General features: G+C 42.5%; 1 protein-coding gene across 4 annotated transcripts; it reads left to right on the top strand.

Moving 5' to 3' along the window:
* The first annotated feature begins 10,063 nt into the window (after nucleotides 1-10,063).
* On the top strand, nucleotides 10,064-213,470 carry LOC124606741 (dipeptidyl peptidase 9). Of its 4 annotated transcripts, none has more exons than XM_047138786.1 (17): nucleotides 10,064-10,462; nucleotides 10,608-10,675; nucleotides 21,817-22,327; nucleotides 44,709-44,844; nucleotides 51,314-51,454; nucleotides 74,089-74,191; nucleotides 87,693-87,869; nucleotides 103,984-104,155; nucleotides 117,371-117,527; nucleotides 124,562-124,788; nucleotides 143,159-143,294; nucleotides 164,933-165,105; nucleotides 184,368-184,487; nucleotides 185,802-185,954; nucleotides 191,513-191,655; nucleotides 209,604-209,715; nucleotides 212,154-213,470. In XM_047138786.1, exons 3-17 carry the CDS (start codon nucleotides 21,839-21,841, stop codon nucleotides 212,244-212,246), a joined length of 2,532 nt encoding a protein of 843 aa, XP_046994742.1. In that variant the 5' UTR covers nucleotides 10,064-10,462; nucleotides 10,608-10,675; nucleotides 21,817-21,838; the 3' UTR covers nucleotides 212,247-213,470. The 4 variants fall into 4 exon arrangements, with proteins under 4 accessions (XP_046994742.1, XP_046994752.1, XP_046994734.1 ...); XM_047138796.1 differs by having other exon boundaries at nucleotides 10,064-10,451; XM_047138778.1 differs by having other exon boundaries at nucleotides 10,064-10,675.
* Nucleotides 213,471-249,077: the final 35,607 nt, after the last annotated feature.

The following is a 249,077-nucleotide window of genomic DNA, read 5'->3' on the forward strand; positions in this document are numbered from 1 at the left end:
CCTGGACAAATACTGTGTTGTATTAAACACTGCCAAGTTTATTTTGGGCAACCAGAGATTACCTTTTTAGAACACCTGATCACAACAGCAGAAACGTTACTGCTTTTTGGTAAAGTAGAAGAAATATTGAGGCTTTCATGGCCAGAAACTGCAAAAGAACTGCGCCGTTTTCTGTGAATTCACAGTTTTCATCGACGCTATCTACCTCATTCCGTAGATATTCAAGTATCTCTAACCGCAGCACTGTCTTGTCCTAAAGTTAAGGGGGAAACGTCAATACTGGACGCTATGAGCACTGCTCTCGAGACATTGTGAAGAAAAGTATAATGAACACGGCACTCGCTACACACCCCAAATTAAATCCATCTCTCACACTGGAGGTGGATGAAACTCAAACTGCAATCAGTGTAGCATAACAACAGTACATAGATGGTGATTGGCAGTCACTTGTGTTTCACTCTCACAAGATCTCTCCATCACAACAATAATGCAGTGCTACAATCATGAAGTACTCATGGTTTACGAATCTATTAGATACTTTCCTACACAACTGTTGGTGAGTGAGTTTGCAATTTACACAGGCCTTAAGCCAGAGCAATGATAAGTGTTCGCCACAGCAATACAGTCAACTGGAATTTATTGTACAACTCAGCACCAACATACGCCGCATATCAGGAACTGACAACATAGTAGTTAGCTGCCTGTCCCATCTAAACAGTATAACAGATGCAGTGGATTTTATTCAGCTTGCAAAAGGACAAGAGTCAGACCAGGCAACTTCATGATCTTAGAAAGACACTGCCTCCAACCTTCAGTTGAAACTGATCGACGTTCCTACCCAAACGTAAAGCTATGTTACGAAGTCTCGAATGAGAGATCTCGTCATTTCTTACTTCCTTCATTGCATAAACCATCTTTCAAGAGCCTGCACAACTTATGTCACCTTGGCGCCATGTCAGCGGTGAAACTGATAACTAGCCGTTTTTTTGTATGGCCCATATGCAGAAAGATTATGGAACCTGGACTAGTGCATGTGTTCAATGACAGCGTAGCAAAATATCTCACAATGTACATGTGCCTGTCGGGAAATTTCTCAGGCACAACTGCGGGATTTACACACATCCATATAGATGTAGTAGGACCATTATCACTCTCAGATGTCCAACGATATTTATTAACAGCGATCGATTGCTTTAACCGATGGTTGGAACCATATTGGTAGACAATATTCTCGGGTCGGTTGTCTACTTTACATCACAACAGACTGTGGCTGACAATTCGAATCTGAACTATTTTCCTAGCTGAGCAAATTCTGTAGTTCTGTTCACCACAAGATAACAAGCTATCACCCAGCAAGCTATACAACGATTTAATGCTGGCACCAGTTGTTAAAAGCCACACTAATGCTTCAACAGTCAAAGTGGACAACAGCTTTACCGTTGGTCTTGCTCGGTACGTGAAACACTTGCAATCTGACCTGGACTCTTCTCCTGCCGAACTATTTATAGAGAAGTGCTGCGACTTCCTGGTGAGTTCATTGATCCATGTGCAGTCTCCATGGAGGGTAGCAGTCAAACAGACTTCACTTTCCAACTGAGGAAATGGATAACGCAAATCCTACCACGTCCAGCTTTGGAACATCACAAACCTTTGTCCACAGCAAGATACAGAAATGTACACATGTGATGTTACGCAGATACTGAGTGAAACCGTCGCTGACACCTCCACACATTTGCTCTCATCATGTTACTGCAGAAGTGAAAAAACAATAGACATTTCAAATAATGGCAACAGGGTTAAACCAGCCTTCATGTTGCCAGAATTGTCACAAACATATGCACAATGCAACTGGCCACAGGCTGCACTTTGAGTACAACGAGCTCCAATGGAAGCAGAAACACAACCAGAGCACCAAACGTACTGTGGACGGTTCGTGCACTTCTTGGTGTTATTCATGAATAACACTCCTGAGCTGTGGCCGAGTGGTACTAGGCGCTTCCCTCTGGAACCACGCTGCTGCTATGGTCGCAGGTTCAAATCCTGCCTCGGCATGGCTGTGTGCGATGTCCTTAGGTTAGTTAGGTTTAAGTAGTTCTAAGTCTAGGGGACTGATGACCTCAGATGTTAAGTCCCATAGTGCTTAGAGCCATTTGAACCATATTTTAAGACTCCCGATGTGATTTGTGGGCAACACTCCACTGTGGCTGGTGTAGTGACAAATATCGACACATATCGATAACAAGTCGTCACTGATTTGTTTGACGAAGCTGTCAAAAGAGTTCGCACACTGGTCGACAGGAGCACTGTGATTGAATTTCTCTTTTCTGTACTGCGATGCTCTATGATTTTTTATTCTGACAAAAACTTCACTTATTTACCTATCAACCTTTGTTGATATACCTACCTTTGTAATGATCATACTTCGTTTCATAATATGTTTGGATCACTTGTCGCAAGACTAGTTGATAGCCTACCGAACTGGATATATATATAGGAATCACACCTTTCTATCATATACTGCAGTATCTCATATCTCAAGTCGAGATCTTAAGGATGAAGTACGGTATTCTTCAACAGCCGAAATGTAGATATTCTTGTGCTGACATCTCACTATCTTCCCCTTTTCATTCTAACAAACACTTTTACCTAAATCTCTTCTTCACTGTCTTATACTAATAACCATTCCCGCCATCGCCAAAACTTATTCAGCTTGTAAGCTGGTTAGGCAGTACTTCGTGTTGGTACAACGCTTTTCCCCTACTGATTCGATAATTCAACTTAAGTGGCTTTATCTGGAGTTTGTACCACCAGTCCCTTCGCTAAATAAACATGGAAGGAAGTATACAGTTGGAGGAACATGAACCTGAAGTTTGATAAATTCTTAAACATCTTCCAGTACAATTTTGAAATGTGTTTCCCACTCTGAAAAGGGAAAACATGAAAAATAATTCCAAAAGTGATTGTATCATTCCAAGGATGCACGTTTCACTGAAGGAGAAAAGATTTCTGTATCACGCTGCCAAGCGAACCAGAACATTAACAGTTTGATGCTTATTTTAAAAGAAACAAACTTATCTTAAATAAATTATCAGTAGGTAAAAATATAGCAGATGACAACTAAATGAAAAAAGCCATAACTAGTTTGAGACATTGACAGGATAGAAACTGGAAAAACACAAGCAAAGCATTGTAAACATTAATCAGCTTGAAGATGGAGACAAAATTACATACCCACACAGAGCAGCTGATGTATTTAATGTATATTTCACTGAAATGACTGATAGAAAAACAGAAAAAATTACTTCTGAATACAGACACTATAATATAATCTATTAGTGTGAAAAAACAATGTTTTGAATCCATCAGAGGAAAAGGAAGCAATGAGTATAAAAAAGAAACTGAACTCAAAATTTTCTTCAGCCATAGACAATGTTCCTGACTACATATTTTTTAAAATGTGTAACAGTAGTGACTAAGCTCCTAGCTCATCTTTGCAACTCCTCATTGTGTGGTGGTGTTTTACCAGAAAACTGTAAACTGAGAAGGTAAAGTCTGTCCAAGGAGGGAGACAAGACCAATTAATAGAACTACAGATCAATATCTCTGGAGTCTGATATGTCTAAAATACTGGAAACAAGTATTTTACAGAAGACTTCTAACATTTATAGATGAAAATAATTTCATCAAGTACTCAATTTGGTTTAAGAAAACACAATCATTTTTGATTTTGTGAATGAAGCCTTGACTGCAATAGATAATAAGGAACATTTATCAGCAATATTTCTGGTCCTCACAAAAGTCTTTTATTTGAAAGACCGCAACATACTGCTCCAAAATTGGAATGTACAGAAAATATGTGGTTGGGACAGGAACAGCTACCATCATACCTGAAAAGCAGAGAGCAGATAGTAGAAATCACAGATCAGGAAGAGAACATTATTTGCATATAGCATTCTAAAAGAAAGTAAATTGTGTACAATGAGCCCCAAGTTTCTAGTTCGGACCCAGTGTTATTCCTGATATTTATCAAGGAACTAGAATCGTGTGGCAACTCTCAGAAATACAATAAAAATTATGGCAGACACAAAGTTATTGATAAAAGGCAAAACTGCTTCAAATCTACAATACGAAATGCAAAATTTCCCTCACATATTGCAGAATGGTTAACCACTAACACTTCTGTTCCTAACACAGAAAAAACTGTCACAATGACCCTTATAACATAGAAAATAAACATTCATTAATTCCCACTGTAAACCTCTTTAATAAACAATCAGAAACAGTAAACTCTAAAAAGTCTGTAGGAATATAATTCAGGAAAACATGAAATGGTACACATAGTACTTCCATCAGCATGGCATGATATGCAGTAAAAATACTTGCTAGGTGTACAACAAAAGAAACATTAAAAAATGTCTGTTATGCTCAAGCAGAAACACTTGCGATATGGGATTTTTTTATGACTCATGATAAGGAAAAGCTGTTTCGTAGCTCAAAAGAGGATTATGAGGGGAGTTGAAAATACAACACTTAGAAACTCTTGCAAACACCAATTTAAAGCACTCCAGCTATTGACATAGCTACATATTCCTGAGATGGTCATTTACATAAAGAAAATTTTAGGACCTAAAACGAATTAGTATGTACAAATCAAGCAGTCCATATATATGACACTAGACAAAAATTGGATCTTCACAATGAGTATACAAACCGAGCTCTCAGACAAAACTGATCGCTATAAACCGTCAAAAAGTTTGTTATGAACTTCCACAGCACATCCAGACAGTAAAAAATATAAAAATTCAAAAGGCTTTAAAAACATGTTTCCTAATAGGATACTGTTATATTGATTTCAAACAAGCTTATCATAGTGTCAAAAGGGAACAACTCTGGAAGGTAATTCAAGAGGCAGCCTGGTTCAGATGACTTTGAGAAGAGCAGTATTCAAAGTAAAGTTTGAGAGTGCTTTATCAAAGATATTTGAAATTAATCAAGGATTGTGACAGGGTGATGAGCACTCTACAATTTTGCTTACTGTCGCTTTCGACAGGGTAATGTGAATGACAGAAAGCGCCAACCTGGGAGAACACTGTTTAATAGAGTGACTCAGGACTTGCGTATGCAAATGATATTGATTTGTTATCTAGGAGTTAACAAGTCTTAGAAGAAAAGCTTGAAAAATTAGAAAGATAAGGAGTGGAGATGGGGCTGACTCTTAAACAGTCAGAGACCAAGTATATGTTTACATCTGGGAAAAGATAGAAGGAGAAAGAAGCATAACTTTAAACAGGCAAGAATGTGAATGCCATACAAGCTTTAAATGTCTTGGGTCACTGGCAACTGAGAATAATGATATGAGTGAAGAAATACAGAAAAGGATTACACCTAGTAACAGGAGTTACTTTGGACTGGTTAAAGTATTTAAAGCAAGAAGCCTTAGTAGGAATCTGAAGCTGAGTGTGTATGGCACAGTAATGAGACCTGTGGTGATGTATGGTTTGGAGACCTGTACAATGATGCAAAATGATGAGGAGTTTTTGCAGAGATGGGAAAGGAAAATTCTTAGGGAAATCTTCTGGCCAATGTATGATAGGGGACTTTGGCGAAACGGAAATAGAAAGGATATCAGAGAGTCGTATAACAAACCAAATATTGTGACAGAAATAAAGAGTAATAGGCTACATTGGTTGGGACATGGGGAATGGTGGAGAGCAGCACAGTAAAGAAAGTTTTCAAAGAAAAATCAGCTGGAAGCCGTATAAGGGGCAGGAAAAGGACCAGATGGCTCGACAACTTGGAGGAAGGCTTGGAAGAATGGGAGTTAGAAGATGGAGAGTCAAGACAGCCAACAGAGAAGAGTGGGCAGAAAGTGTCCAGGAGGCCAAGCCCCTACAAGGGCAGCAGCGCCAAGGAGTAAGTAAGTAAGTAGTATTCTGTTGTATAATAAATGAATATCGATTGCCTAAATTTAAATTGGTTCCCGCTTCCTTTTATTTATATGTCAGTTCCCCCCCATGAACCATGGACCTTGCCGTTGGTGAGGAGTCTTGCATGCCTCAGCGATACAGATAGCCGTACCGTAACTGCAACCACAATGGAGGGGTATCTGTTGAGAGGCCAGACAAACGTGTGGTTCCTGAAGAGGGGCAGCAGCCTTTTCAGTAGTTGCAGGGGCAACAGTCTGGATGATTGACTGATCTGGCCTTGTAACACTAACCAAAATGGCCTTGCTGTTCTGGTACTGTGAATGGCTGAAAGCATGGGGAAACTACAGGCGTCATGTACTCAAGAGGACGTCATTATCAGGAGAAAGAATACTGGCGTTCTATGGATCGGAGTGTGGAATGTCAGTTCCCTTAATCGGGCAGGTAGGTTAGAAAATTTAAAAATGGAAATGGATAGGTTAGAGTTAGATATAGTGGGAATTAGTGAAGTTTGGTGACAGGAGGAACAAGACTTTTGGTCAGGTGAATACAGGGTTATAAATACAAAATCTAATAGGGGTAATGCAGTAGTATGATTAATAATGAATAAAAAAATCGGAGTGCGGGTAAGCTACTACAAACAGCATAGTGAACTCATTATTGTGGCCAAGATAGACACTAAGGCCACGTCTACTACAGTAGTACAAGTTTATACGCCAACTAGCTCTGCAGATGACGAAGAAATTGATGAAATGTATGAGGAGATAAAATAAATTATTCAGGTAGTGAAGTGACAAGAAAATTTAATAGTCATGGGTGACTGGAATTCGAGAGTAGGAAAAGGGAGAGAAGGAAACATAGTAGGTGAATATGGATTGGGGCTAAGAAGTGAAAGAGGGAGCCGCATGGTAGAATTTTACGCAGAGCATAACTTAATCATAGCTAGCACTTAGTTCAAGAATCATGAAAGAAGGTTGTATACATGGAGGAACCCTGGAGATACTAAAAGGTATCAGATAGATTATATAATGGTAAGACAGAGATTTAGGAACCAGGTTTTAAATTGTAAGACATTTACAGGGGCAGATGTGGACTCTGACCACAATCTATTGGTTATGAACTGTAGATTAAAACTGAAGAAATTGCAAAAAGGTGGGAATTTAAGGAGATGGGACGTGGATAAACCGAAAGAACCAGAGGTTGTAGATAGTTTCAGGGAGAGCATAAGGCAACAATTAGACAGGAATGGGGGAAAGAAATACAGTAGAAGAAAAATGGGTAGCTTTGAGGGATGAAATAGTGAAGGCAGCAGAGGATCAAATAGGTAAAAAGACGAGGGCTGCTAGAAACCCTTGGGTAACAGAAGAAATATTGAATTTAATTGATGAAAGGAGAAAATATAAAAATGCAGTAAATGAAGCAGCCAAAAAGGAATACAAACGTCTCAAAAATGATATCGACAGGAAGTGCAAAATGGCTAAGCAGGGATAGCTAGAGGACAAATTTAAGGATGTGAAGGCTTATCTCACTAGGGGTAAGACAGTCACTGCCTACAGGGAAATTAAAGAGACCTTTGGAGAAAGGAGAACCACTTGCACGAATATCAAGAGCTTTGTTGGAAACCCAGTGCTAAGCAAAGAAGGGAAGGCAGAAAGGTGGATGGAGTATTTAGAGGGTCTATACAAGGGCGATGAACTTGAGGACAATATTATGGAAATGGAAGAGGATGTAGATGAAGATGAAATGGGAGATACGATACTGTGTGAAGAGTTTGATAGAGCACTGAAAGACCAAAGACGAAACAAGACCCCAGGAGTAGACAACATTCCATTAGAACTACTGACGGCCTCGGGAGAGCCAGTCCTGACAAAACTCTACCATCTGGTGAGCAAAGTGTATGAGACAGGCGAAATACCCTCAGACTTCAAGAAGAATATAATAATTCCAATCCCAAAGAAAGCAGGTGTTGACAGATGTGAAAATTACCGAAGTGTCAGTTTAATAAGTCAGCTGCAAAATGATAACCTCGAATTCTTTACAGACGAATGGAAAAACGGGTAGAAGCCGACCTCAGGGAAGATCAATTTGGATTCCATAGAAATGTTGGAACACGTGAGGCAATACTGACCCTACGACTTATCTTAGAAAATAGATTAAGAAAAGGCAAACCTACGTTTGTAGCATTTGTAGACTTGGAGAAAGCTTTTGACAATGTTGATTGGAATACTCTCTTTCGAATTCTGAAGGTGGCTGGGGTAAAATACAGGGAGCGAAAGGCTATTTACAATTTGTACAGAAACCAGATGGCAGTTATAAGAGTCGAGGGACGTGAAAGGGAAGCAGTGGTTGGGAAGGGAGTGAGACAGGGTTGTAGTCTCTCCCCGATGTTATTCAATCCGTGTATTGAACAAGCAGTAAAGGAAACAAAAGAAAAATTCAGATTAGGTATTAAAATCCATGGAGAAGAAATAAAAACTTTAAGTTTCGCCGATGACATTGTAATTCTGTCAGAGGCAGCAAAGGACTTATGAGTGCAGTTGAGCGGAATGGACAGTGTCTTGAAGGCAGGATATAAGATGAACATCAACAAAAGCAAAAGGAGGATAATGGAATGTAGTCGATTTAAGTCGGGTGATGCTGACGGAATTAGATTAGGAAATGAGACACTTAAAGTAGTAAAGGAGTTTTGTTATTTGGGGAGCAAAGTAACTGATGATGGTCGAAGTAGAGAGGATATAAAATGCAGACTGGCAATGGCAACGAAAGCGTTTCTGAAGAAGAGAAATTTGTTAACATCGAGTATAGATTTAAGTGTCAGGAAGTCATTTCTGAAAGTATTTGTATGGAGTGTAGCCATGTATGGAAGTGAAACATGGGCGATAAATACTTTGGACAAGAAGAGAATAGAAGCTTTCGAAATGTGGTGCTACAGAAGAATGCTGAAGATTAGATGGGTAGATCACACAACTAATGAGGAGGTATTGAATAGAATTGGGGAGAAGAGGAGTTTGTGGCTCAACTTGACTAGAAGAAGGGATCAGTTGGTAGGAGATGTTCTGAGGCATCAAGGGATCACCAATTTAGTATTGGAGGGCAGCGTGGAGGGTAAAAATCGTAGAGGGAGACCAAGAGACGAATACACTAAGCAGATTCAGAAGGATGTAGGCTGCAGTACGCACTGGGAGATGAAGAAGCTTGCAGAGGATAGAGTGGCATGGAGAGCTGCATCAAACCAGTCTCAGGACTGAAGACCACAACAACAACATGTCAGTTGTACACCATATTAGATCGTGCTATTATTTTAATGTAATATATTTCACTGTTTTATGAAACTATATTACACACTTACAATTAGTGATGGTATTGAATTACTTTTACTGTAATGTACCATGTACTTGAAACTGTGTGTTAATGTACAAAATAACGCATACCCTTTGTGGGTGATATGATGAAAGTGATGCTTAACAGATAAAAAGATACCGGTAGTTATCAGAGAAAGCATTTACTAATGTTTGATAGTAGGCTACGTCTTATGAGAAGGATCCGATTATAAATTGTTTCATTAGTTTCTTTTTCGATCTCGGTGGATTTGACTTTCTTCTATATTTGCGATTCCTTTTCTCCCAGAAATCACACTGTTAACATTCCGCGTTTTATCCAGATTTCTGTACATAGTGTTATGTGAGCTGCACTGCTTTTTTGGGAGAACTACAAACTCTGTTGCATATACTTCAGCAATTCATCAATAGAATTTTAATAGGTGTACCCTTGGCTGCAGGTGGCACTTCCTTGGATCAGTTTTCTTGTCCATTATATTACGTGGTTACTGCTGAGAGGTCTGTATGAAGGGTCGTCTAGGAATTTGAGGAAAAGAATCAACAGGATCTGTATAATCAGCGTAGTTCTGAATTAATATTGGACACATTATTAAAATAAATACAGAAACCAGTTTGATATTTACGACACGATCTAATACATGTAGGTTACTGAGGCCAACATTTGCACTTTTTGTTGATAAGTAGCCGAAGAAAAGTTAAAATACGTTTGTTCTGTTTCCAATTCAGTTGCACGACTTTTGGTTTGGTAATTGGCAACACAAGTTTGATCAGCATCGTGTATAAAATCTTTGGGGTAGCAGACTTCTGCTGTTTATGCGTTTTTGGACAGATTTTCATAGTTTTATTTACATGCCAATAGATGGCTCCTCAGGTAGCTAAGAAAGAAACCAAAACAACACATTCACTATAAAATTTAGAGAGGGAGGATGGGGAAAACTGAGTTTTTTCTTTTTTAGTATAGGAAATTATATTTTTCAGAGGTGAGCCAGTATATGTCGTCCTGACGAACATTAACCTCAAATTCAACCGTCTACATATGTCTAACACTCCCTTACCATAATACTGGATCTTGCCTAAGTTTGAACGATGTTTATGATTCATTCCGTGGTTTGTTTAAGTCTGTTTCCGGTTTACGAAGGAAGACGGTGCAATTGTAACAGACAGCTTGCCTCTACGGTTGTGGACGGTGGTGTGTGAGAGGTTATTGCACTCATTAATTTGACGTGAAGTACACTGTCATAACTGTTTGGAATGTTGGTGGTTGAAATAACTTAGTTTGTGTGGTGTCTTAGGCGCTATTATCTTAGCCTTATGTCATTCAGAGAAACGAAATTGTCATTTACAGGATATTAAGCTAAAATGATAATCTAAAAAACCGGAAGCACACATCCGATCAATTGGTTTATGACCACAGTGAGTATTTATATATTTCTTTTTATTATGTGTGTTAGCGTACAGATTTTCGTGTTAACATTTTTTGAACTGTGTAAACAAATTATGTTGCGTTGAAGGGGTGCAGAGTTTTGGTGACAGGTAGGACAGAACCAACTTTCATAACGGTCAGGCATACATTAGTAGGATCCAAATTGACCAATATGCCGTAAATTTACGGGATATATTGTGTGTTCTGACGCTGCAGAAGTGGAAATTACTTAGTTTCATAAAGGTGTGCGGCAAGCATTTTTACATTAAATGTAATATCAGTTGTTGTTATTTATCAGATATATATATTTTTTCCATGCAGGAGCTAATCTATCACATTGTGTACGAAACTCCTTAGTCAACTATGTTCCTTTATAACAGTTATTTCACGAGAAAATAGTGAATATCAATCCATCTGTTCATCCCTCCTTCTGCTTAGAAGTCCATTGAAGGTGGAAACTGTAACATTCCGTGCACATCTGTAGCCTATTGCATAGTTGTCCATTAATTTACCTGTTTTCATTTAAAAATTATAATGGAGGAAAAGATTGTCATTTTGAGAAAGTTTAAGGACTAGTATTAGCCTCTGAAATGGTAACTTGATTAATAGAAATGTATACAATGTATAACCGCAATGAACTACTGTCCCTTTATCATCCTAATTTACACATTTCATTCCATCTGGTTTTAGAGTAGACAACTTACATGTTGCTTATTCCCCTAGTTGAAAAAGCCTATTTTTATATTTTATGGTGTTCTTATATCACACAAATTATTTCTTTGAAAACAGTACAAACTTCTCTCAGATGTACTTGTAATGGTATTCTATATACATCGCTATATATGAACTATGAGAAGCATGCATATGACAATCTAAATTTTTTGGAAAACAGACTTTGCATTCCCATGATTAGGCCATTCTGTGCATGGCAATCCCAGCAATAACGGGCTTGAAAGAAAAGCTATGTGTAACAACAGTGCCATTGTGCTCTAGTTATATGTACTTCTTTAACTAATTATATAAAATGTGGCAAAAGTTAAGTTATAGGGCTCTCCCCACCCTTATATATATTTTTTATAGTTTCTACGCAATTTACATACATAATATGCACCAAAATACTAGTCAGAAACTTGTCCATTATATGATGGTTTTCTAAATTTTCCTTTCAGTGTGAATTTTGATATTAAAAACTTATACAGTATTTACCATGTAATATAGACTCTCCCAGTGTTTCATAGGTGAAAATGCTCTCTTAGAGGTAATTAAGCTATGGCATTTATATTCTTATCTCTTCAAAGTTTTGCTCCCACTTTTCTGTTATGATGCTGAACAGTAGTGTAGCATAAAAGGAAAGTTCTTCCACACCTTTTATGAAAAAGGTGATTATTGTGTAACATTTGTCACTCTGTCATTAGCAGATGAGTGTTACTTGTTAAGTTTTAACAACTGTTGGTGCAGTGTTAGTATTTCATATGATGCTAAGATGTGTTTCTTGTTAGTATGTGTGTTTTCTTGCATTGTGGTCAGGTAGCTACTTCCTTGATGTGCATCATGATGTCGGAAACCTGCGACCATTGCTTCTGTTATAATTGCACACCTGCTTTCTCAGATTAGTGTGGCTTTCTGAACTTTGCTTTTAGAAATAAAAAATATTCTTTAGGTAGAGGATATTCGTTGCTAAAATCTATGTCTCTGTCATTGCTCTCTTGGTCCTCCACTGTTGATTTCACATGTTGTTCTAACCAATTGATCATTTACTAATTTTATTCAAGTTTACATTTCGGCTATGTATTGTAACATTACACAAAATAAGACTGCTCTCTTTACTGAGGGATTGTTGTCATGACAAATTAGTGTCTGGCAGTTTCTTTGGACTCTATTCTTCACTGTGTCATCAGTGTCAGTCATTTCTGTGGCAGTGGATGAACAGTTAATTACGTATGTGCCCTTGGCCATTGCTGGAAAATGTAGTAAGTCTGTTTCAAAGGAATGAAGACCTGAAGGTTCAAATTTTGTGCATGTAGCAGTATATTTAGTTAATGACGGTTGTCTTCTTATTAGAAAACTAACTGGAGCTTATATATGGGTGTTTATTCCTTCCACTGTTAGAAACATTCTTCATGTTCTTTCCTATGAAGTTTTACAGGAGCCATTTTTGCCTTGTGCAGAGCTCAAGAACTCCTATACTAAACTGCTTATTATATGTTGCTAACTCATTGATTTGGATGAAACACGGTAAAGTGTAACTTGGAAAACAAACTTTAAATGTTCTTATACCATAACAGAGAGTTCCTTAGTAACATGAGTAGTGTGTTGTAGTAGTAGGCCTACTTCACCAAGCTTACACCTCACCTCATAAACTCCTGCTGTGTTGAACTGACCGAGTTGGGCCAGACTAGGTTGGAGAAAGAATTTTATGTTTTATAATGACTGAAAAATGTAAGATTAATACCCTTTCTCTGATGCATTTCTTTTCCTGATCTGTTACTATGCTGACATATAGGAACGGAATTCAGAATCTTCAATTCAGTGGGTGAGCATTTGAAAACATATACCGATAAACTTTTACTGCTAACAAGGTTATCTAGTCATTGAATGCAGATAACAAAATTGTGTATTGTGGTATCCAGTGAGACCTTTGTGTTTTTTTTTTTAATTTTTCGCCATCTACTAGTGGATCCCTTGTAAAATATCTCTAAATTGGAATAGCCTTTCCTTTCCCCTAGACGAAGTCTAGATGGATATCATGAACTAACAACCACGATACAATCTTGTATCATGGTTGTTAGTTCATGATTCATACATCATCGATTCATACACTCACACTTGTTGCATAAATCCCACCAAGGATGTGGGATGAAGCAAATCACACATCATTTAAAAGAGGCAGCTTCTGCAGACTACCTCTGTAAAATACACCAACAACCAATTAAAACTACTGCTAACGTACTCACATCAAAATCTGTCAATATAAGCAGAAAACAGCTGCTTTGATAAGAGCTCAACATTTTCCTTGTACACTAACCAGTTGCTGTTTTAATCCAATACTTCAAACTAAGTATGTAAACTGGTGAGCCAAACAATATGACCACTGCCTACCATGAGACTGAATGCCTCCTGTTTGTAACGCAGGCACATGACAGGGTAAGAAAGTTTATAAACAAAGCAAAGAGGAATGGGAATCTTTATGATGATGATGATGATGATGATATTGACCACAAATGGTGAAGTCCACAGATATTAGTGACTTTGACGGATGGCATATTTTGATGGCATGGTATCTGGGAATGAACACATCAGAAATAGTGAAACTTACCGGTGGTTCACATACTGTTGTTGTGAGCATCTTGAGAGGAGATTGAAGGGCTGAGAAACCATGAGTAGGTAGCAAGGTGTTGGACATCCACGGCCCATCACAGAATGTGGAGGTTTGCCTACTCTTTTAAGTGAGATAGTCAGCGATATGTGGGAGATTTGATGATGGAGAACAGTGCTAGTGCAGGTACGTCACAGGATAATAAAGTCTGGACAGTGGATCAATGGAAATGTTTTGCCTTGTGGGATAAATCATGTTTCTTGTTATGTCAGATTGATAGTCATGAAGAGGTATGCCATCATCCGGGCAATTGGCTGCTCAGAGCATGCACTGCACCACAGGCATGTTGGGACTAGTATTAGGCTATAGAGGACACTCGTCTGGGTTTTCCTGGCATCTGTGGTAGTAACTGAAGGCACCATGACAGAGTAGATTACGTGAACATTATTCTGGAGCAGGATCATTGCTTTACATGTGAGGTCTTTCTCATCTACGATGTCATTTTCCAGCAGGATAAAATCCATGTCACAAATCCAGTCGCATTCGGGAGGACAATGGTTCAATCCTGCATCTGGCCATCCTGATTTAGTTTTTCTGTGATTTCCCTAAATCACTCCAGGCAAATGCCGAGATGGTTCCTTTGATAGGATCCAACGAGACCGATGACCTCGCTGTTTGGTCTCTTCCCCCAAACAACCCAACCTAAATCCAGAGTAATGCTACAGTTGTTTTGTGCAATTTGATAGTTAACTCAAGCTGATGGCTTGGGTACTAAATTCTCCTGACATGAACTTGATGGAGTACTTCTGGGGTGGTATTCTGTTATTTAACACCAGCTCTTTTATCGCTAACCATTGGCCTGTAATTTATGGGAATTGCATGATCTGTGCATGAATATCTGGTGCCATATAACCCCCCAGAAATGTACTTGGGACTTGTTAAGTCCACACCATCCAGATTTGCTGCTGTATTGTGTTCCATAGGGATCCACATGTTATTGAGCAGGTGGTCATAATGCTTCGGCTCATCAGTGTGTATGTAAATTTTTGTACTACTACTTTTTGGGCTGTAAATGTCATCGTTCATCCAAAATTCACTTGTATTATTCACCGTTAATACAATTAGGGGGAAAATGTACAGGCCTGTGTGTGGAGAAACCAAGGTTCTGCTGCAAGATATTAGTATTCGAGCTTTGTATAATACCCGTACTGCTTGCTTCTCTAGGACTAATACTTTTTTAGCTGCATTGCTCCTGAAGATTATGCCTTACTATACTGTTGTGTGAAAGTATAATAACTATTCTGGTCAGCACAATGGAAAGGGTCCCACCCCCAGGGGACTCACAGCTCTTTTGTAAGGTTGTGCTTGGCTCACATGGGTTCCCAACCCTTGCTTTTGTCCTTCCTTTTCCATGCCGCATGTCTGTCCTTCTCCTATTGTGTCTCTCCTCTCTTGGGGACTATGTCTTGTGCACAATCAGGAACCCAAAACTTGTGAAATTTCATTTTTGTTGATTTCTCCTGCCCATCCTCCGCTTTGGCATTTGTGGTCTCCGTTTTTTTGTCTTTCTTCCTCGCTATGCTTGCCCGAAGGCTGGCTTGTGCATAGGGCACGAGTGATTGTCATGCACCCTCTCGGTGGTAGCTTCCTGACAATGCAGAGATCATACTGTCACCCATTTTTTGACACCTTTCCTTGTCAGCCAAGGGGTAGGTGCCTGTCCACTCTGGAGTACTGGGACTCCAGGCAACGGCTATTGTGCCAAGTGGCCTTTGCCTTGGTGGAATGGCGCCAACGGGAAGAGCCTCTGATTGGAGTGAGCGGCTTAGGGGCGGATGATCTGCAATGAAACAGATCAAACGTAATTATGGCTGTGATTTTAATGCAGAAGTTTACAATCCTATGGCATTTTTGCCATTGACATGCCTCAAGACGAGAGCCAAGCAAGGAGAAATGGAAGTGGACAGTTTATCAAGTTCTTGGTTTGTTCCTGCATTGTTGGTGGCTCTTTTGCTACAATGAAACCAATGTTTTTCATTGAAAATGCCTAGTCATCATTTGGCAACAAGGGTGATTAGACGTTTCAAGGTGGCCCCCTGTTAAGACAAGGACCAGCAGCCACAGGCTGTGGGCCAAAGAAAAGTGTGGGCCTCTTCTCTCCTGGGAGATAAAATGGGGAACTCTTCACAGAATTTGAAGCCTCAGAAGGATAAACAGAAAGATAAGCTACCTGCTGAGGCTTCAGATGTTCCGCTCTCCAGCCCTGCAGTGGTTGAGCTTATGCACACGGATGAAGGATCACACAGTCAGATGGACCACAACGTGATCGTGAAGTAATCACACTCATCTTTTCCATTTGCTACTTTCTCAGACCTGACTCCAATGCTCCTTGAGTGGAACTGTAACAGCTACTGTCGCCATTTGACTGAACTTGTCATGTAATGGCTGCTTACTCCATAATTGGCATAGCACTTCAGGAAACACAGTTTATGGCAACACATGTATATGCTCTGAAAAGCTACAGCCTCTACCGCACCATCACGTTAATTTCGAGAGCGCCTCCAGAGTGGTCTGTATCCTCAAAAGCTCTGATATTATCAGTGAGAAGCTCCCTGCACCCTTCAGCTATTGATCTCTGTTTGCAGCCTTAGTATCTTACCTGGTTCATTGGCATTTCCACGGTGATCTTTGTGACAGTGACTGTTATCCTATCGTTCTCTCCCTCTCCACTCACAGACATCTAGAACATGCTCCACATTGGTCACTTTTGAAAGCTGATTGGCAGGCTTTCTCCTCTACAGCCACTGTTGCAGCCAGTTATGTGACGGATTTTCACAAATTGGAACAGGATACTGTTGATACTATTACTAATGCTGTAGCAGTGATGATACCCTACTCCTCTGGCTCATCCCTATGACAGCCAGTGCTATGGTGGTCTGAAGATATCATGACTGTCATTAGGGAACATTGCAGGGCACTTCAAAAGCACAAGCAACATCACTTTACGGATAATTTAATAGCATTCAAGAGACTCTGGACAAAAGCATGGTTTTTAATAAAGAAAATGAAGCAGGAGTGTTGGTAGCACTTTGTCTTGACTGTGTGATCGTGCACCCTATTGTCCCAAGTATAGACTAAGCTCCACCACATTCGTGGCAGTCCACCATCCTCTGTGGTTCCTGGCATCCCTATCAATGGTAACATCTGCACTGATCCCACGGTACATCCTGAATGTTTTGCAGTATGCTTCGCTAAAGTCTCCGGTTGCAGTACCATCCTCATTTACTGACCCAGAAACACCTTATTGAGTGTCATCTGCTATCTTTCCATGCACATGGCTCTCTATCAGATAATGCCCCTTTTGCTAAATACGACCTTTGCAGCACTTTGGCAGTGTGTTGAGATATGGCCCCTGGACCCGACAAAATCCATCTTCGTACTGACAGCATGAGACATATCCTCAGGCTTTTTAGTCGCATTTGGTGGGAGGGAGTATTTCCCTCTCAATGGTGGGAAGGTATTACACTCAAAAGCCAAAGAAACTGGTCCATCCGTTTCATATTGTGTAGTAGGCCCCCTGCGAGCATGCAGAAGTGCTGCAGCATGACATGGCATGAACTCAGACTAATGTCTGAAGTAGTGGTGAAGGGAATTGACTCCATGGATCCTGCAGGGCTGTCCACAGATTTGTAAGAGTATGAGGGGGTTGAATTCTCTTGTGAACAGCATGTTGCAAGGCATCCCAGATATGCTCAATAATATTCATGTCAGGGGTGTTTGGTGACCAGCAGAAGTGTTTAAACACGGAAGAATGTTCCTAGAACCACTCTGTAGCAATTATGGATGTGTGCATTGTCTTGCTGGCACTGCTAAAGTCTGTCAGAATGCACAAAGGACATGAATGGATGCTGGTATCAGAAAGGATGCTTACATATGTGTCACCTATCAGAGTCGTATCTAGATGTATCAGGGGTCTCATATCACTCCTACTACACACGCCCCACACCATTACAGAGCCTCCACCAGCTTGAACAGTCCCCTGCTTACATGCAGTGTACATGGATTCAAGAGGTTGTATGCATACCTGTACACATTCATCTGCTCGATACCATTTGAAACAAGACTTGTCCCACCAGCCAACATGTTTCCAGTCACCAACAGTACAATGTCAGTGTTGATGGGCCCAAGCGAGGTGTAAAGCTTTGTGTCGTGCAGTCATCGAGGGTACATGTGTGGGCCTTCATGTCCAAAAGCCCATGCCGATGATGTTTCGTTGAATGGTTCGCACGCCGACACTTATTGATGCCCAGCATTGAAATCTGCAGCAATGTGCAGAAGGGTTGCACTTCTGTCATGTTGAATGATTCTCTTCAGCCGTTGTTGGTCCCGTTCTTGCAGGATCTTTTTCCGGCCACAGTTATGTCGGAGATTTGACGTTTTACTGGATTCCTGATATTCATGGTACACTTGTGAAATAGTCATATGGGAAAATCCCCACTTCATCGCTACCTCGGAGATGCTGTGCTCTATCACTCGTGCGCTGACCATAACACCAAGTTGAAACTCATTTAAATCTTGATAACCTGCCATTGTAGCAGCAGTAACCGACCTAACACCTGTGCCAGAAACTTGTTGCCTTATATGGGCATTGCCAACCACAGTGCCATCATCTTCTGCCCGTTTACATACCTCTGTATTTGAATACCAATGCCTATACCAGTTTCTTTGGCACTTCAGGGTATTATGCCTATCCTAAAACAGGGAAAGGACCCACATATTTTAACTTTCTATTGGCCAATCTCTCTGACAAATGGGTTGTGATCAACTGCATCTTTGTTGGTGCCTTGAAGCCGGAGGGCATATATCACGATTCCAGAGTGGGTTTCAGACTTTCCAGTCCACCACAGATCATTTGGTTCATTTGGAATGTCCAATGCGCAGTGCTTTCATGCATCTCTGATTGCTGTGTTCTTTGACCTAGAGAAGGCATTTGGTATCACCTGCCAACGTCACATCCTATCTACACTGGATGAGTAGGGTTTCTAGGGCAGTTTATCCATTTTTATCCAGAATTTTGTTTCTCTCCGGCTTTTGAGGTCCTGATAGGTTCGACTCCCAGCAACCAATATGTACAGGAAACTGGAGTCCCTCAGGGATCAGTTCTGAGTGTAATGCTGTTTGCTATTGCCATCAATGGTATTGCAAACGCAGTGGGCCCCACAGTCTTCCTGTCACTGTACTTGGATGATCTTTGTCTGTACTACGCCTCTGCATCAGTGCGCACTGCTGCATGCCATCTTCAGGGTGCTGTCTGGAGAGCCCATGACTGGGCCCTGAATCATGGCTATCAATTTTCTCTTGCAAAATCACGAGTTATGCATTTTTGATGACTCTGGACTGTGCACCCACACATAAAAATTTATCTTGTTAACCAGTTACTTGAATTCACTGAAACTTTCCAATTCTTAGGTACTTTATTTGACAATGAGCTAATTGCATGAAGCAGCTGAATGATCTCTGTTTTCCTCATGGTGCGTGGACTGCACAGTTCAGAGATTTTACAAAGTGCTGATTTTATCCCACTTTGACTTGGATGTGTTGCAGATTGGTCAGCAGCACCATCCCCACTGAGGTTGCAGGACTCTTTTCGCCACACTGGCATGTGGTTGGCAACGGGGGCCTTCCATACGAGGCCTGCTGACATCCTCCTGCCTGAAGCAGGTGTCCCACTACTGTGTGTTAGATGACAGCAGCTTCTGGCAAGTTACACAGTCACAATTTGCCAGGTGTCCACCCATCCATGTCACCCAACTCTGTTCCACAACCAACAGTTCAGACTGTTTGCGCATTGTCCAAAACTGGGTAGACCAGCTGGGATTTGACTCGATGTTCCACTGAAGGACCTCCAACAACCCCCGTTAGTCTGTGTTCATAGAGCTACCTCTTGACACCCCCTCCTCCCTCCCTCCACCCATGGTTTGGTGGGCTGTACCATGTCCTGTGATATGCATGGACCTCTTTTGTGGTGCCAAGATTGATGCTGCTCCTACCTTTCAGCAACTCCTATTTCTTTCAATCCTCCACAATTATTCTAATTTGGTATGCATCTACACAAATGGATAGAAAGTCAATGAAAAGGTCTGTTACACTTTTGCACATGGAAGGGGTCATGAGAAGCACTCCGTGGTGAGTGCCTGCAGGTTATACACTGCAGAGTTGGTTGCCATCTCTCAGGTTTTGCAGTACGTCAAATCCCAGGTCATGACAAACTGTCTGATCTGTAGTAATTCCAGGAGTTGCTTAAACAGCATAACCCTGTGCTACCCCAAAAATCTTTTGGTAACTAACATCCAGGACCAACTGGCTGACCTCTACAGCTCTGGAAAGACAGTGACCTTCATCTGGACACTGAGCCACATAGGCATTCCAGGAAATGAACTTGCTGATTGTCTAGCTAAAGATGCAACTACAGGAGATCAACTTGACGTTGGGGTACTGGGCACAGGTTCACAATTACAGCTTCGTCGCAATATTTTGAGGCTCTGGGAATTGGTGTGGCATACATCTTTCCAGGCCTCTCGGGAAGATGCCACTGTGTTGTGCCGACTACACATCAGCCACACGAGACACACACATGAGATCCTTCTGCATCAGGATAATTCTCCTCACGGCAGCTGCGGTAGTCTACTGATGATAGCGCATGTTCTTGTTGAGTGCACCCAACTGGCCCATCTGGGGCACACACTCCGCTTGCCTACCTCAGATGCTTGCAGATGACACGACAGCTCTTACCGAATTGTTGCATTTCTTAAGGGAAAGTGGATTTTACTCTAACATAAAATACTCCTCCAGTTCCATTGTTAGGGGTGGTTGTAGCGGGGGGGGGGGGGGGGGGGGCGGGCGGTGGCGAGAGACTCTCCCTGTGACTTCAAAGTGACTGCAGGTTATTCTCTCTCTCCCCCCCCTCCTTGTTTTGCCTTTAGACCCTCTTGTGCAAGACACTGCCTGGATGATATCTCTTTTCTTTTACCTAGAGTGTTAAAACTACTGTCACGCCCTTTTAAACTCTTTAACATATTTATATAGTTTGAGCAGCAAAATCCCCATGTTTTTGCATGTTACCTTTTTACATGTTTCCCTCATGATGGACTGAGGACCCAGTAGTCTAGTCCCTTTAAACACATAACCACATTAGTTCTCTTAAAGTTCCAGGTGAAGGAACATTTGTGTCAGAAAGCTCAAGGTCTTAAAAATGTTATACCGTTATTATTTATTTTATGTGATTTTTACATAATTTATAAGAAAATTTAGTTTTAAATTTTTTTCTAATATCTGTACCAGTCCCGTATGATAATATATGCTCTAAAATCTCATAATATTGTAATGTTGTAACTGTATTTAACATTAGTTAGGAATGACTTATTAAATCACTCTCTAAACAATTGAAACTCCAGGTCGGATCTTCGATTGTGATAAGGATAGATTGCTGGTCACCATAAAGATGTCACACTGAATTACAGACAGGCACAATGAAAAGACTGTTACGCTTTTGGCCAAAGCCTGCATCACAAACAGAAACACATTCTCTTTCACACAAGCGAGCGCACCTCACACACACGACAGCTATCTCTGGCTGTATAGGTCAGACTGTAGTTGTGCCTGTCTGCAACAGCATGTCATCTTTATGGTGAGTACCAATCCATCCTTTCCATAACTGTTAAAACCCCTGTTTGCTTTACATTGAGACAACTATTAATGTGTGAAAATGTTACTGAATAAGTTGATGAATGTGATGTTCCTTTTCAATCTTCTTAGGGTGCTGTCATAAAACTGGAGGATGTCAAGCAGTGGAGCTGGAGATTTGGATGTACTGGAGACAGCTGGTAACACAGTTAGGTCAGGTCCACCTAGATCATGGGCTCGGCTGCGGACTGTAGTGCACGAACTGAGGCGACAACTTTCGTCACTTTCAACTGCAGTACCATCACAGATCTCATTCAGGCCTTTACCAGACGGCCGTACTCGGATATACTTTCTGGGCACACCAAAGCGTGGTTGGGAGACAGCGCTGCTCTATGCTGATGCTGGTCCTGGCCCTGGTCCTCCTCCGGGCCCTTACGCTTTGCCCTGGCAGCACGCTGTCGAAGGCGGCTTTCCCAGGGGTATAGCAACAGGAGCAGGCCGCTCGCGTGAGGAGCAGCTGTTGTGGGAGCGGCGCAGGCTTGCTTCATTTGGTGTAGCATCATACGAATTGCACCCTGCCTCTGGGAAGATCATTTTTCCTGCTGGTGGTAGCCTCTTCCAGTGTTTGGACACTGGTTTCTCGGTAAGCCTCTTAGAGAAATATTTTTGCCAGCTTTCAGTCCTTTGTATAAAAACATTGTTTCATGCCTTAATGTTAATGCTTCCTTATGATGAAAGTTCATTCAATTTGCACATGTTTAAACTTGAAAGTTAAAGTTGAGGAAAAATTCACTTCAAAGTTGTATTATGTTTAACATGATCAGAATTGAGGAGTTGCTTAAAAAATAGCTTGCCAAAAAAGATATTTTTCAAGAGACACAAAAATAGTCTAAATTTTATATTATTTCATTCTCAGGTAAATTTGTTATGTTGCTTCCTGGACAAACTTGAAATGTTCCTGTGACTTCCGAGGAATGTATATGGCATTCTTACATCGAGATACATGACCTAGGCATGGCTTCAGGGATTGTTTTTCAATGATATAGGGGAGTGTGCTAAAGTATAGTTTCAGGCCCTGGACCCTACTTACACCCCTGTAAAAAGAATGTTATTAATAGAAATCAACAACAGTTAAGATTTCAAAATTTTTTTAGGCTAGGTATAAAGAACACCCCTCGCCCTCTTGGCATTGTGTGTTGTGGATAATGTGTTGATATTGCTAGAGTGAAAAAAGTTCCAAAAAAATCACCACTGAAGATTAGATCATTTCAGAGTGCTGTTATGTAGAAAACATTTTGAGCATTTTAATAGATCACTGATATCTGAGTGTATTGTAAGTTACATAATAATGAAATTGCTGGTTAGATTTTCACGTGTTAAAACTTTTTCCTTTTATTTAAATTCTATACTTACTATTATATATAAATGTTAATGAACAATTATTACATCTACATCTATACTCGGCAAACCACCGTGAGGTGCATGGCAGAGGCTGCATACCACTGTACCAGTTATTAGGGTTTCCTCCTGTTCCATTCACATATGGAGTCCAGGAAGAATAATTTTTCGAATATTTTTGTACATGCAGTAATTATTATAATCTTATGATCCCTATGTGAGCGATATGTAGGGGATGGTGGTAGATTTCTAGGGTCATCATTTCAAGCTGGTTCTTGAAACTTTGTTAGTAGACTTTCTCAGGGCAGTTTATGGCTATCTTCAAGAGTCTTCCAGTTCATATCCTTCAGTATCTCTGTGACACACTCCCATGGATTAAACAAACCTGTCACCATTCGTGCTGCCCTTCTCTGTATATGTTCAATATCCCTGTTAGTCCTCTCTGGTACAGATCCCATACACTTGAGCAGTATTCTAGGACTGGTCGCACAAGTGATTTGTAAGCAATCTCCTTTGCAGGCTGATTGCACTTGTCCAGTATTCTACCAGTAAACCAAAGTGTACCACTTGCTTTGCCCACTACTGAATCTATGTGATCATTCTACTTCATATTTCTGCAAAGTGTTACACCCAGGTATTTGTATGAGGTGGCTAGTTCAAACAGTGATTCACAGGTATTACAGTCATAGGATTCTATATTTTTTTCATTTTGTGAAGTGCATTTAGAGTAAGTTGGCAATCTCTGCACCACTTTGAAATCTTATCAAGGTCTGCCTTTTCCAATAGCAAACCTGACATTTGAAGCCTGGCTTGAACATTTCCGACCATGATCCCAACTTGATCCACCACCATTACCTCAGAATCATTCTCTACAAGCCTTCCAATAATTCCTCACATCCAGAATTGCTTCACAACCCTTCCTTAGGTCCCTACAACATGACCCTAACCTTTCCTCTGCAGAACTCCAGTCTCTGTGTTCCCTAAAAGCTAACGGCTTTAGCATTATCCTCCCAGTGGATAAAGGATCTACCACTGTGGTACTTGACTGACAGGAGTATGTTAGTGAAAGTCTGTGCCAGTTGTCTGGCACCTCTACACACAGCTTCTGCCATCAAGATCTCATACCTGTGATTCATATTGACCTGCAGTCCTTCCTTAAAACCTCAGGCTCCTCACAAGGAGTAACCCCTCAATCCATATAACTTCTTACCCCACCCAAACCGTGCACCCCTGCCTTTTATCTTCTTCCTGGGATCCACAAACCCAACCATCCTGGCTGTCCTGTAGTTGTTGGCTTTTAAAGGATTCACTAACCGTATATCTGCCTTAGTTGATCAACATCTGCAACCCATAGCATAGACTTATGTACTGTAGTAAAAAAAAGCATCCATTTCCTTGATCGTCTGAAATGTGTGCCTGTCCCATTCCCACCACACACCTTGCTTGTTACCATTGATGCCACCTCCCTCTATACCAACATCCTCCATATACATGGTCTGCCTGTTGCTGAACATTTCCCCAATCAGCACCCAACTGATTCCAAACCTATGACATCCTTCCCGCTCACCTTAATCAACTTACTTACCAACTACTACTCTACCTTTGAGGGACAGACATACCAACACATAAAGGGTACAGCCATGGGAACCAGAATGGCTGCTTCCTATGCCATCCTTTTTGTGGGTCATTGGAGGGGGCTTTCCTGGGATACATAAGCCTTCAGCCCATGGTTGATAACATCTTTGCCATATGGACTCATGGTGGGGCTGACCTAAAATTCCTGGTATCTCTAAATACCTTCTCCCATTTAAATTTCACATGGTCCTATTCCGAATTCTGTGCCACTTTCCTTATGTTGATCTTGTCCTCATCAAAGGTCAGTTACACACTTATATCCATGTTAAACTAACAAACAACAGTACTTACATTTTGACAATTGTCATCCCTCTCATACAGCCTTGGCATTTGAGGCAAACATATTTGTTCGGGTGCAGACACTTTACAGTAATACACCACCATTCTCACCTCAGCCTCCATTGGATATTTTTACCCCACCAGCCTGTTCAAAAGCAGATTTCCCGGACCATCACGTCCAATCCTGGTACTGCCAATCACTCCAAAGAACAATTGTGGAGCATGCTGCTTCTCACTCAGTACTATCCTGGTTTTGAATGTATTAATCAAATACTTCAAGGCCATGACTTCCTAAAATCATGCCCTGAAATGAGATCCATTCTGTCTCAGATTTTGCACACCACACCTAGAACAGCTTTTCATGCCACCCAATCTGCGTAATATCCTTGTCAGATCCTATGCTCCTTCTGCACCCATTATCCTACCTTTAGCTCCTACCCTTATGACTGTTCCTGCTGCAAGACTTGTCCTGTGCACTCTCTTACCACCATCCTTACCAGCCCTGTAACTGACAAAACATGTAATATCAAAGGGAGAGGCACCTGTGAAACGACACATCATGTACCATCTGTTATGTAAACACTCTTCACCCTTTTATATGAGGACGACTACCAACAAGTTACCAGACAGGATAAATGGACATAGGCAGAGGGTGTATACCGGCAACACACACTATCTTGTTGCAGAGCATGCTGTACTATGCAATTCATGACCTAAGTGCCTGTTTCACTACACACACTATCTGTATACTTTACCCAGACACCAGTTTCTCAGAACTCTGCAGGTAGGAACTAGTGCTACAACACATCATTGGTTCTCGCCACCCGCCTGGCTTTAATTAATGTTAATTTCTTCCGTTTCAGCATTTCTTCACAGTAGCTGCTCCTGTCTTCACTCAGCTTAAGTTATCTGTATCTTTCATTTTATGACGTGTCTGTTTTTCGCTATCCCCCTCCCACCTCTGTTACATACAGTGCAATTGGCTTTTCACTATTATTAACTCATGCACAATTTTTAACTGTAATCTCTGCCTTGCATATTACCCTTTTTCCATCTTTAAGCTCTCGGGTTTTCAAATCTCGTCCAGTGCAGTCCCCAACAATCAGTTTTTTCTTCTCACTCCGTCTGGTAAATCTCCCCTGACCCAGTGTTATGAATGACTTTTCCAAACTGTACCTCTTTTCCTAAACCTCTTGAGTCCTTTTATTTCATCCTTCTTCCTTCCCCTTCAACACTTCTGCCAGAAGAAGGTGCCACTGGTTCCGAAAGCTTGCTTGTGTAAAACCTTTATTTAGATATGTGTTCTGCCATCGCCTGGTGAGCAAATTTTTTATCTATCCAATTACATTATCCTGAATATTTATGCAGCTTCTTTCAGATAGTACCTCATTATATGTAAACACATCATCTGCAAGAAAGCCTGATTTTACTATTAATATTGTCTGCAAGGCCATAAATATACACCATGAACAGCAAGGGTCCCAACACATTTCCCTGGGACCAACCTGAATTACTCTGCATCTGACAATGACTCTCAATCCATTTCACTTGATACCCCAAACGGTCGTACTTTCGCCAATAAGCATAGGTGTGGTACTGAGTCAAATGTGTTTTGAAAATCAAGAAATTCTTCATCTACCCTACTGTCTTGATCCAAAGCTTTCACTATGTCATGTGAGAAAAGTGGAAGTTGGGTTTTGCATGATCGATGTTTTCAATATCCATGTTGGCTGGCTTTCAGGAGGTCACTCTGTTCAAAATACCTGATTACATTTGAGATTAGAATATGGTCTGTGTGTCTACAACAAATAAATGGTAGGGATATTGGACGGTAGTTTTGTGGATCAATTCTACTACCCTTCTTGTAGAAACGTGTGACCTGTCTCTTTTTTCCAAGATCTGGGTACAGTATTTTGTTCAAGGGATAGATTATAGTGAGAAGACAGGTTAACTCGGCTGCAAATTCAGTATAGAACCTGATACACATTCTATTGGGCCCTGGAGTTGTGTTCAATTTCAGCGATTTCAACTGCTGCTCAACACCACTGACACTAATACTTATTTCATTCATATTTTCAGTAGTACAGGGTTTAAATTGGGACAATTCTCCTGGGTTTTCCTTTGTAAAGGAACATTTGAAAACGGAGCATAATAATGATTTTCTTAATTCTTTTGGTTGGTCTTTATGTTAAAGTATTTACTTATGATTGTTTTTTTTTTAACCCTCTTTGTTTATTAAATAACTGTTGATGGTTGGTATCAGCTTTTGGTTTGCTATTCTCAGTTTCACTTTCTGTCTCATTGTCTAGGGACTGGAAACTAACTTTGGCACCACCAACAGTCCTGGCATATGATCAGAATTTGAAAGATAACATGAAAATATTCTGTTACGGTAGTCACTGAAGGCATCTCTTGACAGCCAAATGCATTTCATTCAGCATCTCTGTATCTGTAGCCCTCCAATTTGTTTTACATGTATTATGCAGTGATCTCTGTTTGCTTAGAAGTTTCTTTACGGTGATTGTATATTGTGGAGGTTCCCTCCCATTCTGAACTGTTCTACTGGGACATATCTATCCAGTTCATGGCCAACTATTCTTTCAAACTTGAGCCAGAGTTCCTCTACATGCCCATGCCCTGTGCTGAAAGTTTCAAGTTCCTCATTGAGATGTGACACTACTGGTTTCTTACGTACTTTACTGAACATGTATAGCTTTCTGCTTGTTTTAGTTGTACTTTGTTAGTCATTGTTGCCACAACCTTATCATGGTCACTGGTGCTAGTTTTGATGTGGACATCCTGTAAGAGGTCAGGTTTACTTGTTGCTATTAGATCCAATATATAGGGTGCATCAGAAAGAATATTTCAGTTTAAAAAAAAAAAAAAATCATAAGTATTGGGCCTATTATGTTTGAGATATGTGCATGAGCAGTGTACTGTTGGAAAGAGCAAACTCTAGAGTTAGAGTAAAAATGGTGTTGGGACAACAGAAAGCATTTTGTGTTGTACGTTTTGTGCAGTGTGAATGAGTAATAACTGATTAACATAAATTTTGTGCTAGGTATGGTGTGGATTCTCCTACCTTACAGAGCATTAGACAATGGCATGAACAGTTTCAAGAAACAGGTTGTTTGTGTAAAGGAAAATCGCCAGGCCATCCTGAGACATTGAACGCATCCGCCATAGTTTCACAAGGAGTCTGCAGAAATTCATTCGCCGTGCAGCTCAACAGTTCAGTATGCCCCTCCAATGTCTGTCTGACGTGTTGCGTCGATGTTTACACATGAAACCATACAAAATTCAGCTACTGCAAGCTCTTCGTGAAAGTAACAAATAATGTGTGGAATTCTGTAATTTCATTCTTGGCAAAATGGATGATGACAGTATTCTTCCATGCTTAGTGTTTAGTGACGAGGCAGCATTCCATTTAAATGGAAAGATGAACTGTCATAATGTGAGAATATGGGATATGGAACAACCACACGAAGTTGTGCAACATGAGAGGGACTCTCCAAAATTTAATGTGTTTTGTCCAGTTTCATGGGAAAAGGTTTACGGTCCATTTTTCTTTGCCGAGAGCACTGTTACGGGAAGCGCATATCTCAATATGCTTGAGTAACTTTCTTTTCCCACAGTTGGACACTGATTTGAAGAACATCATTTACCAACAGGATCTGGAAGTGCGGGAATTTTTAAATCAAAGGATTACTGAATGATGAATTGATTGAACTGGACCAAATAATTCAGCCTTACTTTACTGGCCTCCAAGGTCACCGTACCTGACTGTGTGTGATTATTTATTGTGGGCGTTTATAGAAAGCACTCCGTCAGTAGGCCACAAGTGGCCCATCAGGACCATCCGACCGTCGTGTCATACTGAGTTGAGGATGCGGATAGGAGGGGTGTGTGGTCAGCACACCGCTCTCCCGGTCGTTACGATGGTTTTCTTTGACCGGAGCCGCTACTATTTGGTCGAGTAACTCCTCAATTTGCATCACGAGGCTGAGTGCACCCCGAAAAATGGCAACAGCACATGGCGGCCGGGATGGTCACCCATCCAAGTGCCGGCCACGCCCGACAGCACTTAACTTCGGTGATCTGACGGGAACCAGTGTATCCACTGCGGCAAGGCCGTTTATAAAAGACTCTGTTTATGTGCCTCTGTTACCATCGACAATGTATTAACTGAGACATCACTTAACAGCAGCTGTGGAAGCTGTAACTCAAGACATCCTCGTTTCAGTATGGAACAATTTGTATACTGCATTGACATATGCCATGCATCTCAAGGAGAGCATATTGAACACCTATGAAAATGTGTGAGAAAAAACTTTGATTTTCCCATTCATCAAAAACAAAATTCATTGTATTTGTTTATTAGTTTCAGAAATATAGATGTGTCAACATGAATGATTCTTGTTGATACACCCTGTATTTCCATCATAAGGAGGAGGGGGGGTGTCCTAACTATCTGCCCTAGGTAATTTTCAGAGAAGGCATTTAGTGAAGTTTCACAGGATGTCTTGTCACACCCACCACTAACTGTAATTTTCCCAATTAATTGTTGAATGATTTAAGTCTCCACTGATGATTACAGTGTGACTGAGGTTTTCTCTCTCTCTCTCTCTCTCTCTCTCTCTCTCTCTCTCAAAAAAAACCCTAGTTTCCACCCTACATACAGTCAGCAACCTGAGTAGCAGCCTCTTATGTCATACGTTTTAGTAAATATAAAACTTTCTGTTTGTTTTTGATTTGGAAGGGATTGGGTTTGAAGATACGGATGTCCGAAAGAGAGCATTGCACCATTGGCCTTCTCATGAGAAGTCAGTGTAGCAGCTGAAATAGTGCAGAAGTGGTAGAGACTGGCCCGAATGTTTTAAAATGTTCAAGAATGTTTTTGAATATTCTAGAATGTTCCATTATCCTTTTGTGACAGAACACATTCTATCTCAGGGTATATATAGTCCATGGTGAGAGACATGCTTCAGCATTCTTTTGGGAATCTATTAGAATGGACCAAGGGAAAGTGGAACTGGTGGCAAATGAAACAGATTTAAGTGAACTGCTTAAGATAGCAAACAGTATATTAAGTGGAATTCTAGTGTGTTCAGTAATATTAAAATTAACATGTGCTGGAATGTGAAAGAGGTGATGGTCTTGCCAGTGATGAATTGAAAGGAAAGAGAAAGAGCAGTGTAAAAAGAAGCACTTGAGGATGGAGAAGCACATTAACTTGACAGTGGAATAGAATGAACAGATTGAGACAAAAAATAGGAGATGAAATTGGAGGAGAGGACTGGACATTCAGCAAGCAGACATGCAGAAACTTTTGATCATTCATATTTTTTAAGTGGGAATTGTCAACTTTTTTATGATGTATCTTGAATGTTCCTTTGTAATGTTGTTGAACCTTTTTGAACAATCTTAAATCTTATCAGAAAAAAAATGAAAATAAAGGCCAAATGAAGTGAGTCTATGAGTCAATATCTGAAAATCGACATTTTTGTTTGATGCTGAATATAGCATTGAAATAAAAGTAAAAAGTATGGTGCTAATGAGAATCAAACCAGTGTCGCGATGAGCTCAAGAGTTATATGCATGCACTTGGCACCCAGTGACACTTAAAATTCTCGAAATATTTTGTGTTTAACAGTGCTCTAAAGACTTCTGAATTTCAAAGGCTTTTTCCTGAAATTTTTTGAGAACTGTCGCATACTGCTTTAGAAAATTGATATCCGGGCGCTGACCTTCAAATCCTACAAGTTCTGAAGTTGACCCAGGGATGACAGGCCACTTCTGTGCAGGGTTGGGTTGCGGTGGTAGGTCATACTGAGGAGCAAGCTGATAGTAGTTTAGTAACTAAAGTAAAATTCATAAGGCCACACTTGTACACTGTGGCACAGCGGCCTTGCCCCTCTTGGTGTGCTAGTAGAGTTGGTACACGTCATGTGGTATCGGCTACCAACCAGCTGGTAGCCCCAGGCGTAAGCACTCTGGAATGCTGACGGCCACTTGCCTGTTAGCAGCACATGATCCAGTTAGATGTGCCATCAACTGCTTGCAGGTGGGGTTAGTGATGTGGAAGATAGTCAGGGCACTTGCAGGGGATGTCAACCTCCTGGCGGAAAATCCCACTTCTGCAAGTGACAGTGCGAGGTACCATGGCACCCACACCAACATGGATGGGTGAGTGGCTGCAGTTCCTTGGTCTCAACCTGCCGTTCTCAAGGCATGAATCGAGCTGCTGTTGCTGTAGGTAGCCTGAAGGTGGCCCACTGGTGGAGAGGCACCAAGTCCCAGAAGTAGGATTTGGTGTGCAAGAACATGGTGTGGCAGTAGTAGCTGATAGAGTTCATGGTGGCTTCTTACTGACCCATCGTACAGCCACTTTGTCATAGTAGGTCTGCAGGGCTGTGAATCTAAGTCATAAAAAAAACCATTATTGATATTGTATAATGGCTCATTTATTGTAACATTACCAGCTACATTCCTGATAACATTTCTGTGGCCCATTGGTGGGGAAACTGCATGGTCTATCCCGTAAGTGCCCTGGAATGCTGATGCCTGCTGGCCAGCAGGCATCCCACTTCTGTAAATGGTGATGTGAGGTGCCTTATGTCTGCACTAGTGTAGATGGGTGAGCAGTTGTACTGCCCTTGCCACGACCTGCTACCCCAGGGCAGTAGTCAATCTGCTGCTGGAGTGAGCTTGGATGTGGCTCTCCAGTCAAGAGGCACCAAGTCCCAGTAGGTGGACTTGGTGTTAGAAGATGGTATAGCATTGGTGGCTGACTGGGCTCTTGGTGGCTGTCAGGCTGTGAATTGTGACTAAAAAGGTGTAGTGGCTCATTTGTTGTGCCACTATACCACTTTGTCACAGTTCTAATAATATTCCTGTGGCTGTTGCCAGAGAAACTGCTGAGTGCACACCATAAGAACCCTGTCTTACTGCTGCATTGACAAATTCGACAAAGGGCCTAGTTTGCCCCGCAATGCATAAGGAGCCTTGTTCGTGTAAACAGTATGCTGATGTTCTGCTCTCGCTGGGTGCTTATGGCTTCTGCCAGTGCTGCACGTAACTCCCCAAAAATAGTGGTGGCACAACAATATGAACAAAATGTCCAATCCGTAAGATACTCTTGTAGTAAAAACCGTGGGGTCACTATTGTGTCACATGTTTTGAAAAAGACCCTGACCATATCTTCTGTCTCACTTTCATTGACTCCCTCTTCTCTTTCCATAGTATTTTCTTCAAGGTTTTTTCCCTTATGTAGCCTTTCTGTATATTCCATTATTTTCTCGGTACTGTCTGTCTGTCTGTCTGTCTGTCTGTGCCCTTTCATGCTCACACATCTGTCTGTCTTTTCTTCAAGGTTTTATTTAATGTTCCTTTATGCAGCATGTATGTTTCCTATAATCATGTATGCTTTTACAACTTTGCATTTCTCCTCTAGCCATTGATGTTTTGTCACCTTAAACTTTCTGTCATTCTCACTTTTTAGACATCTGTATTACCTTTTGACTACTTAATTTGGTGATTTTTATATTTCCTCCTTTCTTCAATTAAATACAATGTCTTGTGTTATCTAAAGATTTTTACTAGGCTTTCTCTTTCTGCCTAGTTGTTTGTCTGCTGCCTCACTGTTTCCTAACTCAAAGCTTTACATTTATCTTATATTGTATTTCATTTGTCTATTTTAGTCAGTCTAGACTAATGCTGCCTTTGAAGCTCTCTAGAACCTCTGGTTGTTTTTACTTAGCCAGGCCCTATCAGCTTTCCCCTTGTGAGTCCAGGGGTTAGAATAGGCCCAAGGTATTCCTGCCTGTCATAAGAGGCGACTAAAAGGAGGCTCGCACTTTTCGGCCCTATGAGTCCAGGTCCCATTCTATGCTTTGATTTGCCACTTTCAAAATTCTACAGAAGTGTGGGCCATATGGGGAAGGATGCCTTATGTGGTGCATGAGTTATCCATAGTGCCCCTAAAGTCGATCTCCTGGATCTCTTGTCATGGCTTTGCATCTCCACCTGCGATTCAACTGTTTTGGCGAGGACCCTTCTGAGGTATGTCATCTACTTCCGTTGTCTCCTGTCCTCTTTCACCCCCATGACAGTATTGGATTTCTCTGCACCCAGTATCCAGCATGGTAGCCAGTCCATTGTGGTGGGGCTGTCATGTACCCATTTGGTGGTAGCCCCCTGACAACACAGGGATCGCAGTGCGGATGCCTGAGCTGTAAACTCCCCACTTATGCCAAAGAGTAGATCCCTGTCTTCCTGGAGTATCAGGACTCCCGGCAACGGCCATCATGCCATGTGGCCTTGCTGTGGCTTGGTGTTGCCCTTGGGGAAAGCCCCTGATCGGAGTGGGTGGCATCAGGGCAGAAGACTTGCAATGAAGTGGACTAAGTCATCTCTTGCTGGTGACCGTACAGTGCCAGCAGTCGCTAAGAAGGGCAAGATTGAATACAGTGCTGATAGATATGACTCTAAATCGCTTCCCTCCCTTGCTACACCATGGGAGGAATGTAGGGCTACAGAACGGAGAGAGCCATATTCGCCTCGGTTTTTAGTCTGTAGCAGAACTGATGGGAACTCCTTTCTATCTACGAAGCCTCAAATTTTTGTTGAACACCTTGAGGTTAAGTCTGGGGAAGTGACAGCGCTGTCCAAGATGCGAAATGGTGCTGTCTTGATTGAGACAGCATCCCCAGCCCAATCCTGAGCGTTACTCGCCTGTGACAAGCTGGGTGATATTACTGTTTCTGTCACTTTCCATAAAAGCCTCAACATCGTCCAGGGGATCATTGTCCATCGCGATCTCCTCTTGCAGTTTGACGACCAGCTCCACGCCAATTTAGAAAGGCTCCTTTACAGGGGACCCAAAGACAACAGGGTTGCTACCGGTGCTTTCATCTTGGCCTTTGAGGGTGATTCATTACCTGAAAAGGTCAAGGTGATGGTTTACCGCTGTGACGTTAAACCATACGTCCCTCCCCCTGTGTGATGCTTTAAGTGCTGGAAGTTCGGGCACATGTCTTCCCCTTGCACTTCCAGCACCACATGTCAAGACTGCGGACGTCCACTGCACCCAGATACTCCATGTGCGCCACCTCCCACTTGCGTCAACTGTTGAGAGCACCACTCCCCCTGCTCACCAGGACTGCCCAGTACTCCAAAAGGAGCAGGAGTACAGGACCCTGAACCAGTTGACTTACACAGAGGTGAAACGTAAATTTGAAAGATTACACCCCATTTGGTTGATGTCGACATATGCTGCAGCTACGTCACCATTGATGTCCCAAGTGCCAGTGGTTCCTCACTCAGTGCCACGAACAGTGGGCCCTCTGGGCCACCAGAATACATCTGCCCCCTTGGTGGTAGGGGGCAAATCTTTGTCAGCCAAAAGCAGCTGGAAGAAAAGCTTCATGATCTTCCTCCATGCCTGAACCTGCTTCCGAGAAATCTTCCCATCTAGCCCCTAAAGAGAAGTGAGAGAGCAAGCAAACTAAGTAGTAGTGTTCTAAGAAACAGGACCCTCTGGTGGCCCCAACACCACCACTTCCTATCAATTCTGCATCTGAGGATGTGATGGAGATGTTAGCGCCCCCTGTGGACCTGGCTACAAATGCTCAATAGGTGGCAGCAGGTGACCCTGAGGCATAACCTGCCTCCTTGCACGCTCCATGCCTTCCCAGCCTTACGATAACATCATCCTTCAGTGGAATTGCGGCATTTTTTCCACCACCTGGCTGAGCTACAGCGACTGTTAAGCTTTACACCTGCTTTCTGCATAGCTCTTCAGGAAACCTGGTTCCCAGAAATATGGACCCCTGCCCTCCACGGCTATAGGGTATATTACAAGAACCGTAGTGACTATAATAGTGTGTCAGGTGCAGTTTGTGTTTATGTCCTGAACTCAGTATGCAGTGGACCTGTGCCCCTTCAAACCCCTCTTGAAGCTGTGGCTGTCAGGATCAGGACGACACAGGAAATAACTGTCTGCTGCGTATATCTTCCTCCAGATGGTGCAGTACCCCTGAAGACATTGGCTGCACTGATTGATCAACTCCCTAAACCTTTCCTACTTTTGGAAGATTTTAGCTCTCATAACCCCTTGTGGGGTGACACTGTGCTTAATGGTCAAGGCAGAGAGGTCGAAAATGTACTTTCACAGTTTGACCTCTGCCTTTTAAATACAGGTGCCCCCACTCATTTCAGTATGGCACATGGCACATATTGGGCCATTGATCGGTTTGCAGTCCTGGCCTTTTCCCATCTATCCACTGGAGAGCACATGATGACCAGTGTGCTAGTGACCACTTCCCCATCTTCCTGTCACTACCACAGTGTCAGGCCCACGGGTGCCTGCCCAAATGGGCTTTAAACAAGGCAGATAGGGAAGCCTTCACCTCTGCTGTCACCGTTGAATCTCCCCCACATGGGAACATCGAAGTGGTGGTTGAGCAGGTAACTACAACGATCGTTTCTGCGGCGGAAAACGAGGTCCCTCGTTCTTTAGGGTGCCACTTGTGAAAGACAGTCCCTTGGTGATCTGTGGAAGTCGCTGAGGCAATTAAGAAGCATCGGCAAGATCTACAGCAGGATAAGGAGCACCCTTCCCTGGAGCACCTCATAGCCTTTAAATGGCTCCGTGCCTGTGTTCACCAGTTTATGAAACAACGGAAACAGGAGTGTTGGGAGAGATGAGTCTCGACCATTGGGTGCCCTATGTCACCTTCCCAAATCTGGGCAAAGATCAAATGAGTTTTTGGGTACCAGACCCTAGCAAATGACGTGTTATCTACTGATGCAAACGCGATTGCTGAGCACTAAGCTCGCGCCTCTGCGTCAGAGAATTACCGCTCAGCCTTTCACACTCTCAAACAGAAGATGGAAGGGAAAGTCCTCTCATTCACTAAATGCCACAGTGAACCCTATAACACCCTATTTACAGAGTGGGAGCTCCTCAGTGCCCTTGCACATTGCCCCGAAACAGCTCCTGGGCCAGATCGTATCCACAGTCAAATGAATAATCATCTCTCCTCTGACTGCAAGCGGCATCTTCTCATGATATTCAACCGGATCTGGTGTGATGGGGTCTTTCCATCACATTGGTGGGAGAGCACCATTGTACCAGTGCTCAAACCCAGCAGAAACCCTTTTGATGTCAATAGCTATGGGCCCATCAGCGTCACCAACGTTCTTTGTAAGCTGCTGAAACGTATGGTGTGTCGGCGGTTGTGTCGGGTCCTGGAGTCACATGGCCTACTGGCTCCATGCCAGGGCAGTTTTTGCCTGGGTGTCTCTACCATTGATAATCTTGTGTCTCATGAATCTGCCACCTGAACAGCCTTTTCCAGATGTCTACACCTTGCTACCGTCCTTTTTGATTTACGAAAAGCGTATGACACCACCTGGCGACATCATATTTTTGCCACATTATACGAGTGGGGTCTCCGAGGCCCACTCCCGATATTTATCCATAATTTCCTGTGGTTTTGTACTTTCTGTGTCCAAGTTGGTGCCCCTCATAGCCCACCCCCCTCCCCCCTCCCACTCTCCCACCCTTCCATATCCAGGAGAATGGGGACCTGCAGGGCTCTGTATTGAGTGTATTTTTAGTGGCCATTAACAGTCAAGCAGCAGCTGTAGGGCCATCCGTCTCACGCTCTCTGTACTGCACCACCAGTACTGGTGTTGCTAAGTGGCACCTAAAGGGAGCCATCCACAAGGTGCAGCCATGGGCTCTAGCTCACGGTTTCCAGTTTTTGGTCGAAAAGTCATGTGTTATGCACTTCTGTCAGCGTCGTACCTTTCATCCAGAACCAGAACATTACCTTACTGACAATCCTCTCACTGCAGTGGAGACATATTGATTTTTTAGGACTGGTTTTTGACACCCAGTTGACTTGGCTTCCTCACATTCGTCAGCTTAAGCGGAAGTGCTGGCAGCACCTCAATGCCCTCCGCTGCCTGAGCAACACCAACTGGGGTGCAGATCGCTCTACACTGCTGCAGCTGTGCACAGCCCTTGTTCAATCCCGCCTTGACTAAGGGAGTCTGGTTTATGGTTCGGTGGCACCCTCAGCATTGCGTTTACTCAACCCAGTGCACCACTGTGGCATTCGACTAGTGATGGGAGCTTGTAGGACAAGTCCGGCGACCAGCATCCTGGCGGAGGCTGGAGTCCCTCCATCACAGGTCAGGTGTGCACAACTGCATGCCAGTTACATTGCACACGTTCGTATTTCGCCTACGCATCCGAATTACCGTCTCCTTTTCCCACCCACAGCGGTTCATCTCCCACATCGGCAGCCCAAGTCAGGGCTTACAATTGCAGTTCGCATCCGATCCCTTCCACCTGAACTGGAGTTGTCGCCTTTACCACCTGTACTCGCGGTCCGTTCGCGTACACTTCCATGGTGTACACCTAGGTCGTGGCTTCACCTGGACCTTTCACATGGCCCAAAGGACTCGGTTCACCCTGTGCCTCTCCACTGTCACTTCCTCTCGATTCTTGACACGTACTGTGGCCATGAAGTGGTTTACACCGACGGCTCGATGGCTGATGGTCATGTCGGCTTTGCGTATGTCCATGGAGGACATACTGAATAGCATTCCTTTCCTGATGGCTGCAGTGTTTTCACTGCAGAGCTGGTGGCTATATCTCGTGATCTTGAGCACATCCGTTCATGCCCTGGGGAGTCATTTCTTCTGTGTACTGACTCCTTGAGCAGCGTACAAGCTATTGACCAGTGCTGCGCTCATCATCCTTTGGTAGTGACCCTCCAGGAGTCCATCTATGCCCTGGAATGGTCTGGTCGTTCAGTGGTGTTTGTGGGGACCCCAGGACACGCTAGAATCCCAGGCAATGAACTTGCTGACAGGTTGGCCAAACAGGCTACATGGAAACCACTTATGGAGATCGGCTTTCCAATAACTGACCTGTGTTCTTTTTCATGCCGCCAGGTTTTTCAGCTTTGGGAAACGGAATGGCATAGTCTCAGTATGCACAACAAACTGTTTGCCATTAAGGAGTCTATGACTGCGTGGCAGTCCTCCATGCAGATCTCTTACAGGGACTCTGTGGTTCTCTGACGGCTCCGCATTGGCCACACTTGAGCGACCCATGGCTACCTTCTTTGCTGTGAAGACCCGTGTCAGTTTTAGTGCATGTACTTTGTCCGTCTGTGTTCTCCACCCTAGTGCCTTTAGGGTGGAGGTTTTAATGTGTTGCAGAGTGGCTGGCTTCTCCTTTTTATTATCATGGTCAGCAGCCATGGTAATCTGTTTTGTCATTTTAATCTCTTCTACCTGTTTGTTGCATTTCTGTGGTGTTCTTCTCCCCTTTTGCCCATTTAAGTGTTCGTTGCTCTTCCGTTGTTCTTGTGGTTTTTCCTTTCTCTACAATTTGCGTTGTCAATCTCACTTGTTTTATTCTCACCCAGGTGGCAGTGTTTTATTTGGAACAAGGGACTGATAGTCTAGCAGTTTGGTTCCTTCCCCCCTCTTTTAAACCAACCAGCCAACCAACCTACCTATCAGCTTAGTTTCCTACCTTTTTGCAATTTATTCAGCTGCATTTCATAACTAATAAATTATGGTCAGAGTATACATTTGCTCTTGGAAGTATTTTGATTTTTAAATGTGGTTTCTGACTGTAAGTCCTCCATTGTGTGATTTATATGAAACCCTCTGGTGTCCCAAGGTGTATTTCTTGTACTGACTATCAAATCAAGTGTTTATAATGATTATATTGTTCTCTGGACAATACTGTATTCTATCATGTGGCATCCTATTTCATTTCTTTCCTCCACTCTGTGTTTTCCTTGTTGATTGCTTCTTTTTCATTTCCCGTTATTGCATTCTAGTCATCCTTAAAAAATAAATTGTTGTTTCTCTTAACTTAATGAATAACTTATTCATCTCATACATCTCCCCCCCCCCCCCCCCCCTTCCCAATATCATCTGCATATCTAGTAGGCATATAGCGTATACTTGTACTACTGCAGCAGGTTATGGATTTGTGTCTATCTTAACTATGCTAATACATTCCATTAACTGTGCTAATCATAGTAGTTTACTTGCATTACTTTTTACTTATTCATTATTTGACATACTCGTGTATTATTCCTGTTGATTTTGTGTTAATGTGTGGTCATCTGATCAGGAACACTGTTCTTCTTGCCACCAAACTTTGCTAATTCCCACATCTAAGTTCAGCGTAACAATTTCTGTTTTCAAATTCTCTAACCTGCCTGCATGGTTGTTATCCATTTTTGTTTAGAAGTTCTCTAACCTACTTACATGATTGTTGGGTCTACTGCGACCCACAGAATGTGTGATTTTTTGTGGTGACATCATTATCCTGACCAGGCCTTGTCTGGAGATCTAAATGGGAGACTATTTCATCTCGGTTATATTTTACCTTGAACAAGTTGTCATTAAACTGTATAGTTTGGTTACACGTCCTTGGAAATTATGTATTTTCTCCTTGTTTTCAGCCATACTGCAGTACCAACACTGTAAGAGCATGTTGGTTAATGTTTCAAGGCCACATCAGTCACCCAGACTATTGCTCCTGCGACCACTGAAAATGCTGTTACCCCACTTCAGGAACCACATGTTAATCTGGTATCTCCACAGATAACCCTTCAGTGTGATTGCACCTATGATATGGCCATATGTATGATTACGAAGCCAGCACTCTGTGGCAAGCTCTGTTGTTCATGGAGCAGGGAGGGTGGGGGAGAGTGATCCGTTGCTTTCTAGCAATGAGAAGTATTGTATAATGAAAATCTAATTTTCTTCATCTCTTCAGAGACCCTCATAATATGAGGCACCAAAACAGTTAAAACTTACTTTTCCGCTGAGGGGAGGTGATGATGAACCTATTGTCCAGCCTTGTTGCTTTAGCTTTCACACAGTTTCTTGCAGACATTGTGTGTGTTCAAGAGTTTTAGTATGCCATTTCAATACAGTCAGTGTAAACAAGAGGTTACTGGCTCATTTTCCTGATCAGTATTGTACTGTCTGTGCCAGCTGGGCACTAGATGAACCCACATGGCATGCACCACCATGCTACTGTGCCGAGAGGGGTGTGGCCACATGCCGCAGCATATGAGTACTGCCACATGAGTTATAATAAAGTGATTGATTTTTTTATTTTTATCATGTTAACCGATCATAGCACCACTTTTTGATACAACGTAATAATAAATGAGAAGTATAATATTGTAGGAAGAATACAGCGCTGTGGTCGGCGATGTCTGTATAAGACAGTAAGTGTCTGGTGCAGTTGTTAGATGCTGCTGCTCCAATGACAGGTTATCAAGATTTAAGTGAGTTTGCACCTAGTGTTACAGTCAGCACACGAGCGATGTGACACATAATCTCTGAGGTAGTGATGAAGTGGGGATTTTCCTGTACGACCATTTCATGAGTGTACTGTCAATATGAGGAATCTGATAAAACAGCAAATCTCTGACATCGCTGCAGCCAGAAAAAGATCCTGCAAGTACAGGACTGATGATGACTGAAGACAATTGTTCAACATGACAGAAATGCAACCTTTCTGCGTATTGCTGCAGATTTCAATGCTGGGCCATCAACCAGTGTCAGTATGCAAACAATTCAACAAAACATCATCGATATGGGCTTTCGGAGCCGAAAACCAACATGCATACCCTTAATGACTGCGACAAAGATTTGTGTCTTGCTTGGGTCTGTCAATATGGACATTGGACTTGATGACCGGAAACCTGTTGCCTGGTCAGACGAGTCTCATTTCAAATTGTATCAAGTGGATGGACATGTACCTCATGAATCCATGGACCCTGCACGTCAGAAGGGGACTGTTCAGGCTGGTGGAGGCTCTGCAATGGCGTGGGGCGTGTGCAGTCGGAGTCATATGGGACCCCTTATACATCTAGATGCAAGTCTGAGAGGTGACACATACGGAAGCATCCTTTCTGATCACCTGCGTGCATCACCATTGTGCATTCCGACGGACTTGGGCAGTGCCAGTAGGACAATGCAACACCCCACACAGAGCTACAGAGTGGCTCTAGGAAAACTCTTCTGAGTTTAAACACCTCTGCTGGCCACCAAACTCCCCAGACATGAACATTACTGAGCATATCTGGTATGCCTTGCAATGTGCTGTTCAGAAGAGATCTCCTCTCCCTCATACTGTTGCTAATTTGAAACTTCCTGGCAGATTAAAACTGTGTGCCGGACCGAGACTCGAACTCGGGACCTTTGCCTTTCGCGGGCAAGTGCTCTACCAACTGAGCTACCCAAGCACGACTCATGCACCGCCCTCTCAGCATTACTTTTGCCAGTACCTCGTCTCCTACCTTCCAAACTTTACAGGAGAGCACACAGTTTTAATATGCCAGGAAGTGTCATATCAGCGCACACTCCGCTGCAGAGTGAAAATGTCATTCTTGCTAATTTATTGAAAGCCCTGCAGGATTCAAGGTGTCAGTTCCCTCCAGTACTACTTCAGACCTTAGTAGAGTCCCTGTCATGTTGTGTTGCGGCACTTGTGTGTGTTCATGGGGCCCTACATGATATTAGGCAGGTGTACTAGTTTATTTGTCTCTTCAGTGTAGTTTTGATACAATTTTTATTCACCTAAAATTATTATTGGTTGTAAAGTTGAGATATATAGACTGATAGATAAGTGCAATGTAGCCAACTTCCCCCTAACCAATGTCTTCTTGGCTCAAATGGCTATTCAGTGACTTTTCATTGTTATCTGACCTCATATTTACCGCCTTTGCTACATAGCAGTAAAACTGAAGAAGTGCTAAAGTGACTTGTCCTTGGCTATATAGAACATTTTGTGCCTGTTTGTATGCTTGCTCCTTGGTCTCCTGTCTTGGCAGCTGTTGTGCAGCAATAATATATTTCACTCCATGAAGCATTTTAAATCTTTAATTTTTTAAAGATGTTGTTATAAGAATTGAAAAAGCTGCAAAATTTTCGAGGAAAGCTCATCCACATGGAACTGCTCATTCTGAGAGCTCTGCTCAGTTTTTAATCATTAGAGCTGTTCATAGGTATAATCTGGATAACTGTGGTATGTCTTTGGGGCTAACAGCCTGTGTATTGATACTTAACTCTGTGATGCCATTGTATGTTCAATTCTGAGTAATATTGGCTGGTTTGGCCAATACTTTTAGCCAGACAACTATATCTACATGTACAGATGTACTGTAAAGAACTTGAAGCTGAATATTGCTTATAGCATTTTCATTAAGCAGTATTGATTAAAAATGTTTTAATATGCAACATGAAATGCTATAATCTGTATATTAGACATGATCAAAAAGTAATGGGGATTTTTAATTTTGTGGGCTTCGTACATCAGATTTTCAATTTTTTTTATTGTAGTGGTGCAAATGTTCCTGATGTATGTTTGCATTTTTATATCTTTTGAACACCTAGTTCACTGTTAATGGTGGAAAAGGTTATTGGTATTTTTGAGTGCTTGACAAATTTTGACTTGAGAGAGAGAGAGAGAGAGAGAGAGAGAGAGAGAATAGATCAAACAATATGCATTACATTTCGTTTGAAAAAATGGGATAAAGTGCAGCACCACATTCGAAATGTTGACTGCCGCTTTTGGTGAATCTTCTATGAATAAGGCAAGGGTTTATGATCGGTATAAACATTTAAAAAAGAGTCAAGAATGTTGAAGACGATGACCATCCTGGATGCCCTAGTGCACAAATTTCTGATGACAGTGTGGGAGAAGTAAAGAAAATGATTATGAAAAAATCACTGCATAACCACAAAGAGGTTGTTGATGATGTCAGCATATCCTTTTGCTCATGCCAAGCAATTTCTTTTTTTAATATTTTGGGCGTGAAACATGTAGCAGCAAAGATTGTTCCTAAATTGTTGCATAGACATCACACATGAATAGCTATATAAAGTCAACAACGAACCAGAACTTCTAAAGAAGGCTATAACAGGTGACAAAACATGGATATGTGTGTATAACACCAAAACCAAGACCCTATTGTCCCAATGGAAAGTGCCTGAAGAGCCATCATGGGTTCCTGTCTTATGCTCATATGGTTAATGAGGAATACTACCTGAAAGTTAAGTACTGTTGTGTGAAGCAATCCTAAGACAACAACCAGAATTGCGGCAGAACCACTCATGGAAATTGCATCATGATAATGCTCCTGATCACGGCTCAATGCTTGTTTTTGATTTTTTGGCAAAAATCAAAGCTGTTATGTTGCTTCAGCAACCACATTCGTTGGACCTGGCCCTCTGCAGCTCCTGTCTTTTCCCAAGGCCAAAGAGAACCACAAAGGGATGTCATTTTGCCACCATTGATGAAGTAAAACCAGAATTGCTTCAGGAGCTGAACATCATAATGAAAAGTGAGCTCCAGAAGTGCTTCAAAGATTGTAAAAGATGCTGGCAGAAGTGTGTTATACCTGACGGGGTTTGCTTTGAAGGGGAAAAGTTGATATTGATGAATAAATAAAGATTTTTTAAGAAAAACAAAAATTCCCATTACATTTTGATCATACCTTGTATGTTGTTACAGTTATCAACACTGTGCAGTAGTTTCTGGAAAAGTTTTGAAAATGTTATTGTGAGATTCCTATATGAACTCCAGCAATATTTTATCACCACAGCAATCAAGTTGTGTTTTTGGAACAGTAGATGTCTTTTACAAACTACCAAAAGAAGAATTAATGCACCAGTAACCTCGCCTTTGAGTGCCCCAAAAGCACACGCACACTTAAACTTAAACTCTAATTTGCCTATATTCAGCGAGGAGTCACTAGTGACAATATCAGATCACAGCCATGCTGAAAATGCTTTCAGAAAAGAGGACCATTCATGGACAACAATAGTCTTGGATGATGAATATATCATTATTTTTTCAAATTAGGCACAATACTCTGGACTGAGAAAAAGCAAGGCATTTTTCTGAAGCTGTGAAGTCTGGAATAATGATTACATCCACAGCTTTTATGTTTATGGCTGTCATGTGGCACTTCATTGTGATCGTAAAATGTGTGCTTATTTTAACAGCCACCTTACTTTCCTTGACCACCACTGCTATCCCTCTCCAATTTTTTCCCTTACAAATGACAATTTTTCATCTTTTTAAAACTTGGTGAAATCTTGAGGGATGATGACTTGTCCCTGTATCTGCTTCAAACACTTTGTTATTATTCTCAGTGGTCATTAAATTCTTTGAATAATGAGTTCACTTTAAAGAAGTGAAATCTCATCTCTTTGCAAGAGCATTTTGCTACTGTTGGTTATATGACTGGTTAAAACTAAGCGGTGGGCTGGGAACTGAAACTGTGAAAGGCAAAGATTTGAATCCAAATGGAATGTAGTAGATCATACAATTTCACACACCACCACTGCTAATTCTGATATTTACTCTACTGTGGACTGCCTGATTTCATGACAGTAAGGTTCTGAGAACATTGGCACAAATCTGAATCACATTTAACACAATCTCTGAAAAAGATATATAATATATCACCTTAGTATTTGTCAGTTTGTATGGATGTATTCCTAAGCTTTCGGAAAACATTGGTCTTACATATGAGTAAGAAAGATATGAAACTATTTGCTTATGTATTTTGATAAAAATAACTCTTGATTTCATTATTTGCCCTGATAGTTTTAATGTTTAACCTTGGGAAATTCTTTTATTTCAGAATGGTCCTCTATTTCCATCCGAGCTACGAATGAATCCTTGTGGTGCAAAATTAAATCCTATGATATGCCCAACCAATCCAGACCTTGTTGCATATGTTTGTCACAGTGATATTTGGGTTACACATGCTGTTACAGGTAATAATTATTTTAATCTTTCTTTGCTGTATACGATCTAGTTCATATTTCTATATAGAAATGCACAAGTTATTTGACTTTTGAAGGTTCATTTTTGTATTTCATGGCTATTTGATTCAATACAAAGTAAAATATTTTGGTGCCTATAATTTTCCCATTTCGTCTAGTTGTCAACTCTGCTCTTTCTGGAATTCTTTTCTTTATAGTTTTTTTTTATGTGTACTAACCTAAGTCTCAGTACCTTTTGCTAGTGTTGTGTTTCAGCTATGTGTCTGCTGTTGAATTGTTTTCATTGGATTTGTTCTTCTGTTGTACTCATACTACCTTTATCTGTATCTGTTGCATTACAGAGCTTTCTTTACTAATTTGTAACTCTCAAAGAAAGACAGTGTTTCTTTTCCTCCATGTCCGCTGTACCCATTTCAGTCTTGTAATGCATTGTACAGTGGCATGCAGAGAATGTGTATAGACATTGACTCCCAAGTTGTACTGTGTTTGTTGTGTGTATTTGTCTTTGTTGAGATATAACAATGAAAACAATTTTTGACAGAATAATTTAATTGGAGAGAGAAAATTCTACTCACTGAGCAGTGGCAGAACACACACATCTATCCAATTAAATTATTTTGTCTTTATTGAGAACATTTTCTGATAGACTAAGCTCAATAATTTCTTGCTGTCCCACAAATACTTTCACTATGGTAACGTAGGTGTAATAGAATAAAATTCTGTCTCCATCTTCTAAAGCATTTTGTGCCATGGCTAATTTCTTGGGACAGCACAGGTGCCAACACACCCTGTATTGTATTCAGCATTGCTGTATAATGTTTATTGTCATCCTGACACTGTAGTGCAGACATCAAATACCAACACACTAACATCAGGTACTGTTTTTTTTTGTAAGGGAAATCAGCAATAGAAACTGTCCTTATGCTTCCGATAGCATATGGGGAGGAAGCTTTGGGCCAGACAAGAGTTCATGAGTGGTTTTTTCATTTTAACAATGGTCAAATGTTAATTGAAGATGAATCATGACTGACACATCCCAAGACTTCCCGAATGAACAATGAAAAAAATCTGTGTTTTGATCAATTTTGATTGTCAGAGAACAATCAGTAAATTCATGGAAATGCCTGGAATATCCTGGAATTTATGCCAATGAATTAAGACTGAAGATTTGAAAATGAAATGTGTTGCAGCAAAATTTATTCTGTGTGTGCTTTCTGACAACCAGAGAGGCAATTGGTAGTGCATGTGAGGGGAAGTGAAAGGATAGTTAGAAACTGATCTGGATTTTGATGCAAAAGTCATCACAAGTGACAAATTGTGATGTTATGGATATGACCGAGAAACCAAGCATCAGTCTAGTTAGTGGAAGACTCCATCACAGAGATCTAAAGAAAGCAGGGCAGGTGAAATCCCATTTGAAGACACTTTTGTTTGTTTTTTTTCTACATCAAGGGGATCACCACTGTGAATGTGTTCCCTACAGTACCACAGTTAACCAATATTACTACCTTCAAGTGCTAAAACAATTACATGAAGCAGTGAGAAAAAAAGACCTTTATTTGACAATCTGTAGATTGGCTTTTTCAGCACCCTTGCACACACAGTATTGAAGGTAAGGCAGTTTTTGGCCAGAAAACAAATGAAAACTGTTTGTCACCCACCCCACTCATTGGACCTGCACCCCCCTCCCCTCCCGTGACTTATTTTTATTCCCAAGATTGAAAAGTTATCTGAAAAGGAAGTCTTTTCAAAGCATAGAAGAAGCAATTAATAAATAAATATTGCTGGAGACACTGAACAGCGTAACTTACAGTAAAATTGTTTTCACAAAAGGCAAAATGTTGGGACGAGTGCATTATGTCTTATGGACCCTGCAGCACTTTACTGTCTGCCACCCCCACCATACTATCCCCCCCCCTTTCCCCCCCCCCCCCCCCCCCCCCCCGGCCCCCTCCTTCCCCCACCCCGTCACCATCCCCACTACTCGCAGTGTGATTTCAGTTGTCTGAGACTGCAGTCGTGTGTGTGAGTTGCTTTTGCGCGCAAACGTGTGTGTGTGTGTGTGTGTGTGTGTGTGTGTGTGTGTGATGTCTATTGTTGATGAAGGCCTTAATGGCCGAAAGTTTTATTTGTGACAGTCTTTTTGTTATGCCTATCTGTGACTCAGCATCTCAGCTATATGGTGAGTGGCAACTTTCCTTTTCATAATATTGTTACATTTCATCCTGAATTTTCCATTGTTTGATTTGGACCCTATTTGACGATGTTTTAATTTTGAAAATGATTTGTCAAATAAATGAGTTTTTGTAAAACAGTTATTGTAAGGCAGCTTACAGCAAAAACGTTATAGCATGGACAACTTAAGCTCCTGGCATTCCTATAAGTTGAGATGATGTATAACAATGTGTATGGCAGTAAGGTACAGAAAGCCTTAGAGAACAAAAGTGAAAAATATGCAATTGATAGAATGAAAGCAATGTCCAATGTAAGTGAAAGGTTTATTAAATAGGTGATGAGGTGAGAGATTGGTTAAAGGGAAGAAAGGGTTTAAATGGAAGTCACCTTTCCCTTACTTTTGTGTTTGTCATGGATGACTTAAGAAACAGTGGGGAAGTATCATCATCATCATCATCATCACAATATGGCATTTTATGGAATAAGGGAGGTGAACTTCAGCAGCAAGGAGATGCATAGGCAGAGTTTATTGGAATATATGGACTTAAATTTAATGTGAGAAAGAGTGAGTTCATGGTCATGATCAGGAAGGAGGAAGGACTACTCTAGCACTCGTGCTGGCAGGGAAGCAGCTGAAAAACATTGACAACTTCAAGTATCTTGCAAGCATATTGGAAATAAATGGAAGAAATAGTGAGGAAGTTAATGAGGGAGACAGGTAAGCAGTAGTATTCGTGAGAAGTGTCAGGAGCACGATGATTTGTCTGTACTGACATAAGCTTCTGAAAGTTGGATAGTGAAGAAAAGGAACTTAAAACTGTAAAATGAAATGTCACAGAAGCAGAGCGGCAGTGACAAGGATGGACAGGTAAGAAAAGAAGAAATCAGAGAGATAGCGAGGAAATATCCTTATAGGAGTGGATGGAGTCACGATGGCTTAAGTGGTATATATGAGGGGACTTCAAAAAGTAAGTTACACATGTCGTGCTAAGCTAAGTTCATCATGCAAAATACTGGCACATTGTGAGAAGAGAGTGAAAGTTTGGGTTCCCTGCAAATGCAGTCCTGCTGTGATACAGTTAACAGGTGCATCACAGTGTGTGAATGAAATTGTGCAGCAGCTGGAAACTTATTCCAAAGTTGAAGTATGGGAAACAGCAGTGTTCTTATTGGCAAAATGTCTAAATTGCATACAGGTTCACCTTGAAATTCTGGTGGTATATGGTCCAAGCACAATGTCAAGTAAAGCTGGAGAGAAATGCTGCCAACAATCCGACCAAGGCTGCATGGACTTGGGGGATGCTGATCAGGAAGGAAGCCCATTGGCATTGACCATGAAGAACAATGTCCTGGCAATCGAGGAACAGACTTACAGCAATCACAGATTCTCCATCAATGAGTATATCCACACAGCAGTTATTGAATGACCCTGTGACCAAGGATAGGATTTCCATCATTGAGGAATTGAACAATTAGTGGTATGTTCCATCTGTTTTTTACAAAGGCTTTGTGACTTTGTTGAAAAGTAGTGTCATGTATCTGTGTCACTGTGAAGTGTAGTCCAGCATCCAATAAAAGTTACTTGGCCTGCTACAGTAATGTGTGTTACTTTTTGAAGTCTCCCACTTCTTGTAAAGAGAATGGCATGCAATAGAATACCAAGGAAGATGCATTAGTTGAGGCTCCAAAGCAAAAGACCAAGATGAAGGCTGAGGGATAGTGGACTGAAAGGAGTGGAGAAGAGTATTCACAGAAAATGTGAGGTTGTGAAAGTTGTGGCAGACAGTGGTGGGGGATGGAGTAAAATGAAGAGGGTTATTTGCAAAACAGTCCTAGCCATTGGTTGTAAACTGTTCATGATGATAACGATGACTACTTTGTTTAGAGGGCATTCCAGACAAGAGAAGTCTCTTAAAAACCAAACGCAAGAAAACAGACAAAGGCTTGTGTTTGCTGCTTGCACTATATGAAAGTGAGAGGTGAACAATTTGTTTAAAAAGATGAATGTGGAGGAGAGTAATTAGAGCAGATTGGACCAGAACAAACAGGGGGAAAAAACCAGGGATCCTAAACAAATTGAACTAGAGAGAGGCAAATTTTCAAAGACATAGAAAAGGGAAGATATACTTTTTGCCTCCATATATTGAGGCATAACAGATAGATGACAAACACTTTTGAAGTTTAAATATTAGGTGAAAGATGCTGGAAATGATTGTTTGAAGTATTGAAGAAGACCCAAGGATATGTAAACCATCAAATAATGAAATATAGAACTGGTTGGACAAAGTAGGTAGAGAGACTGTTACTCTGTAAAATATGATGATGAGGGTGGTATGCTGTAGTGATTTCATTAACTTTGAAACCTGAAAAAGAAAACAGAAACCTTGGCTTATTTATATTTAAAATGCAGTTAAGGAAACAAAATTAAAGGTTTGTCTAGTAAATTAGATTTCTACCAAAGCATGTAAAATCGAATACTATTTAAATATTTTGTGCTTTAATTTTATACGTACAGGTAAATCCAGTTATACATGATAGTTACATTCTGTGGAATTGCCTCTCACACTAAATTTGAGTAAATAGTACCATTTTTTTAATAAAAAATATGGGTTAGGTTTTTGTTTACTCTTCTATTAAGTTTAAAATACAAGAGTTTCTTAATATTTTAACCAAGAATAACTGTTTATCATCTTTCTGAAAAGCATTTTCATGCAAAATTTGTACACATAAAAATTTAACACTTAAGCACAAAATAATACTGGTACTCTCACTGCAATGGTGATATCACTGACCATTTCATATTCTAACACTGACATGGCATCATCCCAGTTCCCTCCATACACCATTCATACATTTTGTGGAAATGTCAGTCCGTATGCCTCTAATAACACCAGTTGCCATCTTAATATTATCACCAGTAAACCTTGATGGTAATTTTGTCATTCTAGTCACATTCTTCTATGACACTGCAGGAAGTTTTAAACAGATAGTGTTCCTTGAATGAAGAAATAACTCACTGGTCCATTGGTTGCAGGAAGGATGTAATGTTCGGTGGCAGAATCAGGACTTCGCCATTTGAATCGATAACTGAAATTGGGTGGCTGGGAACATTATCAAGGAGGAGGAGAATTTTGAAAGGATTTTTTTTTCTCATAGTGTGGTTCCAATGTTCTATTCAGTTCATAAACAAAATAATCACTAAAAATATCAGAAGTCGTTCCCTGTTTTATTCCTTTTCCAGTAAACTCCCAGCTTGCTATTGTCACAACCCTTTAGAATTTTAGAATGGTAGATCAAAAGTGGCTTTAATTTGCAATACCCTGCAGCATTGCTTTTGAAAAGGATACATTGGTCACTGGTAGCCTTAAATCCAGGGGCTATTTTTTCTCCAATAGGAATGAATGTGCATACCTAGGCATTTATTTCTAAAATTCACAGGATAGTCCTTTCCTGTCACAGTTTGTTTAAACTGGCTCCAACTGGATCTGCTGCAGCTGCCTGTCCTGTCATTGTAATGATGTGAGAGCCAAAACGATGCTTGAAACAATCAAACTAACCTGAGTTGGCTGAGAAAGGTGCTGGATCATCATCATCTTTTGTTTAATCTACATACAAGCTATTGACTTTAGCTTGAACACCAGCTCCAGAGAGTGACATGTGCTGTTGGTTGTGGTGCTCAATCCAGTGGCCTAGCATTTTTTCCATTCCTTCCATTGCCTCCAAATGAGATTTTGTCACTCTCATCACACTTAGTTGAAGACTGAACAGTTGAACATTGAGCAGTTTTTTTGAATTGATTCTGTATTGTCATGAATAATTCTTACAGTGGATTCACTAAGCCCCACAGCATGCTGTACGTCAACAATACATTCACACTTTTCGTAGAGATCCAAAACTTCTAACTTTGTTTGTCTTGAATGCGACCGTAGACAGTTTTATCCCTCTACAGGTACACTATCTTTCCTTTGTTTTAAACCAAACTTTAAATATGAAACTTGTCAAGTGCAACCAACTCTACCGACTTGAACTGAAGATTCACATCTTGACAAACATGGCAGAAGATGCACGTTGAGATACACTACCGTTTTACAACTTCTATGTACTATTAACAGATAGCAGTACTGCACTTAAATGTAAAATGGCGTATATGCGAAAACGCAGATAACGAATCAGTGTATAATGGGGTCTACCTGTATAAAAATTCACCTAAACATAAATTTTGTTTGTTAATACTGGTAATGAAATTATAGGCCAAATATACTTACTGAATAATAAATTGCTTTAGGTGCTACAAACCGACTGACGTTTGCACATAAGGGTGGACGTACTTTGGCTGAAGATCCACTTAGTGCCGGCATTCCTTCATATGTCATGCAAGAGGAGTTCAGTCGTTACCAAGGGTATTGGTGGCAGCCCAAGACGACAGGTATACAGGGTTGATGAGTGGGTATGAGTTAATGTCAATTCTAATTTTTAATTCTGCATGACTAATGCAACACACACAAATTTTATTACTATTCATTTTGAATTCCTTTTATTCACGCCTGTGCTATGTCTGTGATCGAATTATTCTGTTTCATATTAGATTTTTCATTAATTACTGGAAAAAGACAAAATAAGAAATTTAGTTTTGCTTATACTTTGCATTGAGATAATTGAAAATAATACTGGTATTTAGGAAAAGATTGTAAGGATTCAAAGGAACCAACCCAGCATTCATATGGAATGATCTAGGAAAAATATTTATTTCTGGACAGCTGGAAAATGATTTGAAACCTGCTCCTCATGGAAGTTTTAAGTATAAATGGGGAAAGTTCAGATTTTGCAATAGCTGATGCAGACAATTCGTAGTTTGTTAGTGTGCTGAATAAGTTTTGTTAATAGATGGTTGGCTGGTTGTGAGCAATATGGTTATCAACAGTCTTCAGTTGTTGAGTTTAATGCCAGATACTATTGCTTTCTTTGCATGATATTTCAATGATGCGACTTATCACCTTTATCAGGTGCTACCTGAGACTGATCATCAGGATGAAGGCCACTAGTCACACCACCAAAATATACTTCAAACAAGACTAAGATATTTGGCAGTACACCCAACAACTCAGGAATGTCAACAGATCACGTGGAAAGCCTGAAGAATTACAGTGCGGTTGTTCTTGCTGAATGTTCAACCTCCATCGTATGTAACTGACCCAAAGAAGCATCCTTGGGAAAATGAGAGTACTGAGACATGGGGGAAGCTGTGGTACATCTTCACTTAAGCTGTGGCACATTTTCAGTTATATGTAAAGAGCTTCCTAGAAATTAGGTTTTCGTGCTCTTTGTTTGACACAAAAAAGAAGTGATGGAGAGATATTATCCACTGACAAGAATGTTTTTATTTTATTAGAGTAGAGGGAACAGGCAGGTAGGTGGGTTTTGAGAGTAGAAACAGAAATACAAAGTTGAGAACATTTGTGTCACAGCTCAACGCCAATGGTGCAGGTCTTGCTGTGAACCCTCTCGTGTGTGGACATTAAAACCGAAGTAAAGTCACTGACTGAAAGGGCCATAGAGAGCAAATGTTTAAGACAGCATGTAACATGGATCAAAATTAGCGCCTGTGAACAAAGCTAGAATTACCTTGCACAATAATATGCAGTACAGCTGGAGTTCCAAATCAAAACCTGGTTCCAACAAAGTAGGTAACAGTCGCTTCAAGAATGGGTGTAATGAATGACCAGGTATGAATTGCTAATCTGCCTGGTATTTATTTCCCGAAGAGGACTGAGCGAGGTGGCACAGTGGTTAGACACTGGACTTGCATTCAGGAGGACAACGGTTCAATCCCGTGTCCAGCCATCCTGATTTAGGTTTTCCGTGATTTCCCTAAATCACTCCAGGCAAATGCTGGGATGGTTCCTTTCAAGGGGCGCAGCCGACTTCCTTCCCCATCCTTCCCTAGTCCGATGAGACCGATGACCTCGCTGTCTGGTCTCCTTCCCCAAATAACCCAATCCAACCCTCCCGAAGAGGGATAATGACCATCCCTAAGTAATGTATCTGCCGTGACCCTGGAATTGCAGCTGGTGAATGTGGAACTATGTGTGGTTCAAATATAATCACAACCACTGTACAGGTATGTCGTCATATAACTGAAATGGCAGAATATTAAAACCATCCCCACATTAACTGGCACAAAGGGTTCATAATGCTCAGGGTAGAATTGGGGCCAGCTATGTTAGTGGGCAGGGGAGACAGCCATCCCACTAACAGCTCTGTTGGAACCGGGTTGCCATTCCCTTTATTTGAACACACACTGGTTAGAAGCTCTGTACAGCTTATGAGTTCGACACAAAACAGAAGCTTCTGGCTGGCTGTGATTACACACAAGATGAACACTGTGGGTCTTTCTTTAAAGGCCAAATCCATCATAATGCTGTTAGAAATCCAAAAACACCAGGAACAGTCAGCATAGATTATCAGCAGAAAGGTAGCTGGACTGTATCTGGTAAGCATGCAGGAGGAGAAGGCTTATTCCAGCTTATTGCTGATTACTCTCAACCTTATGCTAGTATGTGGAGCTGCCAGTTATGGGAATGAGTATGTAGTCTCGGTCTGAATTGCTGGATACAGCAGGTTCAGTTAAACTGAGAATTATTCCTCTGGTAGAGTTGGGTCTTCGCAATTGAGGACAGTGGTTCAATATCAGTAGGCCACTCATACTCTGTTGCCTGTGACCTTGGTTGTGTTGCCCAAGGGCATGTTTAGAGGTTGTAACATGCCATGCTGGTGTCAACGGCATGGGGATGTAGATAGTGGATGTTAGGGAGATGATATCTGAAGTTGACCAGCTTGGTGGAATAGCTGGCAGTGATGGCAGTCTCAGATGTTTACCTGGGACTGAAGAGATCCTACTGGGGGTGTAACATCACTTAGTTGTCACAAACTGGAGCTTATTGTGATGATGCTTGAGGTACAGTTGTCTGCTCGCTGCTTCACTGTGTCAACTTCAGTATATAACATTCCAAATTAGAGAGGCAGTATTGTGGTATGGTTTTGGCTGTGAGGGCTGGGCTTGGTGGGTTGGGCACAGTAGATTAAAAAGGGTATGGTGCCTGCAGCCATTAAACTTCTCAACTGGACTGTCGCTGTTTAGATTTGGATCTATCTGAAGTGGGGAAGCATCTCTGGTTTTCCGCAGAGGTTGCCATCATCATGTTGTGCACTTGGGCCTAGAATGTTCTGATGAACTGATTTGTTTCTGAATATGACTATGGATGACACTATGTCTTTAATTTTGCAAAAGGATCAGAATTCCCCTTGTAACTGCATCATTTTTAGATACTTTGGTGTGTATCACTTGCTCTAGAGTGCAGATTGTCACTAGTGCTCAGATTGTAGGTGTGTGTGATGATGATGGCATCTGATCAACATGCAGAAAGTTAGAGAGAGCATCGGCGAGTAACCACCTAACACCAAACTGTCTTGAATAGAGCTACAAAGTCTCTGCGCATCTGGTACCATGAGTGATTTGGAGTAGGCAATGGGGATTAATGTTGCACTGGATCAGGCTTCTTTTGGATGGGTGTTTGGCAAGTCCAAACTAATGATAGTGTCAGTGTCCAGCCATTTTACTTGATGCATTGCCAGTAGCACTTCCATTCTCGACCCCACCCCTTCCCTAGTGTGCCTCACGTAGTAGCTTGAGGATGTGTTACTGGAATGTGGTTGTGATTGTCTCCCTGTCTGTGGCCCGGAGAAGTACCCACTGACGATGTTGAGTTGCTGGTGCATTGAGAAATACATCTATGGTGCAATTTCTGTAAATTAGGGCTGGTGCTCTGATCATCAGAGCTTCAGGTAACATGCTGCTTTATGTAACATCAGGTCCTGATCTGTGACTGCAGCCAACTTCCGGACCACCATGAGGATCTTATCCTTTGTGTGCCTAATTTTTTTGTAGAGGTAGAAGTAGAATGCCTCTAACCCGTTAAACTTGTAATCAAAACTTGTGGGTAGACACAACATTGTGTTGGTTCTGTAGTTTGAGTGGTTGGCAGGTAGTCTCTGACCAAGGTAGTTGATCAGAAATGGTCCCCACCACTGCAGTCATTTCACTGTCTTATGTGATAGGTTTGTATGGGGGTCAAAAAGTAAAACTACAGCTTGTATTCACTGAGCATGTGTGCTTTTGTTGTAAACTAGAAAATGTTGACTCTCTTGATACTATAAATAAGACAATGCCTCATTTCCTATTTGGCTATGTCACCTGTCCCACTGGTAGTGTTATAGATGCATACCAGTAAACCATTGATTGTTTAAGGAACCGAACTCCCATTTATAAAACAGCTTCTAAATACTTTACAAACAAGTTAATGTGTTAGATATTTGATGTTAAGCATGTAAGTGAGAAACAGTTAAGAATGGGTTTGAAATTATGTGTAAAGTTTGTTGCAAGTCACTAAATGCTTTCAATCTAAAATACTGAAGCACTATAACCTGGGTATATGTTCGTGGTGAGGAACGCTGTCTCGAGGCGCGCACACACACACAATTCCTTACTGTAATACTTGTCTTACTTAAAGATAAGATTATATATCTTAATAAGTAGATTAAGACAGCATTTAAAATTTTTAAATTTGGTCAATAACTATGTGAAATATTGAAAAAGGTGATTTCTCTTTCCTCTGGAAACTGTTAGATAGGCAACCTGAAACTGGAACTGTGAACTGCAATAGCCATTTAGTAATATGGATGCAATGTGCTGTCGTGGGGACTCACGTGACAGCACAGCACCCATTCCAACTGTAAAGCGTATGTCTTTAGGACTAAATGCTTCCCTAATGTGAATGTGGGCAGGCACGGGGCAAACAGTTTTCTACCTTCAAGAATCCTGCACAACATGTGGGAATTCAATGAGATTTGACTCACTTTTTGTTAGAAGCTGGAGGAGGTATCATGATATCTGCACAGTATTTAGTGTAATGCCACAATAAGCTGTCTTGTTCAAGATCAACGGAAACAATTTCAAATTTTTGGGTGCAGGAGATTACTAATTGCTTCAGTGTATATACCAGAGACTATCTTTGCTCAGTACGTGGTTGAAGTGTTGAACTATTGGTTAGAAAAACTATACTTGCTTGATTTCAATCTAAGCCCACTCACTCTCGTGTCCCTCAGGTAGCCGTTATAAGTTATTGAGTTGTTGCGACTGGGTGGACTTCGCGATTTTCATTCAGATTGTTCCCAGATTGTGGTACACCCTCTATAGGCTGCTCTATGTATTTTTGAAATGTTGTTGTAGCACTCATATCTTTCAAAGTTAAAATTTCTTTTCATTTGTTTGTGGCAGGGTGCTACAGCAGTCAGCTTCAAATTATTTTGGAATAAAAGGAGTCTTGTTTGCAAAGTTATTTAATATCAGTGATGGGTTTCACACTTTTGGTGCATCATCAGATTGTCTATAAAATCAATTAGAAACAAACAGAGGAAGGGGCATGGTCCTCACTTGTACAACTATGCAGCTAAAATGAACTAAAAGTAATAGAAACTTACACAGGGTGTATCATAATTAATGGTGTAAAGACATATAGTTGAAATTACACGATACTAGAAGGAAAAAAGTCTCAGTAAACATAGGCTCGAAAATACATATCTTAAGAGCTATGAGCAATTTTTCATCTTCGATACTGTGAAGGAAATCTCTTCTACTGCAAGCTTTGTTTACTGGACTTTTTTTCTTGTTTTGATCCATATTATCAGTTCCCAAAATATGGAAACAAAGAGCCTGCAGTAGAAGGGATTTGCTTCACAGTATCCAAGATGAAAAATTACTCGTAGCTCTTAAGGTATGCAGTTTCGACCCTACGTTTACTGAGACTTTTTTGCTTCTAGTATTGTGTACTTTCAACTGTGTGCGTTTATGCCATTAATTATGATACACCCTGTATAAAAGTAGCTGGATGTGTAACCCATCCATAATAAAGCCTTACAAAATGGAAAACAGATGTAACAGTAACTGGATACGTAATCCATCCATCATAAAATGCAAAATGGACATAGTTAAAAGAAAAAAAGACTGCCAGTATATCACATGTTTTGCACACATACATCTTAATGTTAATAGTCTTACGTAGTTTTCGTATTTTGTAAATTTGCCTTACGTCGGTCACACATGCCACTTGGGCATCTTGTTTCACTATACACAATCTTTGCTTCTTGATCTGCCACAGTAATATTTTTGTGCGTGCCAAACATACATTGTGCTGTGTGTGGCTCATACTGCTTTTGTTTTGTAAGTGTAGCCCTATTCTGTACTACTGTGGTAGAGTCAGCTGGTGTGTTCAGGGTAGCATGCGATGTTGGTTGAAATGTTTCCACCACTTTCTTGTACCTTCTTGATGATACACTGGGTGTCTTCTTTTCTTTTAAGTAGGTCCACTTTGCTTTTTATGTGTTTTTATGATGAGTGTATTACAGATCCAGTTACTGTTGTGTCCATTTCCCATTTTACATGGCTTTATTATGGTTGGGTCAGATATCCAGCTACTTTTATGTAAGTTTCTATTACTTTTAGTTCATTTTATCTGTGTAGTCATGCAAGATACAGCCATGCCCCTTCCACTGTTTGTTTCTAATTGATTGGCTCCTTGTTTTTATAGACTCTCTGATGTTGCCCCAAAACTGTGAAACAAGTCATTGATCTAAATAACTTTGCAACCAAGACTGGCTTTATTCTGAGGTAACATATTATATTGATTGCCTGAAAGCTGTGTTAACTGCTGTAAAACTCTTTGAATCCACATATAAGGGTAATACATGAGCAGCAGCTAAAGCTATCTTAGGATATAACTGGTCACCTGATAACTTAGCCAGTAGCTCTTCTGGATGCGGAATCAAATGAACATCTACATTATATTGAAGAGTGATAGATGATTTAAAGTCGCCACAAATCGAAACTGTGCCTTTAGGCTTCATAATTATCACCATGGGATTTCCCCCCAGGGGCCCCACCACTCTTTGGCAGGTTCATGCTTGGCTACCTTGGGGCCCCAGCCTTTGCAGCATCTTTTCCCACCGAGCGAGGTGGCGCAGTGGTTAGACACTGGACTCGCATTCGGGAGGACGACGGTTCAATCCCGCGTCCGGCCATCCTGATTTAGGTTTTCCGTGATTTCCCTAAATCACTCCAGGCAAATGCCGGGATGGTTCCTCTGAAAGGGCACGGCCGACTTCCTTCCCCATCCTTCCCTAATCCGATGAGACCGATGACCACGCTGTCTGGTCTCCTTCCCCAAACCAACCAACCAACCAACCAACCATCTTTTCCCTTCTGTGGTGCATGTCTATCCTCTTGCTGTTCTTTTTCCCTCCCTTGGGGAACATGTCAGGTACGTTTCCAGGAATGTTCTGCAGTGACTGTAGCTGACTTAAGAACAGTCTCACCACTGTTTTTCATTGCCTTTTCCTTTCTTCGTTCATCTTCTCCTATACTTCTTTTGCTTTGGCATTTGAGGCTTCTCTTTTTCTTCTTCCTCCCTGTGCACTCCTGAATGCCGGTCCTTGCGTCTGACGTGTAACAGGTGACTCGGTAATGCACAATTCCAAACCCTGGGTCGACAGGTAGGGTCTGCACGTACCCCCTGGTACAGGCCAGGCCCAGGGAGGGGCTATTGCCTGAGCTGCTACCTTCCCAAATTGCTGATCAGTCCCTGTGTCAGGTGTTTGAGAGTTGTAACCTGAGGTGTGAACAGTCACCTAAGGCGGGTGCACCCCCTTATGGAGGGGCCCCCAGTTGGAAGCATGCCATTGCAGATGCTGACAATCATAGGGGATTTTGTCACAATGAGCCAATCATCTTAACAACCAACATGTACGAAATGTAAACCGAATGAGGCTAATGATTCAAAGACCCTGCCAGCTGCACCATGGTTCCTCGTGGTTTCACGTAGTGAAGATGGTCAGTCCTTAACAATGGTAAATCCATTTCTTATTCAAAGAGGTGTTGATGCAGTTGCTGGCCCTGTGAAACCTGCTCTCGTTTACAGAACGGCACTTTGCTTTTGGAGACTAGTTCTGATTCTCAAGCACTACTACTGCTTGTCACTTTGCTTCTCCACGGCTACACTATTCATGTCAGGGGCCGTAGAACTCTGAATTCTTCCTGTGGTGTTGTTTACTCTAGGCTGCTCGATGGTCTGACCGAGGCTGAAATCCAAACATACCTCTCTGATCAGGCTGTTATTGCCATCCATTGGGTTATGGAAAAGGTAGATGCCTTCTTAGTGTCCACACAATCATTTTCTCGCCTTTGATAGAGTGGTGCTTCCATCCATGAAGAAGGCAGGTTATGAAGTTATCACCGTCCGACCGAACATTCTGAACCCGAGGCGCTACTAAAAGTGTCATTGTTTCAATTACTCTTGAATGACTTGTCAACACCCATCCGAATGTGTAACCTGTGGTAGGGATGCACACGAGGGCGATTGCCTGCCACTTTCTCCCCACTATATCAACTGCAATGAAGACCATGCCACTTCTTCTTGAGATTGTCCCATGTATCCTGATGAGCAGGCTGTCCAGGATCCAGGTAAACGAAAAATTTCCTTACCCAGACACTCGCAAGTTATTGGCTTGTCGCAAGCCATGCATTCTATCATCTGGCACTTACAGTACTGTTCTTGCTATATCTCACTCAATTTTTCTCCATGTAGGACATTGGCTTGCAGACATGGAACCTAAATTCAGCTCTGAGGTTGAGAAATTGCCCAGTGTCATTGTAGCATTGCTGTCCCCTCATCCAGCTGTGCAACAAGAAATCAAACTCTCGCTCCCGGGATGAAGTCACCAGCTACGCAACCGACAGGCTGGAAGGGACAGAAGGAATACTCCCTTGAAGACTTCCTACATCCCTCCAGCCAAACAACACCTGAGTCTTCCTCTTGTAACCAGAAGGGCTCGAAGTAGTCCATCAAAGACACACAGTCTTTCCCTTTGCCGATGTCAAGATCCTCTTCGATGTTGTTGCCACCTGATACATTCGCTTGGCCAGCCTCCGTGTTGCCGATGCGCACCACCATCTGTTTTCCTGCATTGGACTCCATAGGCTGACAGCACCAAGCAAGCCAATTCTTCAGTGGACCTTAGGGAGAAGGATCCTCCTGCCTCTGTACCCTGCAGGAGCAAGTCTTTGCAGACTGGCACTTGGCAGCCGTCCAGGTGACACTGCTTCACATTTTTACTGCATCATGACTCTACTCCAATGGAATGTTTGCTGCCTTCAATCCAACAAAGAGGATTTACAGCTGCTTTCAGAATCGCAACGTCCACTTGTACTCTGCCTTCAGGAAACAAAATTGCATCCTCACGACTGCTTTGAGCTTTTGCATTTCTTACCAGTCTGTTTTAACCTTCCCCCTGAAGTCGGCATTCCATCTCATGGGGGAGTCACACTGCTCATACTGGATGACTTTCATTGTCAACCCATCTCTCTGACTACCCATATTCAAGCTGTTGTAGTTCACCTTTTCCCTCCTAACTTGACCTTTTCCATTTGTACCATTTACATCTGTTTGTCATTTGATGTCACCAGGGTAGACTTCCTCCAGTTTTTTTGGCAGCTGCCTCACCCATTTACGCTGCTCGTTGACTTTAATGCATACCATCCCCTTTGGGTTCTCCCAGAACCTGCCTGAGAGGTGTCCTCTTGGCTGACCTTCTTATTCTACTTAACCTCTTCAGCCTTAACAGAGTAGCACCCACGTTCCTTTCAGACTCGTCGCACATCTATTCACATTTGCACCTACCCTTCTGCGTTACGTAGCTTGCTCATCATCTCGAGTGGTCATTCTTTCTGACACCTCCTCAAGCAACCATTTCCCATTTGCTATCAGTTTGCTGACACCTACGCCACCTGCATTCACAAACAAATGGCAGTTTACTAAGGCTGACTGGTGGCTTTACTCTTCCCTGGCGACCTTCGACGAACAAGATTTCCCTAGGCGTGATGACCAGGTGGAATATCTTACAAACATTATCCTTACTGCTGCAGAATGTTCCATTCCTTGCACTTCCTCCTTACCGCACTGTGTACCAGTCTCTTGATGGTCTGAGGCATACCGTGATGCAGTTTACATGCGGACACATTTTATCTGCATTTTTAACCATGATCCTATGATGGTAAACTGCATTCATTATAAACAGATGCATGCACAGTGTCATCACATTCTTCAGGATAGCAAAAAAGCTAGCTGTATTTAATTCACTAATTCTTTTAACAGTTCCACTGCCTGCTCTATTGTGTGGGCCAACCTCTGACTGCTCTCTGGAACCAAGATACGTTCTCCAGTTTGAGGCCTGACGGTGGCAGACAATGACATCGTGGACCCTATTGTTATCTCAAACACTGTGGGCCACTATTATATGGAAATTTTGAGCTCTTCCCACTATCACCCTGCCTTCCTCCATTTGAAATGAGTGGAAGAGGCTCGAGTGATACCATTCTCTTCTCAGAACTGTGAGTGTTACAATGCCGCCTTTGCTATGACGGAGCTACATCATGCTCTCAGTTCATCCCAATCCTTTGCCCCAGTGCCACATGATGTACACATTGAGATGTTGCAGCACTTTTCTCTTGCGGGCAAGCACTTTCTGCTTAATATGTACAACTCCATCTGGGCAGAGGGCACATTTCCTGGATATTTGCATGAAGCCACTGTCATACCCATACCTAAGCCTGGTACGGATGAACACCTTCCATCTAGCTACTGCCCCATCTCTCTCACCAGCTGTTTTTGCAAGGTGATGGAGCGTATGATTCTTGCCTGGCTGGTATGGTGGCTCGAGTCTCACAATTTACTAACCCTGCACAGTGTTGATTTTGAGAGCACCGTTCTGCAGTTGACCATCTCGTCCCTTTGTCCATCTATGTCATGAATGGTTTTCTTCGGAAATCCCAGACTGTGGCCAGGTTTTTCGATTTGGAGAAAGCCTACGACAGTGCTGGAGGACTGGTATCCTCCATACTCTCTAAACGTGGTGTTTCCGTGGCCACCTGCTCCATTTCGTTGAGGAATTTTTAAAAGACAGAGTTTTCAAGATCTGTGTGGGTCTGCTTTGTCAGACACCTTTATCCAGGAAAACGGTGTGCCTCAGGGTTCCGTCCTGAGCATCATCCTCTTTGCTTTCACCATTAACCGTATAATGGTCTGTCTCCCACTCGCCATCTCTGGCGTCCTTTTTGTTGATGATTTTGCCATCTATTGCACTGCTACACAGTTGTGTCTCATTGAGCAGCATCTTCAGTGATGTCCTGAATGTCTTCACTCATGGAGCATTGACAATGACTTTGTTTTCCAGTGACAAAACCATTTGTGTGAATTTCTAGCAGTGTAATTGGTTTTTCCCATCATCTTTACATCTTGGGCCTGTTGCTCTTCTGTTTGTTGAAACTCCAAAATTCCTGGGGCTGCTCCTCAATAGGATACAATCTTGGTCCTCCCACGTGTCTCACCTGGCAGCCCGCTGTACGTGGTCCCTCAGTGTTCTGTGTGTCCTCAACGGTACTTCCTGGGGAGCAGCCCCCCTGCGGGTTCGGGGGTAAGAATAGGCCCGCGGTAGTCCTGCCTGTCGTAAGAGGCGACTAAAAGGAGTCTCAAACGTTTCGGCCTTATGTGATGGTCCCCTCTCGGGTTTGACCTCCATCTATCTAAATTATTCCGAAGAGCGAGCCAATTGGGGAAGGGCACCTTACATGGTGCACTGTATCCTTCGTGCAATTAGACCTATAGCCGTCTTTCTCGTCGCTGCAATGGTGTCCCGCTCGTTTTCGATCTCTTGGGCGATTACCACGCTGCACTCTGCAGTGTTTCTTTTAACTGTGACGACGACCTTGGCCATTTTTGCACCTAAGATCCAGCACGGTAGCCAGTCCGTTGTGGTGGGGTCGCCATGTACCCTCTTGGTTGTAGCCCCCTGACAACACAGGGATCGCTCTACTGATGCCTGCGCCGTTCACTCCCCACGTATGCCAAGGAGTAGATGCCCATCTCCCTGGGGCATCAGGACTCCCGGCAATGGCCATCCTGCCAGGTGGCCTTTGCTGTGGCTGGGTGGCGCCCGTGGGGAGGGCCCTTGGTCGGAGTAGGTGGCATCAGGGCGGATGACCCGCAATGAAGCGTGGTACATCATCTCTCGCTGGCGGCCAGCCGCCAGCAGTCTCTAAGCGTTCTCGGGCTCAATTTAATGCTGAAAAGTACAATCCGAAAACGTTCCCCCCTCTGGCCACACCGTGGGAGGAACGTAAATCTCAGGATGGCAGTAGCACTTATTCGCCCCGATTCTTAGTTTGTACGAGAGCTGATGGGGAGTCTTTTCTCTCAACAAAGCCTCAGTTCTTCGTCGAGCATTTAGAGGACAAGTTTGGGGAGGTGGAGGGCTTGTCAAAAATGCGCTCTGGATCGGTCCTGATCCAAACGGCATCCTCTGCCCAGTCACGACGGTTACTTGCTTGTGACAAGTTGGGGGATGTTGCTGTTACGATCACACCGCATAAGAGTTTAAATATGGTCCAGGGAGTTATTTACCATAAGGACCTTCTTTTGCAGTCTGATGACGAGCTGCGCGCCAACTTAGAGCGCAGAGGTGTACATTTCGTCCGGCGCGTTCATCGGGGTCCGAAGGAAAATCAGATAGCTACCGGTGCCTTCATCTTGGCTTTCGAGGGTGATACGTTACCGGAAAAGGTCAAGGTGATGGTCTACCGATGTGACGTCAGGCCCTATATTCCTCCCCCGATGCGGTGCTTCAAGTGCTGGAAGTTTGGCCATATGTCTTCCCGCTGCACTTCCAGCCTCACATGTCGAGATTGCGGACGCCCGTCTCATCCCGATACTCCATGTGCCCCGCCTCCCATCTGTGTCAACTGCGGGGAGCACCATTCACCTTGCTCGCCAGACTGCAGAATCTTCCAGAAAGAACGCAAAATCATGGAATATAAGACCCTGGACCGACTGACTTATACTGAGGCCAAGCGGAAATACGACCGATTACATCCCGTGCGAATGACGTCATCCTACGCCGCCGCTACAACACCTGTGCTCGCCCCATCAGTTTCACGACTTCCAGCCAGCTCGATAACCAGTAAGACTCCTCCTGCCCCCTTGCCAGTGGGGGGCTCTACCCACCGGGTTGCTCCTGCGCCACCTACCTCAGGGGCAACACCATCCCCCCCATCAGGGACGTCCGTCCCTGCTTCTAAGCCGGAGAAGTGTCCAACTTCTTCGGCTTCTCACGCTCGCAAGGGGTCCCTCGGGTCCCTCCCTTCCCAGGTTTCCACCAGTGGGAAGGCTGACGACCGCCAGTGGCGTAAGTGCCCGCAATCAGCTGGTCGACGGGCTTCACGATCCTCCTCAGTCCCGGAGACTGAATCGGTGAAGCCCTCCCAGCCAGTTAAACCCAAGGAGCAGCGTGAGAAATCAAAGAAGAAGAGCTCTAAGCCCAAGGAACTCGCGGTGGCAGCCACCCCACCGCCACCTTACAGCTCTGCGTCTGAGGACGAGGTGGCGATCCTGGCGTCCGCTGAGGACCTAGAACTCGCCGGTCCCTCAGACGCCATGGATAACACTAGCACAGGTGCTCAATCGGAGGCAGCAGGTGACCCAGCGGCGTAATCTGCCTTCCCCGTCCCGTCACGCCTTTCTCAGCCATGGACAATACCATCCTCCAGTGGAACTGCAGCGGTTTCTTCCACCATCTCGCTGAGCTCCGCCAACTTATCAGCCTTCACCCTTTCTTCTGCATTGCTCTCCAGGAAACTTGGTTTCCAGCAATGCGAACCCCCGCCCTCCGTGGCTATCGGGGTTATTATAAGAACCGAGCAGCTTATGAAAGGGTGTCTGGTGGCGTCTGCATATATGTCCTTCACACTCTGCACAGCGAGTCTGTCCCTCTCCAGACGCCTTTAGAGGCTGTCGCTGTACGCGTGTGGACGCCACAGGCTGTTACCGTCTGCAGTCTTTACATCCCACCGGATGGTGATGTCTCGCAGCTTGTCCTGGCTGCACTGGTCGCCCAATTGCCGCCACCTTTCTTGCTATTGGGCGACTTCAACGCCCATAACCCTCTGTGGGGTGGGTCAGTGGCAACAGGTCGAGGCGCCATCGTTGAGCATTTATTGTCGCAGCTCGATCTCTCGCTGTTAAATGATGGTGCCTTCACACACTTCAGTGTGGCGCATGGCACCTACTCCGCCATTGACCTTTCCATCTGTAGCCATAGCCTCTTACCGTCTGTCCAATGGAGTGTGCATGACGACCTGTGTGGTAGTGACCACTTTCCGATCTTTTTGTCACTACCACAGCGCCACTCTTCTGGGCGCCCTAGCAGATGGGCTCTGAATAAGGCTGACTGGGACTTGTTCTCCTCCACTGCCGCTTTTGCGCCTCTCTCTACCGATGACATTGATGCGGTGGTTCAATCGGTCACCACCGGCATCGTTACTGCCGCCGAATCTGCCATTCCCCATTCCTGTGGGTCCCCTCGGCGGAAGGCTGTGCCTTGGTGGTCGCCTGAGATCGCTGAAGCGATTAAAGATCGCCGGCGGGCGCTCCAGCGTCACAAGCGACACCCTTCCCTCGACCACCTTATCGCCTTCAAACGGCTGCGTGCGCGGGCCCGCCTCCTTATCCGCCAGGGCAAGAAGGAGTGCTGGGAGCGGTACGTGTCCACGATTGGCCTCCATGTCACTCCCTCGCAGGTCTGGGCCAAGATTCGACGCGTCTACGGCTATCGGACCCCTGCCAGCGTCCCTGCGCTCTCACTGAATGGAGCCGTTTGTACCGACTCCGACGTCATTGCAAATCGCTTAGCAGAGCATTTTGCTATAAGTTCCGCTTCTGCGAATTACCCCCAGGCCTTCCGCTCCATTAAAGAGCGGCTGGAACGTCGGAGCCTTTCGTTTCGCAGCAACCACCCGGAATCTTACAATGCTCCATTCAGTGAGTGGGAATTTCGCAGTGCCCTAGCTGCTTGCCCAGATGCCGCTCCTGGGCCAGATGGCATCCACTGTCAGATGCTGAAACACCTTTCAGTGGACTGCCAGCGGCGCCTTCTCGATCTTTACAACCGTCTTTGGGTCGAGGGGGAGTTTCCGTCGCAATGGCGGGAAGGCATTGTCATCCCCGTTTTGAAGCCTGGAAAGAACCCTCTGGAGGTGGACAGCTACCGTCCCATTAGCCTCACCAACGTTCTTTGCAAGTTGCTTGAACGGATGGTGAGCCGGCGCTTGAATTGGGTACTGGAGTCTAGGGGCCTTCTGGCTCCATCTCAGGGTGGGTTCCGTAAAGGCCGCTCCGCCGCCGACAATCTGGTGAGCCTGGAGTCGGCCATCCGTACTGCCTTTTCCCGCCGTCAGCACCTGGTCGCTGTCTTTTTCGACATGCGGAAGGCGTACGATACGACGTGGCGTCATCACATTCTTTCTACGCTCCATGGATGGGGTCTTCGGGGTCCTCTGCCGATTTTTATCCGCAATTTTCTGTCGTGTCGTACCTTCCGCGTGCAAGTCGCGGCCTCGTATAGTTCCTCCCACGTCCAGGAGAACGGTGTGCCACAGGGTTCCGTTTTAAGTGTCTGTCTGTTTTTAATAGCCATTAACGGTCTTGCTGCGGCCGTGGGAAACTCTGTCTCCGCTTCCCTGTATGCTGACGACTTCTGCCTTTATTACAGCTCTGCCAGCATTGCAGCTGTTGAACGTCAGCTACAGGGCGCTATCCGTAAGGCGCAGTCTTGGGCTGTAGCCCATGGGTTTCAGTTTTCGGCAGCCAAGACCCGCGTTATGCATTTCTGCCGGCGCCGAACAGTCCATCCTGAGCCGCGGCTTTATCTTGCCGACGAACTCCTTGCTGTGGTGGAGACCCACAGGTTTTTGGGGGTGGTTTTCGATGCCCGGTTGACTTGGCTGCCTCATATCCGGCAGCTTAAACAGACGTGTTGGCGGCATCTAAACGCTCTGAGATGCTTGAGCCACACCCGCTGGGGCGCCGACCGCTTTACCCTGTTGCGGCTCTACCAGGCGTTAATCCAGTCCCGTCTGGATTATGGGAGCCTGGCTTATGGCTCAGCATCCCCGTCTGCGTTACAGGTGCTGGACCCAATTCTCCACAGCGGGATACGCCTTGCCACTGGTGCTTTCCGCACCAGCCCCGTGGACAGCGTACTAGTGGAGGCAGGTGTACCTCCCCTGCGGTTCCGACGCCAACGTTTGCTGGCCGCTTATGCTGCCCATGTTCTAAGCTCGCCCGGGCATCCAAATTATCGTCTCCTGTTCCCGCGATCGGTCGTCCATCTGCCAGATCGTCGGCCCCGGTCTGGTTGTACAATAGCGGTCCGCGTCAAAGAGCTTCTCTCTGGGCTTCAGGTTTTTACTGTTCCACCTACTTTCCGGGCTACTTTGCATACACCCCCATGGTGTGTTCGTCGCCCTTGCCTTCGGCTGGACCTGGCACAGGGCCCGAAGGACTCAGTCCCTCCAGAGGCCTTCCGCCGCCGCTTTTATTCTATCCTGGCCACGTATCAGGGCTCTGGTATTGTCTACACTGACGGTTCGATGGTTGCTGGTCGTGTCGCGTATGCGCTCACTCTAGGGGACCGTTCCGAACAACGTTCCTTGCCGGATGGCTGCAGCGTTTACACTGCTGAACTGGTCGCCATCTTTCGTGCCCTAGAGTATATCCGCTCCTGCTCAGGTGAGTCGTTCGTTATCTGTAGCGATTCCCTGAGCGGTTTACGAGCTCTCGACCAGTGTTTCCCTCGTTCTCGTTTGGTGATGGCTATCCACGAGTCTCTGCATACTCTCGCCTGTTGCGGCCGCTCTGTGGTCTTTGTGTGGACCCCCGGTCATGTCGGTATCCCGGGTAACGAACATGTTGACCGCCTGGCGAAAGAGGCCACCAGCAAGCCATCTCTGGACCTTGGCCTCCCTGAGACTGATTTGCGGGCAGTCTTCCGCCGCAAAATCTTGGCGCTATGGGACGAGGAATGGCGCGAACTGACAATGTCCAATAAACTCCGTGCTGTCAAGGAGACGACGGCTGTGTGTCGGTCATCCCTGCGAGTCACTCGCAGGGACTCAGTAGTTCTTTGCCGGCTCCGCATTGGCCACTCCCGGCTGACACACAGTTATTTACTGCGCAGGGAGGACCCTCCTGTATGTCGCTGTGGGGCGGCTTTGACAGTGGCCCACATTCTGTTGGCCTGCCCCCTTTTAGCAGTGGTCAGGCAGACATTTGCGCTGCCTGCTACGCTCCCTGCCCTTTTAACAGACGACTCCGCTATGGCTGACTTAGTTTTACGTTTTATTCGGGCAGGGGGATTTTATCATTTACTCTGAGTGTTTCTGTTTTATTTTATTGTTTTGTGTTGACTCTGGCTTTGGCCTATGATTTTCCACTGGTTTTTTAATGTGTTTCTAAGTGGTTGGCTTTTCCTTATTTATTTCTATGGTCGGCCAACCACCGTCACACTCTGTGTGGTTTTAGTTCGTTTTGTCTTGTCCTTGTCTCCGTTTCTCTTGTTCTGTATCGTCTGTGATCTCTTCTGTTCCTTGTTTTTATTCTCTGTGGGTGTTCTTTGTCTTTGGAAAAAGGGACCGATGACCATGGCAGTCTGGTCCCTTTAATCCCCCAAACCAACCGACCAACCAACCTGGGGAGCAGATCGAATCACCTTCCTTCATTTGTACCGGTCCCATATCCGTTCGAAACTAGACTATGCATGCTTCTTTTATGTATCCGTATGTCTATCCTTCTTACGCTGTCTCAATACTATCCACCATCATGGCATCCACTTGGCCATTGGCGCCTTTTACACTAGTCCAGTTGAGAGTCTGTATGCTGAAGTGCTAACTACCGCTGTCCTACCATCGGGACTTTCTCCTCAGTATGTATGCATGCCGTTTGTATGCCATGCATGGTCCCCCATCCTATGCCTCCTTCTTCAATGACTGCTTTGATTGTCAGTATGGGGTGTGTCCCTTTTCTCTGTTACCTCCTGGAGTTCACTTCCATCTCTTGCTCCGGCAGCTTAATTTCATGTTACCTGCAACTTTCCCAGTGGGTGTGAACCCTTTGCCACCTTGGCTCTTGTTCACCTTGGCCTTCATTCGCTTCGTAAGGGCACTACTCCATCCTTGTTCTATTCCCTTCAGTTTCACGACCTCTGCATTGTACTTAGCGGTAGTACTTTTGTGTACACTGATGACTCTTGGACTGTCTGTGGTGTCGGGTGTGCCTTCGTCATTGATGTTGACGTTTTTCGGTATCAGCTTCTGTCACACTGCTTCGTATTTACAGCTGAGCTCTTCTCCTTGTATCAGGCAACACAGTACATCTGATGACACAGACTTTTCCATTATGTCCTCTGCTCGTACTCTATCAGCACCCTTCAAAGCCTCTGTGTGCTGTACACTGTCCACCCCTTAATGCAGCAGGTCCAGGAAATCTGTCACTTGCTTACTCTTGATGGAGTCATTGTGATTATGTGGGTTACTGGTCGTGTCAGTCTGCCAGGAAATAAGGCTGCTGACACTGCTGCCAAGGCTGCAGTCCTTATACCTCAGCCCACTTGTTCTTATATTCCCTCTGATGATCTCTGTGTTGCTATCTGTCAGGAGGGGGTGTCACTTTGGCATTGCCATTGGTCGTCCCTTCATGGAAATAAGCTCCAGGTTCTTAAGCCTCTCCCAGCGGCTTGGACTACCTCCTCTCGGCCCTCCCGCCACAAGGAAGTCATTGTAACTAGGTTGTGCATTGGGCACTGCCGTTTTAGCCATTGCCATTTGTTAAGTGGTGCTTCCCCACCACTTTGTGCACATTGCGCCCAACTTTTAACTGTCCACTATTTCATGATGGAATGCCCTCCTTTTGACCGTTTATGTTCCCATTTGGGCTTGCCGCCTGAGTTATCAGCCGTTTTAACAAACAACACACGAGCTGTCAACTGCATTTGAGTTTTTATCTGTTGTAGCAATATGGCGAAGGCCATTTAAGTTTTGATTCTGTACCTTCGTTTTTTTTTTTTTTTTTTTGGGGGGGGGGGATTGACGTATAGTCATTTTTATCTCCTCTCTTTGTCTTCGTTCACAGTTTTGACATGGGTACTTATGAGCCTAGTTGTTTTTGCACTCTAAATCGAAACAAACTAACCATGGGTGTTGGCCCATTGAGTAGATATGATTTATGTCCCACCAATTAATGCCTTCAAACGATTAAATTCTGTCTTAACACTTCCTTCATAGCAAAAGATAGTAGTACAGCCTAGAAGCATTATTTTTAAGGAAGTGTGTGATAGAAAATAATGAAGAGCTGCTCTCATTACTTTACAAATGTGTAGAAAGACCAATCGCACACGTGATCCCAGATTATATAGGAAACCCCACTACATGCTTGGGATACTTGTGTGCCACCTGCCACCATCACCACATAAAGAATAGTGCTAACCTGCACACTGGATGGGTGACTAAACAAACTTTAAACTTCAGAAACAAATTATATATTTTACATCTACATACATAATATGCCAGCCACCATATGGTGTGTGGTAGAGGATACCTTGTACCACTACTTGTCATTTCCTTTCCTGTTCCACTCACAAATAGAGTGAGGGAAAAACAGCTGTCTAAATGTCTCCATACGAGCTCTAATCTCTCTAATCTTATTTTCACTACCCTTACATGAAATGTGTACTGGTGTCCAAAATTACAGCAACAAACTGCTATTTCTCCATCCTATGTCTAATTCACGATATAATCATACAAACTGTCAACCAGATGTTCGTACGCTCATGTTCTGCATGGAAGAAGGCATTCTGGTCAATGCACAATAATGCCAACGATGACATCTGGGCACCTATGAAACAACATAGTGTTTGCTGGTTAACCCCACATCCACAATCACTGTGTTCACAACCAAAGACGGTGCAATATGGCACAGAGTTGATGCCTACCAGACACTCTGTGGCCAAGGGCTACAGAAAGAAAGGAAGCAGGAAAGTTGTAAACTGATGTGGGCTGATGGCTTAGTGTGAATCTCTCTTTTTTCTCAGATGTGGCGACAGTGTATACAGACCAAAACTGTATCCCGAAGACCAGGGCAGAGCCGACCATGTGAGATTTCAGAAGAGATGACCATTATTTGGCTGTAAGGGCATGGCAGTACTGCCTTAGCAATGCACAGCAACAAGTGTTGTGCTTATAGCATCCTCCAGACGTGTTTATCGAGACAACTCCCCCCCCCCCCCCCCCCCCCCCCCCCCTGTGCAGAATGCTTTGGTAGAGTGGCCTTTATTGCAGGAGACCTGCTACATGTCTAACTCCGAAGTATCTAGAGACAAGTCATCAACATGCCACCTAGGCAGCCAAACAGTGGACAATGTTGTTTTCACAGATGAGTCCAGATTTAGTCTGGAGAGTGGTTCTCAAGGGATGTGAGGAGGATCCCTAATGGTGTGGCCATGGATAATGTTGACCACTCAAACTCCTATTCATGAAATTGCATGGGTGAATCAGCAAGGTTTAACTGCTGTCAGATATTGTGATGAGATCTTGGGACCTCATTTGCAGTTGTTGCAAGGTGCTGTGGGCCCAGGCTTCGTATTGATGGACGATAATGCTCAACCTCATAGAGCATGGTTGACTGATGTTTTCTTGGAAACAGAAGATATTGCACATATTGTGTGGCCTGCTTGCTCTCCCAATTTGAATTCCATAGAGCATAACTTGGATGCTATAGGGACACAGCTTGCATCACGCCAGCATCCACCAACAACTCTCAAAGACTGCAAGCAGCTCTGCAGGAAGAACGGGCATTATTGCCTCATGACATAATTGCCTGATGATATAATTCACAGCGTGCCCCATCGTTGTCAGGCCTTTATTGCTGCCAGAGGTGGTCACATCCCATACTGAGCACATTAACCAGTTGTTGGAATGTATGTGCAGATCCATTAAGATGGAAAAAACACAAAACATTTGTGTTTACCATTATGCATGCTGCAGTTGTTTAAGTTCTGTATTCTTTACATTGTTTCTACTGTACTATCACCTGTTTATACTGTTTTGTGGCAAAATAAAGGCAACCTTGCAAAATTTCTGTTTGTTGCTTTAATTTTGGACACCAGTGTATGTTGACGACAGGAGAGTCATCCTGCTGTCGCTTCAGATGCTGGTTCTCTACATTTTGTCAGTAGTACTCCTTCAAAATAATGTAACATTTCCTCCAGTGATTGCCATTTGAGTTCCTTAAGATCTCTGTAATATTTTCTTGTTGTCAGAACATACCGGTAACAAATCTAGGAGCCCACCTCTGAACTGCTTTGATGTCTTCCTTTAATCTGACCTGGTGCAGATCCCAAACACACAAATAGCACTCAACAGTGGGTCACACTAGTGTCCTATATGAGATCTGCTTTAGTGATGAATCACATTTTCTTAAAATTTTCTCAACAAACGAAGTTGAGCATTCAGCATCCCTACTGCAGTCCTTACATGCTCATTCCATTTCATATTGCTGAGCAGTATTACATCTAGATATTTAATCAATGAGACTAATGCTGTAATCAGACATTATGGGTTTGTTTTTCCCACTCTTCTGCATTACCATACACTATTCTACATTTAGGGCCTGCTGCCATTCATCACACCAGCTAGAAATTTTGTCTAAGTCATCTAGTATTTTCCTACAGTGACTCGAGGATGACACCTTCCCATACACCACATCACCATCAGCAAACAGCTGCAGATTAGTGCTTGCCCTGTCCACCAGATCATTTACATATACACAGAATAACAGTGGTCCTATCACACTTCCCTGGGACACACCTGATGATACCCTTGTCTCTGATGAACATTCACTGTCAAGGACAACATACTCTGTTCTACCATTGAACTTTCACTAGTATTGAACCATTGGCTTCAAAAAGAATAAACAATACACAACGTTATTGCAGTACAAAATAAAACCAACTAGGAGGAGAATGTGTATTAAACATTCAGGGAGTTGGTGAAGGTGTGCTAAAACTTTCCTGCTTAGTGGCTATCAAATTGATTTACTGAAGTATCAACAAAACTAGAGAAGCTTACAGCTCGATGAAAGATGTTTTTGAGAAGTCACACACACTTAAAAAGTCCACGTTGTTCGTGGCAGCCACAGACTGGTATGTGTGGTGGTGTTGGGGGTGAGCTGTTATCTCATGATTACTAGAGCATTTTATAGATAGAGCATAATGACTGCAGGTTTGGAAAGCTCAGTTACTCATTTGTCAACCATTTACTTCCAAGTGGGTGGTTAGAGAGGTGACTGAGATGATAAGCAGCCTGCCAACATGAGGCTACTGTTACCTGTGTTGCCATTTTGAGAGTAACCTATTGCATGCAGCAATAAAGAGGAGGCTGAAAGAATATTGTGTACTGTGTTTTTGTTGCTCCTCTGGGCATTTTGGGAACAGCATTGATGTCACTGCAGTTCCATCCCCTGCCCCCTTCCCAAACCACTATCTCAAAATTAGGAGATGAGTTCTGTAATGTTCTTGACAAGTGGAAAATAGAGGCAAGATGAACGTTAGTATGTAAGAATTGAATATAATACTCCTACAGTTAATGCCCCATTATAATGTTGTAACTCACAACATTGAGTGAGATATTATCAATATCACAAGACAGTGACCTACTCACACACCCAGAATTTTTTTTAACTAAAGTTATATTCAGCCGATTGAATACACAGTATTTTAAATGTTTAAATTTTAGGAAGATTTTAATGTGCTATTTACTCAAGTTATACTTCTTTGTAATACTTGTTCAAGAAATTATAAATAATATTGAATTTCATTAATTACTGTTATTGAATATGCTTGGGAATACCTTGCCTGTGCATTTGGAGCGGAGTTAATACTGAAACAGTTTTCAGTTTTAAGAAACTAGATAACACAGATATAGTAACAGAAGATGTGTACTTAATAGTGGAAACCACTAGTTTTGTTTTACATTAACTCATGTTTGCTCAGTTGCATACAATTGTGTTTCAGATGGAATATACAGGATAGCGTATGAAGAAGTTGATGAAAGTGATGTTAAAATATATTGCTTCCCATCTTCAACTTCTCATTTAGGAGATTTTGAGGAATATAGGTATGTGGATAGATAACTTATTTTTCACATAAGTGTAAAATTTAACAGATGATAGAATGTGAAATAAACAAATGAGGTCGTTGGTCATTTGAAATAACAGTGTTTCATTGTTATAAAGATTTTTTATAGTTTTGTTGCTTGTGTCTTGGGAATTGAAAGGAAAGTAAAATAGCACAACTGTCAACAAATGTGTCATTAGCAGCTACATTGTCTCATATTGCATCTGCCATTATTATCACTATTGTTATATTGTTACCTTTATTATCAAGAACTTAAAATAATTAACAGTTCTGAGAAAGTCAATTTGTCATTCTATTACTACCACCAATTCTATCTCACCTGTACAGTCAATGTTCACATTTTTCCTCTCAATCTGCAACTATTCAATGAGGTAACATCACTTTACTACAGAAACACTTCTGATGTGTAAGTTTCATCAGTATCTAACACATTTACTAGTTAATAATGTATGGTTGCTGGCTTTGTGCTCATGTTGTACGACTACTAAATTGCAAAGTTCTTAAAGGAATCCCTGTGCTACAGGAGTGGAATCCAGATTTAATGAGGTCAGTTTTAAGTTAAATCACTGTTGATTTGATTATGTCCCCATGTGCCTCTACACTAGAAAAAATTTCAATATCAAAGAGTATGAGACTTTATTTACATTCCCTATCACATAGCACCTGTGACCAAATGATGAGACATGTGCTGCACTATCAGTGAAATGAACTGATGCATTATTAGTTATATTGTGAAAAGGAAAGTTTCTACTCACTATATAGTGGAGATGCTGAGTTGCAGATAGGCACAACAAAAAGACTGCACAAATATAAGGCCTTCATCAAAACTAAATGACAAACACACACACACACACACACACACACACACACACACACACTCTCACACACTCATGCAAACACAACTCACACACACATGACTGCAGTCTCAGGCAACTGAAGCTACACTGCAAGCAGCAGCACCAGTACATGATGTGAGTGGAGACTGGGTGGGGGTAAGGAGGAGGCTGGGGTGGGGAGGGGGAGGGATAGTGGGGTAGGGGTGGCGAACAGTGACATGCTGTTGGGGAGTGCACAGGGACGAGGTGGAAAGAGGGTGGGCAGTTATGTGCAGTCAGGAGGTTAGATGGAGTGCAGCAGAGAATTGGGGGCAAAGGAGAGAAGTAAAAAGACTGGATGTGATGGAGGAATGAGAGCTGTGTAGCACCGGAGTGGGAACAGTGAAGGGGCTGGATGGGAGATGACAATTTCTAATGTAGGTTGAGGTCAGGAGGGTTATGGGAACATATTGCAGGGAAAGCTCCTACCTGCACAAGTCAGAAAAGCTAGTGGTGGTGGGAAGGATCAATATGGCACAGGCTGTGAAGCAGTCATTGAAATGAAGGATCTCATGTTTGGCAGCATGTTCAGCAACAGAGTGGTCCACTTGTTTCTTGGCCACAGCTTGGCCTTTCATGTGGTCAGACAGTTTGTTGACAGAATGGAGCACAGTGGTTGCAACTTAGCGTGTAGATCACATGACTGGTTTCACGGGTAGCGCTGCCTTTTATTGGGATAGGTGATGTTTGTGACTGAACTGGAGTAGGTGGTGGTGGGAGGAAGTATAGGACAGGCCTTGCATCTAGGCCTATTACAGGGGTGTGAACCATGAGATAAGGGGTTGGGAGCAGGGGCTGCATAGGGATGGATGAGTATAATGGAGGCTGGGTGAATGGCGGAATATCACTATGGGAAGGGTGGAATGGATATGGGTAGGACATTTCCATTTCAGGGCACACGCCCCTAGGGGGCTCACTACTCTTTGGTGGGTTCGTGCTTGGCTGCCACGGGGTCCCAGCCATTGCAGCATCTTTTCCCTTCTGTGCTGCATGTCTAAGCCCTTGCTATTCTTTTTCCCCTCCTTTGCGGGACGTGTCTGTGGTGTTATTGGGAATGTACCATAATGTCTGTTGCTGACATAAGAACAATTTCAGCACTGAATGAGATTTTTACTCTGCAGCGGAGTGTGCACTGATATGAAACTTCCTGGCAGATTAAAACTGTGTGCCCGACCAAGACTCGAACTCGGGATCTTTGCCTTTCGCGGGCAAGTGCTCTACCATCTGAGCTACCGAAGCACGACTCACGCCCGGTACTCACAGCTTTACTTCTGCCAGTATCTCGTCTCCTACCTTCCAAACTTTACAGAAGCTCTCCTGCGAACCTTGCAGAACTAGTTCTGGTACCGTAGGCCGGCTGGCCTCCATATCCCTGTTCGCACCACCAACCATTTTTCTGCTTTCAATTCCACAAACCGACAACACAAGCTAGCTGATGCTTCTGTGGACCTCATGGGGCAGGATACTCCTGCTTCTGTGCCCTGTAGCAGCAAGTCTTCGCAGGCTATCACTCAGCAACTGCTGAGGTGACACCCCTTCATTGCTTCCTCATTGTGACTCTCCTTCAATGGAAAGGTTGCTGCCTTCAGTCCCACAAAGAGGATTTATGACTGCTTTTAGTGTTGCAGCATCCCCTTGTACTGTGCCTTCAGAAAACAAAACTGCGTCCTCACGACCGCTTTGAACTTCAACAAGTCTTCCCGGTTTGTTTTGACCTTACCCCTGAGGTCGGCATTCCATCTCACTGGGGCATCATGCAGCTCATACGGGATGACATTCATTGTCAACCCATCTCCGCTACCTATCTTCAAGCCGTTGCAGTTCGCCTTTTCCTTCCTCACCTGACTTTTTCCTTCTGTACCGTTTATGTCCCTCTGTCATACGCTGTCACCAGGGCTGACTTTCTTTAGCTTATTGGACAGGTACCTCCACCATTTCTGCTACTTATGGTGAGCACTTGAAATATCTTACGAACATTATCCTTACCACTGCAGGACATTCCATTCCTCCCACTTCCTCTTTACCGTAGCATGTCCCTGTCTCTTTTTAAAATACCTAGTTTTCAAGGTGCGTGTGGGTTCTGCCTTGTCAAACACCTTTTCCAGGAAACCAGTGTGCCTCAGGGTTCCAAACAGAGCGTCACCCTCTGTAGCTATCGCCATTAACCCTATAATGACCTGCACGTGCCGGGCATCTCTGATTTCCTTTTTGTTGACAATTTTCCCATCTATTGCTGTTCTCCATGGACTTCTCACACAGAGCGACGTGTTTAGATATGTCTTGATCATCTTTATTCCTGGGGCATTGACAATGGCTTTCGTTTTTCCACTGACAAAACCTTCTGTATGAATTTCTAGTGGTGCAGTTGGTTTCTCCCACCATCTTTACATCTTGGACCTGTTGCTCTTCTATTTTACACCTACATCCATACTCCGCAAGCCACCTGACGGTGTGTGGCGGAGGGTACCTCGAGTACCTCTATCGGTTCTCCCTTCTATTCCAGTCTCATATTGTTCATGGAAAGAAGGATTGTCGGTATGCCTTTGTGTGGGCTCTAATATCACTGATTTTATCCTCATGGTCTCTTCATGAGATATACGTAGGAGGGAGCAATATACTGCTTGACTCTTTGGTGAAGGTGTGTTCTCGAAACTTCAACAAAAGCCCGTACCGAGCTACTGAGTGTCTCTCCTGCAGATCTTCCACTGGAGTTTATCTATCATCTCCATAACGCTTTGGCAATTACTAAATGATCCTGTAATGAAGCGCGCTGCTCTCTGTTGGATCTTCTCTATCTCTTCTATCAACCCTATCTGGTACGGATCCCACACTGCTGAGCAGTATTCAAGCAGCGGGCGAACAAGCGTACTGTAACCTACTTCCTTTGTTTTCAGATTGCATTTCCTTAGGATTCTTCCAATGAATCTCGGTCTGGCATCTGTTTTACCGATGATCAACTTTATATGATCATTCCATTTTAAATCACTCCTAATGCGTACTCCCAGATAATTTATGGCATTAACTGCTTCCAGTTGCTGACCTGCTGTATTGTAGCTAAATGATAAGGGATCTTTCTTTCTGTGTATTCGCAGCACATTACACTTGTCTACATTGAGATTCAATTGCCATTCCCTGCACCATGCGTCAATTCGCTGCAGATCCTCTTGTATTTCAGTACAATTTTCCATTGTTACAACTTCTTGATATACCACAGCATCATCCGCAAAAAGCCTCAGTGAACTTCCGATGTCATCCTAAAGGTAATTTATGTATATTGTGAATAGCAACGGTCCTACGACACTCCCCTGCGGCACACCTGAAATCACTCTTACTTCGGTAGACTTCTCTCCATTTAGAATGACATGCTGCATTCTGTTATCTAGGAACTCTTCAATCCAATCACACAGTTGGTCCGATAGTCCATATGCTCTTACTTTGTTCATTAAACGACTGTGGGGAACTGGATCGAACGCCTTGCGGAAGTCAAGAAACATGGCATCTACCTGTGAACCCGTGTCTATGGCCTTCTGAGTCTCGTGGATGAATAGCGCGAGCTGGGTTTCACACGACAGTCTTTTTCTAAACCCATGCTGATTCCTACAGAGTAGATTTCTAGTCTCCAGAAAAGTCATTATACTCGAACATAATATGTGTTCCAAAATTCCACAACTGATCGACGTTAGAGATATAGGTCTATAGTTCTGCACATCTGTTCGACTTCCCTTCTTGAAAACGGGCATGACCTGTGCCCTTTTCCAATCCTTTGGAACGCTACGCTCTTCTAGAGACCTATGGTACACCGCTGCAAGAAGGGGGGCAAGTTCCTTCACGTACTCTGTGTAAAATCGAACTGGTATCCCATCAGATCCAGCGGGCTTTCCTCTTTTGAGCGATTTTAATTGTTTCTCTATCCCTCTGTCGTCTATTTCGATATCTACCATTTTGTCATCTGTGCGACAATCTAGAGAAGGAACTACAGTGCAGTCTTGCTCTGTGAAACAGCTTTGGAAAAAGACATTTAGTATTTCGGCCTTTAGTCTGTCATCCTCTGTTTCAGTACCATTTTGGTCACAGACTGTCTGGACATTTTGTTTTGATCCACCTACTGCTCTGACATGAGACCATAATTTCTTAGGATTTTCTGCCAAGTCAGCATTTAGAACTTTACTTTCAAATTCATTGAACGCTTCTCACATAGCCCTCCTCACACTACATTTCGCTTCACATAATTTTTGTTTGTCTGCAAGGCTTTGGCTATGTTTATGTTTGCTGTGAAGTTCCCTTTGCTTCCGCAGCAGTTTTCTAACTCGGTAGTTGTACCACGGTGGCTCTTTTCCATCTCTTACGATCTTTCTTGGCACATACTCATCTAACGCATATTGTGCGATGATTTTGAACTTTGTCCACTGATCCTCAACACTATCTGTACTTGAGACAAAACTTTTGTGTTGAGCCGTCAGGTACCGTATTTACTCGAATCTAAGCCGCACTTTTTTTCCAGTTTTTGTAATCTAAAAAAGCACCTGCGGCTTAGAATCGATTGCAAAGCAAGCGGAAATTCTGAAAAACGTTGGTGGGTGCCGCCACAACTTACTTCTGCCGTCGAATATATGTAGCACTACACAGGCATGCTTTTTAGGCACAAAGATAAATACTGGCGCCAAAACCTGTGCGTCAGTAAATAAATTTAAAAAAAGAAAGGTGGAAGAAGAGCTATTTTCTCCACCCCGAGTTTCAACCACTGCATTTTCATACATTATCCAACGAAGTAAATACAAATTCCGTATTGTTCATCTTAGAATGTAGCAGCATTTCAATGTACTACGAAAATCTGCCTGCAAGACTGTTTGGGATGTTTGTCAATATGGCCAACTCTACGTTCTGAATTTTTTCCTATCTGTGAGATGAGATGGTTGCTAATTGGAACTTTTATAAATTGTGAATCACATGCAGTATTCTCGTCACCATAAGAATAATACGCAAATAAATAAACATTTTGCCATGTGTTGTTTCATGTTTGCTGCTATCTCATTTAAATCCTGTCTGCCTAATAAACTACGAAACTAGAGTGAGACAACAGCAAACACGGAAGAATATACATATCATGTCATGTTTATATTCGTATTATTCTTATGCTTAATAGTGATACAGTCAGAAATGGAGCACGGCAATTGACTAGATTTTTAAATCTAAGATGACTAATTTCTGTGTAGAATGTAATGTACTAAAGAGGCGCCTGCAAAGATTTTCAAACGGTGAAAATTTTTCGCTAACTCTCGTTCAGAACATCTATCATACGCAGTCTATTAGTTGGTTGTTGTTGATCATTATCAAAGAAAGCAGCAGTGTAAGTAACAACAAATAGCAGTTTCTTGCCAGTGTTTCATTAATGAGACGATTCCTCTCCCCCCCCCCCCCCCCCCCCTTAAAAAACAAAAAAAATGGGGGGGGGGGCGGGGGGCGGCGGTAGCGCGCACAAAAGCAAGCCATGCCGCGAGCGGCGACAGGCCGTAAACACGCACTATCAGAATGCGACAAACAATGCATGACACAGTACAGTAATGCATTTTCAGCTTGGAGTGATAAAGACCTATAACAAAGAAAACTGCGCTTATCAGATCAAAGAAAAATAAACAATCAATTCAAACCAGACGAAGCACGTGGAAAAGGAAGGGTACCCATATAAAAACGGACGGAGCGCCTGACGCATAGCAATGGCTACCTGGTAGAGCTTAACTGCTAAGCTTACGACTCGAACCAAACTACTGTAGCTGTATCGTCATTCATTCGACCTAAATTGTGTCTCATATTAAAATGGACCAACTTTGTTTCGATTTGGAGATGCGGCCTATAATTTTTCTGTCCCCTTGAATTTCGAGTCTCAAATTTCAGGCGCGGCTTAGATTCGGAAAATTTTTTTTCCCTTGATTTCGAGTCTCAATTTCCTTCGATACTATTGCACTTCTTATCGCTATAAACACGCCTCCCCCTTCACTGTCCAGCCTGTCCGTGCGGTATACATTCCAATCTGAGTTTAGGATTTCATTACTGTTTACGTCTGGATTGAGCCAACTTTCTGTCCCTGGTACTATGTGGGCATTGTGACCGTTTATTAATGAGAGCAGTTCTGGGACCTTTCTATAGACGCTCCTGCAGTTTACTATTAGCACATTAATATTGTTATTCCCTGTTGCATTTTGCCTACTCCTACCTTGCCGCGTCTCAGGAGGTGTCTTGTCGGGCCTAGGGAGGGAATTCTCTAACCTAAAAAACCCACATGTGCACCCCACACGTACTTCGCTACCCTTGTAGCCGCTTCCTGCGTGTAGTGCACGCCTGACCTATTCAGGGGGACCATACATTTCTCCACCTGATAGTGGAGGTCAAGAAATTTGCACCCCAGATCTCCGCAGAATCGTCTGAGCCTCTGGTTTAAGCCTTCCACTCGGCTCCAAACCAGAGGACTGTGATCGGTTCTGGGAACGATACTGTAAATAGTTACCTCAGATTCCACCCCGCGAGCGAGGCTTTTTGCCTTCACCAACTCTGCCAACTGCCTGTACGAACTGAGGATGACCTCTGAACCCAGACGGCAGGAGTCATTGGTGCCGACATGAGCAAAAATTTGCAGTCGGGTGCACCCAGTGCTCTCTATTGCCACCGCCAGGGCCTCCTCCACATCTCGGATGAGACCCCCCGGCAAGCAGACAGAGTGAACACTGGCCTTCTTCCCCGACCTTTCCGCTATTTCCCTAAGGGGCTCCTTCACCCGCCTAACGTTGGAGCTCCCAATAACTAATAAACCCCTCACCCCATGTGCCTGCTCGGACCTTGCTGAAGGAGCGGCCACATGTCCACTCACAGGCAGAGCGGGCGATGCCACATGGCCAGCCTCCACATTGACCCTTCGCCTCGTGCGCCGCGAATGCCGCTGAAGCCCACCACTCCCCTTGGGGAGAGGGTGGCTCAACCGCGCACAGTACCCGCGAAGATGTCTCGACAGCAGGGACAGTGGGTGAAGCATGTAACACCTGGGATGTACCATGCGATGCACCAGACTCCCCACTGCCGCTACACTCCGAGGTAGCAGGCTGTAGAGGGCTGACTGCGGCCATCAATACGTTCAGCTGTTCGTGAACAGTGGCCAGCTCCTCCTGTGTCCGTACACAGCAGTCACACATTCTATCCATCCTAAGAAATCAATTTACTGTAGAGAGTTAATCAACTTTTAACTAGACTGCTAATTCACTAAAGGCGGCTGATAGTTGACTAACCTGTGGTTACTAGACACTTATTGTAGAAAACAATGAAAATAGCACTACCTGTCTCTGGACTGTACTGAAAACAAACACTAGCACTACTGTCACTATGGTTGACTAAAGGGACTCTCTCTGACTGTATTCAAAACAAACACGAAATCTATGGAACACTATTGCTAGCACTCGACAATTAAAGCTTCCTAAAAGCAAAAACACACGGAAGAAGAAGTGACAAGTAAGAAAAATACAGTTAATACTTAAATTAACGTAGCTCGCTGCACAGCAGAAGTGATGCAGACGGCAGTTACGACGACACTGACACTGCCACTGAAACTATGAAATTCCTGGGGCTCATGCTCAGTAGTAAACTCTTTTGGTCCTCCCACATATTTTACCTGGCAGCTAGCGGTCCCTCAGTGTCCTACATGCCCTCAATAGTACTTCCTGGAGTGCAGATTGAACCACCCTTCTCCGCTTGTACCGGTCCCTTGCCTGTTGAAAACTAGACTATGGGTGCTTTGTTTGTGTGTGTGCCTGTCCATCCCTCTTACGCCGTCTCAACACTATACACCATCGTGGCATCTGTTTGGCCACTGGCGCCCACTACACGAGCCTGGTTGAGAATCTGTATGCTGAAGGTGCTGAACTACCACTGTGTTACTGCTGTCACTTTCTTCTCAGCAGGTACGAATGCCGTTTGTATGCCATGCATGGTCCCCCATCCTATGCCACCTCCATCGATGATTCCCTTGATTGCCAGTAGGGCGTGTCCCTCTTTTCTGTTACCTCCTGGAGTTGCTTTCGGCACTTCCCCCAGTGGCTTAACTTCACACTACCTGCAAATTTCCCAGTGGGTGTGAACCCTTCACCACCTTGGCTCCGTGAAGCCGCCTCTGTTTACCTTGGCCTTCATTCGCTTCCTAAGGAACGATCTCTCTCTGTCACCTTCAGTTTCATGAATTTTGCATGGAACTTAGTGATAGTACCTTTGTTCCACTGATGGCTCTCTTATTGTCTGCGGTGTCGGGTGTGCCTTCGTCATTGGCACCAACGTCTTTCGATATCGTCTACGGCAGCTGAGCTCTTCACCCTGTAGCAGAGCACAGAGTACATCTGGTGGCACAGACTTTTCGATTGTATCCCCTGCTCAGACTCTCTCAGCACCCTTCAAAGTCTATGTACGTTTTACACTGCCCATCCCAAAGTGCAATGGGCCCAGGAAAACTGTCAGTTGCTCACTCTTGGTGGAGCCACTGTGATGTTGGTGTGCCATGTTGCACTGTCAGGAAATGAGGCTGTTGACACTGCTGCCAAGGCTGCAGTCCTTGTACCTCAAGCCACTAGTTCCTACATTCCCTCCAATGATCTCGGTGTTGCCATCTGTCAGGAGGTGGTGTCCCTTTGGCATCACCATTGGTCCTCCCTTCATGGGCCTAAGCTCCAGGTTCTGAAGCCTCTTCCAGTGGCTTTGATGACCACCTCTCAGCCCTTCCACTGGGAAGCGGTCATTACAACTAGGTTGCGTACTGGGCACTGGTTTTTTAGCCATCGTCTTTTGTTAAGTGGTGCTCCCCCACCACTTTGTTCACATTGCACCCAACTTTTAATGCCTGCCACTTCCTGACGGAATGCCCATTTTTTTACCGTTTGGGTTTGTTGTCTGAGTGATTGGCCGTTTTAGTAAATGACTCAGGGGCTGTCTGCCGCATTTTTACTTTTTATCCGTCTAAACAATATGGTGAAGGTCATTTAATTCTTAGTTTTGGACCTCCATTTCTGTGTGGCATCTTCTTCAGCTCTTTCTCCATGCCTCTGTTTTTAGTTGTCTTCTCTTATGCCAATTGGGATTTATGTATAGTCGTTTTTTAACTCCTCTTTGTCTTTGTGCTCTATAGTTTTGACTTGGGCGTGTATGACACCAGTTGTTTTTGTACCCTAAAACAAAGCAATTTCAGAGCATGGCGAGAGGTAGTCAAAACCCTGGCAGAGAATGTAATTCATTTGCTCCAGTCCTGGTTGATACTGAGTTATGAAGAGAATGCTCCTCTGTGGCCGGATGGTGGGAATTTGTAAGGTGGTGGGAGACTGGAAACATAAGGCATGGGAGATTTGTTTTTATACAAGGTTGGTACAATAATTACAGTTTGTGAAGGCTTTAGTGAGACCCTTGGTATATTTCGAGAGGGAATACTCATCGCTCCAGATGTGACAACTGCAGGTGGCTAGGCTGTATAGAAGGAACTTCTTGGTATAGAATGGGTGGCAACTGTCAAAGTGGAGGTATTACTGGTGTTTAGTGTTTTGGTATGGATGGAGGTACTGATGTAGCCATCTTTGAGGTGGAGGTCAACATCTAGGAAGGTGGCTTGTTGGGTTGAATAGGACCACGTGAATTTTTGTTGTGCCCATCTGCGACTCAGCACCTCCGCTGTATGGCGAGTAGCAACTTTCCTTTTCACAATATTGTTACTTTTCATCCTGGATTTTCCATTGTTTGATGCATTATTAGAGTATTTGAGAATGCATTTATTGGTGACATACTGTCAGAAATAATTAAATTGTACTATGTTAAAAGACAATTACATTTAACATTGCTAAAATAGAGTATGGCTTGAGAGGACTGTAATATCTTACAAAAAAAATATGTATGACATAACTTACCATGCTGAGACAGGTGTGAGTTCTCCAATGCGACAATCATGGCTCAGTCCTCAGCTGTCTCTCCTTCATCTACCTACCATTCATCTTTCCATTCACCTCTCTCTTTTCCTCTCGTCCCTTTTCTTCCTCTTACACCTACCTAACAGATCAAAACGAAAATTTCTGTTCTGACACTGACAATGTTGAGTGTTTATGGAAAAAGTTCAAGGCAATCGTAAAATGCGTTTTAGACAGGTACGTGCCGAGTAAAACTGTGAGGGACGGGAAAAACCCACCGTGGTACAACAACAAAGTTAGGAAACTACTGCGAAAGCAAAGAGAGCTTCACTCTAAGTTTAAACGCAGCCAAAACCTCTCAGACAAACAGAAGCTAAACGATGTCAAAGTTAGCGTAACGAGGGCTATGCGTGAAGCGTTCAGTGAATTCGAAAGTAAAATTCTATGTACCGACTTGACAGAAAATCCTAGGATGTTCTGGTCTTACGTTAAATCAGTAAGTGGCTCGAAACAGCATATCCAGACACTCCGGGATGACGATGGCATTGAAAAAGAGGATGACACGCGTAAAGCTGAAGTACTAAACACCTTTTTCCAAAGCTGTTTCACAGAGGAAGACCGCACTGCAGTTCCTTCTCTAAATCCTCGCACAAACGAAAAAATGGCTGACATCGAAATAAGTGTCCAAGGAATAGAAAAGCAACTGGAATCACTCAACAGAGGAAGCTCCACTGGACCTGACGGGATACCAATTCGATTCTACACAGAGTACGCAAAAGAACTTGCCCCCCTTCTAACAGCCGTGTACCGCAAGTCTCTAGAGGAACGGAAGGTTCCAAATGATTGGAAAAGAGCACAGGTAGTCCCAGTCTTCAAGAAGGGTCGTCAAGCAGATGCGCAAAACTATAGACCTATAACTCTGACATCGATCTGTTGTGGAATTTTAGAACATGTTTTTTGCTCGTGTATCATGTCGTTTTTGGAAACCCAGAATCTACTATGTAGGAATCAACATGGATTCCGGAAACAGCGATCGTGTGAGACCCAACTCGCTTTATTTGTTCATGACACCCAGAAAATATTAGATACAGGCTCCCAGGTAGATGCTATTTTTCTTGACTTCCGGAAGGCGTTCGATACAGTTCCGCACTGTCGCCTGATAAACAAAGTAAGAGCCTATGGAATATCAGATCAGCTGTGTGGCTGGATCGAAGAGTTTTTAGCAAACAGAACACAGCATGTTGTTATCAATGGAGAGACTTCTACAGACGTTAAAGTAACCTCTGGCGTGCTACAGGGGAGTGTTATGGGACCATTGCTTTTCACAATATATATAAATGGCCTAGTAGATAGTGTCGGAAGTCCCATGCGGCTTTTCGCGGATGATGCTGTAGAATACAAAGAAGTTGCAGCATTAGAAAATTGTAGCGAAATGCAGGAAGATCTGCAGTGGATAGGCACTTGGTGCAGGGAGTGGCAACTGACCCTTAACATAGACAAATGTAATGTATTGCGAATACATAGAAAGAAGGATCCTTTATTGTATGATTATATGATAGCGGAACAAACACTGGTAGCAGTTACTTCTGTAAAATATCTGGGAGTATGCGTGCGGAACGATTTGAAGTGGAACGATCATATAAAATTAATTGTTGGTAAGGCGGGTACCAGGTTGAGATTCATTGGGAGAGTCCTTGGAAAATGTAGTCCATCAACAAAGGAGGTGGCTTACAAAACACTCGTTCGACCTATACTTGAGTATTGCTCATCAGTGTGGGATCCGTACCAGATCGGGTTGACGGAGGAGATAGAGAAGATCCAAAGAAGAGCGGCGCGTTTCGTCACAGCGTTATTTGGTAACCGTGATAGCGTTATAGAGATGTTTAATAAACTCAAGTGGCAGACGCTGCAAGAGAGGCGCTGTGCATCGCGGTGTAGCTTGCTCGCCAGGTTTCGAGAGGGTGCGTTTCTGGATGAGGTATCGAATATATTGCTTACCCCTACTTATACCTCGCGAGGAGATCACGAATGTAAAATTAGAGAGATTAGAGTGCGCACGGAGGCTTTCAGACAGTCGTTCTTCCCGCGAACCATACGCGACTGGAACAGGAAAGGGAGGTAATGACAGTGGCACGTAAAGTGCCCTCCGCCACACACCGTTGGGTGGCTTGCGGAGTATAAATGTAGATGTAGATGCTCTACAGAATGCTCATGCCATTGGATAAGTGTGTGTGTGTGTGTGTGTGTGTGTGTGTGTGTGTGTGTGTGAGGGGGGTGGGGGTGGGGGGGCTCTGGTAAAGAAAATTGTCAGATTGCATAGCTGTAAGGTCAATCTTATTTACATCCCTGTTTCCCACTCAACCTCTCAACTATATGGTGAGTAACTACCTATACACCCTCAGTTGAAGCATTATGTAATAAAGTTTGAAAATGAATTGTCGTGGCATGTTAGAAGTAGTCGTGTTTGCCAAAATGAGTATAAGGTTCTTGCGATAGCTGGTACCAAGATGATAATTACATAGTGGCAGTCTTTTGGGCTCAGACCTTATTTTGAAATTGTAATTGTTTTGAATATAAGTGATTAAGTTGTTAAATAAGATGGTAACAAATTGTAACTTGTCTATCATATAATAACCCTTATTGTTCCAATACTTATGGCTCTTAAATATATTTTCTCTTTTGGCTACAGGTTCCCTCGTGCTGGCACAGCGAATTCCAAGTCAAACCTCAAAATGGTTCAATTTAAGGTCAATGAGAATCACCAAATCTATGATGTGAATGTCCTTGAGTTGCAGTACCCCTTGTGTGTTTTGTTTCCCTGGATGGAGTACTTAGTTCGTGTAGGTTGGACACCAAGTGGTGATTAGTAAGTATAACAAATTTTGAATATGAAATGCTAAGATAGAAATTTGTTATTAGTTGAGATACATTCCCCGAAGGAAATGATACTTTGGGTGTATGTTTAAAGCAATGTGTAACAAAAGAATGTAAACAATAGAATCCAAAAGGAAATCTGTGAATAATGTAAGGAGCTGAAAGGACCAAAAACATTAGCAACTTATATGTTATATTTTGCACCTCATGCCTTCTTTGATAAAGGATTTTTAGCTACTTGGGCTTCCTTCCAGTATCTGGTAAATTTGTGTGCATATATGCGCTGGTTAGCCTGGCTCAAGTAGCACCAAATTTATTAGTAGACACTCTATAAGTATTTTTTTTCTTTCTTTTTAATTTCATTTATCATATATGCACATCAGATACAATATTAGTCCTCCCAGGAAATATCCCCTTAATACTGTAATTCGATGGATAAACCCCCCAGGGGGGCTCACGGTTCTTTCGCGAGTTTGTGCGTGGCGCACACTGGGCCCTGAGCTATTGCGACCCATTCTTCATTCCCTGGTTGCATTTCCTTCACTCTGCCCGCTCCATATCCTCACTCCTTCCCCGTTGACCCTTCCTTCCCCTCTCTTGGTGTTCTGAGTTATGTCAACTTGGCTGTCCACCTGGTCTCCTGTATTGGTTGCAGTTGTGCTCCTTGTGCCTGTTCTTTCACCCTTTTGGTGTTTAGGTCCCCACTTTAGGTTGGGCCTCCACTTCAAAATTTCCTCTTTTTAGTGTGAGCACTAGGGGGAAGAACTGCCTCCCTAGCATCTATGGTGCAGATCCCTCTCCCCTCTCCCTTCCCCACTGTACCCCCCTTTGATCCTGCCAAGTCTCCAGCATGAGTAGCCAGTCCGTGTGGTGGGGCTGTTACGTACCAATGTTGCTGAGCCCCCTGAAAACACAGGAATCGCACTACTGATATCTGAGCTGTTCCCTCCTCATGTATGCCAGGAAGTGGTTGCTTATCTTTTTGGAACATCGGAACTCCCGGCAACGGCCACTGTGCCAGATAGCCCTTGCTGTGGCTGGGTGGCGCCCATGGAGAGAGCCCCTGGTTGGACTGGGTGGTATCGGGGCAGATGCTTGGTGCATGAAGTGTATTAAGCTGCAAAAATCTGTCCGTCTCTTCGAATGGTGAAGGATCCTTAAATGCTGCTTCCTATGACCTGGCAACCTTCCTTTCTATGGCTACACCATGGAGGAGAGCCAGGCTCGCTATCTTGGGCTGAAACCCTTTCCCCGTTACCTTGTTTGTACTATGATGGATGGGGACACATTCGCCACCACAAAGCCATTGTTTTTCATGGAAAATATTGAGGACAAGTTTGGTGAAGTGGAGTCTCTTATTAAGATACAGTTGGGCTCACTGTTAATCAAAGCTTATTCTGCCACCCAATCCGCAGCTATTCATGCCTGTGATCATCTTGGCAATGTCCTGGTGTCTATCATTCCCCACCAATCTTTGAATATGGTCCAGGGAGTAATTTTTCATAGGGACCTCATCCTGCAAACTGATGAGGGACTCCGATCTAATCTGGAGCGGTGTAGCGTTCATTTTGTTTTACGTGTGCAGAAGGGTCGCAAAGACAACCACACTGATACTGGCTCCTTCATTCTGGCTTTCGAGGGGGATACCCTCCCAGAGAAGGTGAACATTATGTGCTACAAATGTGACTTGAAGCCGTACATCCCTCCACCTATGCGGTGCTTGCGTTTTGGGCATATGTCTTCCTGCTGTACAGCAGACCCTTTGTGTGGTGACTGTGGCCACCCACTCCATGAGGGAAGCCCCTGTTTTCCTCCACCTGTGTGCATCAGTTGTGCTGACCGCCATTCCCCTCGCTCGCCGGAGTGTCTGGATTACAAGAGAGAAAAGAAGATCCAAGAATACAAGTCCCTGGATCACATGGTATATGCTGAGGCTCGCCAAAAGTATGAAAGACTCCATCCAGTGTCACTATCTTCAACTTTTGCCTCTGTTACTTCCTTTCCACCTCCTCCTCCTCCTCCTTTGTCTTTACCCCAGCACCATACCCCTCCCCCTCCCCCTCCTGTGACCTTCTGTCAGGAAGCTGCTCCCCCTCCATGGCCAAAGAAGTGGCCCCCTTCTTCGGTATCTGCCAGTGATAGTGCTCCCTCCCAGGACCCCTCTCCCCCGGCATCTCTCAGGCCAGAAGACTGTTACCAACACTTGGCCATGAGGTGCACCATCTGTGGGCCCCAAGGTCGCCCGCTCTCTTTCGGTTGCCGATGTTCCAGGAGCCTGTACTCCCTCTGTGCCCTGCCCTCCTCCACCTCAGAAAGAGAAGAGAAGAAACATAAATACCAAGTCAAAGCATCCCCGGTGCCCCTGGAGGTGCTATCTGCCCCCTCGCAACCTGAGACTGACATTTTATTTATGGATGTCACCCCACTCTTGTTGATGACAACTACTGACCAAGTGACCTGACCTCCTTCTCGGCTTCTTCATGTCTACCTTGGACTCATGCCACAAAATCATCCAGTGGAATTGCAACAGATAGTATCGTCACTTACTGGAAATGCAACATCCTGTGTCCTTTTATTCTGCATCCTGTCTTGTTCTTCAAGAAAGCATTTCCGTGATGACCATTCTCCAACTTTTCGTGGTTATCGGGCATTCTGTTGGAACTGTGTTGGCCCTGGGGTAGCTTCTGGTGGGGTGTGCACTTTGGTTTGCTCCGATGTCATTAGTGACTGGATCCCCCTACATACCACCTTGGAAGCTACAGCAATTTGAGTGAAAATGACTCCGGAAATCACCATTTGCAATGTGTACTTCCCTCCAGGCATGCCACTTGTTTATGTTGCACTGTCTACCTTAATCCAGTAACTCCAGTCCCTGTATCTCCTCCTTGGGGATTTCAGTGCCCACCATCCTCTGTGGGGGAGCGTCACTTCAACAGGTAGGGGTATCCTAATTGACTAACTTATCATGGACCTCCGTTTGTGTCTCCTCACTGATGGTTCCCCTGCCCACTTCAGTGCCGTCCATGGTACCTTCTCTTTTATCGATCTCATGATCTCCTCATCTCCTCCCCTGCCCTCGTGGCTTCCCTACATTGGTCATCCCGTGATGCCCTATGTGACAGTGACCACTTTCCGGTGATTATATTGTTCCCCTGTTGCCGCCAGCCAGCCAGCCAGGCCCCCACATTGGGCATTCTACAGGGCCAATTGGCTTTTAATATGTCTGCTCCCCACTTTTGACACCTCCTTCTCGAATTCCATTGATGTCTTTGTGCAAGGCATCTCTGCCGCTCTTCTACACACTGCTGGGACTGGTGTCCCCCTATCCACAGGTCCATAGGTCAGCCGGTACCGTGGTGGACCAAGGATATCACAGTCGCTGTCCAAGACTGCTGACAGGTGCTGCAGCAAATTACGCGACACCCTTCACAGACCGACCTCCTCACCTTTAAGCGTCTTCATGCTAAGTCTTGTTATGTTATTAAGTGTAGTAAAAAGGAATGCTGGGAGCACTATGTTTTCCCCGTAGGGATGTATGCCTCTTCATCACAGATTTGGTCAAAGCTCGTTAGCCTTCTGGGCTGCCAGACACAGTCAACTGTCCAGGGTCTGAACCTTCAAGGTGCACTGTGCACTGATCCATTGGTCCTCACAGAACACCTCTCAACTCACTTTGTGACGGCATTGTCGTCCTCTTCCTACCCTACTACCTTTGTCTGGCAGAAACACAATTTGAACAGACACCCCACAGACACCCCCCCCCCCCCCCCCCCCTCTGTTTCATCCTGCGCCACGTTGAGTCTTATAATGCACCATTCACTGAATGGGTATTGGTGCGGGTTCTTAGCTCTTCACGAGACGAGACACAACCCCAGGGCCGGATTCCTTCCACAACCAGATGATCCAATACTTGGATGTTCCCCAGAGGCAACAGCTCCTCACAGTCTTCAACCACATTTGCCTCACGGGTGCTTTTCTGTCACAATGGCAAGACAGTATAGTCATCCTCATCCTTAAGCCCGGGATAAATCCAATGTCTCTTGACAGTTACCGCCCCATTAGCCTTGCGAATGTACTTTGTAAACAGCTCGAAAGGATGGTCAATTTCAGATTATGCTGGGTACTCGAATCTTGGGGCCTTTTGTCCCCCGGATCACAGTAGCTGCCGGGCATGATGACCTCCAACTGACCATTTACTCTGATTGGAATCAGCCATTCAAAAGGCTTTTACTCACTACTGGGACCATGTCACGGTCTTGTCTGACCTGCATAAGGTGTATGACATGGCTTGGTGCCTTCACATTTTAGTTACCCCCCATGACTGGGGCTTCCGTGGTCCCCTTGAGATTTTTATCTGCTGGTTTCTATCTTACCGGCTCTTCCGGGTTTGAGTTGGCACTTCACTCAGCTCCCCTCAAATTCAGGAGAATGGTATTTCACAGGGTTTTGTGCTAACCCACAGGGTTTTGTGCTAAGTGTCACACTCTTCCTCATTGCCATCAATGGACTTGCAACCTCTATTGGGCCTCTGGTTACCCCGGGGTTGTACATCAACAATTTTTGCATCTGGTGCAGCTCCCACTTGGTAGCGTCTGCTGAGTGCCAGCTCCGAGGCGCCATCCAACAGGTGTCTGTGTGGGCCACCACCCATGGCTTCCAGTTTTCTCCCTTCAAAATGTGGGCTGTGCATTTTTGTCAGTGACCCACAGTACACTCCGATCCAGAACTTTATTTCGGCAACCGACTCCCCGATTTTTTAACACAGTCCTGTTTCTTGGACCTTATTTTTGATAACAAGCTGACATGGCTGCCCCACATTCACCACATAAAGACTACATTATGCAGAAACTTAATGCTCTCCGTCTCCTGGCCCACACATCTTGGGGTTCAGACTGTTCCACTCTTCATCATCTTTACCATGCTCTGGTCTTGTCCGGACCAGATTATGGTAGTCAGATTTATGGCTCAGCAGCTTCTTCCACTTTGAAACTCGTTGACCCTCCCCATCATTGTGGGATGCATCTGGCTATTGGTGCCTTTCGCACTAGTCCTGTTAAGTCTCCTCACAGAAGTGGGGATTCCCTCTCTACACATCTTACAGAGCCAACTCCTTGTTTCTTATGCAATCAACATTTACCAATTCCCTGACCATCCTGGGTACCCTGTGCTCTTCACCAATGAAGGATGTCTCCCTTCTAACATCCACCCATGGGTGGTATTGCCGGTTGGCATGCATCTCACTTCCCTCTGTCAGGATCTCCATCTCCACTCACTGGACTGCACCCAGTGTCTTTCCTCCCATATCCCCCCCTTGGATGGTGCCTAGACCACAGATGAGGACTGATCTATTCCAGGATCCTAAGGTCTCTGTTGCTCCTATGGTTTACCAGTGTCAAGTATATGCCATCCTTGCAGAGTTCCGGGGTGCCACCATGTTTTACACTGATGGTTCTAAGACTATTGATAAGGTGGGATATGCTTTCTCATCTCCTACTGGCTTCGAGAACCATTTATTACCATGATTATGTAGTGTATTCACAGCAGAGCTTATAGCCATTCACAGGGCCCTCCTTTTTGTTTCTCAGGCCTCTCTCGACAGTGTTTTAATTTGTTCAGACTCTATGAGCAGCCTGCAGGCTATCAATTGATGCTACTCCCTTCAGCCTTTGGTCTCTGCTATCCATGACCTCCTCTCTGCCCTTGAGCATGCCACATGGTCAGTCGCCTTTCTGTGGGTCCCAAGTCATGTAGGCATCTGAAGGAATGAGTTGGCTTACCGTTTGGCCAGAGAAGCAGATACTTAGCCACTCCCCGATTTCCTTTCATGATTCCAGCTGCAGGTATATGGATCTACATCTAATCTCTCCTTGCCCAACAGTGGAATGCCATCTGGAGCACTACTGCTCATAATAATAAACTCTGCACAATCAAGGAGTCTACTGCACTTTGCTCTTCTTTCTGCTCCTCTTGGAAGGAGTCCATTGTTTTTTGCCGTTTGTGCATTGGTCACACCTGGGTCACCCATTGTTTCCTCCGGCGTAATGATCCACCCCCACAATGTGGTTGTGGAGCCAGACTGATGATATCTCACATATTGGTGGAATGTCCCCTTCTTTTGGCCCTTTATGTTAAGTATAGTCCTCCCGATCCCTTAAATTTAATATTAACAGACGATCCATGGATGGTTGAACTGGCCCTCAGTTTCCTCTGTGTAAATCGTTTTTATTTAGAGGTATAAGGTTCTCCTTTAGTCTTGAAGCATGGGCAGGTTGGTTGTGGTTAGGGCTTCTTTTACAGTCCTCATGGTCTGTGACCCCCATGTCAGCCCCCCTTTTTTCAGTTTTTAGATTTGATCTCACCTTTTATGCTTTTACTGTGTGTGTTTAATGTTCATTATTTTATAATTCGACTCTCCTGACTGGATCCATCCACTTTTAGCAGACCCTCTTTCTTCTATAACTCACTTTGGAATCGCGAGACTGATGACGTTGCCATTTGGTCCCATACCCCTCTCAATCAGTCTATCATTGGATGGATAAAAAATCTACTCATCAAGTGGCAGCAGCAGAACACACATATAAAAGATATTAAAGTCTGCAAGCTTTTGGAGCCAGTGGTGCCTTCTTCTGGAAGAAGGGTTGAAAGGGAATGAAGGAAAAGGACTGGTGAGGTTTAGGAAAACAAATAGAGTTTGGAAAAGTCATCCACAGCCCCCAGATCAGTGGAGACCTACCGGAGGTGATGAGAAGGAAAGACTGATTGTTGGCTACTGCACCTGATGAAATTTGAAAATGTGAGAGCTTAACGGTGGAAGGCAGGGCTGTATGCAAGAAAGAGATTGCTGCTAGAATATCATGCATGAGTTAACAAGAGAGAGAGAGAGAGAAGCCAAGTGAACTGTATGTGACAAGGATGGAGGGGGACGGGAGGGGGGGGGGGGGGGGGGAGTGGCAAAAAATACGCAGGTCAGAAAATGAAAGCCACATCAAACTAAAAGGCAGTGAAGAAAAATAGTTACTGTGAAGAAAAACTGAGACCAAAGAAATTAACATAAATTAAGGCTAGGTGGTGGCGGCGAGAATCAAGGCCATGTTTTAGCATCAGATCCCAGTGGCAGAGTTCTGAGAAACTGGTGTTGGGAGGAAGAATCCAGACAGCACATGTGGTGAAACAGGCACTGGCATGTCATAGAGCATGCTCTGCAACAGGATAATGTATGTTGCTAGCATACACCCTCTGCCTATGTGCATTTATCCTAACTAATAACTTGGTGATGGTCAAGCCGATGTAAAAGGCCGAGCAGTGTTTACATAACGGTTGATATAAGACATGTAGTTTCACAGGTGGCTCACCCTTTGATAGTATATGTTTTGCCAGTTACAGGACTGGTATAAGTGGTGTTAGGAGTGTATATAGCACAAGTTATACTGTGGGGATGGTCACAGGGATAGGAGCCAAACTGTAGGGAAATAGAGCATAGGATCTGACGACAAGGATCTTGTTGGGATTGAGAGGGTGACAAAAAGCTATTCTAGGTGTGATGGGCAAAATTTCAGACCAAATGGACCTAATATCATACCCTGAAATGAGGAAGTCATAGCCTTGTGGAACTAGCTGACAAATCCATTTAAGGCCAGTATAATACTGAGTGATGAGATGTTGTACTTCTACCTTTATGCGTAATCTAGGATGGAGTTAAACAATATAATGAAAGGAATAATTGCTGCTCACCACATAGCGGAAATGCTGAGTCGCAGAAAGGCACAACAAAAAGACTGTCAGAAAGTTAGCTTTTGGCCAACAAGGCCTTTGTCAAAAGTAGACAACACACACACACACACACACACACACACCACCACAGTCTCTGGCAGCTAGAGCCAGTCTGACCTTACATGTACTGTATCGTAGCGAGATGCTACACTAACCTATCAATAAGACTACAGTCCTGCCTTTATGATTAGCAATGCCTTGTCCCCAGTACGAATATAAAGTTAAATTTTAATCTAGGATTGTTTATTACTTTTATGTCCTCATGGCTGCATGCAATTAATGCGTCTGCTACAGCAATACAGAACAACACAGTACATGTATAAAACACCGAATTACTATGAGTGCAAGTAATTGTTATGGTCAGTAAAATGAAGGCATGTTGGAAGTGATAAATAAGTATTATGCATCGGAACTAGTATATTCTCTCATAATAAATATGAATTAAATAAACCTTGTGCCTCTGGCATGTGTTAAATAAGTCTTAATCATGAACTCTAATTTTGTTACATAGGATGTTGCTATGATAATTATCATATCAACAAATCGTTTCTGAATTACTATCATGTAATATTATGGAAACTATGACAATATCAAATAGGACAACTGAAGTTTCCAATACATCAAAATATTTCTTGACTTCTCCCAGTGAGATAACTTCGACTACTGCTGGTCTTTTACCACAGATAAATGCTATCGATTGGTGAGATACTCTACAACGTATTAATATGTTTATTTCTTTTGACCTTTGAAATAACCTTTTACTTAGGGAAGTTATTATTTTTCTCATATCGTTCAGTTAAAATTCTTGTTAAAACCATTTGTGATATTCAATTAACTTTTTCTGTAATTGATTATAATTAAAAAATGAAAAAGATTTATCTTTGCAATTGTGGCTTTTGAATACGTTGACAATTATTATTATATCATCTAAACCATAAATAACTTCAGTGGGGATTCTATCATTTCCATTAATCCAATGTTCGTAATACAAATTTTATATTTCTGTCTTTCTTTATTTACTTTTAGTTCAATAAATGCAATACGAGTTTGAAATTTTATCATGAAATAGTGACTCAATAATAACCCCTCACAAAATGGAAATTGAAAACAACAGACCTACATGCCACCATCACTTGTATCTTGAGTTAAATTAAATTATTGGGCAAAACTCAGTCTCTTCAGGTACTGGCTCACGTGTTCCTCCTAACAGACCCTATGTGAAATGCCACTCATTGTCCTAACAAGCAATGGAATGTCATCATCTTTTGTGTTTATTGGTTCTGCTAGGGTGCTGAGCTATCTGCAGTCACACATGTGTGGACAACAATAAATGTATTCTCTCAGTGTATACACTGTGCAAATTCTGATTCCTGGCTACCATCAATCACCAGTTGAGACTCTTCCTCAATGGTGCATACACCATATATATTACACCACTAACCCAGTAGTGCATATTAAAACCTCAACAATAACAAGTCCAAAACACTCAATTACCTTAGTGTGTCCTATACCAACCAAAAATTATCACGAACACTCAATTACCTGGAAGTGTGCGTACCTCAAAAACCACCAAATAAAGCCACAATGACTAGTAGTGTCTATTGCATGCCAGGATAACCACAGTTTGCAACTAATAGTCCAGTTCTGTGACTGACTGAAACTCCTTCAAACATCTAACTTTTCAAAACAGTTCATGTGTCAACTTTCGCTCAACACGATAGCCCATCACTTCTTGCTTCTGTGACACTAACAATTAATATTCATGCCTTCACTGTGAAAACTATCACATCTAGTATATGCAATGTTATACCCAAACTTCTCAAAATCTTATGATTAGAAAATCTAAAACTGACTGCTCTCAACGTACCCCCTTTCTCTTATACGTAAGAAAATCTATTGTAAGCAGATACACTGAAAAACTCATATTCTACAACTGATCTCACTGACTAAGTGATAAAAATTCCCAACAACATCTAAACCAGTCTCTCAAATCACACCATCTCATTGATGATATTTTCAGCAAATAAACTGTTCTCGATCTCAGCTAGATCATCAATTGTGTCTGTCCCAGGTGACTGTTACATGTGGTATCTAAATAGTGACTTTTGTCTACACCATCTCAAACTGAACTGAGTATGTAACTCATATTAACAATAGGAGAACCAATTTTTTGATACTGATATTACTATTCCATTGCTTTTAACAATTAAATGTTCTTGTGGGGCTTTCACTGCATTGTGTAGTGGCCCGCTATATGAGATGGGATCTCTGGCATAGTCAGCTGTTGGCTTCTGCTGCTGGCGCATGGAGAGTCTTTGCCGCAACTTGCTCATACTTTCAAGCACGGATGTAACGGTTTTCAAGCTTTTCAACCTTCAAGTCATTATTCTGAAAAGGTAAAGAATCCATGATGGCACTCAAAATCCTTTGCTCTGTCACAAGGTGTTGTTTTTCTGAGAGATCAGTTGTACGAGGATTGGATGGGATGGTCTCTGAAAAATCTGCTTTTGAACTTGGATTCTGGGGTAATTATGTCCAGTGAAGACTAATCCGAAAATGGTGGTGTTTGCTGTTAAGTGTCTGCATCTGAACAAATACATTTGCCTCAAATGCCAAGGTGGTATGCGAGGGAATGTTTAGTGTAGTGGCCCGCTATATGAGATGGGATCTCTGGCATAGTCAGCTGTTGGCTTCTGCTGCTGGCGCATGGAGAGTCTTTGCCGCAACTTGCTCATACTTTCAAGCACGGATGTAACGGTTTTCAATCTTTTCAACCTTCAAGTCATTATTCTGAAAAGGTAAAGAATCCATGATGGCACTCAAAATCCTTTGCTCTGTCACAAGGTGTTGTTTTTCTGAGAGATCAGTTGTACGAGGATTGGATGGGATGGTCTCTGAAAAATCTGCTTTTGAACTTGGATTCTGGGGTAATTATGTCCAGTGAAGACTAATCCGAAAATGGTGGTGTTTACTGTTAAGTGTCTGCATCTGAACAAATACATTTGCCTCAAATGCCAAGGTGGTATGCGAGGGAATGTTTAACATGGAAAGGATGGCAATTGTCAAAATGTAAGTACTGTTGTTTGTTAGTAGGTTTACTGTGAACAGAAGTGTGTAGCTGACTGTCGATGAGGGTGAGGTCAAGATCAAAGAAAGTGGCATGAGATTCGGAATAGGACAACGTGAAATTTAATTGGGAGAATGTATATAGAGATTCCAAGAATTTTAACTGGTCAGCTTCACCATGAGTCCATATGGCAGAGCCATTTTCCGTGATGGTGATCATTCTTACCGAAGATTAGCTACTCACTTCTGATCACATTAAACCTACTAACAAACAATAGTACTTACATTTTGACAATGGCCATTGTTTCCATGTCAAATGTTCCTTTCCGTACAGCCTTGGCATGTGATGCAAATGTGTTTGTTCAGAGGAAGAGTCTTTACCGATGTACACAACTATTCTCACTTGCACGTAATTACCCCACCTGCCTAGTTCAGAAGCAGATTTTTCAGAATATCACATCGAGTCCTGGTACTGCTGATCCCTCCAATAAATAACGTAGGAGTATCCCTCTCATCACTCAGTATTATCCTGGCCTTAAATCTGTTAATCAGCTGTTTCAACAAGGCTATCACTTTCTAAAATCATGCCATGAAATGAGGTCCATTTTGTCTGAGATTGCCCACCAAATCTAGAATAGCTTTTCATCACCCTCCCAATCTGCGCAATATCCTTGTCAGATTCTATGCTCCATCTGCACCCATCTCACTACCCTATGGATCCTACCCTTGTGACTGTCCCCACTGCAAGACATGCCCTATGCACCCTCCTATCACCACATATACCAATCCTATAACTGGCAAAAGGTGTACTATCAAAGGGTGTGGCACCTGTGAAACTACGCCCTTGTATCAACTGTTACATAAACACTGTTCAGCCTTTTACATCAGCTCGACCACCACCAAGTTATCAATTAGTATGAGTGGGCATAGGCAGAGGGCATATAAAGGCAATACACAATATCATATTGCAGAGCATGATCTGCAACTTGACAGTTGTGACCTCAGTACCTGTTTCTTCCTCTCAACACCAGTTCCTCAGAAGTCTGTGGGTGGGAACTGGCACTAAAACATGTCCTAGATTCTCACCACCACCTGGCCTTAATTTACGCTAATTTCTTTGGTCTCAGTTTTTCTTCACAGTAACTATTCTTTCTTCACACCCTTTTAGTTTTCTGCGTCTCATTTTCTGACCTGTCTATTTTTGCCTCTTCTCTGCCAATCCTATAATGTATAATGCACTTTGCTTTCCTCTCTCTTATTAATTTGTGCATGATATTTTAGCAGTAATCTCTTTCTTACTTATAGCCCTGCCTTCCTCCTTTAAGCTCTCATGTTTTCAAATCTTGTCTAGTACAGTCCCCAACAATCAGTCTTTCCTTCTCATCCCCTCTGGTAAGTCTTCACTGACCTGGAGTTCTGGGTGGCTTTTCCAAACTCTATCCCTTTTCCTAAACCTCACCAGTTGTTTTCCTTCATCCCTCTTCCTTCCCTTTCAACTCTTCAGCCAGGAGAAGAAGACACTGGCCCCAAAAGCTTGCAGACTTTAATACCTTTTATATGTGTGTTTTCCTGCTGCTGCATGGTGACTATATTTCTTATCTATTCACTTAAATTGTATTTTCACACACTGATCACATACATTGATTTATTAGCCAACATTAACACTATGTAACACCACCTCCAGCCTTGATAATGGCCTCAAGTCGGCAGGGAAGAGAGTATGCATATTTCTTCAGGTGCGTCATTTTCAGCTGAACCCACACAGCTATCGCATTCCAGTGTGTTGATTGTGAAGTTTCACCCACTGTTCCAAATAGTTCCACAAATTTTCTATAGGATTAAGATCAGCTGACTTAAAAGGGCCAGTTGAGGTGCAATAGGCCCTGTGAACATGGCTGTTATCATCTGCATATTCATCATGATGTAGAAGAAAGGAAAACACTTTGTTACTGAGAAGTCTGAAATAAATATCGTGCTTTACATCCCAAAAACAGTCCCAAAACATCACAGAACACTCTGACCTGAAATACATCCTCCACACATTGTAGGTTAAACTCATCATTGGGCCATCAGTGCACTCAGTGCCATGCATAATTTCAAAAGAGGCCAAATAGTGTCTCATAGGACCACAGTATGTGCCCAGCTGTTGCCCAGTTTCTGTGGTGTCTGACTAATTGAAGATGTGCCACTTTGTGCATTTGTAAGCAATGGAATTTTGGAAGATACTCACACTATATGTCCTGTGGATACAGTTGGTTTTGCAAAGGTCCCCAGGAACTGTAGAGATATTCCTGTATTCAACAACTGCAGCAATTCCTGTTGAGTTTGAAGCTGATAATCCTTGACAAGGAGTTATACTCTTCTTTGCTCCCTGTTGATCAGAAACGTTTTATGACCACTATTATTAAACTCTTTTACTTGGCTGTGAATTTTTAACCATTCCTTGTAGACATGTTGGACAATCTGCATTGCTACATCAAGATATTGGCCACCTTCATCTGTGATGTGGTCATGGGCATATCCAAACACAAAAACTCCTTCAGCTGTTCGGTAACATCTCCACATCAACCCATATTATCCTGCTGATTACATGCAGTTGGCTGGCACATTACCTAGTTTTGCCTGCCAAGATTTAAGTGAGCAGTGGAGGGTTACATGATCGCCAGTTACTGTGTTGTTATACACCATCTATAGCAATCAGTGTATTCTTTTAAAGGGGTGACTAATATGTTACATTAGCCTACTTAGCTATTTATTTCTTGATTAAGAAATAGAAACATCATGGATTTTTAAAAGTGTGCTCACTTTTGCATAAATATTTCACTAAAAGTGAAAGATGTTAATTATTATGAGTTTCAAAACTGCTACAAACATCATTTATTCATAAAAGGTGCACTGAAACAATATTTCTTGTTCTCAACATATAGCAGAGATGCTGAGTCGCAGATAGGCACAACAAAGAGACTCTCACAATTATAGCTTTCGGCCATTAAGGCCTTCTTCAACAAACACACACACACACACACACACACACACACACACACACACACACATGTGCACGACTGCAGTCGTGTGTGTGAGTTGTAACTGCATAAGTGCTCGTGTATGCATGCATGTGTCTGTTGTTGAAGAAGGCCTTAATAGCCGAAAGCTATAATTGTGAGAGTCTTTTTGTTGTGCCTATCTGTGACTCACCATCTCTGCTGTATGGTGAGTATCAACTTTGCTTCTCATAATATTGTTACATTCCATCCTGGATTTTGCATTGTTTAATATTTCTTTTAGTCCACCAATAAATTTTTTGAAATTACATTGTAATAACTGGGCTTGATATTGTGCATATGAAACCGAAGCTTTAAATTCAACCAAAGGAATAATTATAAGACAGAAGTTACATTTTTTCACTTTGTGACAGAAGGCAGGAAAGCAAGCTGTAGTGTGTGGAAAAAATGAAACTTTTTTGATTGGAGAAGAGATGTGTGTGTCATTGCTTGTTTCCAATAAATACAAGTATTTGTACTTTCAATGTTTCAGACTCTCTTTACACCTGTCTGTAACTTTCCTACATAAATAGTTTGTTGATTAATGTTTTGACTAGTGAAAGATGACATCAATTTGATGTAGAAACTTAGAACACATTCTAAGCTCAAACATAATGAGATATCTTGAAGAGAATGACCTTCTCCATTCCAACCAGCATAGATTGTGAAAATGTTGATGATGCAAAACTCATGTCACACTTCTCTCACGTGATATACTGACAGCTTTGGATCAAAACAGGCAGATAGATGCAATATTTCTTAATTTCTGAAAAGCATTTGACTCAGTACCACATCTACACATTGTCAAAAGTGCTATCATACGGGATATAAAGTGAAATTTGCTACTGGATTGAGGACTTTTTTTGTAGGAAGGGCACAACATGTTATCTTGGATGGAGAGTCATTGTCAGATGTAGAAGTAACTTTGAGCATGCCACCAGGAAATTGTGTTGGGACCCTTGCTATTCATGTTGTATATTAATGACTTTGTAGACAATATTAATAGTAACCTCAGACATTTTGTAGATAATGCAGTGATCTATAATGAAGTACTGCATGAAAGAAGCTGCGTAAATATACAGTCAGATATTGGTAAGATTTCAAAGTGGTGCGAAGATTGGCAACTTGCTATAAATGTTCAAGAATGTGAAACTGTGCACTTCAGAAAATGAAAAACACAGTATCCTATAACTGTAACATCAGTGAGTCAACATTGAAATCAGCCAACTCATATGAATACTGGGGTATAGCATTCTGTGGAGATATTAAATGGAATGATCACATAGGCAGCCGTGGGTAAAGCAGGTGATAGACTTTGGTTTATTGGTACAATACTGGGGGAGTGCAATCAGTCTACAAAGGAGATTGTTTACAAATCAGTCATGCAACCAATTTTGGAATATTGCCAAATAGGACTAACGGGGGATATTGAACTTCTACAGAGATGGGCAGCACAAGTGGTGACAGGTTTGTTTCACCTGTGGGAGAGTGTCACTGAGATGTTGAAAGAACTAGACTGGCAGATTCTTGAAGATAGATATAAATTATCCCAAGAAAGTCTACTAACAAAGGTTCAAGAACTGGCTTTAAATGATGCCCTGGGAACAGACTGCCAATGGCCTTGCCGCAGTGGTAATTCTGGTTCCTGTCAGATCACTGAAGGTAAGTGCTGTTGGGCTTGGCTAGATGGGTCACCATCCGGGTTGCTGAGTGCTGTTGGTAAGCGGGGTGCCTTGTAAGGCCAATTGAGGAGCTATTTGATTGAAAAGTAGTGGCACCAGTCACGAAAACTGACAATGCCAGGAGGGCAGTGTGCTGACCACATGTCACTCTCTATTTGCATCCGGTGACACCTAAGAACAGAATGACACAGTGACCAGTCAATACTGTTGGGCCCTCGAGGTCTGTATGGACAGTGTTTGTTTTAGGAACATACTACAACCCCCTAAATATCATTCACACAGGGATCATGAGGATAAGATTAGAATAATTACTGCACAAACAGAGGTATTCAGACAATCATTTTTCCCATGCTCCTTACATGAATAGAACAGGAAGAAATACTAATAACTGGTACAATGGGACATACTATCTGCCATGTACTTCACAGTGGTTTGCAGAGTATAGATGCAGACGTAGGAAGTGATGAAATTTCCCAGTATTTGTGGATTCATGGCCTTCTATCTCTTTTGTCTTTTTAAATCAAATATTGTGTTCCATATGTTACAGTGTGTGGGCTCAGTTGCTAGATCGCCGGCAGCAGCGTCTTGAGCTAGTCCTTTTATCTGTGGATAACTTCCTAGAACCTCCACCAAATGTTTATAGTATAGACAAACCACCAGCTGCACCAAGCCCTGCAGTTAGAGTGATCTACACACAGCACTCGGACATATGGATAAATGTAAGTATTTTTTTAAAAAAGTATGTTAGAAATTAAAATATGAAGTTGCAACAAATGTGTATTCGACTGCTAAATAGAAAATAGTACCATTTGGTATGTGTTACCAATGAGATGGCACAACGGTGAGGGTAGTGTATTTATGTCCAGGTTGAACAACAGTCCAGATTTAGGTTTCCAGAGATTTCCCAAAATCAGTTAAGGTGTTTGTCAGCATAGTTTCTCCTTTTAATAGGGCATGTATATGTGCACCAAACTTTTATATCATTCCAAAGTTGTAAAGTCCTTTCTGATTCACCCTGTACATCAACTGTCTCTCCCTATAGCATATCCCTATTTTTGTCAGTTTCAAACATCTTGTACCATTTTATATTGTTAAATGCTTTTCCAGGTTGACAAATCTTATGAACTTTCTTCTTGATTTTTCTTCAGTCTTGCTTCCATTATGAGCTGCAACGTCATAACTGCCACAGTTGAGCTTTTAAGCTGATTGTGCAATAATTCTGGACATTGTTGGCTTTTACAATCTTTAGAAATGTTTTGATGAGGTTTTTCTGAAACAATGATGGTATGGTGACAGTCTTGTACATTCTACATACAAATGTGAATAACCGTGTTGTTGTCACTTCCCTCCATGATTTTAGAAATTGTGGTGGAATGTTATCTATCCCTTGTGCCTTATTTTAAGTTTTCCAAAGCTCTTTAAAATTCTAATTCTAATACTGGATCCCCTGCTATTCCCTACTGACTCCTGTTTCTTCTTCTGTCATGTCATCAGACAAGTCCTCCCCCCTCATAGAGGCCTTCATTGTACTCTTTCCATCCATCCGCACTCTCTTCTACATTAAACACTGGAATTCCCATTGCACTCTTAATGTTACCTCCCCTGCTATTACGGTTGTTTTGACTTTTCTGTATGTTGAGTCAGTCCTTCCTTCTGACAACCATATCCTTTTCAATTTATTCACATGTACCATGTAGCTGTTTCACCTTTGCTTCCCTGCACTTCCTGTTTATTTCATTCCTAAGAGTCTTGTATTTCTGTATTCCTGAATTTATTTGAACAAAATTGTACTTCCTTGTTTCATCGATCAGTGAAAGTAAATCTTTTTGTTACCAATGGTTTTCTCACCGTTACTTTCCTAGAACTTGTGTTTTTCTTTTCGACTTCTGTGATTGTGCTTTTTAGAGCTGTCCATTCCTCTTCATCTGAACCACCTATTGAGGCTATTCATTATAGCAGTATGTACACTATGTGATCAAAAATATCCGGACATCTGGCTGAAAATGACTTAAAAGTTCGTGATGCCCTTCATCGGTAGTGCTGGAATTCAATACAGCGTTGGCTCACTCTTAGCCTTGATGACAGCTTCCACTCTCACAGGCACATGTCCAGTCAGGTGCTGGAAGTTTCTTGGGGAATGGCAGCCCATTCTTCACTGAGTGCTGCACCGAAGAGAGGTATCGATGTCGGTCAGTGAGGCCTGGCACGAAGTCGGCATTCCAAAACATCCAAGGGGTGTTCCATAGGATTAAGGTCAGGAATCTGTGCAGGCCAGTCCATTACAGGGATGGTATTATCATGCAGCCACTCCAGCACAGGCCGTGTGTTATGAACTTATGCTCAATCGTGTTGAAAGGTGCAATCGTGAGCCCCGAATTGCTCTTCAACAGTGGGCAGCAAGAAGGTGCTTAAAACATTAATGTAGGCCTGTGCTGTGATAGTGCCAAAGAAAACAACAAGGGTGCAAGCCCCCCTCCATGAAAAACACGACTACACCACGACACTACTGCCTCCGAATTTTACTGTAGGCAGTACACAAGCTGGCAGATGACGTTCACTGGGCATTCGCCATACCCACACCCTGACATTGGATTGCCACATTGTGTACCGTGATTCATCACCCCCACACAACGTTTTTCCACTGTCCAGTTGTCCAAACGTTTATGCTCCTAACACCGAGCGAGGTGTCATTTGGCTTTTACCGACGTGATGTGTGGCTTATAATCAGCCACTCGACCATGAAATCCATGTTTTCTCACCTCCTGCCAAACTGTCATACTACTTGCAGTGGATGCTGATGCAGTCTGGAATTCCTGTGTGGTGGTCTGGATAGTTGTTTGCCTATTACGGATTATGACCTCCTTCAATTGTCAGTGGTCTCTGTCAGTCAACTGACTTGGTCGGCCTGTATGCTTTTGTGATGTACGTGTCCCTTCACAGTTCCACTTCACTATCATATCAGAAACAGTGGGTCTAGGGATGTTTAGGAGTGTGTAAATCTTGCATACAGATGTGTGACACAAATGACACCCAATCACCTGACTACGTTCGAAGTCCGTGAGTTCTGTGGAGCACCCCATTCTGCTCTCTCATGATGTCTAATGACAACTGGGGTTGCTGATATTGAGTACCTGGCAGTTGGTGGCAGCACAATGCAGCTGATATGAAAAACATATTTTTTGGGGGTGTCCGGATACTTTTGATCACATAGTGTATATCCACAGAAAACTTCCAAGTGTATCTCTTCATTCCTTAGTATTTCCATATCTCACTTCTTTGCATATTGATTCTTCATGATGAATCTCCCAAACTTCAGCCTAATTTTCGTCATTACTAAATTGTGATCTGAGTCTAAATTTGCTCCTGGCTGCACCTTACAATCCACTATCTGATTTTGGAATTTCTGCCTGACCACGACGTAATCTAACTGAAATCTTACCCTATCTCCTACTCTTTTCCAAGTATATCACTTCCTCTTGTGATTCGATATTACTAGCTGAAACTTATTGCTGAACTCAATTAGTCTTTCTCCTCTTTGAAGCCTACAACCAAGCCCATATTCTCCCGAACCGTTTGTTCAGTTCCTTCCCCTACAACCGTGTTCCAACACCATTAACTATTAGATTTTTATCTCCTTTTATGTACTGAATTGCCCATTCAGTATCCTCATATACTTTCTGTATCATTTCATTTTCTGCTTCTGACATTGGCATTTATACTGGAACTGTTGTGGTCAGTGTTGGTTTGCTGTCGATGCTAATAACAACCCTATAACAGAACTGTTCACAGTAACTCACTTCCTGCCCTACCTCCCTATGCTTAATGACTCTTACTCCAGTTGCCATTTTCTGCTACTGTTGATATTAGCCTGTAGCCACCTGACCAGAAATCCTCGTCTTTTTTCCATTTAACTGGACTGACCCCACTATGTCTAGATTTAGCCTTATCATTTCCGTTTTCAGATTTTCTGTCTGTCTGACCATGTTCAAACTTCTAACATTCCACACCCCAACTTGTAAAATGTTATCCTTTTGTTGCTTATTCAATCTCCACCTTTTTGGGGCAGCTTCCCACCTCAAGAGCAAGAGACTGCCCTGAACCTGAATCCACTCCTCCACCCTCTTTGAAATCATTAATAATTTAAGTGTTTTGATTGCTATAGTTGGAGTCACAAACGATGACAGTCGAGTTAAGGCTTGTTCCGCACACCTACATGTCACGCATTCTCCGATAGCCAATGAGCAATCAGTACTGTTCTTAGGGCTCTGCTGTGAATGAGATAGCCTATGCAAGCATAAAATGCAGTTTAACAAGTTTTTAGTGAATTTTTATTCAATTTGTTGCAATTTGTCATTGCTGGTGGTTGTGGTAAGTAACAAATTCTACATAAGCAAGTGAGACACACAATTTACAGGACACATGCTTTCGTCAAGTGCAAAGCTCATGTATACATGTACTGCATCTATTGCCTGGGACTTGCAATAATGCAGTTCCCTACCCATACCTTGACCTGTTCAAGCTATCATCATCCGTGAAGAATACTATGATCAAAGACACTATCCTAGACCACCCAAAATCCCAAACCTTCTCACCTTGATCAGATTGATTCATGATATCTTCATGATCTGAACTGAGGGTGAGGACACCCATCCACATTCCTCTGGAACTTCAACACCTTCTCCCCAATTCGCCTTTACTTTGTCCTTTTCAACCCAACAAGCCACTTTCCTTGATGTTGACCTCCATCTCAAGGATAACTACATCAGTATCTGTCCGTATCGAACCTACCAACCTTCAGCAATACCTCCACTTCGACAGCTGCCACCCATTCCATAACAACAAGGCCCTTCCATACAGCCTAGCCATCTGTGTCGTCACATCTGCAGTAAAGAGCAGAACCTCTCCAAATATACCAAGCATCTCACTGAGGTCTTCATGGACTGAAATTATCCACCAGCCTTGTACAGAAACAGATCTCCTTTGCCTTGTTTCTCCAATCACCTCCCACCTCCCACATACCTATTGTTCTGCCACAAAGGAGCACTCCCCTCTTGACTCAGTACCACCAAGGCCTAGAGCGACTCAATCAAATTCTTTGCCAGGTTTTTGACTACCTCTTGTTGTGTCCTGAAATGGGGAATATCCTATCCATTATCCTTTCCAGCCACTCACCTACACAATATCTTTGTCCATCCGTAATCCACCCTGCCGCCAATCCCTTGCCTCATGGCTCATATCCCTGGAACAGACCTAGATGCAAGACCTCTCCTGTACATCCACCCACAGCCACCTACTCCAGCCTGTTCACAGGTATCTCCTATCCCATCAAAGACAGGAGAGGCCTACCTATGAAAGCAATCACGTGATCTACAAACTAACCGGCAGTCACTATTCTGCTTTCTATGTGGGCATGGTGATTAACAAGCCATCTGTCTGTGTGATGACCACTGACACTGTGTCCAAGAGTTAGCAGGACGACCCCCCCCCCCCCCCCCCCCTCCATTCGGGTTCGGGGGTAAGAATAGGCCCGCGGTATTCCTGCCTGTCGTAAGAGGCGACTAAAAGGAGTCTCAACTGTTTCGGCTGTTAATATGATGGCCCCCTAAGGGGTTTGACCACTACATTTCCAAATTTTCCATTAGTACGTACCATTTGGGGAAGGACACCTTACGTGGTGCATCTTAAATCCATCTTGCCCTAAGATCTGGCACACCCGATATTGTCATGGAGTTGGATTTACATCAAGCTTCCGGCCACATCCGCTACAGTATGTTCCGGATAGCATACATTCCCTCCTTTGTGCACTTCCATCTTTGCCCTCGTGATGTACATGGATATTTCGACACCCGACATCCAGCACGGTAGCCAGTCCGTTGTGGTGGGGTCGTCATGTACCCTCTTGGTGGTAGCCCCCTGACTACACAGGGATCACACTGCTGATGCCTGAGCTGCTACCTCCCCACATATGCTGAGGAGTAGATGCCTATCCCTCTGGGGCATCGGGACTCCCGGCAAAGGCCATCCTGCCAGGTGGTCTTTGCTGTGGCTGGGTGGCGCCCGTGGGGAGAGCCCCTGGTCGGAGTGGGTGGCATCAGGGCGGATGACCCACAATGAAGCATGGTACATCATCTCTCGCTGGTGGGCCTCCACCAGCAGTCTCTAAGCGATCGAGGTCTAACCTCAATGGAAAGAAATTTGATCAGAGATCGTTTCCCTCCCTGGCGACTCCATGGGAGGAACGTATGGCTAAAGAAGGGAGTGGAGATTATTCACCCCGGTACCTCGTGTGTACGTGAGTTGATGGGGAATCGTTTATGTCGACCAAGCCCCAGTTTTTTGTGGAGCGTTTAGAGGACAAGTTCAGGGAGGTGGAAGGCTTGTCCAAAATGCGCTCTGGGTCGGTTCTCATCAAAACAGCATCCTCTGCCCAGTCACGGAGGTTGCTCACTTGTGACAAGTTGGGGGATGTTCCGTCACCATCACTCCCCCTAAAAGTTTAAACATGGTCCAGGGATCTTCTACTGCAGTCCGACGATGAACTATGCGCCAATCTAGAACGACGGGGTGTTCACTTCATCCGGCGCGTCCATCGGGGTCCGAGGTATAATCAGGTAGCCACCGGTGCCTTCATCTTGGCCTTCGAAGGTGATGTTTTACCCGAAAAGGTCAAGGTGATGGTTTACCGCTGTGATGTGAAGCCATATATCCCTCCTCCGTTGCGGTGTTTTAAATGCTGGAAGTTTGGGCACATGTCATCCCGCTGTACTTCCGGCATCACATGTCGAGATTGTGGACATCCTTCGCATCCCAATACTCCATGTGCTCCACCTCCCATCTGTATTAACTGCGGAGAACACCATTCTTCCTGCTTTCTTCCAGAAAGAATGGAAGATAATGGAATATAAAACCCTGGACCGCCTGACCTACTCTGAGGCTAGGCTGAAATATGAGAGGCTCCATCCTGTGCCAATGACGTCAACTTACGCCACTGCTGCAACGATGGTCCTTCCATCTCCTGTGTCGTCCTGTACGGTTGGTTCTATGATTGCTCAGAATCCAACAGCACCCTTGATTGTGGGGGGCACTTCACACCCTGTTGCTCGTGCTCCATCTTCTTCAGGAGCAACGCCCTCCCAACCATCGGGGACATCAGCTCCCCCTTCCCAGGCGGAGAAGCGTAAAACTTCTTAGGCTACTCTCGCCAGGAAGGGGTTCCTTGAGGACCTTCCTTCACATGTTCCGACCAGTGGAAAAGCGGACACCCGCAAGTGGCTGAAACAACCACCAGTCCCTGGTCGTAGGGTCTCATGGTCGTCGTCCGTCCCTGAGACTGACCCTGTGAAGCCCTCCAAGCCTGAACCACCGAAGGCACAAGAGAGAAACAGAAACAGAAGAAAGTCCCCAAGAATACCGACATCGCGGTGGCACCCGTCCCACCGCTTCCTACAAGCTCTGCGTCTGAGGACGAGGTGGAGATTCTGGCGTCTGATGAGGACCTCGATCTCGCCGGTCCCTCAGAAACCATGGATAGCACTAGCACAGGTGCTCAGTCTGAAGCAGCAGGTGACCCAGCGGTGTAATCTGCCTTCCAAGTCCTGTCACGCCTTTCTCAGACATGGACAGTACTATCCTCCAGTGGAACTGCAGCAGTTTCTTCCACCATCTAGCTGAGCTCCGACAACTTATCAGCCTTCACTCTTTCTTCTGCATTGCTCTTCAGGAAACTTGGTTTCCAGCAATGCCAACCCCTGCCCTCCGTGGCTATCGGGGTTATTTTAAGAACTGGGCAGCTTATGAAAGGGTGTCTGGTGGCGTCTGCATCTATGTCCTTAACTCTCTTCACAGCGAGTCTGTCCCTCTACAAACAGCTTTAGAGGCTGTCGCTGTTCGGGTGTGGACGCCACAGCCTGTTACCGTCTGCAGTCTTTACCTTCCACCGGATGGTGATGTTATGCAGCATGTCCTGGCTGCGCTGATAGCCCAATTGCCGCCACCTTTCTTGTTACTGGGTGACTTCAACGGCCATAACCCTCTGTGGGGTGGGTCAGTGGCGACAGGCCGCGGCGCCACCATTGAGCATTTCTTGGCACAGCTGGATCTTTCGCTTTTAAATGATGGTTCCTTCACACACTTCAGCATGGCGCATGGCACGTACTCCACCATCGACCTTTCGATCTGCAGCCCTAGCCTCTTACCATCTGTCCAATGGAGAGTGCATGACAATCTGTGTGGTAGTGACCACTTTCTGGTCTTTCTGTCACTGCCATGGCGACACTCTTCTGGGCGCCCTAGCAGATGGGCTATGAATAAGGCTGACTGGGACTTGTTATCCTCCTCTGCTGCTATTGAGCCTCTCTCTAATGATGACATTGATGCGGTGGTTCAATCGGTCACCACCGGCATCGTTACTGCCACCGAATCTGCCAATCCCCATTCTTCTGGGTCCCCTCGGCGGCGGACTGTGCCTTGGTGGTCGCCTGAGATCGCTGAAGCGATTAAAGATCACCGGCGGGCGCTCCAGCGTCACAGACAACATCCCTCCATAGACCACCTTATCGCCTTCAAACGGCTGCGTGCATGAGCACGCCTCCTTATCTGCCAAGGCAAGCAGGAGTGCTGGGAGCGGTATGTGTCCACCATTGGCCTCCATGTCACTCCATCGCAGGTCTGGGCCAAGATTCGACGCGTCTACGGCTATCGGACCCCTGTCAGCGTCCCTGCGCTCTCACTGAATGGAGCAGCTTGTACAGACTCCGACGAAATTGCCAACAGCTTGGCAGAGCATTTTGCTCCGAGTTCCGCTTCTTCCAATTACCCACTGGCCTTCCGCTCTGTTAAAGGGCGGATGGAATGTCGGAGCCTTCCTTTTCGAACCCACCATCCGGAATCCTACAATGTTCCATTCAGTGAGTGGGAATTTCACACTGTCCTCGCCGCTTGTCCTGGTACCGCTAAAACACCTTTCAGTGGACTGCCAGCGGCGGCTCCTTGACCTTTACAACCGTATTTGGGTTGAGGGTGAGTTTCCGTCGCAATGGCGGGAAAGTATAGTTATCCCCATTCTGAAACCAGGCAAGAACCCTTTGGCGGTGGACAGCTACCGTCCCATTAGCCTCACCAATGTTCTTTGTAAGTTGCTTGAACGGATGGTGAGCCGGCGGTTGAACTGGGTACTGGAGTCTCGGGGCCTTCTGGCTCCATCTCAGGGTGGGTTCCGTAAAGGCCGCTGTGCCGCCGACAATCTGGTGAGCCTGGAGTCGGCCATCCGTACTGCCTTTGCCCCCCGTCACCACCTGGTTGCTGTCTTTTTCGACATGTGGTAGGCATACGATACAACATGGCGTCATCACATCCTTTCTACACTTCATGGATGGGGTCTTCGGGGCCCTCTGCCGATCTTTATCCACAATTTTCTGTCGTATCATACCTTTCGCGTGCAAGTCGCGGCCTCCCATAGTTCCTCCCGAGTCTAGGAGAATGGGGTATCACAGGGATCTGTCCTCAGTGTCTGCCTGTTTTTAATTGCCATAAATGGGCTCGCTGCAGCGGTGGGATATTCTGTCTCCGCTTCCCTGTATGCTGACGACTTCTGCCTTTACTACAGCCCTATTGGCATTGCAGCTGCTGAACGTCAGCTACAGGGCGCAATCCGTAAGGTGCAGTCTTGGGCTGTCGCTCATGGGTTTCAGTTTTTGGCAGCCAAGACCTGCGTTATGCATTTCTGCCATCGACGCACTGTCCACCCGGAGCCGCAGCTTTATCTTGATGGCGAACTTCTTGCTGTGGTTGAGACGCAGAGGTTTTTGGGTGTAGTTTTTGATGCCCGGTTGACTTGGCTGCCTCATATTCAGCAGCTTAAACAGATGTGTTGGTGGCATGTAAATGCTCTGCGATGCCTGAGCCACATTAGGTGGGGCGCTGACCGATCTACTCCCTTACAGCTCTACCAGGCGTTAATCCAGTCCTGTCTGGATTATGGGAGCCTGGCTTATGGCTCAGCATCCCCATCTGCGTTGCAGGCACTGGACCCAATCCTCAACAGCGGGATACGCCTTGCCACTGGTGCTTTCTGGACCAGCCCAGTGGACAGCATACTTGCGGAGGCAGGTGTCCCTCCATTGCGGTTAAGGTGCCAAAATTTACTGGCCGCTTATGCTGCCCATGTTTTTAGCTTGCACGGGCATCCAAACTATCGTCTCCTGTTCCCGCAATCGGTCGTCCATCTGCCAGCACATCGGCCCCGGTCAGGTTGTACGATCGCAGTCCGCGTCAATGAGCTTCTCTCCGGGCTTAGGGTTTTCACTGTTCCACCTCCTTTTCGGGCCACTTTGCGTACACCCCCATGGTGTGTTCCTCGCCCTTGCCTTCAGCTCGACGTGGCACAGGGCCCGAAGGACTCAGTCCCTCCAGAGGCCTTCCCCCGCCGCTTTCATTCCATCCTGGCCACGTATCAGGGCTCAGGCATTGTTTACACTGACGACTCAATGGTTGCTGGTCGTGTTGGTCATGCACTAACTCTAGGGGACCATTCCAAACAACGTTCATTGCCGGCTGGCTGCAGCGTTTACACTGCTGAGCTGGTCGCCATCTTACGTACCCTAGAGTATATCCGCTCCTGCTCAGGGGAGTCCTTCGTGCTCTGTAGCGATTCCCTGAGCGGTTTACGAGCTCTCGACCAGTGTTTCCGTCGTTCTCATCTGGTGACGGCTATCCAGGAGTCCCTGCATACTGTTGCCCTTTGCGGCCGCTCTGTGGTCTTTGTGTGGACCCCAGGCCATGTTGGGATACCCGGCAATGAGGATGTTGACCGCCTGGTGAAAGAGGCCACCAGTAAACCATTTCTGGACGTTGGCCTCCCGGAGACTGATTTGCGAGCAGTACTCCGCCGAAAAGTTCTTGCGCTCTGGGACGCTGAATGGCCCGATCTAACCACGCCCAATAAACTCCGTGCTATAAAGGACACGACAACTGTGTGGCATTCCTCCATGCGAGCCAACCGCAGTGACTCCGTTGTCCTTTGTCGGCTCCGTATTGGCCATACCCGGGTGACGCATGGTTATTTATTGCATCGTGAGGACCTGCCTCTCTGTCGCTGTGGGGCGGTTTTGATGGTGGTGCACATTTTATTGTCTTGTCCACTTTTAGCTGTGCTCAGGCAGACCTTTGCGCTGCCTGATACGCTCCCTGCCCTTTTAACTGATGACCCTGCTATGGCTGACTTAGTTTTACGTTTTATTCGGGCAGTGGGTTTTTATCATTTAATCTGAGTGTTTCTGTTTTATTTTATTGTCTTGTGCTGATTCTGGCCTTTGGCCTACGATTTTAAACTGAGTTTTTAATGTGTTCTCGGTGGTTGGCTTTTCCTTTTTTATCTCTATGGTCGGCCAACCACCGTCACACTCTGTGTGGTTTTAATTTGTTTTGTCTGTTCGTTGAGTTTTTCTTGTCCTGTGTCGTCTGTTGTCTCCATTATCCGTTTCTTCTTCTTCTTCTTCTTTTTTTTTTTTTTTTTTTACTCTGTGTTGGTGTTTTTAAGTTTTGGAACAAGGAACCGATGACCATTGCTGTCTGGTCCCTTAAACCCACAAACCAACCAAGTTAGCAGGACCACACATATGCTAACATGTCACCAAACACAAGTGATTCACTTTAATGACTGCTTCACAACCTGCACCATTGGATCCTTCCCACCAACACTAGGTTTTTTGAACTGTGCAGATGAGATCATTCCTTGCAATATGTCATACATTCATATAACCAAATTGGCCCCAACCTTGACTAATCCCATTCCTCCACTTAACCTGTACCCTTCCCTGCTCCCATTTCTGTGCTACACAACCTTCTTTCTATTCCAACAACACATCCATCAGTCTTCTTCCCCTTCTCAAGTCCTCTCGTTTTCCACTCACCTCCCACCCCTCCCCCAAATTTTTTACAGACAGTCCGGCCACAGTGGCCTGAGATCATGGTAATGGTGTGTTGTTAATTGGTGTTTGATACCTGTCCGAGCCTATAATGTTTATTTCTTGCCAGTTGTTGTCATGTATAAGGGTCATTAATAATTAAAGAGAGAGATTGGGCTGGTGGAAAAACTGTTAGTAGGGAAAGTTTGGTACTTTTATGGCTTTGAGTTGGCATCACTGGGATGAGCCCTGATCAGCGGTTGTATCAACATTGTTTTATTTATAACGTTAAAAATAAATTTCAAGATGGCGAGTCTGCTTGAAATGTTGAATAACATTCTGTTGTTTGTTTTTTACTTGCTGAAGGCGAGGAACCAGTGAATATATACTGTAGGATGCCTAAAGTTTATGGTGAAGGTTGCATGAATTGCACAAATTTTTACAAGTGGGTAGAGCAGTTCAGAAATGGTTGCGACTCAGTGACTGATGAATACGATTCTGGCTGACCAGTTGCAGTTTCAACTCCCTCACTTGAAAGTTGAATTGATGACATTATTCGTTCTGACCGCCACGTGATTGTGGAAATGATAGTTGATAAGGTTCAAGTTAGTACTGGTACAGTTCATAACACTATCTGTAACAAGCTGAAGTATCGCAAAACATGTGCAGGATGGGTCCCAAAGGAGTTACACGGCTACACAAGGAAACAAGGATGAGAGTGTGCACAGAACTAAAGGAACGCTATGAAAGAGAAGGTGAGCACTTCCTCAACAAACTTTTAATTTTTGATGAAACTTGGTTTCACTATTATGAGCCAAAATCAAAAAGACAAAGCATGGAGTGGAAGCACACCAACTCATCTGTCAAGAAAAAATTCAAAACCTGAGCATCAGCAGGAAGAGTCATATTGATGGTGTTTTGGGATGCTTAAAGTTCAGTTTTTTTTATTGTCTCAAAGAGCTGCATGCAATGAACAGCCAATACTACTCGGATTTGTTTTTAAACAATGTGAAGCCAGCCATGAGAGAGAGATGTCGTGGATCTCAGAGGAGAGGGGTGATTCTCCAGCAAGACAATGCACGTCCTCATATTGCTCAACTAACCTGCGAAGCCATCGACAAAATGGCCTGGGAAGTACTGCCTCATCCCCCTTAAGTCCTGATTTAGCACCTAGTGAGTTTCATTTGTTTGGTGCACTGGAGGAGGCATTACATGGGAAAAGGTTCCAGAACAACGAGGATGTGAGAAAGTTTGTGGGAAATTGGTTCAAACATCAAGATAGAGTTCTTTGCAGGCGGAATCAAGAAGCTTCTAGCCCATTGGAACAAGTGCTTAAATGTTCAAGGGGGTTATGTTGAAAAGTAGAAAAAGTGTTGTTTTGTAAAAATAACTGCCTTTTTCTCCAGACCAATTGGTCTCTTTAATTACTGAATGACCCTCGTATTTTACCTTTTTAAGTACTTTGAGTGACAGTCTTATTAAAGGAGTTTAGTGTTGGAGCTAGCACTCACTGACTTCTATGTTAAATAGATGAACTGTCTAAGGATGTTGTGGGGTAGCTCATTCATCCCGCTTCTTAATCAGTCTTTATGCTTCAGAGCCCCACTCTGAAATTTTACTAATTATTTATAATTTTTATATTAATGATCTATAACTGTGTTGCAGTATTTTCTGTTTTACAGAGGTGTAGCTCCAGGTCCATCTTCGAACTGAAAACACTCAGTCTGCGATGTAAATTTCTTACCACAGTTGCCTGGTAATACCTTCAATAACAAGAACAAGCAGCTGCCTGATTCAGTATTAGAATTCGTCAGATTGTTCTTTTTCTTATGCTTTTCAGACTATAGATTTTGGTGCTTGTTATCTACTTCTCTTCGAATTGATTTCTTTTGTTGTTCTCATGCTCATGAATAACTTAAGTTTTAAATAACTGGAAAGCATTATTACCTAGTTTGGTATCATTGTTAATTTTTGGAGCAATGTTAGTGTTAATTTACATGTCAAAAAATAATAATATTCTTGTCTTTTCAGGTAAATGAGTTACTTTATTTTTTTCCGACGAATGAGGATAGTGAAGTACGATTCATCTGGGCTAGCGAGGAGACTGGTTTTCGGCATTTGTACTTTATTACAGCCCATGTGAGTGGCATATCTAATGGAATTGATGATGCACTCGATACTATTGAAAGTGAGTGTTTCCATTTAAAGGGTTCTGTAATTGCATGCAGGTGTGTTATGGTAGTTCCTAATGTTGCCCACCCTTCTGCAAAGTTAGCAAAATAACGTAGCAGTTGAGTTAGTGACTGGTAGGCATTGTTTTATTAAGTAATATTTTATTGTTCCTTAAAAATAAATAAATGTTTAGTTACATTTTACAATGTGCATGTGCGTGCGTGCGTGCGCGTGTGTGCATGAAGCTGTAAAAATAATATGATAAAGTGAGAGTAAGCTTTATAATTTTGACTTGTAAATTGAGAGATAACCACAATCGTCGTCTTTTCTTCATTATCCTCTACTTTTATATGGCTTCATCCTTCACTCTCCAACTTTCTTTTTGGACATACGATGTTCCCATATAATAAGAAAACAAGTACTGTGTTTAATTTCGTGGCAAGATTGTGCAGTCGGTGTTTTCATTTGGGCAACTGTTACTTCATTTGGTCAAGTGTATTGTGGTGCATTTCTACTGTGGAACATTCATTGAAAATTGCCAAAATGTGATGTGAAAACTTAAGTTGTACTAGAAGTATCAAAAGTATTTTTTAGTCAAAGCATGAAAGGCACAGGATAATATGGACTGAATAAACAGGTTTTTGTTTGTAAAGGAAAATAATGAAAAGATAAATTGCAGGGAAGGATAACTGATTGCTTGAGAACAAATGTGGAATGTAAACTTTGAGTAAGAGTGGAGAGCTTAATTTATTAAAATGGTTAAATTTATTTTTGGATGTACTGAAAAGTCATTCCTTATTGATAAAGACTGCAATATTGCATAAATCCTTAAATTTATAGAATTTCTGTGAAATTTAAGTTTACTGAACTCTTAGATGGATACGAAATTAGTGGGATTGAGGGAAGGGAGGGGACTCTTCATGCATCTCAACAGAGACATAGGTGATAATCTATTGGTAGTAAAGAGAACAACGAACAAACAAACATTGAGAGGAGACAAACAGTAATCTGCAAATGAATGATAGGTGACAATTTAAAATATCAGAAAATCACGCTGGCAGAGGTATATTTTGTGTCCTGATGTGTCGCCCATCATTCACCTGCAGGTGAGAGGTTGCTTGTCCTCAATTTTTCTTGTGACATTTTTCAACTTTGAGTAAGAATGAAAATTCACTCTGTAGCTGAGTGGTGTGGTACATCTCTCTGCACAAACGTATGAAACGAATGGCATTCCTTTGACAGCCAGTAATATGTGTAGGATACATATCTGTAAAATGTATTTAGCTTTTGTATATTTATTTCCTGCATATAGTTTGATATTTTTACCTTTCGAGGCTGTACTGCTATGGTAAAAAGGTATGAGTTTCTTTTCTTTGTGATCAGAAGTTTAGTTTTCAGGTATTTACTAACCATACCACGTGGTATGATGTGTGGCTTATAATCAGCCACTCGACCATGAAATCCATATCCTTAAGAAAGCTTGTAAGCAGTTCCCCAAGTGACATTTGCCAGGTAGATTAAAAGGTGTGTGCCGGATGGGAACTTTAACTTAGACCCTTGCCTTTTGCAGGCAGTGCTCTACTGACTGAACTTCCTAGGCATGACACAAGACCCATCCTCACAGCTCTGCTTGTGGCAGTAACTCCCTCCTACTTTCAAAACTTAATATGCATTCTTCTACATATCCCACAGTACAAATGCCCCTGAAGAAAGGATATTGGAGAGAAATGGCTTAGCAACAGCCTAGGATACACTCTACAGAATGAGTCCTCACTTTGCAGGGACAGTTGGCAGATTAAAAATTGTGATGGGCTGGAAATAGACACTGGCAGGAGTAGCACTGCAAGGATAGATAATGAGTCATTCCTGGATATATCAGTCAGTAAAGCATTGCCTGATCAAACAAGTTTGAGGGTTAAAAGTCCCAGTCTTGCATGCAGTTTTAATCTGTAAGGAAGTTTCAAATGAGTGTACACTCCTCTGCAGTGTGAAAAATCATTCTGGAGACAATTCTGTAAGCTGTGACTTAGCTGTTTCTCTATGGTAGCGCTTCTTCTATGAGTGTTGGTCCTGCACCATTCTTGAGTGTAGCAAATTTGTCTGGGAAATCGAAGAATATGGTATCAACCTGGAATGCATTATCTATGACACTTTGTATCTTATGGGTGAACGGGGCTAGCTGACTTTCCTAAGATCTCTACAGATCCATGTTGATTCATATAAAGGATATTTATTTGTAAGACATGAATATCAAACTTGTTCCACAGTTCTACAACTGATTGGTGCCAGCAATAAAAGTTTATAACTGTCTGCATCTGTCTGATGGCCCTTTTTGAAAACAGGAATGACCTGCACCTTTTCCAGTGTCATACCTCCCGCATTTCACAAGAAACTGCTGCCAAAAGGGGAACATCTTCTGTCACACAATCTGTACAACTTTACAAGTGCCTCATCGAGTCCAGATGTATTTGTGCTGTTTTTAATGGATTCTCATTTCCATGATCACGCACCTCAATATCTGCCACTGTAGCGTATTTAGGGTATTACAATTTCTCCAAGGAAACAGTCGTGGAAGGCCAAATTCAGCATTTTGGTGTATGTCTCTCACTTTTCATTTCGGTGCCATTGTGGACATTGAGCAAGACTAAAACCTCTACAGATTTTTCATGTAGTTCATAGAAAAGGTTTACATTTGAATTCAGTTCTCACTTTTGTCAACAAAGCTTTGACGTTGCTTAAATCTGTGATGAAGCTCTATTTTCAAAGCATTTTTATACCACTGCTACTAAATCATGCTTGGAATGTACATGTTTAAAATGTATGCATTCCATTTTTAGATGTTTGTGCTCCTCATTTTCATCCCTCAAGATGAACGTTTGAAATTGACTGTTGAGATAAAGTGCACATTTTTCCCCTATCATACTTGCTAAAAAAAATATTTTCTTACACTTCTCAATTTTCCTTTTAACATCTGCAACAGCCTTATGATCACAGGTTTTCTCCTCTACAATTCAAAAAGTTTAGATCTGTTAGTTACTAGGAGCTCTAAGACATTGCCCTTGTGAATTGACACTCTAATTACTTGAAATAATTTGACAGAAAAACTGTTTGGGGAAAATACGGTCTTAAATCCCAGTGTCTGGGAACAGCTTTAATTAAATAAATTCACATTTGCCATTTAGCCTTTCGTTGTGATTTACGTTCCAGTCAGAATTTAAGATATTGTTGTCAGTCACTTCTGATCACAGCCATCTTTCTGTTTCCAGTACAGCACAGTACAGTTCAGTACAGTATGGTCATTACATTTAGTAAGTGAAATTAGTTATGGAACCTTGTGGTGAAAACTCCTGCAGTTAACTAACACACATTTACAGTTTTTCTTCCCAAACTGCAAGGATGAATACTCTGCTGTCTAACGAAAATGATTTATCTACACTTATCTCTGATTCTGCCATATAATTAGTCATTGAAACTATGAAGGTGACCCACTAATGTAAGAAAATTTTCATGAGAGTGATATGAACTCTGCCATACCAGTAGCTGTTTCATTTGTGTAGTGCAAGCCTGATAGGTTTAAACTAGGAACACGAGGAAACACATGGTTGTAAAGGAGGTACAGTTTATTGGGTCATGGAATGACATCAACAAGAATAAAATTAAAATAATTTGTGTCTTGAACACATTTAACAACTGAGGGCCCAGACGCCCATTCTTGCCATTATAAAGACATTATCCACGTTAGGTGTTATTAGTGTCGTACTGCAGGTACATGGTGGACTTCGTGACAGTGGTTGGTGACTGTGTGGCCCAGTGGCCACCTCGGGTATTTACAGGCACTCTATTTGAATGTTGTCACACACTACACTTGCCATAGTGGCCCAATTTAAGTCTGCTGTGGGTGGTAGGTGTAGTAACCAGTGGGCCACCACAGATGGGGGCTACAGTTCTCAGGTTACAGTTCTCAGGTTACAGTTCTCATCCAGTAAGTAGAGGATTTCAAGAAATCCTTACTCCACATCATCAGAGAATTGACCGAGGCTCTGGTTTAAGCCTCCCAGTTTGTTCCAAACACCAAACACCGCAAGGTTTTTCATAAGATGCTGCCCATACTAAGTCTGGTTCTCATCCCCATGTGTAAGACTAGCTGTCTTTCCCAATTCAATCAACCATCTAAATGAAAGAAGGATGGCCTCACAATTTATGCAGCTTGATCCATTCATGCTGACTTGAGCCACAATTAGAAGCCAGTTGCATACAGTGCATTGAATAGCAGCTAGCACAAACTTTCCCACGTCATACATGAGATCTTCCAGCAAGGTTCCCACTTGTGTGTTGAATTCATGTGCATTGGATTACTTTCTGGACCTGCCTGCTACTTCCATGAGGAGCTCCATTACCCATCTAATGTAGGAGCTACCAACAGCCAATGTACTTATTCTCTATGCTTGTTCAGACTGGACAAGAGAATTCATCACAGGATCATCAGATGAGGCTTTTAGTAGCTTGATCTGTAGACCATGGCTTTGACTGTGTGTAATACTTGTAGAGTTTCTTGTGTGAAGATTTCAATATTATTTTATTCATCAAAAATATTGGAACACACAAAAATAGTTCATTATTGCAATTGTTATTGATATTAGACCTAGCATCATTGGAATTTGACAGTCAGTTATCAAAAGCTACCGTAAAAGGAAGTTGTTTTGGTGAAACAATACTTAAGACCAAAATGCAGTGATAAGATGGCAGTTTTGGCTGCATTGAGTTGTTTATTTTACACTGTTGACTGGTATGTAGTATAAGGTGCTGCTTCATTAATGCTGCCATGTCATCTTGTACACTTTCGTCTGCAGGTGATCTAACCAAAACTGGTAACTAAGGATAAATAAAAGATGACTTTGACTGTTGTCACTAATTTATGCTGTTGTAGCTGAGAAAGCTGCAATGTGACATTACTTGAATTCACACATGCTAAAAATTGGCCATTATTTTGTGAAACACTGCTTGAGACATCTGTGAACTTGGCCAAAAAAGTTGAGAGTGGGAATCAGAAATGATGTTATCGTGTGTCTGGGAGCAATGGTTGAATGAATTCTCTCTCCTGCCATAACACCATAGTAAAATCATCTAGATAGAGAGCAACTCATGTACTGTGGATACCATGTAAACCAGATCTACCTCAAGACTTTCTTTAAAACCTTAAAGTGCTTTTCCACTTATTATGGATGTCAATTAGCTTTTAGGTCTTTCAGCGTAATAGTGACATTTAGAAAAAAATCTCCCGATTTTTATTGCATAGTGTTCCTGTCCCCCTCATCCTGATATGGTTTCTCATTGTTTCATCTCTCCTCATTGAATTACTTGTTCTGAAACCTATGAAGTGCATCACTTCCACTTTTGTAAATGTTTATCAGCAGGAGTACACATTTTGCCACCTGAAGGTAAGTTCTGGCTAGAAATTCTTTCTCACAATTTATGAGTTTCATTGATCGAATTTTCCTTTGATACGGAAGCATTTGCATGGTGAATCAGTCTTCCAGTATGATTACATTTTCCCATACTTAGGATGTAAATCTATTTTGATGTGGATATTTGTAAGTAATTAGACAATTTTTTTACAGTGGAAATTTGTGGTTTTTGACTACCCAAACTCTTTAACTGTAATGCATATTGTTTATTGTACAGATAGAAAACACCAGCATCTGTAATTGTCACATTGTGTGGTCTTCATATATGATCTGTGTGCCACTGTACAATGCATGACATGATTCTTTATACAAGTATTGGTGGGTTTCTATTCAAAGCATATTATTTCCAGCTTACATGACCAGCAGTACTGGAATTCATACAACTCTCAGCACAATGCACAACATACTTCCTGCCAAATGTGAGCAAGCCAGCTGAATAAATATAATACATCACTTAAATAAAAAATAAAAAAAATTAACATTTACAAAGGAGTCACTTTTTGACAAACTTTTCTGAAATTAGTTTGAAAATTTTTAAATAACTGTCTTAATGTCAGAGACTTCAACTGTAATCGTATCAGATAGCAAAATTTTTAATACATTCAGTTTATGAATATAATTAATTTCTTTGAAAAATAGCAAAGTGTATATCATATCTGTGCACAGGATGTTCCAGAAGTAATGATCAGTATTAGGGATATGACAGGAACCATCATTCGAAGCAAATAAGATCTTGTAAACATGGGCTCTAGAGTGTGTACCTTAAAAGCTATGAGCATTTTTTCATCTTAAACAATGTTAAATGCATCTCTTCTACTGAATAAGGGCTAATAGGTCATTAAGTATGCATTTTAGATCCCATATTTACTAAATATTCTTGCTTCAGATCAGTGATAATGTCATATCCCTGAATATTTACCATTCCTCCTAGGACAGACACCCTTGTATAAATACAGATAACCAATTTAATCATGTTATTCAAACTATATGAAACAGATGTACCGTGAAGATGATGCACTGAGCTGCAGACAGGCACTACTATGGAAAGATTGTTACACATTTAGCTTTCGACAAAACTAACTCTTCTTCGGAAAAGGGGACACACACACACACACACACACACACACACACACACACACAGGCTAAATGTGTAATAGTCTTTTTTTGTTGTGATTGTAACTCAGCATGTAGTCTTTACAGTGAGTTGAATTCTTTGTTTTTCGTAGTACTGGTGATGTTGCATTGTTAAAAACAAAGATGTTGTCAGTTGCTTGTTATTGGATCATATTGTAAATTTATGAGATATATTTAGATGTTCACTAAATAGTAATAATATGTCAGTGGCCAGTTCTGATACTGCCTCCATCCCTAGTTATCAACAAGCACCGAGCGCACCTTTGTTAACTTATTGTAAATGCATTATTACAGTTGTACAGAATATTATAACCTTCTTTTAAGGCCAATTTTCATTTAGCATCAAGTCTTAAAAGTTACTATGCCAAATAATACAACTACCAAGATGGACATTTTCTAGAGTTGTCCAAACTGTTGAGTGTTTGATGATGTTGGTTCTTGTATGTTTCAGATACATTCCTGCAAGCACGTGTCAGCCAAAAAATTGCTCTTACATCTGGTGACTGGGAAGTGCTGGGTCGCTCCATTTGGGTTGATCCAGATAGGCAACTAGTATACTTCCTTGGTTTGCGTGAGTCACCTCTTGAGAAGCACCTTTACGTTGTGTCACTGAGACGTCCTGATGAAGTGCGGTTGCTTACCAGACCAGGGTATTCTTACACAGTTGACTTCAGCAAGGTATGAACCATGAGAAGAAAAATACTTGTTTCATTGTGCACTGCTGAGAAGGGAAATACATAGTTAAGATCTATCGCATATTTCATTGCTTTCTAAAGGGCTGAAATTTTCTGATGCAAGCTATTGAGAAAGTAAGTGTTCTAGCAATTTCATATAACTAGAGATCACGTCGTACAATTGACCATGATGGTGGAAGAAGCTTGACATGGAAGAAGAAGTCATTGTCAATGTTCATCATGTAGGCATATTTACAAAATAATTTGTGATGTGAATTTAAAATGACTCATTCCACATAATTATGATTTATCATGCAAATGATCCATAGAACATGAAACTAATTATGGTTTTCAGAGAAATGCTATGTAAAATTTAAATTTTTATTGATATGGATCCTACAACCTTTTTCAGGTGCTTGTGCATATATCAGTAACTTAAAGGAAATGACTGAGATTACATACTGTAACAAGTGTTTGATATTACTTAACATGTAGAATATGATTCCGTAATACCATCAAAAACATCATATTGTTTCTCAACTGATCCCTCTCGTGTGTTATTGTACTTCATACAAAATCACTGTGAAATAGGGCTAATAAAACTATAAAGTACATGAATATTTAACTGAAAGCATGTGAATTTACCTGTGGACAGATGAGATAGTTTATAGCAAAGAATTAAATAAAGAACCAGATTCACGGATTATCATGGCTTCGATTCCCAAGGATACAGAATCCTCAAAGGAAAAGTGGGGCGATGGGTAATGAAGAATGTACTCCAGTTAGGTACAGGACTTAGAGTCAGTCACAAGATGCTGTATTCAGTGATTGACTTCACCTCCCCAAGCAGTTGTGTATACATCGTCCCCCTCAAATGTGCTAACAACGGCTGCAATATAGCCAATGTACATGCCATGCCTGTTGTCCCGGTTGATAACCAGGACAACAGACGCAATCCAGACAGAACTGACAAATTCTGGGAAGACTTAGAAGATATTCTCTCTGACGTACACACACACACACACACACACACACACACACACACACACACACATCCTTGGGAACAATTGGTGGATCTGTGTAGGACTTTTGGGTTGGTCATGAAGTCTACTGCCTTCAAACACCTGCCAAGGAAGAAGACGACTTGGATTTCACCTAACACCAACTTGGGTGAGTTCAAGATCGATCATGTGGCCATTTCAAGAAAATCCCAAAAGGAAACACAAAATGTGAAGGTATCAAGAAGTGCCAATCTGGACTCAGCCCACCACGTCTCAAAGATCAAAATGAGACTCCAGCGTAGAAACACTAGAGTACACAGAATGTCCAAGATGGTAAGATTTGACGTAGAGCAACTTAAGAACAGACAAGAAATGAGCCAGAGACTGAACAGTACAGATTTCAGCAGCTGGGACCAACTGAAGGAGACACTCCTGAAGATGGCCAATGAACTTGCCCCCGTCACGAGAAGGAAGCATCCATGGTAGAATGAAGACTGTGACAATGCAGTAGCCCAAAATAGACACTCTGTGGAAAGTGGAACTGTAAGAAAATCAAGAAAAATTGGGAGAACTTTCTGGAACAAAGGTGGTTTGCTGCTAAGATAATTCGAGGAATCAAAATGACTTCCACACAAAACCAAGTAACCCAAATTGAAGAGAGCTTCACTAAGAATAACTCTAGAAACTTCTACAGAAGCTGCCATCAGGCACTCAGAAAATACAATCTGCCAAGCCTCCACTTCAGAGACTTGTAGAGCAAACTGGCTTTCAACGACAAGGACAACTGCCACCTCTTAGCTCAGTACTTTAAAAACCTATTCAGCTGTAATCCACCCAGCGAAGACTTGGACTACAAACAAACCTGGACTCACTGCCTCCTTCATTGGAAGTAGTTGGACAAATCATTCAACTTCTAAAGAATAATGATGCAGCTGGAGAGGACTCTATCATTGCTGAACTCTGGAAGCAATGCCTTGGGTAAGCTCACCAAGATCATCCAGGGCATCTGGGAAACAGAGAAATTACCACCTGATTGGAACACGGCTCTGATCCATCTGCTTCACCAAAAGGGAGATTTTACTGATCTGAACAACTATCGTGGCATTTCTCTTTTCCCGGTAATATACAAGACTCTCCAAGGTGTGACTAACAAGGGCCGAACATCAATTGAATAGTCAACTGCAAGAATATCAGGGAGGCTTCTGGAAGACCCGATCCTGTACTGAACAGTCTTCAACCTTAAAACTGTAGTGGTATACTCAAAGGCGAGCAACTGCAAGGTAGTCGTCATCTTTGTTGGTTTCAGGAAGACCTATGACTCTGTTGATAGAGAAACGCTTAACGAAATACTCCAGGAACAAGGACTAGACAACAAAACCCACAGACTCATTCTAGAAACCTAGACCAACACCTATTCCAAGGTCAGATTTAGAGGTGAGATCTCAGAAAGCTTTGAGATAAAAACTGGAGTGAGACAAGGGGATCGACTCACCCCACTTCTCTTCAACTATGTCCTTGGAAAGGTTGTGAGAGAATAGTGCAAGAAACTGACCAGTTTGGGTGTTCAGAGTGTTGTCTACCTGGGCCGTAAGAACGAAGGACTGATTGTAGATTGCCTGGCTTTTGTAGATGACATGGCACTGATTACTGATTCTCTTGAAATGGCAACAATGCAGGTAAACTGCCTCAGAAAACAGGCAGCCAAAGTGGGTCTTCAAGCATCACTGGAGAAAACAGAGTTCTTCACCGACATCAAAGAAGCTAACAGAGACATGTTACTAGACCAGGCAAACATCAAAAGGACTGAGAAGTTTAAGTATCTCGGCAAATGGATTGAACCCAACTTATCAGAAAAAATGTTATTGTCCGTGAGAGTCAGCAAGTTGGAACTAGCCTATTGACTGACTATGAACACCTACAACAAAAATGCCTGTCATGCAACTTGAAACTTAAGCACTACACATCAGTCATATGACCAAAAGCCATGTATGCCATGGACTGTCTGTCCTTGAACCAGAAAGGTCTGATGGAGGAATTGGAAGTCAGAGAGAAGAGAATCCTCAGGAAGATGCTAGGCCCGGTAGAAGAAAATGGGGAATTCCGAAGGCGACATAACTCGGAGCTCTACGAACATATCAAGAGGCTCTCTGACTGTGCAAGGAAAAGAAGGATGGCTTTCTATAACCATGCTGCAAGATTGCCTCCAAACAGATAGATCAACCGTCTGTTCACCTTCTGGCAGAACAAGATGGCTCACACCACTTGGCTGACAGAAACTGAAAAGAACATTAAATAACTGGGAACAACTGATCTCTAGAACAGACAGTCTGTGAGACATACCCTGAAGGAAGTCCAAGGATTTCAGGACTAACCCCGAAGGAAAAGTACCCCATGGACAGAAGAAAGGAGGAGTTAAATTGGCAGAGGATGCGACTGTACTGGGCAAAGATCAAAGCCCAACAGTTGAACAAGTGTGGTCCAGAGTAGGCCCATTCAAAACAAGAAGAAAAAATGAAATGTTGTTTATAGAAGGAACAAAGAATAAAATAGTTCTCAACCAGCTATTGACTGGCTGGACTGCTAAATGAGGGGAAGATTTCATTAGGGTGTTGTTGGAGAAGAATATGGGAATCTAACAGTATATGGTAGTTCCAGTTACAGTGAAGTGAGACTACAAAAAACCCTATTCTAAAGAGAGGGAAGGGTACAGGTATGGAGGGTGGAGCAAAGGTGCAGACTGTGAAATGAAATGTTGTTATGTAGAAATGGTTTGTTGGAGGGTTTTGTCAAAGGCAAGAAGAATATTACAGAACAGCCAGTGTGAGAGGAACACAAGTTCTCCAAAACCTTGCTTTCCATGTATCTTACTAGTCATGAGATGATTTTATGCTGACCCATGGCTGTAAATGTGCAGCATTGTTATAAAGTATCAATGTTATTTGCCTGTGAATAATTAAATCAGTTCAAAATGGAAAGCATTTAAAAATGTTAAGTATATTGCAGTATCTAGATGAACATTCAGAAACTTGTGGTTACATAGACCAGTTGAGGCTGAAAAACACACACAATTTTGCTGTTAAGACTTTTTCTAATCTTCCTCTGCAGATTTTGTTTTGGCTTTTTATAATGCTACTCATCTCATGTCACCCAGCTTTTGCCAGTTGATTTTGTTTTGCTGTATATTAACTTCTCCCGTCGACATGATTTAGCCTCTCTGCATGCACTTACCACTGTTGGCTAGAGTTGCTGCCTCTGGATCACAGTGTCCCGAGTTTGATTCCTGGCCAGGCTGGGGATTTTCTCTGCCCCTTGACTGGGTGTTTGTGTTGTCCTCATCATTCCATCATAATCTCATTCGTGACAGTGGCTCGATCGGACTGTGTAAAAATTGGATTGTGAAAAAATTGGGACTTTGTAGCGACCACACCTTTGTTTCTCATGGAGATGATTGAAGAAAAGTATGGCGAAGTTGAATCAATGAGTAAAATGCGGTCCGGTGCTTTGCTCATCAAGACATCCTCTGCTGCCCAGTCTGACGCCCTGCATGCTTGTGACCATCTCGGTGACGTCCCAGTCTCCGTCACGCCCCATCCATCTTTGAACTCAGTACAGGGCATTATTTTCTGCTGAGATCTTCTTCTGAAAACTGACGAGGAGCTCCTTGCTAACCTCGAGCAGTGAGGGGTTCGTTTTATCCGCCGTGTGCAGCGAGGCCCTCCAAACATTCCATCGCTATGGGCGCCTTTATCCTGGCCTTCGAGGGGGATGTCCTCCCAGAGAAGGTCAAGGTAATGGTGTATCGGTGTGATGTCAAACCTTATGTTCCACCACCGATGAGATGTTTTAAATGCTTAAGGTTTGGACATATGTCTTCCCGCTGCACTACTGAACCCCTCTGTGGCGACTGTGGGTGCCCCCTCCATGAGGGGAGTGACTGTGCTCCCCCGCCAATGTGTGTAAATTGTATTGGACAGCATTCTCCACGCTCGCCTACATGCCCGGTGTTTGTGGAAGAAAGAAGGATTCAAGAGTACAAAACCTTAGATTGGGTCACCTACACTGAGGCTCGTCAAAAATATGACCGGCTCCATCCTGTGTCTATGACCTCTACTTTTGCTTCAATTACTTCCATTCCCCCTCCTATCCCCTCCTCTTCCCAGCCCCACCCCATTCGTCCCATGCTTTCAGCCTCCCCCCCACTCCTCCTCCGCATCCTCCCTCAGCAGCCATACCCACCTCTTCGCATGCTGCTCCCCCTCCCCCGCCGGAGAAGTGTTCCCCTCCTTCGGCGGCCGCCGGTACTGGAGCTCCCTTCCAAGACTCCTCTTCCCGGCACCCCCCTGACAGGCAATCTGCTGCTCCACATTGGCGCATGACCCACGGTGGGCGCCAATATTGCCTGGTGTAATTCTGTGTCTGCCCTTGCTGAAGTCTGCCCTTCTCTTCCTTCCCAAGAGAAGAACAGAAACGCAGAAACAAAGGCAAGGCCACTCTGGTACCCCATGAGGTGCGGCCTTCCCCTCACAGTCAATGAACAGACAGAGTGACACCACCTATATGGATATTACCCCATCCTTCTCGTTGACAGATAGCGACTCAGTAGCGTGACCGACTCTGGTCCAATCACTTCCACTTTGGACTCCGGCTTGAGAATCCTCCAGTGGAATTGTAATGGATATTTGCTTCACCTTCCAGAGTTACAGCCCCTTCTTTCCTTCGACTCTGCCACTTGTATTACACTCAAGGAGACCCACTTTAATGCCCACAACCCTCTTTGGGATAGTCATACGACTACTGCCCTGCGCAGGACAGTTGAAGGTGTTCTGGCAGGGCTTGACCTCTGTTTACTAAACACAGGCGCTCCCACACACTTTACCGTGGCGCACGGCACTTTCTCAACCATTGACCTTTCCATCTGCAGTCCCGGTCTTCTTCCGTCCATTGAGTGGGGTGTCCACGATGACTTATGTGACAGCAACCATTACCCAATTGTTTTGACGTTTCTTCAGTGTCTCTCGCTCCGTCACCCTCCCAGGTGGGCCCTATCTAAGGCTGATTGGGGTGCCTTCTCATCTTCTCCCATCCCCCCCTCTATTGCCACACGCCAATGTTGGTGAATCTACTCAGACCTTGACTGCCTCCATCCTTTCAGCAACTGTTTCAGCAATCCCTTCTTCTTCAGTTTCCCCCCGCCGGAAGATGGCCCCTTGGTGGACTCCGGAAATTGCAGCAGCCATAAAAGACCGCCACCGTGGTCTTCAACACTTCAAGTGGCACCCTTCTACTGCTCTTCTTCTGGTCTTTAAACGATTCTGCACCCGGGCCTGCTACCTAATCAAATTTCAGAAATGGATTTGCTGGGAACAATATGTAGCTGCCATAGGACCCCACAACCCCTCTTCACAAGTCTGGGTGAAACTCTGGCGAAATTTTGGCCACTGTCCTCCCACTGGGGTTGCGGGAATTTCTGTACATGGTGTTATTGTTACCAATCCAGACTTTGTGGCAGAAAATTTCGCTCAACACTGTGCTCAAGCTTCAGCGTTGGCTCAGTATCCACCCATGTTCCTTCTCCTGAAAGAGCGTTCAGAACAACTGCCTTTGTCTTTTGTTACTCGCTGCTCAGAACTATATAATGCCCCATTTAGCGAGTGGGAATTTGCCAGTGTCCTCGCCCTTTGTCCTGACACAGTTCCTGGGGCAGATTGGATACATAACCAAATGCTCCAACACTTATCGGTGGCTGGCCACCATCATATATTGACCCTCTTCAGTCGTCTGTGGGATGAGGAAGTATTTCCTACCAAGTGGCAGGAAAGTATTGTTGTTCCGGTGTTGAAGCCAGGGAAACTGCCTCTTGAGTTGGATAGCTACCGTCCAATTAGCCTTACTAACACCCTCTTCAAGCTCCTGGAACGCATCGTGAGTTGGCAGCTGTTTTGAATCCTTGAATCGTGTGACCTTTTGTCATTGACTCAAAGTGGTTTTTTTCTGTGGCCACTCTACGGTGGATAACTTGGTGCACCTAGAGTCTGTTATCAAGCCGGCTTTTGCCCATCGGCAACACCTCCTTGCGGTCTTCTTTGATCTGCATAAAGCCTATGACACCACCTGGCGCCACCACATCCTCACCACCCTTCACAATTTGGGCCTTCGTGGCGCTCTGCCTGTTTTTATCCGTAATTTTCTTTCTTATCACTCTTTTCGGGCCCAGGTTGGCTGCTCCTACAGCTTTGTCGGTACGCCTGCCGACTGATGTCAATGCCCGACCACCCGTCATATTTCTCCTTCTTTGACGACTCTCGACTGCCAATACGGGCTGTATGTCTCTGCCCTGTTACCTCCTGGAGTTAGCTTTCATTGCCTGCTTCAGAAACTTGATTTTTACCCTCCCTACGACTTTTCGAGTGGGTGAGAGCCCGATGCCACCTTGGCTCCAGGCTCAGGTTCACGTTCACCTTGAACTCGGCTCGCTCCCAAAGGAGAGGACCGCGGATTCAATATACAGCTCGAGGTTTGTTGAACTTTGTTCGAGGCTCGCTCGTAACGTCTTTATTTACACAGATGGCTCCAAGACTACTGCTGGTGTCGGATGTGCCTTTGTCATTGGGGATGATACCTTTCAACACCGGCTCCTTGACCAGTGTTCAAGCTTTACAGCTGAGCTTTTTGCTCTCTATCAGGCTGTTCAGTATATTCGCCGCCATCGTCTTGTCCCTATGCCATCTGCTCTGATTCTTTGAGTGAGTGCCATTCAGAGTCTCCGTGACCCATATTCAGACCACCCTCTCGTGCAATGAATTCAACGGTCCCTTCAGTCACTAGCTGATACCGGCGCTCATGTCCTTTTTTTGTGGAATCCTGGCCACGTTGGTGTGCCTGGGAATGAAGCTGCTGATGCTGCGGCCAAGGCTGCTGTCCTCCTGACACAGACAGCTTCCCTTTGTGTCCCATCAACTGATGTTAGTGGGGTCCTTTGTCGGCACTTTCATCATTGTGGCATGAGGCCTGGTCCTCTCTCCATGAAAATAAGCTTAGGGCCATCAAACCAGTCCCGACGGTTTGGATGACCTCCCCATGCCATTCCCGGTGAGAGGAAGTCATTTTGGCCAGGTTGTGGATTGGGCATTGCCAATTTAGCCACCGCTACCTGCTGTCCAGTGACCCCACCCCGTGGTGCTCCTGTGGTCATCCATTGACGGTGTGCCATATTTTATTGTCCTGTCCCCGTTTTATTCACTCTCGTGTTGTCTTGTGTCTGCTGTCTACCGTACAGGAACTTTTAGCTGATGACGCTCAAGCAGCTGCTCGTATCCTTAGTTTTATTACGTTGACGGACTTGTCCAAAGAGGTCTAACTCTTTTATTTTGTTTATCTGCACCTCTGTAAGTACTTTCTGGTGTTGCCCCTTGCGTTTTTTTTTCTACACTATTAGTGCACTAATGTTTGTGACTGGGCACTACCAACCATAGTAGTTGAGCGCCCTAAAAAAAAAAAAAATCCTCCTCCTACAGCTCTCCCCATCGGCAAGAAAATGGGGTTTCACAGGGTTCCGTGCTCAGTGTCGCTCTCTTTCTGATAGCCATTAATGGTCTAGTGACAACTGTTGGGCCAACAGTGTCTCCCTCTTTGTATGCTGACGATTCTTGTATCTACCTCGCCTCCTCTGTAATGGGCGCTGCAGAATGCCGTCTACAGGGGGCAATCTGTTGGGCCCACTCATGGGCTCTCTCCCATGGCTTTCAGTTTTCGGCGGCCAAGACTTGTCATGCATTTCTGCCATCACTGTACAGTCCATCCCCATCCGGAACTGTTCCTCGATGGCCAGCCCCTTGCGGTGGTGGACACCCATCGCTTCTTGGGTCTGGTCTTCGATGCCCGGTTGACATGGCTCCCTCACCTTTGTCAGCTGAAGAGGACGTGCTGGTCCCATCTCAGTGTTCTTAGGTGCCTGTGCAATACCACCTGGGGTGCAGACCGCTCTGTTCTCCTGCGATTGTATCAAGCATTAGTCCAGTCTCGTTTAGACTATGGAAGTCCTGTCTATGGTTCTGTGTTGCCTTCGACACTGCAGATCCTAGACCCCATCCACCACTTTGAGGTCCAACTTTCAACTGGTGCCTTCCAAACTAGCCCTGTACTTAGCTTTCTCGCAGAGGCGGGGATTCCGCCACTGCGAGTTTTCACCAGAAACAGCTGATATCTTATGCACTCAGCATTCGCTGCACCCCAAAGCACCCTAATTATGGTCTCGTTTATCCAGACATGGAGTACACCCTGCCACAGTGGCGGCCACGATGTGGGCTTACCATGGCTTTCCGCATTCAGTCGCTCTTTTCTGAGCTCCATCACTTTCCTTTACCACCTCCTCTCTTCTCTGCTCATGCACATACCCCTCCATGGTGCGCCTCTCGGCCGCTACTCTGTCTTGATCTCTCAATCGACTCGAAGGATTCTGTCCCTCCGATGGCTCTTTGCCATCAGTTCTCCTGTCTCCTCAGTCCTTTTCAGGGTTCAGAAGTGATCTATACTGATGGCTCCATGGTTGCCGGCCGCACTGGTTTTGCGTGCACCTATGCGCGATGCGCGGAACTTTGCTCCTTGCCAGATGGCTGTAGTGTTTTTACTGCAGAATTGCTAGCCATCTTGCCTGCACTGGACCATATCTGCTCCTGCTCAGACTGTCCTTCACTATCTGTAGTGACTCATTGAGCGGTTTGCATGCTATTGGCCAGTGCTTCCCCCGCTACCCATTGGTCATCACTATCCAGGACTCCCTTTCTCTCCTCACTCAACGTGGATGCTTGGTGGTTTTCATTTGGACCCCAGGCCATGTTGGGATTCCTGGCAACGAACTTGCCGATCACCTGGCTAAATTAGCTACTACCAGGCCATCTCTCCGTATTGGGATTCCAGAAATAGACCTTCGCCCGGCATTACATTATCAGGTTTTGGGCCTTTGGGATGCAGAATGCATCACTCTTTTTTCGCTGAACAAGCTCAGGGCAGTTAAGGGTTCTACAACTCCATGGCGGTCCTCCTTATGGGCATCTCGTAAGGCCTCTGTCGTCCTCTGCCGACTCCGCATCGGCCATACTTCTTTGACTCACAGTTATCTCCTCCTTTGTGAGCACGCCACCTCATTGTGGGTCAATGTTGACTGTGGCTCTTATTGTATTGCCCCAATTTAGCCACCCTACGTCATACTTTTAGCTTTCCAGAATCACTACCCCTGGTGTTGGCTGACGATGCCTCAGCGGTGGGTCTCATTTTACGTTTTATTTGTGATGGGGGCTGGGGGGGGGGGGTTATTGTTTTATTCAAGGAGGGGGCCTTCCTTCTTATTGGTGAGTGGAGGGGATGGCAGGCTTTCATGCACCCCGACTTCAACTGGGCTTGGTGGTTCACCCCGGCCCTATACCTTCCCACTCCTTTCCTCATGGGGTCTGTTATGTCCTGAGCATCTCTCTTGTCTCCTGTGCTTCTTCCTTCCTGCCCCTGTCATTAGTCACTTTCTTTCCCTCACCTCGTCTTCTGTCCTTTTCCTTACTTCCCTGTCAATAGTTTATCGTTTTATGGATGTTGTAATTCCCTCTTTTAATGTGGGATTTTATTGGTTTTAGTTAATCTCAGGTCGGAGGGACTGATGACCATGTAGTTTGGTCCCTTCTCCAGCCAACCAACCAGATCAGGCAAATTTGATGCTTAAGACATGAACATGAGTTTACTGTAATGCTCCTCGAATCACTGTAGCGTGATTTTGGCATAATGACATGAACGGTTATCAGGTTAGAAATAACATCTTCCATCAGGGAAAGCAAGCCGTCATTATCATCACAGGTCCCATGGAAGTGCAAGTGAGTACTCCCCTGCCTCCCCAAATAGCATAATACCATCCCATTCAGCCTGCAACTGTTGCATGATTCACGTTTTGAGTTGCAGTTCCATTTGGATGATAACATATTTGGACCCAACTAATCACTTGGAGTTATAAGGAATATGATTCATCCAAACAGGAAACACATTTCCATTTATCCACAGCCCAATATCAATGATCCCGTGTCCATTGCAATCATAACTGACTATGTTGTTGGGTCACCTTGGTAACACACAGCTGTTATCTGCTTCAGAGTCCTATGTTCAACAATGTGTGCTGAATGGCACACTTAGAAAAACTTGTACCTGTGCCGGTATTGTACTTGTCATTGGATCTGCCACAGATTGCTGCGTTTTTAGCTGTACAGAGTGGGCAAGCCTCCAACTTCAGTGTTCAGTGATGAGGTGTGGACATGGGACATATTGTCACATGTTCATGGTTTCACTGTACTTCAGCTAGTTTTTGCGGGTGATCACAAGAGTAGCATGGGAACACCTGAACAGCTTTACTGTCTTCTAGGCATTGGGTCATATCAATCTGCCCTTCAAAGTCACTTATATCAGTGGATTCCCCATTACACCTGTATTGTCACTAAGCTGATACCCCATTAGTATCTACGTAGCTTATATACCTCCCTTACTGCATCAAGTGCTTGCAATGCCTCAAGACAGAATTCAGTCTCACTATAGGCAGTGGTCCTAATATTTTGGCTAATCACAGTATGTATTTCCACTTCAGTTGGACTCCACAGAACATTCTCATTTTCAAAAGGAACTCTTGTAACATCACTTACATTTACAAATTTTTGAAGTTGATAGTGATGTCTTTTAAGAAGTGATCTTTTTATACAACAAAATCCAGTATGGAATAATGAAAGTGTAATGAAAAGGATAGATTTCTACTCATCATGTACTGGAGATATAAGTCGCAGATAGGTGCAACAAAAAGACTCCGAACGAGTAAACTTTCGGCTCAACGGGCTTCTTTCGACTTAGACAACCCCCGTCCCCCCTTCACACACACACACACACACACACACACACACACACACACACATTCCTGCAAATGCAACTTGCACACACATGATCACTCTATTGACAGCCAGAGACAGTGAAAGTGTGATTCCAGACTGATCTTACTTCAGTCATTTCGGTCCTTGGTATGGTGTCATTACTGTTCCTCAAGATGGATTTTCATATTCCTTATGTGCTCTCTTTTATCAAGCTTCTTGAATGAAATGTGTTACCGGTGCAAAACTGCCAACTCCGCAGTTGCATTTTTTTCTGTATGTTCTCATTAGCATTCAGTCTTTGTATTAAAAATGTGGCTATACTGCCTGAAAATGTTAACAACATCTATTCTCCTATAATCATTATGGATTTTCCTGTCGCATTTTCTAATACAGGTATTTCACATTTTTCTTTCATGCAGTCATTAAAAATTCCAATTAGTATTTCTTTTATTGGAATGCTGCTGTATTTGGCTAACGCAATCCAAATACCTCCAGGAAAAGAAACTTATATTTGATAGTTCTCAATACTATGTGGACCTCAGTAACCATTATGTCTGTCATACTTTCCTCCGATAACTGCCTTCTGCTCACACATTCCCTGTAGGCTTCTCTCTTCTCATGTAACAGCTCCTGGGAGTACCTATTTTGTTCTTGTGAAAAGTGATAGATGTGTATTACACTTTCTTGGCGGATGTTGCTGAACTAGTACAGAACTTTCTTTGCTCTCTTGGTTCTGCTTTCTCCTATTACAAGCTGTTTCTCTTTTGCTCAATTCTTTCTTGACTTTCCAGTTACAGCATAGTCTCCAGAAAATAAGTAATGTAAATTAACTTATCAATATTCATCAACAATGGAAGCGCTCTCTGCACCCTTAGATGTGCAATAGTTACTATCTCTGTATCGTAGTATATAAGAAAAGGACATTATGTTTCATTGTGTTCCTGATCTTGTTGGTTCTAATGTCCTATCTGACAGTCACATGGAGATCATGGTCTGTAAATAATTAATATAATTATCTGTAGTGTTGTTATCAGTTTTGTGAAATATATATGCATTTATTTATGGTAGAATGTGTTTTTTGTTGGTAGCAAAAAGTATCTTCTCTGACCCACGATCCATTTACGTAATAATTAAATGTTGCCCTGGCCATTTTGTGTAAGTTAATTGTTGTAGTGACACCATTAATAACAAAATGATAAAAGCGTTAAGTCATTTCTTGCAAGAAGTATTAAAGATAATAATCTTAATAAATACAGAATGGTGTCTTGTAATATTTTCCATTTCATTTTTTAGGCCAGAGGTACAGTTTTATGAATAATTATTTTTATTACTGTATTCGCTGCGATTGCACATAGGCAGCTATACTGGAGCATCAAGCCTCACAGAAAAAAAAAAAAAATTATTTATTTAACTAGTTTATCGCGTAACATAAAAGAGATTTTTTAAAATCCATCATGAGTAAAACGGATGTCTTCACATGGGAATATGTATGATATTTCTGGCGATAGCACCCTAAGAAACAATTAACCGTGGCTTTTAACCAACGTAAAGAGAATTTTTAACAAAACATTTTCATTTTCTATTATCAGAATAATTTATTTCATCCTCTTTTGAAAAAAGGTTACGCGATAACTGGCGCCACGCGTTGGGTGCCAGTTATCGCATAACTTACTTTTTCTGAAAAGAGAGAAAAATGTTCTGTTAATTTGGAATGAAAATGTTTGATTAAGGAAAGTCTCTCTTTCGTTCATTAAAACCCACGGCAAAATTTTCTCAGTGTGCTACGGCCAGAAATATCATGCATATTTCAATGTGAAGACATCCGTCTTACTCGCGATGGATAAAAAAATTATCTTCCTTTAATGTTACATGATAAGCAAATTTAATATGACATTCAAACAATTATTTTTCTCTTTGAGGCTTGATGCTCCAGTATAACTGCCTACCTGCAATGGCAGTGTACGCAATTAAAATAATTCCTTTCAATAAAACTGTACCTCTGGCCTAAAATGAAATGGAAAGTATTATGAGACACAGTTTTATATTTACTGAGACTAAATCCTGTCAATATTTTCAGAATTAAATAGCCATGAAGAAATTGTTATCAATTTTAACAGCAATGGTGTTGCTTCAACAATGCAGTTACAAATGGCCAGGGCAACATTTAATTGTTACATAATTAATTTAATAAAGGGGGCAGGGAAGGTACTTTCTTGCTATTAACAAAAACACATACTGCATTAAATACTGACATATATATTTAACAGAAATTCTACATATAGTAGAAACAATTCTTAGCAGACCGTAATCGAAATGCAACATCAGAACCAAACAGGCACAGAAGAAGAAGAAGAAGAAGACAATGAAATCGTTTCTTATATACTATGATAAAGAGATAATAGTAATAACAATTCTCTGCTCCATTGTTGTCATCCATCAATAAAGTAATTTACATTACTTTTTTCAAGAAGCGATGCTATACAGTTCAGCTAATCATATTTTTCCCTGGTCTTCTGACTGCCTGTACTCAACCATTCCTCTTGTCCAGTTTTCTTCAGAGTAATCAGTTCTTCAGCCAGCCAGTTGTTGAAATTTTTGTTATATCAGTAATGATGTATGAGGTATTCCAAAATGATTCATCTGATTTCACAAGAATGCATCTTCTACATAAATGAATGTAGAAACTTATGGTAAATTTTAACTTGTTCATTGAAACTAAACAGCCAGTCATGAGTTGCCAGTTCATGTGATTGCCAACAGGGGTCTCACTAGTGCAACTAGCTTGCTTGTGGTGCAGTCAACTTGCTTGCTCACTCGTTCATTAACCATTGTTCGTCTTATCGAGGTGGTGCTGACACACCATCAAAAGGAGATTTGTATTCTCTACTTAAACAGATGCACTTGCACGTAAAAGCATTTCTTAACAGTGGAATGTCTCTATTGTGTGGTGGCTGTAAGGGGCATAAGGATCTTGAATTAGACCATTGGCTGCATGGTAGCCTAACCTCACAAAAGTAGACAATCTCGCAGAAGTATGGGATGATTTTTACAATTGGAGGCTGTTTCGGACTTGAGAAATATGATGCAATTTAAATGTTTCATATTTTAATATTAAAACAGTGTGGCATGTTTGGCAAAGTATGAAATTAAATGTATTCTGGGTTATCCATCCACTAAGCTTCCTGATGCAGTATAAATTCTAAAATAGGTAATTGGGTTTCTGTCTGCGGTAATGTAGATAGATAATTAAACTTTATGGTCATATTCAGACTAGAATGAGCACTAGTGTTATTTAAATTGCTTTGCGGTCTATCTGTTTTGAATTATCGAGTGTTTTCAAGCATGGTTGTAATTACAGCATTTCAACAAACTTGCTATACAAGGTGTCCCAGGTGGAAGGGTCAATGTTCAGTGATATGACAAGAATGTTCATTTGAAGCAGAAAACTTAATATGGAGATATGCTGTATACCGAATGGTTTTTGAGAAAGAAAACATTTAATGTACATTGTTATTTATTTTGTATATTGTTCAGTTCACTATTAGGTTTACATATGTACAACAGTTAGTAAACATTACAACAGGCATTTACAAAATATCCATTGAAAAATATGTATTTTTAGTTCATTCACTGCTAAGCACTATCATAACATCTCTTTACAGCGGTTGTACAGTTCACAATAAAGCAAATGAAGATTGCCATTTAACCAGTGACAAAATTTAAATTTTGTGACATTTTTGCCAATGCGAAGATTGTGGATGTGCTGTATGTGAAATGCGTGAAAGTTTTCTGCATGTAATGTTTGCTATACCTGTATTCGTCAGACATTGATAAATTCCTTTTAAGAAGAAATGATCACCTTGAATGACTGGAGATAGGACATTCACATTCACAGGACATGTACATAAGTACATTCTCCAGAAATGATCAGCATTTCATTCACCTCAGTTCCACGTGTGTCCTGTTGCCTAGTAGCACAGGGTCTGCCATGTGCCCTGATAACTTGTTCCGTGTGTGGTGGCATCAACACATATAAGGTGTGAATGGCATCCTGTGCTGCATTTGCTGCATTCACATGGTTTCAAAGTTCATCTGTGATGGTTGGCATTGGGTCACAGTGCTGCATCCATCATTTCACCTTATCCTACACATCTTTGATTGGCAGCAAGTCTGTTGGGCCGGGGCAAAAGGCTGACATCCTCTGACGCCAAGAAGGCACATGTTCACTCAGCGACATGAGGTTGTGCATTGTCTTTTTGAAAAATGGCATCTGGGATGTTATGCAGAAAGGATGTGGCTATGGGTTGCAGGATGTCATTCACGTAGGTCGCACTGGTCACAGTGCACTGGACAGGTACCAACTGTGATTTGTGGTTGTACCCAATAGCATCCCCCAGCATAAGACCTTGAGTTGGCACTGAATGTCCTGTGCGAATGCAGTAACTGTGATGCCATTCTCCTGTCTGTGGCAAACCAAAATGCAGCCATCATTTTCAAACAAACGGAACCTGAATTCATCTGAAAACACCATCCGGCGCCATTTCTGTCCCCAGTGATGTCGTTCCTTACACCATTTTACACCATTGCCATTTAGCATGTTTCTGCACATTCGCCAAAGGTGGGCGGAGAGGTGGACGATGCGCATGTAACCCGTGCTGTAATAAACAGTGACAGACTGTTGCCCATGATAGTGTATACGATGAGTTTCACTCTTCCACCATTGTGTCAGAGCCAAGGACGACGCAGATCTGTCCTGGAATGCCATTCGCAAGAGGTGTTGATCTTCTTGGGGGCCGGTCTTTGTGGTGCGACCTGACCCATCTTGTCAAGTTCTACGACCTTCCGTGAACCATTCTGCAGACACTCTTTGCACTGCCAAAATACTTCGCTCCACAGGAGCAGAAATTTCCCAGATGGATGCATCACATTCTTTCATACCAATAATGTACCCACTTTCAAACTAATTGATTTGACAGTACAGTTTGTGCATGTATCTGTGAGGCATCCAGCATGTATGCTCAAGTCACACTGATCCATTACCTCCAGTTTATAACGACAGTGAGAGCCGCAGGCACATTTTATCAGCACCTGGAGTTGCGCTGTGATATCAGTGTTGTCCTTGAACCTGTGGGCCAACATGATTCAGATGGTACTTATTTCTGCAGAACACACTTGTGTTTATGTGCTGTGAATATGAACATCCCATCTCTCGTTGTTCCAAACATTCTGTTTTTTCGGAACATGAGTGTACATGCAGAAAGACACTGTGTGCTGGTAGCAGGACTATGCAGCACCATTTCAGTGATGTATTGCTGTTCCTGTTGAACTATGTGTTTTGAACAAAAATGGGAAGTGGGAAGAAGATATGTTACATACAGTGGGCTGAAAACTGGTAAACACTCTATGAGCAGAATTCAATGTGTCAGAAAGTGCCTATGCTATTCTTAGATGGCAGAAGAAGCACTATTATTCAGAAGCCATGAACATACACCACATCTGAATATTCTTCGATAGTGGAGTTATGTGGTATTTTAGCCAGTGTGTGTACACACACAGCTACTGATGCTTCTCTCAGAAACATACTTGATCAGTTGCACCACTTCATTCACAACACAGCATGGATAACTGTGTGTTTGAGCTAGTTTAATGGCAGAAAGATATCCGAGCAAAGAAGTTGAAACCAATGAGGTAGGTCGGGCTATAGTGAAACATCAGTGAGATTGAGTGGGTGAGAGATGTGTGTGTGCCAGCAGCCCAAAAACAAATGTGCATTAAATGTGTTGTACCTCAGGAAGCATTTGGAATAGGCCATATGTCCATTGGGAGTTTTTTGTTTCAAATGAGTGTTCCTGTCATACCCTTAAATATTGACCATTTCTCCTGGGACATCCTTTATTAGTCTATTGTTAAGATATTGTGTATGTGTAGGTATCACAGATAGTACTTTGAAGTTTGATGTTCAATTATAAGTATTATTCACTAAAACAGAGCATGAAAACTTCAACCAGTGAGAGAGATACCCAGCAGCATGTGATTTAGAACTCAACAACCAACCAGATTGTTTAGTAAATCTACTGATACCCAGTCTAAAGAGTTACACTGTGCATGCACATAAAAGATAAACCCTTGTAAAGTCAAATGGTTCTTTTGGAAACACGACCCTCGTAGTCCACTGTGTAAGTTAAAATTTACCCCAGGTTTCTATCTTTATTTATGAAGATGTTATAGCCTTGTGAAATCAAGTAAATCTTATTGAAAGAACCTGTATTTCTGGAAATTGTGAGGAAAGGGATGCAATGTGAATTGCTATTCCCTAGTTATTATAAGAATTTATTGGATATATTCAATGTGGAAGATTGCTAAAGATTGACTGGCTTTCAAAACGGGATTCTGTCAAAGGTAGTTAATATCCATATATTTAACTTGAAACCTGTAAGCAGATTTCTTTCTATATAATTTCAATATCTCTTCCCTAATTTTTCAGGAATGCACTATGCTTGTGGCTGTTTATAGCAACATTCAGAAACTTCCAGCCTGTCAAGTATTTAGAATCAGCCACACAGACTGGACAGTAGAAGGTGTAACACTCACACCAGTTGGATACCTTCTAGAACCCTCAGGTGAGCTGATAATTTTCATTTTAATTTGCAGTATTATGTTTTATTAATTGATCTGTGTTGTTGCATTTGTATTTAGTTAGAAGCCACTGATGGTTTTTGTGGAGACAAAATTTTGTGTGTGTGTGTGTGTGTGTGTGTGTGTGTGTGTGTGTGTGTGTGTGTGTTTCTATTGCTTAAATTTGCCTGTTTTTAGACATTTCCATTAATTTTTAGAATACTTTCGAACAATAGGAATACATTTGGTGAAAATGAGAATTATATATTTTTAGCTATTAAAGAGCTTAAAAGTTTGGGCTATTGCTCTCTCTACCAGCAGTTACTTCTCCAAGAAATATTTCATGGTTGACATTATTTGCATCAGATTTGAGCTGTTACTCATTTTCAGGTTATAAATGACTAAAATATGACTTAAAAATTTTATTTTAGTTCTTTGAGAAACGCACATAGCTACTCTAGATTGAAATACTTGAGAAAACAACATTATGACTGAAAGTGAATGGGATAGCCCATGTAAAGAATCTGCCAGTGACTTGCTTCAACAGTACTTTGAAAACAGTTTTAACAGAATTGTAAAATGTGCAGGACTGCAGAAATTATTCCTGTGTCACATTAATCTTGTGAATATCCAGTTACAACATACACTGACTACTTCAATGACTTGCAGGGCTATTTGTATAAATTTCACTGACAGGAGATCAAGTTTTACCATAGTGCAGAAAATGAATGCTGTTCACAGATACACTGTGTTGTGTAGCACTGAATTTGGATAAAGTGAATGACATTCAGTGTTCAGGTAAATTAGCACTAAACACACTTGGCAACAGAGCAGAATCAGGAATCGACATGATTATTATGCTTCGACAACAGATATTAATAGTACATAATAGAAAGCAGTATTTATTTTTGAAAGTTTCATGTTGCAAAGGCATAGGAAAATAAGCAGAAGAAGATGCACTCCTCAAACCTGTTCACAACCAAAGAAGATTTATATGAATGTGTGATGTCTGTTCTTTAACAGACGCCACACATTCATATAATTTAATAGGCCTAGCTGGGCAATGAATCCACCTTCTTCAGTACGGATGCACAAATACATCCGACCTCCTGTGGGAACCTCATAAGAACAAATGTGAAGGAAATGGAAAGTGGCTGTAGATAGGTGGCGCTCAATGGGATTGTGGATCGGCCATGAGACGAGCCAAGATAGTCTGTGCAGTTGCGATAATACAGTGTCCCAGATGTCGTCGTGATTACCGCACCTACCTAGTAAGCAGGAGATCCTGGGTTTGAATCCTGGTCCGGTACACATTTTCGTTTGTTGTGGCTGATTCCTTGTAATGTCCCAGTGCAGCTGACAGCAGTGATCCCCCCCCCCCCCCCCCCCCCCCGCCCCCCTCCTTTCCTTTCCTTTCTTCCCCTCTCCAACTTCAATTTACATACAAAGTAGAAATTTACTTAGGTCATTGTAAGGACATAGTAGAGTGAAACAAAAGTGATAAGGTAATTACACTCAACAGTGGAAAGGCATATGAAGAAGTCCCTGTTGACCTAATGGCCACTGGAAGGCCATGTACTATTACAATAACCAGAAGCAAAACGCTGAGGAGACTGAAGATGACTATAAATCAACTGTGTTCCTTTCATATGCCGGGAACATGTCTTCTAAAATAAGCAGATTGCTTAGGAAGAATAATATTTGTCATTTTCCATCCACCAACAAAAATCAAGGCCTCAGTCGGATTCGTTAAAGCCGATTTACAATTGAGGAAGGCGGGTGTTTATACAAGTCCCTGTGAGTGTGGCTCTGCATATATAGGTCAGACGATGCGAATAGTCTAGGAACAGTGCATAGAACATGAAAGACACATGTCTGCGGTGACCTTTAGAATCAGCAGTGGCAGAACATTGCATTTCCATGTGTTATTCAATGGAATACAATAATACCAAAATTTTAGCACCAGTTTCCAGCTTCTGGGACTCTGTAATTAAAGAATCCATGGAAATATGTCTTTCTGGTAATTTAATGAATTGTGATAATGGCTTTCAGCTGGATAAAAATTGGAATCCTATTAGTAAAATTATACGATCACAATGGAATCGACATTCTCAGTTGATACACAGCAATTAGTTTCTTCTTATTTCACCACTGAGGGCAGCACACACAACTTGGCTGCCTCGCACATGTCACCTCCTAACTCATGCGCCGTAAACTGCCAGTACGATTCACATGTGCAGATTCTGCTGTAAATACCGTGACTACTTCAGGTCTCTTCAGTACTTTGTCTACTCACCTGAGGACGGCCAGATGTTTCTGGGCCGAAATACCATGGCAGAATGTTGATGGGATCTGTCTGCAAATCCGAAAATTAGTGGAAGAAGAAATATACCAGAAAAATTTCAGAAGTCATATAATTTAGGTGGCTTTCTGTGTTAAAAAAAACCTTCAGCAGTTAACTGGTTTTGAAGCCACTGCTATTAAGCACTGAAGAAATTGTTAGGGCACAGATAATGGCAAGAGTTATGCACTTGCATTGACTGATTTTTGGCTAGTAAAGATACTGCCAATTGACTTACATACACTTTATATTATTTATAAATGGCACACACTATGTGATAAAAAGTACCCGGATGGCCCCAAAAACATAAGTTTTGTATATTAGGTGCATTGTGCTGCCACCTCCTGCCAGGTACTCCATATCAGTGACCTCAGTAGTCATTAGACATCGTGAGAGAGCAGAATGGGGTACTCCCCGGAACTTCGAACGTGGTCAGGTGATTGGGTGTCACTTGTGTCATACGTCTGTATGTGAGATTTACACACTCCTAAACATTCCTAGGTCCACTGTTTCCGATGGGATAGTGAAATGGAAACGTGAACGGACGCATACAGCACAAATGCGTACATGCCAACCTTGTCTGTTGACTAACAGAGGCTACTGACAGTTGAAGAGGGTCGTAATGTGTAATTGGCAGACATCTATCCAGACACAGGAATTCCAAACTTGATCAGCATCCACTGCAAGTACTAGAAGAGTTAGGCCGGAGGTGACAAAACTAGGACTTCATGGTTGTGCTCATAAGCCACACATCACGCCGGTAAATGCCGAATGATGCCTGGCTTGGTGTAAGGAGAATAAACGTTGGATGATTGAACAGTGGAAAACCATTGTGTGGGGGTGACGAACCATGGTACACAATGTGGCTATCCAATGGCAGGGTGTGGGTATGGCGAATGCCTGGTGAATGTCATCTGCCAGCGTGTGTAGTGCCAACAGCAAAATTCGGAGGCAGTGGTGTAAGTGGTGTAAGAAATCATCTAAAAAGCCATGGCTTACTAAAGGGATAAAAATATCTTGTAAGCAAAAAAGTGTTATGCATCTTATAGCCAGAAGCAGTAATGATCCACAAACAGTTAAACATTATAAAAACTACTGCACTGTATTTAGAAAATTTATTAAAATGTCCAGAAGTATGTGCATTATGTCTGAAATTAGCAAATCTGATGGTAAAAGTAAAACAATTTGGAATATTGTTAAAAGGGAAACAGGGGGACCAAGAACCCAGGAGGACTGTATTTCTACCAAACTCAATGAAAAGTTTGTTAACAAGGAGTCAGAAGTAGAAAACATTTTTCAGTAATAATTTTTTTAAGTGTTGTAAAGAAGTAGGAGCCAGCTTTTCATTAGAATATGCAAGGCACTGTATGGAAGAGACGCAATACCTATGTAATTTGATAAAATTGAAATTCACCCCACCTCTCCTACTGAAATTAGGAAAATAATAAATTCACTCAAAAGTAAAAGCTCACAGGGAATTGATGGCATTTCCAACAGAGTACTAAAAGCATGTTCCCAGCAGATAAGTAAGATTCTCAGCCACATATGAAGTAGCTCACTGAAGCAGGGTATTTTTTCCAGATAGACTGAAATATGCTATTGTTAAACCATTGCATTAAAAATGGGATAAGTCTGATGCTAACTACTGCCGAAGCTCACTTCTGACAGCTTTATCCAAAATTGAAAAAGTAATGTGTTCAAGAGTAGCGTCACATATTTATAAAAATGTAGTACTAATAAAATGTCAGTTTGGTTTTCAGAAATGCTTTTCAACAGAAAATGCTATCTATGATTTCACTGATCAAATATTAAATGCGTTGAATAACCGAACATCACCCATTGGGATATTTTGTGATCACTCAAGGGCTTTTGATTGTGTGGATCATGAAATTCTTCTAGATAAGCTTAAGTATTGTGGTATGAAGGGGACAAATGGTTTAATTCATATTTTACTGGAAGAATGCAGAAAGTTGAAATTAACGGTACAGATAGTCTTCAAAAATCAGCTGAGGCCTCTAACTGGGGAGGTATCAGGAATGAGGGTTCAGTCTTGGGTCTGTTATTGTTCTTAATATGTAATAATGACTTGCCACTCTGAATTCATGAAGATGCAAAGCTAGTTCTTTTTGCTGATGATATATGTATAGTAATCACACCCAACAAACAAGAATCAGTCAAGGAAATTGTAAATAATGTCTTTCAGAAAATTATTAAGTTGTTCTCTGCAAATGGACTCTTCACTAAATTTTGACAAAACACAGTACATACAATTCTGTACAGTAAATGGCAGAACACCATTGGTAAATATAGATTATGAACAAAAGTCTGTTGCCAAGCCAGAATATTCAAAATTTCTGGATGTGTGAATTGATGAGAAATTGAATTGGAAGAGACACATCAATGATTTGATGAAATTGTTAGATTCAGCTACTTACACTATTAGGGTTATTGCAAATTTCAATGATAAACATATCAGTAAATTAGCTTACTATGCCTATTTTCATTCACTTTTTTCATATGGTATGATATTTTGGGTTAATGCATCATTAAGAGAAAAATTATTCATTGCACAAAAGCATGTAATCATAATAATAGCTGAAGCCCACCAAAGATCACCTTGCAGATATTTATTTAAGGAATTCAGGATATTCACAGTACCTTTGCAATATATATATATTCACTTTTGACATTTGTAATTAGTAACCCATCCCAATTAAAAAATAACAGTGAAGTGCATAGCTGCAACACTAGAAGAAGGGATTATCTTCACTTTTCTTGGTTAAATCTGACTTTGGCACAGAAAGGGATGAATTATGCTGCCACAAAAATCTTTGGTCGTTTGCTAAATAGCATTAAAAGGCTGACAGATAGCCAACCAACATTTAAAAACAAATTAAAAGAATTTCTGAATGACAGCTCCTTGTACTCAATAGATGAATTTTTAGGTATGAAGTAGTAACACAAAATGTATTTGTGTTAAAGTCACACATTCCACATCATAACAAAATGTCACATTCACGATCTATGAAACAAGTATTAATGAATGTGTGTGTGTGTGTGTGTGTGTGTGTGTGTGTGTGTGTGTGTACGTATGTATGCATGTTTTGGCAATTTTTCATGCATCTTGGTGTTCGTACATCATCTCTCTTGAAGTGTGTGTCATAGAATGATGTATTTGTATTGGTACATTAGCAGCATTTGTAGATACGAAAATATGTTGCGAATGGAGTCAGCACAGAGGAGTAATAAATTTAAACATCAAGCAGGATGCCGTAGTTTTTCATGATATTGTATAGCAGAGAGATTTGTAGTAATACAGGGTGTCTACAACCTGGGACAACCAGGAGATCCAGGAATAACTCAGGAATTTTTTCATCCGGGAGAAAACCGGAAAAAACCTGGGGATTTTTTAGAATTCCGGGAATTTTTCGTTGTTTAAGTTTTCAGTTAATTTTTTGGACTTTTGACAGGTAAGAACCGATACTGTAACTAAAGGATATTACTGTATCCCGCTACTGCAGAATAATACTGCAGCATTAAACCATGAACGAGAGAAAAAAACGAAAATAAAACTTAAATTGCAAAGGAAATGCACCATACAAAATAACAAAGTGCTCGTACAAGCGTCTGCCAACAGCAAAATGTGTCAAAGGCTTTTTAGTACCTTCTCCCGCTTCTGGCTACAGAAATGTGGCTGTTGGCTGTGTAAGTAGCAGTAGCAGCAACCAGCCACATGGTACCTGGAAAAATTTTACTGGGGCCCAAGCTGTCAGATTCATGCGTGCTTAGCAGGCCCGGATCTAGTGGCGGGTGAGGGCAAACCGTGGTATCTGAAGCGGGTGGCAATTTCGGGGGAGAGGGGGAAAATTCATATTCTTGAGGAAAAAAACTTTTTCACAAAGCACCTTAGCATCTAGCGCACGTCGGTCTATCGATTATTCATATGATTTTGAAATGCACACCTGCTGGTTTTTGAACACATTCTAAGTTGATTTCTGAATGAATTAATTGATTATTGAATGCGTACATATTGTACGTGATGTGTCTACCAACTGCAGACAAAACGGTACGGGGCTATACGAGCTGAGCGGAATAAAACCGAACCGGAGAATGCCAACTGCTGCTTGTTTATGTGGTTGATTCGGTTTGTGATTGTTCAATGTTGTTATAATTCCTAGCGAAATCCATAGATTCAGACTACCACAGTGGAAATGAACGACTAACAGAGTGGAAATAAACGACTAACAGGAATAACAGGTAAGAAAGATTACGTATTATCTTCTCGGTGTATCCAAAAATGTTTTGGCCAGATCACTACACTAGACAGGGCCAGTTGCAGTCCCCAGCTAGCAGCCGCTTAAGTTCCATTCTGGAAGTAGTGCGGCAAACGCATTGTACAAACTCGTCATAATGCCTAACTGGTGAATAGTCACTGGATAACTGAACCAGTGATTGTGGCAGGGTTAGTAAAGTTAACTGGAGAATGAGTTTTGACAGTGGTAGGAATAGTTTGTTCTACTACTTTTCGGTCTCGTGCATGAGAAACTGGAGTGCATGAATGAAATGTGAAACTATTTCCTAACGTAAAGCTTTTTGCTTGTAGTAGGCCAGATAGGTATTTCCTATTGGTACTTCGTGAATTATATTGTCGTATTATAAAAAAGCATTTGTAGACTTAGAGAAAGCTTTTGACAACGTTGATTGGAATACTCTCTTTCAAATTCTGAAGGTGGCAGGGGTAAAATACAGGGAGCAAAAGGCTATTTACAATTTGTACAGAAACCAGATGGCACTTATAAGGGTCGAAGGGTATGAAAGGGAAGCAGTGGTTGGGAAGGGAGTGAGACAGGGTTGTAGCCTATCCCCGCTGTTATTCAATCTGTATATTGAGCAAGCAGTAAAGGAAACAAAAGAAAAGTTCGGAGTTGGTATTAAAATCCATGGAGAAGTAATAAAAACACTGAGGTTCACCGATGACATTGTAATTCTGTCAGAGACAGCAAAGGACTTGGAAGAGCAGTTGAGCATAATGGACAGTGTCTTGAAAGGAGGGTATAAGATGTACATCAACAAAAGCAAAATGAGGATAATGGAATGTAGTCGAATTAAGTCGGGTGATGCTGAGGGAATTAGATTAGGAAATGAGACACTTAAAGTAGTAAAGGAGTTTTGCTATTTGGGGAGCAAAATAACTGATGATGGTCGAAGTAGAGAGGATATAAAATGTAGACTGGCAATGGCAAGGAAAGCACTTCTGAAGAAGAAAAATTTGTTAACATCGAGTATAGATTTAAATGTCAGAAAGTCGTTTCTGAAAGTATTTGTATGGAGTGTAGCCATGTATGGAAGTGAAACATGGACGATAAATAGTTTGGACGAGAAGAGCATAGAAGCTTTCAAAATGTGGTGCTACAGAATAATGCTGAAGATTAGATGGGTAGATCACATAACTAATGAGGAGGTATTGAATAGAATTGGGGAGAAGTGGAGCTTGTGGCAGAACTTGACTAGAAGAAGGGATCGGTTGGTAGGACATGTTCTGAGACATCGAGGGATCACCAATTTAGTATTGGAGGGCAGCGTGGAGGGTAAAAATCATAGAGGGAGACCAAGAGATGAATACACTAAGCAGATTCAGAAGGATGTAGGCTGCAGTAGGTACTGCGAGATGAAGAAGCTTGCACATGATAGAGTAGCATGGAGAGCTGCATCAAACCAGTCCCCGGACTGAAGACCATAACAACAACAAACATTATAAAAATGATCATTATTGCCAAAACAGTGTCACTTATATTTGGTGTGTGTTACAATTGCTGCACTATTAAGAGAGGCCTATTTTGTTTTATCCTGCACACAGTGACAAAATAGACGTAATCTGATCGAGAAACCACACCAGTCTTGGGTACTAATTGTATTAACAGCGTATTCAGTATTAGACAACGACATTTACATTTTTCTTGTAGCATAACGTTTGATGAACTTTGGTAAGGTAATAGTTCTGTTGCAGAAAGGAAAGATCGCCATGTAAAGCTGTAGCAAGACCAGATAGAGAAATCGCTAGGACCTAAGGATTGAAGAAATATGTACTGTTTTGTCCGTCTCCTGTCTTTACTTGTTTTAGGTATCCCATATTTAATTTTATGTTACACAGAAGAGCAAGTTATTAGCTAATAGGCAATAAAGAGTCCAGATTTTCTGAAGAGTTCTTGTTCTCCTGGTTACAAATAATCCTATCCAGTATTAATTACTAGGGATTGTGCAGAATGTCAAACCGGCCGACTGGGAGCAGGATAGGCACTACAGGACATTTCAATTTCCACTGTCCTGAAATAGTTTGATGGCATAACAAAATATATACGTTTGAGTTCCACAGAGCGAAATACAGTGACATGCGCTATAAAGAATGTTGTTTGAAGAGGCGTGGCACTGCACTGCACACTTAAGACCAAATAATGTGTGTTACATTTCCTCGAAGATATATGTTTTATGTATCAGACTCTTCAGAAAGTTGTGCACTACAAAATGAACTTATTTTTGAAAAGTATTTTTATTTTTGATGTTCTGATGCACAGAGCAGTCTGAGTTATAGGGAGGGGGGTGGGGGGGTTAGTCTCCACATGACCCATGTTTACAGTTAGTAATTTTTCTGTTTGCTCTTCATTTACTGCTCTCATGTCAAATGAAAACAAGACAGATTTCTGTGGCTGGAAGCTATCAAGTGAATTAAAATATATTTGCATAATTACGGAAGGCTAAAATTTGTTATTAGTTTCAGATTTTATTTTATTTCCATCTTTCTGACAGTCAAGCATTAATCAACTTGCAGAACAATAAAGTTATTTTTGTCGGTTTGCTAAAGAAATTTGGCTTTTATTAGGGTTTCCTGCTGAGGCATTGTATTTATTTGAAATGAAGTGTTTAATTCCACACTATTGGCTAGTTTCATCTGTTCACTGTGTTTCTAGTGCACACTTTCATCTTCTAGCACATATGGCATTATGCCATAACAAAGAACCCAACATGAGATAATACAGTACTGGTACTCGAAGAAAATGTACGTCCCAAAAACCACACTGAAAAGCTTCGTATCAGGTCGAGGCTTACGTCATTGGGAATCTGGACGTACGAATGTGCACTGTAAGGCAAACTATGCATTTTAGTATGGTTCACGAAATTCCGACACTCTTGGGGTATCCTCTGATGTCTTGTTTCTTTTATGACAAGAAGTAAGATCTTTTAATGTTTTACACATACAAACATAAGGGCTTCCTACGTCACTATAGCTGCGCAAGCGCGGTGACGCCTCTTATCTGGCGCTGTCTGGCAGCTGCTGAAATGAATCTATTAATGAAAAAAGTCACAGGAAAATATTGTGAATTGTTGCTCAAAAAGCGTTGTTTTCAAAGTAAATTTCCTTTTACGCAAGATGAACTATGTGCGAGAATGTACAATGAATTTCCTAAATCACAGAGCGTTTGCTCTCTTTTAAAAATCAACTCTTTGATGATGAGCCATTAAGAAGAGTTTCTAGCCCAGAAGATCAGAGATTTATGTCGGTATTAAAAATTTTACTGGCGTATTTGTGTGATGTATCTTAAAGTGTAACATGCGCTACACAAATCAACACTACAAGTGAAAGCTTAGCTTCTCTTGTAGCTTATTAATCTTTGAGACAAATATTATATGCAAAAGCTTTTCTTTTCTTGTAGCAACACTATGTATGTTAATTTAAAATATTAAATTTTACTGTTGTTGGAATTCGAATTTATACTTTTGTAATACGAAAATATGTAGCGTATATGTTGCTGCACATGAAAGATCTTTCCAAAACATGTTTTTTCACCCTGAGTTTCGTTTTCTAAAGTACCGGGAAATTCTATGCTGCTGTATAAAACCATATCCATTCAAAGGATATGTTTTACAGTTCTGAGGGAAAGTATACTGTCAGTTAACACGGAAAAAGTGTATTTTCACCTGGGAGAAAATGTATTTTTAACTGGGAGATCTGGGAAAAATCTGGGAACTTTTTTTCCTTGTCCATGTATACACCCTGTAATAGCAGTTCTTTGCTGTTTTATTTGATATATTCTTTGGATAATTGTGAGACTGATGCTCCATGCACCTATCTTTACATATCAAAATATTATTTACAAATGTTATTTTTGACATTTGTTTCATAATGTATCTCTAATACCTGCTGTCAACAAAAATTTGCAAGTATTGTGTATATTTTACTACAATTTCCAAATATACTTTTTTCATGATAATTGTCCTGTATCCATAACATTGCAGAACAGATACTGGAAAATGGTGTATGACTGAAACTGGCCTTACAATCAAAAACAATTATACTACAACCTCACACATTACAGTATGTGATTTCTGTGATTTATCAAATCTGTGACACACAACCAACACAGCCTGTTTCATATTATAGGTGCATCAGTGTGCATGCTAAAACACATAATGCAAGTTAATTACATTCTCAAACTATTGTGAACACTAGCTTATGTATAAATTAGTATGAAGTGTGCAGTTGCTGCTATTCAAGCCTAGAGAACATTTCTGTAAGAGACGTTAAAACGTTATTAGTGTCTATCGAAGTCCAAATATAAAGGTTTTAGCCACAGTCTTCATCATTGAAAGAGAGACACACACCATTCACACACACAAGCAAGCACACCTCACACACATTATGACCGCCAACTCCAGCATCTTGAGCCCGAGATGCTGGCGTTGGCGATCATGTGCGCGTGAGGTGTGCTTGCTTGTGTGTATGAATGGTTTGTGTGTGTGTGTGTGTGTGTGTGTGTGTGTGTGTGTGTGTGTGTTTGTGTGTGTTTGTGTGTGTGTGTGTGTGTGTCTCTCTCTCTCTCTCTTTTGTTAATGAAGGCTTTGGCCGAAAGCTGTATGCAAGTGTATTTTAATTATACCTGTCTGCACCTTGATGTGTTTTCTTTACATAAGTAGCAATCTGTCTTTTCTTAACGTAAGTAGCAATCTGTCTTTTCTTAACGTAAGTAGCAATCTGTCTTTTCTTAACGTAAGTAGCAATCTGTCTTTTCTTAACGTAAGTAGCAATCTGTCTTTTCTTACGTTGTTGATATTCCTACCTGAAGTTTCCATTGTTTGAAGTCCAAATAGTTCAATTTCTTGTTTCTTGCCCTGCTGCTAAATATCTGTGAAATGCTCTACTTTTTAGGGGTCCATAATACAGTGGGTAAAAACAAACACTCACAGGATCAGTTTGTTGTCTGTCTGTCTGTGAGACTGTTAAGCCTCCTTTTTCTCAGGAATGATAGAGGTAGCAAGTTGAAATTTGTATCGGGTAGCTAGGTCTACAGTGCCTTTGTGGTGTACAAAATTTAAGCCTGTAACTCAGTACAACCAAAAACTACTACTGACAGACACTATTTCCCCAGGAGCAGGTAGAAAATTGTAATATACTAAGGTCTACGTCAATGCAGTCAAAAGATATGGTCATATATGTTACATACTTTGATACTTACAAACTCACTCCTAAAATCTTGTAAACGGACTATGTATACACTATGTGATCAAAAGTATCTGGACACCCCTAAAACATATGTTTTTCATATCAGCTGCATTGTGCTGCCACCTACTGCCAGGTACTCACTATCAGCGACCTCAGTAGTCATCAGACATCGTGAGAGAGCAAAATTGGGTGCTGTGTGGAACTCACGGCTTCGAACGTGGTCAGTTGATTAGGTGTCACTTGTCATATGTCTGTACAAGAGATTTCCTCACTCCTAAACATCCCTCGGACCACTGTTTCCGATGTGATAGTGAAGTGGAACTATGAAGGGACACATACAGCACAAAAGTGTACAGGCTGACCTCGTCTGTCGACTGACAGAGACTGCCGACAGTTGAAGAGGATCGTAATGTGTAATAGACAGACATCTATCCATACCATCACACAGGAATTCCAGACTGCATCAAGATCCACTGCAAGTGCCATGACAGTTAGGCAGGAGGCGAGAAATCATGGATTTCATGGTTGAGCAGCTGCTCATAAACCACACATCATGCCGGTAAATACCAAATGCCCCTTTGCTTGGTGTAAGGAGCATAAACATTGGACGGTTGAACAGTGGAAAAATGTTGTGTGGTGTGTCGAATCACGGTACACAATGTGGCTATCCGATGACAGGGTATGGGTATGCTGAATGCCCAGTGAACGTCATCTGCCACTGTGTGTAGTGCCAACAGTAAAATTTAGAGGTGGTGGTGTTATGGTGTGGTCGTGTTTGCACCACTTGTTGTTTTGCATGGTACTATCACAGCGCAGGTCCACATTGATGTTTTAAGCTCCTTCTTGCTTCTCACTGTTGAAGAGCATTTCGGGGATGGTGATTGCATCTTTCAACACGATCGAGCACATGTTCATAATGCACGGCCTGTGGCAGAGTGGTTGCACGATAACATCCGTGTAATGGACTGGCCTACACAGAGTCCTGACCTGAATCCTATAGAACACCTTTGGGACGTTTTGGAACACTGACTTTGTGCCAGGCCTCATTGACTGACATTGATACCTCTCCTCAGTGCAGCACCCCTTGAAGAATGGGCTGCCATTCCCCAAGAAAACTTCCAGCATCTGATTGAACATATGTCTGCAAGAGTGGAAGTTGTCAGCAAGGCTAAGGGTAGGCCAACACCATATTGAATTCCAGCATTACTGATGGAGGGCGTCATGTACTTGTAAGTATTTTCAGCCAGGTGTCCAGATACTTTTGAGAACATAGTGTATACTTGTTGGGCTGGTGGTTTAGGGGTAAAGGGTGTGTCTGTAAACAGAGAGGTCATGGGATCGAATCTAGATCAGACTATGGATTTTTCACTCTGTGTTTTAAGCTAGTCCTCACCTGTGATGGATAAATGGGTTATGTTGGGGACATGCAAGTCGCCAAAGTGGTGTCCACTAGAAGGACTTACACAAGGTCACTGAGCCACATAAATCACCACCACCATATATATACATAATCAAATTTGTGTGGAACCCTCAGAGTGCGAGTCCTACTCATGCTTGTCCATTCTTCACATTATCTGTCTACATTAATCACATTCCGGATATTTTTCTTAATCTGATCTTACAGATTTGGGGGGAAAAACCCATGAGCAGTTTGAGAATATTGTATTCATGTTTTTACCTACCATTTTTGTGCCAAGAACGATTTCTTTGGTGAGTGAGCTGAGGACTGGTAAGTGCCGCCAGTCCCCAGCCACTGTAAGCTCTGGGCATGCTTCAGCCACCGCAGTGCAGTGGTGGAACATTATGTGTCACAGGGAATGGGGATCTTGACTTGACTGCCTGGATCGTGAGGATGGAATATAAAAAAAACTGCAGTCTCAAGGTGTGCTGTGCACTGATGAGATGCATGGCTGTTGAGGTGAAACAGTCATTAGCAGGCAACCTCTGGGGAACCTGCTGCAACTCAGTTGTCTAACGGTTACTCAGGCAAGTGGGGCTCTGTCTGAGTGGGGCCTTATTTCCCTAGCTGCTCGTGGGATTAAGATGGAACCCTCGAAAGCTTCTTCTTCTCCTCCCAGCGGGAAGGACCTACCACCTGGGAGTTCTCACACCCATTCATCAAAAAGAATGAGGGAGGCTAGTCCTCCTGATAATCAACTTGTTGTCAGTAACGGGGCTCAAGGAGTCATGAATAACAATGTCTTTGTAGTGATCAAGAGGAAGGAGGGGACGTTTGAAAAAGTGTCCCCCCTTTTATATCCATAAAGGCTTAGAAGGGCCGGCTGGTACCCTAAAGTGCGTTAAGCGGTTGCACAGTGGTTCCTTGCTTGTTGAGACTAACTGGGCAAAGCAGGTGGAACTCCTTAAGAAGTCACAGAAATTGGGTGAGAATGACATCATTGTTGAGTTGCATAATACCCTTAACTCCAGCGAAGGTGTGGTAACCTGCTGTGATATTATGGATATAGATGTTGCTGAACTCAAACAAGAATGGTCGCCACAGGAGATCAAGAACCAGGGAGAGACTGCTCCTTTTATTGTGACCTCCATTTCTCCAACACTACCTGAACACATCACAGCAGGTTTCCTCCGACTTTGGGTTTGGCCCTACGCACATAACCCTATGCAATGCTTCTAATGCCAGCATTTTGGCCATACAATGCTGAGTTGCAGAGGCAAAGCGACATGTTGGAAGTGTGGAAAGGCAGGCCATGAAGCTGGCATGGACTGTCCATCTCCAACAGTCTGTATTAACTGCTCTTGAAGCCGCTCAGTCGGGAGCTGAGCCTGCTCTGTTTTTGCAGAGGAACGCAAAATTCAGGAAATCAAAGTGACCAAGCAGATGCTGCTGGCCGCGGTGGCCGAGCACTTCTAGGTGCTTCAGTCTGGAACCACGCGACAGCTATGGTCGCAGGTTCAAATCTGGCCTCGGGCATGGATGTGTGTGATGTCCTTAGTTTAGTTAGGTTTAAGTAGTTCTAAGTTCTAGGGCACTGATGACCTCAGATGTTAAGTGCCATAGTGCTCAGAGCCATTTGAACCATTTTCAGATCCCCTATGCAGAAATCAAAAAGGACTATTTGGCAATGAAACCCCATCTTTGCCATTTCTTATTGTTCGTTGGTGCAGAAACCTGTTACTAAGGTCGATGCTTTGACTCAGACGACGTCCAGTGTTCCATTATCCACCTTTAGCTCCTGTACTTGCACCTCTATGTGCCAAAGTAAAGTGAAAGACACAGTTATCTGGACAGCTACGATGGAAGAGACCAGTAATGCTTCCACAGTGCACAGCCTGAAGGCACCCCAAAAGCAGAGTGCCCCTCAATGCCAAGTTTCTCCAAAGAAAAGTGGCTCTCGCCTCCCCCTTTCCCCCTCATCCTTGCTGGGAAAGGGAGCAGGGTAAGGATCCCAACATTCTGGTTGAAAGCTGATCCGGTTCCATCAGACATCATTCTGACTTGTCTGACTGATGATGATATCATGGATTTTGATGCCTCATCACCAGTCCCAGTCAGCCCCACCACTCTCCCTCGCTCTACAAGTGCCTCACCACCTTGGCGCAAAGACAGGAGTAAATCAAGACCACATAGATGAAACGGCTCCCATACTTCAATGGAATATAAATGGATACAGGACTCATCTGGTGGAACTGAGACTTCTTGTACAGGACAGACCCTTTTGCCTCTGCCTTCAAGAGACTCATTTTAAAGAGACTGACACACCTGTACTTGGAGGCTATCACCTTTATAGAAATGATGACCTTACTGGTGACAGAGCAAAAAGATAATTTTGCAGTGTTCGTAAAGGACACTTTTCACTCCTCACCTATTCCATTAACAACAGCAACACTACAAGTGATTGCTGTTCGGATAGTGGTCCATGTTGACATCAGAGTGTGGTCTGTGTACTTACCACCCCATGAGCCTCTTGATAGTGGAGTCCTCACTCATCTTCGTGATGAACTACCCTGACCCATTCTCCTTTTAGGGGACTTCAATGCACACAGTGCACAATAGGGTTCTAACACCACATGCCCCAAGGGTCGGGTACTTCAGGACATTCTACACACAACAGATCTTATACTGCTGAACATGGGTCAAACCACACATTTTAGCACCTCTACAGGTTCGTCCACAGCCATAGACTTCTCCTTCTGCTCTTGGGAACACTGCTTAGTGGGCAGTGGACGATGACCTTCATCATAGTGACCATTTCCCTATCTGGATCCATCTACCTGATAGAGCAGATCCTGAAAGAAAGCCACTGAAATGGTTATTCAAGAACTGGATGCATTACATGCAGTTAGCTGTTTTTGAGCAATGTGACGGCGTCCAGGACTGGGTGGATCACATTACAGCTGTGATTCACCATGCCATTGATGCATCTATCCCAAAGACGGTGGAAGTGCCTAGGAGGCAACCTGTCCCTTGGTGGAATGAGAAGTGTTGTTTTGCAATCAGACACAGGAGAACAGTTATGTGCAGATTCAATCGATGCCCTACAGATGAGAACCCTGCAAACTTTTGAATGGCGTGTGCAAAGGCAAGGAGAATAATTCGGGAGAGTAAGCAGAAGTCTTTGCAAGAGTTCCTGAACTCCATCAGTCGGTCGACACCTGCATGTAAAGTATGGGAAGCCATTAGGAGGATCTCAAGGCACAACTCTCGACTGACAATAGCAGCTGTAGGAATACAGGGGTCTCTTGTAACATCGAAGAGGGATATAGCTCAGACAATGACTGAATCATATAAATCCATTACGGCTGATTCCAGACAGGGTCCCACATTCCATTGATATCAGGAGCCCAGGAGAAGGCTGATCTTGATTTCCATTCCACCAACACAGAAGAATACAACCAGTCTTTCTCTCTGTGGGAGCTGGATTCTGCATTGTCAGTTGCTTGTGATATGACCCCTGGAAAGGACCTGATAACCTACAGCATGTTGCAATAGTTGGACCGACAGTCAAAGGAAGTCCTCCTTCAGCTCTTCAATAAAATTTGGATAACTGGCATATGATTCTACCTGGAGGCATAATATTTTGTCGCAGCTCCATCAGTGGGGATTCTACAGAGTCTACCGATCTTCATATGGTCCTTTCTCTCGGAGAGATATTTTAGATACAGGGTTGGGAATGCCCTGTCTGGCCATTTTAAGCAGGAGAATGGTGTCCCTCAAGGGAGTGTTTTAAATGTCTCCGCTTTTGCCATTGCAATGAATAGTATTACAACCACAATGTGATGTCCAGTATTATGTTCCTTGTTTGTGGACAGACTTCTCCATCTTCTGTGCATCCTCCAGCCTCACCACGGCTACTAGGCAATTGCAACTCACGATCAGGCAGTTGGAGGATTGGTCTTGCACCATTGGTTTTAAATTCTCATTTGAGAAAACAGTTTGTGTTGCTTTTAACCATTCCTGCTGTCTGTTTAATTTGCCCTTTTTAAAACTGGAGGACACTGTTCTCACTTTTAAAGAAAAGGTGAAGTATCTGAGTCTTATCTTTGATGAGAAGTTAACATGGTTGCCACACCTTAAAGAACTCAAAATGAGATGTCTCAAGGCCTTAAACATTCTTAAATGTGTCAGTCATTGGTCTTGGGGAGCCAAAAGAGCGCATCTGGTCCAACTTTATAAGGCTTTTGTGTGACCCCGGCATGAATACGGATGCCAGTTTTATGTGTCAGCAAGGCCTTCATACCTTAAAATGTTGGATGCAGTTTAACATGAGGGCATTAGGCTGTCAACAGGGGCCTATCGCACAAGCCCTGTTGTCAGTTTGTGTGTGGAGGCCTGTGAGCCTCGGCTGTCTATTCATCTTCTTCCTGTGGTATGATAAGCATATAGGGCATTGTCCATTCCTACATCATTAGCATCCAGTTACATTGTTAATCCACCACTGGAACAACTGTTCGATCATCGACCACAAGCAACACGGCCATTTGGGATCTGCGCAAGGGAGAGCCTTGATTTGTTACAGGTGGGGGGCAATAAGGTCCTAAGCCAGGGGTGGAGTAGGACCTCCCCCTGGCTACTGCCATGGCTCATATTGCTTTTGTACCCCAGACTATGTTTGTAAAATTAAATTTAATGAAATTTTACGTAGCCACCCAGATTTTATTACCGTCTACACAGATGGTTCTAAGTAGAGAGATGTTTTCGGTTGTTCTGTCATGTTCCCAGACATTGTCCTCAGGATGGGGCTCTCGGAGCAATTTTCAGTTTATTACGTGGAACTTTTTGCTATCCTGGGGGCAATTGATCAGATGAGAAGGTGTTGTGACAAAAAATTTATCATCTGCTCTGATTCTCAAAGTGCCCTTCTCGCTGTTGGACAAATGTACCCAGCAGATTGCATGGTGCAACAGACATATGATGTTCTCCTTCTCTTGCACAGGCGAAACAAGGAAATCATTTTTTGCTGGGTTCCAGGGCACATAGGCATTCAGGGAAATGAACTCGTCACTGCTGCTGCTGCTAAGGAAGCTTGCTCCCTTTCTCCTCCTGCCCGCTGTTTAGACCCTCTGCAGGCTGTCACTTCTTTTGTGACCAGGAAGGCCATATGTTGGTGGGAGTCTCAGTGACTGGCAGTGAGGAATAATAAACTGTGTTCCATCAAGACTTCAGTGTGAACATGGATTACCTCCTTCCACTCGCAACGGTGTGAAGAAGTAGCCCTTACTCGGCTAAAAGTGGGACATTGACACATGGCTTCCTCCTATGTCGGGAGGAGCCTACAGCATGTCAGAGATGCGGGACACAGCTGTCAGTATGACATCTGTTAACTGAGTGTGTTTTATATGATGACCTGTGGGTTGAACTGGATCTCCCACAGGATCTTTCTTCTATTTTAACTGATAAAAAGGCGAGTGTTGTTCGTGTCTTAAAATTTTGTGTGACGTCCAGAATTCTTCCCAAAATACTGATTGTGAGATCTTAATGGGCCACAGACTGGCTGTGTCATGTATTATTTCTAAATCGTCATCCCACTACAGTTATTTGTCCTGTTTTTAACAGCATCCTTGCAGGTATTTTATCCATGATTTTATTTAGTTATCCCACTGTGTCTCGCTGGGGTTTTATTGTGAGCTTTTATGAACCTCACCTTCTTGGGGTTGCTTTATGTTTCCTGTGGTGGGATCAAATGTAGCTTCCCAGTTTAATGATCTTCTTTCATAAATTGAGAAAATCTTCTTCGGTATAACATTAATGGAAGGGCGTTGATGACCTAGTTATGTAGCGCCCTCCACCATAAATCATCATAATCATCATCATCATCATCATCGGTGAGAAGTTCTCAGATTAACAGCAGGGTGGCAGTGTTAAAATACCACGATGTTTCAATCATAATCTTCCGGTGAACTGTCGAGATATGCCAAATATGCAATGTTGTGGTATTTAACACTGCCACCTGGCTGAAAACCTTAGAGCTTTTCACCAACAGTATACACTCGAAGAGCCTACTGTAGTGAGGCTACATTGTGAACTGATGACTTCATTTAGACTTAACTCAGTTAGACAAAGTTTATCCCACTTTACAGTGAGAAAAAAATCTGTAATTATAGTTGGTACACCACATATTACAGAGTTCAGCTTGATCTGAGTTCACTTTTTTATGTTAATCTAAGATAAACTTTTCTATGCAAACAGCCCTGAGAGTAGTGGTCACAAGCTGTGGTCCATGGGCTGCACGCTGACCGCATCAAATATTAGTGCGGCTTGCCAATCTCGGCCATATTTTATAACAACATGCATCTAGCAGCTGACAGCCAAATCCAAAAACATCAACTAATGTTAAGAGCGCCTTAGAGTGTAGTTTTCGTGCTCAGTAAGGAAAACAAATTACAGAGGCAGTAATGTCTTAAGATGTGCTTAATTGATGTTCGTGAATTTGACTGTGAGCTAGGAAAGGTTGGCCACTTACCTCAGGGACAGAGGGGTAAGTGGGATGGTCATTGCAGAGTTAAAAGTATGTGAGTGGTGGAATGTTTTTTGTTTGCGTTCCACTACTGACAACTCATGGGCGTGTGTGTGGGGGCAAGAGTCGCGACACCCATCATGCAGATAATTTTTTCATTTCTAATTCTTCAGTTAAAATGTAATACACCCTTTCAGATGACAACTGGCAAGCATGAGCAATTTCACACACTTTCAATCAGCGATCCTCCATGACCATTTTGTGTGCACTTTTGCAATGATTTCTGGAGTAGTTGGCCCATCTTGGCCAACCACTGTGCAGATCATCATTTAATCTCTCCTGCCCAAATTTAAATTCATTTGTCCACTTGGCAACAGTTGAATATGAAGGAACAGAGTCCCCCAGTATATTCTGGAAATCGGCATGAATGTCCTTAGCTTTCATACCTTTCTTTACAAAGTACTTAAGCACTGCTTGAATCTCAATTTCCCCCCCCCCCCCCCCCCCCCCCCCCCCCACACACACAAATCAGTATGTGGGAACAACAACATAGCCATGTCACTGCCACAGCTCTCTTCCAAAAACACTAACATGTCATGTGTTTACAGGCAACTGTCCAATGAATATCATGTGAACAACTTGTTGCGCTAGTGCTGACCTCTCATGGTGATTTTGAGAACTTTTCAAACCACCCTTGCAAGTACAAGTAGAAGTCTGCTCACAAGGACAACACAACACTACTTCGTCAGGCAACTGCAGTTGCATGACCTTTGGGTAGCTGAGGATGTCAAAAATCCGAAACGGAGAACAATTGACATGTGTTCCGAATAGTGCCAACTTTTAATGATCACTACTTGGAAGCCAGAGGGCAATTTATTGTGCCCTTACTATAGCTTGTCTATCGGGTGCTCATTACATAATAATTTTTGTAGGTTACCAGTTAATTACAAAATCGGCATGTATACAGCTGGAGGTGCCCTACACAATGTCAGTGTTAGCTCTTGAGCAAAAATGTTTGAAGACCTCTACCTTAGAGTATGAAAGTATGTTTTAATTAAACAGATAACAATTTACTGCTGTGACATTTCTGTAATGATGTTTCATGGGAGCTGAGTATGAGTTTGTGGACACGGGTAACTAATATAAAAATAAAATTGTGTTAAATACCGTAGAAGGACAAAAACTGATAATTACTGTTACTTGCTGCACATTTGTTATCTGTGTCCAGTTTTATTTCATTTTGTTTTGTTTGTTACTAACCAGAATGAGAAACTTATTTCAGTAGAGAGCAATGCAAAATTTTTGTGTTACAGAATTTGCTTGTGTTTGCAATCTCAGCACTAATGAAGGTACATTTGATTGTTTTCTCTGAACTGTTACCTTAATTAGAGAAGTCAGATTATGTGCCACTGTTGACGTAAGATGCTCTGTATCCATTCGAACCATGGCTATTGGTAATTGTAGAATATTTTCAAATCACCCATGCTCTTAAGGAGTATTGATATCCAACTAGGGTAGGATATTAAAAGTTTATGTTTGGTATATTGTTTATTATTTATCTTCTAACGTCTGCTGTAGATGTTATTCTGGCTTGTTTATTAAGTCACATTCTTACTGAAGGCATAGTAATTTAAAATTCTGTTGAATGTTGTTGATGGATTTGGTTGTAAATACTAAATGCCTCCTGTGCTAATTGATTGCTTGGAAAAAATTTAGTACTTACCCAAGTCATATTTTTGTTTACACAATGCAACTGTGTTAGGATGGGTTCCATATCTTGTGCATGCTCATATGCGTATATAGAAGCATATGCACATGCACTTGTACAACCACAGTTTGCAGGTTTCCTTTCTTATTTAATCAACAGGTAAAGGCCACATGTTTCAGTGCCTGAGGCGAACTTCCACTACCCCGAGCTATACACCCACAAGATTTCTTCAGGAGACCTGCTTTATGCCATGGTGTTCAGACCACACAATTTTGAGCCAGGTGTGAAATACCCAACAGTTTTAAACATATATGGTGGACCAGAAGTACAGCTTGTTTCAAATACTTTCAAGGTATGAAAATTTAAATGGATAATAGTCATAGCGTGAAATTTCTAGTTTTACTTGTTTATTCTCTTAGGCTACTGTTATCTTGCAGAAATTGAACAGAGTAGTGTAAATACACTGGAATAAAAGTCTAATTTCGTTAGTAGATTTTGTGACTTAAATCTAATTCCTCGGGTCCTGAAAATTCACATCTATTTCTCACCACCACCACCACCACCTCCTCCTCCTCCTCCTCCTCCTCCTCCTCCTCCTCCCTCTGCCCCCCTCCCCCCCCCCCCCCCCCACCCAATGGGTTGACACACAAATTTGAAAGGCTGTCATGCTATGTGCCTCAAGACAATGCCTCAGTGCTTTAAAATAACTTTCTGGTGGTTGGGGAGCTATTTGAATAGTGTGTTTGTTCTTGCAAAAAATTCAATTGCATTTTTCCAGAATATCTTCACTTGTTTATTATTTTTGGCTCTATTTCTTTCAACAAATGATTGTCTCTGTTGAGATTTAAGGATTTCCCAACATTATTTGTTTCCAACCAATTTGATAATTACAACATCTTCAGAATGTTAAATTTGACCTTCCACTGACATTCATAGCCATGCAAACCACACTTGACAACACTGCAGATAGAACTGGCAAGGCATTTAGCATAGAATTAGAAACAAAAATACCTGTTATTTGTACTTTAAAGGAATAATTTCACAGCTGTTGAACTACATTTAAAGGTTTCGTTTTTCAGTCTCTGTTTGTTATAACGTCAAGTTGAACACATATATTTCAAAGACGACACAATACATGTAAGTCACAGAGCAAGTAGACAAATGAAGACATGTGTACACGGTAACAGTCAAATCTGCACCGAGTCCAAATCTAGTGGCCACTGGCTGGCTGGCTGCTTAGGTGGCGCTGCTGCTGCATGGCTGGCAGACAGCGCCGCATGTAGAGGACGCGCGTAACTGCGCGGTGGCACTTTGAAAGATCGGCGAGTCACAACACTTTTCCTCCCTTTGAATTTTTTGCACTGGTCTTGATGGAGGTGGCCTGTAGATTGCTAACGTCCATAGGTGTTGTTTGACTGGCTGTAAAGTCTCGGGGAGAAGGCTTCCCGCAAGGACGGAAGTTTCCCCGATGATAACGGGTCGAGATGACAGGAGACGTAGGGGTCGAATCTGCTGGGGCCCCGTGCACCAATCTGCCCGTTGCGGCAAGTCCGGTTGTTATAACAGGAGACATAGGCGATGTGTCGGCATCCGTAGCAGAAGGAGGCAAGTAGAGTTGCTCCGACAGATGATGGTCATCCGGTTCCTGCATGGGCACATCTCCTGGTGGCGTCCGTTCTTGTGCTGGCACCGAGATGATGGTGAGAGGGGCTGCGTTGTGAGTAATCAGAGATGCCAAGATCCTGAGCATCAGGTAGAGCCAAAGGTGGTGTAGTGGCATTCGGAACAGGCGTTGCTGGCACACGAGGCCGAAGCTGGTCTGAATGACGCATTGCAACACCCATGTCCGTCTGGATTTCATACAGGCGTCAGCCACGGTGTCGTAAGATGCGACCAGGACTCCATTTTGGCCGCCTGCCGTATCCCCGTATCCATACAAGGTCGCCGGTGGCGAACCGGCCAAGCGAAGGCGCCCGCGGCCGTGAGGTGGAAGGCCGCAGAAGATGAAGTAGCGTGCGGGGCTGTCAGCCATGTAAGAGCTCAGCCAGGCTGTGGTCGCCCATGGGGGTGAAATGGTAAGAAGCCAGAAATTGGAGAAGCGCATCATTAGCAGCAGAAGGAGTCAGGAGTTTCCTCATCTGAGCTTTAAATGTGCATACCAGTCGTTCAGCCTCACCGTTTGACTGTGGATGGAACGGAGGGGCCGTGACATGCACGACTCTGTGACAGGCACAAAAATCCGCAAATTCGGAAGAGGCAAATTGTGGACCATTATCAGCAACAAGAGTAGAGGGAAGGCCTTCCAAATAGAAAATGTGAGCCAGAGCATTTGTGGTTGCTGTGGTGGTAGGCAATGTGTAATGGACAATGGAAGAAATGTTAGAGTAGGCGTCAATTACGAGTGGCCAATAAGTACCTAAAAAAGGTCCCTCAAAGTCGGCATGAATACGCTCCCAGGGCTTCTCAGGCGAAGGCCACGGTGACAAAGATGACTTCAGGGCGGCGGCCTGTGATGCACAAGGGCCGCAGGCAGTGACCATGTGTGCGATTTCAGCCGGGCCAGTACACATGACAGCGCGCCAGAGATTTTGTGCAAGAGACACCCCAGTGTCCTTGGTGAAGGAGGCACAAGACCGATGCACGCAAAGACGCAGGTACCACAACACGCGGCGAAGCATTGTCGGTGGAAAGGAGGATAACACCATCCCTAGCTGTGAGGCGGTAGCGCAAAGTGTAGTAGTTCCCCAACAGATCAGAAGTCTTAGCGGACAGACGATCTGGCCAACCCTTCTGAATACAGCGTAAAACCCGGGAGAGGGTAGGGTCAGAACCCGTAGCAGCCCCGTCCACAACCCGCTGCTCGGCAACATCCAGGTGGAAACACAAATGTTCGTTGGTTGGTTGGTTGGCTTGGGGAAGGAGACCAGACAGCGAGGTCATCGGTCTCATCGGATTAGGGAAGGATGGTGAAGGAAGTCGGCCGTGCCCTTTCAAAGGAACCATCCCGGCATTTGCCTGGAGCGATTTAGGGAAATCACGGAAAACCTAAATCAGGATGGCCGGACGCGGGATTGAACCGTCGTCCTCCCGAATGCGAACAAATGTTCGTCCCTATCGAATGCCAGATCAGGACCCATGGGAAGGCGAGACAGTGCATCAGCATTCGCATGTTGAGCCGTCGGCCGGACATGAATCTCATAATTGAAACGAGACAAGTAAAGATCCCAACGCTGGAGGCGGTGTGCAGCCTTGTCGGAAAGTGACGTTGATGGATGAAACAAGGAAACAAGTGGTTTGTGGTCCGTAACAAGATGAAATTTGGATCCATAAAGAAAAACACCAAAATTATGAAGAGCATAAATAATGGCCAAATCTTCTTTTTCAATTCGAGAATATTTTCGTTGGGCATCAGTGAGCGTTTTGGAGGCATAAGAAATGGGTTGTTCAGAACCATCAGAAAAGTGGTGCGCAAGGACTGCACCAACCCCGTATTGAGAGGCGTCCGTGGCAAGAACGAGATGTTGGCCAGGTCGATAAGTAACCAGGCACGGGTCCTGTTTCAGCATAGTCTTCAATTTTTGGAAAGCCGCATCGCGTGACGCGGACCAGTGAAAGGGCATGTTTTTATGCAACAGGCAATGCAACGGCTGAGCCACTGAAGCCGCAGATGTTAAAAACCTTTGATAGTATGCTATTTTCCCCAAAAAGGCGTGCAGTTCCTTAACAGATGTAGGGCGAGGAAGGGCATCGATCGCAGCGACAGTTTGCTGAAGCGGACAAATACCATCCCGAGAGAGTTGGAACCCCAAGTACGTGATAGATGCCTGAAAAAATTGCGATTTCTGAAGATTACACGTAATTCTTCAGTGGTAGAGCCAGTGACAACAATGTCGTCCATGTAATTGATACACCCAGGGACAGGGAGCAATAATCGCTCCAAGAATCGCTGAAAGAGAGCAGGGGCGCTGGCAACCCCGAATGGCAATCGTTGGTATTGATAGAGGCCGAAAGGTGTGTTAAGGACCAGAAACTGCCGGGAAGCAGTGTCGAGAGGAAGTTGATGATAAGCTTATGACAGGTCAAATTTAGAAAAATACTGGCCTCCAGCAAGTTTAGTGAACAATTCTTCAGGTCGGGGCATAGGGTAAGTGTCGATGAGGCATTGAGCGTTTACAGTGGCTTTAAAATCGCCACAGAGACGAATATCACCATTGGGCTTAGCAACGATGACGACAGGAGAGGACCACTCACTGGAAGCGACAGGAAGCAAGACCCCTGAAGTAGTGAGACGATCCAGCTCCCGTTTTACCCGATCACGAAGGGCCACAGGAATGGGCCGAGCCCTAAAAAACTTAGGCCGAGCAGCGGGTTTGAGCGTGATGTGAGCTTCAAAGTCATTTGCACGGCCTAACCCAGGAGAAAAAAGGGATGAAAATGTTGTCAACAAGGAATCCAATTGAGCAGAAGGAATAGCATCAGAGACGATATTGACAGAGTCATCTATGGAGAACCCAAAAACACGAAAGGCATCAAAACCAAAAAGATTATCTGCGTTACTCTGATCGACCACAAATATGGGAACAGTGCGAACGACGGATTTGTAAGATACCTCACCATTAAATTGTCCCAAGAGAGAAATCTTCTGTTTATTGTACGTCCGTAATTGCTGAGTGACAGGTGATAGGATTGGAGAACCCAACTGAAGATATGTCTGAGAATTAATGATAGTGGCAGCATAACCAGTATCCACCTGCATGCGAACATCCCGACCAAGGATTTGGACCGTGAGGAATAACTTCCCTGAAAGGGAAGAAGTACCATTGACAGACAACACAAAAGCAGAATCAGCATCACGTTCATGAATGTCAGGTATGCGGTCAGATTTGCAAATGGATGACACGTGACCCTTCTTTTTGCATTTGTAACACACGGCCCAACGTTGTGGACAATCTTCTCGTGAATGTTTCGTAAAACACCGCGGACATGGAGGAAGTTGCCGTGGGTTTTGCTGCAGTTTCTTAGAGGTTTGTTTACAGTTAGGCTGAGGCTGTACTTGGGAGCGTACTGTGGCCACGTCGGCTGGCGGGGACACGCCGCATACTTCATCAACAGCACACAGAGGTTGTACTTCCCTGACGTCACCCCACGCCTCTATTTGCGCCCCAGTGGCGCGAGAAATTTCAAAAGACTGAGCGATGGATAGGACTTTGTTTAGAGTTGGATTTGCCAACTGAAGGGCACGTTGCCTAATTTGTCGGGCGCCGACCGGATAATAGCATCCCGTACCATGGAATCTGTGTAGGATTCTTTGTGAACTTCAGTAACAAATTGACACTTCCTACTGAGGCCATGAAGTTCAGCTGCCCAAGTGCGATAGGATTGATGCGGTTGTTTTTGACACTGATAAAAGGCAACACGAGAGGCTACCACATGCGTATACTTTTGAAAATAGACTGACAGAAGTGAGCACATGTCCACAAAGGACAAAGACACAGGATCTTTCAAAGGAGCTAAGTGCGACAACAACCAATACATTTGAGGTGAAATCCATGAAAGGAACAGAGACTTACATGTTTGTTCGTCTGTGACGTGAAATGCCAAGAAATGCTGTCAAAGACATTTTTTGTAATCAGACTAGTCTTCCGCCGTCTCGTCATAAGGAGGAAAAGGAGGTATAGACAACGACGAAATCGCGAATCGCCGATGTGAGAAATGTTTGCTGTTCAATGAGATCTTGAAATAGTTGCTCTTAAGTAGCCATGGAAACCTGTGGGTCAGGGATGAAAAGAAAAAATCCCATCCTCATCGCCAATTGTTATAACATCAAGTTGAACACACATACTTCAAAGACGACACATTACATGTAAGTCACAGAGCAATTAGACAAAGACAGACATGTGTACACGGTAACAGTCAAATCAGCACTGAGTCCAAGTCTAGCGGCCGCTGGCTGGCTGGCCGGCCGCTTAGGTGGCACGGCTGCTGCATCGCTGACAGACAGCGCCCCATGTAGAGGACGCGCGTAACTGCTCGGCGGCGCTTTGAAAGATCGGTGAGTCACAACACTATTGTGCAAACTGCAGAGTGTACAAACTTGCAGTCGGCCATCAATGTACACAAGCAAGATTAATGACCACCAGAGAGAAGAGGAGCAGTGTGGAAAAACAAGCCCAGGCTCCCTGTGGCATAGCAGCCATTCTGCTTCCTTCTGTTACATTTCTACAAAAGCAGAACTGACACATGGTCACAGGGGCTGCTAATCCCTTCTGGCACTGTGAGGGTTGTAATCGAACTTCATGATGTACCAGGATTTGTCTTTCACTCATTTCAATATAAGTGAGGAAAACAATGAGCAACAAACAACACAAAGCATGTGCTAATGGTTATTGCACTTGCTGGTGTTGGCAGTGTCATAAATGAGGTAGCTCAGGCCCAACCCTTACCAGCATTTGATGTAACCACTGTTGCTCTCTAAAACTGCCACATTAAATATGTCCTCATAATACTAATTTTTGAACTTAAGCTAGCAGACAAAAGTACACTTTTGTTTCTTCTAAGATGCTAGATCCCATGGCTGAGTACTATGTTGCTTTAGAAGGAATGTATTTTATACTGACCATTCAACCTCCTACAAATGACAGGATACCAGAGCATCGGGCGCACTGACATGTCATTGCGTTCATGCACTTTTTATTCTTCAAACTCATTCTCATGAATATTATCTTTCCAAATTGGGGTTTACCAGATGACGTGCAATACCAAAACTGGTTATGCTTACAATATTTATGTGCAGAAAATAGAGCTGTTGTCCTGATAAAATAGTTTAATAGTTTAATGGATACAATTCACTTTAAATTGGCATCTACTGGATAATCATATGTTTTTGCATCTATATTCTCTTTTTATCACAAAATGCGAATTTTTAGGTCCCTACTAATTGCTGTCGTCTTTTTGTTTCCCTCTAGTATTGTAGTATTTCTGGAAGTGCTCAGAGCCACCAGCATGTCTGTATTTGATGAATTATAAATGGATCCACTTTCATGTTGGATCTCAGAGGCTTTGAACAAAGGAAAATACGTAGTTTTAGTTTAGTTTGTGCACCCAAGGCAACAGTTTCAAATTCATTTGTGTATCCAAAGCTGCCATGTTTAGTGTCATGATTGCATGTACACTTTATGGGAGAACTTCATGTGCTCAGTGCAATAATGGAAAAAAAGCTAAATTTAAAGACAGAGAGAGGAGGATTGTTATCTAGGGCAAGAAGGCCACAGAAGTGACTCCTGAAGTATGGGGCCTCTAAGCTATGAGATCAGGATAAAAAGTACCATGCTCAAATTTTCATAATTCACCTACAATCATTACTTTGCACTAAGTTTTTACATTGGAGTCTGGCACTTTCACTAGCATTGCCTGTATTTTTGCTTATCATTGAGTGCTTTATTTGCCACTTGGTAACAGTTTTGTTATGTGCAACATCACATATTAGTCAGATGCTGCATCAACTTCTGTCAAGAGCTTGGTGATTTTTAAGGTAAATCAGTTTGTAGGGTTGGCAGATGCATGTTGACAGTGCCACCAGAGAAGCACAAGTAATGGAGTGGTTCAGTTGATTCGAAAGTCGAAGAGCATCAAGAACTAAAAGTCTGTGTTCCTACAAACCAACTGTAGAGCAGTTGTTGAGTGGGTGAGGCTGGTAATGGGGAATCATTATTTTACCATATGAGAGATAACTGATTAGTGTGGAATCGGCAAGGAGTACTTATATTTGATTTTGTATGATAACTGAACATGCACTGAGTGTCTGCGAAATTGGTCTCCACACCATGGAAAAATTCTGCATTGAAGTTTTGTACAAGTATCTGGACTGTGTCAACACTGATCGTAAGTCTTTATAACATCTTGATATTTAGTCATGAGTTACGGTTGTACTAGTATGAGATACAAACAAAAGCATGATGTCTGCAGTAGAAGCATTCCTCATTCAAACTCTGAAGGAAGGGCAGCGGTTGGAAAATACAAAGTGAAGTTGATTGTTGTCTTGATATCTTTGGAATTGTGCATCACAAATATGCAAGGAAAAAAACCTGTGGCAAAGACTGCTATCCAGCACTAAAGGCCAGACCTGAGAGAGATGAAAAACTTGCAGTTGCATAATGGTATGAAACAGCTTCTGTCATGTGAGAAGTGTAAAACCTGTAATGTTTTTGGAAAAGTGTAATATAGCCAACAAGTTTACTTTTATACTCTTCCCTATTACAGATTTGTTTGATTATGGAGAGCACAAGAGGAATTTGAAAATCTACTGCTTTCTATAAACTAAGACTGGAGGTTCTGTACTGATTTGGGGAGTGATATAATGAATTCAGTGGTTCCTATTGTCACACTTAAAGGGAAGATGACTGTAAAGTCAGAGAAAAAATTTATGTTACCAAGATCATACAATGGCGCAAGCATTGTTCCTAGCAGTAAATTGCGTATTCCAAGATTTTATTGTGCTTCTCCTGCTACTGGAAATTTCAGAGACTGGTATAACGAGCATGAGGAACTAACAGGCCACTTTGAGCCTACACAATCACAAGTTTTGAACTTTAAGCCATTGTGATCTGTGTTGGAAATTAAGCTGTGGGTGCATTGCTTTATTGCAGAATCTGCATCTGGTTTCCCACAGATAAATTGTATTAAGTGTCATAGCCCATCAGTTGGGATTCATGTATCCTGAATTCCAGAAGGAAGCAATAAGTAACCCTACAACATATTTGGACATTGTTTATATTACTTTGTTCAGCATTTGTACTTGGCCTTGTATGTGCATCTCTCTTCACTTATAAACTCTCTCTCTCTCTCTCTCTCTCTCTCTCTCTCTCTCTGTGCGCGTGCACGTGGGTGAGTGAGAAAGTCTAATAAAGGTGGCCCCTAAAATGCATACCTTAAGTGCTATGAAGCACTTGCTCAGTATAAGAGATGTGTTTCATGTTAGTGAAGATGAACAAGTACTCATAGCTCTTAAGATATGTACTTTAGAGCCCATGTTTACTGGACATATATTTATTGGTGTGGTCCATACTACCATCTCTAAAAATATGGAAAGCAGAGTGCTTGCAGAAGAACAAATGTCTTAGTATCGAGAGTGAATAAGTCTTCATAGCTCTTAAGGTACGCATGCTAGAGCTCATGTTTACTAGACTTATTTTGCATCGAATGCTCATTCCTGTCATATACCTGAATACTTAACATTCCTCCCAGGATATCCTGTGTATACATATGATGTAACTCTTTATGAATCCCTGTGATATACTTGTTGCAAATTCATAAGTAAATGATTCATGTTTTTTAGTAAATTGATCTATGTTAAAGTACAGAAAAGATTTCGTTTACTATGTTAACTGTGTGATGAAAGTAGAATATTTTTGAGAATCAATGTAAAGGCAAAGTTCATAGATAAAAGTCCAAGAAGGAAGGAATATTGATATTTAACATCTTGTCAGTGGCAAATTCAGTAGAGATGAGGCACAAGATCAGCTTTCAGAAGGATTGGGAAGAAAATTGGCTGTGCCAAATTTCTACCAAATAAAAGTTCAGTGTCATAACCGAGCATCATCTCGCTCTGTAACAAGTAATATTTTTCACATGAAACAAGATAATGTATGGAAAAAGTCATATTGACCACTGTGAGAATGTGGAAAAAGCTAATTTCTCTTTTGGAAAATTAGCTTGCGACACATGAGCAGATTTTAGCAACAGCCTGTAGACATTTCTGATGGATTCTTGAAAACCTGCAGTTCCTGTATCTGCATTGGTAGAGGTACAACACTGAGACCATTACCCACAGTTCTGCGAATGCCAACCCAGACTCTCAGCAGGTACACACACGGCCTGATATCTATGACGGGCATCATTCAGCCAAGTCAGTGTGTCTTTGGCAAGCCGGTGGCCTAATATGCTACTCCTGCTGAATGGTGCACTCAAATTGACTAGCCTATAATCTCCCTCACACGATTTTAAAGAAACTATTTGGTAAAAAAATGGTTTTTATGTCCATTATAACTTTGTCAGCTTCATGATGAAGTGCCTGTAATTTCACTAATGGTCATAGGTATTGTGATATTTTACATGTAAGTAACACACTGCCTGAAATTTGAAAAGTTTTCAGTGAAAAATAGCAGTCACATATTAGGCTATATGTTGCTGTGTATTTTTTTAAATTGAGACTTGGGAAAATTGATGCAATTATTTGTGATCACACGTGACGGTGATAAAGCTAAAGAAAAATATTCCTAACACCCCTTATATCTCTTTCAATATCATGTGAATTTGACTATGGCTAAATAATTTGATACAAGCTATATATTTTAACCTTACTCATCACTTTTTGGGCTATCATTGTGCCTATTGGGCATCTTATCCAAGGAATCTAGACTGCGTCCACCAAGGAGTAGCTATGGGAGCCTGATAGAACAAGCTCCACATAAAGCATATACACTGAAGGCGATGAGCTGTTACATCCAGTGAATGCTTCTTATGATACGACATGCTTAAAAGATTAAGTTGTTCCATCAGTTGCCAGTGTTTCATCTCAATGGCTGAACGTCAGCTGACCAGGTTTTTTTTCCCCCCAGTAGAGTGGAACAAGGCCATTTGCAATTCGGGCACAGAAGCACCTCGAAAATCTAGCTGTAGCAGACCAAATGTCCTAATCCATTGTTGGAATAAATATCCGCCACTGCTTTAGAAGTTTGACAGGTTGTAGAAAAACTGTTATTTCAGATTATGGTTTTAGCCAAATGTTTTATGTACTTCTGAAATATAAGTGTAATTTTAAGTTATGTACACTGATGGCTGCAATCAATCAGAGACCAGCTGTCCTCCAAATTGGCGTTTTCACAGTTTGCAGTCTTCATTGCAGAGCTCTATGCCATTTTTAAAGCACTGATGCGAATGAAAAATGATTGAAGCAGGAATTTCCTCGTATGCTCAGATTTTCTTAGTGCCTTCAGAGTGTTAAACAGTTGTACCCAGTGCACAAATTGCTGTAGAATATTCAGTAGAATATTCAGGATGACCTTCTCATACTACAGTGTCAGAGAAAAAAGGTGTCAATCATTTAGATCCCACAGCATGTGGCAGTCCATGAGAATGAGCAAGCTGACAATACAGCCGGGAATGGTTGTGAAGGATATGTAGTAATGCAGTGTGCCTTTCCCTTACAAGTTATTATTTCTTACTTTTTAAAGAAAACTACGTGCCAGTGGGAAGATGAATGGTAGGCAGTACAAACCAACAAGCTGCATAAAGTGAAGTCATGGAAGACATCATCCCAGTTGTTCAGGTGGAAGGAAATGGCACTAAAAAGATCAATGTTGGGTACTACCCTGACACACAGCCACTTCCTACAGGGAAAAGATGGCCTAGTTTGTCAAGCCTGTGGGTTGCCTGTTACAATATGCCTCATCTTGACAGACTGCTTTCTGTATGTACAAAAAAAGGGTAGAAATTGGTCTGGACAGTGACCTACCACCTATTTTAGGAACTGAGTGTTCTAAAAGTGTTAGAATTTGTTTTTTATGTGGACTCGTACCCAAACTATTAGGTTAAACTAGTCTATTCCAACATGTTCGAGAGTGGATAATATTTTAATGTCCTCCAGAGTGGGTGATAAATCTGCCTCTTAGTAATGCACCAATGGTAGTTCTAATAACATTTTATCTTGTTAGTATTTTATTCTTCATTGAAAGAATTTTATACAACAAACAATTTTCATTCACAAAATTTCTATGCATTTGACAATTTTCTATGTCCGTTATAGGAGTTTTAACTAAAATACATTTTTCATATGAGTTTTAGTATATATAAACAGGGTAGTCAGAAGTAGCCTAAGAAGCTTGTAACGGCGTTCTAAGGTATATTGTGCTAGAGGGGAGTTGATATGTTGTGCTGTTTCGGAGTTAACTAGCATCAAAGTTAATCAGACCATTGCAAATGTTAAAGTGACTTGCTAGATGCTGTCGCCAAACATGTTCTTCATTTGATTTCCTAAAACCGAATGAGAGAGCAATACAAAAACTGTACATAGGATGGTTATGAACATGAAACCTCATCCAAAGGCAGAGCAGTCTTGTGCGCTATCAACTTTGTCAGTGGTTTTCCCTGTGGGTCGCGATGCCAAGGGGGGTCTGCAAGTCTTTCTCGGAGGGCTTGCAGTTGCAGGAGTGACTTCTGTTTAATCACTTTAAATGCTACACCCAGAATTTGCAGCATGACATAATATAGGTTTTGAGACAATCATCTGCTGTGGTAGAAATATCACACAGAAGTGATTTTGGGAAAGCACTTTGTAAAGTCGCAAACGTTCACATGTAGCATTTTTTCATAGCAATGAATATGAATTTAATTTGAACCTCTTGAAAACTTCAAATATGCAGAGACTTGCAGCAGTGGCAAGTGACATGTCTCTTGAACTCTAACGACATCTGTCAGAGAACTAGGACGTTGAGAGTCATGAAGTCCTGTACAGACTGGATTCACCAGTTCACCTCTGAGAGATTTGCAAGGAGAGGAAAGGACCACATGAACTTCCGGGTGGGAACAGCGGTATGGGGGGCAACATCTTGTGGAGTATTCATAGCTTAGTTTTCTTGATGAAGTACAGAAATTCCTACCAAGTGGATCTGAGACACTTGATATCACCTCAGACTGTAATTGACACACTGTGTGTTGATTTTGTTTCTATTTCTGCAGCTCTGTAGCTTCATTGGGATTCCCATAAAAATCATCTTTGCTTGTACCCGGTTTATTTCTTATTTCCTTCATGTTGTTTGTTGTGTTTGCCGTGAAGGTGTATCATTGTTTTTTTTTCGTAGTGCTTAATAAAAGAGTTGAAAAATATTTTCTAAAAATCTGGTACAATAATTTATAGTAAAATATACCGAATACACTCTCAGTTAATTAAAAATAAATGTTGTCTTCTTTTGAGGCTGGTTGAAAGTAAATGAAACAACCAGCCCAGCACATATCTGAATGCTAGACCTAAGATGAGTGAAATTCTTTATTAAAATTATACAATTCCTTGTATAATATTAATTCTTAATTGATGACAATGTAGATTGTTTTACAATAAATACTCCATGTTAATGATGAATAAATGCAAAACCTGAAAACTGTTTTCAGAAACTAATTGATAACTAAATGAACAAGATCCAATAAGTAACTTTGAGAAATAAAAAAAATCTACTTCTTTACAAACAGGTTCTACAGTGAGATCTTGCTTAAAGAGCATAATTCACTTTTGAGTCTTACCTCCAGTGCAAAACACTCAATATGTGAAGCAAATTTTTCTGTTTGAATTCTCTTGAAAACATGATGATCTGTTTCATTCTAAAAAAAAAAAAAAAAATAATACTAAAACCATTTATAAAATACTAATGTAATTTGTTACCATACGTCCTTTTTTTTACAAAAAAGTCATCTAAAGATATTTATTTTTTCCTTCTCTTCAAAATGTGTGCTAAACACAGAATATAGCTAGTTGAATGTAACATCTTTGTATATATTTGTTAATGGGCAGTTTAATTGAATCAATTTTGGTTAACAATGACAAATCTAAAATGGAATTCATAAATAGGCATTTCAAGGCCAAGAATTAACGAAAGTATTCAAAGTTAGGAGAGCTTGCAACATTGTCACAGAGAATTTGCTGTACTGTCAAGGAGACGAGTATGGTGGTACTGGAGATAACCACTGCAACAGAGTGAATAATGTTAACAGTACAGATGGATACAGCATTGTCATCAGCAGAGTCTTTTGTTTGGAGCATAAGGCAGAAGGTCATAGAATAGCAAGTGACTCTTACCCAATTAAAGCAGAAGAGGTCTATCAAGATTAGAAGGTGGTTTTTGAAATGGTTACCAAGGATTAAAAAAGCACTGAACAGACTCATTACATAAACATTGCTCATTCAGTGAGCCATTCTTTTACAAAATTGCGTTGCTTATTGCTCATTATGCAAATCATGCTCATTAGGCAAGATTTGACTGTACTTCATTCATAATAATAATACTGATGTAAACCTTACACTATTTATTCTTCTGCATTTTCTGTTATCTTGTCATTTCTTTCCTGCAAAGCATAAACCATACCATCGAGAGTAAGGCCAATAAGAATAATGGTATGCTTCAGCAGTTATTCACTAACGCAGAATACTTTAAAGCACAACAGCAAATTGATGATGGCTAATGTGTCTTATTTGTATTATTTAAAATTGTACTTGACACTTTATCAGCCTTTTATTGCTTTTAGCATTTTAAGAAATACACATCACAGGTTCCACTTAGCCAGTTAAAAGAAGTGAAGGTTTTAGGTCCTACACTACAATAAAAATATAGCAATTTAAATGAGGAGGCTGTGCCTGTTTATTTAGTATTAATTTGTGAAATTGTAGTTCTGTTTGTGAGACATAAATAACCAGATCATATACTAATTGAAGCCTGTTTCTCTTCTTAATTTTTATGTTCTCCACCAAAAAGGATACTAATTCACATAGCTAGGAAGTGATGAATGGTACTAATAATTTCAAAGCTGCTCTTTCCAGCTGTGGATATTCTTCTTTTCACTTCATACAGAAGGCGTCAGTCTTTTGTAGATTAAATTCCATTTTAAGCATGAGTATCTATCTATGCCTGTTGTCAGCTTCAGAGTTCAATTCTGGAAAGTAACTCAATAGTTCCTCTTCCACATTATGCATCACTGTATCATGCAAGGATTGTGAGAACTTTGTACCACTGTTCCGCTGTAATTTCTTTGACTCTTTCCCTTGCATTCGGAAGATTGTCAATCATCATCATTTTAAAGACATTGACCACAAATGAAGAAAGGGATCCTTTGATTTTATCCTTGGAGACTCTTGTTTGAAATATTTTGGTGGTTAGAAAGATCGGTAAGAAATGCTAACTCTAATAACCGAACAAGGTCACAAAAATAATTCACATTTAGAATCTTGTCAGAACATTAATAATTCAGCTTTCAATTCCAGAACTCACTTCAATACCGTTCCTTTGGAAAGCTAACTGACCTCTGTTTGATAAAGGGGATTTTGATGGAGCAAACCTGTGTCTTCAAAAATGATTCTAAACAGCTGAGGTAAAATCATGACTGTCAGAGCTTGTCAATGAAGAAAGCAGCATGAAACATTTGGCATTATTGACTTTAATTTTGCAACGAGCCCATTTTTATTGCCTTTCATAGCGTCAGCACCATCAACACAAATGGTGGTGCATTTTGTCTCATCAATCTTGTAGTTGTGAGTGCTTACGAAAAACGTGTAGTACAGACACTGGCCAGTAATGCTTACAGAAAGTCCACAGTCTGAAACATCAATACATTCATCAATTTGCAAAGCAAAATATTGATTTTTTGACTAATTGTTCTTAAATGTCACCAGCCATATAATTTATTATGAAATCAATGGTACTACCTCAAAGCAGTATGCTTTTTAGCTTGTTTTCCTCCTGCTGACCTAAAATAATTTCAACCATGTCCAGGACTGCAGGCAAAATAAGATTTTTGGAATCTGTTCGTGGCTTCTCTGCTTTAGCAACTTGGTAGCTAGCTAATTACATGTTCTCATTGACACTGGATACCTAAAACCAGATAAAAAGTTGTTTAAACCAGAAAAACAAATAATCAATAACATATTATTTTTATAAACAAATAATTGTACAATTTTATTAAATGCATCATATTAGTTATCTGCGGGTTAAGGGTTTTCAGTTTCCTTTTGAAGAAGGCAAATAGTTTATCAGTTTCCTTGGAATGTTTAGTTGTGAAGTGGTGCATGGGCTTCGGTGGCATCATACCCTCAAGGGGTTTCATGCTCTCACATGACCATCTTCACTGCAAATTACACATCGAGGTTTATTATTCATGACAATAAAACAATACTTCAAATAAATGTCAAAAAAACTTTATTTTTTATTTTGATTTATGTCTGCCACAGCCACTTGTACTAGACATGGAGGGCTGTGCAGATCTTTTGAGTAACATTTCCGTTTTATGCTTGCTCAGAGCAAAGGACAATTATGCAATAACCACATACATACTCGGACAACCATATGAAGAGAGCGAAAACTGCTGTCCCTATGCTGCCCACACTCTTCCACTGCAGCAATGAATATAGATCACAGCCCACAGAGTGCTGACTGCTGCAACTAACTTGCGCAGTGCATTTGATTTCTCTATCAGTATAGTACCAATAGCAAGAAAATTAATTTTGATGCCTTTGAAATCACCGACGTAGTTTTATTGCGGTTCTGGGGGAGATCGCCAGAAATTTTTTACTTAAAAAAGGGTCGCATATTTAGAAAGACTGAAAAACACTGATCTATTTTTATAAGAACTGACACTAATTATATATGGTGGGCTGCTTGAATTTGTATGCAAAATGGCCACATTGGCTAACTTCAATGCTATGTAACTGGGAAACAGTACAATGTATGAATTTTTTTAGTTAACAATTACTTCTCAGCAGCACCACCTACTCTGCAACACCCTTACAATTTTGTTTTAACACGATTTTGGACTGCCCTGTGTATGCTCCAGATATCACTTTCAGATCAGATTATTTAGCCATAACCATATTTACATGATAGGAAATCTGCATGGGCACTACTAACTTGCTCTTTCTTGTTTATGTGTGGTAATACTGTATTATCTAAGGGCCTCAATTTCAGCCCTAAACTTGCATTTGATCATGCTGCTTTGGTGGAGGACCTAATTTCCTTCACACATTATATGAATTGGAAATATTACCTTGCAACCCAATCCCAAGACGTTTCCAACAGCAAACCTGACGTTGAATCCTGCCTTGAATAGTTCAGATCACGATCCCAACTTGATGCACCACCACTACCTCAAAATCATCACTTACAAGTCTTACAAGAATTCCTCACATCCAGCATTGCTTCACAACCCGTCCTCAGGTGCTTGCAACATGACCTTAACCTTTCCTTTGCAGAACTCCAGTCTCTGTGTTCCCTAAAAGCTAATGACTCTATCATTATTCTCCCAGCAGATAAAGGATCTACTACTCGACAGACAGGAGTATGTTAGTGAAGGTCTGTGCCAGTTGTCTGGCACCTCTACACACGGCATCTGCCATAAAGATCTCATACCTGTGATTCATACTGACCTGCAGTCCCTCCTTAAAACCTCAGTCCCCTCACAAGGACTAACACCTCAACCCATGGAACTTCTCACCCCACCCAAGCCATACATCTCCACCTTTTACCTTCTTGCTGGGATCCACAAACCCAATCATTCTGGCTGTCCTAAAGTTACTGGCTTCAAAGCACCCACCGCGTAGTTGATCAGCACCTACAACCCATAATAAAAGGCTCCTCTCCTATATCAAAGATACCAACTGTTTCCTAAATCATCTGAAATCTGTGCCCATCCCACCATTGATGCCACCTTCCTCTATACCAACATGCCCCACGTACATGTCTTGTCTGCTGCTGATGGTCTGTCTGCTGCTGATGGTCTGTCTGCTGCTGAGCATTTCCTCAGTCAGCACCCACCTGATTGCAAACCTATGACAGCCTTCCTACTCACGACACCCGCCATCTGTATTCTTCCCCCAGACACCAGTTTCTCAGAACTCTGCAGGTGTTTATACTTACGAACAACTATTTCCCTTTTGAGGGGCAGACAGATCAGGGGTACGGCCATGGGAACCAGGACGGCTCCTTCCTATGCCAACCTTTGCATGGGTCACTTGGAGGGGGCGTTCCAGGGATCCATAAGTCTTCAGCCCCTGGTTGGGTTAGGTACATTGATGACATATTTACCATAAGGTCTCATGGTGAGGCTAACCTGTTAAAATTCCAGGGATCTTTGAATACCTTCTCCCCGTTATATTTCACTTGGTCCTATCCGATTCCCTTGACAGTTGCCTTCCTTTCCACGTCAAATTTTCCCTTCCCATACAGCCTTGCCATCCAAGGTAAATAAATTTGTTTGGATGCAAACTCTTTGTAGCAATAAACCACCATTCTCACCTCAGCCTTCACTGCACATAATTACCCCACCTGCCTAGTTCAAAAGCAGATTTCCTGGGCCATCACACCCAATTCTGGTACTGCTGATCCCACCAAAAAACAACTTTTGAGCACACCACTGGTGACTCAATATTACCCTGGTCTGAAATGTATTAATCAGCTACTTCATCAGGGTGATGACTTTCTAAAATCATGCCCTGAAATGAGATCCATTCTGTCTGAAATTTTGCATACCGTACCTAGAATAGCTTTTCATCACCCTCCCAATCTCCACAATATTCTTTTCAGACCCTTTGCTCCTTCTGCACCCATCTCTCTACCTAAGGATCCTACCAATGTGACCATCCCCACTGCAAGACTTGGCTTATGCACCCTCCTACCACCACATATAGCAGCCCTGTAATTGGCAAAACATGTACTATAAAAGGGAGAGCCACCCGTGAAACGACACATCATATACCAGCTGTTGTATAAACACTGTTCAGCATTTTACATCGGCATGACTACCACCAAATTATCAATTAGGATGAATGGGCATAGGCAAAGGGTGCATATGGGCAACACACAATATTCTGTTGCAGACATGCTCTACAGCATGACAATCGTGACCTCGGCGCCAGTTTCAGCACACATGCCGTCTGGATTCTTCCACCAGACACCAGTTTCTCAGAACTCTGCTTGTGGGAACTAGTGCTACAACACGTCATTGGTTCTCGCCACCCACCTGGCCTTATTTAAGTTAGTTTCCTCTCTCTCAGCATTTTGTCACAGGAACTACTCGTTTCTTCATTCTGATACAGTTTTCTACATCTGCCATTGCCTTAGCATCTATTTTTCACCACCCCGTCCCACCTCTGTTATGTACAATGCACTTAGCTTTCCACTCTTATTCGCTCATTCATGATGTTTTAGCAGTAATCTCTGTCTTACATATTATCCTGTCTTCCACGTTTAAGCTCTCAGTCCCCAACAATCCGTCTTTCATTCTCATCCCGTGCAGTAAGTCTCCCTTGACCTGCGGTCCTGGGTGACTTTCCGGAAATCTTCCTCTTTTCCTAGACCTCTGCTGCTGCTTGGTGAGTAGATTTTTTATCTATACAATTAAATGTTTGTGTTAGCATTTATAAATGCCAATAAGGGAAAAAATAATAGAAATTGCAGAAAAAAGTTAATAGCCGTTGCATGAACCTTTACTTTCTCTGGTCTCTTGTTCAGTCCTACAGTGTTAAACCTTTATTGTTAATGCATTGCTGGGCACTGATCTAGGAGACAAGTACATGGCTGTAGCGGAATTCAGCTACAAGAAAGAGGGAACATTTTGAAAATTAGTTCTTGTGGGAGAAGCTATGTTTTCACATGCTGAAGAAAAGTCAGCATTCCCTTTTTCCTAGAAAATATAATGAATATTTGGAGAAGTGGGCCTTATGATGTCTGATCCTAGTGATCTTTCAATCTTCTTTCTGACATTATTTTTCTGTTACTTGGCTTTTTTCTTTACTGTTTCAGTATTTAGGGCTTTGATTGTTCGTAGATGGAATGGTGTACTTTGAGACATCTGTTTTTGTAGGGCATGCGCCAGTTACGGATGCATATGTTGGCATCACAAGGTTACTGTGTTGTGGCTGTAGATTCACGCGGCTCACAGCACAGGGGTCTGCTCTTTGAAAGTCACCTCAAGGGCCGAATGGTAAGCTAAATAATTTTTAGTAAAGACCTTTATTATTGTTTTTTCTGTTTATCATTTCACGATGACTGTAATAATTCCAGCTGCTGTGTTACACCATTCTTTCCTATTGCGGCAGTAATTTTCACATTTTTCATAACAATGATTTTACCAAAATCTCTAATAGTACTTTTTCTTCTGTAGCACCTAATTTTGTACATAAACATGGCAAGTGTTGCTTTCTCCTTCACCTGCAATGAAAAACTGATTCAGCACATATTACAATGTTCACATGGCAGTTGATTCAGAGTAACTAGTGTAAATCATTTTGCAGTCAGTTATGAAACCGAAATATTTTAGAAGTGCTCAGCAGGTGAAACTTGAGAAGCTGAAGTCTCCACAACATGAACACTCGTGAGCATATGTTAAATAAAGAGGTGTTATCCAAGAATATACTTGAATATGCTAGTATGATATATTCACACAGTTGGAAGCATACATCATCCACAAGTAACATTCTACTGAATATTCTTGGAACTTGCACAGAAATGTCTCCCTTCATTTTACAGTAATTTATGGGTTGGAAACACATTAACTGTAAATTCTTCTATAACTGGGTGTTCAGAAGAAGGCAAAAGCACAGCAGTTCCATTGGTATTACCCTAGTAAAGCACTACAATATTCAGACTAATTCATGGGGCGAGGACAAACCCTCTCTTCTGTTTCATGACATATAGTCTTGGAAAGCTTAATTTTTATATCCTTTGTTCCAAAGAGTGGTATTGCATGTAGTGGGGACTTTCGTATGCATTCTGGGTGGTTTCTTTCAGCAGTTTGTTATGCGACACTTAATTTGTATTTGATAACTGCCATATTTAGGGACTGAATACAGAGAATCTGGGCACACAGTTCTGAGAGTGTTTCTTGCAGAGTTATACTGACGTGACAATAACTATTGAATTTTTAGTGGCATAATTACACATTGTTTCATTTATAGCATCTGTACATCTGCTTGCAAATTCTTTCCGCAATTCATATTCCACTACAGTAGTTGCTAGCTTGTCAGTGTTGTTATAAATAATACTAGTTTTGTAGCTAATATGAACTTTTTTACAATTATGAGGAAGCCATGCTTAACAGTAAAACACTGACAGTTAATGTAGCTCATCCAAAGTAAAAATGTTCTTTACTAATTTCTGCATGTGGCTATTCACTTCACAATTTACTGGAAATGGACTGTAATGGCAAGTGTGATACTTTGTACTTGTCAGAATTGGTATGACATTATTCTTTTATAACTTAACTGTAAGAATAAATGTAAGATTTATATTGCTACAGGGTACTGTAGAATTGGCAGACCAGATTGAGGTACTGCTGTGGTTAGCAGATACTTTGGGTTATATCGACACCAGTCGTATTGCTATCCATGGCTGGTCTTATGGCGGTTACCTGAGTCTTATGGGGCTTGCTCAACATCCTGATATTTTCAAGGTAAGTAACTGCGCCTTAAAAATACTGTAAAATAAGTATGGAATTTGTTTAATCATTAAGGTTAAATGAATATCTAACGATGACAGACTAATAAACTGCATCTGATGTCTCTGCCTCTTGATATCACTGCCATATATGCACATACAGAACCAACAACCCAACAACTTCATGAGCTAAGTGCATAATTGAACCCAGTTAATTGTTAGGTAAGGTAAGCAAATTTAAAATTTTCATAAGATATTTATTTTAACACACAGGAAATTTGACATGTAACAACAACAAAATAGTGCAACAGTTAAAATTGTATGCTTTTGCAAAATTTTAGAAAAGGATGGTGATAAGTTTACTTTTATGTACACTAAATCAGATCTGACAGCACAATAAACCTCAAAGGAAAAATGCCTCAACTTCTTGTAACTTAACTTGAAGCTTAATTGAATCAAAATTTATATTGACTGAATTATAATGAAAGGATAGTTTTAATGAATTGAAAGACTCATGTAATGTGAAGTTTTTTTTTGTGAAAGGGTATAGCTAATAAAGTAACATCTGATAGGTATAAGATACATATTTTATGACATGGAAATTATGTGAATTATATATCTTTACAAGTAAAAATAATTCTAGGCAGATCACTCTCGACAGAGTGGAAACAAATAGATTCTTCCACCATCACATGAGCTGACAAAACACAGCGCTGTAACTATCAGAGTGACACTTGTAAACAATAGTGAGAACCATTCTTGATTCCAGAACATACCAATTATGATAATAAATATGCAGTCAGGTTCTTTGTGACATAGCAACTGAGAACAAACGTACAGATGAATCATTGCAGTTAGTACAATCCATGAGCCCTAAAATGAAATTTTAAAAAAGCACTTCAACAGACAACAGATCATGACCAGAAAACATAATTGAGCATACATAAGTGTAGCTTGAGTTTGTTTCAGATTAAACAATAATACCAACACCTCACAGAGAAGGCGCAGTTCAATTAACTGAATCTGCAACCGGCATATGGCTATAACCAGAGCCTGACCAGGAGCTAACTAGATATCAGGGGACACAGTGTTCAATGTTTTTAAATGCAAATCCTTGCCAGTAACGACTGGTGTGCAGTTGCTCTGATGCAGTTGCAGTCCTGACATTTAACATGTTCCTACAAATTGGCTCCAAAACAATCAGGGGCATGTATAACAGAAAACAAAATTTATTCTCAAGACTGCACATCTTTGTAGTGCCCCACTACCAATGGTCACTGGTTGTGCATGTGTTGCTGTAGTCGGAGACAAAGCTCATAAGACACACTACTAAAAGATCTGTGGTATGAGAAGATCGATTACTTTGTTACAATGGGATCAATTCGAGCTGACCACGGCTCAATGATAGCCAATACACAGGAGTACTGTGTAGTTTTGCATTGACAATTTGTAGAACCATATACATAAGGGGAGATTCTCACTTGTATGAGGATACAAGACCAACAAACATTCACTATTTATACACTAATTATTTTTAGTGATGTCATGTTGGCAATACTTCTAAATATTGTGATTCACAAGGGTATGTTCAGACTACAAGTTGTATTAATTTTTCTAAGAAGGCCAAGAGAAAGTTGCAGATTTGTCAATTTCTGGTAATCCATATTTAGCACCCCCACATATGAGAGCATTGTGAAATCTGTAAGCTGTGGAGGAACAATGATAAATCTATTGTGTTGTTAGTGGCAAGTGCCAAAACATTTGTGCTGCAAATGTGCAAGTATTCTACATCAATGCTTGCTTATATGTTAGAATTCTTCTTCTTCTTCTTCTTTTTCCATGAGAAGTAGTGGATTTTTGTTAGGGCATGTTCCAATGCCTGCTACACAGTCCAGATCTTGTGCTATAGGGTTTCCACATTATTGGCCCAATGATGAAAATTTAAGCATGACCAGACATCCAGTGTAAATAAGAGAGTGAAATATTGTGTGATAAATAAGCAGAGAGACTTTGTGAATATGTTGAAAAATAAACTCATTGTGTACAATTTATTTAGGCTTCCATGTTGAACTTAAAAAGTAAATGTTTACAAAAGAAGTTTGCATGTAATGAGTATGCATTGACATCATCTGTTTGCTGCAACAGGTAAATTTGTGTGGGACCTTCTGTCTAAAGGATATTGTATTGCAAAAATGCTGTTACTGTATAAACAGACATTGTTGTTACAGTGGGCTAAAATGGTGATATAATATTTGTCTCCCTGTGCAGGAATCTGAAATTGACTATGTGATGTGTGGAAGTTTGGATTGGTCTAGGAGGCATCCTCAGATAGCCGAAGTTGTTTGCAGCAAGTGGGAAATCTGGGTAGAGTCCCAGCCTGGCACAAATTTCCATGTGTCACAAACAGCTGATGTCAATGCATATTCTCAGGATGCAAACTTATTTTGTAATGGTTACCATACCTGTACATGTCAGTGCCAGTGTCCATGCCTTCAGACATGTATGCATGTCTGAAAGGCATTGTGCTGTGAAGATACAGACACAGTGTAAACACAGACATTGTAACCACCAATGATATAAAAGTATTTATTAGTGCTTGGTTTGTTCTTGGACTCTGCACAATCCTTGTGTTTGTTGATTCTCATTGTTACATTCCATCCTGGATTTTCTATTCCATCCTGGACTTTCCATTGTGTTTGATTCTCATTTTGTCAGAATTATAGAGGAATGTCCGAAGAATTGTTTGATGCAGTTTCTATGCTACTCTATCCTGTGTAAGCCTCTTCATCTCTGAATAACCTACATCCTTCTGAATCTGCTTACTGTATTCATCTCTTGGTCTCCCTCTATGATTTTTAACCTCCATACTTCCCTCCAATACTAAATTGGCGATCCCATGATGTCTCAGAATGTGTCCTATCAACCGATCCCTTCTTCTATTCAGGTTGTGCCACAGATTTCTTTTCTCCCCAGTTATATTCAGTACCTCCTCATGAGTTACATGGTCTACCCATCTAATCTTTGGTCTACCCATCTAATCTCTGGCATTCTTCTGTAACACCACATTTCAAAAGCTCCTACTCTCTTATTCTCCAAACTGTTCATCATCCATATTTCACTTCCATACATAGCTACACTCCTTACAAATACTTTCAGAAAAGTCTTCCTAACACTTGAATCCATATTCAATGATAACAAATTTCTCTTCTTCAGAAATGTTTTTCTTGCCATTGCCAGTCTACAATTTATATCCTCTCTTCTTTGGTCGCCATCAGTCATTTTGGTGCACAAATAGCAAAACTCACCTAGTACTTTGTTTTGTTCCTTAATCTAATTCTCTCAGCATCACCTGATTCAATTTGACTGCACTCCATTATCCTTGTTTTGTTTTTGTTAATGTTCATCTTTTATCCTTCTTTCAAGACACTTTCCATTCTGTTCAACTTCTCTTTCAAGCCCTTTATTGTCTCTGACATAGTTGCAATGTCATTGACAAACTTAAAAGTTTTCGTTTCTTCTCACTGAACTTTAATTCCTACTCCAAATTTTTATTTGGTTTCCATTACTAATTGTTCAGTGTACAGGTCAAATATTGTCAGGGATAAGCTACAAACCTGTCTTGCTCCCTTCTCAACTACTGCTTCCCTTTCATGCACCTTGACTCTTACAACTGCCACCTGGTTGCTGTACAAGTTGTAAATAGCCATTTGCTCCCTATATTCAAGCCTTGCTACTTTCAAGATGTCAAAGGGAGTACTCCAGTCAAGGTAGTCAAAAGCTTTCTCTAAGTGTACAAATGCTATAAATGTAGGTTTGCCTTTCCTTAACCTATCTTCTAAGATAAGTTGTAGAGTAAGTAATGCCTTGCGTATTCCTGCATTTCTCTGAAATCCAAACTGATCATCTACAAAGTCGGCTGCTACCAGTTTTTTTTATTCTTCTGTGAAGAATTTGTGGTAGTATTTTGCAACCAAGACTTATTAAACTGGTAATTTGGTAATTTTCCGACCTTCAGCAATTGCTTTATTTGGAATTGGAATTATTACTCTCTTCATGAAGTCGGAGGGTATTTCGCCTGATTCGTACATCTTTCTCACCAGGTGGAGTAGTTTTGTCATGGCTGGCTCTCCCAAGGTTATCAGTACTTCTGGTGGAATGTTGTCTATTCCTAGGCCTATGTTTCAGCTTAGGTCTTTCAGTGCTCTGTCAAATTCTTTTATGTCGCAGCAGCACCCCCCACAGTACCATATCTGCTTCTTCTTTATCTGAGTGAGTGAGTGAGTGAGTGAGTGAGAGAGAGAGAGAGAGAGAGAGAGAGAGAGAGAGAGAGATTCTTTGAAACATAGCTTTCACAATTTTAACTGATTTGATAATTTTCTCTCTATTGTAGTTGTATTATGGTAGATTAAGGAGGTACCTTTGTTTACGCTACAGAATTTGGAGATAGCATGGTGATCCAAAATTTCTGTGAGCTCAGATCCCCACCCAAAGCCCCCTCCCCTCCTTCCCAGACCAGAATCCTGGATTCAACTCCTGTATATACATATCTCTCTCTCTCTCTCTCTCTCTCTCTCTCTCTCTCTTCTGTGTGTGTGTGTGTGTGTGTGTGTGTGTGTGTGTGTGTGTGTGTGTGTGTGTTTCATTCTTATTGCTATCATTTAATTTATTCAGAAGTTTTGCAGATGAAATTTCATGAGCTGCTCTGTCAGTATCAATAGTAAAAAAGAGATGTGGAGAGAGCCAGAAGAAAAAACAAAATGTTGAAGAGTATTAAAGTGGGAGAGGGGAGAGGAAAGATGAAAGTGGATAAAATTTGATTCATACCTTGGAAATTAGGAAGAACTACTCGAAGTGAATCTTGGTTCCTGGGAGAAGTCAAGGGTGTCTCATTATAAATTTTCGTCAGTGTCTAAAGGCGGTTGCTTGTGGAATATTTTATGAAATTTGTTTGTGTCTTCGAAAATGCCTAACGTAATTTGTATGAAATTGTGTGCAGAAACATTATCTCTCTTTATTGGACTGGATTGTGTGTGTTGGGCTCTATGTAGATTCCTGGTGAAGGACCTGTCACACTTTCCTGAAACAAAATCTGTCAGGCCATACAACTAAAGCAAGATAAATATGGAGTTTCTTAATCACCAATGCAAAAACTATGGAATCTATTTCCATTTTGTTGAAGGAAGTTTGTGAGTGGGCTTAAATTTGCTAATTTTATTGGATCAGGTTGTTAGGTAGTAATTACTTTTGTGAGACTGGTATTGAAATAAACTACAGTGGTTGCTTTTTAATCATTTATTATATGAGATACATTCTATGAGAATGAAAACACGTGAGCCTGAAACACCTAATAAATGCCACTGGAAAACAAAGTTGCTTTTAGTGATAACAATATTGTTTATCAAGGTGTTGCTATTTGCTTATGGAGGCAGTGTCTGCATTAGCCTGGTGATGGCTGTGCATGAAGTGGTAAGGGAAACTGAGTTCAGTGACAACTATTCATATAATGACCATTTTAAATGAATTTGTCACTATGCAAAGAGAAGGAATAAAGGTGATTGTCTTATTTCATTACAGGTTGCAATAGCAGGAGCTCCAGTGACTTCATGGGCACTTTATGACACTGGTTACACAGAGCGTTATATGGATCTTCCAGAGAATAATCAGCAGGGTTACAAGCAGGGTTCTATCCTGACCTATGTAAATCAGTTTCCTGATGAGTAAGTTATCATAATTCTCATTATTATGACCACTAGAATATGATGTTACAGTTGTACTAAGATGTCAACACCTCTCATGTTTGCAGTTGCTACAGTCTGTTTCCACCTGTAATATTTAAGGAATTTCTTTTATTCAGGAAGTATGCACAAATTGAATTGTTAGAACACCAGGAATCTTCTGAATTTACCCATTTTGGAACTAAATCAGGCTCTCACATGCCAAGTATTTCTCTCACCGTATTATGTCGTCATAGTTTTGTAACAGACTATTGCGTTAATAGAAAGTGCTTAAAGTACCTGCGACACGTCATGGTTTCATGTTAGACAAAAGATATATAAAACACTTTAAGATTTGCAAACAGAAGCAAAAGCAGTTTTCATATTTACTAACTTTCCTGTAAATTTAAAATTGTGAAAAATATTTCATAATATTTCATAAAACTTGAACATTGCTCATTAGTGGATTAATTCTATTCATTTAAAGAGTTTCACTGCTGAGAGATGGAATTTAAGCAGAAAGAAATATGTTGTAGGTGCCTAACAGCTTTCTGTTATTTCAATAGTGGATGGAATATAACAACGCTTCCATGTGGCTTTGGATCATGTATTTGTCAATTCACTGTTACTGAGCGAGGTGGCGCAGTTGTTAGACACTGGACTCGCATTCGGGAGGACGACTGTTCAATCCCGTGTCCGGCCATCCTGATTTAGGTTTTCTGTGATTTCCCAAAATCCAGGCAAATGCCAGGATGGTTCCTATCAAAGGGCACGGCCGACTTCCTTCCCCGTCCTTCCCTAATCCGATGAGACTGATGACCTCGCTGTCTGGTCTCCTTCCCCAAAACAACCAACCAATTCATTGTTGTACACTGATTCTCATAAAAAAGAGCTGCAACCAGAAGGATAAGGCAGATTGTGATCATTGTCAGCAGGCAGGTAGATGGTACCACACATCACATTTAAACTTTGAAGAACCAATAATTATTGTGCTACATAGTCACAAAACGAAAATTTTAGAATAGCATCAGACCCCCCCCCCTCCACTGTTATAAATGGAAGCGTCCAGATGACACAGCATGGAATTCTACAGATCTTGAATGTAGTCCTGTAATTATTCCATGCAGCTTGTGCCTGAGCGTGTAGCTCCCACTCATTGGTGGGTAGAGGTGGAGTCCTGAAGGTGTGCTCCATGTCACCACGCATACTCTGTCAGGGACAGTTTGAATGATGTGGATGGCTATGGCAGAGTATCCACAGTTGAAAGGCATGCTTGGGAAGTGCCAGCGGGGGAACACAAAAAAATGAACAGGCACCTTAGGATATTGCTTCCCACCACATTGCATTGGGCTGATGGGGAGCATGATGGGAGACCACAGATCGCTTCCCGTGGCACTCTCCACTTTGCCTCCAGGCATGGATCTGGTAGTCGGCATTTCCAAGGCACAAGCAGGATTCGTCACTAAAGATGATCGACTGCCAGCCTGCAAGGCCCCATGCCCATTGTTGCTGACACCAGGCAAGTCATGCACTAAGCTGCAAGGGTGTGAGTGGGAAGTGTGATAACAGTTAGCATGCAGTGAGTGCTGCATCATGCTTCGGCCTGCCAATGGTACTAGCACTTACTACTAACACTTCTGAGGTGGTGCATAGAAGACAAGACAGCCTACTGAATGTCCCCTGTTGTTGCTGTTGGATGTGTTTGTGCATGATGGTTACATTGTAAGTCCTCCCTCCTTGTGGTGCAAGTTGTGCATGCATGCCTACATGTATCCAATGCTGCCAACAACTGGCTGTCCCCCCAGGGGGTCCACTACTCTTTTGTGGATACGTGCGTAGCGAGCACGGGACCCCGAGCTAATGTGGCCCTCCTTCCTTTCCAGGCTGCATACCTTACTTTTCCGCATCCTTCCCTATCCCCCATCTTCGCCCTCCCTCCCCTCACCACTGGCTCTTTCCTTCCCTTTCTCCCCCTCTGGGAGTATGGTTTGTGCCTACGTCTGGAGACGGACGCTCGTAAATGTAACGCATTCTTCGCCTTCTCTGCTTGTCTGTCTTCATCCTTCCTTTGTCCTTCTCTTTTCCTCACCTCTTCTCTTTACCCTTTTCTCCGCTGCGGCATTTGAGACCTCTCTTCTGTCCTTCCCCTTTCTTTGTTTTTCCCTTTCTCTTTCTTCCTCCCTGTGCGTGTCTGAAGGCCGACCCATGCATTTTTGTGCGTAGCCGGCGACAGGGTAACGCGTAATTCCCCGCCCCGGGTAGACAGGTAGGACACGTACGTACCCCCTGGTAACGGCCAGGCCCAGGGAGGGGTGATTACCCGAGCTGATACCTTCCGAAAGTGCCGATTGGTCCCTCAGTCCGTTTGTCGGGAGGTGTGAGCTGAGGTGTGAACAATCACCTAAGGCGGGAGTGCCCTCAGAGAGGGCCCCCACAAGGGAGGAGCGCGCCATCAGAGACGCCGGTAATCATGGGGGATTCTTCCGCAATGGTTTCCTCACCTTCCACTATGTCTGCTCACAAGCGTAAGTTCACTGAGTCTCAGCCACAGACAGTTCTTCCATCGTTGCCACAGTTCCTTGTTGTTTCTCGGTCTGACGAAGGTCACGACTTCTCCATGGTTAACCCTTTCATTATTCAGAAAGGTGTCGACGCAATTGCAGGTCCTGTAAAGTCTTGTTCCAGATTACGGAATGGCACCTTGTTGTTAGAAACAGTCAGTGCCCTCCAGGCACAAAAATTGCTGCGTACTTCACTGCTCCACACCTTCCCTGTCCGGGTTGAAGCGCACCACACTTTAAATTCCTCGCGTGGAGTCGTTTATACATGCTCCCTCGATGGATTGTCTGATGAAGAAATTCAGCACTACCTATCTGACCAGGGCGTAACGGCTGTTCATAGAGTTAGGAAAAGGGTTGACACGAACATCATTCAAACCCGCACTGTCTTCTTGACATTTGACAAAGTTCAACTCCCATCGAAAATCAAAGCAGGCTATGAGATTATTTCCGTTCGCCCTTACGTCCCAAACCCTGTGTGTTGTTATCGGTGTCAGCGGTTCAATCACACCAGCCAGTCCTGTTCCAATCCGGCCAAATGTGTTATGTGTGGCAAGGATGCCCATGAGGGTGCTTGTCCACCTCCATCCCCTTGCTGCATCAACTGTATGGGTGACCACACTGCTTCCTCTTGAGATTGCCCCGTTTTTAAAGGTGAAAAGCTCATCCAGGAAATCAGAGTGAAGGAAAAGGTGTCGACCTTTGCTGCTCAAAAGTTATTCGCCAGTCGAAAGCCCACTGTGCCTCACACAGGTAAATATAGCACTGTCCTTGGCTCTCCTCGGCCAACAAAGGAAGCAGCCACTCACGACTTTTGATCTCACCTTTAGTGCCACGGTCGTCAGATCGGCCAGTGCAAAGATTGCCCGTTCAACCTCACCACTTTCGCCTGCCCACTCTATGGCTCACCCTTCATCGGGTTCTGCTAAATCTCAAGCCCAAAAGTCAGACACCCGGACTTCCAAAAAAGAGCACAGTCGTGAAGATTTTTTACGTACCCCAACTTCGCAACCATCAGTTCCTCCTCCATCTAAACATCATATTTCCAAGAAGGCTACTAAGAAACCCAGGTCATCTCCTTCTCCGCCATGGCGTGTCCCACCTGCAGCACCACCTGGCGGAAATCGCCCTCGGCCGTCTTCTGTGTCGCCGAGGTGCACTGCTGGCGGCCAATCAACCAGCCGATCGCTGGTGGCAGGAGCTGCTCCTGAACAACCTATGGATCAGGATCTTCTGCCTTCGGCTGAATGCCATTCCATGTTTTCAGTCGCAAGCTCTGAGCAGTCGATGAGTTGACAGCAATCTTGGTCACATTCCTCCATTTTCTGTTCACCCTATGTCCATTATCCACTGGAATATCGGCGGCATTCAAGCCAATCGGGATGATTTGTCGATCCTCTTACGATCCTACTCGCCGGTCATCTTCTGTCTTCAGGAAACAAAGCTGCGTCCCCATGACTGCTTTGTTCTCCCCCATTTTCAGTCCGTCCGATTTGATCTACCTTCTGTTGAAGGCACTCCAGCCCATGGAGGACTCAAGATTCTTCTCCATGATACTCTCCATTATCACCCAATCCACTTAAACACTTCCTTCCAAGCTGTCACTGTCCGTCTTTCCCTTTCTGGATATACCTTTTCTCTTTGTACTGTATACATTCCATCGTCCACACCAATGGCACGAGCTGATCTCCTTCATCTTCTTGGTCAGCTTCCACCCCCCTATTTGCTGGTTGGGGACTTCAATGCCCACCACCCGCTTTGGGGATCTCCACATCCATGTCCACGTGGCTCACTATTGCTAGACGTCTTCCACCAAGCGGATCTAGTTTGCCTCAACACTGGGGTCCCTACATTTTTGTCTGCCTCCACGACAAATTTCTCTCACTTGGACCTTTCGGTCGGTACTGTTCTGCTAGCTCGGCGCTTCGAATGGTTCGCCCTAGACGATACACACTCAAGTGACCACTTTCCATGTGTCCTTAGACTGCAGCCTCAACTGCCATATATGCGCCCGCGACGCTGGAAGTTTGCCCAAGCCGATTGGACACATTTTTCGTCTCTAGCGACATTTGATGACTGTCACTTTCCCAGCGTCGACGATGAGGTCACTCATATTACCGACGTTATTCTTACAGCTGCGGAACGTCCAATACCACGCACCTCCGAATTGCCCCGGTGCCCCCCAGTTCCTTGGTGGAACGAGGCGTGCCATGACACAATACGTGAGCGGCGACGTGCTCTTCGTGTTTTCCGCCACCATCCTACTTTGGCCAACTGTATCCGCTATAAGCAGTTTGTGCGCGATGCCGTCGCGTCATCCGCGATAGCAAGAAGGCAAGCTGGAAATTCTTTATTAGCTCATTTAACACCTTCAATCCCTCCTCGGAAGTTTGGAGTCGGCTTCGACGGTTATCAGGCGCGCCTAGTTTCTCCCGGTCTCTGGGCTCACTGTCGCGCATGATACATCAGTGGACCCCGTCGCAATTTCTAACTCATTGGGTCAACACTTTGCTGAGATTTCGAGCTCTTCAAATTACCCGCCAGCGTTTCTCCTGAAGCAACGTGCAGCGGAAGTGCGACCTCTTGCTTTCTCCTCTCAAAATCGCGAAAGCTACAATACTGTTTTCTCCATGCAGGAACTCCAACATGCACTCTCTTCTTCTCGTTCCTCCACCCCAGGACCGGATGGTATCCACGTCCAAATGTTGCTGCATTTACCAACCCATAGTCTGCGTTACCTCCTTCGCCTTTATAATCGAATTTGGACCGACAGTACTTTTCCCAGATGATGGCGGGAAGCTATCGTCATTCCTGTTCCGAAACCTGGAAAGGACAAACATCTCCCCTCTAGCTATCGCCCCATTTCTCTCACGAGTAATGTATGTAAGGTTTTGGAGCATATGGTGAATTGCCATTTAGCTTGGTGGCTGGAGTCCGAAAGTCTTTTAACACCTGCCCAATGCGGATTCCGAAAGCATCGTTCTGCAGTTGACCATCTTGTTGCTCTCTCCACTTATATCATGAACAATTTTCTCCAGAAACGCCAAACAGTAGCAATATCTTTTGATCTGGAGAGAGCATACGATACCTGTTGGAGGACAGGCATCCTCCGCACACTGTTCTCTTGGGGCTTTTGAGGTCGGCTTCCCCTTTTTCTTCGCGAATTTATGGCAGAGTGCACATTTAGAGTGCGGGTGCACACTACTCTCTCCCGTACTTTCTCCCAAGAAAACGGGGTACCCCAGGGCTCCGTGCTGAGTGTTGTACTGTTTGCCATTGCCATAAATCCAATTATGGATTGTCTCCTTCCTGATGTCTCGGGCTCCCTCTTTGTAGACGGTTTTGCGATCTACTACAGCTCTCAACGGACCAGCCTTCTTGAACGACATCTTCAAGGATGTCTTGATCACCTCCACTCTTGGAGCATCGAAACCGGCTTCCGTTTTTCTCCCAGTAAGACCGTTTGTGTTAATTTTTGGCGACGTAAGGAGTTTCTTCCACCCTCCTTACATCTAGGACCTGTCAACCTTCCGTTTTTGGACGTCGCTAAATTCTTGGGTCTTATGTTTGACAGAAAACTGTGCTGGTCCTCCCACGTTTCCTATCTTTCGGCTCACTGTCTGCGATCCCTCAACACCCTCCGTGTCCTGAATGGTACCTCCTGGGGAGCGGACCGAGTGGTCCTTCTCCGCCTCTATCGCGCCTTAGTGCACTCGAAATTGGACTATGGAAGCATAGTTTACTCCTCTGCTCGGCCGTCTATTCTTCGTCGTCTCGACTCTATCCACCACCGTGGATTACGTTTAGTGTCTGGAGCTTTTTACACCAGCCCTGTGGAAAGCCTTTATGCTGAGACTGCTGAACCTCCGCTGTCCAATCGGCGAGCAGTCCTTCTCAGTCGTTATGCTAGCCATCTGTCTTCCATGCCTGCTAATCCAGCCCATGACATTTTTTTCGACGCCTCCTTTGATTTAGGGTATGCAGGCCGCCCCTCCTCCCTAGTACCACCGGGAGTCCGCTTCCGTCAACTGCTCCATTCTCTTTCCTTCCACTTTCCTAAAACATTCTTGACAACTTGGGGTACAGCACCGCCTTGGCTCTGTCCCCGGATCTGCCTGCTCCGCAACCTTTGTCAGTTTCCCAAGGATGGTACCCCTTCACTCGTTTATCGTCGGGCATTTTCTGCTCTATGTGCACAAATGATGGAAGCCACATTTATTTACACTGATAGCTCAAAAACATTGTTTGGTGTTGGGAGTGCCTATATTGTTGGCGACACCCCAAATCAATTTCGGCTTCCCGACCAGTGTTCGGTTTATACTGCGGAGCTTTACGCTGTTCTCCAGGCTGTCCACTACATCCGCTGCCATCGGCGGATACAGTATGTTATCTGATCAGATTCTCTCAGCTCTCTCCTCAGTCTCCAAGCTCTTTACCCAGTCCACCCTCTGGTCCACCGGATTCAGGACTGTCTGCGCTTGCTCCACCTGGGGGGCGTCTCGGTGGCGTTTCTCTGGCTCCCGGGACACGTTGGTATATGTGGAAATGAGGTGGCCGATATAGCGGCCAAGGCTGCAGTCTCTCTTCTTCGGCCAGCTATTCAATCGATTCCCTCCGCCGATCTACGGAGCGTTTTATGTCGTCGTGTTGTTCTTTTATGGCACGCACATTGTTCGACACTTCCCCATAATAAATTGCGGGATGTGAATCCTCTTCCTTGTGCTTGGACCTCTTCCTCCCAAACGCGTCATCGGGAGGAGGTAATTTTAACTCGACTCCGGATAGGGCACTGTCTTTTTAGCCATAGGCATTTTTTAAGCGGCGATCCGCCCCCACTCTGTCCCCACTGCTCTCAGCTGTGGATGGTAAGACACCTTTTAATTGAGTGCCCCTATTTTACTCCGTTACACGCCCGTCTACAGCTGTCGCCTGATATATTATCAATTTTAGCAGATGACACGCGCTCGGCCGATCGCGTTCTCGAGTTTATTAGTGCCAGTGAAATGACGTCAGTCATTTGACGCTTTTTTTTTTTGGGACAACCAACCTCTTTCTGTAGTGGATTTTTAAGCCTTCCTTCTGCTTTTAGTTTCTCCAAGTTTTTGAGTTTCGTTCCCATTGCTGCTGGTTTACATTTTCGGTTTTTTACTGTTTCCTAAGTCACGGACCGGGCGCTAATGACCATAGCAGTTTTGCGCCCTAAAAAAAAAAAAAACTGGCTGTGTTGATGACTATATGATGGGTGCAGTGTGCAATACAACAATACCAGCCTCCTGCATCCCCACAGTAAGTCCTCTTTCTTAACTTCTTGTAAAAGCCCCATTTGTGCTCCCTGAGTACATGGCTGACTGTGCAAACGTAGTCATGAGCATAGCAGATGGTGTGAAAATACACATCCAATTTGCAGTGGTGCAGTTGGGTCCTTCCAGGTGTAGCTCTTTATGAAAATTAGTGTAAAAGTTCGAAACCTGAACATGCAAGATTTTTTCTTTTTGTTCAACAAACACAAGGAAATGAAACAGTGTTTCATAAAGTGAGCAGTTACCATGGAATATGCAGTAAGAAAGCTGAAGAGTTTATAAGAACACAATATAATGTCTTAACAGAATGCTGCTGGTAAATTATTTCAGTCAGTTGACACTGAGCAAAATGCAAATTCAAATGCTTACTTGTCTGTCTGCTGAAATGCCTTGTGGTACACTGAGATTTTCTAACAGTCTCATAGTGAGGATGTTCTCTCACAGTCAAGCACATATTTACTGAACCTGCTTAAAGAGGATAATTCTGTGAACAGGAAAACAGAAATATCCAGGTGTGCTGACCATGAGAATTTTGAAATCACAAGTAACCCAGCAGCTACAATTTGTAAAAGGAATGACCAGAAAAATGATACACTGCTATAGTGACCGAGAGCTTCCCATAGTAATGAATTCATTATTGTGCTGATTTCTTCTTGTGTGAGGAGGTTATATACTAGATGGCTATTAATGTAGCAAATACCTCAACTGAACATGTGCTAATGGAGGATTATTTGATGCTTATTCAACATTAAATGAAGCGTGGGAAGTGTGAACCAGTTCCATCATCACTGCGGAGGACAGCTGGCTTCATCATTACGATCCAGAAAGTAAACCTGCAGATTTAATCTGTAAATTGGTTAGTTTATAATCATCAAAGAAGCCCAAAGTTGTCATTCTTAGACTGCTACAGATTGGTTCATCGACACGAAATCCTCTAGTACATGATTATCACTGCAATCTGTTGTTACCAGTTTTAAAGGTACATTACAAAATCGCTCGGACCTCCAGCCATAATCTTGTTGCTTCTTTGCAATGCTCTACCGTGACTTCACTAACAGTGTTACCTTGTTGGACTTTACCAGGCTGGGATGGAATCAGAGTTTGATTTTACAAAGTTCGCTCTATGGTCTTGCCCCCTTACCTAGCTGGCTTTTATCACAAATCTTTTGCACAGCACAAAATCCCAAGCGGCCGGAGAAAGGTGCAGGTAACTCCAGTATACAGGAAGGGTAAAGGAACGGACCTGCAAAATTACAGACCAATATATCTAACTACTGTTTGTTGCAGAATCCTTGAACATACTCTCAGTTCGAATATAATAAACTTTCATGAAACTGAGAAGCTTACGTCCTCGAATCAGCATGGTTTTAGAAGGCATCACTGGTGCATAACTCAGCCAACCCTTTTCTCATATGATATACTGAGAACTATGGATGAAGGGCAACAGGCGTATTCAATATTTCTAGATTTCCGGAAAGCATTTGACACAGTGCCCCATTGCAGGCTGTCAATGAAGGTATGAGCATATGGAATAAGTTCAGATATGTAAGTGGCTCGAAGACTTCTGGAGTTGTAGAATCTAGTGTGTTATCCTCAACAGCGAGTGTTCATTGGAGACTAGGGCATTGCCAGAAGTGACCCAGGGGAGTGCAGTAGGACTGCTGCTATTATCTGTATACATAAATGATTTGGTGGACAGAGTGGGCAGTAATCTGCAATTGTTTGCTGATGATGCCGTGGTGTACGGTAAGGTGTCGAAGTTGAGTGAGTGCAGGAAGATACAAGATGCATTACATAAAATTTCCAGTTGGTGTTATGGATGGCAGGTAGCCCTAAATGTGGAAAAATTTAAGTTAACGTGGATAATAGGAGGAACAAACCTGTAACATTTGGATACAGTATTACTAGTGACCTGCTTGACACAATCAAGTCGTTTAAATATCTGGGCGTAACATTGCGAAGCAATACGAGATGAAAAGGGTGGGAGAGAATTGTGGTAGGGATGGTCGACTTTGGTGTATTGGGAGAATTTTAGGAAAGAGTGGTTCACCTGTATAGGAGACCACATATCGGGCACCGGTGCAACCTACTGTTGAGTACTGCTTGAGTGCTTGGAATCTGTACCAGGTCAGATTGAAGGAAGGTACCAAAGCAATTCAGAGGTGGGCTGCTAGATTTGTTACCGGTAGTTACGAACAACACGTAAGTGTTACAGAGACGCTTCGGAAACTTAAATGGGAATTCCTGGAGGGAAGGCACCATTCTTTTCGAGAAACACTGTTGAGAAAATTTAGAGACCTGGCATTTGAAGATGACTGCTGCCAACGTACATTGCATGTAAGATGCGAGAAATTAGGGCTCATTCGGAGGCATATAGGCAGTTGTTTTTATCTCATACTATTTGCGAGTGGAACAGGAAAGGAAATGAGTAGTAGTGGTACAGGGTACCCTCAGCCATGCACCGTATGGTGGCTTGTGGAATATTGGTGTGGATTCAGATTAGATTATAGAATTCAGTCTTTGGTGTCATTTCATTTTATTTGAAGAAATAACTGTTTTTGAGTTACAGTCACCATCAAAACCATAAGAACAAAGTAAAGGTATTTTAGAATCTGTGAAACCTGATCATGAATCTGTTATATAAAAGTAGAAAAACATGTAAACTTATCACCATATAAGGCAGTGATATGGCCATCATATAGATTCGTTAACAATATACTTGATACTTAAATAATGGTGAAATTTTGGCACTTGTAGAAGGGGGGTACCCAGTCATCTCTATACTATCTGGCTATTAAGCTCCAGCTGTCTGAACATACCGGCCAAAGATGCTCGTATTTCATTTCTCGCCTTATTATAACACGGCTGCCATGAAATTTTATGAGAAATTGAAATGAGAATACTGTCCAGTCTGCTTCCACATCAGCGTTATACAACACACATTGATATAAAGTTGAAAACCAGAAACAAGTAAAGAATTCTTTATAACATACAGATTGGTGGAAAATGTTTTACTTAATTACTGCATGGTAGACTACGCAGATGACAAGAATCCGCAGGCAACCAAGGATCCATGCTCTGAGATCAGAGGTCTGTAATCGGGTAGTACAGAGGTCACTTGTGGTGAAAGATTATATCATGGCATTTGATAGGTGATGTGAATTAACAAAAACATTATACATTGACAAAACTGTTATACATTATGACTACCTGCTTAATAGCTCTTTTGTCCGTCTTTGGAAGTAAATACATAACTGATTCCACATATGAGGGATCTGACAGTTTATTGGTAGGTTGGCGGAGGTATGTGGCATTAGATGACTACGCACAGGTATGTAATTCACATAAATAAGGGCGACTGGTTTCTGTACCTGGTGATTGCACCCAGCAGCGAGACAGATGAGTTCGACAGCATTAACGTCAGGCGACTTTTGTCGCTAAGGCATCAAAGTGAGTTCACTATAATGCTCCTCAAACCATTGTAGCATGATTCTGGCTCCAAGACATGGACAGTTATACTGCTGAAAGATGACATTGCTGTTGGGGAAGACATCAAGCGTGAAGGGATGCAGCTGTCAGTGTGCCTTCAATTACTACAACAGACCCCATGCAGGTGCAGGAGAATGTCTCCCATAGCATAATACCGCTCCCACCAACCTGTGTACATGATGTGCTGCATGTTTCAAGCTGCCTTTCACCTCAGTGTCAGCGTTTGTGGAGATGACCATGGACGTAAAGTAGCAAAAATGTGATTCACACAAAAGCCGACACATTTTCATCAATCAACGGTCAAATTCTGATGGCCCCTTGCCCATTGCAATTACAATTGATGATGTTGTTTGGTCAACACGTGAACACGTAGGGGTGGACTGCTGTGGTGCTCCATGTTCAAAGAGATATGATGCATCATGTGCTCCGAAACGCTTGTGCATGCACCGGTATTGTGTCTTTCAGCAGAGATGCTGAAGATCGCCATATATCCTACATTACAGAGCAGACAAGCCTCCGAACCCCACAGTCTGTCAAGAGTTGTGGATGTCCAACCACTTAATGCCTAGTTGTAGTTTTACTGCCCCTGTTTCTGTAGATGCTCATGACAGTAGCACGTAAACATTCAACCAGCTTCTCCATTTTCAAGGTACTCATTCACAGATTCTGCATAATATTAATCTGCACTTTGCCAAAGTCACTTATCTCAACAGATTTTCCCATTTGTAGCCCATGTCTTCACTAGGGTGATCCCTGTGCATGTCTGCTCTGCTTACATACTTTTGTTGCCGCGTCGTGCCTGCAGTGCCATCAGGCAGCATCCAACATTGCGGCGGATAGTGGTCAAAATGTTTTGGCTGATCAGTGTATATTACTCTTCTTCACCTCCAAATATCTAATTATATTCTCTCTTTACTGGTAATTCGAGGAACCAGACAATGACAGGTTCAGTTGATTAAGGTTAATAGCAGAAGCCAGACTGTAAGACTGAAATGATCACTTCCTACAAACTAGTTTTAGTGATGTTATGTATGCCGCAATAAAACATTAATCACTTTACACTGAAACTTCGGGGACTGATGACCATAGATGTTAAGTCCCATAGTGCTCAGAGCCAACACTGAAACTTCAAGACCATAGAAACGTGACTCGAATAGTTACACTGAATCCATTACTTCTGAATGTGTTCTTATCATGCAACACGGCCAACCAGGGATGACAGACTCGTTCCCTGCTGCCATTGCACTATGTGAGGAATACGCACAAAGTAAATTGGCAATCAGTTTCAAAAAAGTATTGTCATGGGCAAAAATTATTCTTAAATGCTGGGCACAGCTAAACCAGTGATAGCTGCATCGATAAAACACGCACAGTACAGTAAGGCTTAGCAACAAATTTTCGAAAAAGTCTGAAACTTAACAAATATCCTGACATGGGAAGCTATAGGCTCCTCACACATCCCTGGACTTAGCAAAAGAAATTTTGCCTAAAAACCTAAAGCAATGTAAAGTTTCACTGTGAAATACGTCAAAAAAGATAGGTGCCAGTAGGCGGTTTGTTCTTCATTTTACGAAAGTAAAAGAGTCACGGACGAAACACTGGAAAACAATGGATAAAATTAAATTGCATAAATATTAAAGTTCAGTACACTAACAAAAGAAAAAAAGAAAATAGCAGGGGGCAGAAATAGCTTTGTTGCACACAGTTTATATAATTAAATACACATTTGTACATAAACTCTGGTCAGAATATCCATATGTGAACATACATCGCACTATTTCCTTTGACTGCACTTGTGGGTACTCTGCTTTGTAAAAAACCTAACTGACACTTCATTTGTCACATGGAACGGAAGTCTTGGGTGTTGCCGAATCCATTTGGATTTGTTGATGAACATGCTGACTTTAATATGGCGTGCAGTAGACAGACAAGCACACAGCATATTCAACACAATCATGATTCATAGCACTGCGCAACCAAAGGCATGCCAACTCCTGATATCACATGAACTGATATTGGATTGCTTCCATGAGTATGCCCTCACATAGGCTGATGTAACAGTGATGTGGCATTGTGTACTAGTACTTCACAAAGAAAAACAGGTGTAAGTACTATGCCATAAACAAAACTTGCACTGCCCACATGTTGAATTTGTAAATAGTCGTCAAATGCAATTTAGTGTGCATAAAATTATCTTTTTAGTGCAGGAAACTATCATTGGGAGGTTCTTAAAGCCTGCTTAACACTCATGAAAACACTAAATGTATCAGTATATACCACAAATTTAAAGTCATTCTCATAAGTATTTCTTCTTTTGTGGTACAATATTGTTACGTATTTTCTACAGGATTCCCGATGAATTCTTCTCATAACTGATAATGGTTGAAGTAGAGAGGATGTAAAATGTAAACTGGCAATGGCAAGGAAAGCATTTCTGAAGAAGAGAAGTTTGTTAACATCGAGTATAGATTTAATAATTTTTGATCTAGAGGTTGGAGTAATGGAGTGTCTAAGAGCTGCTTCTTAATCTCTTCAAATTCTTTCTGGGGTGAGTACTGCCAGGTCCAGACAGAATTCTTCTGTCATTGTGGTTACGTGAAGTAGGATATATTTGAGGGAGTCCACCTGTGCATTTAAAGAAACTGATCCTTAGAAGAAGGATCCACGTAACACAGGCTGTGAAGCTGTCATTAAAAGTGAAGCACATCATGTAGGGCAGGACGTTCAGCAGCTGGGTGGTCTAGCTGTCTCTTGACCCCAGTTTGTCATTGGCCATTCATTTGGACAGACTAATAGGTAGTTGTCACAGAAAGCAGCAGTGATTGTAACTTAATTTGTAAATCATGTGGCTGCCGGACTAGAATAGGTAGTGGTGGTGGTGGTGGTGGTGGTGGTGGTCGTCGTCATTGTCGTCGTTGGCTGATTGGGACAGGTCTTGGGTGTAGGTCTATTACAGGGATATGAACTGTGGGGTTGGAAGTAGGGATGGAATAAGGATGGACAAAATATTGTGCAGGTTCGATGGTAGCACATTATCACAGTGGGGAAGATGCGGGGGAAATATAGTGGGTAGGATCTTCCTAATTTCAGGGCACAATGAGAAGTAGTCTATTTCTGTTGGTGAAAGTGATTATCCCTTCAATCCCGGATGGTACCAAGTGATGAGAGGAGTGCTCCTTTGCAGCTGGACGGTGAACATCTGGGAGGCGATAGGTGACTCAAGGGATAAGGCACGCATATCTGTCAGTGCAAGAGGTCAGGAGGGTAATTTTGATCTGTGAAGTCCTCAGTGAGAACCTTGGTATATTTGGAGAAGCACTGCACCTCACTACAGATGCAATGACGACAGGTAGCTAGGCTAAGGCTACACCATATATAAGGGACCTCTTGGTATGGAATGGGTAGCAGCTGCCAAAGTGGAGTTATTGATGGGGTTAGTAGATCTGATATGGACAAAGCTACTGGTATAGCCATCTTTGAGATGGAGGTCAGCATCAATGAAAGTGGCTTGTTGGGTTGTGGGGGACCAGGTGAAACAAATGAAGCAGAAGGTGTTGAGTGTCTGGAGGAAGGTGGATAGGGTGTCTTCAGCCTTTGTGCAGGGCATGACAACTAAATAGCTGTCTGTTGCTGGACTCCACAGGTTGGAACTCTCCATCACATGTATCATACATTAATTAAGCACCCCTGGCCTAGGCCTTCACAAGAGTCTCCTCTCCAACAGCCTGCACTTCTCTACTCCCACTACAACACTACACAGCTTCGTATTCCACTAATACACCAACTTCTCTTTTTGTGCCCCTTCTCTAATCTACTTCTTTAGCACTTGATTTACCCATCCTCCAAAATTCCCATCTGCACAACGTACGTGGAAGGTCCAACAAATGTCTTGCCCCCCCCCCCCCCTCTGCATCCCATCTTGCCCCCTCGTCTTACCCCCACCCCTGTCTTGCACCCACCCCTGCACCTTGCCCCCCAGCCACCTTTCCCCCACCCCTACACCTTTCCCCCACCCCTACACCTTTCCCCCACCCCTACACCTTTCCCCCACCCCTACACCTTTCCCCCACCCCTACACCTTTCCCCCACCCCTACACCTTTCCCCCACCCCTACACCTTTCCCCCACCCCCACCCCTACACCTTTCCCCCACCCCCACCCCTACACCTTTCCCCCACCCCCACCCCTACACCTTTCCCCCACCCCCACCCCTACACCTTTCCCCCACCCCCACCCCTACACCTTTCCCCCACCCCCACCCCTACACCTTTCCCCCACCCCCACCCCTACACCTTTCCTCCACCCCCACCCCTACACCTTTCCCCCACCCCCACCCCTACACCTTTCCCCCACCCCCACCCCTACACCTTTCCCCCACCCCCACCCCTACACCTTTCCCCCACCCCCACCCCTACACCTTTCCCCCACCCCCACCCCTACACCTTTCCCCCACCCCCACCCCTACACCTTTCCCCCACCCCCACCCCTACACCTTTCCCCCACCCCCACCCCTACACCTTGCCCCCACCCCTACACCTTGCCCCCGCACCCCTCCGCCTTACCCCCCAGTCCTGTCTTGCCCACCGTCTCTGCATGACCGAAAGAACAGACACCACACATACACCGAAGCGCCAAAGAAACTCGTATAGGCATGCATATTCAAATACACAGGTATGTAAACAGGCAGAATACGGCACTGCAGTTGGCAACACCTATATAAGACAGCATGTGCCTGGTGCAGTTGTTAGATTGTTTATGCTGCTAAAATGGCAGGTTATCAAGATTTAAGTGAGTTTGAAAGTGATGCTATTGTCAGCGCACGAGTGATGGGACACGTCATCTCCGAGGTAGCGATGAAGTAGGGATTCTCCTGTACAATCACTTCACAAGTGTATTTTGAATAACGGAAAAACATCAAATCTCCGATGGAACCAACGACAACTGAAGAGAATTGTTCAATGTGACAGAAGTGCAACCCTTCTGCAAATTGCTGCAGATTTAAATGCTGGGCTATCATTAAGTGTCAGCATGCAAACCGTTCAACGAAACATCATTGATATGGGCTTTTGGAGCTGAAGGCGCACTTGTGTACCCTTGACGACTGCATGACACAAAACTTTACATCTCGCCTGCGCCTGTCAACACCGACTTTGGAATGTTGATGACTGAAAACATGTTGCCTGACTAAACGAGTCTCACTTCATATCGAGAGGATGGGCGTGTATGGGTACGGAGACAACTGCGTGAATCCATGGACCCTGCATGTAAGCAGGGGACTGTTCAGGCTGGTGGAGACTCTGTAATGCTGTGGGACGTGTGCAGTAGGTGTGATAAGGGGCCCCTGATAGATCTAGATATGATCTGACAGGTGACATGTACATAAACTTCCTGTCTGATCACCTGCATCCATTTATGTCCATTGTGCATTCTGATGGCCTTGGGCAATTCCACCAGGACAATATGACACCCCACATGTCCATAATTACTACTGAGTGGTTCCAGAAACACTCTTCTGAGTTTAAACACTTCTACTTGAGCATATCTGGGATGCTTTGCAACATGCTGTTCAGAATAGATCTCCACCCCCTTGTACTCTTACCAATTTATGAACAGCCCTGCAGAATTCATGGTGTCAGTTCCCTCCAGCACTACCTCAGGCATGAGTCGAGTCCATGCTGCGTCATGTTGTGGTGCTTCTGCATGCTTGCGGGTCCCTACACGATATTAAGCAGATGTACCAGTTTCTTTGGCTCTTCAGTGTATAATTAAGGGATGATTGCCAATGATCTCTTATGTGCAGATGCACAAAAAAGCTTGAACTCTTCTGGGAATCGACAAGATGCTGAGTGTAACGAGGCTAACAAGCAGGTGCGGTACATCAGTAGTGTGTTGTATAAGTTGATGATTTGAGTCTGACAGGATGCATACTGGCAGGAGACCCAGATTCGAATCCCATTTGCATACAATTTTCAACTTGCCCCTTTGATATAATTCAATGCCCACTGGCAGCTAATGTCTTTAATTCCTTTGTGTCATTGCAATTATGGTATGGTTAGCATTTTGCATTTTGTGTCCCTCTTGACAATCGAGGGCTCGGAGAGACGTTAATTCCATTGTTTGTATATATATTATTCACTTTCTTTCTCTGTTTGGAATGATTTTTGTGAGGTAATTTTAAAAATTTGTACTGTGTCTCTACTTTTGTTTGCCAACCAGATGTCCTCTGTTTGTTTGGTAGGTGGTAAGTAGACACTCCTTTTCTGTGAGAAATATTGTAGGTCCTGTTTCTGTCATTTTCATTATGTGATATAATACAAATGTTCTTTTGTAATAAATACAGATGTAAATACTACTCATGATGGGATAAGTATAAGCTGTTTTAACTTGGTAAAAGAAACTAAATTTCTAGTTGCAAAGAAAGTAGTGAAGAGGAAATTATAGTGGCAAGGAAGGTGTTACTCATTAGTTTCTAGCACTGATAAGGTGCCGAACAGTGGAACAGCTGTAATCTTTCGAAACTGTTTAGCGACGTGGTTGTGCAAAATTTTTAATCAGTTATAAAATGGAAAAAGATTACATTTCTAATTTCATCTCTTATGTTTCAGGGAAAACAGGCTGTTGATTATACATGGACTTATTGATGAAAATGTCCATTTCTTCCACACAAGCCAGCTAATAAGTGCCATGATCAAAGCTGGAAAACCATATCAGCTGCAAGTAAGCTATTATTTTGTACAGAAACGATTGTTTGGCTGTAATTTTTTGGGTCGGGCAGTATTATTATTACAATTACTATTTTCACACCTGTGTCAGTGTCATTATGCTCCTTTGTCAGTGTCATTATGCTAAAAGTTTTAGATAAGGAGGAATTTCACATGCTACTTTTGATATCAGCAACTAGTTAACAAGGTTAGGGTACTTATCACAGAGTCTCAAAGTTGCAAAAATAGCACAAATTGTAAAAGTTACACACAGATGTTTTTGCTGTTAAATGTTGTTAAAGGTATGGTCTCAAATAATTTGATGTTTAATTTTCCTCTTTGCTTGTTTTATTGTTCGAAAAAACATAACCGCACACTGTGAGCCTTCCACCTAATCCTTGTGTGAGTCTTCCGCCTAATCCTTGTCATTGATTCATCCATTTAATTGCTACAAGTTAAGTATAACTGGGATGTTTTTCATTGATCTATACTGTAGAAATTGATTTTCAGTGCATTTATTTGAAACTGTTCTGCTCAAATATTACTAATAGATTATATTATTTTAAAATGCAATCTCTCTCTATGGTGAACAGAAATCTAACCTTTTCATAATATTTTCATTATTCCATCCTGGATCTTCCATTGTTGGATTTTAAAATGTCAAATTTTCTTAAGTAGGGTGGATATTACAAGGTCAGCCCAAGTGTCCCCTTATTATCTCTTGTAACCATAAGAAAAGTTTCAGAATTATAACATAAAACTTGCCGTTACTTGTATTTGGCATATTTCAAAGGAGTGCAATGAGTTATAGTTAGCCCCAGTTTCAAATATTCTTGCAAACCAATCCATGAGGGTGGTTTGAAAAGTTCTTGGAATCACAATGAGAGGTCGGCACTAGCGCAATGAGTTGTTCACATGATATTCATTGGACTGTTGCCTGTAAATAAATGCCACATCAGTGCTCTTTGAAGAGAGCTGTGTCAGTGACATGGCTCTGTTGTTCCCATGTAATGATTCGCAAATATGGAAAAAAATCGAGATTTGAGCAGTGATTAAGCACTTCGTAAAGAAAGGTATGAAAGCAGAGGACATTCGTGCCAATTACCAGAATACAGTGGGAGCCTCTGCTCTTTCATATTCAACTGTTGCCAAGTGGACAAATGAATTTAAATTTGGTGGGGAGAGCTTAGATGGTGACCTTTGCAGTGGTCGGCCAAGACGTGTCACTACTACAGAAATCATTGCAAAAGTGCACAAAATGGTTATGGAGGATCGTCAATTGCAAGTGAGTGAAATTGCTCACATTTGCCAGATATTATCTGAAAGGGTATATCACTTTTTAACTGAAGAATCAGAAATGAGAAAGTTATCTGCAAGATAGGTGCCGCCACTCTTGATGCTGGATAAAAAATGCATGAGAATGGACGCACCGCAACCATGTTTGGCCAATTTTAGGAGAAATGAATAAGATTTTTCATGCTGGTTTGTGGCCACAGATGAAAGTTAGGTGCACTACTCTACTCCAGAGACAAAACAACAGTTAACGCTTGAAAACATGCTGATTCTCCGCCACCAAAGAAAGCAAAGACAATTCCTTTGGTGGGAAAGGTCATGGCATCAGTGTTCCAGGATGTGAAGGGGATTCTTGTTGTAGATTATCTCCCCACTGGGCAAACATTTACTGGAGAGTACTATGCTAACCTCCTGGATAAATTGCAACAAAATATATACAAAAAAAGGGCAGGTTAAGCAAGGAAGAAAATCGTTTTCCATCAAGACAATGCATGCCCGCACACGTGCCATCGCCATGGCAAAATTATACAAACTAAGGTATGAATTGTTGCCACACCCGCCTTATTCACCTGATACGGCTCCTTCAGACTTCCACCTCTTCCCAAAACTGAAAATTTTTCTTGGTGGGCGAAGATTCACTTGAAACGAAGAATTGATAGCCTGAGTTGACAACTATTTTGCAGGCCTGGAGGAAGCTCATTTTTGAAATGGGATCAAGGCACTGGAACGTCATTGGACGAATTGTATTAATACATTGAAAAACAAAAAAAGTTTCAGTGATGTAACTAATTTTTTCTATTCTGTTCCAAGAACTTTTCAAACCAGCCTCAATTTTGTGTGTGTGTGTGTGTGTGTGTGTGTGTGTGTGTGTGTGTGTGTGTGTGTGTGAGAGAGAGAGAGAGAGAGAGAGAGAGAATGCTTGGTGCTCAAAAGCTTCCAGATATCTGTGGTCTTCTAAACACATTGTAACTGACATATCACTGATGTAGAGGTACCGTACATAAAACGTGACTGATGTGGGGTTATACAATTGAATTCTGCTTTGGCTAATAAACATTTTAAGTGCATCTCATGTTGCTTAGAAGGTGTTAATTACCTGTATTTTGCCATGCTATCTGTAATTGTGTTCTCACTTTACATTATTTTGTCCTATTGTTCCAGGTTTACCCAAATGAAAGACATAGTTTGAGAGATTTAGATGCCAGCAAACACTATGAAACAATGCTCCTTTCATTCCTGGAAAACTATCTGTAGTACTGTTGTGCAAGATAACTTACTATTCTACAAACCAATATGGTCTGGTTTGGCCTATAAGAGCTTAATTGAGATTGCATCTGCTCGACTGTGTAAATGGCAAGAGGGCCTTTTTTGATTAATGGCTGAACATTTTGCACATGACAGCAGAAATTTGCTTCACGGTGTTCAAGATGTGTTCATGTAAGGTGTTGTACATGTGTGTGTATGTGTGTAAATTTCATGAGGTATTGTTCATATGGACTGTTGCACAGTTCTGAGGTTCTGTGATCCCCACCCTCCCTCACTCTTACTTTTTTCTAATGCAGTCTACAGTCTGTAGAACTCATGACTTTTTTGAAACAAATAGTGTAGAGGTATGATAACATGCCAGGGATCTCCTATTTATTGTTTTAAATTTGTATTTAATTTTCATGAGTTGAGTTTGGACCTTAACTTTTCTGCTGTGAAATGGACTGTTGATTATGTAATTTTGCTGTGGCCATTTGAGGGGCTGTTAAACTATTTAGTTTGTAAGTAAATGCATCAGTATCATCAGATTAGATCTTTTTTCTGTTACTTCATTGTTTTTGATCTGGTGATATGCTGTTTTAACAGACTATTATTTGAAGATACTTGTTGAGCATTTTAAATCTGTATTATTTTTGACAATGAATGATCCATAATTGAATTACACACAGTATTTGTATATTTTGAGAATTTTAATCAAGTGTAAGCTAGATCAGCATTATTCATACTGTCCTAAAGAGTCATAATAAATGTATTTCTTGTGTAAAATACATTTTACAGTATTAACATACAAAATAACTGCCAATATTCTTATGTAAATTAGTATATTGCATTATTGTTTCTTATATTATCTCTAGTGGTTAAAATAGCAATACAACCTGCAGCAAGAATATTCTTATTCTTAGAAGGAAGCTTGACTGTTGGTAATGCCTTCTGGAGCCAGAACATTGCTAGAATAGTAGAAATAAAGTGGAAGAAACATGCAATATAGCCCAGTCAGATGGAACCAAGAGAATATTTGCATCCAATTTCCATTTTGTAACTCAATTCGTACATAAATATCACAGTTAATGAGATGTACAGAAGCTCTTAAAACTTGCATTATGGCACTGTATTTTCTGTGTCAAACTTGTGATATATGAAGTGGCAAAGAACGGAAATTGTGTAATTTTGTCATGAAGCAGAGGAATAAAATGAATTATTGTTATAGCTCAAGTTTTATTTCATTTCTGTGTGTTGTTTTAATGTTTTTCAGTGAAGTATTATAAGAAATGGGTCCCACTACCATAGCAATAAATAGTTGAAGTTGGTGTTGTTTATAACTTTGCTGCATGTGCTACCTGACTTCATTGTTGTGGTAAGAAGTTGTTACAAAATATATGTATATGTGAACTTATGTTTTAAATGCTGGAACATCATCTTCGACAATTTATAGTGTGTGAACAAATAAGAAGAAACTCGCTCAAGGCGCCTATTTATTATCCAGAGACATAACTACAATGTTGTGATCATAAGATCTCTTGTGTACTAAAAACTGTTATTAAAGTGATGTAGTTAGAAGATACTTGTGAGTAATGGGAAAAAAATCCATTTTTTTCTTCCAAATTGTTCCTAGTCTGTGTGGTCATTTTTGTGTGTACATGAAGTTTTCAAAAACTACAGAAGACAGAGAAAAAAATTTGCTTATGAAACAAAAGCTTTCGAAATTGGAAGTTCCTTAATTTGGGAAAATATTTCAGAAATGAGTGTAATCAGGGATTAATAATAAGTTCTATTTGAAAGGCCAGTGTCGAGAGAGATACAGCAGGGCAGGACAAACAAAACATCCGATTGTAAAAGGCTTTGAAAAAGTTATAAGTGGCAAAGATGATAGCAAAGGTGTACAAAGACTGATAACAGAGGCAAAGTGGGCAGAGAAAGAAAGGAAAGATACAAATGGTGTGTGAGGAGTTGAAGTAGGAATAAAAGATGAGAGATATTAAAGATCAGAAACGGCAGTAGAACCTAGAAAAACAAATGTATGAGAAATAATGGTTGTGTTGGGGAAGATCGAGGGCAAGAGGATCATGGCAGAAAAGATAAAATACATAGATAACAGTGCTGAAAAATGTACATCGATGAGTTAGAACATTACAACCACTGCCCACTGTGAGACTGAATGCCTCATGGTAGCGTTGCTTGCATGTGATGCTGTGAGGAAAGTATATAAGTGGAGCAGAGATGAATGGGGAATCATATTAATGATGGTGTGGGCCATAAATTGAAAGATTTGCTGCCATTAACATCTTTGACAAAGGGCAGATTGTTATGCCCAGGCCTTGGGAAGGCACATATAAAAAACAACAAAGCTGGTTGACTGTTCACATGCTACTATCAGGAAGATGAAGCTGGTCAATTGTTCACGTGCTACTGGCTGGAGTAGCTGTGGAAATTGGCTAAAGGACAGTGAATCTAAAGTAGGTGGCAAGATGTTGGGCTTCCTTGTCTCATCACAGAACATTGAGGATGGAGGTTTGATCTGTTCGGATCTGGCAGTAGAATGCAGTACTGGCTCAGACAAGTGTTCTGAACATTGAACTGCCCCACATACGATCCCAACCTGTTAAAATGTTGATCCAGGATATTGTTGGCTACGAACGTAATGGGCATGGGATCATCAAGAATGGGCCATAGTCAGTGGAAACATGTCACCTGGTCAGATGAATCCTATCTTTTCTTACACCAGGGCAATGGTTGTGTCAGGATACACTGTCATACGAGTGAACGAAGGCTCAAAACATGAACTAAGCCATAGATGCAGGCTGATGGGTGAACTATCTTGCTGGGGGTGGGGGGGTGGGGAATTCACGTGGACTTCCATGGGACCTGTGGTATTAAGTGAAGATACCATGACAGCTATGGACCACGTGAACATTAATGTGGACCGCCTGCATCGGTTTGTGCTTAATGTCTTAATTGTGATTGATGACATCTTTCAGTAGGATAACTGTCCATGGTGTCTGAATTGTGCTACAGTGGTTGGAAGCGCAACACAACTCATGTTGATGTCTTTATTGTCAGATTTGCTTGATCTGAATCTGATGCAACACATCTGTGATCCCAGTGAGCACCAGCTCCTCACACACAAACCACCGGTTCATAATTTACGGGAAGGGAATTGTGTGATATGTGTAGCAAATTCCTATCTGCAAAGTATAAAGTACTGATGTGTGGAGAAAACATTGCCTGAAAGGTGAAGTAAACACAGAGCTTACAGATTTTAAACAATGGAAAATTCAAGATGGAATATGGCAGTATTAAGAAAAGGGTACATTATTACTCGTCATATAGCAGAGATGCTGAGTTGCAAATAGACACAAGAAAAAGACTGCCAAACAAGAAAGCATTCAGCCAAAAAGGCCTTCATAAGTAAGCTTTCGGCCAAAAAGGCCTTCATCAGAATCAATATCTCTCTCTCTCTCTCTCTCTCTCTCTCTCTCCTCTCTCTCTCTCTCACACACACACACACACACACACACACACACACGCGCGCACACACACGCACGATCACAGTCTCTGGTTGCCGAGGTCAGGTCTTTAGATTAGATTAGTTTTTCGTTCCATAGCTCCATGCTGAGGAGATCCTCGTGGACGTGGAACAAGTCAATATCATGCGACTCGGCATCTCTGCTGTATGGTGAGTAGTAATCTATCCTTTGCATAATACTGTCAGTTAGCAGATTTTGTATTTTAGGGCATTATTTGTAACAATAAACAATTTTTGATGTTGCTGAGCAACTGTGTTGTTTATTTAATTATGATGCAGGTTTTGGCCTTTTATGCCATTTTCAAGTGATTAAATTTATGTCATTAACATATATTGCATGACATCAAACTCAAACTTGGCCATAAATTAAGGAAAATATTCACTCCCTACGAAATGCCAGATGTAAAATCATCATCTTGACAAAAGATCGCTAAATAATAGTGGGAGCATGTCATTAAACAAAACTAAACCTGTTTTTATTAAATGTGACTGTTAAATAAAAATGGGGGCACGTCATTATACCAAAGTAAACCTGTATTTATTAAATATGATGTGCACCCACTCTTAATTAATGATCTTTTTACATGATGATGATTTTACATCTGGAATTTCATGGGGAATGAATACTTTTTGTAATTTATGGCCAGTTTTGAGTTTGATGTCCTGCAATATATGATAATGATGTAAACTCAATCACTTGAAAATGACATAAAAGGTCGTAAGTGAAGAAACAACAATACAGTCAAATGACGGTCCATTCATTTAAAAATTTGTGATAATGTTTTATGTCCTACTGGTGTAAACACTGCTTTGCAGCATATCTGTGCAATAAATAAATAAATAAAAATGTAAACACAAATATGATGTCACTTGTTTCACAAATTACTGTGGATTGATTTAGATGTGTATTAATTGTAAGGGAATTTTAGTGTAAAGTTCTGGGAGGTTACGTAGAAAAAGCTTTGCAGTGTGAACTTCTGTGAAGGTATCGACTATGTGATGATGGAATAGATAGAGGAATAACATAGGATATGGCGATGATGTTGAGGATTGGGACAATTATGAATAGCGGCTCTGGAATGTGTGGCAGAATAAAGGATGGGGTAATGTGGATCTCACTTCTAAGCTTTAGTTCATCGAATCACATTCACAGCAGGAACTTGGATGCTTGTTTGCAAGTTACGGTAGCATTGCATGAAGAGAGACGTTTTTATTGTTTTTGGGACATCATCATAGTGGTGTGCACTTAAAAGGGTCAGTGGTGGGGCTATGTGCAGGGCAAGGAACAATGAACAATGACATTCTAACTGGTGCTGTCATTTGTCATGTCTCTCTGTAACTTGAATTTTGAGTTATAAAATATTTATCCTTGATTTTTATCTTTGTTTTGGTATGGTGAAGATACTTAGGCAATTAAATGCTCATTATGGGTAACATAAACTAAGCGCTACAAATATTATGTTAATAAGTTGAGCAGTAGTTTTCCCAGCACATAAAACTTTGCTAGGTTGAGTCTTAAGCAGAAACAGTGCCCAAGTGTGACACCTCAGCATTGCCAGTCACTAAAGAGTTGGCAACGGCTGAAGTATGTGCTACTGCAAAGTATTCTCCATATCTCCCTACACAGAAAGCATCACGAAGCCACTTTCCTTCTTGCACACCAGTGTAGTGCTGGGTCTTGCTGACTTGGTACAGGAATTCTGTTTCTGTAAATTGTGCGCACGTGCACACTGAGTCTTGTTCTCATGGTGTGTATCCTTTTGCTGCTTTCTTGATTGTAGTACAATTTTTGCGATAATTTTCCTTAATAAATGTGGTTATTGTTATTTAAGGAAAACCAACTCAAATGTTTGCATGGTCATTTCTATATTTTTAGTATATAGAATAGTTTGTCGCATTGAACTCTAGTGCTGATAAATAAATAACAATGGAAGAACTTAATAGCTCATCTTTAAAGTTAGACTTGAAAATACATGTTAATATGACTAAAATAACATATACTAGTTAATGCATTGGAAAAAATATCATACAATTTAACAATGAAGTCATAAAAATGGCTAATAAAATTTAATCTTGAGGACTGAGTGGATGGAGAGATATCAAAATAAGTAGAACAGTTGAAGTGCAAGATACAGAACAAAGTTTCCAAAGCATTTGAATAAGAAAGTCCACAGTCCAAGTATGCTGTCAGCAGTCAAACCAGAGGCATGCACCAACAATCCTCCCATTTATTCTGGAATAAAAACAATCAGTCAAGTGGATACTAAAGTTCTGAAGCCATATCATCATATATACATCATGGACAAATCAGCAGCAGGACTTCCATATTCCCCTGCTGCGCAGCTGTAGTTTCAACTGGTACACAGGCTGCACCTAATGAAGCAACAGGTTTTGAATCTTATACTGGTTCTTTACCAACCTTGTCAAACATTTCAGACTCCTCATGTTTTCCAAAGGAGTTATAAATTATGAAATGTAGTGTCAACTATACATAAAGGTAATTTTCATTTATGATGACTGCCATGTAATGTGGAAATACAAGACATCAATACTGAGCTGTTCTCAGGCATCCATCCGGGTTCAGTCATCTTCGTAATATATTCTGGCAGCGTACCTTGCCATCATCCTTAGGTCATACCTGTAGAATGAGCATTTTTGCTACATCCCACCTCCTTCATACTGTGATCTCTCTCCAGCCCTTCCCCACTAACCAGTTGCATGACACGTAAGGTGGAGTGCTGGGGTGATGACATTGCTGAAGGCTGGGTGTGAACTCGGGTCCCTCAGTGCTTGTGAAGCCTCCACTGAGTGCGGAAGTGGCTCTCAGCTGACGCTGTGATTTTAGTTGGCTGAGTGCTGGGTCCCAAACTTCGCTTACGGTATACCAGAGTTGCCACAAGTTTCCCCAAGTGAAATTCCCTGACATTACCCTGATTTCCAGGCAGGTTTTAGTGATTTTCCCTGATATATTTTAAGATCTCAAGGGTAAGTAAAGCCATAATTGACAAAAAAATGTAAGGACTTACATATTTCTCCACCATTCTGTTTTGTTTTGTTTTAGGGTGCAAAAACAATTAGGGTCATATGCACCCATGTCAAAAATGTGAAACACACAGACAAAGAGAGTAGTTAAAGATGACTACATGTCAATCCCACTTAACAAGTAGAGATGGCTAAAAAGGCAGTGTCCAATACGCAACCTAGTTAAAATAACCTCACTATGGGGCAAGAGGAGGTCGTCCAAGACACTGGGAGGGGCTTAACAAACCAAAGCTTATTCTCACGAGGGGAGGACCAGTGGCAATCCAGAGTCACAGCACCTCCTGACAGATGACAACACAGAGATTATCAGAGGAAATGTAATAACTAGTGGGCTGAGGTACAATGACTGCAGCCTTGGCAGCAGTGTCAGCAGCCTCGTTTCCTGTCAGACTGACATGACCAGGAACCCACATAAAGATCACAGTGTCTTCATCAAGAGTGAGCAAGTGCAAGTTCTCCTGGACCCATTTCACTAAGAGATGGGCAGTGTACAGTGCACAGAGGCTTTGAAGGGTGCCGAGAGAGTCTGAGCAGATGACACATTTAAACAGCCTGTCTTGCTGGATGTACTCCACGGCCTGCTACCGGGCAAAGAGCTCTGCTGTAAATACTGAGCAGTGTGCCGGAAGCCAATACCAAACAAACATCAGCACAAACAATGAAGGCACACCCAGCACTACAGTCAGTCCGAGAGCTATCAGTGTACACAAAGGTACTATCACGAAATTCCATGTGAAGGTTGTGAAACTGAAAGTGACAGAGCGAGCTTGGTGTAGTGTCCTTAGGAAGTGAATGAAGGCGAAGATGAACAAGGGACACCGCACAAAGCCAGGGTGGTGAAGGGTGCACACCCACCAGCAAAGTTGCAGGGAGTGTGAAGTTAACCTGCCAGAGCAAGAGCCGAAAGTGAACTGCAGGAAGTAACAGAGAAGAGGAATGTGCCCCATACTGGCGATCAAAGGAGGCGGCATAGGATGGGTTGCCATGCATGGCGGACAAAACGGCATGCGTATCTGCTGAGGAGGAAGTCAGCATAGGACAGTGGTAGTTCGGCAGCTTCTGCAAACAGACTTGCAAACAGACTAGTGTAAAAGGCGCCAGTGGACAAATAGATGCCATGATGGCGGAAAGTATTGAGACAGTGTAAGAGGGACGGATATGCAGATGCATAAACAAAGCACCCATAGTCTAGTTTTGAATGGACAGTGGACTGGTACGAAAAGTGGAGTGTAGTTCGATCTGCACCCCAGGAACTACCATTTAGGACATTGAGGGACCATGTACAGTGAGCTGCCAGGTAAGACATTGGGAGGACCAAGAGAGTTTCCTATCAAGCAGGAGCCCTAGGATTTTCGTAGTTTCAACGGATGGAAGAGCAACAGACCCAAGATATAAAGATGGTGGGAGAAACCAATTGCATTGCCAGAAGTTCATAAAAAGGTTTTGTCAGTGGAAAAATAAAAGCCTTTGTCAATGCTCCATGAGTAAAGGCGATCGAGACATCACTGCAGACGCTGCTAAATGAGACTGGTCCGTGAAGAACTGCAATAGATGGAAAAATTGTCAACAAAAAGGGAGCCGGAGATGTCCGGTGGGAGACAAGCCATTATAGGCTTAGTGGCAATAGCAAAGAAGATTGTGCTCAGGACAGAACCCTGAAGCACACTGATTTCCTGGATAAATGTGTCTGACAAGGCAGAACCACATGTACCTTGAAATCTCGGTCTTTTAAAAATCCCTCAAGGAAATGGGACAGGTGGCCATGGAAGTCCCTCACATAGAGAGTATGGAGGATACCAGTTCTCCAGCAGGTGTTGCAGGCTTCCTCCAAATTAAAAAAAAAACACAGCCACAGTCTGGGATTTCCATAGAAAACCATTCATGATATGGGTGGACAAAGTGATGAGATGGTCAACTGCAGAACAGTGAACTTGAAATCCACATTGTGCAGTGGTTAGTAAATGTGAGACTCGAGCCACCATACCATAACAGCCCTGGCATGAATCAAATGTTCCATCACCTTGCAAACACAACTGGTGAGAGATATGGAGTAGTAGCTAGAAGGAAGGTGTTTGTCCTTAATGGGCTTGGGGATGGGTATGGCAATGGTTTCATGCCAGCATCTGGGAAACTTGTTTTCTGCCCAGATGCAGTTGTACATATAAAGCAGAAAGTGCTTGCCCCCGAGAGAAAGGTGATGCAACATCTGAATGTGAACAGCACCTGGCCCTGGGGCAGAGGCTCTGAATGAAGTGAGAGCATGATCTAGTTCCCTCATAACAAAGGTGGCATTGTAATACAATTCTGAGAAGAGAAGGGTATCGCCTGAGCCTCCTCCACTCGTTTTCAATGGAGGAAGGCAGGGTGATAGTGGGAGGAGCTCAAAATATCAGCAAAATGGCGGTCCAAGGTGTTGGAGACAGCAATAGGGTCCATGATGACATCATCTGCTACTTTCAGGCCGGAAACTGGGGAGTGGATCTTGGTCCCAGAGAACCATTGAAGGTTGGTCCACATGACAGAAGAGGGGGTGGAACTGTTAAAAGAACTAATGAATGAAATCCAGCCAGCTTTTTTGCTATCACAAAGAATGCAACACGTCTGTTTATAATTAATGCAGTTTGCCATCATATGATGATGGTTAAAAACACACAGAGCACTCCTCCACGTGCAAATTGTGTCACGGCATGCCTCAGTTCATCAATGGACTGGGACGTGGCGTGGTAAAGAGGAATGTTCCGTGGTGGTAAGGATAATGTTTGTAAGGTAGTCCAACTGCTCATCACAGCTGGGGAAATCGTGTTTATCGAAGGTCACCCGGAGAGAGTAAAGCCTTCAGTCGGCCTTAGCAAACTGTGATTTGGGTGTGCACAGAGGTGGGGCAGGAGTCAGCAAACAGATAGCACACGGAAAATGGTCACTCAAATAGGTGTCAGAAAGATGATGGGCAAGATGGGCACTGCAGAACGATAGGTCCAAATGGGAATAGGTGCCCAAGAAGTCTGAAAGGAATGTGTGTGCTCCTGTGTTAAGGCAGAAAAGATTAAGTTGATGAAGGAGGTCAGCCAAGAGGGCACCTCTCAGACAGGTTCTGGGAGAACCCAAATGGGTTGGTGGGCATTAAAGTCACTGAGCAGCAGAAATGGGTGAGGTAGCTGCCCAATAAGCTGGAGGAAGTCGGCCTGGTGACAAATGACAGAGGGATGTAAATGGTACAAATGGAAAGGGTTAAGTGAGGAAGGAAAAGGCGAACTGCAACAGCTTGAAGATAGGTAGTCAGGGAGATGAGTTGACTATGAACATCACCTGTAGGAGCAGCGTGACTCCCCCATGAGATGGATTGCCGACCTTGTGCAGAAGGTCAAAGAGGACCAGGAAGAAATGCAAAAACTCAAAGTGGTCGTGAGGGCACAATTTTGTTTCCTGAAGGCAGAGTACAAGTGGATGCTGTGATTCTAAAAGCAGCCATAAATTCTCTTTTTTGGATCAAAGGTCGTGAACATTCCATTGGATGATAGTCATGATCAGAAAAGTATGCCAGCATGCGAAGACTCGCTGCTACAGAGCACAGAGGCAGGAGGATCCTGCTCCATGAGGTTCACAGAAGCATCTGGCCAGGCGAAGGTATCACTTGGTGACTCCGTCGAAGAGGATCTTTGAGTCGGCGAAGGAGAAGACCGTTTGCCTTTGTTGGACTTCATTAAGCCTTTCCAGTTAGCAGAGGAAGACTCAGGTGTTGGATGGCTGGAGGGTCATAGGAAGTCTTCGCGGGAGCATTCCTTCTGTCCTTTCCAGCCTGCTAGTTCTGTAGCTTGTGACTTTGCCCTCTGAGGTGAGAGCTTGATAGCTTGTTGTACAAGTGGATGAGGATACTGCGATGCTACCATGACACTGGGTGATTTCACAATCTCAGAGCTAAATTTGAGGTCACATGTCTGCATGGCTATGTCCTTCATGGAGTGAGATGTAGCGAGAATAGTACTATAAGTGTCAGATGGTAGAACACAGGGTTCATCACTAACCAATAACTTGCCGAGCTTCTGAGCGTCTCTCCTGCAGAGTCTTCCACTGGAGTTCATCTCTCATCTCCGTAACGCTTTTGCGATTGCTAAATGATCCTGTAACAAAGCGCGCTGCTCTCCGTTGGATCTTCTCTCTCTCTTCTATCAACCCTATCTGGTACGGATCCCACACTGCTGAGCAGTATTCAAGCAGTGGGCGAACAAGCATACTGTAACCTACTTCCTTTGTTTTCGGATTGCATTTCCTTAGGATTCTTCCAATAAATCTCAGTCTGGCATCTGCTTTACCGATGATCAACTTTATATGATCATTCCATTTTAAATCACTCCTAATGCGTACTCCCAGATAATTTATGGAATTAACTGCTTCCAGTTGCTGACCTGCTATTTTGTAGCTAAATGATAAGGGATCTATCTTTCTATGTATTCGCAGCACATTCCTTCAGAACACGTTCCCAAAAGGACAAGGTCCGTCTTAACACATCCATTTCTTCATACTTCATTGAGTTCACTGTAGCCACGCATTGTTCAGCAACTACAGATTTTATAGGTTAATTAAGTTCAGTGTGTGTTTCATGCTACTTGATCTTTTTCTAGACTGTCCACACAATCTGCCTGATGCATGCCTTACAGCATTTACATTGAATATGGGAAAACCCCTCCTCCCCCCCTCCCCCCGACCCCCACCCCCCACCCCCATGAACCATTGACCTTGCCATCAGTGGGATGGCTTGCATGCCTCAGGAATTACAGACAGTCATACTGTAGGAACAACAGCAGAGGGGTATCTGTTGAGAGGTCAGGCAAACATGTGGTTCCTGAAGATGGTGATTGACTGATCTGGCCTAGTAACATCAAACAAAACGACCTTGCTTTACTGGTACTGGGAATGGCTGAAATCAAGGGGAAACTACAGATGTAAAATTTACCAAGGACATGCAGCTCTACTGTGTGGTTAAATGACCATGGTGTCCTTCTGGGTAAAACATTCCAGATGTAAAATAGTCTCCCATTCGTATCTCCAGGCAGGGACTACTCAGGTGGCTGCCATTGTCAGGAGAAACAAAACTGGCATTCTACAGATTGGAGCGTGTAATGTTAGATTCCTTAATTGGGCAGGCAGGCTAGAAAATTTAAAATGGGAAATGGATAGGTGAAAGTCAGATATAGTGGGAATTATTGAAGTTCGATGGTAAGAAGAACAGGACTTATGGTCAGGTGAATATAGGGTTATAAATACGAAATCAAATAGGTGTAATGCAGGCGAAGGTTTAATAATGGATAAGAAAATAGGAATGTGAGTAAGCTATTAGGAACAGCATAGTGAACACAATACTGTAACCAAAACAGACAAGAAGCCCATGCCTACCAAGTGTAGTAAAAGCAGATGAAGATATTGACGAAATGTGTGAGGTAAAAGAAATTATTCACATAGTTAAAGGAGACAAAATTTTGATCATGATGGGGGACAAATTCAAAAGTAGGATAAGGAAGAGATGGAAAAATAGTAAGTGAATATGGACTTGGTGGGATGATTGAAAGAGAGAATCGCCTGCACAGTTTTGCGTAGAGCATAAGTTAATCATCGCTAACACTTGGTTTAAGAATCATAAAAGAATGATGGTATGTGGAAGATACCTGGAGACACCAGAAAGTTTCATACTGATTATATAATGGTAGACAGAGATTTAGGAACCAGATTTTAAATTGTAAGAGATTTACTGGGGCAGATGTGGACTCAGACCACGATTTATTTGTTATGAAGAGGTTCAAAAAGGGTGGGAAATTAAGGAGGTAGGGCTTGGTAATTTGAAAGAACCAGAGGGTGTTGAGAGTTTCAGAGGGAGCATTAGGCAACAGTTGACTAAAACAGGAAAGGAATACAGTAGAAGACGAATGGATAGCTTTAAGATGTGAAACAGTCAAGGCAGCAGAGAATCAGATAGGTAAAAAGACAAAGCCTAGTAGGAATCCTTGGACAACAGAAGAAAATTTTAAAATGCAGCAAATGAAGCAGATGAAGGGGAATAGAAACATTTCAAAAAATGTGACTGACAGGAAGTGCAAAATTTCTAAGCAGGAATGGACAGAGGACAAATGTAAAGATTTAGAAGCATATTTGACTAGTGGAAAGATAGATACTGCTTACAGGAAAATTAGAGAGGCCTTGGGGAAAAGAGAAGCAGCTGTATGAGTATCAAGAGCTCAGACAGTAAAACAGTCCTAAGCAAAGATGGGAAAGATGAAAGGTGGAAGGAATACGTAGAAGGTCTATACAAGGGAGATGAACTCGAAAGCAATATTATAGAAAGAGAAGTGAACATAGCTGAAGATGAGACGGGAGATATGATACTGCAAGAATAATTTGACGAAGCTCTGAAAGATCTAAGTTGAAACACGGCCCTGGGAGTGGACGCTATTCTGTCAGACCTATTGAATGCCTTAGGAGATCCAGCCATGACAAAACTCTTTCATATGGTGAGCAAGATGTGCAAGACAGGTATACCCTCAGACTTCAAGAAGTATGTAGTGATTTCAATTCCAAAGAAAGCAGTTGCTGCCAGGTGTGAAAATTACTGAACAATCAGTTTAATAAGTCATGGTTGCAAAATACTGATTCAAATTTTTTACAGAAGAATGGAAAAACTGGTAGAAGTAGATCTCGGAGAAATGTAGGACCATGTGAGGCAATACTGAGCCTATAAATTATCTTAGAAGATAGATTAAGGCAAGGCAAACCTAAATTTATAGTGTTTTTGGACTTAGAGAAAGCTTTTGACAATGTTGACTGGAATACTTTCTTTGAAATTCTGAAGGTAACAATGGTAAAATACAGGGAGCAAAAGGCTACTTACAACTTGTACAGAAACTAGGCAGCAGTTACAAGAGTCAAGGGGCTTGAAGGGAAGCAGTAGTTGAGGAGGTAGTGAGACAGGGTTGTAGTCTATCCCCTATGTCATTAAGTATGTACATTGAACAAATAGTAAAGGAAACCAAAGAGAAATTTGGAGTAGGAATTAAAGTTCAGGGAGAAGAAATTAAAACTTGCAGGTTTGCTGTCAGAGACAGCTTGGACTTGGAAGTGTAGTTGAATGGAATGGACAGTGTCTTGAAAGGAGGATACAAAATGAAAGACTTTTTAACATCGTGCAGCCCCATCAGTAACTGTGTTAATTAAACATATAACACATCAGCCTCAGTTGCAGATATATTTGTAACTGAGTCTGATGTGTTATATGTCCGATATAAAATGAACATCAACAAAAGAAAAACAAGGTTAATGGAACGCAGTCGAATTAAATCGTGCCGTGCTAAGGGAATTAGATTACAAAACAAGACACTTAAAGTACTAGATGAGTTTTGCTGTATAAAATAACTGATGACCAAAGTGGAAGAGATATAAATGTAGACTGACAATGGCAAGAAAAGCATTACTGAAGAAGAGAAATTTAACATCGAATATAGAGTTTAGAGTTAGGAAGTCTTTTTTGAAGGTATTTGTCAGGATTGTGGACAATAAACATTTTAGATAAAAAGAAAATGGAAGCTTTTGAGCTGTAGTACTGAAGATCAGATGGGTTGATCATGTAAGTAATGAGGAGTTACTGAATGGAGTTGGGGAGACAAGGAATTTGTGGCACAATTTGACCAAAAGAAGGGATCGATTGATACGACACATTCTGAGACACAAGAGATCACCAAGTTAGTATTGGAGGAAAGTGTGGGTAGTAAAAATGATAGCAAGAGATGAATACAGTTGCCAGATTAAGTAAGATATAGGTTAGAGTAGGTATTCAGAGGTGAAGAGGCTTGCACAAGATGGAGTAGCATGGAGAGCTGCATCAGACAAGTCTTCAGGTTGAAGATAACAACAACAACAACAACAACAACAAAGCATCATCATCATCATGATAAATGCCCAGTTTACACAGCTCCCATTGGGATATGCCATTGTCCTCCTCCTTGTTGTGTTCTGTTCACTGTGCCTTTGCCTTCTGCCTGAAGGCATGTCGGGTATGTCTCATGCCACATCTGTTATTCTTGAATATGTACTTAAGCCATTACTGCCGGAATTAATTTTTTCAATATTTTGTGTATTTTTTATTTATTATGTCTCAAGGCTAATTAAATAAATGAATTGCTGCGTGAGAATAATTATCACATTTTTAACACTAGGCACTTACAGGAGCTAATATACTGCATTTACATAAGCTCTCAATGTAGGTAGGGTATGGCATTATTCAGATACGTAATTAATCCTTTAGAGTGCAGTTTTCCCAAAAACCACATATGCATACAGTAAATTAATTATTAAATGAACAGTATGTTATACATACGGCAAGAAAGAACATGTTGAAACACTCAATGCATAATCCTCCTTTGCATTTTGAACACATTGTTCTTACAGTTGACTTAGTTATTTCCAGTGCACCTTTCCTTTTTCTTCTCTTCTGTGTGTCGAATGAAGTGATCAGTCTACTCAAACCTTATGAAATTGGATATACGGTTATCTGCTAAAGCCTTTGACTCAGATAGTCTTCAGCGCTTTTGGGGAGAAGCTGGGACCTACATAACAGCACATTTGACATTTCCCTACCTGAACTGTAGTTGAGAAATTTTTGGTCTGCGTGATTTATTACACAGAATCCACCCGTTCTGCGTAGCTACATCAAGCATCCTTGTCAACAAGGGCCAATACCATTTCTTGCTACGAAATCCAATTCAGTAGCATACCAGATTTTGGTCAATTTGGTCTGTTCCTCCCATGTACATGTTATACTTTGCAGTTACTTGATGCCTCGGGATTGTGACATTCCTCTTTATTTTCTGAGAAAACTTCTTGACTGTCACAACATAGTTGGCTGCCACATGAGGAGGAGATCATTGTGACTACTGCATTGTCCATCCAATGGAAAAACAGGAGTCCATCACTTCTCTTAATAATTGTTTCATAATACATTATCTTTCTTGAATAAATAGCCTTCACTTTGAAGTGTGGAGTTTTCTGAAATTCTGTTTCCTCTTATAGTTCGAATGGCTGAATACTCAGAGAATTTTAAAAATGAGAGAAGTGCAAGCCCGAAAGACAGATCATCCATGAAAAATATGAAATGTAACTCCCACTTCTCTGCCAGAATTTCATAAAGTAATGGCAGTAAGGGTCTCGCTGCCTTGCCAAATACTTTCCATTAGTGTGTTTGCTTTTGGACCTTTTACCTGGTACTAAATAGCCATTCTTAGTGTTGAGACTCCATATTTTGTACACAAACTGTATTTGTGTACTCCTAATAAATTGCTTGCAATCATGACAGCCAAAATATTTAACCAGACATTTGTTATATGCCAGATGCTCTTCAGGCGCAAAATTATCTATTCACTGCTTCTTTGACATTCCCATAACTGGATGGATTTTTCAAGCCTTATCATTAGGGTCAGTTTTGGTGTTACTGGTACAGTGCAAAAATAGACAGAGTTTTATAAATCTAGTCCACCCCATGAAGTTAAACACAGCTCAGTTCCCCGCCTGCGGGTCCGGGGGTTAGAATAGGCCCAAGGTATTCCTGCCTGTAGTAACAGGCGATTAAATGGAGTCTCACACTTTTCGGCGCTATGAGTTCAGATCCCATTCTATGGTTTGACCTGCTACTTTTAAAATTCTACAGAAGTGCGAGCCATATGGGGAAGGACGCCTTATGTGGTGCATGAGTGCCCTTAGATTCGATCTCCTTAATCTCTTGTCATGGCTTTGCATCTCCACCTGCGAATCAACTATTTGGGTGAGGACACTTTCCGGTGTATGTCATCTTCTTCCATTGTCTCCTGTCCTCTTTCACCCCCATGACAATATTGGATTTCTCTGCACCCAATATCCAGCACAGTAGCCAGACCATTGTGGTGGGGCTGTACCCATTTGGTGATAGCCCTGCCAACAACACAGGGATCACACTGCTGATGCCTGAGCTGTAAACTCCCCATGTATGCCAAGGAGTAGATGCCTGTCTTCCTGGGGCATCAGGACTCCCAGCAATGGCCATCATGCCAGTTGGCCTTAGCTGTGGCTGGGTGGCAGCTGTGGGGAAAGCCCCTGATTGGAGTGGGTGGCATCAGGGCAGATGACTTGCAATGAAGTGAGCTAAGTCATCTCTTGCTGGGCCCCCCGGTAGCTGAGTGGTCAGCACGACAGACTGCCAATCCTAAGAGCCCGGGTTCAATTCCCAGCTGAGTCGGACATTTTCTCCACTCAGGGACTGGGTGTTGTGTTGTCCTAATCATCATCATTTCATCCCTATCAATGCGCAAGTCACCGAAGTGGCGTCAAATCGAAAGACTTGCACCAGGTGAGCGGTCTGCCCGACAGGAGGCCCTGGTCACACGTTTTAAAAAAAAAAAAAAAAAAAATCTCTTGCTGGTGACCATACGTCACCAGCAGTCTCTAAGAAGGGCAAGATAGAATACAGTGCAAACAGGTATGACTCTAAATCATTTCCCTCCCTCGCCACACCATGGTAACGTAGGGCTACAGAATGGAGAGAGCCATATTTGCCTCGGTTTTTAGTCTGTAGCAGAACTGGTGGGGACTCCTTTCTACTGATGAAGCCTCAGTTTTTCATTGAACACCTTGAGGATAAGTTTGGAGAAGTGATAGCGTTGTCCAAGATGCGAAACGGCACAGTCTTGATTCAGACAGCATCACCAGCCCAATCCTGAGCGTTACTTGTCTGTGAAAAGCTGGGTGATATTCCTGTTTCCGTCACTCCCCATAAAAGCGTCAACATGGTCCAGGGGATTATTTTCCATCGTGACTCCTCTTGCAGTCTGACGATGAGCTTCGCGCCAATTTAGAATGGCGGGGTGTTCATTTCATCTGGTGCCTTTGCTGCGGACCCAAAGACAACAGGATTGCTACCGGTGCCTTCATCTTGGCCTTTGCGGTTGATTCATTGCCTGAAAAGGTCAAGGTGATGGTTTACCACTGGGACGTTAAACCATATGTCCCTCCCCCTATGCGGTGCTTTAAATTCTGGAAGTTCAGGCACATGTCTTCCCGCTGCACTTCCAGCGCCACATGTTGAGACTGTGAACGTCCACTGCACCCAGATACTCCATGTGCACACCTCCCACTTGCATCAGCTGCACCATTCACCCTGCTCGCCAGACAGCCCAGTACTCCAAAAGGAGCGGAAAATTATGGAGTACAGGACCCTGGAGCAGTTGAGTTACACAGAGGCTAAACATAAATTTGGAAGATTGCACCCCATTGGGTTGATGTCGACATAAACTGCACCTACATCACCATCACCGTCCCAAGTGCCAGTGGTTCCTCACTCAGCACCACGAACAGTGCTCCCTTGGTGGCAGGGAGCAAGCCTCCCCCCCCCCCCCCTCTCTCCCGCAAATGCAGGGGACATCAGTCCCTTTCCCCCTGCTGGAGAAGCAACAGCCTCCTCTGGCTCCTCTCGTGCAGAAGGGGTCCCTTGGGGCCCGCTCTTCCACGGTGTCCACTAATGCTGCAGTGGACACTCACCAGTGGCTCAAGGAGCCAAAAGCTGCTGGATGAAGAGCTTCAAGTCTTCCTCTGTGCCTGAAGCTGCTTCACAGAAATCTTCCCAGCAAGCCCCTAAAGAGAAGCGAGAGAGTAAGTAAACTAAGAAGAAGTCTGTTAAGAAACTAGACCCTCTGGTGGCCCCCAAATTGCGGCGGTTTTTTCCGTCACTTGGCTGAGCTACGGCAACTGTTAAGCTTTGCATTGCCCTCTAGGAAACCTGGTTCCCGTCAATGTGGACCCCTGCCCTCCATGGCTATAAGGGATATTACAGGAACCGTAGCAACTATAATAGAGTGTCAGGTGGAATTTGCGTCTATGTCCTGAACTCAGTAAGCAGTGAACCTGTGCCCCTTCAAATCCCTCTTGAAGGTGTGGCTATCAGGATAAGGATGATGCAGGAAATAACTGTCTGCAACATATATCTTCCTCCAGATGGTGCAGCACCTCTGAACGCATAGAGTGTCAGGTGGAATTTGCGTCTATGTCCTGAACTCAGTAAGCAGTGAACCTGTGCCCCTTCAAATCCCTCTTGAAGGTGTGGCTATCAGGATAAGGATGATGCAGGAAATAACTGTCTGCAACATATATCTTCCTCCAGATGGTGCAGCACCTCTGAACGCATAGGCTGCACTGATTGATCAACTCCCTAAACCTTTCCTACTTTTGGGAGATTTTAACGCTCATAACCCCTTGTGGGGTCGCACAGTTCTTACTGGCTGAGGCAGAGATGTCGAAAATTTACTGTCAAACTCGACCTCTGCCTCTTAAATACTGGGGCTGCCTCACATTTCAGTGTGGCACATGGCACATATTCGGCCATTGATCTCTCGGTTTGCAATCATGGCCTTCTCCCATCTATCCACTGGAGAGAACATGATGACCTGTATGCTAGTGACCACTTTCCCATCTTCCTGTCACTGCCCCAGCGTCAGGCTCAGATGGGTTTTAAACAAGGTGGACCAGGAAACTTTCACCTCTGCTGTCGCCATTGAATCTCCCTCACACGGTAACATCGATGTGGTGGTTGAGCAGGTAACTACAGCGATTGTTTCTGCGCCGAAAAACGCGATCCCACGTTATTTAGGATGCCCCTCGTGAAAGACAGTCCCATGGTGGTCGCCGGAAGTCGCTGAGGAAATTAAGAAGTGTCGGTGAGATCTACAGTGGCGTAAGTGGGACCCTTCCCTGGAGCACCTCATAGCCTTTAAATGGATCTGTGCCCGCATTCGCCAGCTTATCAGAAGGCAGAAACAGGAGTGTTAGGAGAGGTGTGTGTGGACCATTGGGTGTCATACGTCACCTTTCCAAGTCTGGGCAAAGATCAAATCAGTTTTTGGGTACCAGACCACACCAGGTGTAACTACCGATGCAAGCGCAATTGCCGAACACTTTGTTCACGCCTCTGCATCGAAGAATTACCCCTCAGCCTTTTGCACTCTCAAACGGCGGATGGTAAAGAAAGTCCTTTCATTTACTACATGCCACTGTGAACCCTATAACGCCCCATTTACAGGGTGGAAGCTTCTCAGTGCCCTTCCACATTGCCTCAACACAGCTCCTGTGCCCGATCAGTTCCACAGCCAGATGATTAAACATCTCTCGTCTGACTACAAGTGACATCTCCTCATGATCTTCAGCCAGATCTGGTGCGATGACGTCTTTCCATCGCACTGGCAGGGGAGCACCATCATACCAGTGCTCAAACCTGGCAAAAACCCATTTGATAGGGATAGCTTATGGGTCCATCAGCGTCACCAACATTCTTTGTAAGCTGCTGGAATGTATTGTATGTCGGCGGTTGGGTTGGGTTGGGTTCTGGAGTCACATGGCCTACTGCCTTCGTGCCAGGGCGACTTCTGCCTGGGTCGCTCTACCACTGATAATCTTGAGACCCTCGAGTCTGCCATCTGAACAGCCTTTGCCAGGTGACAACGCCTTGTTGCCGTCTTTTTTGATTTACGAAAAGAGTATGACACCACCTGGCGACATCATATTCTTGGCACATTATACGAGTGGAGTATCCGAGGCCCACTCCCGATTTTTAACCAGAATTTCCTGTTGCTTTGTACTTTTCGTGTCCAAGTTGGAGCCTCCCATAGTTCCCCCCCCCCCCCCCCCCCCCCTCCCATATCCAGGAGAATGGGGTCCTGCAGGGCTCTGTATTGAGTGTCTCTATTTTTACTAGCCATTAATGGTCTAGCAGCAGCTGTAGGGCCATTCGCCTCACCTTCTCTGTATAAAGAAGACATCTGCATTTCGTGCTGCTCCACCAGTACTGGTGTTGCTGAGCGGCGCCTACAGGGGGTCATCCACATGGTGCTGTCATGGGCTCTAGCCCACGGCTTTCAGATTTCGGCTGCAAAGTAGTGTGTTATGCACTTCTGTTGGCATCATACTGTTCATCCATAACCAGAACTTTTCCCTACTGACGATCCATCCACGTATCGATTTTTAGGACTGGTTGTTGACACCCGATTGACTTTGCTTCCTCACCTTCGTCAGCTTAAGCAGAAGTGCTGGCAGCACCTCAATGCCCTGCGCTGCCTGAGCAACACCAACTAGGGTGCAGATCGCTCTACACTGCTGCAGCTATACAGAGCCCTTGTTCAATCCTGCCTTGACTATGGGAGTCTGGTTTATGGTTTGGTGGCGCCCTCAGCATTGTGTTTACTCGACCCAGTGCACCACTATGGCGTTTGACTAGCGACAGGAACTTTTATGATGAGTCTGGTGACCAGTGTCCTTGTGGAGGCTGGGGTTCCTCCACTGCAGGTCACGCGTGCACAACTGCTCACCAGTTATGTTGCACACGTTCGTAGTTCTAGTTATGTTGCAACCGTTTGTAGTTCTCGTGCGCATCTGAATTACCATCTCCTTTCTCATCCACGGCGATTCATCTCCCACATTGGCGGCCCAGATCAGGGCTTACAATTGCAGTTCACGTCCAATGCCTTCTATCTGAACTGGAGTACTTGCCTTTACCACCTATACTCGAGGTCCAATCGTATACACCTCCATGGTGTACATCTAGGCCGCGGCTTTGCCTGGACCTTTCACATGGCCCAAAGGACTCAGTTCACCCCCAGCTCCCTGCTGTCGTTTCATCTTGATTCTTGACATGTACCGAGGCCATGAAGTGATTTACATCGACGGCTTGATGGCTGGTGGTCACATCAGCTTTGCATATGTCCATGGAGGACGCAATGAACATCATTCATTACTCGATGGCTGCAGAGCTGGTGGCTATCTCTTGTGCTCTTGAGCACATCCGTTCATGCCCAGGAGAGTCGTTTCTTCTGTGTACTGACTCCTTGAGCAGCCTACAAGCTATCGACCAGTGCTACCCTTGCATCCTATGGTAGCGACCCTCCAGGTGTCCATCTATGCTCTGGAATGGTATGATCATTCAGTGGTGTTTTTGTGGACCTCAGGACATGTCGGAATCCCAGGCAACGAACTTGCTGACATGCTGGCCAAACAGGCTATGTGGAAACTGCTTGTGGAGATCGGCATTCCAATAACTGACCTGCATTCTTTTTTATGTCGCCAGGTTTTTCAGCTTTGGTAGATGGAATGACATAGCCTCACCATGCACAACAAACTGCATGGCGTTAAGGAGACTATGAATGTGTGGCAGTCCTCCATGCAAGCCTCTTGCAGGGACTCTGTGGTTCTCTGCCAGCTCTGCATTGGCCACACTAGGGCGACCTATGACTACCACCTGTGCCGTGACGACCCACCTCAGTGTTGATGCAGCGCCCAATTGACAGTGGCCCATGATCTGGTGCACTGTCCCACTTTGACTGTCCTGCGACAAAATCTCCGGTTACCGGACTCATTGCCGCTAATTTCATCTGACAACGCCTCATCGGCTGATTTAGTTTTACGTTTTATTCGTGAGGCTGGGTTTTATCGTATGATCTAAATTTTAGCACATGTCCTTTGCCCCTCTGTGTCCTCCACCCTAGTGCTTTTATGGTAGAGGTTTTAATGTGATGCAGAGTGGCTGGCTTCTCATTTTTCTTCTCATGGTCAGCCAGCCATGGTAATCTCTTTTGTCATTTTAATCTCTTCTACCTGTTTCTTGTATTTCTGTGGTTTTCTTCTCCCCTTTTGCCCATTTAAATGTTTGTTGCCCTTCCGTCATTCTTGTGGTTTTTCCTTTCTCTCCAATTTGTGTTGTCAGTCTCATTTGTTTTTTTTCTCACCCTTGTGGCATTGTTTTATTTGGTACAAGGGACCGATGACCTTGGTGTCTGGTCCCTTCCCCCATCTTTTAAACCAACCAACAGCTCAGTTCTGCATGTCATCATTACTATCTGGTAATGTCTTTCAGGTGGTAGAATATTGTACCCACAAACAAACAAAATTCCTATGAAGCACTTAATCTCGTCAGCTGTTATATTTTTGGACAATAAATAATGCATAATGTTTTGTTTCATTAATCAAATGCTCAGTTATCTCCTTGTGTATAAAACTTTCAAAAATCTCCAAAGCAGGCATATTTTTATGTTTAGAATAATCAGCTTCAGGAAATGAAGTTTAAGATTCAGTGTCAAAATTTTCTCCGTTTATCCACAGTGGTGGACTTGCTTCTCTTTCATTGCTCCAGTTTGCTATCTTTGACAATGAAGGGTTTGGTAGAGTACCAGCTTTGGTTGAAGGCAGAATAGAATATGAAGCTGGATCAGGCGAAGGTGAAGATCCTGCCAATGAAGTGGTGTTCCAGTACTACCACTTTAACCTTATAATTCCACAGAACACAAACAGAAGTTTTCAGATAACCTATGGATCCAATAATGCAGCATTATATGACTTGTACCTCACTAAAATATTGCTCTTTCTGTTTAACTCTCATTCCTAGCTCTAGTGTCATGAATTGCACAATATACACTTTACTCAATGTTGCGTAGTTCACAATTATATCATCAGTACAGTTATACCACATTTGCTTGTATAAAATATATAAACTCTTATTTCAATGACTCCAGACTATAGAATGAGATAAAATTGTCTTTGCATTTTGCAACTGTCTTTCCCAAGAAAATTGTATCCATTATTTCGTAAAAGCATATTTGCAAATTTAAAAAATCAGTTTCCTCTACAATAATAAAGTTTCGAAAACAATTCGTTGACAGACTTAACAGGTTTCTAAATTTACAATTCTGGTTAATACAGTTTATTTGAACAGTTTTGAGTAATAGGGCAAAGGGATGCTGGTGGATTTTTGTTTGTGTGGGTTGCATTTATTCAGGGGTATGTGTACATTTTGGGGCAAACCTATTGTTATGCTAATAAATTTATGAGCCCCTGGGGATAAACTGTCCTTCTGAGAATCCCTCTACCTCTCCCCTCACTATTCCACCTCCCCCACCCCCTTGGGAAACCTTCAGCCCTCCTGTCTCCATCTCGCCAATATAAGCACTCTTTCAGGCCTGAGTTATTCGATTAGCCACCTTGCACTCTTCCGATTTGATTGACTAATTAATTAAATCGATAACCTTTTGTGTGGGACAGTTTTCCTTGGTGGATACTATGCCCTTCTGGAAATATAGATTGATCGGCTATTTGGCAGAAAATCGATTGCAGCATATGGAATATTGTTTAGACAATTTCTGGTAGACAAAGCAATGTGTGGAATATTGTTTATTTTCCCTTGAATACTATTGGAGAATACTAGGCATGATATATTTGGTAGGATTCACTCCCACAACTGCTCGGTTTCCAAACCCTTCTGCATAGCATGTCATGCTGCTCTAACTCCGTGAACAGAACATACCTCTTCCACAAACACAATCTGTCAAGCAGATGCATCAACATGTCCAAGATGTCGTAGAGGGATGGAGTACTTCGCATTCATCTTCGTCCATCTAGAGGAGGGTGCCAAAATAGGTTTTCCATCGGTTTGGTGGACATGATTCATCAGACATGCCCTGGAAGTCCTCTGCTGACTGTGGTATGCAGAGGTTTGTTGCTAATGATTGCAAGTAAATAGTCACACAGAGAACACTCAATTGTATATGAGTCAGACGCAGGTTATACCACACAGTTGATACACCCCGACTGAGCAGTGGGAAAAAATGGTTAAATGTGTGTTGTAATTGATGCCCATTCTTTCATTATTGGGAAGTCTGGCTTCTGCATTAGTCCTTAATTGTCGAGATTATAAATTATCAATTGATCATTGTTTGTATACAGTTATCTTTTTCATAACTCAAGCATGTCTGCCAGCTCCATTATTTACCACAATCCCTCTCAACCGATTACTCATCTACTTCACCCTTTAATGTAAATCTACGCCAATTTAGAGGCAGGTGGTTCTCTCATTTTAATGAAAGCATCAAAGACTGCAGTCAACTCGCATGTATCCCTATTACCTCAATAGACATACAGCAGAATGTTGTTGAAAACCACGCAGCATTTTTTCTGTAAGGTATTTGTTATGAGTAGTAGAGAGTACAGAGAAGCACATTGTAAATACTGTTTGTTGGTGTTTGTTACATGTAAACAGACTTGTACAGGGTCAGACCAGCAATCCATTTTGCAGTTGTATATTGCAGCCCCCAAGCTGCTAATACAATGCTCTTACGCTAATGGTACTTCACAAAAATCTATAATGTGGTTGCCAATAACTTTGGGGCCACACCTGGGCTTGTGATCCGACATACATAAATTTATTACACTATATTCGGTGGTCATCCACGTTAAACAATCTATTCCAGCCGTCTTATTGCTGTCTATGACAAATGACTGCTTCTTGGTAATTCCATGTCAACTTTTTCTCGTTTTCCTCTGTGAATATTCTTTGCCACGTACAAGAATTTTCCCGCACCAAGCAGACATGTAAGTACTCCCTCAATTGCCCCGTATTCTGGCGTACTTTCCCTAAATTTATACATATTTTCCGCCAATTTTCGTAATTTTGTCGATTTTGTCACTTCTGCTCATGTAATCATGACATCACTTCTCGCCACAAATTCTAAAATAGCTTGTAAATGTAGTGCAATTGTCAACCTACCACATATGCACCGTTTTTCTGTATGTGTGTGCGCCTGTATCAGTTTCATGTAGGGGCCCCCAGACCATGCTCTGAAACCACCACCAGTGAATCCAGCTTCTGACGTGCCCTGGACGTATAGCGAGTGAATTCAACTTTGAATTATATCCTGGCCATAGCATGTGGTGGATGCACTTATGAATCATATCCCAGCCATAACTCATGGTGGATCCACTTTCAAATACTATCCCAGCTGGAACATGTGATGGAGCCACGTCTGAACCCTATCCATGGCCATAATACATGGTGGATCCACCTTCGAACGCTATTTCACCAATAAGATGTAGTAGATCCGCCCTTGACTCCTATCCCTGATGTAACATGTGGTGGACCACCTGTGGGCTCTATCTTCATCCTGCCTTCAACCTACCTTGTCCAATGAGGTCGTCATGTGAAACACTGAAGGAAAATACATAAAACTGATGAAAATATGACAAAAAATGTGGAGGGATAAGGGTACTTACACGATCTGGGTGTATAAAATCATTCCATTCTTCCACTGGCGGGATTGGCAACTGACGGTGCATACTATATGTGCTCTATGAGTTTAAGTTCTGCAGATACCTCCTCCTTCCACATGCAGTTATACTCTGCAAGTCATAAAAATGAAAGACGCAATGTCCAAAGATTTGGGAGTCAAGGTGATTACCACTTCAGACACTGAACCACCGATTACAAATCTGGGTGACAGATGCACCAACAATATGAGGAATCAACATTCTAGGTCTCTTATAAAACAGAACACCGAAACATCTGCTTCCCTTTACTGTGGAAGACGAGATTAATAGCTATTTGGAAGCGCCCCACAATGCTGCAAACTCTTCCAGTTTCCATATATTGAGATGTCTTCCACACTTTTGTCAATAAGAAATGCCGCCTCTGTCTTTTATTCAACCCTTCTGTATGTTGCGATAGCAACTTAGTTTACACTATGTGGTGTTCAGCATTGTGTGAGAGTCAATGGATTGAGAATGTATTGATGTCGATTTAGTACCTGATGCAGACTTCAGAGTCAAGGATGAAAAAGAAAAATGCATGGATGTGTACACAGCTGTAGTCATTGCTTCGATGTGTTAAAGAAAAAAATATCAAACTGCTAAACTTATTATGAAACGACAGCACAAGAAATCTCTCTTGTGACCGATTGTCTGTGGGAAGTAGTCTTCCACCAGTAGAGGCAACAAAACTTTACACAGGTCCATGGGATTGACTTCAATCACTGGCCACCTGCTCCAGTGGACCACTTAAAGGCACATTTGAGTGCTGAGATTTTATTAGCAGAAAACGTAATTATAAGTAACGAAATTAAGAAATAATTTGGACCATAGATATAGACCACGGCTGTATGAATACTGTATGGAGCTGCTGGAAACATTCGAAGATATTTGATCGTCATGTCATTAGACTAAGAGGCACCTTTTGTTTTCTAGGTCTTGTCCAGATAGCACATATTACGGTACACCACCATTAATACTACATTATTTTATTTATTCGCGAGTTGCAACCAAATGGCACTCATAACTGCATAATGTAAGTGTCATACTTTAAATTGTGTTTTTATTTCAGAATATACTGTTATTACCAAACTATGTATGTTTTATTTTGTATCTTTAGTCACTGTAAGATTGTTGGGTGACTTAGCATGACAAAAGGTTCCGTATTTCTAAGCAAACAGTCGTCCAGCTCGATCCACCATTGTCTTCAGGTGCTGTCCGATAACGAAGTCTGATTTAACATAAAGAGAAGAAACACAGTTAAAACTACATGAATAGACCTTTAACAAAAAAAGCCATGCTCAAGTGCCAAGAGTTTGTATAATATTTAATATTCATTTCTATAGTTCATTGTATTGTCTCGATCCAGAAACGAATGATCCAAAAAAATATTTAATTAAACTGGCGACTGTGACAGGACGCATTGTTATATGTACTATATTGTCTTCCTTTTGTTACATGTTTATTGGATACCACAAACTGGATACGAGACCGGTATTTTTTAAAGACGAATTGTATGTCGACACCTGAAATTACGCTGCAGTCGCGGATACAAGGTACATCTTTACATCAGCAGTCTTGCCCAAGCGATCGTAGCTTGCTTGGTAGATCTATCACAATTTTCCGTTTCCGTAGCAGTGATTTTAAGCTACATCGCGGTTTCCAAAATTATTTTCATGTCATACAATGCAACAATACAGTTTTATCAGTTCACAATATGACCGACTTTAGTCCTATGTGACGTGATATGGCGTGCAGCCTTTAATGTTCAAATTTCCACAATTACTTTTGACAATTAATTTTCTTGTTCGGACATTGTCACACAGCGAGATTAATTTTTACATTTATTCTTATTTCACATAAGAGTTTAAATTATTATTGTGTCATACGTTACGTGTGACATGTACTGACTAGAAAACAATTAGCAAAGATGGAGAACCAGACACTGCAAACACAGACGGAATCCGACACTGATATGCCATTAAATAATGAAACTGACGTCACGGTTGACTTGAATACTAACGAGGGACATATTATTGACTATTCTGGTGACGCAAATTTAGAAAATCGACCGTCTGCCAGTAATATGCCTAAATCTAGTTCCGAACCTATTTTGGTGTCTGAGGTCATGTCTAACGACGTGGCGGGGGCGGAACAGTTGCACATCACTATATAGTGTTGCCAGATGTTCGATGCTATTATGAATCAAATGGCACAATATAAACAGGACATTGACGCACGTATCGACCAATAGATGACGTCTATATGCACCACTTTGAAAACAGCTACTGACGAGATAAAAACGCGGCATGATGAAATGAAATCAGATTTTACTGCACTTAAAGCGTCGAAAGCCGACGCTCTGTGTAGCCTTGTTCAAGAGATAAATAATAGACTGACTGGACAAGTATCCGACCTCAACGCGAAATTTTCAGAGCTTTCATTACAACAAGAAAACACAAATAAAGATGTGGCAGCTTTCCATGCACATGTAAACAATCTCAGTAAAACATTCGAGTCTGTACTAGTTACTCAGATTAAATCTTATCCGGCAGTGCATGATGATATAAAAACGCGTATTGCCCATGTCGAAAACAAGGTTGACAGAATTGACAAACAACTTTCTGATAAAATAAGACTGCACACTGACAAACATTTCTCATGCATTAATAGAGAATTTCACAGTTGGATAGAGCAAAAAGACAAGTATTTTGACGAGTGGTTACAAGAAAAATTGCCTGCTGTTGTCCACGACACTGTCGCGGAATTTATAAATAACAACAAACACGTAATCAGTCAAGTAGCACAATATGCCCCTGCGTAATCGAAACAGTTTGACAATTACGTACAACCAGTGTGCAATGACGGTATTAGCAACCAAAACACACACTTTGGAAATGAATAACATTTATGACGCATACATACCGCACACTAAGTACTCACAACAACAGTACGCACCTCGACATGACAACTCCACATTGCAGTCGTGATAATTAACAAGAACATTTTCCTTGTAATTCTCCTGTTGAACCTTGCAGTTATCATTCTGAAACTAAACGTTACTGTAATGTCAAGGTAGAGGAGAGCCTCATAAAACACAGTTTTAGCCATTTATACCTGAAAAAAGAACCGTACATCCTGTCATCTTTCTTAAAGCCTTCAGAAATGCATTTCCTCATACTTGGAGTGACCGTAAGAGGATACCTTACGTTGTCGGTTATATCCAAGGCGACGCAGCTGTATAGGCGTATAATGAAGCCGACAGATGTGTCACATACGAACAATTGGAGAGAGCCTTTTTATCTAAATTTTGATCACAATTTGTACAGGAACAACTTCGTAGGCAGATTGTGGATCCTGAACCATTCAATCCTAAGCACGGCAATTTGCGCTGGTATTTTTAGAAATATTTAAATATGGAGTATTTCCTTGACCAGCCGGTTGCAACACGTGACATCCTCCGCGCATTGAAGGCAAGATTGTGTAGTTCAATATCAAAGAAAAACTTGTGCACGTCCCAGACACCGACGCAGAGTATTTCTTCACAGTGCTTGATTCTGTTGATATGCTTTACGAGGACCAGCGTTTCGTACGGCAAAACAATTGCCACAATGCTTATACCAGCGCCAAGCAAAATACGCAGGGTAGCCAACCCAATTCTGCGCGCTGGCTGCTGTCGGACACGCAAGCCAACAGAATCAACCGCTTCAAATGGCAAATGTATATACACAACACAACGACCCTGCTCAATACAGCACAAACAGCATTTATAACACTTCTTATTCTACTGGTGGCAATCCACATAAGAGACAACAACAACAACAACTGCTGCTTCTGCTGCTGCTGCTGCTGCTGCTACTACTACTACTACTACTACTGCAATGGTAATAATAATTATCAGAATGGTAACAAAAATTTTAAGAGGAACAAAAATAACTATCAGTCCCCACCAAACTAGCAACGGACCTGCTACGCTGCTCAGTATCAAAACAGTGCGACACCATTGCAGCAAAACAATAACACAGGCCAATGGCTATTGTCGCCGCCGCAAATGCAAACCCAGAACTGGAATGCATCTACGAACCCGCAGATGAGTCAAAACATGAAAACGCAATGACTGCCACAGTTTGGAGACTGGAATAAACAATACCCAAACGTAAATATTATCATAGTAACTAGTGATACCCCACCTCCGTCTGTGCCTGCACCTACTACAAATGTGACAACGTCAAACTATAAGCAGTCACTACTGTGCCCAGGTCGTGGCTGTGGAAGATCTGGGGGACGACTTCAATTTAAATTTATTATTCGAAGGGCTTATTTCAATAGTGGTACAAGTCCATTACCTCCACTTTTCTGTCTATAATGCTTCTGACATTAATGGTCCAAACAAACAGAAAGAAAGGTTCATCTCTAGCAAGAAGCCATATGCTTGAATATTTCTGGTGTCTCAACTGCAGATTTTTCAGCGCTCATTTAACTTTAGGACTCTGTATCTCAGAATGAACAAAAATGGACTTGTACCACTACTGAAATAAGCCCTTCATTTGACACACCCACTTTACAACGGCACAGTGATCATGTACCTGACAGTTGTATAACTACTATTATTCTGGACACAGGAGCGGCTGTTAGTGTCTTGTCCTATGATTTTTAAAGGAAATGTGTGAGTTTGAACCTGTACCAGAGTATCCTGTTCAGAACTGTAATATTTTAATGGCCGTAGGCAATAAGACTTCTAGGGTTAAGAAACGTATTTGTGACAGCCAAGCTAGGTAATGGGATCGTACAATAACCACTCATCGTCGTCCAAAACCTGGTAACTAATTGTATTTTAGGTTTAGATATATTGTGCATTACATATTTTGTGCACTATTGATTTCTCCCAACGTAAATGTATACTTAGAGATAAGGGCAGTGAAATTTGAATTGTCCTGGATACCAGTACTCTGAATCGCGATTTATTGTACAGGGTACAAGATTCAGTTATTACAGGACACTGATGATGTTGACACACAGACACATCAACCTTATGCCGAGTTTGAGGACTTGAAAACTTTAATTAGTAATGAGTTATTAAAAACTGCAGCTGTCACACATGATGAACGTAATGAACTTTACACTGTTCTGTCCAAGAATATAAAAGTATTTAGCAAACGACTAGGTGTGATCAACGCAAATATGTATAAGATGGAAGTTAAGACTCACCAGATTTTCTTCCACAAAACCTAGTATGTGCCACTATCCCAACAACCTTCTGTGTGGCACGAGTTGAAACAAATGTTACAGTGGAAAATCATCAAACCTTCCACGTCACCTTACTGCATGCAGCCCTTTATTTGTAAAGAAACTCAACAGGAATATCAGAGTTGTTTTGGATGCTCATGTAGTTAATGAGATTATTTTACCTGTTCACATGAAACCTGAGAATTTAGAGGACCAACTCCAGAAATTTTTACATTCTAAGTATTTTTCTACAATAGATCTGACCAGTTAGTTCTGGCAAGTCGCAATCACGCCAGATTCTAGAAAGCATACTGCATTTATATTCAGGGGACGAACCTATCAATCTTGTGTCTTTCCCCTCGGTCTGAACGTCATTTCAGGTGTGTTTATCACTGTATTGGATACTGTACTTGGTGACGAATTGGCTGAATCAGTTATTCATTACACTGATGACCTGCTCATAGCTAGTAAGACTTGGTATGAACACATTGATACTTTGCAAAAGATTCTGCATAAATTCACACAAGCTGGAGTCTCAAAAAAGTCGAAATTTGCTTGCAGTGAAATTACGCATCTTGGACATGTTATTAATGCTCAAGGCTTACGACCTGACCCAGGTAAGTTAGACGCAATCAGAAAGTTTCCTAGTCCATCGACTAGAAAGCGACTGAAATCATTCCTTGGATTTTGTCCTTTCTTTCGACGATTTTACCACACCAACTTTTAACCAGCAAACATCTATGGAACCTACTTAAAAGAATCTGATATGGATATGGTCTGACCAATGGCAGAAAGACTTTGATAGTATTAAGCATGCTTTGGTCAACACAAAAAGTATGGATCACCCTGATTTTAATTTAGATTTTTGTATGACATGTGACGCTTCATACTATGGCTTAGGCTGTTGTTTGTTTCAAGTTGTAAAGAATGGAAAAGAAGAACATGTGAAAATTATTAGTTTTATGTGCAGCACACTTAGTGAATGTGAACACACTTACTCTACCACAGAGCTTGAAACTCTCTCTACAGTGTGGGCCTTTAAGAAATTCAATTTATACTGACCACCAAGCTCTCACATTTCTATTACTTTATCAGCTTATACATCCCAGATTATCACGCTGGGCTTTATCTTTGCAAAACTATTCTTTGAAATTATATATATTAAGGGATAAGACATCATCATTGCCAATGATATGTCTCGTCTGCCTCAAGGCTTGAATGAGTATAACTCTGACCTAGAGAATGTGAATGATTACTGAATACTTCTTATGCAGGATAAGCTATATGACCAGTATTATATCGACTTATGCAGAGATACGTCAACGTTGCAGAAATCTGATCCTCACTGGAATAAGGTAAGAGTTTTACTCACAATTCAACCTGACCATCCTCTGTCCAACTGATGTTTGATACATAATGATGTGTTATTTTATTGCCGTCATCCTGAAACCACTACTTGGTGTGTTTGTATTCCTAAGGATTCTGAACTCAGCCTAATTTGGAACAAATATTTTGTTTTGGGTCATTATGGTACCAAGAAGAGCCTAGCAAACCTTAGTACCTATTGTTATTTTATGTGATGTAAGATCGACAGTATACTCAAAACATGCGATCTGTCAAATGTCTAAACCGCTAAACTTGTCTAGGAAGAGTGATTTGCTTTCTATGCTACCCAGTAAACATCTAGAAATTGTAATCCCATAAGCAGTGGTGGTGTGAAGCATATTCTTGCATTTTACGATTTACGTTCCAAGCATGTTAAACTCTATGCTATAAGATCTGCTACTGCCACTGCCATCATTCGTTGTTTCTCATGTGACTACATTCCTCACGTGGGAAAACCAAAGGCTATTTTATCTGACACTGCTGCATACTACGCTGGGTATAAGTGGCGTAAATTTCTCAAAGACAGTATTAAGAGCATTTTTATCTCAAGGTTTAGTCCCCAGTGTAATCCCACTGAATGTGTGTTCCGTAAGGTTAACAGATTTATGAGAACCTACATTTCTACCAAACATACCAATTTGATAACATATTTGTCTTTATTTGACGAGGAACACAACCACCTAAATGTTTATGAAACTCCTTGCACTCCTAATGAGCTCATGTTCGATTGCAAAGAAGACAACGATTGGACAACGCTGTTACCAAAATTTTCTTTTTAGTAAACAACACACGACGAAAAGATAATGGAAGTCTGTGCGATGGTGAGTGCGGAAGCCAAAATTAGGAACAAAACTTATGCTCGTGCTGTCAATAGGAAGCAGGAATTTAAAAACGGTATTTTAGTGCTTTTCGCTCTCAGAAACTGACATACGGTCAGGAGAGCAGAGTGCTGACCACATGCCCCTCCATATCCGCATCCAGTGACGCCTATGGGCTGAGGATGACACGGCGGACGCTCGGTACCATTGGGCCTTCATGGCCTGTTCGGGAGGAGTTTTAGTTTATGTTAGTGCTTTTGCGTACTCACCATAAGTCATCTGCTCTTCAGCGGTGCAACACAAAGTGACATCTGCTGCACAACAGTCCTTATGTTATTGTCAGCATTCTGCATCCTGGTGCATATCAGCTGCAGCATCCTAAAACAAAAAGAGTTATAGGACTACATGCTCACAGTGGTCTTAGAGTATACCACGCTCAGCAGTAAACACATCTATGGATCACGCTTAAGTTATACACAACTATCAAATACATCTACCTTATAGTACTTCTACAGAGAAGCTACATAGTATAAGAGTTTTATTTCAGCTGTTCTTGTCAGCAGCAAAAGGAGAAAGAAGAGAATCGTCTTCGCCATATGATTACACCAGCCACTTAAAATTTTAAAGCAAATAATATATTAATTTTTGCACAGGTATGAAGAAAATATATTTTTAGCCTATGTGATTGACTATTTGCACCATCAGTCTTCGAATACTAACGACTGATTGACGTGAATACTTAATCATTCTACATCCTTACACTTTCACCTTGAAAGTGAGTGGATACGGATCTTACCACTGAACACACACACTTATGAGTAGCTAAGGCCATGCTTACACTGCTAACTTACACTCGTGTTGCCAGTATTTTTTGTGTGTGATATTAGTTCATTTCTTTTGTTACTTGCTTATTTGTGGTTGTGCATTTGGTCTCATTGCTGGTGTGGGATGTCTTGTCTAATCCTCCTCTATTTTAGGTGACATCATTTGCAAAAGCAAAACTTAGATCTAAGCTTGTAATGATTGTAAATACTGTAAATATTGTAAACTTATGTAAAGCTACATGAAAAATATTCCTATGTGACCAATCATACTTGTGTGAAATCAATAGAAATATGTTTCTGTATTTATGTAAAGTCAATATGTAATAGTTTGTATGTGTTTGTACCTATGCAAAAACCTATACGTAACACATTTATATGTCTTTATCTGTATTTAAGTAAAGCTAAATGATATATGTTCACTTGTATATGTTATCTGTACTTGTTACATGTGCCCACATGGGAAAAGTTATGAGACCTGCATAACCTAAAACTATTTGTGGATATTTACTGTATGCCGCTGAACTTGTAACTACAAGGAAACTGATGTGCAAACTCGCATAATTGAAAAAGACTATTCATGATATATTGCTATGTATATAGTCATGATGAGCTATTTATGTTCAAAGTTCTTTTACTAACTGTTAATGTAAAGTCGTGTTACGAATTGTTTGCATAAAGACTTGTCAATGGACATTTGTTCTACATCACAACTACTTGTGTACGAATATTTGTACATCGCCTGACAAACTGAGAACGTGAAAAAATGTCATAGTGAAGTGCTCCGACACTTTTGAGTGCACTGCAAATTCACATTTACTGCTCTGCATCACTGTATATCTGCACCTCTGCAAGTCTGAATGGCAAGAACTGGTTCCCTACTGCACCTACGGTCGCTTCGTTCCAAAATGATGAAGACCACTCGATGGGTGGAGGAATTTTGGAAGGATCCTCAGTGAACAAAATGTTCAGGTAGATGACAGACACTCTCACCTGGTCTAAACGTGCCGTCCAAGGTCCTGCTTTCATGCCTTCACGAACTTATGCTGTGGAATGGGAATCCACCAGTCTTGTATCATATACTTATATGGATATGGTGTTTGTCCGAAAAAAACAGACACCATTGATGACCTGCAGCCATCTAGAACGAAATTAGAATTATGTTAATACTTTCAGCTGCTGATGAGCGTTGATATATACCAATGGGGACATGTGAAAATGTGTGTCCTGACCGGGACTCAAATCCAGGATCTCCTGCTTACACGGCAGACGCTCTATCCATCTTAGTCACTGAGGGCACAGAGGATAGTGCGACTGCAGGGATTATCTTGTGCACACCTCCCGTGAGACCCACATTCTCACCTCGTATGTCCACACACTACATTCATAGTGTCCCACCCCAACACACTGATTACTCGTGGAAGATATTCTTACCAAGTCCTGTAAGAGTTTGGGGAATATGTCTGCATCAGCACAGAAGAAGAAGGTCATGGCTGGTATTGCCAGAACTATATACTTATATGGATATGGTGTCTGTTCTTTCGGACATGTCCAAATAGCAATGCAAGGGTTCAATTGGATCTGCTGTAGTGTACAAACAGGGTGGGCAATACAGCTGTAACAAATCAGATACACAGAACATCCTCGCATTGGCTCCCCTATGCAGATCCTCACATGTTCTTTGTCACACTGCTGACTGCAACACAACCCATATCGGTGATGTCTTTCTAACCCTTCCATCTGTGAGAGTGTTGTTGATTATCATACAGTGCTGGCTGCCTGTGCTTTACAACACTTGCTTCAGAGAGTCCTGGCGGGATGCAGCACCTTCCAGAAGTGCTGATTGAAAATACCTGCTGTCTATTCTCGAATCTGACTGGCTGGAAGACCTAAATGTCAAATAATTTCCTAGAACTAAGGAAAATCGAGATACCTAGCTGGTGTGAATGTGGACATACCATGACTTTTTTGGGCGGCTATTCACATATAAACGATAATCAGAAAAATGTGTGTGTTAGAGTGTAAAGTTACCGTCATCAGTATTCCCACATGTGTAAAGAACATGACTATGACCAGTTGTAACGAAGGTATAGATCTGACGTGCAAAACTATGATTTCATTCCATTGATAGCTGTAAGGGGTATGAAAGATTTTATGTGGAAAATTGTACCATCATATGAATGATATAGATATTGATGTTTCCAGAGCCACAGAAGTCAGGAGGAGTATCCCTGATACTTCGCTCATTGTCAGATGTCGCCAGATTGGGGCAGCAATTGTAATATTTAATAGCAATTTCAGTGATAAATATGTGGCTGATTTCCTGGGAAGACTCTGCCTGCATCCAGGTGCGTGATGGAGATAGTTGGTGTTTAGAATGAATGGACATATCTGGCTTAAGTTGAAATCCACTGCTGAGCCTCCCACCCTGGTCAGGTGGGGAACATGGATGCTCCTGACCTCACTGTATCGTCCTCTGGGCAGATGAATAGTGAGATAATAATCAGTATGTGTTGGGCAGCCTTCGCAATTGCATGTGTTGCAAGGATTCTCCGACTTTTACATGGAAATTTGAGAAGACTCATTATGATAAGTGTTGGGGCTGATGTTGATAACGTCCAAATCCTACCACTTCAGACACCCTCCATGGTGGGGAAGACTTCTCCAGCAGGCCGAGTGTGGCTGCAGGCCTGGCACAATCTCTGAAATGTGCTTTCACATTGGAACAAGAGCACATGGAATGTACTGGTGTTTCAGCCATCTCTGACATTTAACCATGACAACTACTACTATGGAATGGAATGTGGTTTAAGTGTGTGGTGTTTACTGCTTCTCAACACAGTCCAGTGGACTCTTCCAGCAGGAAGGTGGGAGTGTTATTCGT

The sequence above is a fragment of the Schistocerca americana genome, chromosome 1, assembly GCF_021461395.2.
Source record: "Schistocerca americana isolate TAMUIC-IGC-003095 chromosome 1, iqSchAmer2.1, whole genome shotgun sequence".
Classification (NCBI taxonomy): domain Eukaryota; kingdom Metazoa; phylum Arthropoda; class Insecta; order Orthoptera; family Acrididae; genus Schistocerca; species Schistocerca americana.

Bases quoted from the DNA above. Each gene is read 5' to 3' on its own strand.
- LOC124606741 (XM_047138778.1), top strand. From the start codon at position 21,839: ATGTCAAGCAGTGGAGCTGGAGATTTGGATGTACTGGAGACAGCTGGT. The intron at 74,192-87,692 runs GTATGTGGATAG...TTTTGGCTACAG, and splicing joins GGAGATTTTGAGGAATATAG to GTTCCCTCGTGCTGGCACAG. The intron at 165,106-184,367 runs GTATGAAAATTT...CTGTTTTTGTAG, and splicing joins TTGTTTCAAATACTTTCAAG to GGCATGCGCCAGTTACGGAT.